This window comes from Hakea prostrata, chromosome 8, assembly GCF_041222555.1.
Source record: "Hakea prostrata isolate BN-2017 chromosome 8, UWA_Hpros_2, whole genome shotgun sequence".
NCBI lineage: Eukaryota > Viridiplantae > Streptophyta > Magnoliopsida > Proteales > Proteaceae > Hakea > Hakea prostrata.
In genome coordinates this window covers 5,611,050-5,893,957 of record NC_142607.1, presented here as the reverse complement: position 1 = coordinate 5,893,957, position 282,908 = coordinate 5,611,050, and the positions used below count along the sequence as shown (strand labels likewise).

General features: G+C 37.4%; 12 protein-coding genes, 1 long non-coding RNA gene, 1 other non-coding gene and 9 pseudogenes across 18 annotated transcripts; 15 read left to right on the top strand and 8 right to left on the bottom strand.

Annotated features, from left to right (window-relative positions):
• Nucleotides 1-12,955: 12,955 nt before the first annotated feature.
• Nucleotides 12,956-27,559, bottom strand: LOC149006494 (uncharacterized). Its single transcript, XM_089164824.1, has 12 exons — nt 27,212-27,559; nt 26,838-26,965; nt 26,604-26,666; nt 25,213-25,334; nt 23,223-23,335; nt 22,297-23,104; nt 20,596-21,327; nt 20,231-20,452; nt 20,046-20,141; nt 19,727-19,921; nt 19,445-19,558; nt 12,956-13,627 (listed from the first exon to the last, which is right to left on the bottom strand). The coding sequence occupies exons 1-12, from the start codon at nt 27,316-27,318 to the stop codon at nt 13,367-13,369; spliced, it is 2,961 nt and encodes a 986-aa protein (XP_089020950.1). The 5' UTR covers nt 27,319-27,559; the 3' UTR covers nt 12,956-13,366.
• A 13,820-nt stretch (nt 27,560-41,379) lies between these two features.
• Nucleotides 41,380-45,842, top strand: LOC149006493 (putative beta-1,4-xylosyltransferase IRX9H). Its single transcript, XM_089166662.1, has 5 exons — nt 41,380-41,691; nt 42,167-43,450; nt 44,220-44,460; nt 44,539-44,760; nt 45,367-45,842. Exons 2-4 carry the CDS (start codon nt 42,687-42,689, stop codon nt 44,719-44,721), a joined length of 1,188 nt encoding a protein of 395 aa, XP_089022788.1. The 5' UTR covers nt 41,380-41,691; nt 42,167-42,686; the 3' UTR covers nt 44,722-44,760; nt 45,367-45,842.
• Nucleotides 45,843-69,393: 23,551 nt separating this feature from the next.
• LOC149006492 (putative F-box protein At5g55150) lies at nt 69,394-70,605 on the top strand. Its single transcript, XM_089165459.1, has one exon. It carries the CDS (start codon nt 69,394-69,396, stop codon nt 70,603-70,605), a length of 1,212 nt encoding a protein of 403 aa, XP_089021585.1.
• A 7,136-nt stretch (nt 70,606-77,741) lies between these two features.
• LOC149006491 (putative F-box protein At1g65770) lies at nt 77,742-78,953 on the top strand. The gene has a single exon (XM_089165458.1). It carries the CDS (start codon nt 77,742-77,744, stop codon nt 78,951-78,953), a length of 1,212 nt encoding a protein of 403 aa, XP_089021584.1.
• A 24,356-nt stretch (nt 78,954-103,309) lies between these two features.
• LOC149006490 (uncharacterized) lies at nt 103,310-106,867 on the bottom strand. The gene is made up of 2 exons (XM_089166730.1): nt 105,378-106,867; nt 103,310-103,695 (listed from the first exon to the last, which is right to left on the bottom strand). Exon 1 carries the CDS (start codon nt 106,687-106,689, stop codon nt 106,078-106,080), a length of 612 nt encoding a protein of 203 aa, XP_089022856.1. The 5' UTR covers nt 106,690-106,867; the 3' UTR covers nt 103,310-103,695; nt 105,378-106,077.
• A 21,497-nt stretch (nt 106,868-128,364) lies between these two features.
• TRNAS-CGA (transfer RNA serine (anticodon CGA)) lies at nt 128,365-128,446 on the top strand. The gene has a single exon. It is a non-coding gene; the product is annotated as a tRNA-Ser (tRNA).
• Nucleotides 128,447-129,096: 650 nt separating this feature from the next.
• EMB3123 (PPR containing protein) lies at nt 129,097-130,637 on the top strand. The gene has a single exon (XM_089166042.1). The coding sequence runs from the start codon at nt 129,217-129,219 to the stop codon at nt 129,913-129,915; it is 699 nt and encodes a 232-aa protein (XP_089022168.1). The 5' UTR covers nt 129,097-129,216; the 3' UTR covers nt 129,916-130,637.
• A 2,248-nt stretch (nt 130,638-132,885) lies between these two features.
• LOC149006487 (Pyridine nucleotide-disulfide oxidoreductase family protein) lies at nt 132,886-140,273 on the bottom strand. Its single transcript, XM_089166942.1, has 13 exons — nt 139,911-140,273; nt 139,677-139,781; nt 139,386-139,499; nt 139,239-139,292; nt 138,909-139,025; nt 138,495-138,604; nt 138,156-138,229; nt 134,478-134,539; nt 134,176-134,374; nt 133,935-133,998; nt 133,754-133,821; nt 133,342-133,484; nt 132,886-133,252 (listed from the first exon to the last, which is right to left on the bottom strand). The coding sequence occupies exons 1-13, from the start codon at nt 140,034-140,036 to the stop codon at nt 133,022-133,024; spliced, it is 1,467 nt and encodes a 488-aa protein (XP_089023068.1). The 5' UTR covers nt 140,037-140,273; the 3' UTR covers nt 132,886-133,021.
• An 11,766-nt stretch (nt 140,274-152,039) lies between these two features.
• LOC149006486 (putative protein S-acyltransferase 19) lies at nt 152,040-160,040 on the bottom strand. Its single transcript, XM_089165902.1, has 9 exons — nt 159,519-160,040; nt 157,597-157,710; nt 157,062-157,472; nt 155,376-155,444; nt 155,200-155,271; nt 154,982-155,110; nt 154,742-154,822; nt 154,448-154,648; nt 152,040-153,944 (listed from the first exon to the last, which is right to left on the bottom strand). Exons 1-9 carry the CDS (start codon nt 159,561-159,563, stop codon nt 152,958-152,960), a joined length of 2,109 nt encoding a protein of 702 aa, XP_089022028.1. The 5' UTR covers nt 159,564-160,040; the 3' UTR covers nt 152,040-152,957.
• Nucleotides 160,041-160,335: 295 nt separating this feature from the next.
• Nucleotides 160,336-161,385, top strand: LOC149006485 (ylmG homolog protein 1-2, chloroplastic-like). The gene has a single exon (XM_089165455.1). The coding sequence runs from the start codon at nt 160,355-160,357 to the stop codon at nt 161,126-161,128; it is 774 nt and encodes a 257-aa protein (XP_089021581.1). The 5' UTR covers nt 160,336-160,354; the 3' UTR covers nt 161,129-161,385.
• An 849-nt stretch (nt 161,386-162,234) lies between these two features.
• LOC149006484 (pentatricopeptide repeat-containing protein At2g02980, chloroplastic pseudogene) lies at nt 162,235-170,800 on the top strand (annotated as a pseudogene).
• Nucleotides 170,801-174,833: 4,033 nt separating this feature from the next.
• On the bottom strand, nt 174,834-176,757 carry LOC149006483 (uncharacterized). Its single transcript, XM_089166363.1, has one exon. The coding sequence runs from the start codon at nt 176,616-176,618 to the stop codon at nt 175,824-175,826; it is 795 nt and encodes a 264-aa protein (XP_089022489.1). The 5' UTR covers nt 176,619-176,757; the 3' UTR covers nt 174,834-175,823.
• Nucleotides 176,758-182,605: 5,848 nt separating this feature from the next.
• Nucleotides 182,606-185,653, top strand: LOC149006482 (putative polyamine transporter At3g13620 pseudogene; annotated as a pseudogene). Its single transcript, XR_016175147.1, has 2 exons — nt 182,606-183,011; nt 184,086-185,653. The product of XR_016175147.1 is annotated as a putative polyamine transporter At3g13620 pseudogene (transcript).
• Nucleotides 185,654-185,998: 345 nt separating this feature from the next.
• Nucleotides 185,999-192,914, bottom strand: LOC149006481 (tRNA-splicing endonuclease subunit Sen2-2 pseudogene; annotated as a pseudogene).
• A 2,998-nt stretch (nt 192,915-195,912) lies between these two features.
• On the top strand, nt 195,913-197,002 carry LOC149006480 (putative receptor-like protein kinase At1g11050; annotated as a pseudogene).
• A 5,083-nt stretch (nt 197,003-202,085) lies between these two features.
• On the top strand, nt 202,086-205,895 carry LOC149006479 (putative polyamine transporter At3g13620 pseudogene; annotated as a pseudogene). Its single transcript, XR_016175226.1, has 2 exons — nt 202,086-202,230; nt 204,298-205,895. The product of XR_016175226.1 is annotated as a putative polyamine transporter At3g13620 pseudogene (transcript).
• Nucleotides 205,896-211,832: 5,937 nt separating this feature from the next.
• Nucleotides 211,833-213,528, top strand: LOC149006478 (putative polyamine transporter At3g13620 pseudogene; annotated as a pseudogene).
• An 8,020-nt stretch (nt 213,529-221,548) lies between these two features.
• On the top strand, nt 221,549-224,987 carry LOC149006477 (putative polyamine transporter At3g13620). The gene is made up of 3 exons (XM_089165940.1): nt 221,549-221,626; nt 221,996-222,278; nt 223,520-224,987. The coding sequence occupies exons 2-3, from the start codon at nt 222,084-222,086 to the stop codon at nt 224,780-224,782; spliced, it is 1,458 nt and encodes a 485-aa protein (XP_089022066.1). The 5' UTR covers nt 221,549-221,626; nt 221,996-222,083; the 3' UTR covers nt 224,783-224,987.
• Nucleotides 224,988-227,166: 2,179 nt separating this feature from the next.
• Nucleotides 227,167-229,423, top strand: LOC149006476 (glucan endo-1,3-beta-glucosidase 1 pseudogene; annotated as a pseudogene).
• Nucleotides 229,424-232,031: 2,608 nt separating this feature from the next.
• On the top strand, nt 232,032-233,940 carry LOC149006475 (pirin-like protein; annotated as a pseudogene). Its single transcript, XR_016175105.1, has 4 exons — nt 232,032-232,086; nt 232,835-232,863; nt 232,959-233,225; nt 233,337-233,940. The product of XR_016175105.1 is annotated as a pirin-like protein (transcript).
• Nucleotides 233,941-238,441: 4,501 nt separating this feature from the next.
• Nucleotides 238,442-240,786, bottom strand: LOC149006474 (uncharacterized). Its single transcript, XR_016175260.1, has 3 exons — nt 240,315-240,786; nt 240,157-240,217; nt 238,442-238,560 (listed from the first exon to the last, which is right to left on the bottom strand). It is a non-coding gene; the product is annotated as an uncharacterized LOC149006474 (long non-coding RNA).
• A 248-nt stretch (nt 240,787-241,034) lies between these two features.
• LOC149006473 (uncharacterized) lies at nt 241,035-246,266 on the bottom strand. 2 transcript variants are annotated; one of them, XR_016175259.1, is made up of 3 exons: nt 245,718-246,266; nt 244,359-244,421; nt 241,035-241,217 (listed from the first exon to the last, which is right to left on the bottom strand). XR_016175259.1 is itself a non-coding variant. In XM_089166943.1 (2 exons), the coding sequence occupies exons 1-2, from the start codon at nt 246,154-246,156 to the stop codon at nt 244,417-244,419; spliced, it is 444 nt and encodes a 147-aa protein (XP_089023069.1). In that variant the 5' UTR covers nt 246,157-246,266; the 3' UTR covers nt 244,108-244,416. The 2 variants fall into 2 exon arrangements, 1 of the variants encoding a protein (XP_089023069.1); XM_089166943.1 differs by lacking the exon at nt 241,035-241,217 and having other exon boundaries at nt 244,108-244,421.
• Nucleotides 246,267-262,488: 16,222 nt separating this feature from the next.
• Nucleotides 262,489-264,107, top strand: LOC149006472 (putative polyamine transporter At3g13620 pseudogene; annotated as a pseudogene).
• Nucleotides 264,108-282,908: the final 18,801 nt, after the last annotated feature.

Below are 282,908 nucleotides of genomic sequence, written 5' to 3'. Positions count from 1 at the left end.
TCATTCATATAGACGGTACATATTGTATTGATCGGTCTTCTGATAATTAATATCTATGGATTCTAGAACTCGTGCTTACTCATCCAAACTAGGCCATTTTAATTCATTCAATGTACTTGATGTATTTGCTATGTCTTCTCTATCGGTAAACATTTATGTTGCTACTATTAAACAAACCGTCAATGTAATACATTATTTTCCCCCTAAAAAAGTAAGTGTATTGAATTAAAACCAAACTATTTCATGGACTTATTTTAATCTCTTTGAGGTAGCTTTGAAGCTATGAGCTATTAAGTATTAATTATATTAACGAGACATAATCATATGCCAAATCCTAAACCTAGATTATAGAGAGGTGGTTTACCATAAAGAATAAAGAAGAAAGAAGAAAAAAGAAAAAAGAAAAGATTATAAAGAGGTAAAGGAGAGGTGTAGAAAGCTAACACAAAGTTGAATTAGGGGGTCCAAAGGATGATTAATGTCTCCCAAAGTTATTTTGTACTTTATTTCACTGCTAATCCGTTCTACGGTTTCCATTGAATTAAAATGAGAGTCCACTCACCAGAAACAAAAATGAGGATTAATTGAACTGATTGATTCAAATCAGAATCAGAACACTTTCAAATTTTGGTTAATAGAGTGCTATTTAAGGATGCAAGTTTGGTTCTGTTGGCTAAAATATTTTCTAGTCCATCCTATGTTCGAAGGGGCCTTGGCTCGGCGAAGTGACTTCGTCACCACATTGTTCAACAATTAAGGGGTGGCGTACTTATTTTCATACTTTCTCAGGTCTAACCTTCTCTAGGCTTTCATCCCTTCGCCTATAAGGGTATGCATCTCATGCAGGCGGTCTTTGCGGTGTGGGGAAATCTCTAGATCTAAAGGTAGGGCTAGGGCTATCATGTCTTTTGGTGTGATACATTACCTTAACGGTCCAAGGACGAGGGAGTTCACCTTGTTACCTTGGAGCAGTATCCAAGCTGCGCAAGCAGAGTCTTCTATCTCTGACGTATAACCTCAATGTGAAACCTGAAGGAGACTTTGATACAAAAGTCCTAAGGTTTGAGTTAAAAATTATTGCCATAGAGGCGAATCGCTACATGGTAGGATGAACCTGCATTTAAGTCAAGGCCAGGTAAGGATTGAGGGTGTTACTAGACGTGGCTTAGCCCAAACCTACCACCTAGCAGGATATTTTAGGTAAGCTTGTAAGGTAATTATATAAAATTATGAATTATTTTGTGATTAGGGTTAGCATCAACGTCAACGTTGATCATTTGACTTGACCCAGAACCAACGGGGTTAGGGCCAAGGTCGAAAAGAGAAAGGTTAATTTTCATTTAGACCTTTATTCAAGTCATTTTAATTATTTAAAAATATATATAGAGAGAGATTACATTTGTCTTACCCATGATGTCCAAAAGAAAATCAACCAAGGATACATCTTCATTTTTTTTTAATAAGAGATGCATCTTCATCTTTATGACCAAAATATCCTTATATTTTTTTGATTTTTTCTTTTCAAATTAGTTACATATTTAATTAAAAAAATTACTTGAATATCAACTTGTTGAAGAAATCTTATATTTCTATTCAAGATATTAGCAAGTTGAAGAAAGATATTCATCTAAAAAGAAAATTGAAAGAGCATGCAATTTGGGCATATAAGAAATGACAATATATCATCACTTGATTGTTTTTAGATATCAGAAGAAGAAAATAAAAGAAAAGAAAACCCAACCTAACCCAATTAGTCACCAAACATGAGTGATATCCAAATCGATTGGAACTGGTTAGGTGAAATTCCAGGTTTTGTAACCTTAGCTGTGGGGCTTCACTGCTATCACTAATCTGAAACCTTAATAAGTGTTGAGAAATGCACTAAAACCATGGGTTAGGAGAATATCATGATTGATCCTATGGGGGTGGGGTGGGGGTGGGGTGTGTGTGTTTGATGGGGTCCAACCTCTCAATTCTTGTGATGTGACATTGAATGGACTCCTTAAAGTTGATGGATATGATAATTCATTCAATCATATCTTCCTCCCAATAAAAATGGAAAAAGGAAGGAAGGAAGGAAGGTGACAACAGGATTAATATTAATTAGAGTATATATATAACTAATACATTATTAATTACCCCCCAAAACATATCCTTATTATTCATTCTTCTTTATCTCTCTCTATCACTAAAGTCAAGTAAGTGCATTAATGCACCATTACTTACCAATGCCCTTCGAAAGAAAGAGCTTTGGCCTTTGGCCTTTGCTTTTAAGGTCATTTGATCCTTATATATAAAAACACAATCAACCTTCCACTTAGCTCAACTCTCAAGTACATACAACACTATATCCCATCTCCACTATCATCTCTCTCTCTCTCTCTCTCTCTCTCTCTCTCTCTCTTTCTATCTCTCTTGCGGCCTATGGGACACTAGCATCATGTATAGAATATTACAAAAAAATATATAGGATTCTCTCTCTCACTTTCTAGACTGGTTTCATTTAGAATTTAATGTTTTAATTTGGGTTTTTCATATTAATTTAATGAGTTAGTAATTAAATTAAGGGGAAAGAGAGGGTCTTTTCCATCAATTATAAATGTTAGCATGTTTAATAAACTTAATAATTGGATAAAGGGTTTTTTTTAATGTTATCATCAAATCAGTCACAAGAACTTGGGGTCCATAGGCCGAGGGGATCTCTTGTTTTTTTTTTCCTAGAAGGGGGGGGGGGGAATGTCGAAGGATGGAGACTTGAACCTCAAACTTACTAGATCTTACTACCTAATTGCATAGAATGATGCCACCGTTGTGCCAAAAACACATTCGCTAATACGATAAAGGTTGTTATATTGTGTATTTTTTTTTTTTTACATTTCTTCCCGAGATAGAGGTAATACATGTTACTATTTGGTCAAATACACCAATGTGGGGCCAATATGAACACATTAAAATGAAAACAATTCACTAGGGATTAGACACTAAATTTTCTTCTTATTATTGTTACTAATTTTGACGCTACTCGTAAGATATTTCTTTTTCACCACTAAGGATATATCCAGAGATAATGTGTACAATCAACAGTTCTAGAATGCACCCAAAAACATGAAAAACAATTACATTCACCCAACCTCATCTAATCACAGGATGGATAACGACCAATTTGTCATACAAACAATTGATAGCGCCTTTGAAGTTAAGGTATTAACAAGACTGCCAGTGTTGCATTAGCAAATAGTGTCATGAAATTGGTGTTGGGAATATAGTCAATTGAACAATCACCTCCTTGGTGTCAAACTCTATCAATATGATGCCCATAAACCCTACACTGGTATCATTTACTTCAAATCTTCCATGTAGATTCTTTCATAGATCTCTTAAGTTAAAGGGTCTTTTATCTTTAGAGATAATTTTCTTTTGACATTCCCTTTCTGAATTCCCTCTACCACACATTCAGGAGGAAACTTATCTTAAACACTGGTCAGATAAGTTCATTCCAAGTGTATAATGGCAGGAATTCAAGAAATTCAAGATTCTTCAAATTCCCATTCTTGCATGTTATGGTTGACTAAGAGCATGACTGAGAAAGTGAAGCAGCGATGGGACCCACTTTTCAAAGAAGAGAATATCCAAGTGGAGCATGGTGGGCCCATGATAGACTATGTGATTTGTTGCCCTCGAGCCTTGTCCTTGTTAGTGGGGTGGCCACACTCCCCAAAGTCCACCCACCCTTTTTACACCCCCATATCTCTATCTTCCAAACCCTAAGAAATAAGAATCCCTCATGGTGGCGCGTGGTAGTCTCACGCGCTCCATCTCATTGAAGTCCACGTGGCTGGCCGGCAGGAATGAAAGAAGATCCCTGATGGTTGGATTAGAATAAATGTTTTATCTTATTCCAATCCAACGGTTGGCATGATTAGAGAAGTCCATGTCACACAGCACACTAGACCTTTTTGAAAATGGAATCAAAATTTCAAAATCAGGAAAAAGGAGTCTTACTGCTTTGTCAACGGTCCACTGATTTGAAGGTAATTGGGTAGAACACAGCACGCCTAGTCCCCTTACTGCTTCACTGATTTCTTCACAGACCTCTCAAATGTTAATGGTGGCTGATGAATGGATTTCCTTAAACCTTTAATTATGGCAATTTTGAAAATAAAATTTACACATGCCTTTCTTTAATAAAAGATTCCAATTTTCTTTATGTAATTGAGAGCATTTAGGTATAGATGTCCACAAAAACTCTTTATCTATGGTTTTAAGAACTTAGATCCCCAATATGACTATATAACCAATATGACAATGATGGTCTCAAACATCTCTAAGTGGGTACCAAATACGAATTTCGATTGTTAATTCTTATTGATGATCACCTATATATCATAAACTAAGGATCTACTTGATAACCCACCAAGCGTTTTTGCTTCAAGAACACTAGAAATAGTTTGAGTGTTGTTGAAAATCGAAACACAGGCATTAGATAAAATTTACTTTTTAAAACTGGAGATGAAGAAGACGAAGAATAGAAATTTTGGTTATAATGAAGAATCTAAGGATCCATTTTGATAGAATTAAAGAAACAACTAATGAAGAATTCTATTAGAAGGTTTTAGTAGGATGTTCTAAAAACATTAAATGATTTTTAACTAATATTTTTGTTTTTCAAAATAAAAAATAAAAAAATATCAAATACTATTTTTTTGAGGAGTAATCAAAACTGGCATGACCATGAGTTTATGGGACAAAAAACGAGGATTTTTTTTCAGTGATTTGTTGCAAGCAGCAGCAGTACTTGCTGGCATAAGAGACATTCATCTATGAAGTCCATGATTTTGTATTTTTGTATCTACTTTTGATACAAACACATGTGATTGGGAAGGTGGATGACAGTTGTAGGTGTTTGATTCCTATCTACCCAGGTTCTTATTATGGTGGGCAAGAGTGGAGACAAGATGAATCTTATTCTGAGAAGAGTAAGAGGTAGAGAGATCTCCTCGAATTTCTCATGCTAGCCTGACCAGTGAACAAAACCCATGAGACTGAATCAATCACAGAAGCTGTAGCAGAGAGAGAGAGAGAGAGAGAGAGCATTAAAAGAATCATGATTGCTTCATGAATATTCTTCTCTGTAGCACTAAAAATGCATGCAGTTTTATGCACTGTACCATGCACTTTGCAGCTTGTGAGACCCACAAGCTTCAGGTGGTGAAGAATGAGTGTGTTAGACTTGTGGTTTGAGTGCCATTGTGTGTATATGTATTGTCATTGATGGCACAACTACTATATTGTAATACTGTATGATACGATAGTGGTATCATTTACAGACAGTGATGATTTGATATTGGTAATTAGTTGATGGAGTTTGAATGATAATTGTATGTACTGATAGTATAAGTATGGGATGGGTACACACCAAGTGAGAGAGGTTGGTTAGGATATTCAAACATAAACAAGGGCAATCTGATTGTTATTTATTAGTTTTGATCATTGTGTTGAAGAAGTATCAGGCCTTGTGGAAGTGGGAATTCTATAGGTTCATGCACTAATGAAAAATTTAGTAGAATTTTCAAAGGAATTGTTGCTGCACAATCCTGTTCTTCCTTTTAGCCAATTGAACCTACAAGAATGAGTTCGACCGTGGAAGTCGAATTTTCACCTCCGACGATCTAGTTAGGAATCCGACTAAGGAAGACAAGAAAGTAATGAACAATAAGAATACGAATAGTGATAGTTCTATTCAGCGTACCTTTCTCTTGTGCTCCCTTATCTTTTTATAGGTTTTCTACGTAAGAGTTCGTCTTAAACTAAAACATTACTTAGACTGCAATACAAACGTTAGTGATTGAGTCCTAGTCGAATACTTTGTCTTCGGTTATCAATCTACTAGGATTTACTTTGTTATCCTGCCTTTACGCTAGTATAACCGACCTTGAATTGGTCTATTCGACCTGGGTGTATCCGAATTGGTTCGACCTGGATTTATCCGTCTTGATCCGGTTTATCCGACTGGGTTTATCCGAACTGGTTCGAGCCATTTTATTTATTCCATATCAAGAACAATGGCAAAACTAGATAGAATAGCCTATATGATCCAGGAATATAGCTTGGCTCATCAAATCTTTCTCCAAACTTACTTGAAAGTGCATCATTTCAATACTAAATATTGAAGGCTATTCCAGTTCTTGTGTCATTGCACCTGAAAAAAAATATAAAACTACATGCCACGGAGTTTTCAGATTCCTAAGGAGAACCATGTAAATATAGCCATGAGAATTTCTGAGTGTCTTTTGATATTAAGTGTTAACTTCAAATGTTACAAGTCTCCCAACCATGAAGGAACAATTTTGAATGCTTTGCTCGTAGGCTAGTCTAGAAAGGCTAGGATCAAGGGGGTAATGGAAGTTGCATCATTTTCCTTTTTAACTTTTCTTGTCCTTTCATTGGAAAATACATATTGCAAACCACCAAAAGCAGTAACTATTGGTGTGTAACAAATGAAAACTGAAGCAAAGCCAAGATCTCAATCATTTTGACTCAATATGATACCTCTACTACGAATCACGAATCTCACAAGAAATCACCAATAAAACACACTTTGTAGTGACTTTAAAGGATTGGATCACTTCACAAAAGAACAATGTTTCATAATATCAGATCAATAGACCAAATCTTCTTGAGGTCAGGAGTTAAAAAATTCAACCGTATACATAAGTTACATATAAAAAGTTATCCTAAAGATATAGTCAAGGTGTGCGTAAATTGACCTGAATGAACCTCAAATAAGAAAAACAAAAAAAGAAATTTCAGTGATACCCTTTCAGTTAAAGCCCCTAAAATTAGTGTCAACGCCAAGTAATCCAATTTATCAATCAAACCCCCTATGCGTCATATTGTCAGGAAATCACAGTTAAGTGCCGATGTAAGCAAGTTAAATATTTTAAAAGAACAAGAATAGCCTCAAATTGGAAATCCTACATTTTATCCGTTTCTTCTTCTCCCTTTACCGTCTATGACTTCTTCCTCTCCCAAACATAAATCCTCACAAATTTGGGAGAAATAGTGGATAGTGTTGTTAAACTTACAATGTGAAGAAATATAAGAAGTGGAAAAATGAAAACTAATGCAAACAAACAATGTTAGTAATAGGGGTACACACAAATGGGTTAACTCAGGGGCGGCGTTAATATCAAAGGGCAACTAAGGGGGTGGGATTTACACCTCAGTTAACCGCTTCACCAAAAATAGAAATGGCACAATCTCTTACCTCCTAGTTCAGACTACTGTAGGTTCCATTTATACCTCTTTTTTCCTCTACCTTCACAACCTCTTTCCAAGCTTTACCCCACAAGTTCAGCATGAGCAGGCAACACTCCAACCCACCCTCTGGCCCCCGACCTGGTAGCTCCTCTGGATCTCAAAATCTAGGCTTTCCTAAGCACCCAACTAAAGGTTGTGATTCCCGCAAAGGCATATGCAGTGACTCCTGGAAGGCAGTGGAACCTTCAGGAGCTCTACTTCATCCCTCTGGGTCTCTCCCTATTGAGGAAAATTCTGCAGAACTGGTGTTGTATGGCTTTGCTCTTGGCTTTCCAAGAGAAGTCATCACCACCATATGCAAGAGACTAGGCGAGGATTGGTTTCATCTTGGTGTTGTCTCTGTTTCGAGTCGAGGTCTTCAGTTGTCTTCATCTCGCTTCACCAACTCTTCTTTCCATGTCTTCTTGGTGGCTTGGAAGCTTCATCCTACATCTAGTGCTACTTCCCTTGCCAGACAACAGGAAAATTGCTAAACTTCCTCCGATTCTTATTTGGATTAAGTTATGGGGCATCCCATTCAACAATGTCTCCTATAATGGGATTTTATTGGCAGCCTCCAAGGTAGCAAAGGTCCTTGATATTCAAATGAATCCCAAGGACATGGGACTTGCAGATGATGTTGCTTGAATTGTCTTCGACATCACAGCCTGTTCTTCGACAAACATTTGTCCAGCTTATTACCAATGATTGGCTTCTACAAAAAGTATGATAGTAATGATCAAATACTATACCACAACCCTCGGCTCTCTTACGATGGTGTAACTTTAGCCCATCTCCCTGTTGGTTTATCAAGATGTTTCTCCACTGCTGATTTAAAATCTCTTCTGGCCATGCCTCTGGTTACATCCTCGGTGACTTCAATTCGGGATTTTGCTTCTCAAGGGAACAAAGAAGAAGCCTTAGGAGAAGATGAAGAAGAAAAAGAAGGAGAAAAAGAAAAGGATAAAGAAGAAGAAGAAGAAGATAAGGATGATGATCATGCCTCGGATCCCACTAGCTGCTATAAAATTGATGTGAATTTTACAGGAGTTGAAATCAAAGGTTCTGGTGGTTCTCTTATTGCTGGTAAAGAAAAATATTATACTCCTTCTCCTTGTAAAATACAACTAATCCTTCAGTTAAGGGCAAAGGAAAATTGCTAGAGAAGACGAATATGCAAGAGGTGACTGAGATAACAAAAAAGAAAGAAAATGCTGCTGAAAAAGGCAAGAAAATATTGGAGACTTCGGAAGAGGATGAACCAATTTCAAATTTCAAGGAGCTGATTAACAAACAACTGCTACTAGAAGAATTGTTGAAGCAACAGCACCAAACCGCTCATCAATGTTTGCAAGAAGTCAAAAACCTTCCCAAAACTGGCCTTTTTGAGGAAATGATCTCTCAAATTTTCAATCGTCTTGAGAAGTTAGAGAATATGGCCCAATCCATCCCCTTTTCTGCCAATGGTACTCCTGCTGACCCACCCCTCAATCAAGCTTCTAACTATACTGGATTCTTTGCCGAGAAGCTTGGGACTTTTAGTGATGCCTGCGACACCAGTCTCCATCTCAAAAAAAAAAAAAAAAGGAGTGATGAACCAAATCTAAACCTCACAACTTTGGCCTCACTTATCCTGAACCTTGATGCTACCCTCAATGCCTACAATGAATCTCTCACTGTCTTTTTCAACTTCTTCAATAAAATGGAAGCCCATAACTACATCTACCTTTACCTCCTTAATGTCCACCAAAACCACAACCCTCATTTGGTTGAAACTACTACCCAGTCTGAGGCTCTTTTGAATTCTCAACCTGCAAACCAACCGGCATCTAGCAACCTTGCAAGGATAACTACCAATCAGGACCTGCCCCCGAGTACCCCTCATCCTTTAAATCTAAAGCTCTTGTCGATTTTCTTTGACTGTTGTATTTTCTTTGGTAGACTCTTTTGTCTTTTCTATAATTTTATAGGAAACCTAGATGCTTTAATCGCTTTTATGCTTAACTAATAATCTAATCTTGCACCTGTCTATGTCTTTGTTTCTTAGGTTTTTCCTTTTTGCTAAATGTTTATTATTTTCTTCTACTCCTTTTGCACTTAAACTTGTATATTTCCTTTTCATGCTCATAATTTTTCCTTTTCATAATCACTTTTTTAATCTTGTATATTCCTTCATCTCTGTGCTAGTGATATTCCAGTCTTGTTCTTTGTGCTTCTTCTCTGGTTTATAATGATGAATGTCCTTTCTTGGAATGTTCAAGGGTTAAATGGAAATTTCACATTGCAATGTATTGCAAAAATCCTAAAAAAACATAAACCTGACCTTGTTTTTTTCTATGAAACAAAATGCACCTCTTACCCCTCTGTTCTCAACAAGCAACTTTCCTACTTCAAAGGCTTTGAACATGTTGCCTCTGTGGATAGTCAAGGCCCTAGAGGTCTCAAAGGTGGGCTCTGGGCTCTAAAGCTAACTAAAAGTAAAATCAAGGTTGATCTTCTCAATTTGGAGTCAATCACACCCTTCTCTAATTCATCCCAAAGAAAGAACTGCCCAAGTGTGTAACTGATTTCAGGCCCATAAGTCTTTGTAATGTTAGTTACAAAATCTTGGCCAAACTCTTGGCTACTAGGCTCAAACCTCTCCTTATGGATGTCTGCCTAATAGACAAATTTCTGACAATATTTTCTTGGCTTAAGAGATTTTTCATTTTATGAAAAATACCAGGGGAAAAACTAGCTATATAGCCCTTAAACTTGATATGTCTAAGGCCTTTGATAGAGTTGAATGGGGGGTCTTAACCAAGTTATTTCAATACCTTGGTTTCAACAAAAAATGGTGTGACCTTATCCACTCCCTGATATCCACCTCTTCCTTCTCCATTAAACTTAATGGTAGCCCATACCTTTGGTTCTCTGGATCTCGTGGACTCCGCCAAGGATGTCCTCTAAGCCCTTATCTCTTCATCCTAATTGTAGAGATCCTCTCGAGATTGCTCAATGAGTATAGATCTCTCAACCTCTTCAAAGGAATAAAAATTGCAAGAAAGCCCCCTGAAATCTCACATTTGTTTTTGCTGATGATATTCTCTTGTTTTGTAGTGCAGAAATTGAAGACACTCGCAATTCTAGACTTATTTTCCGATATTACCGGTCAAAAAATTAATCTCGCCAAAAGTGAAGCTTTCTTCAGTAGAAACATCTCACAACATCACAAGCAATTACTCCTCTCTACTCTTGGCATCTATTTAAGAACAAATCTCTTTCCAGGAAGAGCAAAATCCAAATCTTTACAATTCATCCTTCACAAAATGAAAAATAAAATGGCTCCTGGAAAGCATCGAATCTGTCTTACGCTGGCCAGGGAGTACTAATTCAATCTATTTTCCACTCGCAACCTCTCTATCACATGCAATTTTTCAAATTTCCCATTAACTTTTGCAATAAAATTGACTCCTTGTGTCAAAAATTTTGGCTTGGGCATCTTGATAAACAAAAGCAGCTCACACTCATATCATGGAACCAATGTTGCTTTCCCAAAGAACATGGAGGACAGGGATTCCAAAAAATAGAGGATGTCAATAATACAATTCTTCTGAAACAAGGCTGGAGACTTCTTACCAATCAAGAAGCACTATGGGTCCAAACCTTAAAGGCTAAGTATTTTCCGAATACATATTTGTTTGATCCGAAAGTCCAATCAAAAAAGGATTCATGGACTTGGAACAACATTTGCAGCATCCTACCCCGCCTAAAGAAAATGGTGGCAAGAAAAATCAGTAATGAAAGAGAAACATCCTTTTGGTTTGACCCATGGATACAATCTCACAACAACCAACAATCCTTCGCACCAAGTCCCGAGCCACACAACTACAATATTTGGGCGTGAAATGCAACGGTTGCACGAGTCAAAAATTCTAAGCAATTAAGGGAGCATTCTATGACCCTCAATCAATCTTACATTTCGTCTCTTATTTCTTTCCCAACTTAATTCACAAAATGACTATTAGTATTCTCTCCTCTTCTGTAATGGGATTTTTTTTCCGGCCAAATTGGCAATAAAGGAACTAACAAAACAAAGAATTTCTAACCATAATGCCTCCCTTTGCTCCTAGTGGTATTCTTCTGGAAGTTGCCCCCTGTACCCAAAATTTAAAAGCTTCTTTTGGAGGGTATTACATGATGGACTTCCAACCAGGTCGGTTCTCACTAAATGGATCTCATCTCTGCCAAACTGTGTCCTCTATGAAAAGGATGTTGAAATACCTTGGCAGCTCTTCATTTCTTGCGAATGGACCAAATGGATCTAGGCAACCAGCCTACTTGGATTACGTCTTGATGCATTCCCACAACAACCTTTGTTACAATTTTGCACCTCTTTTCTCTCCATCCCTACCCTCAATAAGCACTCCAAAAAATGGCTATTATCTGTGTTTGTCATCACTTGCTATCTTGAATGGCAAGAAAAGAATCAAGAAATATTCAAGAGTGAATCCCCCAACCCACAAAAACTCATTAATAACATCTCTTCTTGGAGTGAAACCCTTCATTTGTCCCCAAGAACTCCCAGGATCACAGAATGCCGCGTTGGCCCGCGCTGTTTTCTTACCGCGCCCTGTCCGCCCTTCGGCGGGGCCCCCCGGGCCGGGGGATAGGCATTTTGTGGGAAGGACAACTTATAAACGATAGGACAAGAAGTATAGACAAAGGCGACATCCTTGAAGCTACAATTGTTGGTCTTCACATAGGAATCGATCAAGCCCACTCTTCATCTATAAAGATTGCAAGCATCTGGTGCAACCTACAACAAACAGTGGACCTCTTTCAACCTATGAAGCACAAGAAATGGCCGATTGCTCACATCCCTATTTTGGCACGTCTAACTTCTTGTAGAAACAATATAAATATTAGTACTTTTCAGAACCCCACCCTTGAACTATGGTTCACTACATTAGCTTATAGGTCATCAATTGTCTTAAAGAACACTTGGACCACTATAGATGTGACCAAACTATGGAATTGTCCTTCTCAGTAATCTATATTATTTCTATTAAAAAAAAAAAACTAACGGGGGTGGAACTGAAAATTTTGCCAACAAGAAAAAATAAATAAATAAAGAGAAAGAAAGAAGCAAGCCACACAAACCAGCTCGTAAACCAAGATCATATCAACCCTACCAAGTTCCTAGTGGATCCTATGTATCACCAGCCCTTACATGACTTACTTTTTTGTTGGTGAAACCAAACGACTGAATCGAGATCCATTGTAGTTGGACCAAATACAATGGATTCTACCATAAACATAAGTGATCAAACAGTGAGATCTTATGAAACACTTCGCGGGTCCTAAAGATCCTTGAAATGATCTGTCATTACAACTTTACCATGCTCTCTGGTTAAAATCCAAGCAAAAAATATAGACGGAAGATTTCTCAATTAAAACCTTTAATCGATTTAACATTTTCCTTTCGTCAACACCTTTATTCGATTTAACATTTTTTTTTCAACAAAAAATTGATTTCCACCAGCTACATGTGTTATTTTGATTTGAAGACTATAAACATCCAATATGATTTTCATCCAAGTACAAGCTGTCATGAATAATAAGAGAAATGGATGCAACCAGAGATTCATACATGTTCGGTGTTTTAGCCTTTCCATGACCAAGTTCAATGGGAGATCCATCAAATTCTTAAAACAGCAGTAATTGCAATCACTGGATCACAAAAAGTTACAGATGGTGCTTCCAACTCCACACTGGAGGAACAAAGACATTTTGCTAATGACCATTTTTCAAAAAGATATTCCCTAGAAGTAATTGTCAGATTTTTTTTTTGTGCATTGTCAGTTTTACAACATATAGAAACCTAAAGACACTGCAATGAAATTAAGCAAAATAATAAAACAAAATTGGGTGCTGCAACTAATTAGAAGCGAAAACAAGTAATACTACAAGTTGGGAGTAATCCCATCCCAGTACTAGACTGAGGCAACTGTGAAAAGAAAATCAAATGCAACTTGACCTGGGAATACAAAAAAATTGGAAAAAGGATACAAATGGAGAGACTGAATCACCTCCATTTTTCCCTCAGTTCTTTCTTCTCTGACAGCACCCATGTTACAAAGATTGCTGCGATTAGTGCAACTATTGTGATCAAAAGCAGAGCATAACTGAAATCCTCCGTAAGCGAATCGTAAGTCCGTGAGGGTGCAATCCTAGTAAAAAAGAGATCCACTCCGTATGTAAAGACTAGGGTGGTTGATTCTAGCTTAGCAGGAACTGTTAAAATGCCACGGAGCCCTTCCACTTGCAGTGAATGCGTAACATAGGACTGCATAAACCATGTCTCAGAAATTAATTTACCTTCTCACAATAATAAATATCAGATATGATTCAAAAAGAAGGAAAATGAAAGCTAAACCAGGACAAAAGGGTTGGGGTGGGTAACCCATTCACCTTTACAAAACTACAGATTAAGCGAACACCCACCTCCCCATGCTCCTCTCTTCTCTTTTCCCAAAAAGGAAAAGAAAAATAGAGGCCCAAACTAAAAAAACTACTTATGTAATCTGAACTTTCTAGGTATCAAAGACTTTCAAACCATGCCACGATAACCATGCAATGACTCAAATAGAGAAAATATTCTTAACTAACAAATTTTCAAAAATATTTATAAGCAGCATAATTTAACCATGCAAAGAGAGAAATTTAGCCAACACTTCATGAATTGTATGACATTTTGGCCATCATCTTAATCAAAATACTCATTTTCCTTGTAATCTATTGGTTTCTTGAGTTCACGTTTGGAGTTGCAGCAGAAGTCTTGACCCTCAACAATCTGACTCTCCAACTTGCAACGGCATCTCCAATGGTTCTTCTTTTCCATAGCTTCTCTTCTCAGGCTAGGTAAGCTTCAAATCTTTTTTTCAATAGGTTTGTTGATTTGTTCTGACACCTACGAGACTTTAAAAAAAAAAAAGAAATACTAAGGCGATAGGTGCCTCTTATTCTCAAGCCTCTTTTCCACTTAGACGACAGCCAACATCATCATCTTCTCCTGCCGTCCTGCGAAGGTGGTTTTGGCTTTTTTTTTTAATTATTACTATCAATCTTACTAATCACTAAGGCACAGTGCCTCTTCTACTCAAACATTGGTCGGCTTCCTCATTTGCTCCACCTCTTATTCACAAGCCTCTATTCTACTTAGACGATAGCCAGTATTGTCATCTTCTTCGGCGAAGGTGGTTCTACTTTTTCTTTTTCTTTTTTTTTTTAAATTCCTACTCATCATTGAGCACAGTGCCTCTTCTACTCAGACAATGGCCCGCTTCCTCATCTACTCTGGCAAAGGTAATTTCGACATCTTTTTTGTTTTTTTTAACTTAACTTTGTTATCAAGGACTGTTTTAGTGTATTTATTATATAATATATGATATATTTATGATGAACTAGAGTGTGGGATGTATATAAAAAATGTCATTTGAAACACCTTGATTGCCTCGGGAGGGCGCTCGTCGCCTCAATTGGCCTAAACTGCCTTGTCGCCGTAACAACTATGGCATTAGGAATCGATCCAGTTTAGTCCAATTTGTTGCCTGGACCCTAAATTTATTTTTGTTTTATTATTTGGTTTAGTATTTGGGAGTTATTACAGAGTCCTTATCTACATGTGATTCCTAGTCACGTCGGGATCCCCTAATTTGAGTCCAGTTTGATTCTACTTTTTAGTAGTACTCCAAATCTACTCTTAGAATTTGAATTGGAGTCCTCTAGAGTAAGATACGGAGGCCCTGTGCAAGTTAAAGTCTTACTCAATTTTTTGTCCAAAAAAGTCTTAGGCTGCGTTTGTTTGCTGGAATAAAGGTGGGGTGGGAAAATTCTTGAAAAGAGTGTAGATTTCTTACTTTTCCCTTAAATCCCAAAATGGTAGATTTTTTGGTTGCTTGGGGTGAGAAAGTGAGAGACAAGTTTCCTTGAATCAAGGAAACTTGTCTGGTAATGTGGCACCCCAACTTTCCCACCCCAAGCCATTTTAAAACCCCACATATTTGGTGGGACTTTGTGGGAAAGTTGAGAAAAGTAAAAAGTAGGACCCACCACCATTATTTTTCCACAAAACCCTTTCCTTTCCTTACCTTCTCCCTCACCCCACTACAGATGGGACCCACATGTTTTTTTTTCCCACCCCACCTTTGCAAACAAACGCAGCCTTAGTCAATTAGTGGGTAAAGTTAGAATTGGTTAGCCAATTAGTGTTCTAGTTGGTTTTCCAACTTAGAGTCCTTATATGATTTCATTTTTTAGGCTATAAAATAAAGCCTCCACTCTACAAAGTTATGTTGAATTGAAAAGAATTATCAGAGTTTGGAGACAAGCAAGTCGTGGCTTCATTGGGAGGCCACAGCAGATTTAGAGTGCCTTCTTCAATTTCAGCAAGTGTCTCCGAATTTCAGCAGCATCCATCAACCCCTAAATAAGCACAAACCCCACCCAAACCCCTCCCTAAGCCCTTCCCCCTTCCACTATCCTACTCGCAAGCCCCTCCCACACCTTTTTTTTCTGTTGCAGCAGCACCTCCCCTCCCCTATAACTCCTAAGCTCCATTCATCTCCTCCCTTCTTCAGTTCTCTCTATAGGATCACACCCCTTCCCTTCTCCTATCCCTAATTTTTAGTTCCATCAAAAGCCTTCCTCCATTAGGTTTCAAAATTCTGCAATTCATCTTCAACATTTGAAAACCCTAAACCCCAATTAACTTAGAACACCTATAACTCTCCAACCCCAATTCCAATCAGGCCACTCTTTTAGGATTAAAAGCATCCCTACCCCTTCTATCAACCCTAGTACAATCCAAGAATCTCAAACCCTTTAGGACTCTTCAAACACGTCCTAATCCACCGTGGACTGACCTAAACTAATTAGACTTAACCAGAAATTACAAAACACTAACAACAGCCCCCTCCTAAGCCCAATCAAACCCTAAACAGCATATCCTTTACAGCCCTAGCCTGGAATTCCAGATCTGAAACTGTAGTACAGCAGCAGTCAAACCCTTCCAAGCCCTAAAACCCTTGATACCTAAATCTAAACCATTCCCAGGTCTGAAACTGAATTACAGCCAAGGATACAAACTTCTCAGCCAACAACCCATTGTTTCTAAGCCTGGATCTTAGGTACTGTTTAATTATTAGAAATCCTGTTCCTCGAAATCTCCTGAAAGACAGTTGAATCATAGAGAGAGGGTCCTGGAGTAAGCCCAATTCTAGGGCGAAATCCTAAAACTCTAAAAGCCTAAATTTTGGTTTACATCAATGTGTGGGACCAATCTGAGGTGGAGTTAGGGGGAAATAGGACGGGAACTAAGGGAAAAGTGAAATTGTGGGTTCCACCATTAGAAAGTAAACTTGACTTTCCTTTTCCACAAAGCCCCACCATTTTGGATGGGATTTTTTTAAGTATGGGGTGTGGAAAAGTCATTGTCACCTCAGGAAACAAGCAGGTTACTTTTAGGAAGCATCATTCTTCCATTCCAGTTAACCAAAAAAACTCATCTTATGGTATTTGTGGGAAATAGTACACTTCCCACCCAACCCTTCCCTTTTTGTCCACCCAGTTTATCCCTCAGATAAACGATCTCTAATAAACCCAAGAACCCAAACTCGACCCTGTATACCTAACTGAGGTCGGACCAAGCTAGTATATCTGCAACGAGACTTGTTCCTTTCTAGTATTATATAAAGAATCCTAGTTGCTGAAGAGCCCACAATTGTAGCTTCAACTATGTGCTCCTACTTGCATGTAGCTCCAATGGAAGTTCCCCTAGAGTTTGGTAACAGGTGACAATCCTGTTGACTCCTAACAGTATGAAACCCAAGAAGCTACTATCAACTTGTTTCATCACCCCAATACTGTCCTTCAGCCATTAGAAGTTGTCTTCCAACCTTCAAACCTTTCTAAATCTTATCATAGTTTCTAACATGGTACCAAATTCGGCCGAAATCTTGGTTTTTAAGAAAACCAAGACGAAACCTATGGTGACGACTGGTTTCACGGCTTTGACCTCCAACCCCTTATGTGCTTTGCCTTTTGTGCTTTCAACACATTTTTCACCCAATTTCAGATAGGGTTGTAAATGAAAATTTGAAATCCGCAACCGTTTAGGGGTATCCGAATCCGTCCAATTACTAATAGAATGCAGATATGGTATACCCCTTTCTTACCGATTATTATCCGTCCGATAAAATTATCCGATTAAGTAACTTATTTAGATTTATTTTTCTTATTTTTATAAATTTTTTACCTGTGATATGTGACTGTTTTTCTAGATTTTCTACTAAAATAGCTACCAAAGTTGCTAAATTCTTAAACTTCAAACCTAGCCCTCAAAAATAAAGGGTAAAGATGTAAATAGGTAGTCGAAGACTTGTATTCAATCTATATTCATGCCCATTTAGAAGAATCTACTTAAGAAAATAACTATTCGGTTATCATCCGAATCCAACTGAATCCGTCCGAAAACCGATAGGATATTATCCGAATCTGTCCGAATATAATATGATGCGGATATGGTATTGCCACTATCCGTTCTGAATCCGGTCCGTTTACACCCCTAATTTCAGACAGTCCTTTGCCTTCCGTCACACTATTTGCTCCTCAGGGGATTTCTTCCAAACTTCCCATTCTTTGATTTGTTAATGGCTTAAATGGTCTTGTGCTATGAGATTAATATATGTTTAATCTAGGACTACAATCTATGATTGTGTGTTGTTCAATTTTACAAAGTTAATATTTCTCAAAACCTCTCATGTGTTAGTATACTTGAATGAAACTTCACACTTGTTCTTTTTAGCAAAATACTAGTTCCATTGTGTTCATTACGCTTTAAATAGGTAATGGGCAAGAAATCAGATGAGAAACCCATCAAAAAAGGGCCGAAACTTGCAAGGAAAGCTCCAAGTTTCGATTGAAGATTCAGCCAAAACCACCATATCTCAGTTTCTGGCCTTGTTGAAACCAGCCTCAAAACCAAGATATCGATCCTTGGTTTCTAATCATGACCTCTTACTCCTATTCCAAATCCCACCATGAAACCTTCCACAACCTTTGGTTGAGGAGAGAGAAGCACTAGTAACAAATCCCAGCCTTTTAAACCTGTAGATCTGACTGACTACCTGCCTGAGTTTGAGCCCTACAATTCCAGCCTTGCGTATAGAAATCGACAGGAGGCAATTAGCTTCTGGGTTACACATAGACCCTTGGATGTCGGGGCTAAACCCTACTAATTTTCAGACCTTTATCTACATATTCTGGTCCAGACCTCTAAACTGATCCCTTTCCCTCAACTCATTAGACTTTCCACAACCTGAATCCACCATTCATGAGACTTATTCCCTGATTTAAGATCCTATTCAGATACTGATTAAGCTATTAATCTTTTCCTACATTAGATCCTATTCCTTTTCTTTGCTGCTGCTGCTGCTGCTGCTGCTGCTGTAGGTTCTGAAATAAGTATATATTTATTCATTGGTTTTCTCTATAAAAGCAGACCATCTCGTTCTGGCTGATCGGAAAGAGTTACTATGCACAACCCTAAATTTTCAGTATTTCTACATTACTTACAGTCCTCATAATCATTTGAATTTGAAAAGATTTTAAGCAGCTTAAAATAGAGAAAAATTCAACTGGGATCATTTTTACCAAAAATTCAGTTCTCTGGAGCAATTCTCTTGAGTCTAGCTTATACAGAGAGGCTTCCCCAGGTGAAATTTGTGTGTCTGTCAACCCTAAAATTACTTCTTCATTTATTGCATCACTTATGGTAAAAACTCATTTAGAATAAGAAACCAAGAAGTACTTACCACATGAATGAAAACAGCAAAAACCAGCCTTGTCCCAATTAAATGGGGGTGGCTATTTGGACAAGCTCTATCCAAGGTCATAGACACATAAATGATATGTGACCTCAGCTTACCCATGAATCACTCTAGAAAATTAGAAGCAAATGTGAAAACACCACCGTATTTTCCGGCAACATTTTTTAATGGCTTAAATCCATATATTCACCTTATGATCAAAGAATTGGAAACACTGAAGGAGAGAAATACTGACAGTGGAATAATATTAAGCACCAGGGAATAGGGTAGATCACCTGAGGAATAATTGGCAGCCCATCACTGAGAGGTATAATTCCTTCTTCTTTCTCTGCTTGAGTGGGATTGAGAGATCTGCGAGGATCTAAATAACGCTTATCAAGTGCGAGCACCTACAGAACACAAATTTCCATTGAGATTCTAAAAAGGATGCAAATGCAGAGATATGCAATCACAGTTGCTTCTTTCAAATGTCCACAGTTTTCAACTGCAGAAGACAAAACAGCACAAAATATAGTCAAACTAGGAAATGAGGAATTCGGTATTAGATCTGGACTGACCTGATCACCAATAGTACCAATAAGAAGCTGCTTAGAAGTTATACCCTTAGCTGTGGATGTCACAGCCATTGTTTTCACAGAATGAGTGAAAAAATAAGTCTGGGACTTGATCACCACCTCGGGCCGAGAATATGAAGATATAGGTGTGGTAAGATTGTGCTTTCCAAGGAGAACCTTCCAAACATCTTTAATATCCTGTGGATAGCAATCAATTTGGAAATGATGGATTAATTGGAAAAACAAATACAAAGTACAGGAGGTCTGCAGAATAGTGGAGTCTATAAATGCTTGCAGAATAGTGGAGTCGACAAATGCTTACCGCCCGAGATTGATCATAGATCTCAATCACTGACATCTCAAATCTATGTGCTTTGATATTGAAATAGTGGTACACAACCCAGTTCTCACTAACAACCTGCAGACAAAATATTGCATGAGAGAAACTGAGCGCCATATCTAGTTCCCACAAATAGGTGAAGAGAAACTAAAGACTAATCCACTTACAGCTTGGACAGGTCCCTGTGAACCAAGGTGAGACATGCGGTGTAATATACGACCAGTTATGGTATCAATAAGATAAACTACTAACCAAGACTCCTCTGGAGTAACTGATCCAATTGCACAGTCACCTTTAGGTGCAACAGTAGCTACAAAGAGCAGGTTTCTGGATACGTATTTAAACATCACATCCTGATCTGCTATTACCTTTGCTTGGGTATGAACAACCTACAGATAAAAAGCAAAGATACATTAACCAAGATGGAATGAACTTAGCACAAGAACAGAAGATCAGTCATTAGATAATCATCAAATCAAAAGAGACCTGCGCCCAGGGAATACACAACAATAATACAGAAATGGAACCAAACCTCATTTAATTTTCTTGTTGCTGTTGAAATAACCTTCTCTGACTCTGAAGGAAATACGATAGACCACAACTGTCTAGTGCTAAAGCAGTAGTCATCTGTCTCTTCAAGAACGCAGTTGCTATGCAACGCATGCCCCCTAATAACGTTCTTCTCAGCGTCAACTGAGTACCAATATGTGTTTGGAAGCTCAGTTTGAAAGATTTTGAGGGCCTCAGAAGTCCTAGGATATAAATGCGCGAGTCCACCAGCATCTATTAGCAGGTGGAGCCTCTGCTCTGTAGAATCGGTTAATGGCAGTGGGATAACTTGAGCAATGGAATAAGAAAGGCTGAAAGAACTTAGCTCCTTCCCAGCATACAGATCGACAAATGAGAGAACACCTGAAGCACCAGAACCAAGACCACACCTACCAACAACAAGAACAGACGGATTCTCATTCATTGCATGATGATGAGGAACCTGCCACTGGTATATGTTAATGCCAGTGGGATACTGACAGGATTCTGATCTACGAAGGGAAGGTAGCAAAAGTGACCAAACAACCCTTCCGTCTCCTGTATGCAGAGCAAAAAGTTTCCCTGACCTAGTGAGCACTATCAGAAGCTTTCGAAAACCATTGTGGTCTCTTGTCATTTTGCTCTTCTCAGAGCTTTTCAACCTCATGGCTTGTATAGCTGCTATGTCACTAGGGCCAGCAAGCATTAAAGTACCTTTAAGCTTTAGCATGTGTCCCTTCCACAACATAAAAAAAAACAAACAGTCAGGCAGTAATTAGTGAAGTGCACATTGATCAACTGTTCTTTAAAGTAGTCACACCTTCAATCATAATTACAGAATTACAACTACAACATACAATATAACAGTAAAGGGAGTTTCTAGAGGGGTAACAAATAAAATTCCTACTTCTGAGAGACATCATCAGCATTCCTCTACATACTCAATGGCCAAAAGTATGGTTTCTCCACAAAATCAAGTAATTAATAATTTTAAGATAAGAAAATGCTTGCCTTTAAGAAAGCAAACCATGAATGAGAAATTATAGAGAATAATGATGAAAATCCAGAAAGCAACTAACTAAAAAACATGCCTGCATCCTATATTAATTCATTGATAGTTACTGATTCTGGTCGATGTTTTTTGACATGGTGTGAGGGGATGGGCAACCCTATAAAAGGAACCATCCAACGCTCTAGATGAAAAGAAAGTAAATTTCTGACAACTGACAAAACTCCTTTAGAAGAAAACACATTGCCAATAGGAGACTAGTCCATATCAGTAACTCCCAAAGCCTTCCATATTTTTGTATACCCGTGAGTCCCTCCGTCCAATAGATCAAAAGTTTTTTTTTTGGAGGGGGGGGGGTGGTTAATTTGAATCAAGACAATAAGATTGCATTGCTTGCACCAAGATAGAGGGAAAGAATGTCTAAAAGTTCAAAGTTCAAAGGATCGTCCCAGCAAGAAAGATTTACTCTCTGTTGCATCCCAGTGACATGTTAAACAATGCATCCTGTCCCACTCTACTTATCCAATCTCCCTGTGAGATACAGGAGAAGCACTTCTTAAACAGCCCCATTATGATGCAGCAGATTTTTAATGCTCAACAATGCATCGTAAAATTTCCATCTTCTAAGCAAATGTAAATGTAAATGGCCATAACCTATAATTCCTCAACATGGGCCACCATAAGGAAGAGCAATACCTTCAGCCATTCAAAGAGGCTGTGTTCCACTTTAGCAACTGACACTCCCTCCTTCTCCACAGGAAGTTCTGCTGTTGTCACGTCAATTACCGAAGCAAGCCCATCTTCCCTACTCCAAACAATCTCTCCCTGTTGCAGCAACATAAGAGAATGATCCTCCAGAACGACCAAAGCCCTGAACCCATAAGTCCTGTCTGTCCTTATATAATTGTTGATGAAAACCTTCTGTACAGTGCCCCTTTGAGGATCCATTTCAATACTTTCCACAAGTAAATTATTGTTCCAGTCATTATCAAGCTTCAGTGTTAGCTGAATCCTACTTCCTACATGCTGAACCAATGCAAAAGCCTTTTCGCCCTCCGTGTATGAGAGAGCATCACTAAAAGCTGTCGGATAACTTATTTTTTCTACCACTTCTAGCTTGTTTTTGCCAACAAGTCTAAGAAACACGGTAGAAGAATCTGTTCCCAGAGCAAAAATGCCAGTAAGCTTCGCAGGCAAAATTCTTGCCACACCAGAATAAGCTGGAAAAATATCCGAAATGAATGTCTGGTGAAAGTTGATATCACCATCCTGATAGCTTATTAAAACCAAATTTGATCCAGAGGCATCTAATGTCACAAGGCTGTGATCAGAGACAAATGAGTTTTCTCCAGAAAATCCACCAAGAAAGGCTGCATGACTGTGCTTAAGTAATTCCCCAGTTTTAGCATTAAACTGAAATGTATGGAACTCTGATGAACCAACAAATCCCACAGCATATATGATATCACCATCAACTGGCTGAAAAACCTGCTGTATCTCTAAGCTGCAAATGTAGTAGCAGAAGACAATTTATTAAGGAGACATGGGAACTGAATGCTGCCATGGAGATACCAAAAATAAATAACAAATAAGTAGAACAACAAATAGTGAAATTGGCCAACCTGCCTGCCGTCAACTCAGACAACTCTTTCTTCCAAAGAACCTCTCCATCAATGCTTGAAACAGCATGGATACATCCCCTACCAAAAGCAAAAATTATGTTGCCGATGTTCGTCTGCAGTATTACACTTCCTGATGTCAAATTTCAGATAGAGAAGAAGAGAAAGACTGGGAATTGAAAACATTAAACGTTGGAGCTTTGGTCCATGCATAGCTACAAATCCAACTTGGACCAACACACACACAAACCCCCCCCCCCCCCCAAAAAAAAAAAAAAAACACCAAAAAAGGAAGAAAAAAAATCCCTCAAATATCCCACCATGTATGTTTCCCCTTGTTTGATAATTTTGATGCCAAACTAGGCCACTTTTCTTTGGAATCAACCTAGGGTTCTTATATGCATGAGTTGGGCTTTCATTCCAAGGGTTCATATTGTAAGTCAACTAACTTAATGGACCTAAGAATATGGGTACATGAGTTTGGTAAGGATTTAAGTAATTCAATTACTTTGGTTTTGTAGGTCATGTGGCCTTGGTTGAATTGACCCTCCCCCTTGTAAGGCTAAATCAAGCTGCAAGTACCTTCTAGAAGATCATAAGCAAGGTATTTTTCTTTTTTTTGCGAGAACTCTGCCTAAATAAATCTAACCGTTAAAACCCACCCGCATCTTGATCAAATCTTCCTCTAACCCTAAGAGAAACTCGATTCAAATTTCAAACCATGGTTGTCAAAGCGGCAAGGCGACCAAAGCGGTTGGGGCTCTGCCAAGGTGATTAGGTGACAACGCAGCACTGAGGTGAGGTGGCAATAAAGCAATTAAAGTGGTTGGGTCAAAAAATTTTAATACAACCACTTTTAAACTATTTTTCAATACAACTACTTTCTATAATAAGCTAAACAAACTTCATAATTACATTCAACCAAAAAAATAGATCTCATTATTCTGATTTCCAAGTCATTGTCCATTTAATGATTCATTGATTCTCCATGTTAACTATGGCTCATGCTTCACATTATGTTGCCAACGGACACGGGGGTCCTTTTGTAGTTTGAGCCTCGATTCCAAGATGGCTAACTATTAAATATACATACAGTTTTGTAGAATAAATTTTGATTTAAAAAAATAAAATTAAGAAAAAATATATTATGCACAAAATGTCAAAAAAATGGTTGCTTTAGAGGCGGCAATAAGGCCCCCAAGGTAACAAAGCAGTAGCACCTAAGAGAAAAAGCGGTAAAAAAACAGCACGTCAATTAAGTGGTTCAAACTAGGCGGACGCTTTGACAACCATGTTTCAAACCCATTCATCCACCTGATTTCCTGAATATAGCTTTTGCCCTTTAGTCTATTTCCACTGAGAATCCTCCACAACTACATATCCAACAACCTGGTTTAGTTGTACCTCTCAATATATATTTTACCCCATACCAACCTAAACCCTAACCTTCAAGTTAAACCCTCACTCTTTACCCTACTTGAATTGGCTGGTTCTTGGTAATCTTGGCTAACAGGCCCCTAGTTGACTCTTTCAACTAGGAATGCATTAAATCCCACACTTTTCAAATGATTTATAAAAGCATTACTTTGATGTGCAGCAGTGTTGAATCAGAATAGGAACCAGCACATGACTAGGTGGTAATGCAAACAACATATCCACAAAGTTCTAGTACCAATCCACATGACAGATTTATCAACCAAAGAGAAAGAGAGTTAAATAGACAATACTAACGTATTAGAATTCATTTGAAGGCATAAAATTTATATACTAACCATTACTTTGATGTGCACCAATCTTGAATCAGAATGGAAATCAACACATGACTAGATGACAATGCAAACAACATATCTACAAAGTTCTAGTTCCAATCCACATGACGGATTTATACAGAGTAAAGAGAAAGAGACTCAAATAGACAAGAATACCATATTAGAATCCTATAAAGGCATGTACAATTCATTTAACATGTCATGAAATTTATATATATACTAACCATCACAGAGAGAAAATTCTTTGAAGGTTTTGAACCTTGAAGGGGAGACTCCCACACCATCTGCCCATCAGGAAGGTTCCATGCTCTTAGAATAGTGCCTCCTGAGGAAAGTGTAATGACATCTGGAAGAAAGGAATTGTCCAAACATTTCATCAGTTACTTTATTGTCAATTTATTCTCAGCTTCCAATGTTAAATTCCCTCATAACCTATCTTCATATTAATACAACGCAGAAACAAAATTGTCATGTTAAACATTAAGAGCCAAAACTATTGTTTGATATCACTAATTTCAAGCAATCAACTACTCAAAAGCTGAGGAGTCAAATTAGAATTAAGAACAATTCCTTCTGGATTCCAGGGTTTATACTTTATAGTTTATACCAGATTCCTCATACTGATATACTGTGATTTCAAAGTTCAAACCCCCATAACTTCACTCTCAATCTCATCAGCTCTTGAATCTGGGGGTAGTTTTTTTCTTACAACTATTAAGAGGCTTTCCAAAAGGCGGCTATCAAAGGCCTCAAGGAAATATATGCACACCTAATGTTACCTACGGATAAAGCATAACTTTATTAGCAAATGGGATGTACAGATACCATTCTGTATTGCCTTCCCGGCTTCCCGCATTATTCAAAAAACCCGAACTGTTCAGGAGCAACACTCTAGGTGATATGGAAACAAAAAGGCATTTCTGCCTGAAGAACCCGTCCCATCAACCCAACTGGCATTCTTTTCAGTATTTCAGACATAATATATTATTTCAGTCAAAATATTTTTATGTTCAAGTGGTATATTACAGTTTCAGTGGTTCTGAAGAGTTTGTTTAGGATTGCAGATAATCATATCCAAAATAACAATCACTTAGGCAGCAATAACATCAAAATTAAGAGCAGTGACATACAGTTGGCTTCAAATTTATGCATGCTCAGTGTACATTATAATCTGAATGCCTCTTTTGTAACTTAGACTAGGAAAAACTACAATAACAGCCTTATTGAGCAGGAAGTAACACTTTTGTGTCATATGCAAATCCTGATACTCGACAACAAGACTGCAAGATAATCTCTGATTGGACAACCTCCAGACAGTGTATTCAACCAAATCTGGTTGCCAAACCTCTTCCCCATCAGCTCCATTCATTGACAGTTATCATTCAAAAGAAAGTTACAAAACAGCAGGTTCTTGACAAGTAAAGCAACAAAGCATCTAGACAAATTACACAGAAAGCAGACTCAGGTTGTTATCCCGAACACAACAGTAAGTTAACACAAAGTATGAAAACATGCATCCTCAACAAAGCCAAAAGCTTTTGCAGGAGACGCAAAATCAACCAGTTCTACGAATAGATGATAATTTACAGACAAAGGGGGAGCTTTAGATAATTACATTTTCCAAGGGCAACGTCCATTTCATCGATAGTTTCATTGGCCCCAAGGACATGTCGCCAAACTGCATGAAAGAACATGAGGCACTATATCATATATCTTTTTCTATAACAAATAATCAATTGAAGAATATGGGATTGCTAAATCAATTTTATTTTCAACATTTTGTTGTAAATTACAGGTTAATTGAAAGTAGAATAAGATTTCTAAAATTCGAATACGCAGCTAAACTTACAAATTTCACCCCTACGGAGATCAAGCGAAGCAAGAACATTCTCCTCAGTAGACACAACAACACGCTTTCTACCCGCCTTCTGTGTTTGAAAGACCACATGATTTACTTTTCCAATGTACTGTTGATGCCTGGAAAATATAAATAACGATTCATATTAGTTCGCAGCTACATAGTTCCAAAATCCTGAGTACCAAACTAGGAAGAGAGTAATTAAATCCTGCAAATAACACAAAGTGAATACAGCTTCGATTTACAAGAAGACATACAAATGAACGACGTAAATTCAATCAAAGTGAAAGGTAATTGAAACATGCTAACAAATGAAATAAGAAAAAACCTATAATCGGCGAAAGGAAAAGTGAAAGAATACGAACCAATCCATGAGTCCAATTTGATCTTCAAACAAAGCGAGATTAGGGTTAAGAGAGTAGAAAAGAATAGTTAGAAGCAGAGAGAGCCGAAGCATCATGGCCATGGCCATGGCGACTAACGGCGAGAGACACAAACAGATCTAAGAAGATGAGTATCTGAGTAAAGCAAGTCTACATAGGAGTGGCCGGCGTCTGAAGGTTGCGGTAACTTTGACAATGAGACGTCTTTTGATCTCCACAGTGTCTCAGTGTATCTCAACTGCATCTGGGAGGAATACGGGATGTTTAACCACGCGCCTGCTTCGGGTGCGTGAGATCACGGTCCAATTGGATGTTGAGCAGGACGGTGGGTCCTCTTTTCAAGCCAGAGATTTCTACTAACTCCGAAGTACCAGGGAGATTGGATGATAAAATCATAAAACTCTGCTGGTGTCAATTTGAAATCCAAACCGAAAACATAAAACCGGTCTGTTGGTTTTTCTTTTTCGGGGAAAATGAGTAAATTTATAGTTTTTTATATAGCAACCACCTATTATTGGGGTAAAATTTGTCTCCATCCACTATTATGACTTAAATTACATGGCACTCACTTTCAAAATTACAAATTATCTACGGTTATAATTTATATTAATTGGTGAGTAAAATGACCTAAATGCCCTTACCCTCATTTAATTCATTTAAAATTTGAAAATTAAATTACACAACTACCCTTAAGTCGGTGAAGAGATCTCCTTTCACCCATCTTCTTCTTATCCCTTGTCGAAATGGCCCACCATCACCCAAAACCACTATACACCCTCTCTTTGTCGGAGACCATTGCCGGCTTTTCCTTTGTTAGAATTAAATATTTCAAGAGTTTCACCCTATCGTTTATGCTTGGATAAGCGTTCATTATTCTTTTTTTCTTTGGTATAGACAGATATACTAAAAAAAGCATTTCATCGAACTTCATCGAAAACTGAAACTTGTATTCAAGAAATCCATCTCAAAAATGTTGCCTTCAAAACAAATTTCTTCTCATTTCTCTGATTTTTTTTGTTTGAGAGAATGGAAAACGGAGGTTTTCACCACCATAAGATTTGTTAATCAAATGGTTGAGAGTAGGTCCGACAAATTTTTCTCATAAGAAGTCTTATGCTAGCAATAATCCCAAGCCTGGCCAATCTACTTCCAACTATGAACCTAGAAATCTTTATCCTTCTTCACAATTAGAGCCTTTAGTTTCGAGAAAATGGATTGGAAACAGCTCTAATGACTCTTATCCTAGCAAAAATTGTAGGTGAAACTCCTGAAATATTTGAATTTCAATAGAAAAAAGCTGCGTTGGTCTCCGATAGGGGAAGGGAGTGTGGTGGTTTTGGCATTGGTGGGTGGTTTTCAGTGAGGGATAGGTAGAAGATGAGTGACATAAGTTTATTTAGGTAATTTTAGTGCTTAAAGGGGATGTCGGTAATTTGAATTTCAAATTTTCAATCAATTAAATGGGGTAAGGGCATGTAAGTCATTTTATCATTAACTTTCAGAAAATCATATATGTGTGTAATTTGTAGTTTTAAGAATAGGTGTCATGTAATTTAGAGTATAATAGTGGGTGATCACTAATTTCACCCCAACAATAATGGGTGTCTAATGTAAAAAACTAGTAAATTTATTTAGTAAGAACATGCCAAGGGAGTTAGAGTGCACATCACTTGTAGCCAAGAAGAGGAATTAAGCCAAACAATATGTCCAAAAGAGATTGGGTTTTTTGGGTGAAAAACTCTACCACAGAGTTGGATTTCCTAGAAATAAAACCAAAATTACAAGAGATGAAATAGGCAATCTAGTTTGACAATAACCTCATCAATTCATTCCTCCAAGGTATAAGAGGCCAATCATCATAGCTAAGGCCTCCCCTAGAAAGGATTCTTCAAAGCAGGTCAGTTCTAACAATGCTAAAATCGGCTCCCCCCATTGAATATTTGACCATTTCTCCGAGCCCACTTAGATCTCCATTTAATTGAGCATCCCATCAGTTTTAATCTTCAAAATGCCTTATGAAGATAGGGTCCATGGGCTTGCATTCTTAGATGGCCTGTTTGAGGTACTTGTTTGCAATCTACAAGGTCTCATCAATAAGAACTTTTCCAAGGCTCTTGTGGCTGCTCAACCTACCTCCTTAGGGGGCCCCATTCCTCCTTTTAAAGATAGTATCATTCTGGCAACCCAAGTGTACCAACACAAGTATAGACATAGGCCATAAACCTCTTTGGATTTAGTGTACTTAGGGGTTGTATGGTAACGATTCTAGCACGCTTATTTTGTGCAATTTGCCCATTTTGGCATAGAAGTCAACAAAAACATGTATGGTAACCGGTTCAACTTTTGTGTGCTGGTAGCAAAACTGTGCTAAACCAAGCGTTTGGCACAGAAATTCCTTGTGTCAGAGAAGCTTAAATTGGAGCTTCTCTGACATAGAATTTCTTTTGGAGAAAATGCGCGGGCACAACCTCTCGTTGACGGTGATCAAGGACATCGATGTCATTTTCCATTAAAACCTAATGTATCGCTCATCGTTCTCTTTGCACTCTCTCTCGTCGTTCTCTCTGCACTCTCATATCCAATCTCTCTCAACTCTCTCGACTCTCTCTCATCTCTCTCAACTCTCTCAACTCTCTCTGGTTTCTCTCGAAATCATCTCAGTCGTCTCTTGTCTGTGAAGCATCTCTGCAACCGATCTCTCTATTTAGGAGCATCTATGCAACCAATCTCTCTATTTAGAAGCATATCTACAATCGATCTCTCTATTTGGAAGAAAACTTGCAACCAATCTCTCTACCAGAAGCCGAAGCCCTCTTGTGCAAGCAAAGCCCTGTCTTTGCAACCGATCTCTCTTCAACCGAAGCCGTCTGTCTGCAACCCACTTCTTGATTTCATTCATTTGCTTATGATTCGAGGTACTTTCCACTTCCTTATGCATATTTTATTATTAAAAATGTGTTGTTTACATTCTCCTAAACTCATTTTGGGTGTTTCGGTTGTGTAATTTGTTGGCCCTGCTTATTATGTTGGCTTTGGCTATGAAGGTAATTAGACTTTATACGATTGTTGTTTCTGGACCTTTATGAATGTGAAATATTTCCTTTGTATCATCACTAAATTAACTAACACAAGGTCTTTCAAATGTTCTTTATTCAAATCTAGTTTCATGTATGCATGGGATCTGTCATGTAGTTGAATGAAAAGTTATGAAATTAACAAAGAAAATAATGGTAATAACTTGAAAAATGCATGGGTAGCTGCTGCTTTTATTAGTCTTGCATTCAGAGGGTAGTGGTTATTATGAGCCATTTTTTATTTGTCTTGATTAAGTAATATGCAAGTGTGTGTGTTAAGTATATTTGCTATATTTCTGTTTGTCTTTACAATTGTTGAGCAGGGAAACATTTCCTTTTTCACTTAGGGGAATTTTGTTTGTTTTCCTATATTAGAATTGTTCTTCTTGATATATATCATTGGCTTAAAAAATGTAAGTTCATAATATGATCCAATTGTTGAATGCATGAGATGAGAGAATTTGGTTTGACTTGTTTATGATATAATCCATTTGTTGATTGTATGAGATGAGAGAACTTGGTTTAAGTTGGATTTGACTTGATTTTAGTTGAACTTGGTTTGAGTTGGACTTGACTTGATTTTAATAATTTTTTCTTTTTGGTTGTAATGAAGCTTAATAGAATAAGGTCTATAATTGAAAGCTTGAATTGGATATCTTCTAGTATTGGGAAAAAGGAACTCCAGTATTTTTGTTTCATGTTGTATATTTCTGTTTATTTTTTGAAGCTTTTTCAAAAGCCAAAAGTTTATGTTGAATTTGGAATCCGATTGATAGAAAGAAAAAAATACAACTTTTTTCCTAGGTCATCAGTCATATACCTTTTCATGGGAAAGAGAGACAAACCTAGAACTCCCCCATGGTAGTTTCTCTTGTTAGTTTCAAATTAAGTTTTTGCATTTCCAATCTCTATATGAAATCTGAACTTGGTTAAAGTTCTTCCCTCAACTCTACTCCCAAATTCTTACAACATAAAGAACTCTAGGGTTCAAAATGAAACACAGAAAAATCCCCACTTTTCCTTAATGCGATGAACTGATGGCAGAAAAGCAATACATCCATTGGGATAGGTGTAAAAGGAGGGAAGAACACTTTTTATTCTTTCTCTTTGGTTGATGGTGAGCGTTGGATTCTTTGGATATTTAACTAAACTAATCTCATCTTTTATACCTTATAAATACCCAAATGGGTTAAGGAAGTAAGCATCAAGGAGAACAAAAAATGGGTGAAATGACAGAAACTAAAACTGTGGCTCAGATCCCTATTCTCACCCCATACAGTATGAGACTTTCTCATAGGTCAGTGACACTAATATTGCATTTCTTCCTTTTCTGTTTTGGTATCTAATTTGGTTCTAGAAAGCTTGGAAAATCATGTGCTGCTTGGTTTTCTTGTACTAGTAAACTATGAACTGTTCTGTTGTAATTTTCTTGAGGTCTAAATGGGTTTGAAAGTGGAGGTTTGGTTTGACAAGATTAGATCTTTTTATGCTTTACTACTAATTGTAACCACTCCATTATTTAATGAACTTTTTTTTTGGTCAAACACAAACAAACTTCATTCAAATAAACAAATCTGAGGAGATTTTCCCAGCAAAAACACTGTACAAATTTTGAAGCCCAAGTGGTGGCTGCATCCACCAAACTTTAGACATACCCAAACAACAGGACCCTCTAGCTAACAAATCAGCAGAAACATTTGTTGTGCGAGAAATATGTAATACAACATAATTGTCAAACCCCATCAACAAATTCTTAATAAGCTGAACTAAGTTAGCACAAGGCCAATCCAGACCATCAAGATCACCATGTAAACTGGAAACCATTGCCTTACAATCAGAGAATACCTTGATATTCTTTATCCCTATAGTAGAAGCAACTTGAAGAATTTCATACAACGCTTCTAGCTCCGCTTGTGATGTGGATAGTGCCCAACCTACTTTCATGCGAGCAACAATAAAAGATCCAGAGGATGTCTTGATAACCCCTCCACGACCACTTCAAGAAGTTATTGGATCCCATGAACCATCTGAGAAAACATGAAAAAAAGAGATATCATCAATTTCAAACATTTGCAGATGCAAATCATTAAAGACTACTTCTGATGAAGCAATCAACATATTAGAACCAATCACTCTAGATGTGGCTAAAGGAGAGGCAGCCTCAAAGTAAAGGCCATTAATGTCCTACAACAAACTATTTAATCTCCTAAGAAAAGTATTTAAGCTAGGCTCAAACCCTTCAAATAGATAAGCATTCATTGCCTTCCAAACTAACCAAGCTACTACACTCCAGTCAAATAGATAAGCATTCCTTGCCTTCCAAACTAACCAAGCTACTACACTCCAAGTAGTATGCACCCAGTCTAAATTACCAGAATGCTGAAAGAAATATTCAAGAAAAATCCACCATTCCTCAATGTGATGGCCATGGAAAAGATTTGTATCCAACCGAAACCGAAGTGGAGAGACCTTCCAACACAGTTTTGCAAAAGAACAATGAAATAAAAGATGAACAAATGATTCATGGGCACATTTGCAATAAAAGCATAAAGGAGTATAGCAACCACCTCGTTGAAACAAATTTAAATTTGTAGGGAGAGCATTATGGCCTACTTTCCATAGAAACATCTTAATCTTAGGCAGTGTCTTAACTCTCCAAAGTGTAGTCCAAAAAGTCGAAGAAGCAGAAGTAGTGCCCCTAGAAGATGAACCTAAAGAGCCTGTTAACTCCACAAAATAAGCAGATCGAACTATAAAATTACCTGTGCGAGTATGTTTCCAAATCCATCTATCCTGCAAGGCCTCAGATGAAAGAGGAATCTTAAGAATTGCACTACGCTCAAAAGCTGAAAACCATTGTTATAATTTAGAATAGTCCCAAGATCGTGAAGGCCAATGGATTAATTCACCAACCCATAAAGGACTGCCAGGAGGAGGATCTCTCCAAATACGGTTTAAAGGTAAATTAGAGATCCAAGGGTCAGAAAATACCTTAGTTTGACGACCATTACCTATACTTCGAATCAGACCCTTTTTAAGGACTTCTTTCCCGGCATGTAAACTCCGCCAACCCCAAGAGCATCCCCGCGAACACCTGGCATCAAGAAAATCAACATTAGAAAAATAGTTGGCTTTAATAACTCTGGCCCACAAGGATCTAGGATTCTTAAGTAATCACCAAGTTTGTTTGGCTAATAGTGCTTTGTTGAAGTGATTTAAATCACGAAATCCTAAACCACCATGCTTTTTTAAATTACACAGCTTGTCCCATGATACCCAAGAAGTACCCTTCTGAGAGCCCTTACCCCACCAAAAGAGTCTAATTTGTTGGGATAACCCATCTGTTACCTGTTTCTGTAATAGAAAATTTGACATTGCATAATGAACTTGATTTTGCTTAGTAAGATTTTTGCTCTAAATACTCTTTTGGAAACAGATCTAACCTGAAAGTGCTGGAATCAAGTTGGCTTTTTCAACTTAGTAAACCTGTTGTGTTATTATTTGATGAAGTGATGACATTATTGAGTAACAATTTTTCTAGGTTATAATGATGTGCTTCTCAGTTTTCCACTCTGATTTACCACTGCTTGATTTCATCAAGGAGGCTATGGGCTGAAGAACTCAAGTTTCAGTTTGTGCTATTAAGAACTATTTGCAGGAACCCTTTTATTTAGCTCTCAGACTTTATTCTTCAAATATTAGGAACTTGTTGTGGGCCTACTTCTGATTATTATATTTCTAATGTCATTCAAATTGTCTTTGCCCATTGCATCACTATGCCCATTTGTATCAGGATGTCAACATCTAGTGTCAATGATGTCAGAAGTTCTTATTTGAAATTCAACAATACAAATTGCAATTGGGGGAATCTAGCTGCGATTACAGAGTTTTTAGACAAGCGATTACAGAGTTATTCTGGCTGGGAAGGTTCTTCAAATGATTGCAGAGTTTTTAGACAAGTGATTAAAGACCCTGCAATAAATTTTCCTCATTCTCCTCTAGGTAAATTTAATACAACTACTTCATCGATATTTTTTTAACCCTTCATCAGATCTAAACTTGTGGGACTAACTTTTATTATCTTAAATGTCGTAGGTAAGTATTATGTGGTTGACTCCGGATACCCGACTATAACTGGATTCATGACACCATTCAAGGGTAATCGGTATTATTTGCAAGATTTCAGGGGGTCGAGGGCCTATGACTGCTATTGAACTTTTCAACCACAACCACTCTTCGGTAATGAATGTTATAGAAAGGTCTTTTGGATGCTTAAAGAGCAAGTTCCCAATTTTTAGTAAAATGCGTCACAAGTTCACATTACGTACTCAAGCCAAAATTGTCATTGCTTGTTGTGCTATTCATAACTTCATCCGCGATGAGCAAATTACCGACAAAAAGTTTGAATTTTTCAGAGACCCGCATTGAATACCTGAAGAAGTAATATCGGAGCCTTATATTTCCCCTGAAAACACCCAAGTAGAAGCAAGACAAATGGAAGAGCAAAGGAAGACAATTGCAAATGAATTGGCAGTAAGAGCGAGACTCGCACTAATCACTTGAAAACATTATAATCTCATTTGATTTTATGTGAGCACTTGTGTATGAATTGAACCAGCATATTACGTATTTTTAATTATTTTATATTTATATTTTTAAAATGTGCCTATTTTGGCACAGAAGTCGTACATATGATACAAAATTCTATGCCAAGATGGGCCAGAGAAACGTGCCCATTTGTGTCCAACCATACAAGATTTCAGTACAGATTCTATGTCGAATTTATTCACTTTAGCATAGAAGCATAAAAAGTGGATTCTATGCTGAATTGAAAATTTTGGCACATAATCATTGCCATACAACCCCTTATCTAGTGTTTAGAGCTTGAAGTTGTTTGAGTCCAAAGATGAAAATGAAATGGGCCATCTTTTGGTATTCTATAACCCACCAAGTTGATGAACCAGAAAAACTGTGAAAATAGATGAAGAAAAAGAATATGGGTTATAGATTCAATGCCTTCTCCACAACATGCACACATAGGGTCAACATAAATATTTTCTCCTCTTTAATGCCTCTCTTGAAGCCAACTCCCCTTTACGTGCCCTCCATGCAAAGTATTAATCTTTGGCAGTGTGTTTGCTTTCAGTATGAACTTCCACTCCTTTGGGCCCATGAGTTGCCATGTAGGAACATATGAAGAGGAAGGTTGATTCGATTAAGCTTTGGATATTGCACTGTAGATTGAGTGGTAGATTGCTTTCTTTGTCACATTTCAATCCTTAGACATACCACAATATAGATCATCACTACTTGGGAACAAGCTAAGTTGAATGTCTTGTATGGCTTTTATGTCCTCACAAGTCACAATGGAAGAACTACTACAATAGTTCCAATCTCCATATGCAATGGTCTTAGTCTATGATGTCCAAAACCATTGAAGATGACATCCTTGTGGTTTGGGGTGTTGAAGAGTGTAATTTGGTAGTTATGGAAGCCATTTATCACCCCAGATTGCCACTTCAGTGCCATACCTAATTCTCCATATCATGTGTTGCATTGATAATTTGACCTATTTAATGAGTGAGCTTAAGCATCGAGAGCACAAGACGGCAGGCGACAATGGGTCTCCTTGCTTGGATTCTCACTTTTGAATAGAAAAAATTATCAGATTTTCATTTTATTTTACTTTTTGAAAAGAAGATTATGTGTGTTTTGAAGAGAAATCATTTGCTCTTCCTTTATATAGAGAATTAATCTTTGGTATTAGATGATAATAGAATTTAAGTTAAAGGTTAAAGTCATATAACCCCTAGAAACATTAACACCCTTTATATTATAAAGCTAAAAAGGCAATCTCTTAAGCTTCATGGTTCAAATTCTCAAACTATGATAGAGGTTGAAAAATGGATCCATGTCTTAGGGGTGAAACATGATCAGGTTGTTCGGGTTTTCCAAACTAAGGCCCAACCCTAAGACCCTACAACTTAGCCCAGGCCCATCTTAAGGTTGAAAAGTCTCAACCCAATCCATTCCCTGACAGGTTCAATTCAGCCCAAGCCCATTGTGATTGACTTCTTATCGAGTCAGCCCTGATTGGTTAACCCTGTTGGCCTAATTGACCATGATTAACCCTGAACTAAAAAAATAAAAAAAAATAGTAATAATAAAAAGGGATAATTACTGTTGTTCCCTTGTAGTTTGATTTATTACTAATAAAACTCTGCAGTTTAATTAAATTACTGTTGCCCCCTTTCTTTCTAACGGTGTTAAGTAGCCGTTAAGTTTGAATATGTAACGTCTACTTTGTCCTTCATTAAAATTAAGAAATCAAAAGACGATGCTACCCCATTTATAAAATTCAAATTAAATGTTAATTTACCCTAAACTTCATTTATTTTGAATTAAAGAAATTGGCAAAATTCAAATCCGATTTCTTTTAACTTATTTTGAATTCATTTATTTTAAATTAACGGGGCAAAATCCAATTTACTTTTTCACCTTCACTAAGCTTCATTTATTTTGAATTAAAGAAATGGGCAAAATCCAAATCCCGATTTGGTTTTCCACCTTCACTAAACTTCATTTATTTTGAAAATATTTTAAGTGACATTTAGTTTCCAATTTGAGTTGAATTCAATTTTCCTTCCTCTTCGGTTTCTATTTCAGTTTTATTCAATCATTCTTTCTTTATTTGGTGGTTTTTTTTTTTTTTAGAATAAAACGGATTATGGTTTTTTTTTTCTCCACATTTAACTAAGGGTACTACTGTAACTTGACAAAAGGGTAAATAAGTAAAGAAATAAGTATAAGGGTATTTTGGGATTTTTGAAAAAATATAAAGATGCTACATCATCAATAAACTAATGGAACTTAACTGTAAGGGGCATTGATAATTGTACACAAAGTTAAAGGTTGGGTTAATAATTTTGAAAAGTACAGGAGATATAGTAGTAATAAAATCAAAGTACAGGGGGACAATAGTAATTATCCATAATAAAAATGCATCCTATCAAACCCCACGGGGTTGGTTCAATTGGTAAAAACCTCATGTATGAAGTCCATATATATAGAATAGTTATTCTGCCTTCCGCACCAAACCCAAAAAAATAATAATAATAAATAAATAAAAATCATTCTATCAAAATTTCAACTCTTTTGAAACCTTTAGGGCCTGTTTGATTACATGAATCCAGAGATTTAAAATCTCTAGATTCATTAATCTGAGAATTATACTCATTTGGTTGTAAAAATCTCTAAATTCATGAAATCTAAGGATTCACCCTTTTATACTAAAAACGTGAATCTGTAGATTTATGGGTAAGGGGTGAAATCCAGATATTTCAAAAAAGCTATACATTTGCACATTCACAAAAATCACGTCGATCAAATAGTTTTTTAGGATGAATCCACAGATTTCATTCCACAACCAAACATCTAATTTTATAAATTATAACTCCATAGATTTAAAATCTATAGATTTGAAATCTCCAAACTCATGATACACAAAAGGCATAAAAAATTCTTTCCAAATAAAAAAGATAAAACAAAACAAAACAAAGTAAAAAAATATATATATCTAAAGGTTAAAGACTAAATGAATAAAGATTATAATAAGAGTCAGGTAGGGTAGGGCCAAGTTGGGGTGAGCCAAGAGGCCCAAGACCTCAACTCTAACCCACCCTCAAGGTTGAAAAATCCGATCCAACCCCAATATTCATGCGTGCCGCGTACCAGACAAACCTTCAAGTATTTGATTTTGTTTACTCACCTAGTGTTTTCAACTCGTGGGTTTACAAGATTCATCATGTATTTATTTTACAAATTCTCATCAGTCATTATTAGGAGTGATAATGATGACTTTTTTATCATTTTCCTAATTGTCTCTAATTTGAATTATTTCCATATCATTTCATCATTTCATTTGAATTCTTTCCATATCATTTCATCTTCTCATTTGAATTCTTTCCATTCATCATTCCTCTCATTTGAATTCTGTCCATATCATTTCATCTTCTCATTTGAATTCTTTCTATTCATCACCCCTCTCATTTGAATTCATTCCATTTATCATTCTTTACATTTGAATTCTTTCCATGCCATCTCATTTTTTCATTTCATCAATATCTTAATTTGGCTTTGGCTTTGATTAGGTTTCTCTATTAAATTATTTCTATACAAATATTTTTATGTATTATATTTACATACAAACATTTCCATATATTGTATTTCTATGTTTTATATCTTTCTTTTATTGTTCATAGTTACCTAATAGCATGGGATGTATGCTGCCTATATATTTGAGGTTCTCTCATATGAAATTATTCAACTATTTTTCCTATTGAGATTGTTTCTTAATAGACATCCCAAGCATACCAAATAAAGTTGAATCAATAGTATAAATTTCAACGAAATTTTTGTATTTTTGTGAAATTGCAAGAATTTTAAAGGATTGTAATAGTAAATTATAATGAGATTTGACTACTTATGAGATGTTTTACTTTTGTATTATGTGTTTGATGCACATTTAATGAAGTTTCAGTGTTTTCTTGATTATCAATGGAAATTATTTTTCATTAATATCAGTCTATCCTTAATTTGTATATAGTTTCTTTTGCAAACAAATGAGCATATGCAAATCAAGAAGACCAATTGTGTTATATTGTAGTTAGAAAATAACATTTGAAATGTGCTTATCGGTCTTAATAGGTTGTCCATTAAAAATAAGGTCAAAAACAGCTTTAAATCTCCCTTTAAAATAACCATCAATCAAAACTTGGTATAATATTGTATTAGGTTCTGTTGAAATCTTGGTCGAGGTTTCAAAATTCCGACTTCTCACCCTGATCAAAACGTCAAAAGGAACAATTTTTGAACCTTGCAAGCAATAATGTTCTCCTTTAAAATTTGAACATCAGCCTTTGCTATGGTTACTTACCTAACTAAACTTTGCTCTAGACAAACAACCTAATCATCGACAAAAAGGCGGAGAAAACAATCTAATCATTTGGATTTTGTGCTAAACAGTTTCACCAAATCTTTTACAAATGAGAAAACTATTAAATAGAGATAAAATCCTAGTTTTACAATTCAGTTGGTAGTTAGCAAGGTTCTTTCAACATTTTCTGGTAACCTTTCCATATTAGAACTCGGATTTATCACTTTCTTCTTGTCATGTCTATTATAGTCAATTTGTTTTTAGGTGGATTATATACAAATTTGTAAACATCTTTTTTTATTATTAGAAGAATTGATTTTGAGATTATCTTTTCCAAAAGATTCTTTTGTCTCTTTTGTTTACTAATAAATTAAATTATCTATTATAAGCCTAAAATAATAAAAATCTTTGTTAAAGATAACATTATTGTGAAGCTTTTAGCTGTCTCGAATGTGACATTCATTTTCTTAGATGGAAAGAATATATTACAAACAGCCGGGGAGGAGAGAGTGTTGAGATTTTGAGTATTATGATGAGTGTGACATTATCTATTCATGTAATATTATTGAGTCTCAAAATATTCAAACTTATCTAATGTGATAATGCTAAGAAGGGTTCTACCAAAAAAGATAATGTTAAGACGAGAAAGGTGTGCTCAATACAGGAAATAATGGAAGAGAAAGAAAACCTGGGGGGGTGTTCAGTTGATAAATGACTAATGTTTCATAATATAAGATCAAGAGTTCAAATTTTCTTAAAGACTACGGACAAAACCTAGCTTTATATTTGAATTATATGTAAAAAACTACCCTTGAAGATGTAGTCTAAGAGTTTAAAATAAACTACAATGAGATTATCCAAATGGATAACTTTAAAGAACTCTTATAGTTTATCAATTTATGAAAAGAAATGCTACCCATTGCATTAGTTTTTTTTTTTTTTGTTGATAAATAGAGACTTTTTAAGAGTTCAAGCACATAAAATGAGTATAGGATGGACAATAAATCTCGTTGGTGCACTATGATGCAAGTATAGTGTATACAAATATGTATGTTCATATATCTATCTAAAATATATATTTGTTCTAATGTATCAAATGTATGGAAAAAATATCAAATCTTACCTTCTTAATTCCTACAATTGATTTCAAATTCTACATTCTACACATGCACATCACACAACACTTTCATTGCAGAAAACAAGTACTAATAACCAAAATGACACTAATCAATGTTATCCATCTTTGTATTACTATTTCATTATGAATAGATTGTTTTTTCGGAATAAGTTTCTCTTTACTATCCGGTGAAAGAAAACTTAACATTTTTAGTTTAGTATCTTTGGGCAATACATACTTAACAATTTTTTTTTCTTCATTTCTTCTTCATATGGTTAAGTAATTTTATTTCTAATTAGGTTTTTTTTTTAACAATAACATAAAAAGAATGGCATGAATATAGATTTCAATTTCTATTATCGTTATTTTTTTAGTAATAAAATTTTTCAACCATTTATAATGATTAAGAAGTTGAACTTTATTTGTAGATAACAATGTTTGAAATGTACCATCACAGAGTTGTTCAGTTTGTAATACCAACACTTATTAGTGAAGAGGCTGCCAATGATGGATTAGTAAAGCGGTTAAAGGCCCAACTTCCCTAGGGGAGATCTTGGGTTTGCACCCATTCGACGGTATTAATTATATAAAAGCTCCCTTAAGGATGTAATCGTGGTGCATGCAAGCTAGCCTGAATAAACCTTATATCCAAAAAATATTATGTAATACCCCATACCCAATATATAAAAAATTTTATTCAAAAAATTAAAAAAGAATACTTAAATTTAATTCAACTTCATCCATACAAATTGAACTTAGATATAATCCTAGTAGAATTTCACTCATTTTTTCTTTGTATCCACCAAATACTGTCTTCATGAACCCAAAAATTTCCTACTTCACCATGGCGGCATGCCAAGAAAAACTTTCCTTTTCAAAATTGAATGAAATAGTTTCCTTGCCTTGCATTTGCATAAGATACGTGGGCGGCTGGGCAAGTGTATTGTCACAGTCATATTGTAAAGGACAAAATTTATACTCTCTTCAATTTCTCAAATTTTGGACGGTTTCTGCTTCTTTTTAGTGTTTCTGGTTGCTTTCTACCAAAAACAAAAGAAACCCATGTCTTCCTATCTCTTTTGGATTTTAAAACTTTAATTTTTTCCGTAAATTTTCTTCAACCAAAAACCCCTGCCTACCCACTTCCGAATCCAGACTCACTGTTTGGTTTCCGCAGTTCTCAGCGAATGTTCTCCGTCTTAAAGTTTCAGTGCTTTCCTTGTTTATAGCCCTGAAAAGGTAACCTCGAAGATTTTTGTTTAATGGCTGACCAACGGATCTTGTGCTTCCGTTTCTTTTAACAACGAAGAAGACCCATCACCTATTCCTCGCTAAGGTACACTCCCACTTCATTTGAGCTGGAAATTTAAATTTTTGTACACCCCGGTCAATATCATGTTTTGTCTCTAGAATCTCATTTGTTCTTTGTCTGCATTTTTCTTCTTTCTCCATGGCTATTCTGTTTGATTTCACTATTTTGTGGGGATAGGATAAAGCGTTCTCACTTGGGTTCCTATTGCTTCAAATTTAAGCCAGTACTGAGTTAAATCCTCATCTGGGTATGAAGTGGATTATTAATTTTATTTTTGTCGGAGGAAATATTGTTCCAGTATAGCTAGCTGTACAGAAAGGGTTTGTGCCATTCCAAATGGTGTGTTTGTGCCATTCCAAATGGTGTGTTTGTGCTTCAATGCGAAAGAATGCTTAGCCACTGTGTGGAGACTGGAGAAGACTTGCATTCTTTCTTTCTGTCTTTATCCTTTTAAAAGGAATCAATACTGAGTTTGAAATGTTACATTTTTTGGGTCCAGATGTGTTACTTGAGGTTGCATTCAGTTGGGGGTGTTCCAACGGTTCCAGAGACTCCCATATTGGAAGTTGGAAAGAGAGTTCCTATCCATGGAAATGTTCCAGGCATTCAGGAGAAGATGCAGATGCGCAGGTTAATTCATTGAGAAAATCACGGGACATTAATGAGGCTAACCTATTGCAGATCTTGCCATAAACTGATTAACATATTGTAATCTCTCATCTCTCCATGTTTTTAAAGTGCTTATTTCCCCTTCTGAACAAATTGGGGATATTTTCCACCTTTCAGACCGGAAAGAGAAGCGGAGTTATCTTCAATTTGCAGGTGTTGCCTATTTCAGTGCTGTTTGATTTTGTGGGTAAAAGCTTCAATCTGGGTTCTGGTTTTAATGGCTTCAGTTAGAAGAACTTTGTCTCCAGTGCCACGGGTTGGTGCTATGCAGACTGGGGATTAGCATTCAGTGGCTTCTCCCTTGTCCAAGTTAGCATTGGGAGGATCTTTATCGTCAAGAGTCTGTTTCGATGGATTCCTATTCGGTTACTTATAGACTTCAAGATGCTCTTCATAGCATTCTCCCACAAAGAAATCGGCCCTTGGGGAGGTCAAAATTAAAGGGGCAACTATGGCTAAGGGCTTTCTTCCATTTCTTTATTTGCTTTATGCTTGGAGCTTTTGTTGGTTTGGCCTTATTTATCCCAAAGAACGTCTCAACAAATCTTGGGTCCAAGAAGCAGGCATTCTCCTTTGAGGTCATTGTTCCTAATAGAGATGTTCATCATTATGAAGGTACCTTGAACAAGGGACCTTATATTGAGAGTAGAAGAGCCAAGGACAATGCCAGATTAGAGACTAGGGGAGTGAAACAGGAGCTGCTGATTGGAAATTCTGATGGTAAGCCTGATACCCAGTTTCCTTTTCAAGATTCTGATCTTCCTAACAGGAAGCTTTTGATAATTGTGACACCGACTTATGTTCGGCCATTGCAAGCCTATTACTTGAATCGTCTAGTGCAGACACTAAGATTGGTCCCTCCTCCTCTACTCTGGATTGTCGTGGAGACATTCTCCCAATCTACTGAGACAGCTGACATCTTAAGGAAAGCAGGTGTTATGTATAGGCATCTTGTGTGCCACAATAACTTAACCAGTGTAAGAGATAGACATGTTCATCAAAGAAATGTGGCATTATCTCATATTGAAACACACCGTCTCAATGGGATCGTGTACTTTGCTGATGATGCTAATGTGTATTCCATGAATCTTTTTAATCAAATGAGGAAAATCAGGTACTTTTTTTTCTTTCCTGAATATGCTTCTGTTAAGTGCCTTCAATTATTCTTGATTTTCTCTTTCTAATTTTGTTTAAGTGATGTCAAGTCTGAACTTTTGGTGGTTGATTAGAAAGATCATTTATATATGATGAACTTTTTTGATCGTTTACTTACATTTTGACAGATATACATACATATTGCTATGTGCTGCATGCTTTCATATATACTAGTTAAATTGAGAATCTTCCAACTTCATAATGCAATTAAATAAAACAATTGTCCTCAACCTAAAAATTAATATTGCATCCTGATAATGGTTATAATAAATCTCTAAGCATATGAGATTATTTATGGCATTCTTTAACTAGTAGTTGATGTTCCAACTAGTTGATGTTTCAACTAGTGCTTCTTTCCAGAAAAAGAAGTCAGGTTTAATTCATATGTCATGTAACTAGGGGGAAAAGGCATGGGATCCTTGAGCCATATTAAGTGTTACTGTCTGCGTGGAACGTTTTTTGGCCTAAAGTGTCTCAGATCGAGTGATAATATCCATCAGATAATTGTTTGTCTTCTCGACATCTGAAAGTTCTTGCTCTGATCTTGGGTTTTTCTTTTCACATTAAATGTGTCTTAGCTTGTGTGATCATAACCATGCGATCTATTGCACTGTTTCAAGTTACCACAAAATATATGTTAATAATCTATTGGAGCTTTCGAACATCTATATTTTTTGAAGGTAAGCTCTAACATGGTTATGATCACCACCTTTTGTTTTGAATTGCAGACGTTTTGGAACTTGGCCAGTTGCCTTATTGTCAGCAAACAGAAGTAATGCAGTAATAGAGGGCCCTGTCTGTAATGGCAGTCAAGTTATTGGATGGCACAGAATGAGAAGAAACAGGAAATTCCATTCTGAAATGCCAGGCTTTGCCTTCAATAGTACTATACTTTGGGACCCAAACAGATGGCACCGGATCACTCTTGAACCCATTAGGCAGCTTAATACAGTCAATGAAGAAGTCCAAGTTAGTCTATTCTTTCTCATCAATGTTGATCTGTAGTCTTACTTGCATGCTCATTCAGGTTGATATTTGCATTTGCAGGTGAGTTCGTTCATTGAACAAGTTGTGGAGGATGAAAGCCAAATGGAAGGTTTAGGCGAGGGCGGCTGCTCAAGAATCATGGTTTGGGAACTTCATCTGGAAGCATCCCATCCTTTCTATCCTTTCTATCCTCATGGGTGGATCATGAAAGAAAATTTGGAGACAGTTGCACCACTCATTTAAAGCCTCATTATTAGCAATAAATCCATCTAAAGGACCAAAGTAAGTCCATTGCATTTGAGATCAATTAGAAAGCAATCTTTTTTTTTTTTTGGATGAATTATTAGAAAGCAATCTTGTTACTGTGCCGTGTGAGTGGCTTCAGCTGCTGGGCCCTTTTTGTTATTCTGATAGGTGGCTTAGATGGGTAATCCTATAGACAGTTATATGCTAATTTGATGGTTTATCTCAACCGTGTGGCCAACCCTGTAGAAGGTTTTCTTTTCCTTTCTCCCTTTCCCCCTCCCCATCTTCTAATGGTGCTAGTTCTTCAGAAAAATGTGGGGTTTTCTAAGTATTTTGCTGCCATTGGTAATGGTGGATTGGGCTGAAAATGAACCTCAGAATGATATGATGTCCTGGGTAGAACACAAAATCTGAAACTTCAAAATCTGTGCGTGGGGAAAAAGCCCTGCTGCTAGAAGCCTTTCTGGGTGCCACAGAGCGAGAACCTTGCCCTATTATTCTGTATTTCGACCTTGCAATTTCAATTTGAATACTTAATTGGTAATGTTCTCCATTTGAAAAGATTTATTAGAATTATTTTCATTCTGGTTTTGGCTATTTTATGCATATTTTTATGTATGACTTTACCTTTTCGTTCTGTAGGGAAGATTGGTTTCCAGATGTGGTTATTTCCTGTCAATAGCTTCTCATCTCCAGTTGGACTCCAGCGGTCATTATACAACTTTACTAGCATTTAACTTGCGAGGATTTCATGAACCATTTGGCATGGAAAACAAGTGTTTTTAGTTCTAGTCTCATTTTATTAATCTCATTGTTCTTCTGGAGTTCTGGGTATCAATTTTCTTTTTCTTGTATAGGCTATAGATCTTTGTACAGTTATTTCACTTGGCAATTTTCCAAGCTCTACCTTGTATTGCTCTCCTCCAGAAGGGATGTTGAAGTTGAAAACTATCATCCCAGCCAGGAGATGCAAATATTGAGATATACTTCTCTCTCTCTCTCTCTGTTGAAATTCTTGGACAAGACAGAGTAATAAATTCAAAAATTTTGAGTTCTTATCAAAGGCTCCTGAATCACAAGAGCAAGAAGTAGATTTCATTAGAAAAAACAAGTTCTCACTTGATTATCACCAAGTAAGCAAAATAACTAACGCTATTTATATGGTGTTTAGTTGTCAACTCTACTTGCTAGTAATCTCCTCTACAAACCGCAAAGTAAAACCGTCCATCCAGAACCCATGGATTCATCACTAGTTCTACAGAAAACACAAGAAGAATGGATTAGAATCCATTGAGATGAGATAAGATTGCCTCGTCTAGGATTTCTTACTGTCGCAGGCGGATTCATCATTGCGTGATTCACAGAACACACCAGAGGGATCCACTTCCTGACTTACCTGACTTGGGGAGCTGTTCACGGTTACAGCAGCATTAGATCCTTCACGAAGTATGTCAGAAACAGAAACACTCCTAAGCCAATGCCGACAGAAGACAAGGAGGGCCTCCGGATCGGAGGAACGCCAAAGCAAATCGCCAAAAAAACGACGAAAGGCCTCAAACAACTCACACACTCCAGGAGAAACAGATCGGGAGATGCAAGCTTTCTCTTTCTCGAAACCGGGTACCGAGCCCTGGGGATCTGAGCAGGTCTCGTCGAATGAGACGCTGCTACACCACCACCACCACCACCACCACCACCAACAAAAGCAGAACCATTAGGATAAAAGTGGTGGCGATTAATCAACACGCAGCTCGCATTAGCAATATATGCCCCACGCGAACCAGTGTTCGAGGGGCGTAGAGTCGCCAACATTTGTTGAAGAGGCACCATGATTTTCCTCCACCGGAGCAACCTCCTTCGGCAGTCTGCTAGACATCATACACCTGAAATGATACATGCTAAGGAAGTGAAAGGTTTAGACAAAAAAGGAGAGTGTCAGAAGCAGTGGGGGAAGAGGAGGAGAAAAATAAGGAAACTCACTTGATCAAACACAGGGAACCTGTTGAAAACCTCTTGTGCAAACACAAGCAAACTTGTTAGAAACGTCGGTGATCAAACACAAGAACCTACTCATGGAACCTCGTTGATTAAACACAAGCAACCTGTCGAAAATCTCTTGTGCAAACACAAACAACCTCGTTAGAAACCTCGATGATCACTCGTCGAACCTTGTATACCAAACGCAAGGAACCTGTCGAAAACCTCTTGTGCGAACACAAGCAATTTCGTTAGAAACCTCAGTGATCAAACACAAGGAACCTCTTAGGAACTTCGGTGATCAAACACAAGGAGCCACATTGATCAAACACAATGAAGGAACCCCGTTGATCATGCACGGTAGAAGGAACAGCGAGAAAACCTCATCGATCGACCACAGAGAACCTCGTTGATCAAAACCAGTAAGAAAAAAAGAAAAGAAAAAGAAGCCTCGTTTAGGAACCTAACCTTGCTGATCGAGCACAAAACCGCAACGATTGTCAAGAGAGTGGAAAACCAGAGACAGAAACTGGAAAGGCAAGGGAAGAAGCGAGAAAACGAGTCGACCAAGTTTGAGAAAAGGCTTGAGTTATATATATATATATATATAGCCGGAAGCACCAATTGGAAGGGAGTAATGAGAATTACTAAAAAGATAAATAGAGTTGATTCAGAAGTTAATTTATTATTTAGTTATAACAATATATAGTTCAGGTACAGATGTCATAATAACTCTATGGCTCTACGACCAACCAATAAGAAGGGATGATGAAAAAAGAGTGTGTGGCGGGTTTGGGATATTAGGATTTTGAGTCCGGATCGTAATCCCCCACTTCTTGACCACAAACATTAGTGGGGCTTACGGTGAAAAATTACTTTTTGAAAAAATAATTTTTTTTCCACTAGTGGGACCCACTGCTGTTCGTGGTCAGGAAGCCATGAGGGAGTACTCTGTGCTCCTTCGACGAGGGAGCACTCTGTGCTCCCTCGACGAGGAGAAGATCCAGATTCTAAGATTTTGCTTTGATTAGTGTCATTAATGCGCTGAGCTGTCAAGCCTGTTTTAAGCCCATCAAATCATCGATATATATATATTTTTTTTGTAAACCTAAATCATCGATATCTTGGTCACTTTTTATCTTCTCCATTGAACAAAGACTAAACATTTGCGTTGCAACAGATAAACACAAAAAATGTACAAACAACTCTGGGTCGCAAGAGGCAAACTCAACAGTCAAGGCTGAAATGTCAAAAAGAAGGAAGACACTATTGGAAGACACTATTTTAACTACTTGGGTGGCTAATTTGTTATACTCAATGAGGCTTTGCCAGCGTTCGCAATTGTCTTATACTGCTTTACCACAACAATTTTTTTTGAGAAGCTATTTCCTAACCTAGAGCTACAAGAATCGTCCAAAAAAAAATTTAGTTTTATCCATTACATTACATGGTTTCCTTTGTGTTTTCATTTGTATATCTAACCATTAAGAGTTATGATGCTATAAACCTACTCTTTAAGTCTTCTTTTTAGAGGACACAAGGAAGGTATACTGGCGAAGAGTAGCAAATTTCATTAGAAAAGACAAGTTATCACTTTTTTCTTCTTTTTGATGAACCAAAAACAAAGAACACAACAACTACTACATCCTATCCTTGGATCCATACCTTAGTAGTTTGATAGCAAATTTAACTCTTCTAAGAGCAAATCCACAAAGTTAGCATTATTACAGAATGACATAGAGTCTCTCTACCAAGTTTGAGAGTTAAATTAAACCATGCACGGCCATTAATTATAGTATTGGCCTTAAGGAGATATTTAGGCAGAGACAACCCATTTAACATGAGAACACTTCCAAAGGTTGAGCGAAAACGTTTCTCCCAGGGATGTCACCGAACAGCTTCCATCTTTTAGGATGGTAAAACACCATTGCCGGGTAGTTCCTGCAATAATCAAACAAGTATAATGTAAATGATTCCAAAGTAACCATTGCGGTTGAATTTGTTTGATTTAGAATGAGACGCATTCCTAGCAACCCCAACTACATATGAAGTTGTAGCCATAATACAAAAATCCAGGTTAAAGTTTTTATGACCCAGTTATAAGAAGCACACAAAAGCACAACGATTAATCGGGTCATGCATTCGGAACCCATTCATGATGGACCCCAAGCAGTCTAGTGAACCAAAGGTGGTTAACCCAGTCACAATAAAAAATAGATAGAATATTGACTCAGTCTCTTTGTTACAAGAAAATGCAAACTAGGTTCACTTGGCACCACGGACCAAGAGAGTAAGCCACCAGAAGACCACAATTTAAAAGTCTTCAAAAGAAGATTTTATGCCTTGGCAGCATTTGAGATACAAAAAGAACCGCCACCGTTTCTTAGTTGTAGGATTCACACAGAAGTCAGGGAGGAGAGATAGAGCTCCCTTCTCGGTTTAAAAAACACCCATTTTAGTGAGAAGGCATTGCCAAGAGTCTTGACTAGGGGAGATAGGGATGGTGCCTATTGCCAGATAAAAGTGAACGGAAACAACCCCCAAAAAAATAAAAATGAATGAATGGAAATAATTAGTCAATGGATGTGCCATCCCATTATTTATTGTGAACAGAGTCTACAACAATGGCCTGGAAGAGGGTTCATTGAGTTCTTTTGGAAAACCGGATGATGGGATTCCCCGAAAAAGCTTCAATCTTACGAAATTTCTGGATCCCTCTTTATCTTGTTCGATGGTATTGCGCATCTAATGCACAGGACTGGAACGGCAAATAATTCCCTTAACACAAGCATTAAAGCAAAAACAAAAACAAAAATAAAAATTAGCCATTAACCATTTTTAAAGGTGGTGTCAACTGTCAAGATTTAACATTGAGAAAGAATGAAAGATAAAAAATAATTATAAATTTCTGCTATTAATATATTAAGAAAAACTGTTTGATACTAATTTAAAATCTATACTAATTTTTATAAAAAAATATAAATAATAATGACCTTTCTACCCATTATCTTCACCAAGTAAAGATCTTCTCAGACTGGGAGGGCCAAGCAATGGGATTTCACACATAAAAAGAGCCTTAAAAGAGTTAAAAAAAATAAATAAAAAAATTAGAAGGAAAAACAGAGATTTTGAAAAAGATTGAGCTGCATGGCCCCCCAACCCGAAGGGAGCTCCTTCCCTGCCCATGGGGCTCCGCATGAAATTCTGTCTTAGAAGCTGGGACACTGAGATGATACTATTATTCCACATTCCACGTTCCAGACCCCTTCCTGTCTTGGGTCTTGAGCTCAGATCATCAAAGAGAGAAAAATATATGGTCCTAATAAACCTTGCCAGGCTTGTTTTAGCAAAAAGGCTTCAACATGCACCTCGACTATATCCACATTCAAACGAAGTCAAAGTTATCAAATCCAGATACTCTCCACCCTTTTAGGGCAGAGTTTAATTTTTCAACAGAGTTGCCATTCCAAAATTTAGATGCCATAAAACCTTCTATTTTTAATTTTTCTTCTTCTGGCAAATCTGTTTGAGCAAGTTATCACTAGCCATTCACACCATGGTGGTTGAGTTATCAACTCTAACCCCACACCGGTGCTAGTAACCTGACCTCCTCTAGCAAGTGAAACTGTCCATACAGACCCCATGGATTCTGGATTCATCACTAGATCCACAAAAAACACAAGAAGAATGCCCTCATCATCACTGTGTGATGATTCACAGAACACACCAGAGGAGGAAATCCAGTTCCTGACTCACCTGACTTTGTGAGCTGTTCGCAGGATTAGCGTTCGATCCTTCACCACCACCAAGTGTATCAGAAACAACAACCCTCCTCAGCCATTCCTGGACCAAGGTTAAAAGGGCCTCTGGATTGGGGGAACGCCCAATCAAATCCCCAAGATAACGAAGTGCGATTGACACTCCAGGAGAAATAGATGCCGGAGGGGCAACGGGGGCAACAGGCGCAACAGGCGCAGGCTTTATCTTTTTGGAAACCGGGTAATAAGTCCCGGGGAGCTGAGAAGGTCCGGTCGAAAGAGACGCTTCAACACCACCGACACCATTATTATAGTGATTAATCACTACGCTGCTTGCATTCACAATATATGCCCCAGGCGAAGCAGCAGTGTTTCCAAACACTGAACAAGGTCTAGAGTTCCCAAACTGAGCACCATTCGCTCGCCCTACCAGAGCATTTCGCAAAGCATAGCTTCTGGTGTTTTGCAGAGCATTTTGCAGCAGCAGTTCCTGGATTCTGGTAGGCGAACATCGCTCTACCAGAGCATTTCGCAGCAGAGTCGGATCTCGGACCGGAGCTCGAGGCTGAAAGCCACCAACATTTGTTGAAGAGTCACTGTGGTTTTTCTCAACCGCAACGCACGCCTTCGACACTCTGTTAGTTGAATCGTTGTTGTCGCCGACACTAGACATCGTTACCTGAATTAAACAGCAAACCAATCAAAATGATACATCCAAAGCAAATGAAAGGGTTAGACAAAACCTTAAAAACGAGAATTGAAAAATACTAGAAGAAATAGGGAGAAGGTGAGTGAATTGAAAAATACTGAAAAGAAAAAGGAAGACGAAGAAGAACTAAACTCCTTGATCAAAGACAAGGAAGGATCCTTATTTTGATCTGGAGACCTCATTGATCAAGCACAAGGAACCTCTCTTAGGAACCTCGATGATCACTCATGGCAGTCGAAAACCTCTTGTGTGAACACAAGCAACTGCGTTAGAAACCTCGGTGATCAAACACAAAACCAGTAAGGAAAAAGAAAAGAAGAAACCTCGTTTGGAACCAATAAAACAAGGACAAACCGAAAACGATTGTCAAGAGAGTGGAAAACTAGAGACTAAACCTGTAATGGAAAGGAAGGGAAGAAGAGAGAAAACGAGTCGAGCAAGTCTTAGAGATGGCTTCAGCTGTATATATAGGCGGGAAGCGCCATTAGGAAGGGAGTAAATAGAAACTCTAATGACATTGACTTGTAAGAAATTAAGTTATTAATTTGTATATAATTGTAAATAGTTCAGATACAGTTGTTATCGTAATAACTCCATCAAGAACTTATAAGAAGAAGGGATAAAATAGAAGAGAATAACTGAAGTACCTTTTATTACCCAAAAAAAAATAAAAAAAAAATAAAAATAAAAATAAAAAAAAAATTAAAAAATAGTACCTTCTGATATAGTGTGAAAATGACATGTTTGCCCACCCTTAGGTCTCTTATTTTCTTGTGTCCTCTACCCCTGCAAGCACCTGTACGTCTGAGATCTTGGTCTTCCCCTGTTGACAGTTTCGCCGACTTGGTGGATTAATGGCTAGCTCTGGAAAATCTTTTCTTTTTCCTTGACGTGCTGCCCTGTTTCTCATCGAGCATTCTTGGTCACGTGCCTTCCTCTTGCTTTTGGAGATGATCACGGCGAATCCGCCATCAGGGAGCGCTCTGTGTTCCCGGCGGATTTTGAAGCTGTTTCTTCTTGTCCTCTCATCAATTCTGAGATCTCTGGCGTTTTCGTTGTTGTTAGCTCTCTAAATCAGTAGATGGTTCGGAGAAATTGGCAGGTGGATGTGGTGGTTCTTACTCCCTCGATGAGTTGGCTGCCATCAGCAGTGTTTATGATCATGTGGAGTCTTCTGTTCTGCTCCTGTTGAACCTGAATATCTTTTTTCATTCTCTCCTTCCCTCTCTCTCATCCCGTTAGCAGCCTTTTTGCTTTTCTGGAGCCCTCTATCTCTCCTCGAATGTGAATGTGGATGCTCCTGATCTTCCCAGTGGTTCTTGACCCTTCTTCTGTGACCATGGATTTTCTTTGCCTCTCCTGGCCAGGCTGCCATATATTATTAGTCTTCGCAAAATATCAAAAAATCCTCTTCGGTTTCTCTCGGAGTTGGTTTTCCCTCAAATTGCTGAATCTGCCTTGGTTGCTCTGAATCTGAATGTCTCTTCTTTTGGGAGATTCGACCAAGCTTGCTGCAGTTCCACCTGAGATTTCTCATCTTCTTTTTGAATCTTCTCCTGACTTCATTACTGTTTGGATTTGTTTGTTCATTGCTCTTCTGTGGTAGTTAATTTGGTTTTTCTGATTCTTACCAAATCCTTTTCTACTTTTGTCGTTGCAAAGTCTTGGCAATTTCTCTCTTTGGGTCTCTGTTGGCTCCATGAATTTAATGGTCATTTCTTGGAATGGTAGCGGTGTTAACATCTCTCGACTGCCCACTTATCATTAACCTGCTTGACCATCTCTCTTTAGTAGAAATTCCCTTAAAAAGGAAAGAAACCTCACCTTATTCAAGAACATCTGGCCACTGTTGTAGTTTCTCTGAGTTGTCTATCTCTCTTCCCTAAAGTCTCAGTTTCTAAACTTGCTGCTGTTGGCTCAGATTATAACCCTCTTCTGGTTTCTTTTTGGCCGAATTCGGTTCCTAAAAATAAATGCTTCCACTTTCAGGCTGCTTGGTTACATCACCCTGAATTCCCAAATCATTCTTGTTCCTGGGCTTCGCTGCCCCTCTCTTAAAAGTATGGAATGGAAATTCTATTGGTAATATCTCCTCTTGCAAAGACAGATTTTTCTTGGAAGCATTAGTGGAAGAATCCAACTCTAATCCATCCCAGGAAAATTTATATTTAATTCTCTCAAAGATCAACTGGGTTTTAGACGTTGAAGAAGCCTTCTGGGTTTAGAAGTCTTGCTGTAATCAGTGATGGTAATAGAAATACAAGATTTTACATATTGTTGTTGAAATAAAAAATAAAAAAATTAGATCCCTATTTACTCTATTTGTATGGATTCAGGGGAAAAAGTTGGAAAGGATATAAAAGTCTTATGTTTTTATTAAATTTTTTTTTTTCTCTCTTTCAACCCGCTCTGAGTTTAGATATTTTTGATCATCTTTTTAAGAAATGGTCATTGTATAATGAAATTTGTGTCCTCATTTCTCTTTTTTTTTATATGAAAATATAATAAGTCAATTTTAAACATTCACATACAAAAACTTAAACAAACGTGGTTCGATACCTAATTGATAACGAACCTGAATGGCTTTTTTAGGTCCAATTCCATCCATTTTTGTTGAGGCAATTCTTACTTGTTCATCGGGAACTGATCTAGCTCCTGAAATATATGACATTCTTGATCCTTCCTTTTATGTCTTTTCTCGGCTGGAACCATAAATGGGTTGTCTCCTCTAGGGATGGGGGTAGGCCCAGCCTAGGCTTGTGTGGTCCTGAAATATATGACATTCTTTTTTTTTTTGGTAATCAAATATATGATATTCTTGATCCTTCCTTTTATGGCTTTTCTCGGCTGGAACCATAAATGGGTTGTCTCCTCTAGGGATGGGGGTAGGCCCAGCCCAGGCTTGTGTGGTGTTGGTGTACACGTTTGTGTGGTGTTGGTTGTTGTACACGACCTCATAAGAAAAGAATGAAAAAACGATGATCATTCATTGTAAAGCTTACATTTATCCAAAATCCCAATCAATTTGCTTTTCCTACATCTTAAAAATTCAAATTAATTTATTTTTTGGGTCAAGTTTCATTATTTTTAAATAGAAATGAAAGACCATATCCCGAATCTATTATGGTTTGAATTTAATTTTTGAATGTAAGTTTTTTAATTCAATTTTTGAATTCAAGTTTTTAAATTTGAATATTGTAAACGAATCTTGTACAACACAGTCATGTTTATTTATAAATACATAAAATCTACCATCAAGGTAAACAACCTACTTATCAAAATTAAAATTTTTCTTTGTATTTTTTCAAGAAAAGAATAAGAGTTTCATAAAAAGTTAAATTTTAATATGATTTTTCAGCTTTTCTCTTTAGTTTCCTTATAAAAATACATTATTTTACCATAATATTGTTAAAATAAAAAAAATTAAGTACCTTATTAACTCTATTTTTATGGATCGAGGGGAAAATGTGGAAGGGAATTCTAAAAATCTTTTGTTCTTATTTTAAAAATCTTTTTCTTTCTTCCAACTGCCAAAATTTAGATATTGTTGATCATCTTTTCGAAAAGTGTATGTCGTATGATGAGAGTAGGCACAGTAGCTAACATTATTTACATCATCGAGGTTAAGTTGTCAACTCTAAACCTGGTGGTACTTGCTAGTATTCTCCTCTACAAACTGCGAAGTAAGTGAAACCGTCCATACAGAGACCCCCATGGGTTCATCAATGGATCCACAAAAAGAAGAAAAAACAAAACAAAAGAAGAGTGAATTAGCATCCATTGTGATGAGATAAGATTGCCTCGTCTAGGATTTCTTACTACTACCGCAGGCGGATTCGTCATTGCTTGATTGACAGAACACACCAGAGGAATCCATTTCCTGAGTTTGTGAGTTGTACACAGCTGCAGGGATAGCAGCATTAAAACCTCGCTGATTAATCACCACGCTGCAGCTTGCATTATCATACACCGATTTGGCTGGAGAAGCTGCTCCAGGGTTTACAAACTGAGCATCATTTGCAGATCCTCTAAGCACATTACAGTAACTTGCCGGAGCAGCTACCACGACGGACGAGCCAGAGCCAGAGCCAGAGCCAGAGCCTCTAATGGGTGGATCTCCCATCAGAGCATTTCGCAGCAGACTCGGATCTCGCACCGGACCTGGAGGCTGAGAGCTGCCACCATCATTTATTGTTGATGAAGAGGCACCGGCACCATCATGGTTTTCCTCAATACCAACACCCTCCTTCTCCAGTCTGCTAGACATCGTAGGTCAAGAAGAGAAGGGAAGGGGTTCGAAACCAGGAGCTAGGAACCTGAAAACGATCGAGAGACTAACGAGTTGAGCAAGTATGAGAGATGTGTAATTAAATATATATATAGAGAGGGGAAGCACCAATAGGAAGGGAGCTATTAGAATCAATTACGATACAGACTTATTAGATTAGGAAATTAATTAATTAATTAATTAATTGTGTATATATAAATGGTTGATAATTCACACAGTTGTTGATCCTCATAATAACTCTACCGCTCTACGGAGTCTGGATCCTCCGCCCATATGGGTGGAGTGGATGATCGCCATGTGTAAAATTAAAAACAACATCATTAAATAAACTTAATTAGCATAAACATGTGTTATTAGGGTTAAAGTACTATCTCTCATTTCATATTTTCTCTCTTCCAATACACGAATTATTCTCTCTCTCTCTTTGCATTCCTTTTCTTGCCCTCCACCAACATGATGAAGTTTTATTTCCCCCAATGTCCAACTCCATTGTGCTTTAAAATGAAGGTCTAAGAAGGGCTCTTAATCCATCTATTAATTTATTACATTTATCGATACGTCCAAAATCTGCTTAGCTCTTAGATCTCCTAAGAATAACCTGCAAAAACGAACAGATGTGGCCTGACCCGACCGCTGGGATCGGGAGTCCACCTCCAAAGGCTACAGTTGATGAACTTAATCACAATCTGCTGGAGCACAGAGCTAAGGAATGGATAACGAGAATACGATTCAGATTGTATCTGTCCTTCTACCTTGTGAGTAGGTGATGTCTTATATAGAGTGTACCTTCGAATCTCCTTCGTTGGATGTATTTGAGCCTTCTTCGGATAGTCGTCGATCTTAACCAGATAGACCCGTTGAGTGATAGATCCCTACTAGGTTGGACTAGTGGATGACTTCTTTGATAATACGATCGTTATATGGTAGTTATCTATATAATAGCGATAAGTGACAGCTGCCAAATGTATCTTTGTCGATTAGCCCATTCCGATTGTATCGGATTAGGGCGTGCTTGTGATTGAATTAGTTTTCTTCCTCAGCAAGCTATCTCTTGGACCCGGCTCACTCGGAAGCAAGTCGATTCCTTTCGTCCCAACCAGGGTCTAGGATCGAACCAAGATTGAACCAAGTTTGGTTATATTTTCTCCATATCAACCACCATCTTCTTCTTAATAGAATCTAGCCTATTTTATCATGTTAAAACCAGAAGAGATATCTATAAAGTTATGAAGTTCAGAAAAAACTAAGATTGGGATCTCAGTCTTATTACTGTCACTTTGACAGAGAAAATTTGAAATGAGAGAATTATATATTTTTTTTAATTTAATGGGATGGTTGTCATTTTATTAAATTAATAGAATATTTAAAATTTATTATATATTTGTTTATAAAAACATGAGATCTAAGTCATCTAACGCTGGTTTAACCATCATTAATTTATTTATGCTCATTAGCTTAATTTAATGATATTGTTTTTTAATTTGTAGACGGTATTTATCCGCCTATATGGATTGAAATTAATTCTAATTCATGTGGGTGGAGGATTCAGACTCGGCTCTACGACTCATCACTCGATACTTGCTAGAGCTTTAAGCTAAAGCAATTGTGCGTGCCCACTTTTCTCACGAGAAAAGAAGAGATGCAATTGAACAACTGAAGTCAGAGAGTCTGAGAAGAGGAGTGAATGTCATAAGCATAAAATGACATGATTATCCATCTTGAGACTTACTTATTTTTGCAAAATTACCCACCCTACCTTTTTGACAATTTTATCCCTCATGCGACCGGATTTTATTTGTGACAGCAGCAGCTAAAATTCAACTGTTAAAATAAAATGGTGGGGATTTAGTTATAAATACAATTTTTTTTTCTTTTCCAGTTTGAAGATTTTTTTTTTTTGGGTACGGAAATGAAGAGTTTCATTCATAAACTTGAAAGAAACTACAAACACAGCAAAGAAAAGAAAGAAATACAAAAGATAACTGCATGAAACTCAAGGTTCGATCTGAACCAAAGGGTAGAAATTGACCAAATGTCATACATGCAATAGACATGGTCACCTGGCTAAGGAATGGGTCAAGCCCAAACCCTTAGAAAGATGGTTGTAACAACCACAATAACATTTAAGTTCAAGGAATACGATATACGTATCCTCTATTACAATTGACACGCCATAAAGACGTACATAGACATGCCACAAGGACGGAAATACAAGCCACAAGGGCGGAGAGATAACACGCCACAAGGGCGGAGATATAACAGTTTGAAGATTTTAAAATGATTATAATCGGTTCAGTTTTGATTCATGTCCATTAAACCTTGAACCGAAAGAAAAGGCAATCGATAAACACCTACACCCCCATAGCTTTGTTTTTATTTTTACACGTAAAGGATTTAATATTTTATTAAATTACAAAATGAGACCCCTGACTTTACCTTAATCCAACCCACTTTTTTGCAAGCCCTAATTGGAGAACCCCAACCACGTGATAAAGCTAATCCGGTAATCCAAGGTTTACTAGAAAGAGATAGTTACTGTTGGTCCGTTGCTCCCTGTACTATAGCTTAATTACTAAAAAGACTCTACTCCTTTTTAGTTCTAAATGTGTTAGAAGACTGTCACAATTAAATATTTAATGTCTATTTTGCCCTTCTAGAATTAAAAAGTCAAAACACAATATCATCCCCATTTAGATGAAGAAGAAATAAGAAGGAAAAAATAAATAAATAAAGGAGCATATGAAATACCAATTTTACACTTGTATTCTAATCATTTTAGATTCCAAAAAAAAGAAAAGACTTTCTTAAATTATGTTTTCTTTTGCAAGAAAATGAACTTCTTAAAATGACAAGGTCAAATTCGTAGTAAATAAATATAAATTTATTAGAAGTAAGAACTTCATGAAATAACATCAAATTGGAATCTCAAAAACTAAAACAAAAAAATAACACCAAATTAAAAAGTTACTATATAAAAGTTAATAATAAGAAGTTACTATTTTTTTATTATCTTAAATTTTGAATCTTAGTTTTGGATTTTATCAAGGAAGATGAAGAGGTTTGGTTGACTGTTATTAGACGAAAAGGAAGAAAGTCTTTTATTATTGTTATTTGTTTCTTGGGCAGCTTAAGAGGAGAAGATAAATTTTTTTCTTTAATTAGGATTATTTCCCCCCAACTGTTGAAGGGAGTAGTGTAATTTAATATAAGTGTAAATAAGTAATATAAAACCTAAGATGGAGTCAAAGGCCTCTAAGGCGTTGGCAATGTTAGAGCCAAATAGTCGTGTACAAGGCAAGGCTTTTTGGTGAACCTGGTTGACGTAATCCGTAGTGCAACATGTTTAAATGGGTGTGTTTTCTTTAGTAATAGTAGAGAGAATAAAAAATTGGCTGATTGGATGGTGAAGGTAAACATTTGTGACCAACCTTCGTTGTTCTTTCTGGATCTCCCTCTTGAGTCGAAGGAGATTCTTGAAGCTGAAATGTGCCCTTGGAGGAGTGACCAAAATTATAAGAATATTTTAGATTTTTTAAATCTGAAATCATGTTGTAAATTTAAGTTTATTATTTGGCATTTAAGTACACTGCTGTGTATGACAGATGATTTTTTTTTTTTTCCATTACCAAGGAAGATTAATTTTTTTTATGAAATATTCTGTCACACCCCGCCAGCCAGGCCCGGTTACCCGCCCAACGACCCGTGGGTGCGATCCGTCACAGGATCCATGGTTTTAGTCTATCAATAATAATAAATACAAATACTTGTAATCAAGAGCAAGAATAGTGCAATAATTAATAAAAAGGTTACAGGAGTCAAAATACTCCAATAAATATCCAAGAAATAATCAAAGGAAAGAATCAAGAATCAAATGTAATATCGAGTTCAACGGAAGCAAAAAGAATAACTAAATAATCTTCATCTTCAAGAGGCTTCATGCTCTGCAAGTCCATGTACCACTGTCTGTCTCACATCAGCTTCATACGAGAAAGCTCTTTCATATGAATCATCTCCAACTTCCGACATTGTGCAACCATCTGTACAGTTTATATAATATATACAATGAAATGAATGAGTTCCAACGAACTCAGTAAGGAACAAGCAATTCTCATATATATGTCAATACAATCCACGAATACACATATGAAATGATATGGATGATATGCAGAAATATGAATGCTACTAAGATCTAACTATGCAAGTCTCTAACAGCTGACATGCTTTAAGATATACACCAGCCCTCCTCTCGGGTAAGTCTCATCACTCGATCCGGCAAGGATTGGTTACCTCTCGTAGGGATCCCGGGCAAATGGGTAAGTCCACACTGGCTCTCAAACCATGGCTAGGGGTTAAGTCAACACTCTCTCACCACGACCATTGGCAATGAGTACTGGCGCATGTCGGGGTTTCTAATCCAATGCAAGTCATAATGGTAACATACTATATGAAGTCCAGATACTTCCCCTATGGCACCAACTAACTCGGTTCAGTATCCTTCGCAACCTAGGAGTGAGAATCCTCACGGACTGGATACCTCTGTTGGACTCCACTCCTTAACCCTATGGTCATCCACATATTATTGGGGCGGATGCTCTCATGACTCCTCGCGACACCCGGTCCGCTCCTTGGACGTCTATGAGCCCAACCCTAACATATGCAACCCTACCATTACATGACCAATAGTGGACCACTGAGTCTCCGCACGGACCGGTTACCGCTGTTGGATGAAACATAGTCACGTCACCATTGTCACGGGTCACCCGGCTTCAATTCCCCCGCCGAAAGGGTAATAGCATGTGGGGTACCTAGCCATGCAATTCTAGACACTCCTAAGTATGTCATCCAATAATCATGATAGTACTGGAGACATCAGCAGGTATGTGTCCCATTCCACAGCCTTCTGATATCCCAAGCTAAGATATCCCAAAGGAATACCCCTTCCATCACAACTACACTACAATCACTCTTTATCATACCATGAACAGTTGTGCAATATCATGAAAGATGAAGTACATCAAGGAATACCACAAACAGCAAGTGTACAATAAGATTCACATGCTTTATACAATTACAGCAAGTTACATGATCAAAGAATAGTAAATAGAACAACAGAATCATCATGTATATATAATTGCATATAAATAAGAATGCATGTCCTTACCTGTAATTATGTAAAACTCCTCTAACTTGAATTCCAGAAACTATTATAAGACTTCTACTTGAAATAGAGAACACCTATATAGAGGCTTACAAGAATATAAAAGAGTCAAGAGTCAAAACAAATCCAAAATCAAACTTACACAGACACTGGAAACCGGCCGGTCGCTTGAGCCGGTCGCTTAGGTTGAGCGACCGCCACTAGTGACCGCCCCAAAAACAGAGAGTTTCAAATCCGAAACTCAGGCTTCTGATCATCCGTTTTCAATCCGGATTTCGAGTGATCATGGCCAAAGTCTCGAATCTAACACTCCAAGAGACACTAGGTGAAAAGAAACCTAACAATTATCATAAATGGATTACCCAGAAACTCTCCCCTTGACTGGATCTATCCATTAACAAATGCAGGGATTCGTTTTGGACAGGATCTCATCAAGAACATTGGAAAGGGAGTACAACAAATCAATTGGGTAACCACCAACAAAAAGGGGATGGGTTCAAATCAATTAGAGGTTAAAAGAAGAGAATTGCAGATGGAGATTCATTACCTTAATCAGAATCACCAAGAATAGAAGAGAAAAGGTTTTATATCATTAACAGCACTTCAGACCTGAATCCTGCACGATTCCATTGCCGCTTAATCGCCCAAACTAGCAATCCCGAACATAATAATGCATTAATAGGGCGAGGGATGCTATTTATAACGAACAGGGGGCAAAATAGGGCATTTTCCCGCAAGCAGAACCGGGCGGTCGCTTAAGGCGGTCGCTTGGTTTAATCAACCGCCACTAGCAACCGCCCCCATGTATATTGCTATACAAGGGTGCTTTGCTCATGGGGTTGAAGACCAAGTACAACCTAACCCAAATGAAGACATGGGGGAGATCATAGTCCGAAAAATCAATCTCAATAGGTCAATAATAAAGGGGGTTAGGGTTTCATCATAACATATGGCTCATGAAAAGGTTATGATCACGGAAAGAGAGGGAATGATTGTTATCAAGAAAATAACAAGAAATCATAGGAAATCTAGTTTAGGTTATTAATAGAAACATTACCCATGAGGTTTCCCTCACATGGAAGGTTACAAAAGGTTTCCAGAAAGATCATTCAAAGTTTAGGGTTGAGGTTTCAAGAATCTATTGGCTAGGGTTAAGATCATGATGATGATCATAGATCTCAAAGAATAGAATGAGATCATGGAATAGATGGTTGCAAGGATGCATCATCTTTTTCCTGATCTCAATCAAGAACAAGAACGAAGAAAGAATAATTAGAAATCCTAATTAGGTTAAACATGGATCATGAAGAAAATATAGTGATCAAGTTTAGGTTAACACAAATATCACCCAAGGGAAAGAGAAACAACGAATCAAGATTCACCCATGAGAAAGAGAAACAAAGAATGCACAATCTGAAAAAGTGTCGGGAAGTTTCCAATAGATAAAAGAACAATAGGGTCTCAGATATGGTTACCTCTCATGAGAGTTGGTTACCTCCCATGAGAATTACCCATAAATAATTCTCACAAAAACAACCCAAGATAGATAAAGGAACATCTCATTAGTATTTCAAAATAAAGAATGGAATTAGAAATGGTCTACCAATGAGAGAAAATAAGGTTCTCAATTAAAGTGAAGGGAAAGAAATTCAAATCATACAATTAGGGATTACTAACAAGAATCCGTGTATCCCACGGAAAGACTAAGGAGAATAAAGATTCACCCTTAGGGCAAAGAATTTACAATCAAGAAAGGTTTTGGGGAGGGTCCAATGAATTAATAGAAAATAAAAGGGTTGCCAATTGGTTACCCTCTCATGAAGGTTACCCAAGAATTTCCCCTCAAAATCTCTCCCTTTTGGTTTCCAGCGGTCCAAGGAATAACAAGGATCAACCCCTCAATCATGAGGACACAAGGGAAGGTCATGGTAATAATATGAGACCTTCCCCACAATAATAAAGATAGGTAGAAAATTAGGGAAAGTATCATTAAGAGCTTTGGTGGAATCAAATTCAAGAATCATCGCCATATGGCTTCAAGATCATAGAGTGAATTGTGGAATTCACTCTAGGGCTAAAAGAATTAAAGAAGAGGTCATTACAGTAGTGTAATACCCTTCTCATCATCAGAAAATCAGAAGTAGAGAAGAAAGAATGAATTAAAGAAGAAATGAATTGAATACTAACCTTTTAGAAGAGGAAACCGATGAAGAAATTTGAAGAGATGCTTGAGGATCTTTCTTGGCTTCGAAGGAGAGGATCTAGGGCTTATCCCACATTCTCCAAAGACTTAGAACAGAATGAGAGTGAAAAACATGGAGTTCCCCCTTTTACATATCACAAAGAGTCCAAGAATTACTAGGGTTTCACCAAACTGACAAAACGGCCCCCGGTGGTTGATTGGTCGCCAAAGAGGAAGTTCAACGGTCGATCCCACGCTATCTAGAGGTTTAGAAACATAATGGGAATAGTTTACCACGAAATTAAAAGAAATAAAGCTTTTGAAAACCTTCAAAACAGATATTTACCAAAATGCCACTGCCTGGACAGCTTGTTCAAAAATATGGATTTAATGGGCCTAACTTCAATATTTTTGGATGGGCTTCTTTCAACACATCATACTACTTACCTAGTATGGAGGGATGTCTTCAAACTAGGTCCAACTAAGCTTTAGGTCCATCAACCAAGTTCTTCTTCACAAATAAATAGTTCAACACCAAATCAAGTAAGGTTTCCATAAGGAAACACCATCATCAATATCCATGTGTTTTGGGTCAAACACCATATCTTCTACTGAGATGGCCCACAAAGACATCTTCCTCATTTTGGGACATTGGATCAACTCTAAGGGAAATGTTTGACATGGCTTCCTAAGATTTTAAAAGATAGTAAAACTGAAATCACGGTCAAACTTCAAAGTCAACATTAAACAAACCTTACTTCACGCAAAACAGATAGAGTTTCCGGGCTAGATTTGGGCTGGGTGTTACATTCAGTCCAAGCTTTTTCTTGCTACGTTAGGTCGTTTTCTCTTCGGCGGAGGGTAATGGCGCATCTTAAACTCTGTTGTACTATTTGGGCTAACTTGTGCTTGGATTACGACTTCTGTTTTCAATAATGGTAATTTACAACTTTGAATTTCATGTCCACGGCGCATGTTAGTGTCACTTGGGTATTGGTTTTATTTTGTGCTGTAGGTTGTACGAGAAGCTGAAATACGTAAGCAGGCTAGAGTTTCTGTGGAAACATGTAAAGAGAAATGATATTGAGATACCGGAGTTCGTATACTATCATGATAAGGAGCTTGAGTACCGTCCGATGATGGATTATGGATTGAAGAGCGATCATCCTAGGGTGTACGGTGCTCCCATGATGGACTCGAGTGTTCCTGTGTACTCCATGAGGTGCATCTCATAAAAGAATACAGTTAGGGCCTAGGGTCCGATGTTCTCTATGATGCGCCAGGGAGGTTTGGTTTGCTTCTATAATTTTCATCTTCTTGGTCATTTTCTTTTCTCGGATTAAGATTATTCTATCTACTTGATTTTTATGGTAATCATAGTTGCTAATTGACAATTCAAAAATATTCACTAATTAAAAATGATATTTTTTCTTAATTAATGAAGAAAAATAGCTTACCTATTTTAATCTATCTTAAAAGTCAAAACTGTTCTCATGTTTTGATAGGGTTCAACATCCACTTTTTATTGTCATTTTTTTCCCATTTCCAAAATGAACTTTATATTAACTTATAAAAATAGGGGGTGAAAACTATTATATATACCATGAGAGAAAATTGAATCCAAACCTTTCCATTAAAGGATAAGATTTAATAAAACACAAGTTGTTGTCAAAACAATTTTATTTTTTATCTCTATGATTATTCATTATATCATATTAATCAAGTAAAGTACAAGTTGTCTTGTAATCATAATTTTGTTAGTTTATGTGTCGTTAAATTAACAATATAAAATAATAAATTATTAAAGGCAATATAAGATTTCCAAACTAAGTACTTTGAAATGATAGAAAAATATTGATTCCCACGTTTTTTTTGTAGATGTTGATTCCGAGGTTTTTTTTGGGTAGATGTTGATTCCCACGTGACCACAAGAAAGAGATGCATTCAAATATTACTCTTCTAGAAACACGAATTCACATCCTCTAAATTTGGTGGGTAATCCAGGTTACAACTAAAGTTTGAATAAAATTCAAACTTTTAGGTAGGTTTAAATAAAATTTAAATTTAGTTTAAATTGGATAACCATTAGATTCTTTCGCATCCGGAATTGATGTGTGGGAAAGGAATGTTGTGTTCCAAACACTGCACATCTTTGTTATTTTTTTTTCAATATATAAACAAGTTCTTTTTGCTATTCTAGGATTGATGTTTGTAGTTGTTTTCCCAATCTTAAAGGGATAAAATGAAATTCTATTTTTTTGATAAAATGTTGGTCATTTTTTTGATAAAATGTCTTTACTCAAGTAACCAAATAGGTCCTGAAGCTTTTTATAAGTATACAAAAGAACACAAATTAAGATTAATCAAATAAAAAAAATATAAATTTTTTTTGGGAGCTAAGCTTACCCATTCAAGACTGCATGGTGCATGCAAGCCTGGTAACCCCAGGTCCCCAACTACTACCCAAAAACAGCAGAGTAGGAAGAAACCGATTCCAGACTCACCACAGGATTAAAATTCGATCCTTCACCAGCAGCAGCAGCAGCAGGTGTAGCAGAAACAACTTACTCTCTCAGCAGTTCCTTGACCAAGGTTAAAAGGGCGTGTGGTTCGGGGGAATGCCCAATCAAATCCCCAAGTAAACGAAGCGGAACCCACACTTGAGGAGAAATAGGCGCAAGAGGCTCAAGCGTTGTTCTCTTCCTCTTTCTGCAAAGCGTAGCAGAAGGAGACGCTTCACCACCACCACCACCACCACCACCACCACCACCAACATAAACAGGACCACCACAATGGTTATTGATCACCACGCTGGTTGTTGCAATTGCACCAGACTCCTCGGATCTCGCACCGGAGTTCAAGTTCCTCCTCCAGGCTGAAAGCCACCAGCTAGCATTTCTTGAATCATATCCCAGTTGTCGGCTACAGTACTAGACATCGATCGTCACCTGAATTTATAGACAGATCGAGCAAAACAATCACAATGCATGAATCGATAAATATTCCAAAGGAATTGAAATGAAAGGTTAATTTAGACAGAACCTTATTAAAAACCTGAATTGAAACTTATTGAACGAAGAAAAGAAACGGAGAGCGAGGCGGGAGAGAAAGAACAAAGGAGAATTAAAACCGCGCTTGATCAAACACAATTAAGGAAGGATCCTTGTTGGGGACCTCGTTGATCAGATACAAGGAAGGAACCTCAGCATAGAACCTCGTTTACATCAAACACAATAAGGAACCCATCGAAAACAAACCTCTTGTGCAAACAAAATCAACTGCGTAGAAACCTCAGTGATCAAACACAAAACCAGTAACGGAAACCAAAAAAACAAACTTCGTTAGGAAGCAATAAAACCAAGACGAACCTCAAAACGATTGCCAGAGAAGTGGGGGAGTAGATCCATGAGGCTAATGGTCCTGTGAACGAATAACCGGAGTAATAGAGAAAGAGAATAAGGGTTTTGTGTTTTTTGTGGGGGCCGAGTATGGAGAGAAATCAGAATGAAATTACTAATGTACCTATGAGTTTGGAAGTAGAGACAAATACAAATAGTAGCAAATCGTAGCAAATCTTAATAAATAAAACTTACTAATTTTGTTGCTGACTTTGAGTTGAAGTAGGACTCTTGGAGTAGATACCTTTTGTTTATTAATTAAAGGTCGTAGGAGCAAAGCCAAAGGATGAATCATCTATCGTGCATCACTGAGAAAGAATTCCAGAAGAAAGCTCACTCTTCCTGCTCTATTTTTTCCACATTACAGGTACTTTTATATTCAAACATTTTTTTCTTTTTTCTTCATCTTCTTTTTTTTGAAAGGTAAATTCAACTCCTGCTGCCATTAGAAGCTTTGATGCAAGAATTACGATTCCTTGCTCTTCTCTTGCTCTTCTCTTACTCTCAAACATGAGTTTAATCAAAGGTCAGCAATTCTTATGGAGGACGTGGCTTAATCCTGAGCGTTGCCAGCTCAGAAGCAAAATTGGAAAAATAGAAACTCCGAAAGGAAATAAAAATAAAAGTTGTAGTAAAAAAAACTTACTAATTTTGTTAGCGTCTCGATTCCTAGTTGAAGTAAGACTCTTGAGTTCATTCGTTATTACTTATAAAGGTTGTACGAGGATAAATCATCCAGAGAAACCATTATAGAAGAAGGCGGTGAGAAGGTTTTTTTTCACTCTTCTGCTCTCTGTTTCTTTGCCGTTACAGGTAAATTTATCTTTCGTTACAGATTGTTTAATTCCTGTGTTGATTCGTATTCTTCTGTTTATTGATATTCGAAACCTGTTTTTTTTCTTCTTCTTTTGTGATGATAAATTCATATCCTGTGTTTTTTGTCTTTCTTTTTTCCTGAAAAGATATTCAAACTCTGCTATTAGAAACTTTATTATTCATGTAAGAATTACTGACTCCTTTCTCTTCCCTTGCTCTCAAATGGTTACTTCGAATCCAACCGTGAGATCTCTTCCATATTCTTGATGAGTTCTTTTGTTTGATTCTTAAAGTTTGGGTTGATCCATAGTTGAGGTTCTGATCAAAATTTGTATACAAACAATATATTTTGGCCTTGTATCGACAACATCTATATATATGAAGTTGTCCTTGATGCGTAAATCTAACTCAAACACCCTCAGGCCTCAACACTCCCTGCTACCCATGGACACCAGAATTGGGAGTGAAAGCAACAGGGTTAGAGGTTGAGAGAGAGGGGGTTTCCATTTAACAGGAGAGACCAACATTCACATTGTGTTTTGAAGAGTGATAGTGTAAACACTGAAAAACGCAGGATATCCTAACAATAGACGAGCAAAAGGAAATGCTACAATTCACAAACAAAACAATAGATTAGGACAGACAGAATGACCAAGAGAAGCAAAAGAACAAGACCTAAACCCCAGATTAAAATTTTTTCGCAATAAACATTTAGAAGTATAACCTCATAAGTTCTCAATGTAGGTTTTACGATTGGTGTAGAGAGTACTACCAGTGCCAATCCAGACTGAATTACCGATATCAAAATTCCAAAATCAGGGGATACAGTAACAACTAACAACTGGGTCAGATGATGAAGCCAAAAAGAAGTAAGAGCTGCTTGGATACACCATATCTTTGAAGGAATTAACGGAAGAGCTGACAAGGAGGGCTAAGAGGGTCAAGAACACAAGGGGAAGATGAGTTTGGTGTTTGGAAAATGGGAAACAGATTGCGTTTACTTCATCAAGGGATTTAGGAGTCCAACATGAAGATTTGTTGACCCCACCACAAGATTGACTTTTGTTCTTCTGGAAAACCTGGAAAACCGTATAAATCATCGATAATGATCTTAATCGCAGGATCTGGAAGATTTTTTTCTGATCGGAGATTGAAGACAAAGGAACTCCAAGCTTAAAAAACATAGCTTCTTTGATGAAATTTACTGCTATTTCTTTGGAGTCACGTGATTAAAAGATACATTACACTCGAATTTTTTTTTTGGTAAAGCATTACACTCGATCAGAAAGATGAAAACGAACAGATTTGAAGATCATTAACGAATAACCAGAGTAATAGAGAAAGAGATTAGGGGTTTTGTGTTTTTTTTATGGGGGCCGAGTATGGAGAGAAATCAGAATTAAATTACTAATGTACCCATGAGTTTGGAAGCAGAGACAAATACAAATAGTAGCAAATCGTAGCAAATCTTAATAAATAATACTTACTAATTTTATTGCTGATTTTGACTTGAAGTAGGACTCTTGAAGTAGATACCTTTTGTTTATTATTTAAAGGTCGTAGGAGCAAAGCCAAAGGATGAATCATCCACGTGAATCGAGTGAGAAAGAATTCCAGAAGAAAGCTCACTCTTCCTGCTCTATTTTTTCGGCGTTACAAGTACTTTTATATTCAAACCTTTTTTTTTTTCTTCATCTTCTTTTTTCGTAAAGATAAATTCAACTTCAGCTGCCATTAGAAGCTTTGAAGCAAGAATTACGATTCCTTTCTCTTCTCTTGCTCTCAAACTGAGAGATTTACTGTTTTACTTCGAATCTAACTGCAGATCACTTCCATATTTTTGAAGAGTTCTTATTTCCTCAACATGCATTTGATTTCTACACTAATCAAATACCTAACAAACCCTCTTAAAGGACGGTAGTGTTGTTCACGAACAAGATTGATCTCCGTCTAAAGCCAAAATTCAAATTATTTTTTATTAAACAATGCTTCCGGTATATTAGAGATTCTGTTTTTTGTAAGTAATTTCAAGAACTAATCAAAACCGAAGTCCACTCGATCTGAATTCTTGTTTTTTTACAACAAAATTAGGGTTTATAATTCTTTGTTTGGGAGAATGTTTCTGTCTAACCTGAAATTCTTGATTTTTTTGCTTTGATCATGGCTACCCCAGTTGCCCCGAGAAATTACTGAGAATTTGATCAATAAGATTTTATAGTTTGGGTTGATTCATCGAGTAGAGGTTTAGGTTTTGATCAAAATTTATATACTTTTTTTTTTTGGCCTTGTATTGATCACATCCATACATCCATATGTTTCTACTATTCTAATATGTTGTTATTGTTTTTATAATTGTGTGTAGGAGAAGAGAGGAAAGGATATTATGGCAAACTGGTCCGAACTCAGTAACGATCTTCTAGGACTGATTGTGGATAAGATGTCGATCATGGAAGATATTGTTCATTTTGGTGCAGTCTGCAGAACATGGCACTACTCAGTTGTAGAGGCGGAAAAATGGGATTTTCCTAATATTGCTTCTCCTTGGCTGATGCTTGGAGAGAAGGAAGACAATGACAGTGACAAGCGTGGTTTCTTTAGTCTCTTTACCAATAAGGTTTACTACTTCGACTTGCCAGAGGCCCGTGGCCGATCATGTGTTTCCTCCAGAGGTTGGTTGTTAACTTTGGGGCTTGATTTGGAGATTCATTTGTTAAATCCGCTTACTCGAAAACGAATCCACCTTCCACCTCAAACTACCGTCCCCCTTGATCAAGATATTCAAGACAACGCATTTGAAGGTGACATAGAGTATGACAATCCAAAATATCTTCGGACTGCATTTATTCATAAAGTGATATTGTCATCAACACCAACCCTTTCGTATAACAAAGAAAAAGATGAAGAAAGAAGTGTTGTGATGATGATAATTTCTGAACTTAAAAAAATAGTTTTCCTAAGATTGGGAGATGATGTTTGGACTCTTGTTCATAGCAATGGTGTTGAAAATATTTTTGATGTCGTCTATTTCAATGGTCAATTTTATGCTGTCACTGTCTGTTATGAGTTGGTGATGGTCGACATCTCTAGTACTCATGCAAAAACGATTACGATTGCTGAAGCACCAGAGGGTGTAGTTGATGATATTCCAAATGCAGCTTATCTTGTAGAGTCTGCAGGAGAACTTTTGATGGTTCTACATTATGTTTATCAGGAATTTGGAGAGTCCGGTATATTGAAAATTCACAAAACGGAGGATTTTGATGTTTACAAATTCAATTTTGACAGTAGAAAGTGGACACGGGTGAAGAGCAGCCTCAAGGAACGCGCTGTCTTTGTGGGTTGCAATTCCTCCTTCACCATCTTGCCCTCCTTAGACAATTTAAGATGCAAACCTAATTGCATTTACTTCACTGATATTGAAAGATGTGGTCTTCTTGCTGATATGTTTCCTAATTTTACAGTAATGGATGGAGTGGGTACAGACATCGGAGCCTATAGCATGGAGAGTGATGATATAGTTGATGAGGATCTCTATGTTGGCCCCGGCATCGTTTCTCGTATATCTACACCTATTTGGATTTGTCCTTCTCTGTAATAGAGATGATTGGTAGTGGATTTAATTTATTCTATGGAATTCTTGTTTAATTATTCTAAACAATTTGTTACATGTAACTTGATATTTTCTTTGTAGTAATTTATTTTGTCAAATTCTTAGTTTAATTATTCTTTAAAATTCTTTACAGCAACCCTTCTAGATCGATACTCCTTCCAACCTTCACAAATGGGGAAGCCACAAGAACCAAACCCTTTATGGAGGCCAAAAAAGCCCAATATCAGTTAGCCCCATAAACCATTTTAATTCTAATACAGCCCAATTCAATGTTCCTTGAATATAAATTCAGAAATTTCTAGTAGGCTAAAGCCCAGCCCAGCCCAATGTTAGATATATTGAAAACTGGTTTCAAACTTAATTCCATTTTTTTTTTCCATATACTTGTGTTTCATTGCTATTAATGAAAATGAAGTGATTGAGACCAACTGAATATGTAGCCTTATTTTGGAGTATTATTTAATTATAAAAGAAGTAATGATGCCTGAAGTTCTAAATATCATTAAGATGTTAACTAAGAGCTTAGGTAATTCAATGAATCTTGGAAAACCTAATAATTTACGTTAAGACTCTTAGAGACAACTACAATCCTAGGGCTAAGACTTGCCGCGTTCGAAAACCGATTGCATGTCCCGATCTGATGTCCTGACCTGCACTCACAAAAGAGTGAGTGCAGGCCCGACTGTGGTAAGTCAGGGAGCTGCCTCAGGTGATCAAGTCAGTCAAGAAGACAACGGTGAATACCCCGAGCGTGAGTACTCAGAGCATAGGTGAATAGTGAGATAAATTCTCATAAATGTTGGGCTTGAGTGTTAGGTTTATATAGACTTAACATTTCCATTTGGGGCTATAAGCCGCCGGTCCATCTCACTGACCTTGTCATCTTTATCCATTAGATGTGGCTCCTTTCCTTTGGGGGCATGCCACTCCTAGGTAGGCAAGTAGTTGAATCGACTCCATTCAATCCATCAGCCCCAGGAATCTTGCCTGGGTATCGTTTCACACCTGGATAGGCAGTAATTTCCTTAATAGCCTCTTGTGGATGACCTGGTCAGGGTGCTGGCCCACCTTGCTATGTCATGCGAGTCAAACTTGGCCCCTTGGCTCCCTAGGTCCACGTGGCTCTGTCGGAATGGTCTAACTACGCCTATCTTGATGCTTCCCGGTCTTGGACACTTCGTATTACAAGACTGGACTCGAAGTGGGAGACTGATATGGCTCTTAAGTGAGCAATCTGATGGGAGCCGTAATCTAGATCATAGGACATTATAGAACAAAAGAATAAAAGATTTACACACGTATAAGTTTTTCACACAATACCTAATTAAATACATACAACTTCAAAGAAATATGCACATTACACAATTCATTTTACTAGAACGTCAACTACAAAAGAAGAAAAATAAAAAGGTTCACATCTTCATCTTTTGACTATGGTATTGTGTTGCAACACATTACTTTTATCATGAAGTTGGGGACTTGTCAACATATACAGGATGAGCTTCACAAACCCAATAAGAGATACAAATAATCATGTGAAACAAACCAAGTGCATCATGCATCAATTACTTTATCAAAGTCAAATAAAATTATTTTCATATTTTGATACCCACATCAGGTTCCTTTTTTTTTGGTAGGTGGAGGGGGTAAATACAAAACCAAAACCACGAAGAAAAACACAAGCAATACACGCTCACAATTGCAAGGAATCTATTGTGGTTTGGCAAGATTGCTTATGTTTACAAAAGATAAAAGAATTTCCACTATACTTGAAAACTTGACTTCTCTCATACCTTACAAATTACTACTCTTTATTTGCTGCTTATTTTTTCTAGTTTGTTCCACATATATTTATAGAAAAACCCAAAATTCTAGGCCCCATGCAAATTACAAGTCTACCCCTATATGAGTAGGTGACCAATTTCAATTACAAATACAATCAAACTATAATTATATAGACTTGTAGAATACAATACAACTTTTATATTTGTTTTTCCACTTGAAAGCATCCAGCTCAGCCTATTGTGAGAACTGTTTGTTTCTACAAGATTTTGTTGCATGGGATTATCAAAATTTTGAGATTAAGTGTTGATGCTCCAACTTTAAATGCATTACAAGTTGCATGGGATTAGCAGGATATTTAGCATTTTTTGGAAGTCCCTTTGTACACATAGGGGTTGTCTTTGGTGAAAAAAATATAGTATTCTTTCCTAAGTTTGGTTGTTGGCCGTACAGGTCTTCAAAAAGAGTTTAAGTTTGCTTTGAGTGAGATAATAGTGTTATTGTAATATTGCAAGGCAATTCAGTTTTTACTATTAAAAGTCCAATTCCTCCTCCAGGCTGAAAGCCACCAGCTAGCATTTCTTGAATCATATCCCAGTTGTCGGCGTACAGTACTAGACATCGATCGTCACCTGAATTTATAGACAGATCGAGCAAAACAATCACAATGCATGAATCGATAAATATTCCAAAGGAATTGAAATGAAAGGTTAATCAGATAAGAATTAAGGAAGGATCCTTGTTGGGGACCTCGTTGATCAGATACAAGGAAGGAACCTCAGCATAGAACCTCGTTTACATCAAACACAAGGAACCCATCGAAAACAAACCTCTTGTACAAACAAAATCAACTGCGTAGAAACCTCAGTGATCAAACACAAAACCAGTAATGAAAACCAAAAAACATAAACTTCGTTAGGAAGCAATAAAACCAAGACGAACCTCAAAACGATTGCCAGAGAAGTGGGGGAAGTAGTGGCGGACCCAGGATGCAATAATGGGGGCGGCGATAGACCCTTTATCATTTATGTGGGGCCCACACATATTTGAAAAAATGATAAATTATTGATAATGATATATTTTTTTCCGACCAAATATAGGTAAAATTAAAGTAACAATATAAAAGAAATATACACATGACTTCAACTCTAAAAGGTTAAATGCAAACCAAAATTTTCATTGGTAGGAGATGTAAACCAAAAAAACTTTTTAGGTAAGAGATGCAAATCAATGGTAATTAGTTACCTACTAACTATAGACATTTTATTCACAATACAAAATCAAATAACAAAAATTGCAGAATAAATAAAGAAACATAGAATATACAATCAAATTAAAAAAAATAACAAAAGAAAAGAGAAAAAAAGAAACAATGAATAAATTGAGAAAGAGACTTAATTGTGGAGTAGATTTTTTTCCAAATTTTCTTAAGCCACGCTTATAGAAGGGGAAGAGAATAAATAGGAAAAAAAGAGGATAGAGGAGAGGAGATAAGAGAATAAATAGGGATGAAGAGTTAGGTTTTAATTAGAAATAATATTTTGATTTTTGAAAACCTAAATAAGATTTTTTTTTTCAAAAATTTCTTTTAACCCACGTTTATAGAAACATAAGAGAATAAATAGGAATAAAAGATGAGAGAGAAGAGAGGGGAGAATAAATAGGGATTGATGGATTAGTTTTTTTTATTAGGAATGACATTTATACCCATCATTTTACATTTAAAAATTGTTCACAATATTGGGAGGGGGCCAAATAGTGACATTTCACATGTAGGAAGAGAAAAAACCGGAAAAATTAAAGGAATTAGGAGAATATGGATAAAATTTAAAAAAATCCGGGGGGCCATGGCCCCCTCCGGCCCCTTCATAGGTCCGCCCCTGGGGGGAAGTAGATCCATGAGGCTAATGGTCCGACGAGGATTTATCATTTATAACGAACCGGCCTCGGTAAGTACAAAAAACATCTGAGAGTAAAACAAAGTAAAAAGATGCAGAATGACCACCTTAACATTCAGCTAACATTCACTCCATCAGAAAGATGAAAACGAACAGATTTGAAGATCATTAACGAATAACCGGAGTAATAGAGAAAGAGAATAGGGGTTTTGTGTTTTTTGTTTTTTGTGGGGGCCGTGTATGGAGAGAAATCAGAATGAAATTACTACCGTACCCATGAGTTTGGAAGTAGAGACAAATAAATCGTAGCAAATCTTAATAAATAAAACTTACTAATTTTGTTGCTGACTTTGAGTTGAAGTAGGACTCTTGAAGTAGATACCTTTTGTTTATTATTTAAAGGTCGTAGGAGCAAAGCCAAAGGATGAATCATCTATCGTGCATCGAGTGAGAAAGAATTCCAGAAGAAAGCTCACTCTTCCTGCTCTGTTTTTTCGGCGTTACAGGTACTTTTATATTCAATCCTTTTTTTTCTTTCTTCTTCATCTTCTTTTTTTTGTAAAGATAAATTCAACTCCTGCTGCCATTAGAAGCTTTGATGCAAGAATTACGATTCCTTTCTCTTCTCTTGCTCTCTCTTGCTCTCAAACATGAGTTTTCCTTTCTCTTCTCTTGCTCTTCGCTTGCTCTCAAACATGAGTTTAATCAAAGGTCAGCAATTCTTATGGAGGACGTGGCTTAATCCTGAGCGTTGCCGCTCAGAAGCAAAATTGAAAAAATAGAAACTCGGAAAGGAATTAAAAATAAAAGTCGTAGTAAAAAAAACTTACTAATTTTGTTAGCGTCTCAATTCCTAGTTGAAGTAAGACTATTGACTCCTGAGTTCGTTCGGAAGTAAGACTCTTGAGTTCAAAGGTTGTACGAGGATAAATCATCCAGAGAAACCATTACAGAAGAAGGCAGTGAGAAGGTTTTTTTTACTCTTCCTGTTCTCCGTTTTTTTGCAGTCACAGGTAAATTTATCTTTCGTTACAGATTGTTTAATTCCTGTGTTGATTCGTATTCTTCTGTTTATGGATATTCGAAACCTGTTGTTTTTTTTTTTTTCTTTTTTTTTTTTTTTTTTTCTTTCGTGAGGATAAATTCATATCCTGTGTTTTTTGTCTTTCTTTTTTTTCCTGGAAAGATATTCAAACTCTGCTATTAGAAACTTCATTATTCATGTAAGAATTACTGACTCCTTTCTCTTCCCTTGCTCTCAAATGGTTACTTCGAATCCAACCATGAGATCTCTTCCATATTCTTGATGAGTTCTTTTGTTTGATTCTTAAAGTTTGGGTTGATCCATAGTTGAGGTTGATCAAAATTTGTATACAAACAATTTTGGCCTTGTATCGACAGCATCTATATATATGAAGTTGTCCTTGATGCGTAAATCTAAAAATGCCATGTGGGGTTCTCAAACACCCTCAACACTCCCTGCTTCCCATGGACACCAGAATTGGGAGTAAAAGCAACAGGGTTAGAGGCTGAGAGAGGGGGTTTCCATTTAACAGGAGAGACCAACATTCACATTGTGTTTTGAAGAGTGATAGTGTAAACACTGAAAAACGCAGGATATCCTAACAATAGACGAGCAAAAGGAAATGCTACAATTCACAAACAAAACAAAACAATAGATTATGACAGGCAGAATGCCCAAGAGAAGCAAAAGAACAAGACCTAAACCCCAGAGTAAAAATTTTTCTCAACAAACATTTACTAAGTATAACCTCATAAGTTCTCAATGTAGGTTTTACGATTGGTGTAGAGAGTACTCCCAGTGCCAATCCAGACTGAATTACCGATATCAAAATTCCAAAATCAGGGGATACAGTAACAACTAACAACTGGGTCAGATGATGAAGCCAAAAAGAAGTAAGAGCTGCTTGGATACTCCATATCTTTGAAGGAATTAACGGAAGAGCTGACAAGGAGGGCTAAGAGGGTCAAGAACACAAGGGGAAGATGAGATTTTGTGGCGTTTGGTGTTTGGAAAATGGGAAACAGATTGTGTTTACTTCATCAAGGAATTTAGGAGTCCAACATGAAGATTTGTTGACCCTACCACAAGACTGACTTTTGTTCTTCTGGAAAACCTGGAAAACCGTATAAATCATCGATAATGATCTTAATCGCAGGATCTGGAAGATCTTTTTCTGATCGGAGATTGAAGACAAAGGAACTCCAAGCTTAAAAAACATAGCTTCTTTGATGAAATTTACTGCTATTTCTTTGGAGTCACGTGATTAACAGATACATTACACTCGATTTTTTTTTTTTGGTAAAGCATTACACTCGATCAGAAAGATGAAAACGAACAGATTTGAAGATCATTAACGAATAACCAGAGTAATAGAGAAAGAGAATAGGGGTTTTGTGTTTTTTTTTATGGGGGCCGAGTATGGAGAGAAATCACTAATGTACCCATGAGTTTGGAAGTAAAGACAAATATAATAGTAGCAAATCGTAGCAAATCTTAATAAATAAAACTTACTAATTTTATTGCTGACTTTGACTTGAAGTAGGACTCTTGAAGTATACACCTTTTGTTTATTATTTAAAGGTCGTAGGAGCAAAGCCAAAGGATGAATCATCCACGTGCATCGAGTGAGAAAGAATTCCAGAAGAAAGCTCACTCTTCCTGCTCTGTTTTTTCAGCCTTACAGGTACTTTTATATTCAAACCTTTTTTTTTCTTTTTCTTCTTCATCTTCTTTTTTCGTAAAGATAAATTCAACTCCTGCTGCCATTAGAAGCTTTGAAGCAAGAATTACGATTCCTTTCTCTTCTCTTGCTCTCAAACTGAGAGATTTACTGTTTTACTTCGAATCTAACTGCAGATCACTTCCATATTTTTGAGGAGTTCTTATTTCCTCAACATGCATTTGATTTCTACACTAATCAAATACCTAACAAACCCTCTTAAAGGACGGTAGTGTTGTTCACGAACAAGATTGATCTCCGTCTAAAGCCAAAATTCAGATTATTTTTTATTAAACAATGCTTCCGGTATATTAGAGATTCTGTTTTTTGTAAGTAATTTCAAGAACTAATCAAAACCGAAGTCCACTCGATCTGAATTCTTGTTATTTTACAACAAAATTAGGGTTTATAATTCTTCGTTCGGGAGAATGTTTCTGTCTTACCTGAAATTCTTGATTTTTCTGCTTTGATCATGGCTACCCCAGTTGCCCCGAGAAATTACTGAGAATTTGATCAATAAGATTTTATAGTTTGGGTTGATTCATCGAGTAGAGGTTTAGGTTTTGATCAAAATTTATATACTTTTTTTTTTTTTTGCCTTGTATCGATCACATCCATACATCCATATGTTTCTACTGTTCTAATATGTTGTTATTGTTTTTATAATTGTGTGTAGGAGACGAGAGGAAAGGATATTATGGCAGACTGGTCCGAACTCAGTAACGATCTTCTAGGACTGATTGTGGATAAGATGTCGATCATGGAAGATATTGTTCATTTTGGTGCAGTTTGTAGAACATGGCACTACTCGATTGTAGAGGCGGAAAAATGGGATTTTCCTAATACTGCTTCTCCTTGGCTGATGCTTGGAGAGAAGGAAGACAATGATAGTGACAAGCGTGGTTTCTTTAGTCTCTTTACCAATAAGGTTTACTACTTCGACTTGCCAGAGGCCCGTGGCCGATCATGTGTTTCCTCCAGAGGTTGGTTGTTAACTTTGGGGCTTGATTTGGAGATTCACTTGTTAAACCCGCTTACTCGAAAACGAATTCGCCTTCCACCTCAAACTACCGTCCCCCTTGATCAAGATATTCAAGACAACGCATTTGAAGGTGACATAGAGTATGACAATCCAAAATATCTTCGGACTGCATTTATTCAGAAAGTGATATTGTCATCAACACCAACCCTTTCGTATAACAAAGAAAAAGATGAAGAAAGAAGTGTTGTGATGATGATAATTTCTGAACTTTATAAAATGGTTTTCCTAAGATTGGGAGATGATGTTTGGACTCTTGTTCATAGCAATGGTGTTGAAAATATTTGGGATGTCGTCTATTTGAATGATCAATTTTATGCTGTCACTTTCTGTTATGAGTTGGTGATGGTCGACATCTCTAGTACTCATGCAAAAACAATTATGATTGCTGAAGCACCAGAAGGTGTAGCTGATGATATTCCAAATGCAGCTTATCTTGTGGAGTCTGCAGGAGAACTTTTGATGGTTCTACATCATGTTAATGAGGAATATGAAGAGTCCGGTATATTGAAAATCCACAAAACGGAGGGTTTTGATGTTTACAAGTTCAATTTTGACAGTAGAAAGTGGACACCGGTGAAGAGCAGCCTCAAGGAACGTGCTGTCTTTGTGGGTTGCAATTCCTCCTTCACCATCTTGCCCTCCATAGACAATTTAAGATGCAAACCTAATTGCATTTACTTCACTGATATTGAAAGAGGTGGTCTTCTTGCTGATATGCGTCCTAATCTTACAGTAATGGATGGAGTGGGTACAGACATTGGAGCCTATAGCATGGAGAGTGATGATATAGTTGATGAGGATCTCTATGTTGGCCCCGACATCGTTTCTCGTATATCTACACCTATTTGGATTTGTCCTTCTCTGTAATAGAGATGATTGGTAGTGTATTTAATTTATTCTATGGAATTCTTGTTTAATTATTCTAAACAATTTGTTACATGTAACTTGATATTTTCTTTGTAGTAATTTATTTTGTCAAATTCTTAGTTTAATTATTCTTTAAAATTCTTTACAGCAACCCTTCTAGATTGATACTCCTTCCAACCTTCACAAATGGGGAAGCCACAAGAACCAAACCCTTTATGGAGGCCAAAAAAGCCCAATATCAGTCAGCCCCATAAACCATTTTAATTCTAATACAGCCCAATTCAATGTTCCTTGAATATAAATTCAGAAATTTCAAGTAGGCTAAAGCCTAACCCAGCCCAATGTCAGATATATTGAAAACTGGTTTCAAACTTACATTTTTATTTTCCATATACTTGTGTTTCATTGCTATTAATGAAAATGAAGTGATTGAGACCAACTGAATATGTAGTCTTATTTTGGAGTATTATTTAATTATAAAAGAAGTAATGATGCCTGAAGTTCTAAATATCATTAAGATGTTAACTAAGAGCTTAGGTAATTCAATGAATCCTGGAAAACCTAATAGTTTACGTCAAGACTCTTAGAGACAACTACAATCCTAGGGCTAAGACTTGCCGCGTTCGAAAACCGATTGCATGTCCCGATTTGATGTCCTGACCTGCACTCACAAAAGAGTGAGTGCGGGCCGACCTGTGGTAAGTTAGGGAGCCGCCTCAGGTGATCAAGTCAGTCAAGAAGACAATGGTGAATGCCCCGAGCGTGAGTACTCAGAGCATAGGTGAATAGTGAGATAAATTCTCATACCTGTTGGGCTTGAGTGTTAGGTTTATATAGACTTAACATTTCCATTTGGGGCTATAAGCCGCTGGTCCATCTCACTGACCTTGTCATCTTTATCCATTAGATGTGGCTCCTTTCCTTTTGGGGCATGCCACTCCTGGGTAGGCAAGTAGTTGAATCGACTCCATTCAATCCATCAGCCCCAGGAATCTTGCTTGGGTATCGTGTCACACCTGGATAGGCAGTAATTTCCTTAACAGCCTCTGGTGGATGACCTGGTCAAGGTGCTGCCCGGCCTTGCTACGTCATGCGAGTCAAACTTGGCCCCTTGGCTCCCTAGGTCCACGTGGCTTTGTTGGAATGGTCTAACTAAGCCTATCTTGATGCTCCCCGGTCTTGGACACTTCGTATTACAAGACTGGACTCGAAGTGGGAGACTGATGTGGCTCTTAAGTGAGCAATCTGATATGGGAGCCGTAATATAGGTCATAGGACATTATAGAAAAAAAGAATAAAAGATTTACACACGTATAAGTTTTTTACACAATACCTAATTAAATGCATACAACTTCAAAAAAAATATACACACTACACAATTCATTTGACTAGAACGTCAACTACAAAAGAAGAAAAAAAAAAAGGCTCACATCTTCATCTTTTGACTATGGTATTGGGTAGCAACACATTACTTTTATCATGAAGTTGGGGACTTGTCAACATATACAGGATGAGCTTCACAAACCCAATAAGAGATATAGATAATCATGTGAAACAAACCAAGTGCATCATGCATCAATTACTTTATCAAAGTTTCAAATAAAATTATTTTCATATTTTGATACCCACATCAGGTTCAAACTATAATTATATAGACTTGCAGAATACAATACAACTTTTATATTTGTTTTAATTTAAATACTTAGATCTAATTTGGGTATGGGTCCTCCATCCATAAGAAAATTGATAAGATGAACCAGGACACAATAAAAATCCAATGACATTACTAGTGGGAGTAAGGATCACCTTCCCATCTCGACTCTTCTACCCCAATTTTGGATGTACGCCACATCTGAATGGTAATTAAAAATATTAAAAACTTGGACTCCAATGGGTCCCACATGCCCCTTCACAACCCCCCACAAGGTGATTCTCTTGCTAGTGCTGTTGGGACGGATTTTTATCAGCTATAGTTTCAATATGTTTCCTCGATGAGTTGGCTGCCATCAGCAGTTTTTATGATCATGTGGAGCTTTGTGTTCTGCTCCTGTTGAGCCGGAATATCTTTTTTCATTCTCTCCTTCCCTCTCTCTCATCCCGTTAGCAGCCTTTTTGCTTTTCTGGAGCTCTCTATCTCTCCTCAAATGTGAATGTGGATTCTCCTGATCTTCCAGTGGTTCTTGACCCTTCTTCTGTGACCAAGGATTTTCGTTGCCTCTCTTGGACAGGCTGCCATAAATGAGTCTTCGCAAAATATCAAAATCCTCTTCGGTTTCTCTCGGAGTTGGTTTTCCCTCAAATTGCTGAATCTGCCTTGGTTGCTCTGAATCTGAATGTCTCTTTTTTTGGGAGATTCGACCAAGCTTGCTGCAGTTCCACCTGAGGTTTCTCATCTTCTTTTGACTTCATTACTGTTTGGATTTGTTTTTTTATTGCTCTTCTGTGGTAGTCAATTTGGTTTTTCTGATTCTTACCAAATCCTTTAATACTTTTGAGGGCTTGGCAATTTCTCTCTTTGGGTCTCTGTTGGCTCCATGAATTTAAAGTTCTTTCTTCAGTTGGACAAACGAAAGTGTTAGGGGTAATCTGGTATTTGTACTTCTTTAGTCATGAACCGAACCGGTTGGGTTCATTTGGTTCACAGCCTATTTGTATTAGAGGGCTTTGGGGTTGGTTCAGTGAAAGGTGCAAATCGATTTCATTTTGAGATTTTTTTCTCTCTGTTCTACGGGTTCTTCTTGGAGCTCTCTTGAAGCTTCGTTCATGGCTGTCGTGTTCGATTGCTTGTAGCTCTGATTATCCCTGGTGCTTGAAGGAGGTAACATATATAGGGCTTTTGATCGCTGAAGTGAGGCGAGCACTCGATGGTACTTTGGAGACCTGTGGTTGCTTGTATCAGGTGTATTCGTATTCTCTTCTTTCTTCTTCTAGATCTGTAAACTCCCAAAGGCTTAGTGAATTGGATTCATTCCTGAATCCCGGAGAGTAGGCATATGCCGAACTCCGTAATCATCTCTGTGTCTCTTCTTCTTCTTCTTCTTGCTTCTGTTTTCTTGTTAAATCACATGACCGAATCGTTAGGATAGGTTAGGGTTTATAGGTTGCGTTTCTTCTTATTGATTCATTGATAATTCTTATATGATTAATCACTTAATGAGAACGTGAATTGAGACCTGGGAACATCAAATTGGCATCGGAGTAGTGAGGTTACCTTTAGCTTTGAGTGTACCGGTGTTTCGGTTTATTTTTTCTTGTGATTGATAATTAGATGGATTAGGGCTTTTGTTTAGTTCCTATATCTAATTCAATTCTATGATCTCATATTGCAATAGGTTAATTACAATTTTAATTCTGGTCATATAAACATGCTTCTGCTGCTTCTCAAGTTAACTGTATGTATTCGGTTCTTTCAGTGTGACTTGTGTTGACTCTGTAGTTTATATTACTTTATGTATGAGAGTTAATTTGAAAACATACATTTGATTTGTATGGTCTCTGCCCTCTGATATATGTTATTTTTTTTTTTTTTTTGATTTGGTTCTCATAGTCTGATATGTTTATATTCATATATGCTTTGCCATAATCTGAATATATATCAATAAGGCTTCAATTCTATGCTGTAACCCTGATTACATGTTCATATATGCTTTTGGCTCTTTGTATGATATGATTAAAATTGATGATATACATAATCTGTTTTTGTGTGTATAGTTTCGCCTTGTAGCCATGTTAGCCTGAGTTAATTGTTATCAAATTAGGTTATGTATGTTATTTACATCTAATTTGATTGTTTGTTCTCATACGGTTCTTAGGTTTTTTTTACATGTGTTAATTTTCTGATTTTGCATATACCTGCTTCTGCTGTCCCCTGATCATATTAGGTCCTATGCTTGAGAAGAATTTTAATTAGTGTAATGGAATAAGCCTATGTATGAGAAGATATTCTGAGATGATTAATTCTTGATTAATCACTGATTTTTATAATTTTGCTGAATATTATTTTTTATAAAATTGCATTATTACATTAGTTTGTTAATATTGGCACTTTACTTGGTTTGTATTGGCCTGTTGTGTTAACATCTAATTAAATAAATGCTGATGTTTTTTTTTTTTTTTTGAATGATATTAGCAAACAAAGTGTGACTAATTGATGCTTGATTAGTTTAATCTTCCTTTCTCATAATTGTTTATATCAGTTGTGTGATTTACCTGCTCCAAAGTGGAGTTAAGCAAGGGTTTCTGTCTACCAGGGGAGGATACTCCTCCCAGTGTGGTTAGTATAGTTACCGCAGGCTTTAGTAGAGCTGTAGGTCTAGGGGGGAACCCTAGCTACCTAAGTTTGGATACTCCTATGGGGGTTTCAGGGTAGATATTGAGAAGTTTGATGGGACAGGGGACTTTGGGATTTGGAAGAGGAAGGTTCGAGCTTTAATGGCTCAGCAAAAGCTCTAAGATCAATAGATGACCCAGATGCTTTCTTTGAAAGTATTGATCCAGTCTTGAGGACTGAAGTGATGGAGAATGCAATTGGTTGCATGCTCTGGAACATCACAGATAGGGTTATCAGGTGTCTTGATGATGATGACAACACTCCTATTAAAGTTTGGAATAAGCTTGAGCAGATCTATCAGAAAAAGAATCTAGGTAACAAAATTTATTTGAAGGAGAGGTTGTATGGGTTTAAGATAGACCTTACAATCAGCCTTGACAAGAACCTAGATATATTTAAGAAGCTGATTCAAGACTTAGCTAATATAGGGGAGAAGACTAAATTGGAAAATCAGGACTTGTCTATTATCCTATTGAATTCACTTCATAATGATTATCTTGTTGTTAAGAACTCAATCAAGTATGCTTGTCAAAACATTTCCCTAGAACAACTGATTGATGCCTTAAAGAATAGGGAGTCTGAACTATTGGCTTCTGGTATGACTAAGGGCAGTGGGGAGAATCTGTTTGTTAAGGGTAAAGGCTCTTACAAACAAAGGAGACCCAAAGGGAAGGGAAAAATATTTGAAAGTCATGAGAATAACAATAAGAATAATAATGGGAACAACAAGTCTAATGCAAACCTCAAGAGATGCTTCTTTTGCAAGAAAGTAGGACACTTTAAGAAAGATTGTTTTGCATATAAGAGAAAACTGCAAGAAGAAGAGACTTCTAATAATAATGTGCCTAATTCTGGTGAAATAAACATGTCTGAGGTCCTTTGATGACCTAGGTGCTTTCTGTGTTAGCATAAACCTTGTTTTAAAACCTGGTTGTTTGGGTTTCCATTGGGTGCACACTTTGGTTTATCCTATTTTGTTCCTTTATTAAAAGGAGGTGGTCTATTTATCTTTAAGGTGATATGCTTGTGTAAGGAAGTTGTTTATTTTTCATAAATCTGAGACAACATGTTTTATGCCTGTTTTTCTATTGGTTAAGATATACCTTGTTGTGTGAGAATTCTTGACCAATTATGATAGTGATGGCATGTTATGTATTTGTTGTTGTTTTGTACTCTCATGGATGCTTTTATTGGCATTGGTATACTTATCTGACTGTTTTTTGTAATGCTTGAGTGGTAATAGGTGGTGTTGAGACTGTTTAATACAGTTGGTTACACATGAAGATTCCTATTTCACTTGTTATAGCATTAGGTATATCCCTGGTTTTTGGAGAGGTATAGTCTCCATATGTAGCATGAGTGCTAGTTTTTTGACACAGTGTTGTCAAGTGTTTGGAGAGGTTGGTCTCCAGGGGGGAGATGTTTGTTTTCCAGTTCAGCATTGGTGCTGGTCTTGACATAGGTGTTGTCAAGAGGGTGTCCCTCACAGGTTGGGGTTCACATGAGATTCAGGGGATATGGTTTGTCAGCTTGTATGATTTTGATTTGGGAGTAGTTATTGTCAGATTTATCGAGTTGTCTGGTAAGATGACTTGCACCAGTTTTATTGGTTAGATTATGTCTTGTTTGCAGTTAGATTTTTATGTGGTCATTGAGTCTGGTCTGGTTGGTCAGAGTTGTCAAGTCTTATTGAGTTTACTTCTTTTATCTCTGGTTTGGTTTCTACTCTAGATGACCTAGATGTGTCTAGTTGTGACTTGTACCCGTCATGTGTAGTGAGTGGGTGAAGAGGTCTTGGTTTGAGTAGTGGTAGTAAGCCAGTGATGGATTGAGGAGTGTTATTGCCTATTTGGGTTTGTTTAGAATATTTTCATCTTGTTGGTTAAATGTAAGGCTATTAGAATGTTTGCTATCCTGAGTTACTCTCTTCATTATTTTAATGGGTAATTGGATACTTGTTGTCTTTCTTTACTTTAGTGTGGAAGAAAGAAAGATTTGCAACTTCTTTAGGCATTTTAACAACTAAGTTTGAAAATATGACTTGTTAATGAATTTTGTTGTGATTTCATTTGAATACCCTTGGCATTGATACATAAGACTTGATGGTTAAATTTTTTACATATGTTGCAGTTTTAGGGGAGATGCTGCCCAAATTTTTATAACTCTTATTCTGTTTATCTTAGTTTTGAGATATATGCCTGGTGTGTGCATGTTTGCTCTTCATAGTTATATGAGTGAGTTGTGAATTGTGAGTTATGATTAGGGTTTCTCTACCTGGTGCAGTTTGTTGCATGGTGTATCTGCATGGAGTCATTAGTATTGCATGGTTAGTGCGTGTCTAGGTATTTTGCATATTTATTTTGCTTTGTACTGTGGTTTTCTTTTGTCTTGTGTGTGCAGGTATACTTGGATGATGACGGTCGCATCCAGCTCACTATAGTCATTTTGGGTGTACAAATTAAGGGGGAGATTGTTAGGGGTAATCTGGTATTTGTACTTCTTTAGTCATGAACCGAACCGGTTGGGTTCATTTGGTTCACAGCCTATTTGTATTAGAGAGCTTTGGGGTTGGTTCAGTGAAAGGTGCAAATCGATTTCATTTTGAGATTTTTTTCTCTCTGTTCTACGGGTTCTTCTTGGAGCTCTCTTGAAGCTTCGTTCATGGCTGTCGTGTTCGGTTACTTGTAGCTCTGATTATCCCTGGTGCTTGAAGGAGGTAACATAGGGCTTTTGATCGCTGAAGTGAGGCGAGCATTCGATGATACTTTGGAGACCTGTGGTTGCTTGTATCAGGTGTATTCGTATTCTCTTCTTTCTTCTTCTAGATCTGTAAACTCCCAAAGGCTTAGTGAATTGGATTCATACCTGAATCCCGGAGAGTAGGCATATGCCGAACTCCGTAATCATCTATGTGTCTCTTCTTCTTCTTCTTCTTGCTTCTGTTTTCTTGTTAAATCACACGACCGAATCGTTGGGATAGGTTAGGGTTTATAGGTTGCGTTTCTTCTTATTGATTCATTGATAATTCTTATATGATTAATCACTTAATGAGAACGTGAATTGAGACCTGAGAACATCAGAAAGAAAAAGAAAAAAACCTCACCTTATTCAAGAACATCTGGACACAGTTTTAGTTTCTCTGAGTTGTCTATCTCTCTTCCCTAAAGTCTCAGTTTCTAAACTTGCTGCTGTTGGCTCAAATCTTCTGGTTTCGTTTTGGCCAAATTCGGTTCCTAAAAAAAAATGCTTCCACTTTTAGGCTGCTTGGTTACATCACCCTGAGTTTCCAAATCATTCTTCTTCTTGGGCTTCGCTGCCTCTCTCAAATTAGCCTCTTTGTCCAATGTTCTTAAAAGTATGGAATAGAAATTCTATTGGTAATATCTCCTCTCTCAAAGACAGAGTTTCTTGGAAGCATTAGTGGAACAATCCAACTCTAATCCATCCCAAGAAAATTTAAATTTAATTCTCTCAAAGATCAAATGTTGAAGAAGCCTTCTGGGTTTAGAAGTCTTTCTGTAACCATATCAGTGATGGTAATAGAAATACAAGATTTTACATCTTGTTGTTAAAATAAAAAATAAAAAAAATAAGACCCCCAATTTACTCTATTTGTATGGATTAAGGGGAAAAAGTTGGAAAGGATATAAAAGTCTTATGTTATTATTTAAATTTTTTTTTTCTCTTTCAACCCGCTGAGTTTAGATATTTTTTATTATCTTTTTTAAAAATTGTTATTGTATAATGAAATTTGTGATCTCATTTCTCTTTTTTTTTTTTTTTTTTTTTATATGAAAATATAAGAAGTCATCATTCATGTAAAGCCTACATGTATCACAGAACCCCAATCAATTTGCTTTCCTTACATCAAATTCAAGAATTATCTGTTGTTTGAATTTGATTTTTGAATTCAAGTTTTTAGATTTAAATATTGTAACGAATCTTGTACAACAGCCATGTTTATTTAAAAATACATCAAACTTACCTATCAAGATGAACAACCTACTTATCAAAATTAGAGTTTTTTTTGCATTCTTTCAAGAAAAGAATAAGAGTTTCATAAAAAGTTAAACTTTAATATGATTTTTCATCTTTATTTATCTCTTTATAAAGTTGAGAGATTAGTAAGTTACATTCGTAACAAGAGATCAATTGAGTTTGAGTTTTCGAATATATCAATGATGGTGATAAAAATACAAACCTGGTGCTACTTGCTAGTAGTCTTCTCTACAAACTGCCAAGTAAGTGAAACCGTCCATACAGAGAGACCCCCATGGGTTCATCAATGGATCTACAAAAAGAAGAAAAAACAAAACAAAAGAAGAGTGAATTAGTATCCATTGTGAATGTGATGAGATAAGATTGCCTCGTCTAGGATTTCTTATTACTGTCGTAGGCGAATTCGTCATTGCTTGATTGACAGAACACACCAGAGGAATCCATTTCCTGAGTTTGTGAGTTGTACACAGCAGGGATAGCAGCAGCATTAAAACCTCGTTGATTAATCACCATGCTGCAGCTTGCCCCACGCGAACTAGAACTAGTGTATACATACACCGATTTGGCTGGAGAAGCTGCTCCAGCGTTTACAGACTGAGCATCATTTGCAGATCCTCTAAGCACATTACAGTAACTTGCCGGAGCAGCTACCACGACGGACGAGCCAGAGCCAGAGCCAGAGCCTCTAATGGGTGGATCTCCCATCAGAGCATTTCGCAGCAGACTCGGATCTCGCACCGGAGCTCGAGGCTGAGAGCTGCCACCATCATTTATTGTTGATGAAGAGGCACCGGCACCGGCACCATCATGGTTTTCCTCAATAGCAACACCCTCCTTCTCCAGTCTGCTAGACATCATAGGTGAAGAAGAGAAGGGAAGGGGTTCGAAACCAGGAGCTAGGAACCTGAAAACGATCGAGAGACTAACGAGTTGAGCAAGTATGAGAGATGTGTAATTAAATATATATATAGAGAGGGGAAGCACCAATAGGAAGGGAGCTATTAGAATCAATTACGATACAGACTTATTAGATTAGGAAATTAATTAATTAATTAATTAATTGTGTATATATAAATGGTTGATAATTCACACAGTTGTTGATCCTCATAATAACTCTACCGCTCTACGGAGTCTGGATCCTCCGTCTATATGGGTGGAGTGGATGATTGCCATGTGTAAAATTAAAAACAACATCATTAAATAAACTTAATTAGCATAAATTTTGAAATGAGAGAATTATATATTTCCTAATTTAATGGGTTATAGTGATTTTATAAAGTTAATTGAGTATTTAAAAATAATTATTTATTTGTTTATAAAAGCATGAGATCTTTTTTGGCCAAAAAAAACATGAGATCTAATGCTGGTTTAACCTCCATTAACTTATTTATGTTAATTGTCAATGCAAGGTTGGTAGAGTGGTAAGATCCATACTTTTCAGTGGAGAGATCATGGGTTCGCACCTTGCGGAAGACAAGCATCCCCTTGAGGATGTAATAGAGGTGCGCGCAAGTTGGCCAGGATGAACCTTAGATAAAAATAAAAAAATAAAAAATAAAAACTTATTTATGCTAATTAGCTTAATTAAGGATCTTGTTTCACATGGCAATCATTCACCTATATGAATTGAAATTAATTTCAATTCATGTGAGTGGAGGATCCAAACTTGGCTCTACCACCCATTGCTTGAGGCTCGCTAGAGCTATAAGCTAAGGCCAATGTGCCCTCTTTTCTAATGAGAAACTAAGAAGTGATGAAATTGAACAACTCAAGTCAGAGCGTCTAACAATAGGAGTGAGGAGATAGTGGAGTGCTTAAGAACGTCACCTCTCAATGGAGAGATTGTGGGTTCAATCCTTACCGACGGCATATGTAATATCTTCATCCCCACTTTCCCTATATATAAAGCGTCTTTTTAAAAAAAAAAATAATAAAAAAACAAAAACAATAGGAGTGAAGGTCATAAGCGTAAAATGACATGATTACTATCTTAAGAGTTAATTTTGCAAAATAGTCATTTTACCTTGACAATTTTATCCCTCACGCATCCCAGATTTTATTTACGACAGTGGCTGGTTCAGATTGCACCACCTATCTAGAAAAAAATCCAACAATGTGAAATCAAATGGTGGGGATCTAGTTGTAAATATAATTTTTTATTTTATTTTTACACTTAGAGATTTAATATTTTATAAATTTACAAAATGAGAGCTTAACCTGAGCCCAATTCCCAAACCCCTTTTTCGCAAGCCATAGTTGGAGAAATCCAACTACGTGACAAAGCAAATCCGGTAAACCAAGGTTGAGTAGAAAAAACAATTACGGTTAGCCCCTATTACTATATCTTAATTATTAAAATGACCTTTCTCTTTATGAGATTATTGTTTTAATTTAATGTTTAACGTCTATTTTATATTTTTAAAATTAAGAAGCTAAAAGACAATATCATCCTCATTTAGAAAGAAAGAAAAAAAAAAGCATGGGCAATACCAATTTACATTTGTATTCTAATAATTTTGGATTCTTGAAAAAAAATAATAAGAAGAAGAAGTCGCCACATTAGAGGGTAAATAAATAAAAGTCTATTGGATGTAGGGAACTTTCTTAAATTGATACATCAAATTTGGAATCTCATTAACAAAAAAAACTAAAAATTAACATCGGAGAAGTAAATATATAAAAGTTAAAAAAATTAAAAAAAAAATTGCCACATTTTGATATCTTCAAATAAATAAAAATGCCACATCTCCACTTAACTAATGGAGTTTAAAGGGTAGGAGACACTGTCAGAGAGGAAAAATCCAAAAGTTGGATTAGTAATTTGAAAAGTCTAGGGATAAAATAGTAAATTAGTTATAGTACAAATGGACAATAGTAATTATCCCCTTTCTAGAATAATGATAGTTGTGATCTAAGTTTTAAAAAACCAGATCTTATCCATGGGCATCACCAGCCTATTTTAAGATCGAAATTGATTTGAGACGGGTCTATAATCGACTCCCAGTGTGTTCTCTCCTATCTGTGACTCCTTTACTAATCTTCCTTCGGGTTGGTAATTATTCAGCATTTTCTTTATCAACCATTTGATGTGATGTTGGGACACATATCACACGTCTACAAGGAAATGGACCTGATAAATTTAAAGTTTAGGCCCAATATAAAAGATTCGAACGTAAATTTCCCTATAAAAGAATAAATTTTTAGCTTTTATTATCTTTTGATACAGATTATGTGATCTCTACACCTAAAATCATTTCTATAATCTTGCTCTAGAGGATCTCCCTTATCTTCTCTATTGAAGGAAGACTAAACACTTGAGTTGCCGTTTATAACACAAGGAATGTCTGAGCAACCTTGGGTTGCAAGAGGCAAACTCAATAGTCAAGGTTGAAATGTCAAAAGGGAAGTGACACTATTCTGGCTACTTTTGTAAGAGAAACCTAATAAGAGATTAAAAACGATGCAGCTTTCTTATGGAGCTTTACCAGCTTTCTTCAGCTTTCTTTGTTTGGGAGCTGAGTGTTATTTTCATCCTTTCTGGTATTCGTCGGCACTGACTTATGCGCTTTTTCAAGTTGAGCACAAGCGGATCGATCCCAATATGTACAAGTCCCTATTTTATAGAGACGTTTTCCTTTCTAACTTGTGTTTGTCATGGTCAGCACACAGGAAAGTTTATCTTTTGCACTTCTTCACTATGATCATTCCAGAAGTTCTTGGAAGCTTTGCCATTAAGAGTCGATACTTCACAATTTTTGGGTAATACCTTTGACTGGCTTTGTTTTGTTGACCATAAATTTACCAATTCAAACCAAGAAGTGCTTGCGAATAACATGAGCGATTTTTATTTGTGGCAGCTGCCGATGGCCCTGATCTTGCCACGTCAGAAATCGTGTGGTTGAGATTCAAATACTAAGGGTTTATCGGTAAATATGAATTTTCATTGTTATATTTAAGGGGTTAAGTTTGTAAAGATCGAATGTTTTTCACTAATTGATTTTCTAAAATACAATTACTATATATAACTTCACTACCTATTACCCGGTAGGTGATTTTACAGATGTACCCTTAGGAGATTTTACTCATATATCCTTAACATCCCCCTTCAAGCTGGACTGAGGGACAAGGCCCAGTTTGATACACAAAGCCTCAAGATCACGACAGGATAAGGGTTTGGTGAATAGATTAGCGAGTTGATGTGGAGAAGAGACAAAACGAGTGATCAAATGCCCAAGGGCCACTTTCTCTCGTATAAAATGATAATCCAACTCAATGTGCTTTGTTCGAGCATGAAAGACCAGATTCACAATCATATGTAAGGTGCTGAGATTGTCACAAAATAAAATTGTAGGAGCAAGCTGAGGGATACCAATATCCCGAAGTGAAGAACAAAGCCATGTCAATTCTGTAGTAGTGGAGGCCATGGCCCGATATTCTGCCTCAATGCTAGAATGAGAAACAGTAGGCTGTTTCTTTGCACTCCATGAGATGCAATTAGTGCCCAAGAAAGTACAGAATCCAGTAGTAGATCGACGGGAGATGGGACAACCAGCCTAGTCTGCATCTGAATAGCCATATAATTGACAACTACTTTCCTTATGTATCCGTATCCAATAATCAAGTGTACCCTTAACATAGTGCAAAATTCTCTTGAAGAGAGCAAAATAAGTAACCGTCGGGGAATGCATGGCTTGACATACCGTATTAACAGCATAAGATAAGTTTGGATGTGTCATAGTCAAATATTACAGACCACCCACAATACGGCGAAACAATGTAACATCTGAAAAGGAGGTTGAATCAACAACACTAGAAGCCTGATTTACCATTGGGGTTGACATGGGCTTGATTTCATCCATATGAGCACGATGAAGAATATCCATAGCATATTTCTTTTGAGATAAGAACAATCCAGAAGTAGTCTGAGAAATCCCAATCCCCAAAAAATAATGTAACTCCCCTAAATCCCTTCATTGCAAAAGGGGTGCGTAAAGCAGAGATGAAGCTCATCATAAAAGCATGATCGTTGCCAGTTAAGAACAATATCGTCTACATAGAGGAGAAGCAATAACATACGTGCCCGATAGATGAACAAAGAGCTATCAGATGCACTACAAGCAAACCCAGATTCCAATAGAAAAGAACTGAACTAGTCAAACCAAGCGCGCGGAGCTTGTCGTAAGCCAAATAAAGAGCGATGTAACCGGCATACATCTTTAGGACGTGTTGCATCAATAAATCCTGGTGGTTGTGTCATGTATACGGTTGTAGTCAAATACCTATGTAAAAAAGCATTTTTTACATCAAGTTGTCGTAATGGCCACTTCAACATTGTTGCAAGACAAAGAACCAGCCGTATAGACCTAGGTTTAATAACCGGGCTAAAGGTCTCAAAGAAATCCACACCTTCTTGTTGTGTAAATCCACGGGCTACCTACCTTGCTTTAAGTCTCTCTAGAGAACCATCAGCTTTAAGTTTGGTTTTAAAAATCCACTTACAACTCACAATATTCATATCAGAGGTCCGTGGAACAAGAGTCCAAGTATTATTATGGGCAAGGGCATTCATTTCTCTTGCATCACAGCATGCCAACCTGAATATTTTAAAGCAACTATAACACTACAAGGCTCAAGAGGTATTTGAGAGGCACTCAAAATATACCGTGGGTTAGGCTTTCTAACACCAGCACGAGTCCATGTGACCATAGGATGTAGATAAGATGAACCACTCACTGCAGTTATATAGCTAACCAAACCAGAAGTACTTGTAGGATGAGCTGATCCTAAACCATCACTACCCATATCAACGTTGGATGCCAGTAGATTATTAGTTGGTAAAACAATTGTTGGCAATAATGGGCTGGAATGAAGTGTACTCCATAGAAGATTAGAATCATTAACTAATGGGCCTGAAGAAACATCATTCTGAACAAGTTCTAGAGAACATGATCATGGGCTAGAAGTTGAAGAATTAAATACATTCAAATTATTGTCCAGTCCATTATTTAACAAACCATCAGAAATATGACCAACTATATCATTATTTCCAAATAGAAAATTTTGCAGTCATGCTGAACACTACCAGCTGCAACACCCAAAACTGTACTATCAGAAGGCTGAACATGACCAACTATATCATTATTTCTAGATTGAAAATTTTGCAAGCCATGCTAAACACTACCAGCTGCAACACCCAAAGCTGTACTATCAGAATGCTGAACATGATCAGAATAGACACCCTCTGTAAACCACAGTTGAAGAACACAGCCTTGTGCATTTGGATGTGATAAACTTGAAGACACATTCTTAGATATATTGTAGGAGACCCACCCCTCAAAAGTGCACACATCCAGCTTGTCCAAAACAGCAATAGAAAGCATATCAACGAAGGCTGCTACATCTCTAAAAGGAAATTTAAGTTCCTAAAAAAAACACTTCTTGAAATGTAAACCCACCAGTAGGCTTGTGAAAACACCTATAACCATTGTGTCTATCACTGTATCCCATGAACACACATGGCAAAGACTTAGGGGCAAATTTATGTGTTGCATAAGGTCTCAAATAGGGAAAACAAGCACTCCCAAACACCCGAAAAACAAAATACTTAGGATCTTGGCCAAACAGCAATTTGAGAGGAGTTTTCATGTCAAGAACAAAAGAGGGAAGTCTGTTTATCAAGAATACAATAGTTAAGAAAGATTCCACCCAAAAACAAAGAGGAACTGAAGCATGATGTAACATAGCCAGACCTAACTCAACAATATGTCTGTGCTTTCTTTTTACTATTCCATTTTGGGCTGAAGTTTTTAGACAAGACAGGTGATGAACTATGTCACACTCAGCAAGATGTGTTTGAAAAGCTCCAAGAGAAAATTCCCCTCCCCCATCAGATTGAAAATTTTAATTTTAGAATCAAATTGACTTTCAACTAATGATTTAAACTTGAGTAAACAATGAAAGAATTCAGACTTTCGTCTCAAGGGATATAACCAAGAATATCTTGAAAAATCATCAATGAAAAGAACATTGTTGGGAAATGCCATGTCAGCATTGCCACATCGGCCTCCAATAAGTTTTGATGATGACAAACACAATATGCTAATTATTCCCTAAGTTGTGTATCATCCAGCTCATCACTTAAGCGGATCTCGATGCAATGTGACCGGACCAAAGATTTACCGGATACTCAAGCTCAAGTCAAGTCAAGCTATCTTGGACTAAGAACCAAAGTCAAGATGAATATTAAGACCGTTGCACAAGATCAAGTCAAAGATCAAGTCGAAGATCATGACTTAGGTTGAATTATGGCTTAGGACACTCTCACATACACGCATATGTAAATTCATGTATAATATGTAATTCATGTCATTAGACTGACCTAGGACATGTTAGTAAGGTGTATGAAGCTTAGGGTTGACCAAAAAGTCCAAGAACCCAAGCCAAGTCCAAGCCCCAAAAGTAATTCAGCAATTATGCACCAGATGGTCGACCGTCTAGTTTCTGCTATTGTGTTTTACTCACAGTAGACCAGACAGAATTCTGTTTGAGCTATTTAAGCCATACGGATGACCGTCTGGAGTAAAACTTCACTGAAATTTTATATCCGTTGGGAGGTTGGGCCAAACAATTGTGGAACTTCTTTATAAGCTCAACCACCCCCATTTGAGGGGTTGAATCTTGCCAACAAAGCTATTACCCCTCTCAAGTGAAAAAGCAATTACAATTACACAAGTGATCTTGCATTGATTACTAGCTTACAAACTCCACCCAACTTTAAAGATCATTCTAAAGTTATCAAGCAAACTTCTTGAAGTAAAGCTTGGAGTAATTGAAGGCTATAGGGACTTCTCATTGATGCATTGCCTTTATTGAAGCATTCATTCATTGCATCATACTCACACAAGGGGTAAAGTATCACACTCCTTGTTAGGTAATATCCATGACCTCTTATACTTGTATTGATTGTTGAATTCTAGTCTAGTTGATTAGGATTTGCATTGGGTGCTCTTGCTCGTGAACAAAGATTGCAAAAGGTGCTCTTGCCCTATTTGATTAACAAAGATTGTAAAGGATCCTCTTGCCCCGGAATAAAGAATGTAAGGGTTTGATTCTCTACCCATTGTATTGAAAGAGATTCATTAGTGGAATACTCTCTTGAGGCCAAGAGAGGAGTGAACGTAGACTTGCAAAGTCGAACCATTATAAATTCTTGTGTTGTAATTGCTTGATAGTATCAAATTTCATTTAAATCTTTAATTTACTTTGAAATTGCAATTAAATCGAGAATTTGAAATAATCCACTAGATAAAACCTAATCACCCCCCTTCTATGTTGTATTAACAAACATAATATCGATACCTATGCACACTAGTGACAGGTGATTTTCCCCAAAAGATCACAATGTATTCTATCAAGTGGTGCAAAAGAATGAGTGAAAGACCTAACAAAAGGCAACTGAACACTCGTACTACATTGACAACTTGCACATACAGATTTAAATCCACTAGTAACATGAATCAACCCTTTGGTTTTAAGAAAACTAGTTGTCACATCCACCCAGCCGGTATCCTATCTGGCATACCCGAGATGTGATCCACAGCCTAAAGATCCAGATCGAGCGGCCATGCCTCCCACATACACGATAACATAATCATGAACAATATAATCAATGTTCAAAGTAAATAATAAACATATCAAATGAATAAGAAAAGATAATCAATCAGAGTGCGGAATTATCAAATATCAACTTCACATAATAATGATCTCAAAGAGAAAGAGTGATCAGGAGTCACTCGTTCAATAATAGCGGAAAAGTGGTTAATCAAACTTAATTACAACTAGTATCCAGAGTAAATCCATCAGAGTTAAAGACAATATAACCAAGCCCAATGCAAGTCATCTACTCAGTTGTATCACGTCAGATCCGGATACTTTCCTTATGGCACTGACCAACTCGGTTCCGTATCCTTCACACTAGAGTCAACGTATCCTATGGCACCGACCAACTCGGACTACGGACTCATCAACCCTATTGGTCATCCACAAATGGTAAACGGGAAGCTCTCACGTCCTCTCACGGGTTGGTTACCGGTCTTGAGAGCCCGTGAGCCCAGGTCTATCCGTTTGCAACCCTACCAAGAAATGGCCCCTTTCGGGTATCCGCAGTATGGTTTAAGTCCTCTCACGGAGTGGTTACCGGTCTTGAGCGCCCCTCAACCATACTCTACCATAGGTCGTTCGATCTCAATACCCTTCCGATTCAGGTCTGATACGACAAGGAATATCCTAACCATACACTTAGACAGCCCTATGTATGTCATCCAATAACCCGGGAAAGTGTCGATGGACACCTTCGGAGAATATCCCATACTATTCCCTCCGATGTCCAATGACAGAAGTGTCGGAAGGATACTTCCCAATCCCAAGTCATACGTAGTCAATCACAAGCTCAATCTCATCATATCATTCATAATCAATAATTCGTCATATAAACAAAGGCATATCATAACATGATTGATCATATACGAAATCATGAAGTATAATTAAGCATGATATTCCGAATGACATGTAACATACTATTACTGATAAGAATGGATATAAAAGTCATGCATGGTAAAGAAGTACACATAAGAAATATATTTACTGAGTTCTCAAAGCATAAGCATGATTACATAATCAATGTACTTGAGTTAACGACCGTCCTTACCTTAATCGAGTCGTAAATAAAATTAATGATCACCAAGAATAGTCCCAAAAATCAGTGTTGGTACCCTAGACAACATACAAGTAACATCAGAGAAGAAAACAATTGAATCGGAGGTCAAACGAAGCAATTTGGCCAAGTACAGGGATGTTACCATCTCTTGGTCGACTGGCAGTCGACCAAGACTTGTTAACCATGGGCAGAATTGAAGACTTGGTCTGAAACTAACCTTCCGGTGCTCCGATTGACACGAAATTTGGAGGGCATGATTATAACAATATGAGGATACTACACATTAAATTTCATGACGATCCAACGGTCCAATTATAAATACCCAAATCGAAGCCTTATGTTCTATATGATAAATATCACAAATCGAATTGGAATTGATTGGAATTGTAAAGAATGATGGGAATCAATTAAGTGATTGGTAAGAATCAAGTTAGAGTCATGAATTCATAGTAATCTAGACCTAACAGGCATTTACATATCAGTTTTGAATCAAGACAAGGTTGAAATGGAAGAAATCAAAGTAATGAAATGTAAGCAATCTTAATTGAATCATAACATAGCAAGAATGGGGTGATAATTATGGAATTGAATGGGGAAAACTCATGGTTAAGTGTTTGCAAGGCTACAGCACTTCAACCATGGTCTTAAGATCATAATTTGGTAGAAAATGAATAGATTAGAAGAAGAATAGAAGGAATCATACCTTGAGTTGATGATTGATGTGTAATACTAATGATTGGAGTCAAAGATCTTCACAAACATCAAGAAAAGCCCAAGAGAGTGTCCAACTTCGTGCTCTGGAGTGCCAATGATTAGTTTAGGTCCTCATTCACGAGTTCCAAAAAGGTAGGGGCAAAATGGGAAGTGATTTTGTAAAATTTCGAAATCCATTACTGTTGGTTGACTGGTTGGTCGACTGTCACTCGACCAAGGCATGACAGCAACTTCAGGAGTGGATTTGAAAGGCCAGACAGATCCGAATTGAGTTGGATTTTCTCCTACAAGTCAATCAAAAAGTCTAGTTTCAAAAAATACCTTCGGATTGATCACCGGGGTCCAATAGGTGCTTCAACTAATTAAATCTTCATCGATGCGCAGATTTTCACTTAACATTGACAATGTGCTCAAGTAAGGGGCATCATTGTCAACGTCCATAGGCTCTGGATCTAGCATCGAATCTTCAATTAAGAGGGCCCACAAGTCTCTTCTACCACCACTTTGGGTCTTCGGACCTGCAACAGTATAAAATTCGGGCTGGGTCAGGGTTAGGATAAGGCCAGATTTTACATTAGTGATCTTAAGATAGGGATGACCCAATCTTTGATGCCAAATAGACTCAGGAACAACACAAAATCTAGATGAGAAGAACACCTCACCATCTGTCTTTGAAACCCCATCAAGCACGTATAGACTACCACATTTAGTCCCTGATGCCAAAACCTTCTGATTTCAAGGATCCTTAACAAAAAATGCAGAATCAGTAAACTCAACAATGCAACCAAGATCTGCAGTCAACTTGGAAATAGAAAGAATATTTTTCTTAATATCAGGGACCACTAAAACATCCTTTAATTGCAAAGAAGAATTACCACTATGTAGCAACCTTGAACCAGTATCAGAAATTGGTAGACGCTGTCCATTACCAACCATCAAAGAAGAAGAGCCTTAAAATTCCTTATGAGAGGAGAGATTACCTGGATCAGAAGTTACATGATCTGTAGCACTTGAATCAGGAAACCAACAAGAATCTTGAGATGAATCAATTTGCACACTAGCCAATGCTTTGGGAATATCCTCTGCTTGATAAGAGTGGTCGAGTCTTCCCCAACACTTTAGAGCATCATGTCCCAATTTTTGCAAATTTGACAACGTACAATAGGTTTGAAAGATGAAGAACCATTACTATTAATAGAACCTTGAACTTGATTTTCTTTTCCAAACTTAGTAGTTGGCACAAAACCTTTGTTTTGAGAAGAAAAGAAACAACCCCCATGGCGTCTTGAGGTACCAGAACAACCTCCTCTAAAACTCCTTTGAACAGTCGAGCAAGGAAAAGCCATAGTAGGATTTGGATTTGGAGCAGCAGGAATTTCAGAATAATTACCTTTGTTGTTATGCAACTTATGGCTTCGTAATAGGGGAACAAGATCTGCATATGAGGGGACTGGAGGCTTGAGCATCGCAGTCGCAAAAGACTCATACACTGCTCGAAGATTTGTCAAAAGCAAGAAAACTTTTCTTTGATCGTGCAGGTGTTTGTTGATAGAAGCTAACTGAACACAAAGTGATTTGAACTGAGGCAAAAAATCACTCATGGAAGTGCTGTCAGATTTCTTCAAGAAGTGCAACCTTGACAGAAGCTCAAACTCACGAGCATCAGAATTTTGTGAAAAGGAATCAGAAAGAATCGTCCACAAATCTGCAAATGTCTTCACCCCAACAGCAAGGCCCAAGACCCCTTCAGAGAGAGTGCCGGTGATCCAAGCCTTGATAAGTTTATCTGTCCGCAGCCATGCTTGATACGGGGGATTAACAACATCCTCATCGAAGGCATCCTTCAAGAACTGAACTGGAGCAGGAGTCTCACCATTAACAAAACCAAGAACATCTTGACTTTCGATCAAAGACAAGATTCGAGTCTTCCAAAACAGAAAATTTTCAGAAGAAAGACGGAGAGTCACAAAATTAGTGACATTGAGGTTACAGGGATAGGGAAAAACGGAAACAACAGAGAAATGCGCAGAAAAAAAAAAAAAAAAAAAAAAAAAAAAAGATTGAGAAGAATCAAGAGAAATCAACCCTAGATGGCTCGATACCATGTAAAGATCGAATGTTTTTCACTAATTGATTTTCTGAATACAATTACTATATATAACTTCACTACCCATTACCATGTAGGTGATTTTACAGATGTACCCTTAGGGGATCTTACTCATATATCCTTAACAAAGTTTTATTAATTTACAAACTCAAGTCCCTCATTTACCCAATACCTAAAATCTTCTCTCATTTTGCCTTCTCACACCGAGGAGCACGATTCTGAGAAACCAGGGCACTCCGGTGACATAACCCCATCATTGGTTTCCGTTGAAACCCCATCATTGGTTTCCGTTGAAACTCTATTTGCAAAAACTTCATTAAGTTTTTTGAGTTTTGAGGTTTCAAATCCTCTCGTCTATCAAATCTCAATCGGTTCGGTTCTTTATAATCTTCATTTACCCTTTCTGGAGTTCGACTTGTCAGAATTGATGATTCTCCCACCTACTTGAAGGTCAACAGTCCTCGACGATTCATTATCTTCAAGAATCATTGGATTGGTGAGTTTCTCTTTCTGATTGCATCGCTACATTGGTTTTTTTCATTTTCCTGTTTAGCTTTAGGTTCAAAATTGCATCTCTCTTTGATTAAGTAGAACTCTTTTTTGCATCTCTACATTTTTTTTTTTTTCATTTTCCTGTTTAGCTTTAGGTTCAGCGCTAATTGCACCTCTTACTATAGTTTTGCTTTCGAAGGAGTATGTATTCAAGAGGCAGATTTGTAGTGTTCTTGTGAACTTTCTCTTCATTTTACTTCCAAGTTTCCAATTTGTTGAGCACAGATGTTTGCATTATTTCTATGCAGGACCTGGCACACCATCTGTTTTCAACTGTGTATGCTTTCTCTCCTCTAATTTTGTTGGGTCTTCTTATTGGTGCATTTGGGAAATGAATTCCATTGAATCCATTTTGAATTGATATAATTGTTGGGATGTTGCATGATGCACTCAGAAGAGTTAACTGAGTTTTGTAGCTCCAGTTTGTAAGATTCTCATTATTATAAAGAGAAAGTGAGAATTGGGGATAGTTGGCTTCAGTTCGTTTGGCATGTCTTTGTATAATTGAGGGGAAGTGGTTGTCTTGCTCTTGGTCAGAAGTATTTGTCCCATAAATTTTGGATTTTGTTGACACTAACAAAGTTCTACAACAGGTAGTTGAGATTAGCAAGGGTAGCAAAGTTAGGGCTTAATGATGGATGGAGGGGATTCTCTATCGAGCACAATTTGGTTGAGGGAGAGGTTGTTTTCCAACTTCCTGAAGCTACCAAATTCAAGGTGATGAGGGTTTGTCTTAAATAGTTATTTTTTATGCTGACTTTTCATGTAAAAGTAGGAACTGGAAACTGGATTAGCTTTGCTTGACCATGCTGTTGGGTTTCTATGTAGAAATGGTATCACAACAGATGTTATGGTAGAGCCAGGTTGTGGAAATGTTGTGTGATCTCAGTAGCTCCTGGGGTTCAGTCCTCTTGGGGGAAGGGAGGACACTTGTTCCTCTGCTCTTGAATTTGCAACATTTTGCTTATAATTCTATCTATCAAATCATTACATTCTGATAGATATAAATCTTCTTATACAGGTCTACATTATAAGGGCAAATAATTTGGTTGAAGTTGATGGAGCACTTAGTTTACTTAATCTGGACCCGATTCCAGTGCAAATTGTTAGTGGTAACTAGCTAGACTCTCTTGATATTCTGGTCGAGTTGTTCTAATGAACTTCGTTAATTCTTTGACATTTTATCTTTTTTTCAAGGGAATAATGGGAAGGACTCTCCTCCAGAATCAATTTCTAACACTGGGTCAGCAGCTGGAGAACAATTTGAAAATGACTCTAAAGAAGCTGGCTCAGATGTTGTTGATGGCACTTAATCTAGCATCAACAGCTTTGGAATTTGGAGACGTGAAAATCTTTGAGAATTTTCCCATTATCGTGAATGGTTTGATCATAGACTCTAAGCTTCTGCAACATGTTCAACTGAAGTACTTGAGCTTTGTTGCAAGCAGAAGGGCATCCTCCATGATCATCTTCTTGAAGGCATTAGTGTTTTTTTTTTTTTTTTTTTTTTTTTGTACAAAGGGGTTTTATTAAGCCGGGGGTTGGGATATTAATATGCCTTAGTAAGAGTCGAACTCACGACCTCTTCACTAAAAGGTGTTGGTTTCACCACTAGAACAACTCTGCGTTGGCCAATTATAAGTTAGTTACTAGAATAATTTCTGAAATTGTCAATGTGGCTGATGCGATGCAAGCTTGCAATCTTATAGAGTGTTGCTTGCTCGACAGAGGTGGAGGAAGATCGCTGAGAAGACTCAAGACCTTGCAAAGCTTATTCCAGGAGGAGATAAGCTTAACACTGCTGAGATGCTCCAAGTTGCTTTCAATTATGTAAAGTATTTGCAGGCCCAAGTAGGAATTCTTCAATATGATGGACCAATTCAGGTACTTAATTAAGGATTAATGAGATTTTATTTGTTTCATGAGTGCAATTAAAAATATTTTAATTTTGTATTATTTGCTTTATTTTTGTGTAGGAAGATAAGGATGAGAACAACAATACTAGGAGTTCTTACATACCCAAGAATTCAAGAGAAGCTTTACTTGGAAGAGAAGTGCTTGGTTCCTAAAGGGCTTATTGAAGCCTTAGCAAAGAATGAGGAGATTAAGTTAAATTTGATCATCGCGAAATGTCTCGATAAATTGATTGAATTAGGGTGTTTGGAAAGCATGATAAATTAAATAAACTACTAATTGTGTTGTGTTATTACATTCGTTTTTTGGTTGTACACTTCTTAACTTGGATGTTCAAAGTAAAGAGGATAGGGCATGTATAAAAGTCAAGAGGTAGATGCCAATCTCAAGGCGTATAATAACCTATAGACATGATGCATTGATAACCATTAGATTAGTATCAATCGGTATTCTTATGTTGATATCAGTCATATAGAATATAAGACCATCTTTCTAGAATCCACATTCCTAATCTTAGCTTAGGGACCTACACCCTAAACTCAACCTTTATAAAACCAATCTTTAGTGTTTTCATCATGCTTAATTGCATATCATTAGTCAGGCTTCTTTTTTCTCTCTTTTTTTGGGGGATTAAATTATCATTCTCTTCTACCGCAAATGAAAACATTATTTTTGATCAAGGAGTCTATTCAAATACTAGATCGGTAAATTGTTAGAAAATACAAGATTTGTAGTCAAGAAACAAACACGAATACAAACAGTAGAATTAACAGCATTGTTGACCAGAAAGTGGGATCTGCCCTGTTTAATGGTAATCAGTCCTGAATAAAATTGGGTGCCTTGGGGTTTGAAAACATACGCATGGGACATATTAGATCAAGTTCTTTTCTTAAGAATGTTTTTTTTTTTCACAAAAAAATGTCGTTGCTACATATATGAAAATAAACCAAAACTTCATTGCTATTATGGCCAATAATGGTGATGATAATCCAAGTCAATAAACAAACAAGTAAACTGGCACTCATATGGTGGACTGTAATGTATGCAGTTTTCTGCTTCTATGTTCAAACTTTAGCACCAGCTGATTGAAACAGAAGCCAATGTAAAGGTCAAGTTCCCCCTCTTATATTACAAACTGTAAATACCTCACCAAACCCCTCTTTGCCCAACTTCCCATCAAAAAGTAAAAACTGCAAATGAAAAATAGAGAATGATTATTCTTCTCTCTGAAGTTACAATCCTTGCAGCCTTGACATGTGATCCTTCTTTGCCAACCACAGTCTTGGCTCCCCTGCATCTATCTCAACCTCTTAATCTTCTAGCTTGAAAAACCCAAATCTCCCTGCTTATTCTTTGGACCCTAACCACTAGTGGGTCATCTCTTTCTCTCATTTGTGGGTATCCAGGGCAACTGCCAGATGGAAAGCAATATGCAAAGTTATATGGGAATACCAGCAGAAAATAATATCATTTAGCAAACAGAAAATAATATCATTCAGCAAACAGAAAATCTTTTCAGTTAAGGATCAGTTCATGTTTCCCTTACCCTACCTATGTCTGAGCAGTTTCCACATAATTCCAACAGCCTACTTAGAGTGAATGCAAAAATATTGCTCCCAAGAATTTTACTGGTTTTGTAAGATAAATATGAGTCATTTGATTAAATTTGAATTAGTATTTAACACGCAAACCAACCAGACCATTTTTAAGATTGACAACTAAGGTTTAGGATTCAAAAATAGTATCTTTGACAACATAGAATTGTACAACTTCGAAAATCTTTTGGTTGCAACTAATTAATAGCATCCATAAATCCCTTGGATTAGCTCAACTAGTTAAAGGATCGATTCCTTCCTCTGACTTGTCACCAAACAAAACCAGGAATGTATAACAAGCACCCACAAAAACATGCCACAAATTTCAGTCATTCAATGTTGAATTGGATGGATCAAAACCCCTCTTTATTCCCAGGAGAAATAATCTATTTTGACCTAATCAGTGTACCCTCCAATTCATAATGATTTCCCTAAAATGGTTAAAAGGTAATGTAGAGTTCAACATGAAAACTACATCTACCAAATCATGATTTCATCTCATTTTGTCAATATACGTCTAAGGCTTCCAAACACCTCCCAAATGCATGCTAAGGCTAAGCACAACAAAATAAAGAAATAGCATGATTGAAAAAAGACTACACACATAAAAATCAGTTCCTGGATCACTTGAGAGACAAGGCAGAACCCCTACAAGGGAGAATGAGATGAAAACAACAATCTAAATGCTTAGGCCCAAACCTAATGTAAGAATATCAACCTCAACAATTACTACCAACTCACAACAAATAGCTGCTCTTCTATCTATGTGTTAACTTAATGTAGATGTGACTTTCCAAAGAGCAAGCTTATAGCTACTTCCACCCAAACATGCTAATTGAAAAATGTGGAAGATGACCATCAAAGAAGTAGAAGTACTTTGCTCTGAAGTACTTCGATCCATTTCCAATTCAAGCTTAAAGGATGAACCTTCTAATTGTAAAGCTTTAGAAGGGAAAGGGAAGGGGATGATTAGCAAAGACCAGGAAAAGAGAAAGAGGCCCATCACATTATAGAAAATAATCCGGCCAAAGGAGAAACAACAGCAAGACACAAAAAGATTAAATACATAAATATAGCAACACAGAAAGAGATGTAGAATCAATTGTAGGTAGGGAAAAGGAATTCTGCACCACAGCCCAGATCTCATCACTGAACCAAAATGGGTTTCCTCAATTTGAATTTTACATCAACCCACAATTATAGGACATCAACACAATATAGCAAAGAAGCCCAAAAGATGGAGATTTAACAGAGATATCCTAAAAAAACAATGTTTATAGAGTAAAAGAACAGCCCATGAGTCATTGCAACAGTGTCTTGCAGTAATGTTCAAGAGATCTAGCATATTAATCCATACATCAATTGCTCAATAAGCCACACTCTTGAGACTGAAAAGAGTTATACTTAATCAAAAGAGATGCAATCAGCGTTGAACCTAAACCCTAAACAGAAAAATGAAAAAACAAATGTAGAAATGCAATCAGAAAGAGAAACTCACCAAATCCAACGATTCTTGAAGACGATGAATCGCGGAGGATTGCTGACCGTCGAGTACGTGGGAGAATCGTCGATTCTGACTGATCGAACTCCAGAAAGGGTAAATGAAGATTGTGAAGAACCGAATCGATTCCGGGAAGGGTAAATGACGGGGTTATGTTATTCTGACCGGTCTTGGCAATTTCTCTCATTCGTCTCTGTTGGCTCCATGAATTTAAAGTTCATTTCCTGGAATGGTAGCGGTGTCTCGACTGCCAATTTATCATCATTGGTGATCGTAACTAGACCATCTCAGCTTCTAAAAAAGAGGGTGATTTTCTCCTTTCTGTTTTCCCCCTTCTGCCCTGCTTTTTATTAACCAGCTTGACCATCTCTATTTAGTAGAAATTCCCCTTAAAAGGCTCTTGCTTCACTTGGACAAACAAAAGAAGTATCAGGCAAATGACTCCGAGAAATTAAGTAACCGTAATGGTAAAGTTTTACTGAACCCATGAACTCTACTGAACCCATGAGCTCTCCACTGAGAAGTCAGGTTCCTAACCATCCTACTACTACTCCTCCATTGACAGTAAAGTTTTTATATCCTAGTTACAAGAAGCTCACACACCAACACAGATTAAACAGATTAATCTGGTCATGCATTCTGAACCTAAAAGAAGAAACCGTCCATACAAACCCATGGATTCATTAGTTACTCTCGTCTAGGATCCCTTACGGCCGCTGATGGATTCGTTGTCGTCTTCGTCGTCGTCGCGTGATTCACAGAACCCACCAGAGGAGAAATCCGGTTTCAAACTCACCTGAGATTCTGAGGTGTTCACAGGATTAGAATTCGATCCTTCACCACTCCCATGAGTAGCAGAATTAACAACCCCACGATTAGCATTCGATCCTTCACCACTCCCATGTGTAACAGAATTTACAATCCCCTTCAGGCAAGTGAAAACGGCCCCTGGTTCGGGCAAACGCCCAATCAAATTCCCAATCAAATTCCCAATACAACAACGAAGCGGAACTTGAGGAAAAATAGATGCGGGGGGGGCCACAACAGGCGTTTTCTTTCTCTTTTTGGGAGGCGACGCAAGAGGCGTTATCTTTCTCTTTTTGTAAACCGAAGCAGCAGGAAACGCTTCACCACCACCATCAGGAACAACAGAACCACAATGGCTATTAATCACCACGCTGCTTGCATTAGCAATAACTGGACCAGCAACGTTCCCATACACCGATTTCGCTGAAGAAGATCCAGATAAGCACCCAAACTGAGCCCTATCTGCAGATCCTCCAACCACAGGACCATAATTCACCTCCATAGACGGATGTCACGCAAGCTGAGTATCTTGCACCGGCACCGGAGCTCCTCCTCGAGGCTTCGAGCCACCAGTAGTTGTTGGAGAAGCTCCATGGTCCTTTTTCTCATCAACTACAGCACGCCGCTTCGATCCTACTCTGTTAGTTGAATTCCAGTTGTCGGCGTCGCCTGACATCCTTACCTGAGAAACTTCGTTCGGAAGCAATTAAACCAGGACGAACCTCAAAACGATTTTCTCTGATCAAACGAAGGCAAGGGCAGAGGAGAAGTGGGTCGACGCGCCCAAATCGCTCAATTTATAAAAAAAGAGGAGTATAGCCTTATAGGTAGTCTCCTCAGTTGACGTCACACAGTAGCATGTCTTCAGACACGCAGTTCTACAACTTATCACTGATATGTTCTAAAGTGTTATTTGATTTTGTGTTTGCTATGCTCAGATATTTATCACGTACAACCGTGTAACGATCAAAATCTTGATCCTAATCGAGATTTTGATCTTGATGGTCCATTTTTCAAAAGTTAATAATACATTTTTTGGAATTCGATCCTTTACTATAAATTGCGCAACACCCAAACAATTTTACATCCACTAATTGTTTAATAAAAAATTTTTAAAAATTTTGAGCAAGTGGATTGATAAAGTTTGGGTTAATCATTAGAGTCATTGACTTGGGTTACCTACTTAGGCATTTTACTTCAGTGCACCGGCTCTTCGACTCTTCTATATTTTACTTCCTTGCGATCGAAAACCCTGTTTGTCTCTGTTGCTGTGCTAAATTCAAGTCAATAATGGCTTTCCCATGTCTTACCATTAGAAAAGCAGGGAAGGAGAGAAAGTGAGATGAAAATGGAAAAGTAACCCCCGACCACCACGGCTTTGATGCGCATGACACCGGGAACAAATTTGGCTCACATCATTTATTAGTAATTGTTTGATTTGATTAGGAAGTGATTGTTGCATGATATCAATTGTGATGATTCATTTTGTGTGTGTTTGGTAATGGGGTCTTTCATGGGGATGACATTCTTTGCAAGAATCTTCTAGCATTTCTATTTAAGAATGGTGGTCTTAGCACAATTTTGACCGTTTAGTTCTTCAGTTATTCTACAGTTATCACTTAGTCATTGTGATGAGGAAAGAATAAATAAACTTGAACCAGTTCGGTTTGATCCTAGTCCGACCAGCTCGGATCAAGTTAGACCGACCAAGTCAAGGTCGGTCGAATAAGTACAAAGGCTGAGTAGCAAAGTGAATTTGAATAAGACTCTTATCTAAATAAACGGTATTCAGTCAAAATTCAACTACTCATATTTGAGTAGGACTCAATGACTAAGATTCATACTGCAACCTGACTAAGGTTTGAGTCCCACTCAAACTCAAACATTAAAAAGCTATAAAAAGGTATGAGAACATAAGAGAAAGGTACGTTAGATAGAACTATCACTATTCGAATTCTTATTGTTCATTACTTTATTGCCTTCCTTAGTCGGATCCCTAACTACATTGTCGGAGGTGAAAACTCGACCTCTACGGTCGAGCTCATTCTTACAGGGTTCAACCGGTGAAGGGACGAACAAGATTGTGTAGCAACAATTGGCGTCGTCTGTGGGAATCTCTGATAAAAAAAGACATTATGAGAACAAGATCATGATTGATAATCGAAGATGGGTCTGACGGAGAAAAGGAGGTCGACCAAAGCACAGTTCCACAAGGAATGGATAAAATTCCCAAACTCCAAATTCTGCAAGATCCTCCAATTCCTCCAGACCCTCAAGCAAGTCCATACGCGACAATGCATCAAATTGTCAAAGTTCAAAAGGAGCAATCTGAAATCAAGAAATAAATCTCATCCCTAAGTGAGTTGATCAGGATGGCCATGCGTCATGTAATCGCTCCCGAAGCAAGTTCTCAGAAAAAACAAATTATGTTACGCCAACTATTTGGCGCTAACATCCCTGGGCACATCCCAAAATGATTAAGAGTTTCAACAAAGACTAGGTGCACGGGAAGCCTAAAGCCACTAACAAAGGCATCCTCATACACAACAAACACATCCGAAGGAAGTCGGTGAGCACGCTCATGAGGAGCAGGGACTCTAAGCACAAAATCATCTGGTATTGTGTATCGAGCTCCGATGAGTTCCAAGTCACTCTCAGTCAGCTCGGAAGGAAAAAAGCTAGGACCTGAACTACTAGGATCGAAGCCTATATGTTCGGAGGTCTTAAGACGACTTCTCTCAAATTGAAGCTCGAAAGGATTTCAGCCATTTCCTCCTATTTGTGCCAAACCGAGCACGAATACTTAAAGTCCGAAACTCCTCATCACTAAGTAGGTTTGGACGAACACCAGGAGACAAGGACGGGTCAACAGAGGTATCACTCTCAGTGTCACTGTACCTAGAAGAGGGAGCCTCACTGTTCCCAGAACGAACATCCTCACCCTCAGAAGATGGGTGTCTAGAGGGAATCTTAGAGGGTTTAAAAGCTTTCTTTTTAACACCCATTACAGATAAGAAACTAAGGCTAAAATGGGGTTACAGTTAGACCTGTAAATGGATAGCCAAAATCCGCCTCCGAATTTGCATTCGTATTCATTTAAGGGTATCCGTATCCGTCTGCTAAGCAACCGGATTCGGATTCGGATAATTGCTTATCGGATCGGATAATATCCGGTTAAATTTTTATCCAGATAGAGTAAAGTATTTAACATTTTTTATTTAAAAATAGATAATAATCGGATTCAGATACCAATATTCGGTAATCGGAAATTAGAAATTTATAATAAAAAATGTAAAAAAATGACAATTATCAATCAATAATCGGATATTTTATTGGATCGGATTTTTATCGGATATCCGATAAAGTTTCGGATTCGAATTCGGATGCCTTATTTAAATTTTTGCCAGATTCGGATAGCGGATTTGCTAATCGGATTCGGATTCGGATTCGGATATTGGTGTATCCGAGCCGAATCCGGTCCGTTTACAGGTCTAGTTACAGTTGCAGAAATGGAAGAAATGACAAGCAGAGCCCAAGAAAAAGAAAAAAGGAAAATATACTCAGAATATAGCACGAAATAAAAAACAAAGACCATCAAAAGGTTCGTGAAGAAAAAACGAACTCACTTGTAAGAGGAATCGAAGTAAAGAGCTCCTTTAAAGGTCGAAATAAGGTCGTAGAAGTCCTGCAGCCTTCGTCTTCTCCACAGATACAATAATGAGCACAGTAAAAAGTGAAATAAAAAAAAGGAGGGACAGATATATATATACTTCCTAAAATATCCAGATCTAATGGATGAAAAAGGAAAGGTATAGAAAGATCCTAATCTAATGACTTTAAGGACTTCCCCATCCAACAATCTAGTATAAGCTTTCTTCATGAAGATTCCAATCTAGCGCTGAAGATCTTGAATTGAAAACGGTTAATCTTCTCAAACTTTTGAAATCCCAAAAGGTCATTATTAGTAGTCATCAATACAGTGCCACATGTCATTAAAGGAGGACGTGCAGAAAAGACGTGCGCCGTCGTTTCCCATTTTATGGCGCAGTACCCTGTCGGATGACGTCAGCCGTAAAACTTCCAAAACCAGGTTGTGAATGTACCCAAGTAACGCTGGTCGGAAATGTTGACATGTTCGATCGCAAAATCTCTAAAGCCCGGACTTCAGAGACTGGGGCTTATGATGAGGAAAGAATAAATAAACTCGAACCAGTTCGGTTTGAGCCTAGTCCGACCAGCTCAGATCAAGTTAGACCGACCAAATGACTAAGATTCATATTGCAACCTAACTAAGGTTTGAGTCCCACTCAAACTCAAACATTAAAAAGCTATAAAAAGGTATGAGAACACAAAAGGTACGCTGGATAGAACTTTCACTATTCGAATTCTTATTGTTCATTACTTTCTTGTCTTCCTTAGTCGGATCCCTAACTAGATCATCAGAGGTGAAAACTCGACCTTCACGGTCGAGCTCATTCTTGCAGGTTCAACCGGCTGAAGGGACAAATAGGATTGTGTAGCAACACATTGTTCTAAAGTGTTCTTTCATTCTGGAATTCCTTAAGGTCAATGTTAGTTAAGTGAGACACTTTCACCTTCAAACACGGATTGCAAACGGATATGGGATACTGCTATGCTCCCAAAAATAAAATTTCTTATTTCAATAGCAGAAATTTTACTTGAAGAACAGCACAAGAGGGGATCCCAACACAAATCTCTATTTGATAGAGACAGTTTCCTTTCTAATTTGTATTTGTTATGCTCAGCACACGTAGAAAATTTATCTCATGCACTTTTTCACATGATCATGCTAAAAATTGTTGGAAAGCTTCCCCATTAAGAATTGTTACTTTTGAATTTTTGGGTAATTCCTTTGACTGGCTTGATTTTATTGAACATAGATTTGCCAACTCACTCAAATCAAAGAAAGCTTGCATAAACTATGAGTGGTGTTTAATGTTGGGTAATTTGATATGCTAAAATTGCTTTTCTTTTAAAGGTATATACCCCTCTGTTACTTCATATTTTTTTGCATTTTAACAAATTGTTAAATGATATCCCATTCTGTCTCAAACACTGGAATTATTCAGGAGGATGATGCTTCTGTCTGTCATTTCAGTTTTAAAATATACACTGATGCAACATGGGATGTGTCTTCTAGGAAAGGAGGAAGAAGTTGCAATTTTTGAAGCCCAAAAAGTGGTTTAGTGCTTGCTAAAAAAAACATAAACTTTTATTTTTTCGTACTTTAGTTTTGGAGCTTGAAGTAATTGCTTTGAATCTTTGTTTAACTCATGTTGTTTTGCTTTTAGATTACCTCACAGCCGTGAAGGTCCACAACAGCCAGGACCAAACTCTTGATTGGCCAAGCCATGGCTTAGTTTAGCATATATTGAGGTTGTCTAGTTTCTTTTCTTAACTCAGCGTTTGTTTTATTAACAGGTCTTGCAATGTTAGGGCAGACTATCTTGCCCGTGGCTCTAAAATGTTTAAATTAAGCAGGGAGTGAAGGTAGTCCCCTCCTAGCTTCTTTTTTTTTCTTTTTTTTGGTAGAACCTAGCTTCTTTATGTACTCTTCTCTTTTGACCTCTACTATTATGCTGGAGAGTTTAATATAATCTTCTATTTGATAATCTAAAAAAAAAATTGAAAAAGAAAAAGAAAAAGAAAAGAAGAAAAACGAAAAACAAAAAACAAAACAAAATAACAAAAAAATCTCCTGCAATCGTAATTTTAGTGCAGAGTATTGAAACATGTATCACCGACATTGAAGCCTGTACGGTATCTGAAATATTGGTGGAAGTCGTGATAGACACATTTAAAAAATATTTTATTATTTTTGCATGTGCTATGTAATATATGGATATGGATCTACATCCTCAACAATTCCAATCCCCATGCTATTTCTTGAAATTTGAATATAGGATTGTGACTAATGGCAGGCAATAATTCAATGATTAGAATTATAACTCAATTAGCAACTGGATTTAATAAATTCTTAAATTTAAGCCTTAAAGAAAAGAGAAAAGATGAAATTGTGAGAAATTTTATGATTCATTAGATTCAATTCTTAGTTGGGTTTTAATTGTAATTGTGAAATTTTTCGGATTTTTAACCCTTAATCCATTGATTCCAGGACCGCAAACCCAGAGTACAAGTAAGTGACAACTATAAGCCATACAAGTTGAGCTCGAGTGTTCGAAAATTGAGTCTATGGAGGTAGATGACCACGATAAAGACCCAATCAATCTAATGGATTTCAAAAGAAGAGAATGTCACTCTAGAAAGTATAAAAATGAGGTTTTGGCATGTCCGTATACCGATGTTAGAGGACTTGAAATTTGAAGTAAACTATAACAATGACCAGCCCTTAAAAGGACATTTTTACCCTTCGAAGCCCGTCGCAATCAGCTTTCTCATGAATGAGATATAGGGCCGGTTGGTTAGAGGTGGTTGATCGGATGGATCAACCACCCTTGCTCAATTTCGGGGGAGATTTGGAATTTCAAGTTTAAAACTCTATTTTATGATTCTCTAACCCCATAACGCATTGTTTATGCAAAAAGGAGGCTGAGAACATGGGAGAGAAGGAGAGCTCATGATTTTGAAGCTTATTCACTCTTTGGGTGGTGCCAAAGTGTGAGAAAGAAAGGAAATCGCGCAATAAGGTAATGATACTCAAAAACCCTTCACAACCTCTCTTCTAAATCCAATTATGATAGAATCTTTTGCATTGTTGTTGTGATGATTTTCATTGTTGGGTTACATTAAATGCTTCCTATTGCCCTTGTAATGTTTCCCAGTCTTTGTGAGAATTGGTTCATGCAATCCTTTGCATTCAAAATCAGTTAGAACCTCTCAGACATTAATTCGTTTGATAACCAATTGGGGGTGTTTCAAAGGTAGTTAGGACCCTAATACCATCAAATTGAAGACTCCAAAGTTCCATTTCAAGTAGAGATCAAATTGGGGAGGAAATTAGGGTTTTTCGCCAGAACCCTATACTACGGGCGACCAATCCTAGCCGACCGGCCCTGTATGGCCCCAACCTCCTGCCCTCTGTTGGGTGTGTGTTTTAGCCCCCTTTGATTTCGGACGATTCTTGATTATCTCTTACTTGATTTATTGTGTTTCTAGCGTTATTTTAGGTCAATGAACTCTCTTTTTGGTGAAGTAGTATTTCAGGATTTGAGAGTTATAAAAGTTGGAAATGTGATAAATATACTTAACCATATCTTGTATGAATGATGAGTTATTCAAATCTTCAATACTTCAATATATTGTAATCTCTTATAAATTGTGTGTGACTTTGTGCGAATGGAAGGTAATGTTAGTTTGTACTTGTTTCTATTTCAAATTTCATAAATTATTGTATGTGAGAATGGTGTGAATGTGTGGGCTTGATCATAGGAAAAAAATTCGAGGGAAACTAAAGTTTCGACTAGGTGAAAATGAGAAACCTAGGTGGGAAATAGGAAATTTTCAAGGAAACTTAGGATTTTTGTGTGCAAGTTTCGACATGAAGTTTCAACAAGTTTTAGGGAGTATTTTAAGGTGGGACTCTGCATTTAAGCTAATTAGAGTATAAAGAACACATTGGATGTGTTTTGCTAAAAAAAAATCAATGTAAATATGTCATTTAATATACATAACATCAATGTAGAGTTGTCCGAGAAGTACATTATAAACTTAATTACTTAAGTACATAACATTCAGTATATAATTTCTAATTTCAAAACATCAAATACAAAGTAACTGACAATAAAAGGAAAGTATAACTCAGTGCTAAGAGGAGTGCATTGGTGGATCCATCTTGTGAGCTAAGTAATATTATGCCTGTAACATCCTCTCCTCTAACCAACGAACATAGACATCCCATGACATTTGATGCCTATAGTTGTCAAGGTAATCTATAACTGTAATTTTATAAGTCTGGTCATCAACATGCCTAAGATAACCAGTCTGAGGGAATACACAATTTGGATAGGGAAGTCCAGATGGAGGGGGTATTTGAGGAAACATTAAAGAAACAAAAAAATTGAAAATATGGGAAAGCTACGAAACTTGCAAGAAAAAGTCTTAGATTTCCACGAAATTTCCCAAGTTTTCATGAAATTTCCTAAGTTTCCACGAAATTTTCTATGTTTCCCATGAAATTTGGGTATTTTTTTTTCCCTCATGAACCAGCTGGTTTAGCTAGGTACCTTGAACCAGGTTTCGACAGGTTTCGACGAAATTTCAACGGTTTCAATTGAAACTTGGGATTTTTTCAGTCCCTTAGTTTTTCGTTTCGAAGTTCCCAAAATATGAAATCTTGGTGGAATTTTCAGAAGTTTCAATGGAATTTTGTTCTATGGGCTTGATTTTAGGACTATGTCCTCTTATACTTATATACCAACTAGGGTTGTGGGTTCTCCCATTATCCTAATGACGTATATATATATACACATACATGAATGCTAGGTGTCTAGAAGTATTTGGTTAGGTAATCCCATGAGTAATACTACCCTTCCGGTAGGAATGTTGAAGTCAATTAACCAGTGATGTTCGTGGCTGGGTCCTTTAAGTATCAAACATGCTCATTATCATCATGAGATGGTAATGTTGCATATGTATAGAATTTGGGCATGTGTCCCTTTCAGTGCGGTGTGCAATTTCCGCAGGGAAGCCATAACAGCATCAGCCAATATATATGTGGATGACCATAGGGTTGAGAAATGGAGTTCAACATGTGCCTCCCATTGAGGATCTCATTTCTAGGTGGATAAGGATATCAGACCAACAGATGCCTCCGTTGAGGAATGATATCCGAACAATATGTAGTACAAAACAGTATGACTATGCATTGGGCCTAGAGTTGTCCTTAACACACATCAATTATCATGCTAAATGGTTATGTGAGAGAGTGGTGACTAACATCCTCTGCCATGGATTGATATGACTTAACCCAACTGATGCGGATCAATTATGCTTCTGGATCCGACTGAGCCTCCTCTCGTATCCGGGACGATGAGTCCTGCAAGAAAGGTTAGATGCGGGCCGGCTTGTGTGCCGGGCAGCCGCCTCCGATGGCAAAGTTAGATGATCAACCAAATGAGGTCTCGTGCAAAAGCTACACAAGATTATGCTCAAAGTGTATTGTCCTGCTTACCGGAGGGGTAGATCTGTGCATTTATAGTGTGAGTGTTACCTTTCGTGTACATGTTAAGTCAGCTGGACGAGGGCTGATGTCTCTCCTTGGATCATGCTCCCTTGCCATTAGTCCCTTTTAATCAGCTATTGAGTTGACCTTCTATAACGAGGACGATTGCCATATCCGTGGCGTGCGTTACGCTTTTGGTCATGGGTGATCGGCATCCTTCCCGATTAACTGTCATGTGGAGCCCCATTCGGTCCGGACCCGATCACATTTCGTCCTGTTAGAACCGGGTGTGACCCGATTAATATGACAATGTGTAATATTCGGGTTACACCCGCTTGGTGCTCATCTTTCCGTATCATAAACCCCCTATCCCGATCGTTGCTTGCGATGTTCGGGATAGCTAAGCGGTTGGAGTGAGTTGTTCCTCGGGAGATTCCTGGAGTTCCTTTGCCTCGGGAGATTCCAAGAATACTCTTTAATGGACGCATTAAATGCCTGCGCACTAAAGTGATCAGCCGTTTTTTGTAACGGCTATCCTCAGGACTTCGCCCAACCTGGGATTGACACGTCAGGTGGCTAGTGCGCAGGCTCATAATGAGAGCCTCGGGGGAGGCGAATTGTCTCCACTTTGTAACCGTCGATCATCAAGAGTCGTAACCGTCTGATCAAGAAGTGTAACGCCTCTTCCGGCAATATAAATAGGAACCTTCCTCTTCATTTTCTTCCTACTGCTTTCTTTGCTCTCGACTAAGCAACGCTCCCGACTGACTTCTGAAGTTCCTCAAGCCTTTCTTGCTTTTAATCAGTAAGTTTTCTTTTCTTATGGCCCCGAGGAGATATAAGGCCCCGAAGAAGCCGAAAGTAAGTTTGAGAGGGTTTAGGCATCAAAATAAGGTCCCCGTTCCCATCTATCGTGATAGGCGTCGTCGGGCCGAGGGTTATACGAGTGAGGGTGATAGCGATCAAACCAAGAGGTATAATCTGACCGGGGATCGTCTGAAAGAACTCCATGAGCAATCCTCCCGATGAGGAGAAATCCAAATCTAACAAATTGCTCCATCCCGGACGACGATCTTCGGCTCTATAATGAGATCCAGGAGATGTTCCGCAAGGACAAAGAGAAACAAGCGATGCAAGCCCTGACTACGTCCCTCGTACCCGATGAAGTAGAAGGGGAGGTAGAGGCCGGGGTAGAGGCCGAGGAAGAGGCCGAAGTTGAGGCCGAAGTTGAGGCTGAAGTAGAAGTTATTCCTAGTTCAAATTCGAACCCTGCCCCTGCTTCTGATTCTGCTACTCCTTCTGCCCAGAGTGCCCTAAGACCTGAGTCTACGGCCACTTCCCGAGATCCCCCTGCTATATCTTCCCAAGCTTTCCTTCGGACGGATGTCCCGTCTACCTCCCGGGTATCTAGATCGAAAGCTCCCCCTCGACCACCTTTTCAACGTCCTAGCGGTTTTCGGGGGGCCATTCCCCGTAAACCTGATTGTAAGAAACTCGACTCCGCAGCCTTAGAAATGCTTCGAGCCGAACCCTTAACTCCCTGGCACATTAATTTCGTCCGTAACTCCTCGGGACCTGAATTCTATCTCTCGCTCCCCTCGTTTCCCGAGGATCCGGATAGATTTTTGGGTAGTTTTGGTATTCCCCGAGGGATATCAGGTTATTATCCCGACCGACAGCCAAAGAGTAACATGTCCTCCCGAGGGATTCTATCCCTTGTATTATGATGCCTTTATCGGGGGGTTACGTCTCCCGTTGCATGATCTTTTCATAGATGTGCTTGACCATTATAAGCTCAGCCCTTCTAATTTGAGCCCGAACAGTTGGAGGATTATGATCGGGTTCGTCGGCTTTTGTAAGTCAATAGGGGTCTTCCCGACTTTCGGCTTATTCCACCATTATTACTCCCTTCATCCTCACAGCCAACGCGGTTGGTTTTTCCTATCCAAGAGAATTTCCCCTTCTCAAGGGAACTTTATCTTAAAGGATTCCCTCCCGTCTACCACCAAGAAATGGCGGGAGTTTTACCTTTTCTTTAAACCACCTTCTCCCGAGCCCTTCCGTACTCAATTCTAAGAAGTCCCCAAGGGGAAGATCGACCGTCTGAATATTCCTGTCACCCTACATCCCGAGGAGGAAAACTATATTGACATAATAAACTCGGTTGACGATGACGAGCTCGCAGTCCATGGGTACTCCATGGAGTACGAGTCAGTTCTTCAGCTATGGGGTTTCTCCCCGAGTAAGTCTCTATTTTATTGTTTCTGTGTCATCTATGTTGTGCTGACCTGATACGTATTCTTTGTTTTTCAGTGAGCCAAAATATCTCTGAGGATGATCTTCTGGCAATGGCGCTCGGGAACATGGACGAGGCAAGAAGACGGAAACCTGTGCCCTCCAGCAAACCTCCTTCGGGAGTACTCAAAAAAGCCCCAGCACAAGTTCCTGCGGCTGCAAAGGCGATTCTCCCCTCCAACCGATCATCTCCCGAGAAGAGTCTAAAGAAGACTGCTCCTTCCTCGGGAACTGAGAAGCGTAAAGCGGGCGGCCTGCCTCGTCTTCAAAAAAGGGTTCGTATCGACGAACCAACTCGGGAGGTCGCCCCCTCTTCTTCAGCCGGTGAACTCGGTTTTAACACTGTTTTTAGTGATTCAGAATATGCCGAACAGTGGCTGAATGAAGCTACGAATGATGCTGATACAACGTATCTGCGCAATCTCCCGAATAGGGAATTTTTTAATGAAGGATTCAGGTACCTATCTTTTCCTCCCTTTGTCTCCCGAATCCTTACTATCATTCTTCTTATCCCGGAAATCTTTCTTCAGATATGTTGCTGGTGCCGTCCACATTTTTTCTGAGTCTCTTCGTAGGGCTCGGGACCAAGCTAACCAGTTAGCGCTGGCCGAACATCTCCACGGGGAGTCGAACATTCGGGCCCGCACTGCTATCACGGAAAAAGAAGAGGCGGAGAAGAAGCTGAAAGACGCCGAAGATAAAGCGGCCAAGCTGAAGAAGGAAAGGGATGTCCTTTCCAAAAGCAAAAGCAAGTACAAAGGGAAGGTCAGTGACCTGGAAGAGAAAGTCGGGAAGGTGTCTGAAGATTTGAGGGCGTCTGAAGCCCTCTTATTGGCAGAGAAGAATGAGAATGCCCAGCTGAGAGACAAGTTGAAAGAGCTGGAGTCCTCGGGTCCTGGAGCCTCAAGACGAGGTGTGCTGGAGGAATACTTCACGACTCAAGAGTTCAAGAGTCTCACTCTGGCTGTTGCTACTCCCGCCTTTAAGAGAGGTATGCGAGTTGCCTTTAAAAAGGCTCGGGAGCGAGCAGATCTTCCCCCGTCCTCGAGAGTTGGAGAAGTCTGCTGACCCTCCGATTTATGATGAGCTCAAACGCCCTCGTCCCGAAGGTCTTCCCGAGCTTGAGGATTTCCCTTTTCCCGATGCTGTGGATTATATTGATCCTCTTCCCCAACCCTCTCCTGAAGACGAAGTAAGAGAGGAAGGTGAAGATGAAGAAACAATAGCTCGGGAAGAAGATAGTGAGCTGCCAGGGGAGCATGATCGGGGCGAGGAAGAGATCCAAGGTTCCCCTGCCAATACTGTAGGCATGCTGGAGTCCCTAGAAGGCGCGACTGAACCAGCTGCTGGAGAAGACCTTCCCGGGAGTCCTTCAGTGAAAATTGATTAAGGCTTGATGCTGAATATTGTAATCTTTTTATGAATGAATCAAGTTCTTTCTCTATTTTTGTTACACATAAGCTACCAAACAATTTCCCCATATGGATTATCGAGATAAGCCCGAGTGATTTGTATCTCCTAGATGCAAGTTCCTTAAAAAAAGGAGTAATTGATAAAAACGATAGTAAGCCGGGTGACTTGTATTTTTTAAGAAAAGATATAAGTTCCTTTAAAAAAGGAGTAACTAATCTCATGGGAGTGACCCGAGCGAATGGTATCTTTAATGAAAGATGTAAATCCTTGATCAAGGAATTGTTAATTAAACAGGAATGAACCCGAGTGAATGGTATCTTTCAGAAAAGATGCATGTTCCTTCAACAAGGAAGGGTTGATCAAACGGGAATGAACCCGAGTGAACGGTATCTTTAAGAGAAGATGCAATTTCCCTAAGAAAAGGAATTATTAATCAAACGGGAGTTAACCCGAGTGAATGGTATCTTTAAGAAAAGATGCATGTTCCTTCAACAAGGGTTGATCAAACGGGAATGAACCCGAGTGAACGGTATCTTTGAGAAAAGATGCATGTTCCTATAACAAGGAAGAACTGTAAACGGGATGGTCCCGAATTTTTTGTATCTTCCTTAGAAAGATTTGATCTGGTAAAAGACGAAGTCACAAACGGAATTGACCAGATGTCTATAGTGGTTATTGGTAGAACTTCCTCAAATTTGTGGAATGCCATGAACGATCAATCGGTTTTCCACCTTCTATACTCTTCAGTCGGTATGATCCCGGCCTTGTTTCTTTTTCTACCAGGTAAGGTCCTTCCCATGTTGGAGCTAGCTTTCCTTGATTTCTCGGGTCTGAAGCCCCTGTACGTCTTAAAACCAGATCTCCCGATCTATATCTTCGGTTCTTAACCCGAGAGTTGTAGTGTTGTGCCGCTCTCCTTTGATACAATAGATTCTTCTGTTGTGCTTTTGTCCGGGATTCTTGCAAAAGATCTAAATTCTCCCTGAGCCCTTGATCATTTTGTTGTTCGTTAAACGCATCATAACGCAATGATCCAGCCAATACTTCCACGGGAGCTAGGGCTTCAGTCCCATAAGCTAAACAAAAAGGGGTTTCGCCAGTTGGGGTTCGCACCGTAGTTCTGTATGACCAGAGGACACTCGGGAGTTCCTCGACCCACATTGCCCGATTATCTTCCAACCTTTTTTTGATCCCATCGAGAAGTGTCCTGTTGGTAACCTCCACTTGTCCATTGCTCTGGGGGTAGGCAACCGAAGCAAATCGATGTTCTATATGGTACCTCGCACAAAAGGATTTGAACCCGGCGCCTTCAAATTGTTTGCCATTATCTGTCACTAAGATCCGGGGTATCCCGAACCTATATATTATCTTCTCTTCAAAAAAATTTTCCATCTGTTTCTCCGTGATGGAAGATAATGGTTCAGCCTCGACCCATTTTGTGAAGTAATCTATTGCAACCACCATATATTCCCGATTCTTAGGAGCTTTTGGTAGTTTCCCGACTAGGTCCATTCCCCACATCGCAAATGGCGTCGGGTTGGAGACGGATATCATGGGGACCGCTGGTAACTTTGGAACATTAGCGTGTTTCTGGCATCGTTCGCACTTACGGACATAGTCAATCGCGTCCTTCTGTACTGTAGGCCAGAATATTCCCGACCTTAATACCTTTTGTGCCAATGCCTTCCCGCCCATGTGTGCCCCACATATGCCTTCGTGGATTTCAGCTAGGGCATAACTTGCTCGGGATGGCCCTACACATCTCAAGAGAGGATTCGTGAAGGACCTCCTATACAGCTGATCCCCGACCATGGTGAACCGAGCGGCTTGATTCCGGACTCTTTTTGCTTCCTTTGGATCAGTCGGGAGAATGTCATCCCGAATATACGCAATCAAAGGCGTGGTCCAGTCTGGTTCCTTACTGATCTCAAAGGTTTCTACTTCCTGGATACTCGGGCTGTTTAATTCTTCAATGTAAACCGCCGAGTCCAAGTTTTTGTAGCTTGCCATTGATAATCGGGAAAGTTCATCTGCATTTTCATTCTCTTTTCTTGGTATCTGTCGGTATGTTACCCGTTCGAAGAAAGTTTGAAACTGTCCAACCTTGACTAAATACTTAGCCATTCTTTCATCCTTTGCTTCATACTCTCCCTTGATTTGGTTAACAACCAATTGAGAATCGCTTCTTACCTCCAGCTCCCGAACCCTGAGGGCTCGGGCCACTCGCAAGCCTGCTATGACAGCCTCATATTCTGCTTCATTGTCTGAGGCTGGGAATTTAAACCTTATAGCATAGCTAATAATGAAGTTATCGAGACTACAGAGGGTCAAGCCTGCTCCCGACCCTGAGACATTGCTCGAACCATCTACATGCAGAACCCACAAGTCGGATACTTCAGCCGTTGGTATTTGGTCGTTCCTCTGTGGTATTGTGCTTTCGACAACAAAGTCGGCCAGTACTTGGGCTTTTATGGCCGTCCTTGGTCTAAATTCGATCTGGTACTCACTAAGCTCCACGGACCACCCGACCATCCTCCCTGCCACATCAGGTCTTTGTATTATCTTCTTTAATGGAAAATTAGTTGGGACTATTATCGGGTGTGATTGGAAGTAGGGCCTTAGTTTTCGTGATGCCACGAGAAGTGCCAACGCCTGTTTATCGACGTCCGGGTACCGCTTTTCAGCATCTATAAGCACATGACTCACATAGTAGATCGGGTTCTGAACGGTATCACCCCGAACCAAAACTGCACTGACCGCCGTTGGCGAAATTGCCAGATAGATCGTAAGGACCTCCCCAGACAAGGGTCGGGCCAAAACAGGTGTTGTCCCGAGATACGTTACAAGATGATCAAAGGCTTGTTGGCATTCCGGTGTCCAAGTGACTGTTCCCGAGCTTGTCGTAGTCTTCAAGGCTTTGAAGAACGTGTTGCACTTTTCTCCAGCTCGGGATATGAACCGGTTTAAAGCGGCCACCCTCCCGGTTAAACACTGGATTTCTTTTATTGTAACTGGTGGTGTCATCTTGATCAGTGCTTGAATCTTTTCTGGATTAGCCTCGATTCCTCTTTGGGAAACCATGAACCCAAGGAACTTTCCCGAGGAAACCCCGAAGGCGCATTTTTCAGGGTTCAGGCGCATTCGGTATGTCCTGAGAACATCAAATGTTTCTTCCAAGTCAGCCAAATGTCCTGCCCGAACCAAGCTTTTTACAAGCATGTCGTCTACATAGACCTCCATGTTTCGCCCGATTTGCCTTTGGAAAATTCTATTGATAGCTCTTTGATAAGTTGCCCCTACATTTTTCAAACCGAACAGCATTACTCGGTAGTAATAACTCTCCCGATCAGTCATAAAGGAAGTATGTTTCTCATCCTCCCGACTCATCAAGATCTGGTTATATCCCGAGTATGCATCCATGAAACTTAGGACTTCGTGACCAGCAGTGGCATCGATCAAAAGATCAATCCTTGGAAGAGGGTAGCAATCCTTAGGGCAGGCTTTGTTTAAGTCAGTGTAGTCGGTACACATTCTCCATTTCCCGTTTGCTTTTTTAACCATAACTACATTGGCCAGCCAGGTCGGGCACTCGATTGGTTCTATGAAACCCGAGTTCTCCAATTTTTCTACCTCGACCTTGATTGCCTCATGCTTTTCAATCGCAAAATTTCTTCGTCTCTGGACGACCGGGGTCGCATCCTTCCGTATCCGAGCTTGTGCTCGCTACCCGCCTTTGTCTATCCCGGGCATATCATTTGCCGACCATGCAAAGATATCCGCATTGTCACACAAGAACCGGGTAAGTTCTTCCTTGAAATCTTCCGGTTGTTCTGAGCCAATAAACGTTCCTCGGTCAGGAAAGGATTGACTAAGTTGGATTCTTTCCAGCTTTTCCACGGGTTCCGCCCGTTGCATGCTTTCCTCATCACGATCATCCCGAACCTCGACGTTCATGGCTGTTCCCGAACTTTCTGGCTTACGCTTTTCCTTTAAGTAGTTTGTATAACATTGTCGGGAAGCCGATTGATCTGAGCAACATTCCCCGACTCCTGATTCGGTCGGGAACTTTAACTTCATATGTCTGGGAGACACCACTGCTTCAAGTGCATTCAATGTTGGTCGTCCCAGAATGACGTTATATGCCGACAGCTCCCTGACCACCATGAAGTTCACCCGAACCAAAGTATCTCGGGGTGACTTTCCAACTTTGAGGTCCAGATGGATCGTTCCTTCTGCCACTGTGGATGATCCTGCGAAACCATATAGTGGCGTTGATGATGGTGTTAACAAATCATCAGCCAACTTCAACCTTCTGAAGGCATCATACGAGATAAGATCGACAGAGGATCCTGTGTCCACCAGAACTTGGTGAACTTCCCGGTTTGCTATTTTGACTTTGATGATAATTGCGTCATCATGTGGTGACGTAACACCATCTAAGTCTGCGTCCGTAAAAGTTATGGGCTCGGGACATACCGGATTTTGCCTTTTCTTAGGCAAATGAACAGCCCCCACGAACCGAGCCTTTTGCTTTGCCTTTCTGATTGACTCCACAGTTGGTCCCCCCATAATGACGTACACAGGTGTTTCTTCCCGATCAACCTTCTCCTTTCCCTTGTCCGCTTTTTTGTCAACCTCTTTCGGACTTGGGGATCGGCCTCTTTTCTTTGGCGTGGGTGAATACGCTCGGTTCTTCCCCGACTGCCTTACATACTGACCCAACTTCCCTTGCTGAATCAATTTTTCTATTTCAAACTTCAGATTTCGACAAGCATCCGTATGATGGCCGTAATCCTGGTGGAATCGGCAATATTTCGTCATATCCCGTTCTTCTGGAGGTGCTCGTATCTTCCCGGGCCATTTCAACTCCTTTTTATCCCGAATGTTCATCAGAATTTCTGACGGCTTTGAGTTTAGAGGAGTATAGTTTATTTGTTCACGCTTCCAGTTACTTTTTGGCCTCTGATGCTTGTCACTTGGGGATGGTTTTTCCATGTCCCGATCCGATCTTCTGTCCCGATCTGCCTTAACTCGAGCATCTATCACTTCATAAACACTGGCTTGCTTTTGACACCTTCGTAACAACATTCCATACGTTCTCGGCTTGTTCGTTAGCAAGACTTCCAGAAGCCTTTGGTGAGTAATGCCGCTCCAAAGCGCACTGTATGCTACTTGATCATCAAGCTCCTCGATCTCGATGGCAACTTCGTCAAATCTTTTCAGATAATCCCGAATGGATTCATTTCGGCCTTGTCGTATGCCAAAGAGACTGTCGGACGTCTTTTTACTCCCGATTGCGCTGCGAAATCGGGCTATGAATTTCTGAGCCAACTCTCGGAAATTATTTATTGATGCCGGTCGTAGACTGCTAAACCATTTAATAGCCGGGCCCTTGAGTGACGCTGGAAAAGTTCTGCAAAGTAATTCGTCCTCCCGACCTAGCACAGTCATTACTGATTTAAAGTAGCTGATATGCTCCTTTGGATTTGTTTTCCCTTCAAAAGGGGTGAAGGTCGGCATGATGAAATTTCTTGGGAGAGGCATGTTCATGATTTCGTCTGAGAACGGCTCCCGATCTACTACGTCAAGATCCTCGTCATGATCCCGATCTTCCAGCTTTCGTTCGACCTCGGCCACTCGCCTTCGCAGCCGGTTCTGCCTTGTACCATCCTCATCGGATTCGACACGTTCCCCCTTTGAACGAGGGTTTGTAGTCTCCTTCCTTTGGGATGGTGCCCGAGAGGTCGAAATTCTCGACCTTGAAGGTTGGGGTTGGCTTTCCCCTTCTTCCTCCTTATCCACGATCTCATCGACCTCCTCCCGACGATCCTTGGGGGGCAAGGATCCCATTTTTGGCGGCAACGAAATGCGCTCTAAAGCACTGATCCTTGTCCCATTAGGCGTGGTTTGGCGCTTGCTACGATCGGGTTGTACTTCCCTTTGTTCCCGAGTATTTTTTGTTCTCGGGATACGCCTTGGATGTCGGGCTCCTCGTACTGTCCTGAAGGCTTTCATTAGCCTTCCAGACTGGGTATTACGCCTTGGTCCTTGTTCGACCCCAATTTGATGCACTAAACCGCGTAATACCCCTTGCATTTCGAGCATACCTTTGCGTATCTCGTCCATATCTGCCATAATGGCCTGGTCCCGGGGACCTCGCGATGTTCCTTCTTCATTTGGATCGTCCAGAACCATGTTGTCTGGAAGTACCTCTTGTTCCTCGTGAACCGATGGATTAATCATTTCTTCGGGAATTACTCGATCATCCCCTGTACTTTCTTGTTGGGAACGTCCGTTAGTTCGTCGCACCATGACTTCCAAGCTTTGTCGTTCCCACAGACGGCGCCAAACTGATGCGGATCAATTATGCTTCTGGATCCGACTGAGCCTCCTCTCGTATCCGGGACGATGAGTCCTGCAAGAAAGGTTAGATGCGGGCCGGCTTGTGTGCCGGGCAGCCGCCTCCGATGGCAAAGTTAGATGATCAACCAAATGAGGTCTCGTGCAAAAGCTACACAAGATTATGCTCAAAGTGTATTGTCCTGCTTACCGGAGGGGTAGATCTGTGCATTTATAGTGTGAGTGTTACCTTTCATGTACATGTTAAGTCAGCTGGACGAGGGCTGATGTCTCTCCTTGGATCATGCTCCCTTGCCATTAGTCCCTTTTAATCAGCTATTGAGTTGACCTTCTATAACAAGGACGATTGCCATATCCGTGGCGTGCGTTACGCTTTTGGTCATGGGTGATCGGCATCCTTCCCGATTAACTGTCATGTGGAGCCCCATTCGGTTCGGACCCGATCACATTTCGTCCTGTTAGAACCGGGTGTGACCCGATTAATATGACAATGTGTAATATTCGGGTTACACCCGCTTGGTGCTCATCTTTCCGTATCACCAACAATCGTGGTCAACCTAATAGACGTCTCTTGTTGAGAGATAGTGACTAAGATTGCCTAGAGGAGATTGATATATAGCTTAATGTGCGTCTATCATAAAGACTTCATGATAGAGTTATGAGCTTAACATCATATTCATTCATTAGTTATATTATCATCATTATTCATCTAATCATTATTAATCTTATATGTCTGATGTGAGAAACTGATAGATGAATGCTTGGTATGTTGTTGAGTTGACATCACTGAGTTCTATGAAACTCATTCATTTTATTCCTCTCTCCTCTTTTCTTTCTAATTATTCTCTTCCGTTTCTTCCTTCCTATTTATTCTTCCCTTTCTATAAACGTGGGTTAAGGGAAATTTGGGAAAAAAAATCTTCTCCACAATTACGTACTCTTTCTCTTTCTCCATTATTTATTATTTCTGTTTTTCTCATTTTTCTTGTTATTCTTTATTTGATTTTATATTCTTTGTTTCTTTATTTCTTCTGTAATTTTTGATAGTTGATTTTATATTATAAATAAAATGTCTATAGTTATTAAGGTAACTAACTACCATTGGTTTGCATCTCTTACCTGAAAAAATTTTTGATTTGCATCTGACTTTTTAGGGTTGAAGTCATGTGTATTTTTTTTGTTTGTACTGATGTTTTAATTTACCTATATCTTATTGGAAAAAAAAATTCATTATCAATAATTTACCTATTTTTGGTACCAAACGGGTTTGGATTTCTTTTGAGAATTGCACAGTTAGTTCTTTATGCCATCTACTATAAAAATCCCAACGCATCGAAGAAGAAAAGAATAGAAGGACTCAATGAAGGATGGCAACAACATGAACATCTCATTTCCCCTTTGGATCGGATAGAAAAAGAATAATAAAGGACTGAGAGAAACCAAGATGAAAAAAATTTAGAAAGATCGAATTCCAAGCACTTAATCAAACCTCATAATTCAAATGTATGTTTACTTTTGTAGCTTATATGTTTGGATTTTGTCTATAGATACAGTTCTTATATCAAAATTGAAACACCACCCAAAAAATAAAAATAAAAGGCAAAAACAATCCATTTGAAACTGTAAAACTTATCTTCTCTCAATAGTGCAATTTCTCCCCCTTTCTTCATGCACATGATCTTGCTCATTCACCTGAAGGAAGCTCTGCTACCATTCATCGTCCGGTTATCAAGAAAAAATAAAATCGAATTATTTTTTAGATAATTTCTTACCCTCCCCCAATTGAGATTTGAAAGCACTCTTGTTCAAAATCGTTGGAGCTGTTATAATCTTTGATACTTAGACAATATTAGAGAAAACCCATGTATCACACTCACAAGCAAGAGCTATACAATTGAAGCACTAAGGCTCTGCATGTTACTCCATCTTTCTTGTATGATACCATCGAGTGTCAGGCTTTGGAACAACTCATGATAAATCATAAATCAATATCTTTTATTGAAGAGGACATGGGTTAAGATATTTTTTATGGTACATGTAATAGTTCCCGACGCCTAACAAGAAAAACTCATCATATCTTCAGACGTGGAGAACTTGATTGTAAGTACTTACATTAGTTCAGATCACCTCAGGATTGGCAATTCGACATAATAAATTAATAAATAAATCAGATAACGTTGAAATGCATCAATAAATTAAACTCTCACAAGATAGAGGAGATAAAGCTGTATTGCTTCACACCTGGGACAAACATCGCTTGGTTTTGGCTAAGACCATCAATTGGCATGGTATTTCATCCCAATAATAATGGATGCGGTGTAAAAAACTCTATTGTTTATTAACTAATTAGATAAAACAAATTTATTCATGCTCGTCCTTAATTTAACTCAAGGTATTGAAACAACCTTTTAGTAGAAATTGCGGGAGTAAAATTGCATTGCAAAATTATTCTTCGAATTTTTTTCATGTGGAAGCCTTCCACGCCAATCCAGTTTGTCCTTTTATTTATTAAAAATATATAATCACACAATTGTGAAGATTGATAATAATAAATACAATTGATTGAGAGGATTGGTAGAGTGGTAGAGTCGTAGAGATCCATACTTCTCAGTGGAGATGGGCTTCAATTTTACTCATGCTTTAATTTTTTTTTTTTTAAAGGAAAGAGATGGGCTTGAAAGTCCTCAGTCAACTAATCCCATATTGACAAAAAAAAAAATTAATTTACCTTATTTGATACATAAACCAAAAGATGTATTTGATGTAATTTAAAACCATATCTATCATGGAAACTACATCAATATAAACATTTTCACAAAAAAAGGGAGAAAATTAATGTAAACATATATTCACGAACAATCTGAGGGTTTTCTATGATTATCATCAAAATGGTCATGTATTGTTGATGTCTATGTTTCAATTGATTTTAGAATCGTATTAAATATTTCTTATCCTTTCAACATAGTAGTCGATATGTCCGAGTGGTTAAGGAGACAGACTCGAAATCTGTTGGGCTTTGCCTGCGCAGGTTCGAATCCTGCTGTCGACGAATAGGAGTTTTTTTTTTTTTTTTTTCAATCTTGCCCCTGCCGGCCTGCCCCCGTTCAGTGTTGCCTTCTTTTGTTTCTTTTTGTAACTTTTCCTCCTCCACGCTATTCCAGGAACATATCCTTCTCTTTGCTTGTCTATAGAGAAACCTATAGAGAATGAATCTCTGCAATCCAAATAAACCCAAATGAGGTTTGTCAATGGAGAACACAACAAGGAAGGAGAGGAACAAACTGTTTTGCAGTTCCTTAAACCTTGCTCTTGTTAATCTATGTCCATGTTCCCCCATTTGGATCTTCTTCTTCTGGCCTTTGTTCATGGAAGCTTAATCTCATGTGTCCTCCTCCTTACTATCTTCTTCATCTTCATTTGTCTCTTGCTTTCCATCTCCATTACACTCTTCTCAATCCTTCTGATCGATGCATATGATCTACTCTCTTTTGTTTCCTCTTCATTTGTGATCTTGAGTGATAATTTTGAACTGGGTATGTCATTGTTAATTTACAGGTTAATGAGTTTGGCTGTTGGCACCATTTTAACTCTCATGCCTTTAATCCAAACCGCAGTCTTAGAGCTTAAAGCAATTGCTAGACATCTCATAGATCACCTCAATGGATACTGAAATTGTGTATGTTCCGAGTCTGAGCATCAGAATCGATCACCGATTTCTAACGATTCATCCGATCCGATACCGAGTCAAGCGATTCCGTTCTTGTAGAAATATCGAAAAATGAATGGCTGAAGGAGCACCTGAGATCAGAAAACCCTTTCATGGCTTCATCTATGCGCTTAAATCCCTCCTGCTTTTCTTATTCTTATTCATCTGCAGCAACTAAATCTCACAGAAAGAGCGTCACAGTGATTCAATGCGGCCCAAGAGACAATCGAGGGCCGCTGCTTCGCGGCCGGATTCTGAGCATAGAAGCAATTCAGGCAGTGCAAGCACTGAAACGAGCTGAAAGGGTTAACGAAACCCAAATCGATCAATTCGTCTCTAAAACCCTATCTCGACTTATCAAGCAAGACCTCCTAGCGACCTTGAAGGAGCTTCTCAGGCAAGGTCGGTGTCATCTCGCCCTTAAAGTCTTCAAAGCCGCTAGGTCTGAGCTCTGGTACAAGACGGATTGCTCGCTGTACGCAGATATGGTGACGGCATTAGCCAAGTCAGGGATGATGGAAGAGATTGACCATCTGATATCTGTGGATCTGGAAAGAGATGGGTTGGATGCCAGTGAAGAACGAGGGCTTTCTCGGCTCGTTAAGGCGTTGATTGCGGCGGAGAGGACAGAGTTGGTGATTAGGGTTTATGGGTTGATGAAGAGATGCGGATGGGTATCTGCAACTGCTGTGTCTGCGTCTGCGGCTGATGAGTATGTCGTTAAGATATTGAGCAGAGGATTGAGGAGATTGGGGGAGGAGAGAGTTGCCGATGAGGTTGAAAAGGATCTCATGAACTCTGTTTCAAGCTAAATTGATGAACTGCGAGGCCTTGGCATTTTCTTTTTCCCTCATTGCTAGGGTAAGGCTTGCTGATCATAGCTGAGAGCCCTGTTTGTAGAACTGGTTTTACTTGTTCTTAATTTCACAAAATTCTCACAAATTGTTTATCATACCATACTTGTACATTTTCGCTATGATATGCTTTTTGTTTCTTTCTCTGTAACTTTCTTACTTTCCTATAATATGTTCGAGTGAAAAATGGGGGATTGTTAAGCTGAGTCAAAATAATTTTTTAACTACGAAATTGAAAAGGGTGGAGATTGATCAGCTGGAAGTTCAAGGGAGAGCCCAGGATTTCTAAATGGGGTTATTAGTTGATTTTTAGATGTTTCGATCTGTCACTTATGACTTATACTGGTAAAGAACCAAATCTGGACAAGATGATGGGGTTTCAAAATCTCATCTTACAACTGATCATAGAATACTGGTTTCAACTTTGAACCCTCATTTCAGTCCACTCAGTTTCAAAATTCCATTTTCGAGTTCTGAAAGATTGGAATTTCCTAATGATCACTTTACTAAAAAGTAGTAGACCCATTCTTCTTTTACTGCCGTGACATGTTTTACGTTGGCGTGTTGTTTTCACAAACCACCTTTGTCAATTTGAAGTCTCTCTAATGGTGAGACTTCAATTTATTCTTGAACCAAGTGATAAGAAAGGGAAAGTTTAGTCAGTTTAACAATGAAGCTTGACAATGGAAGTAGAAGCAGTGACTGCCACAAAAGGTCGTGTACCTTTCTACCAAAAAACAGATAGAAACAAAACTGCTTAGAGAAATGCGAAGGGGTAAATCGACACAGAATTATTTGTAGCTTAGGATAAAATTGGATCCCTTTTTTTTAATTTGGGTAATTTTCATCTGGACCCTGAGGTTTGGTTCATGTCATTTTTAGTCCAAAAAAATAGACACTTTGCATCTGCCTCCCCTGAGGTATTCAATAAGATCAATTAAGGACAATATGTAATTTTTATGACCAAAATAACCTCACATCTATTCTACCGTTAGATTTGCATATTATCTTCACAACTAAATCTAACGGTGAAAATTAAAAGAGTGGGGTGTTTACTGGATCCACTCCCATACCTCCAATTGGCCGTTAGATTTTAGACACCTGGATCATTCCAATCGGATGAACAAATCCGTCAAAAAAAAACCCCCCCCCCCCCCCCTCCCTCCCCCCCCCCTTACCCCCCCCCCCTTCCCCCCGCCTCCTCCCCTTCATCGTCTCCATCTTCAATCCGGCGTGCCGCCATCGCTGCCTACTTTCCTCCTCAACTCTGGCACAAGAAGTTGGGATTTCCCAACTGCTGAATCTCCAATCAAGAATACCTTGAACACATAATCAATTTTCTGATTGAAATCCCCATACAAATTCGACATTTCTCTCGCCCTCGCAAATCTAATGAAACCCCTCCCTAAATTCGCAACAAAAGAACTAAAATCCATAAGTCAGGCTAGAGAAGGATCAAGTGGATTCGAATTGTAATCGTAATTGGATAAGGTAGGAGATTGTGAGAGGTAAGGAATTGCTCATGAGGTTCCTCAGACAAAAACAGAGAAGAAACAAAACAAAAAAATAAGTTTAGGGTTACAGTAAAGAAAATGGAAGAAACGAAGAAATGCAGAGGAAAGAGATGACTTCTCAGATGAAATGATCTTCAAGCCACCATGACCCATTTCGTTCGACGCCTTACCCAGACCAGCCCTCCGACAGACGCATCTATCGCTTTCATTTTCCTTCCGTAGTTAACTCACAAGCTCAGTCTACCATTTATACACTTAACTTCGGATGCTCGATGAAACAACAGAAAATGGAAAAATCCGATAAACCACAAGAGAAGGAAAGGAAAGGAGGAAGGGAAAAAAAAATCTTGATACAGAGATAGAGATTCACAACCCAGAAGAAATAATAGACGTTCAAATCCAACCGAAAAAGATTAAGGGAAAAAAAAACCCTAGAAACCGAAAGGAAAACCAAAACATCAACGGATATGGATTTGATTTATCAGGACATGATGCTGAAAGATTCCATTCCTTGACGATTTAGTTTTCTGGATCAGCTCAAGCTTGTTTTCTCGTTTTACCTTCGTCTTTCATTTTAAGTTTTTTTTTTTTTTTTTTGGCCTCTGCTTGTTAAGTTTTGCTCCACTGTGAACTTTAGAGCTTAGAAATCCGGAAGAGAGAGACATAAAATAAATGTATATGTTTTCAGATGGATTTATATTCATCCAATTGAAATGATCCACATGTCTAAATACCTCCACTCTTTTAACTTTCACTGTTAGATTTAATATGAAGAAAATATGCAAATCTTACGGTAGAATAGATGTGAGGTTATTTTGGTCATAAAATTTACAAATTGTCCTTAATTGATCTTATTGAAAACCTCAGGGGAGGTAGATGAAAGGTGTCCATTTTTTTGGACTAAAAATGACATGGACCAAACCTCAGGGGGTTCAGATGAAAATTACCCTTTTAATTTTTATTTCAGCTTTAGGGTTTTTACGCTTAGTTGAGAATTTAAATCTTAACCATCGAATTTGAATAATCCAGGTATCATTCTCTCATGTTGCATTTGCACCGCTATATGGCAGAGAAATGCATTTTGAAAAAATTACATTTTTATTATCAAAAGAGAAAAAAAAAATTACATTTCTAATGGAGTATGGACAATTTGGAATTGGAAAATAATCTTTGAATCTGTTATCCCCTCTACCCTCTCCGTATTGGTCTAGAAGAAATTCTGTAACTTTTATTCATGGTTCCTTTCGCACGTTATTTTATTACTTTCTTCAAACTTGATGTCTCGCTACTCCATCAAGTCGATGTACTTAATGTAATGAGCCAGCAATGGCTATTTAAAGGCACGACAAGGGTCTTCTAAGTCGACCACACTCGGAAAACTGGGAAATACAAAAGAGAAGAAGGAAGGGAAAAAAAAAAGCAAAAGCATAGAGGGAGTCTTCATTTTGTATTCCTCTTCTGTATTTGAAAACTTTCATGCTGTATAAATTTGGCTGAAGCTTCATTTGGACTAGAAGATTGTGAAGTTCTTTTCATCAGTGGTGGTTGTTTCACTCATTTGCTACTTTCAGTAATTCCTCCCAAGAGGTAATCTTTTCTCTTGGTTTGCTTCTCAAACTTCCAGAGGTCTTCTCCTTCAAGTCAATCTTCTCCCAACCACTGAAGGGCACAAATTTTACATTTCGGCTGTCCAATAACTGAGCTAATCCTTCTCTCCCAGGCTTTGGCAAGGTTGATGGAGTCACTACTCCCTTTTCTAGGTCTTCAAAGATGCTAGCAACCTGCCACACCAGATGCATCAGCCATACCAGTTACATTCATGGATGTGTTTTCAGTTGAAAAATATAATATTGTAGAATAACATGCTTACAGTTTCTTCAGCACAGTAGAGGTTCGTCGCAACAATCCCAGTAGGCCCTCTTTTCAACCAACCGACCACATATAATCCCTGCTCAAATTTACAGTCGTCTGAATTACTGCTTAGAACTCGGCCTCTTTGATTTGGAACAACACCTGAATGACAGTGAACATCAGGAGATATTAGTTATATGGAATAAGTTTGAAGAATGGATGGACAGAGATTTCTTGTTATTTACTAGTGGAATTGTCAGAGGAGGGTTTTTACAGCCTAACTCATAGCAGTAAGCTTTTGACAAGCCATGAAAAATGCTTTTAATACATCATTTTTGCAGGCTTTCAATGCAAAAACCAAGTCCAAGAATCACACAGGAATAATATAACAAAAAATTGGATGCCAATGATCTATAAGCCTTCCAATTTACCTTTGTGATGATCGAAAGGCAACCCATCAACTGGCAATGATTTGTAACCGATACTCTTCAGAACCAACCTGCATATGGAAAGTATGCCAAACATGCCAAGTTGTACAGAGGTTAGGAGAATCCATCAAGTGGAATTTTGAATTGGTGACCAGTGAACATCCATGGGTTGAGGCAGAATTACCCGCATTCTATGTCTTCAAACTGTCCAGTACCCACAGCAGATTGTTTTCCAGTGCTACCATTTTCTACAAAATGTAATTAAACTGAAACCAAATCAATATATAATCTATGAAGTTATACTACAATGAAAAGCTGGGGTGCAGGGTGATGGCACCTAAAAATTAACCAGTCTAAATTCAGAAGCCACCCCCATGCCATTCAAAAACCTGTTTACGGTACCAACATCCATTGACAGGACAAACCTTGTAAAATTGTCTTCTCAAAGCGCACTCCAGTAACATTCCCATCATGGTTATCTGAATGCAAAAATTTGTCTGGTCTCCTAAAGAAAACAAAATGGAGTTCCCGCTGACCCGAATGAGGATGGGACGGTTGTGAGGCAGCTGCTTTCGAGAGCAATTCATAGACCCGCTTCTGTATTCGACTATTCTTCATTTCTTCCTTCAAAATCAGGATTCACATCAGCAAACAGGAGGCTTGTAGAAGCAAACAAATAATTTTGAGTGAATACCCACTAACTGAATTTACAAACTAGAAATTATACCTCATCGACAGGAGATTTAAGTAGATCAGCTTCTTGAATGTGAATATACAAATCTCGAATACCTGACACGAAGCAAGAAACCTCATAAATAACACAAACTCTAATAAAATGATTCATGATGATATCAGTCCTAAGTTTCCAAATTAACATAGAAATCATGATTTCAGACAAGACATAAACTGATGAGACCATAATCAAGGTCAGAATTGCATCATTTGATTGAAAAAAAGGTAAATGACAAGCATCTTAAGCATCTCATAGAAAAACCATTAAAATCAGATTCATCTTTTGAGACAACAAACTCAGCCTTGTATCCCTTATCCCAACTTAATGGGCTCAGGTAGATGGACCCAACCAGAACAAAATATGGGAAACTATGGTCTAAATAAGGGTCTTTTTCCCTGGCCCGGGGCAGGGGGTTTAGGGGGAGAAAATCAGAAAGATACGGAGAAAGGAGAAATGAAAAATGGAAATTGACAGACTGAGAGAGAGAAAATGGATAGAAACATGAAAGATGACATAAAAAGGCACAACCAAACTAGTCAAGAATCCCAGCTAAATAAAGTTTGCGGCATGGATTCTTGCCCTCGGGCCTCCAGGTCCACGAAACCAGAGGCTGGGGGGGGCCTAGATACCTGGAGGGTCTTACCAGGTGCAAGAACTAGAATATGCATGTCCTTTCTCCCTTCTCTTATCAATAGGAATCAGACCACTCGTTACAGGGTCAATGCTATGCCTTTGTTGAATATGACCATACCACCTCAAACAAACTCTTGGAGAAAAGTGTTAGGCAGAATATATTAAGATGACATTAATACTGAGGTTTGAAGTTGACTTAAGATCTTGAAGATTCTGATGCATTAATGGATCAGGGCAACTCCCAGAAAGATCCACACAAAAAAATAATTGTCTGAACATATGAAAGTGCTGGCTGCTGACCTAAAACACACCATAAAGAAATAGATACAAATACTGGAAAAGTGAAGCCTGTGACCAGATACAGGAACTCACAAAGTTACTGCCCTGTTGATGCAGTTAGGTCACCAAAATAGGTTTATTTCATTGGAAATAAGCCTTGGGTTGGTTTAAATACATGCTAGGCCTCTAATCTGCAGGGTTTTCAGCATGATAGGCAATTTTAACGCCCTTCAACTATTATGGCTGCATGCAGGATTGCAAGTATTAGGATATAGTTTCTGATGGGCAAAAGAGAGAAACTCGTAGGACTGCTCTGCTTTAGGCCACACTCCAAACAGAGTTCTTTTTTTCCCTTCAAGTAATTTATGGTTTTTGGTTTTTCAACTCCTAATCTGATTCTGGCTTTATGGAAATACTTTTTATGGTACCCTCAATAGGATTGAGTGCCAATAGCCAGAATATTTATAAGAACCATTTTGTTGGGAGAAAATAAGGAAGTCACAAAAAAATTGATTTGGGTGCATAGGGCTGAAAATAGGGTATCTCAAATTGGGATTTAGGAATGAAAGCTTTGGATGAGGATGATAGGGTGTAGTAGGATTGGGTCAAGGCATAGTGCTTCAAGTTTGAATAAATTCTGATAAATAGAGATAAGTTTCTTGAATGCAGAGTGTTTTATGGTTTTTAGTGTTTAGGGATATAAATTTATTTATCAATTTACAAGAATTCAATGGTTGGATTTGGGTGAAAGTTGAATCATAATTAATCTGGTGTATAAGGGGATCATGCTCCTAGTTATTGACAGATGCAAGGGTTAAATTGGTAGATCTGACTTTGAGATTTGGTGCATTAGGAATCTGAAAGTTCAAGGGCAGGATGGAATTTAGGGTTTTCAAAATGGAAATAGGAAAGAGGAAAGACGGCAATGGGGATAAGGGGTCTTGTTACCAAGTGGCGGCCTTCTTGAGGCATCTGCAGATCACCTTCAAAGGCTGATTCCGGAGAACAGTAGGATTTCAAGCACCTAAAATTCACTGCTGGACCTTAACCAACAGGGAAATGGCACCTGCATATTAGACACCAGGAACAAGAAGTTACCTGGACTTTAAACACCAGAAGCTCAGCTATCTGGACTTTAGACACTCAAGAACTTTCTCTCACAGAAAAGGAAAGCAGCAGCTGAGTCTGCTCAATGCAAAAGTCATTTACTCAATTTTAAGTTTACTCATTCATCATGCCGGAGTTAATACGGAGGGCCTTAGGCCACTCACAAAATCCTAATCTGAAAAAGGAATAGAAATTCTAATTAAAACACAACACTACCTTTGTTAAGAGTGATTTCTAAACTGACAAAGATGATAAAAGGATTTCTAGACCCTGACTTAAACTTGAACCAACATAATATCCTAATTAACATAAGACTGAAAATAAACTAAATACTTCATACTTAGCCTTAGTTCTCATTTTTATGGCCTCATTGAATAGGGCCAATAGGCCTATAACCACACAAACTTTAGGAACAAATGCCTAGTACCTATGGTATCTAACAACTCTAAGTTTATTCCAAAGCAAAATAGCCTAATTAGTTGCTGGATCCACATCATTTATTTATTTTATTTTTCGGATGAATTCTGATTGAGCAACGCAGCTATTAGAATACCTTCAAACTTGGAGGATCTGTTCATCTCTGAGATGGAGATCCCGGTTTCGGTGTCGCTGCTGTCCGATTCCTGGTTCCGCATGCCTTTGTGCTGGTCCTGTCTTTTTTTTTTGGGATGAATTCTGATTAGAGCAATGCAACTATTAGAAAACCTTCAAACTTGGAGGATCTGTTCATCTCTGAAATAGAGAATCAACAGAGTTTCAGGTAGATCAGACATGCTGATCCAGAATTGCACTGGAATTCCAACTCTTAACTTTATTTCAAATTATTAAACAGTAATTTACTGACTGAATCAATTAGATACTTTTACTATCTGTTCTTGCAGAGGTTTTACTGCCATCAGAATTGATTGCTCTGCTTATTTCGCTCTCTAATTTTTGTTCTAGTCTATGAAATTACTGTATACCCTTCTACTTCAACAAGGATCACTCTTTTATCTCCTGATCCAACCATTGGAATGATTTCAGAATTTCATAAACTGTTCTTTCCATTGTTTCTTGAACTCAAATAGAGTCAAAGACTCAGGTATCATTCTATCCATCTGATTTCATGCTATTTGATTCTCTACAGGAATGTATTATTTTGATGCTGTTTTGAATGGTCAAATTACAGTACTACATTACCTGTGTCCCTGCACCCTGACTTAAAAAATACCATCCATACCGATGCCATGTGTGCAGTTTCATTGGCCCTGCGCTAGTGCATGGGCCACGACACCAGGCAGGGACTTCTACCCCTAATCAAATTACAACTTCCTCAAATGACGTCCATATCTCAAAAGTTAGATATACAACTAATAAAATTCAGCATCAAAGAATACTAATTTTTTATCTTCAACTTTAGGGTCATTATCCTTAGCCGTCAAGGCATCTAGGAGACCCTAGGTGCAGGAGGAGGGGAGAGGAAAAATCAAGGGCACGTGGATGGCCAAGCAACACCTGCAAAACCTTGACAACATTGTCATTATCTATCACAAAGTTTCTCAAGTAGCCTCCCAGGCCCACACCAGGATATGTCTTTCCATATAAAAAAGAATCAAAAGATGGCGCAGAGAATAATCAAATTGCATCACTTGATTATAGCAAGGAGGGACCTACCAAGAATTTCACGTAGTTCCTTTGCAGTACAAGCTGCCTGTACTGGTCCACGTCTTCCAACCAAATACACTTTCCTGTGGTCAAATCATTAAATAGAATAAACAGTAGATTAAAACAGATCCCATGCTGCAACTTCCTTAAAAGAGCGTCCTAGTGCATGATACTCCTACTGCAGAGTGCAGACTGGGGGGGGGGGGGGGATATAGGCAATCTTGCCCACTGCTTTGCAGGAGATGCTGTTCCCAAGTTTTGATTCCACAATGAAGAGGTTGAAATAGCACAAATTAAGAGGCTAAAAATCTAACATCCTTGCTGCTACTTAATTCTGAGATAACAAACCTTATAGAGCTCTCCTCCAACGAGGCTAAAGCATGGTTGGCAATATCAGTTGTGGCCACTTCTGAAGTAGGTCGCAAAAGGATACGGGCAACATCAAGAGCTACATTACCCTGCAAGTGAATAAATGCATATTTAGATGCATAATACAACAAAAACTAGCATAGCACTTATTTCCAAACTTCAAAAAAGAACAGAGAATTTTGCAGGCCTGTGAGGAAATGCTTTATTACAGAGTACTTCACCCCCCCCCACCCCTTCCAACAGTGTCCTACTTGAGAATATTATATTACAATTGAATTCCTTGAACAACATTTTTCAAGTTTAAATAGTTTCATTTGTCCTAAGCTCCAATGTCATGAGATTTAAGTGTCAAGTTGTGATTTTGCATCATCTGAATGCAGCAGAAAAATATACCTGACCAAGGACTATTGCTGTATCAGTGCTCTTCAAATCAGGGGCCAGATTGCTATAGTCAGGGTGCCCATTGTACCACCAAACAAATTCTCTGGCCGAGTATATTCCAGAAAGATCCTAAATAAAATACAATGGAAATGGTCAAAAACAGCAGACAGAACTAGACTAGCAACACCGAACTCCCCACTTAAAAAATTGTGATTCATTAATTCTGCGTCGGACCCCTACTAGTGATTTGTTAGAAGGAAAACAAAAAAGCAGTACATGAGGCCAGAGCTGTTTTAGCAAACTATAGCATATTATAGCATATTGTTGGAAAAGTGAACTTACTTCTCCAGGAATGCCAAGAACTCTGTCGCTTTCAGCACCATAGGCAAGGACCACCTGCTCATCAAAATCCAATATCAACAAGCTAAAAGATGCCATGCTTCTGCTGAGATAATTTTCCAAATGGCACATCTAGGACTGGTAACTTACCACGTGATACATGTCACGAAGCTCAGAGAGTGAAACAGAACTTCCAAGTGAAACATTTCCGAAGAATGAGCATCGGTCATTCAATGCAACCCGAGAGAACTGATTGATGACAATCTGTAGCAATTTTTCTGGTAAAACTAAAGTTCAATTACGAGGAATGCTCACACAATTGTAAACTGTTAAGGTGCAAAACCATTGTAACATCAAATCGCTACATTCTGTTCTACCTAGAATGAAAAGGGCATTTGTAACTTGTGCCATTATTATTGTTTTCCAAGGGAAATTCCTTACCTTTGTTTCTGGATGGTCAGGTGCTACTCCTGAGCGAACTAATCCGAAAGGCGTTGGCAATCGATCTATAATATCAACTTCAGCCCCTTGATGTCCCTTCAGTACCTGGTAATACATAAAACAGAAAAGACATTCATATCAATCCTACACCAGTAAAATGACATAGAAGTAACAAGCGAGAAATAGAAGAAAAAGAAGAAGGAAGAAATTGATAAAATAAGATTAAAATCCTACCTTTTCGGCAGTGTAGAAACCAGCAGGTCCGCTTCCCACTACACAGACACGGAATGGATTGGAAGATAGAGAAGAAAAACTCCTCCACATCCATCTCTTTGCATGGAAAATTGCCATCTTAGTCATCCTTTTTCCCACTTTAAATGTTATCCTTGCAAAAGCTGGACTGAGGGGATTCAGCAGGAAGTCAAGAAAAGATGAAATTAGGTTTTCGGAATATCTGGTGAAGAGATCATCTGAAATGAATTTCAGGCTTGGAGCCTTAAATAATCGCAGGGAACAAGATTTTTGCAGGAGAAGTCTGCAGAAATAAAACGGAAGAGAGAAAGAGTGGCTGCTTTAAGCCAAAGAGAAGAACCGACTGACAAATTTTTTTTTTTTTTTTTTTTTTTTTTTGGTTTTTTTTTTTTTTTTTTTTTTTTTTTTTTTTTTTTTTTTTGTTTTTTTTTTTTTTTTTTTTTTTTTTTTTTTATTTAGTTGTGGGGGGTTGTGGTGGGGGGGTTGCGCGCCCCCCGGGGGGGGGGTTTTCGCCTTGTGTGTTTTGGGCCCCGCCCCCGTGTGCCCCCCCCCCGGGGTCATGATTCCAAAAAAAATCCATTTGGTTCTCTTTTGACTCGGAATCGGATTTGTCCATGATTCTATTGAACCCGTTTTTCGTGTAAAACCTGATTTTATTGGAAACCACCTCAAGAGGTGGTTTCCAAATAAATCACCCAAATCGAACCTTTTTTGGGAGACTCAACATCACTATTATCTTTTCTGGTTTTGGTTCCTTAGGTTCTCTTCCGTCGGCTCATTTGTTCCTCCATCGCCTTCTTAAGCTTTCTTCTTCCCATTTGGCTTCCATTCGGAGATTTCTTCTTCCCATTTCTGCAAAATGGCGTCGTGGTTGCCTCTTTTTGGTGAGCTTTGGTTGAGCTCCTGCTACCGTATTTCCTCCATCGCCTTCTTAAGCTTTCTTCTTCCCATTTGGCTTCCATTCGGAGATTTCTTCTTCCCATTTCGCAAAATGGCGTCGTGTTGCCTCTTTTGGTGGCTTTGGTTGAGCTCCGCTACCGTAGTTCTGTTGAGCTCATCGCCTTCTTAAGCTTGATTTGACTTCCATTCAGGTGATATCTTCTTCCCATTTCGCAAATGAGTTGTGGTTTTCTCTATTTTGGTGAAGTTTTGATTGAGCTCCTCCGTTCTCAAGCTCATCCTTGGCTCCATCGGTGATGCGTGCTGTGCTTCTTCTTCCACATCTGGTGAGTCTCCTTCCTCTGTCTCGCGCCTGTTGAGCTTCATTGTTGACTGTATTTGGTATTATCGTTTTCCATTCTCATTTTTTAACGTTTTTTGTGTGATCTCTTGCATCAACTGTCTGCATCTTCTTGTTGTTCGGCTTCTACCAAATCGGCACATATAGAGTAGCTTTTATTTCAGATTTCTCTGTTATTTTGGTTATGTGTTCTAGTTGCATCTGGTTAGGAATTGTCAAGTTTTGTCATCGATTGATTGCATTTATTATCTCATATTTATTTGTTTTGGAGGTTTTTTGAGTATTATTGTGTTGGTTAGTCAAGGGGATAGTTTGATTACTAGTTGGTATAGTCTTATTTCTATTATTTGTGTAGCCTCTCCAATCTCTAATATTTTGATCAATGATAATCATGCAATGTGTTTGTTATATTCAGAATTGCATCCCTATTTTGAGAGTTCGTATCTTCCCTGTTTGTAAATTTGTTGTTGTAAATGTGATTCTTGTGATTATGTCATCAATTCCTTGCTGTTTCTGTGACTTGTTTGCTTCTGTTTGTAAACGAATTATTGTAACTATAATCATCAATTCCTTCCATACTAATATATGGGCTTCAAATACCCTACTTTTAGGTCTTCTAGGGTAATTAAGTGGTGGATGTGCTATTTGGGGCTAATGTTATGGGTTGGGGATCGGACCAATAGGATTCGTAATTGGCTTAGAGTTAGGGTTTTAATGGAATTCGTGAACCTTGCGTAGTTGAGATTTGAGTTGATCTTCCAATGTGGGGAATTAAGGACATGGGCTGAATTTATGTGGCAAGATTCCTAGCTTGACTTCACCCGGTTATCTGTCTATTAAGGACCAACTACTTATTGGAGAAAATGTACCTTCCTTGAATGAAGTCTTCTTTCGCTTAAACTGGCTGGTTTGCAATTCCAAATCTTCTTTTCCTGCTCCTATCAGGGTTCCTTCTTCGTGCTGTGGAAAACCTCTATTAGGGGTCATGGACGCCCGGCATGGTGTGGTGACTTGGTGTGGTGGACCAAGATAAGTCCTCTCACCACTCCTCTTTCGTGAGAAACCAACCACACTTTTAATATTTGTTGGCGAAACATTGCAAAATCGATTAAGCTCATGAGTTAGCCAGCTGCATTTCGAGGTACTTGTGGCACCTTTTTATTGGCAATTATTCCAATAATCTTAAGGATCCTGTGGGTAGATGGAAATTGAGGGAAAGAAAGGAACCAAACTTGGGATTTTAGGGTTGTTCGGTTTTAACAAAATCTATATGGGTAGGGTAATTGGGAGGAAAGGTAAAATTAGATTATTTCAATCTTCATGGGATGTAACAAAAATAATGGGGAAAGTATAACTAAGATACATATAAAAAATATGGATTGGATCTTGAACGATTCTCTTCTATCTCCTTCTTGTTCTTTCTCTCTTTCTTTTCTTCTTTCCTCTCTTTTCTTTTCTTTTCTTTCTATTTTCTTTCTTTTTCTTTTTGCTGGATTTTTTTTCTTCGCTAGAAACAAAGAGCCGAATGAGTCAGAATCAGACGATTAAGTTTTAACATTTACTGTTTAAAATGAAGTACATTAATTAAATGTATGCTTTTGAGTTTGAAATGTACTTGGATTTGCTTTAATTTTCTGCTTAACTTTGTAGTATAATTGTCACAATATGTGAATTCTAGTGTTAGAATTGCATCCCTATTATAATTGTGTGGATTTACTATGACCATCATTTTGGTATTAAGTACATCATCTGTTTCAGGATGTCAAGCCATAGTGTAAATGATGTGACAACTTCTTACTTGAAGTATAAGAACAAAAGATGCAATTGTGGGAAACTTGCAGCCGTCAAAATTTCAGTCTCATCCAGGCATCCTGATAGGTTGTACCAAGGGTGTGAAGACTACCCAAATGGATGCTCTTTCTTCCGTTGGTGTGAGCCAATTGGAGAACATCACACACCCTTAGAGACATCCAGTGGTATGCAGATACAACAAGATGTGGATGTGAAAGATGTGTTGAAGTCTCAAAAGAAGAATGTGCAACATATGAAAATTTTAGTTCAAGATATGACCATGGTTAAACTATTACAAATAGGGCAATTTATTGTGTGTTGTGTAATACTATTTATAGTTGCTAGGCATGGTTACTGATTTGTATTGTAGAAATGGATGTATTTTATTAAATTAATAACTCTTTTGTTGTCAGATATACTAAAGCATTTTGTTTTTATCTTAATTATGTGGTAATCTTTTTGTCATATATTATGAAATTATGGTGTGGATTTTTGTGGTAGCATTGCATCATAACTGCATATATACATGTACTTTGTCACTCAATTATATTTGTACCAGATGGAGCCGTGAAATGCATCACAATCACGAGACAAAGACATAGCATCATGGCCAACAAACATATCCCTCACACTCTTGGAGGAGTTCTTACAAATCCATAGAAGTGGTAGAGGTGGAGACAACGGACTGAAGAAAGAACATTGGATGGAGATAAGTAGAAAGATACATCAAATGTATGGCAAACATTATGATTGTGATCAATGCCGTAATCATTTTCGTATCTGGAAAACTAGGCTCCGTGCACTTTCAGATTTACAGAAGCAAAGTGGTCTTGGTTGGAACAATAATGAAATGAGATTTGATGCAGGCCCTCACTTTTGGACTGATGTCAAGGTAACGCTTTATATTCATATACTATCATTTGTCAATTCACAATACTATATGGTAGCTTCTAAGCTGTAATTTTTTATTTAAAATTGTAGAAAAAGGAGCAGAAGTATTGGAAAGAGCATTCTGTGCATCAAATTCACCTAGATGTTGCTGCAGCCTTAGGCAATGAGATTGCAACCGGTCATGAGTCTGCAACTGCTGCAGATCTTATGTATGACTCACCAATCGAACCACATGACCAAGACACCCCATTGCATGGGACTGGGATAGACAATTTGGGTTTAGACCTTGATGCCAATGCAGCTGAAATACCATGCAACCAAGGAGGACAAGAGGCGGGTGCCAGTCGATCTCGAGGTAGACCACGGGCTGATGATGTCTCTGGACAGCCTAAGAAGAAGAAGAAAGGAGCTGATAAAGTTGTGAGTCCGTTGAAAGAGATATCAGGTGCTTTGAGAGAGTTGGCCAAGAGTGTGGTAAAGGAAAGAGAGGAAAGAGAGGGAAAAAAAGATAAAGAAGAACTTGTTTGTGATGCAATTAATGAAATTCCAGATCTTGACATTGAGACCCGCCTGCTTGCAAAAGATATATTTGCAAAAAATAGCCAGCTGGGAAATGCACTACTGAGTGAGAAAGAGGAGGATAGAGCAACTGTTATCAAGTTTTACTTGGATAGATATAGTTGATGAGGTTAAGATAAGTGTTTACTATTTTTCATGCATTTGTCAGTACATTCAGTTGAATCATTTTCTGTTATTTGTGATATTCGTTTAAGAACTGGAGTACTCAGAATCATTCTACATTATTGTGCAGGTGATCTCAACAGCACCACAAAAGATGAGCTCTGCAGAGACATATACTGTTTTGGGGAGGTCTTACTGGAAATTATAACCAATGGCAAGCTAACAAATGGTGGAGTGAGCATTCACAAGACACCAAGAGACAGAAATTTAAAAGAGATCTATGATAAAAATGAAGTTGGTGCCACCGTTGAACCGAAAGGAGAGACGAACTTGTCCTTGAGGTTGCTTTGCTTTGTACTAGGAGCAGACCATCCATGGAAGATGCCTTAAAACTTCTATATGGGTTAAGACCTCACAGCAAAAATTGTTGATTTGGAACCACAAGGATTACAAATCCTGTTTAGATATGTCCACGTCGAATGCTATCAGAAAGTGTTTTGTATGTAACCAGCTAGTAGGAGTGACTATGTTTGCACCTATTGATAATTTTATTTTCTGTGTGTTATGTCATATAAAGTTCCTTGTGTATTCTTAAAAACACTCCAACAGGTTGACAATGGTAAATTTGTTAGACACATCTTTTTACATACACTGAAAGTCGTTTTCATTTCATGTATTGCCTGTTTTTGAATGGATAACATGAGCCGCTTTTGGGCTGCTTTTGTAACATGATCTAGTTTAATCATTTGATCAATTGACCATGTTTTCCTGAACGGTGAGGGATTTTGAGTTATAAATTTCTAAATTTCTGGTAAGTGAAATCTGTGTGAGGGGACCTTTGAGCCTTTAAATATAGGAACTGCCCCATTTGACCAAAGTTGCTTACATATCTAGTGAGCAACAATTTTTTTGGGAAGTTGCTTCAAAACCTATTTTAGTTGAGTTGCTGTATTTTTCAAAATCTGGATTAGCATCACCCTGCTTATTTAGAAAATTATGAAATGGGAAGGGTACATTTTTTCAGATTAGCAGAGGCACAGCATTCTTGTACATTTTTCTCTCCATTCCTATTTTTTCAGGTACATCAGAACACTCAATTTAGGCACATCTGGGAGCCTGGGATTTCACCAACATTCTTTTGGTTATATTCATTTCTATGTAAGAGGTTGGTACGGTGGATGTCATGGACAAACCACAAGATTGGTGATGATCTTTTGAAGGTTCAAGGTTCTATTATGGTGACTGGTCCAGTTGAACTACAACATGGGATTCAAAGAGCTACTGTCATGCAAACTTGAATTGTACAGAAAAAATACTATTGATCAACCATACATGTTTATTAGCTCTCAGTGTTGTACCCACATTTCAGAATTGATTGTAAGCTTTTTATATTAAATGTCTTAGCGTGAGCCAAAATGTTAAAATGTCTACCTGTAATTGAAGGTGACAAAGGACTTAAGTTAGATGGCTATACATATGTGGCATGGAAATTAATTTTTTTTTAATACATGACAAGAAAAATCACATACATTTCTTGGATACTTTTTGGGGAGGCTGATGCAAAATGCCTATTTATTTTTGTACAAGATTTTCTAGTTTTTTTAGACCCAATACGCAGTTGTTGTTGGTCGCTTGTTTAAAAGGTTGAATCCACTCCCGAATCGGGGTAACCAAACAGCTTTTTCGATAGATTCAATTTCGAAATCGGGGTTACCAAACAGTTTTTCAGACAGATTCACTTTCAGAATCAGGGTAACCAAATGATTTTTCGGACAGATTCAGTTGTCAGAATCAGGACAACCAAACAGTTTTTTTATAACAAATATGATTCTATAGAACCTAATTCCACAGAATCATGATTCTATAGAAACATGACTCTGAATCGGATTCCATAGAATCGCGGAACCAAACGCGGCCTAATAGTTCATCTTTATTGCACCAAACTTCATTAGGCCTTGTTGTTGTTTGCATCCGTGTGTGCCAATCCTTTACTAAGAACCATCAAAACTGCTTCCAATTTGCTCCCCCTATCCACAATTCCTGCCTTAAGGTACTAAAGTTCACCATCTCCTACTATTCCTACACTCCATCTTGCACATCTCAGAAATTTGTAATATACCCCTACAAACAACCGAACAGGTAACTAAGAATTATATATCTTTTGTTGAATTGTGTAGCAACACTAGTTTTCAATTTGATGCTAAGAGAGATTGGTGGCAAAAGACATGCATCTGTGGTCCAACCTGTTAGGTGTGATATTGAGCTAATAGAGCGATCTATTTATATTATGCGGAACGTTAAGAGGATTAGCTCTGTGTTTGGTCTATGTGTGTTCCATATTACAGAGTTTCGCTCATTCCAAATAAAAAAGCAAGTTATCACAAAGACAGAGAAAAACCACCATATCAAATCTTTCTCTAGATGTGGGTCCATTAGGTATGACTTGTAAAATTGCATGAGGGAGTTGTATGAGATACAATTCGTTCTCAATCCTAAAGGTCCTGCGTCCACATTCTTTTAGTCAAGTCGCATAATAAGAAAATAAGAAAATATGCCAAAGAGTTTCTTTCTTATATCTGCACCATTCACAAAGATTGTGCATCTTCGTCCATTGAGATAATGTAAATTTAACTAGTAACCACATTCAAGAGATGCCAAAAGAAATATTTATATTTTAGATGCAGTGGTAATTTCTAAAAAATTTCCACCACAGAGAGAATTCATTGAGACATGTAGGGAGTTGCTTCTTCAATAATGCTTTTCCCGCCAATTTAGCAGAGAAATCGTCATTGTTAGAAATAGTAGAGACCCACGAATCATTGGATTGGTTAAGCATTAAATCAGAGCAAATAGAATTTGAGACATTACAGATTGGGAGGTACTCCCTATTCATTTGGCAATGCTACTTCATCTATGCAACAGTTGTGTCATGTTGCCAAATAAACACTTTTGGATATTCCTTGGCTACAAATTTCGCATTTGGTAGCCAAGGATCAAACCAGAAGGAAGAGGCGTTCCCATCTCCTACCTTTCTTCATACCACTCCCTCGAGATTTGGGATAATGTTACATAAACTTTTCCATGGCCAGGATCCGTCTTTTTTCTTTACCTTAGGATTGAAAATGCTAGAATGTGGGAAGTATCTTGCATTTTCTTAGACCAAAGTAAGTGATGTTCATTAATCAACTCCCACCGTTGTTTTAATAAAAATGTTGAATTAATATGCTCCTTTCTCTTGAAGCCTAAACCTCCAAGCTATTTAGGCTTACAACAGTCATCCCAGGAAATGATAGTTAACTATTTGTTCTTTGAAGGATTCCCCAACCAAAATTTTTAGTAGATATAATCAATCTTTTCAACAAGTTACTTTGGGAAAACGAAAACATTGCATGAGTACCTCTCTTCTAGCAAAAGATAAGCACTAAGCCTTCCTGGTGGCAAAGTGGGCACAATTTGATCTAGATCTTCCTAGGAGTAAGTTATTACCTAGCTAAAGAAGAAAAAAAAATCATTTCAGTGACTCAATAGGATTTGGGTTCTATTAGTATGGGGGACATTCCTACTGAAGAAGGCACCACTCTTTTCAAAATTAACTTCTTGCCCTCTTAAGTTAGAGAAGAGCTCCAAAACAACATTAATAGAAAGGACATCTTCCCACTTTGCTCGACAACACAAAAAGGTGTCATCAACAAAGAAGAGATGAGAGATCTCAGGAGCAAGCTTTGCAATTTTAATTCCTTTGAACATGTTTAAGGCTCGAAATTCATTGAGAAGTCCTGACAAGACTTCCATGATTAATAGAAAAAGACAAGGGCTAAGTGGGCAGCCTTGTCTTAAACCTCTTGTTCCATTAAACCAACTGTAAGGGCAACCATTGATTTTCATAGAAAATAAGTAGAACTCATGAGTTCAAATACAAGTTTACACCAAAGCGAGTCAAAACCCAAGAAAGAGAAGATATTAGAAATTACCTTCCATTCAAATTGATCGTAGGCCTTAGACATATCAAGTTTTAAAGCCACAAACCCAGTCTTTCCTCTGGTTTTGTTCATGAAGTGAAAAAATTAATGGGCCAAGAAGATGTTTTAGTGATTTGACACTTAGGGACAAAGGCTCCTTGGAGGGGGGAGGGGAATGATATTTGGAAGGAGGGGCTTAAGTCTAAAAGCCAAGATTTTTGCTAGAATTTTGTAGGTCATGTTACACTGATAGGCCTAAAGCTAGTTTATGAATCTGGCATTATCTTTTTGGGGATGAAGCAAAGTAGGGTGTGATTGATTCCCCAGGGAAGGGTAGAATTTATAAAGAAAGAGGAAGCGAAGGAAAGGATATCATTATGTATGAGGTCCCAATTCTTTTGAAAGAGAAAGGCATTAAAACCATCCATCTTTGGAGCTTTAAAAGGACCGAAAGAAAACACTACCTTTTTTACTTCTTCTAAAGTTGGGAGAGCAAAGAGTCTTGCAAGAGTTGCAATATCACCGGGTGGTGGGGGGGGGGGGGATTGAACAAAAAAGTTATCCAGAGGATTGGAAGAGCAAAAAGATTATGCATGAAACTTGCAAAAGTTGAAGCAATATCTTGGGTTTCAGTAAGAATTAAACCATTATGTTCAATGAAATCAATCTTCCTTTTGTGATTTTGAAGTTTAGCAACCAAATTATAAAATTTTTTGATCTAATCACCCTCAGCAATATAAGTGCTTCTGGCTTTCTAAAACTAGAAGAATTCTTTGGCTATTAAAGCCCAAGAGAGGATTTCTTTTGTTTCCCGAATTAACTCCCAATTTGGATGCAAAGCACACTCCAAAGCTTCAATCTCAAGAGTCATTTTATCAAAAAGTTTAGAAACATTACCAAAAGCATCATTGTTCCAACGCTGGAGGGCACGAGACAAGTTGGCCAACTTATAAGCCAGAGGTTGGCCAGTACTAGCAAACCATGCATTACAAAGGGCATTAAGGAATTTAGGGTGTAAGTGCCAAGCAATTTGGTAGTGGAAAACTTTTCCTACGAAAGGACAATGTATAGAAGTCGAGCAAGAGAGGGTTATGGTCTAAACAGTTTGTAAGTAGTTTGGTTGTTCTGGCATTTGGGAAAAGGGCAATCTAACATGGATTAGCAAAGACATAGTCCAACTTTTCTTTCACAAGATTAGGATGTTTTTGTTTAGTAGTCCAGGTAAACCAATGTCCAGTAGCAGCAATCTTTTGAAGAGATAGAGCAGAGATTAAGTTGATTTTGGGTTATGCATTATTGTTTCTTTTTTGGCTATTGATTTGCAGTTAACCCTTTAAACTGTAAACCACCCCATCCTCCCATGCGCCCAAGGGGAAAGGAAAAAAAAGAGGAAAGACAATGAATGACAAAACGAATTTTGCTAGCTTATTCGTATGATGTATGGTTCCACACTTCCATTAACTGTTTTCTTTTCTTTGGGTAACAAAAATTTCATTGAAAAGAAGGGCAAGGATTAGAAGAAGCTTCCATTGATCATAACTCAAAAATCCACTGAGTGATAGAGGGCCAATCTGTATTGCTTGCGACAATCAGAGCTTGGGACATCCACAACAATACGTGTTGCCCTAGAAACATGCCTAATCATATTTCATAAGCTAGTCAGTCCCCTTTGCCGTCTGGTTTGAGCAAAGAGAAAGAGAGAGAGAGAGCACTCTGGTTCATTTCAGTCCCTCAGTACAAGACGTTTGTCATGATTGATTATCAGTTTTATGTTTGGAACCTTACAGAGACACTTTGCACCATATTTCATTTACAGCTCCATTTGGCTGGCTATACAAGCAAGAATATAACCTTCATTTTCATCTAGACCAAGAAAATCCAATTGATTCAAAAGATGATATTTCCCTTTCTTCATCAGAAAGAATCATATTCTTCTTAATTCAGTTTAGACAATATTTGCTGACTTGAAATTTCCTTGTCCTCACAAAATCTCCAGTTAATTCTCATGAAAGCTAGTGATTCTACATGAAATACCATTTTAGAAAGTGTACCAAACACTATCCGGAGTATTTGACTGAGAGTATATGGAGCATGTTCATACCAACTATTTAGAGCTGTTAACATCATAGGCCTTCAAAACTTCTCCATTCATTAACATAAATGTCCACATGAGCTCCAAAATTATGGTTACATACTTGCATCATTACACATTTGCGCGTATAACTTTACTAGTTGAAAATAAAAGTAAAAAATCAATAAATAAAGAGTTAAAATGACAATGAAAAGGGGTACAAAGGTCTTTTCTTGATTGAACTATGAACCGAGAAACAGAAAAATCATCCATCTATCCATCTATCCATCTATCCATCTATATCTAATAAATGTTGAACAGCTAAAACCATAATAAATGCAGCTTTGGGAGTCTGGGAGGTGAGACGGATGAGTAATCTAATATCAGGTTCTAACCATCTCAAAATCTGCAAGCCCAATGGCTTTAGAGTGTGAAGTGAAACTCTTATTCAATGGAGGCACTGATAGTGATAGAGGAACAGGAACAGCATAGGTGCTGACAGGCATATTGGGAGGAAGATGAGGCGATGGTGCTTCGAACTTAAGGACCTGCATGGCTTGCCTTATAGAAGGGCGAAATTTGAAACCAGGGTGAGCACACCATAGCCCAACAGTCAACAAACACTCCCATCTGTTGCTCATTGAAATTCATATTCAATTTCCTGTCAGCTGCTTTAAGAAGCTTTCCATTTCTGTAGAGCTTCCAGACCCACTCCAACAAACAGTACCATTTTACCTTCTTCTGCTTTAGAATCAATGCACCTTCTGCCACAAGCCCTCTCCAGGGCCACAATTCCATAGCTATATACATAGAATTCCTTGGAAGCCTTCCAAGTAGTAGCAGTTTCAGGAGCCCATGTAACCCAAAGTCCCTGCCAAGATAGTCGTTCTTGATGTTTTCTCATAACTGATTTAGCCTGGCTAGTCTGAAATTGGAATCTAACATGATGTTACTAGGTTTGATATCCCTGTGCACCACACATTGGTCCCATTCTTCATGCAAATAGAACAATGCAGAGGCTGCTAAGCCTAGAACAATTTTGTTCCTTGCTTCCCATGACAACAAGTTTTTGCTCTGCAGAGATGTGAATCAAGCCTCCCATTGGGCATGAATTCATAAACAAGGAGTAGCTCTTCTTTGTGATGGCACCAACCCACAAGCCCTGCACCAGATTCCTATGCAAAATGAGCGTCATGTAACAAACGATAGATAATCAAGTTGAAATCCTCATTCGACCATTAGAGCATCCTATTCTTCTCACATTTCTCCATTGCGTACTCAGGAAAAATGCCTACTTAGGATCCATTTTATCAATGTTCAAAAGGTACAACCCTTACCTAAATATGTGATAAAGAAACGCAAGAGAAGCCTTTACCCACCCCCCCCCCCCCCCAAAAAAAAAAAAAATAATAATAATAAAATAAAAAAAATGTAAGAGAAGCACAATCCTGTACTTATCTAGAAAGATCATCCTCAATTGGTTTGATTGAGTTCATGATAAAAGCCCTGGAGCTCATGTCTGAGATATATGTCACCTGAGAATATGGAATGGTACCACGGCTGCAAAGGTTGGCTTGCGGGCCTTTAAAATTATATATCCTCCAAAATCCAAACCCATATTCAAATGGGATTAACCTTGACAGATTTCATCCATCTCCTACGGAACCATTGCTCAAATGATCCACACAAACAATTTGAGAACCAGACCAGATGAAAACTAGGACTCAAGTACAACCACCACCATATTGAAACCTTATCCCAACTCAAAACAGTCAGCTACATGTATCCAAAAGCCACATCAAAGAAGAGAGTACCAACAGAGTATCTTCTTTGTAGTGGACTAGAACCTCTCTTCTTTGTCATTTGTGTTATAAAATGATACAACTGAGTGCCAAATTTAAAACCTTTCCACTCCCCCACTCAGAACAACACCCCCCCCCCCCTTTCTTTTTCCCCTTGAAGGAGGAGGGAAAATACCCACCACACACCCAAAAAGAACCCCTTCCAAGTTGATCGCCACATCGATATAATTTTGAGCAGAGTTTACCAACGTTTGTGCCTGAGAATCATAGATCCATTTCTGAGGAGAACCAGAGTCACCACCCTCAGGCTGCTTCCTATCAAAGCAGCATTTCACACTTTGAAGTTCATGTACAAAGTAAGCTGTAGGTGGTATTGATACCTTCCCCATCTTCTCCAAAACTGGATGGACAATCAACCAACATTAGTTGACTCCCTTCCTCTGCTCATGAACAAATACCAGAAGCTTCATGGCCCAAACTAACCCAATTCTGATGATTGTTTCCTTTCTAAACCTGTTGGAGTGACCACTGGTAACTGGTTGAAGCCATCCTCCTTCCACCTCTAGCTTCACGGGGCCAATTGCTTAGCATTCTCTATTGTTCTAGTCTCAAACTAGGGTTGGCTTCAGTTCTTGCACCATCTTTAACTGGGACACTCAAAAGAGGACCACCAAAGAAAATAGACTCTCCTGTGTACATCAGTTTCTCCGACCGCTGCACAGGGGTGTTGGCTGTAGCCGTTGATTCTGTGGTTGGACCAGTAGGTCTTCTACTGTAATTGTTTGTTTCTGCACAAGTATTTGCAGCTCCAACTTGCACTGAAGATGTAGTTCGGGACTCGAGGGCAGATTCACCAGTCCTCGCTGACACAGGGATTGAAACGTACCTACCAGCATCTTGGTCCCACACAACAGATGTTCTTTTACCATCTCTAAGAAGAGAAGAAGGTGGAGCTTGTAACAGCGAGGGATCCGCACCACTACTCCTTTGCATGATCTTGTCATCAAACAATGAGGAATTAGGATGAAAAACTGAGTTGTCGAGATTGTGATTGAAAAAAGATGCTCTAGTAGCAGAAGGCCGCTCTTGAGCAAAGCGGGATACTGAAGTTGTGGGATTAAACGAACCCGAAAGGCGCTCTTGTGGGAGGGGACTAAGGGTGACTGACTCATGGATATGGCTTGGACTGCTGAAGCTGCTCACACTTTGAGTCCCAATTTCATATTCGTCCCTGCTACCATGACTTTGTGCATATGAATTCTTCAAAGGATATAGCCTTATATCATTCTTGGTGTCTTTGTTTAGTCCCGCATCAGTGCTCATACTACTTCTGCCACTAATATTTCCACTGGAGCTGATATCAGTGTCAGGCAGACGGCGGTTTTCAACAGGCCGGAGAACGGAAGAAGATGCCCTAGCTTTAGCTGCCACTCTCACTGCTTCATTTGAATCTAATTTTGCAAGCTTCCAAGCACTAATCCTGACAGGCCTCTTTGACTTCCCTTTTTCTGCAAACCCGGCAGCATCTGGGTCAACAGTTGACGGAACCATTCCAGGTTCTAAGTGAGGTATAATTTCATCCTGGTGTGACCAATTTGAATTAAAAAAAGAAAAAAAGTAAACCAAAAAGGAAAAAGAAAAACAACAATAAAATTACCGAACTAGAAAAACAACAAGAAGAAGAAAAAAAGAAAGAAAGAGAATGTATTTATTATCAGCATAAGTAAACATAATCAGTGAAAACAGATCATAGCGTATACAAATGTGTTATGAGCAAGCCTGTGGCAGCTTAGATCCTACAATCAGATTTTTATTTCTCTTTCCTTTCTTCTGGTCCTATTTTCAATATGATATCTTTAGACTTCAACTCTCAACATCAAATAGATGTACATATTTTCTGAAGATGATAATGAACTCGTCAGGTGATTTATTATGTAAGAACCTTCAATGTTCAAATCCACCAAATGAAGGAACTGGACACTGGATAGCATTTCATGCATGAGATTATAGACCATTTCTAAGTCTCATGGAAAAGAAGTGTAGCTTATTGCCAAAAGTAAAGGCTATTGTGAATATTTTTCTACCTGATAATCAACAAATACCCTTGGAGGTGTACACCATGCACCCTTGTATTGCAGACCCAGAGAACTCCCACCACTTAAGCCAGTTGTAGCAGACCCCGTTGGAGAATAAACCATATTTGGCATTTCCTCATCTACAGATGCCCCCGCAGGTGCCTCACTCATGGCCCTCATCGCCACAACATACTCATAAGTAGTAATACCCTGATATGAACAAGGAAAACAAAAGAAATTTTAAAGCATTGACTGCAGTGATAATTGAAATATTTAATTAAAACCAACTGGAAACAGAATTACCTTTCTGATAAGAATCATGTGGAAGAAGAAAAGTTCACCCACAGGAAGGCAGGCCAGCAAGGAAACTACCGAACATACAGCCTGCACATGAGAAATTTAAAATAGTGTATGAGATATCCTGGACACAGTTCACTAAATATCTGCCAGGCCAGTATTCCACATTAAATAACATGACGACATGGTATACCACTAGATATAGCGGTACTAGGTATTACTCAGGAATCAACAAAACGAACATACCACAACTGCTGCAAAAGGAGCACGAGAGAAACCATTGCCAAGCCTCTGAATGATTTGGTTCTCCATGTTCCTTTTATCCACGAAGCAACGAACAAAGACAGCAATACCAATTCCAGCTTCAATTAAAAGCTAAGAAAAAGAAGAAGGGAGGCCAACTATTAACCAAAGGTCTAAAAGTCAGTGTTAGCAAAAAAAAAAATGGTGTTTATATGTATTACCCAAATGAGACTTGTAGCCATGAGACATATAAAAGTAACATAGTTTTTTCTTCCCACGCAATTGTTAAGCCACTGCCCAAAAAGGATATGCATTGTTAATTTTGAACACAAATATTTATCCTCAACTTTGCTTGGAAATGACTACACATTTGTCTGTTTAAATCACAGCCCAGTACCCGACAGTGGTGATCAAATCCATCTACGCATTTATCACAACTTCTACAGTGTTTACTCAACTTACGCACCTGCAATATGAAGAAGAAACATATGAATCTAAGGCTTTTATTGTACAAGTAATACATTTATCAGAAAATTAATGCTACAAGCAAGAGCCCAAACACACGCGGGAGAATGCACACAACACAAAGCGACAAGCAATGACACCAATAACTGGGAAAAAAAGGGTGTATTTTGTCCAACTGAAGATGGTATAAAATTTAGTACCATAACCAAACTCCCCAGGTCACAAGAAAGAAAAGTAAAAATTAAAAGTAGAAAGTGGTTCAACAGGCTTCTTCCCATATATTTAAGAGAAACTTTCTTCGATCTACCAGATAAGAAGATGAATTACAAAACAAACAAGTAGGATTGACTTTGGTTTACACCTAACTTTGTGGTCAACCTTCTTCTTTTGTAGCTATTACTTTAATTTGGTAGATCTAAGATATTGTCCCTATATTATTCATGCTGACTTATGTTTCATTCACAATGCTTGCAGAGCAGCATACTGAAAATAGATACACTATTAAATTTGGACTAGAGTCATTATAATCTTCTTTTTCATTCTAATACAGTTATCCACAACAACATACAGAGCAGGAGCAAATATTGTCATTTATTTGTCTAATATTCTCCAGAAAACTTGATGCAGGGGATGCACTATGAAGACTTAGATGAAGAATAAATGGAGTAGGAGCTTTCTCTGGGTAGATAAGAAAATTATCGTATGATAGATTGATAAGGAATATCTGAAGCCCATCATAAACTCAAAATCAGTTTCACATTTCTATTAAATCATAGGATATAGTATTAAAAAAAAAATTTCCAAGAAAGCGAGCTATTAAAAACTATTACGGGAACTCCATAATCCAGAAAACCACTGTAAATATTTTATTTTTATTTATTTATCATTATTTTTTAATGACACCGCACATACGGTGTTCATTTGAAGTGGAACCGAATTGGCCACTTAAAAACAGACCCAACCCAAACTGAAAAAACAGTTCTGTTTTGGCTTTGGAATTTTCTTTTAAATTTCCCTTCAGTTCAGGGTTCAGTTTTGGACTAAAAAACCATCATTTTGCACCAAACTGAATTGAAAGAAGTGTAACCCCAATAAACCAAGACAAACTTAAACCATACAGTATTCCATCTATGTTGAGTTGAGTGAAATTACTATGGGTTTCTTTGTTGAGTTGTGTAAAAAAGCTTGAGAGGTACTAGATTTGATTTAATGGAACTATATTTTCTTCATGGGGTCATAAGTTCCTTCCCGACTTTGTTTGTTTTAGCAAGTTATTTCCCTTGAACTGAATCACAGTGATTGTATATAAACTTAATAAAACCTTCAGTTTCAGTTTGTCTATGGTATCCTTGACCAATCTGAGAAAATGGAATTGAACCAATTCCCTTAGTTGAACTAATAAGATTCAAAATGTTAATAGGCTTTTTCTTCACGTAAATATTCTTCCAAATGGAACTATTCAATGCTCAACAGCCGATACATGGAGGAAGCATGGAATAACAAGAATGGATGAAAAGTTGGCACAATGTTACAATCTGATGATTGTTGAGATAGAAGTCAGTTGGTCATTATTATCAAACTCAATTATGTCAAGAAGAAAATAATCCTAAAAGACTACCTCAGCATTGCACAACGTGCAGAATAAAGCATCTTCTCCAGTGGCATGCAACTCACTAGATCCTTCACGTTTTGAGCAATCTTCATGGACAAATATTGCACAGAGAAGTCCTCCAATGCTGAAGCAATCTGATGATCTTCTACCTGCAAGGCCTCCTGGAATTTCCATCAACTCAGATTCTCCAACTGAACCTTTCTTACTGCAATCAGCTGCTATGGAGCTTCTAGAAACTGATGGAGAAGAATGCACTGCAGTACCAACTTTATCAAAATTAACAGGTGCCTTCCCACCAGATAACCCCATATTTATATTGGGCTGATTTGTTAATTCCCCATTAAATCTTGACATAATGCCAGGATCGGCAGGATTAATTGCTGTACTGCGGACATAAAGAATGAAAACAAGGAGTGCCTGCAGCACAAATAATTTATTTAGGAGGGTGTAGGGTGGACAGGGACATCGAGCAATGAAGAAGTAGTAGATATCATTGTCATACATAAAAAGGAGGAAAATCAGCCATGGATAAGTTACATACCGCAGGAGTGTAAGTGGCAATTGCAACATATTCCCAGACATGGCCACCAAGGAATGGTGCAAAGAAGGCATAGAATGCAACAACTAACAAGAAAAACACTGTAATCGCAACAACCTATCCAAGGAAAGAAGACAGGCAAAGATGCATGAGTCCCCAAGCAACCAGAAAGAAGAAGGGGAATGAAAATGAAAATGTGGACCAAAAGATATTTCAATCTCAGTCTCTCATAGAAACCCAAGTTCAATAGAATAAGGTAATTTAACTCACAAACAACAACAGGGCATGTTGAGAACTTGTAATATTCGAATTAATTACCAGCTGAATATAGCTCAATCTTAAACAATAATTGATAAAGAAAATACGATGAAGAAAATGTACTCATGAAAAGAGAATGTCCTACTCTGACCTACAGTTTCTCAGTATCCCATTTCTGAAGCACTTTAACTCATTCTCAAAGAAGATCGGTTACTAAACACACTACATTACAGGTTATTAGTTTAAGATAGCATTGCAATCGAATCCAAAACCCAAATTAGTCATATGTGAACAGTGGAAAACAAGGCCAAAAAGTAGAACCCAGTAACAGTTGTTTTGCTAATCTTCTGGAGATAATGATCAACAGAGATTAAATCAGGAAAATTATGGGTAGATGCATTGTCCCAAAGTATCTGAAAGCATAAGAAGAAGCAATAGTAATTGGATGAGTAAATTAAGCATTTGAAAACCAAGTTGAAATGATGGATATCATATCACTGCTTGAGTTGGGACATATCCTTATAACAGAAACTCTAGTGGTGGGTGATGGTAAGCTTCCTCCAAATCGAAGGAGCACAAAGTGGTCATCATTCTCAAAACAATAGTGCTCATAAGAAAATTGCTTCTTTTTTCCTCCGTAATAAGTTATCAGATTAACTAGAAGAGAAACAGGAGAAGATTAGATAACCAATCTATGACCTGGCTATCCTGTCTCTCAAAGTAGAAGCAATGCCTTCAAACTTGTTGAAAATTCAAGAGTTTCGAATTGTAGAAACAAATCTAGTTCTGTAATCTTGCAGAAAAGAAAATCTCATATTGAGTGAATTTACAGCAGAAAGCAGTTTAATTTATCTCAAGAGGAGAAGATTGAAGTCCAAGAACTAGAAATGACTAGATACGAGAATGGCTGATGGGATGCTAACCTTAAATTTACAACTACAAGCAAAATTAGTTGAACTGATGATAGAAAATTGTCAAGACAAAAATTAAACTAATATAGCAATCATAGGAGATTCCAAGCCCTTTCTCCCTCCTTCCTCAAATGCAATGAAAAACGGACTCAGTAATCTAAGAAATTAACTTACAAATAAACAAACTACCGAACTAACACCTAGAGAAAATCCCCAAGAAGAATACAAAGTTAGCCCATCAAAATAAGTTAAGCAACAAGTAATCCCGCACCCAAGGAAAACATAATAACAATAATGATTCCATAATACACAGAAATGCCAGACATAAACTCAACAACATACCCCTAGATTCTAGCAAATCAAAGTGATTGATAAGAATTTACAAATAAGAGAGCTGAAAGCTAAAAACAGAAATGACATTTAGTTGAGTTCATACAACAATCACAAAATTCATAAAAGAAACCATCTATTAAAGCTTCTCGAATGTACTTCAATGGTTTTCCTCCCGGTAAAATAAAGGCCTCAGTTCTAGTTAAAAGGCCACAAAATTGAAGGAAGAAAGAAGGGGACGGGGGGGGGGGTCCGGAATTGCAACTAACACTACAACTACTACTCCAAGAATCATGAGAAACCCGGACAATTATTGAACAGATAACCCACATCATCAAATTGCAGTTTTGAGCAAAACCTTTGTCAGCACATCCAATAAAACAGTCAACTGAGCCAAGCAGACAAGCTTCTCCAAAAAGAACAAACCTGGAAAGTGTGAGCAGGAAGTTGCCAACCATGTCGCCTCACCATAACTGCTGAAATGTTTCGACAGCCAAAACCTAAGGACTGGCCGATCCACCTTAGATCACAAGTGGAAACGCCGCGAATGGGGGAAAAAAGAACCCTAAAAGGTTGAAAAGAAACGGACACCAAACTTCCCTACGTCTCTTTCTGCATAGCCTTGGAATCCTGAACTCCAGTGTGAGTCAGTGAGCAGGAAAAAAAGGCACCAAATAAAAGCAGAGAGTGTTAACAACCAGAAGAAAAACCTTTTCTTTGTGGAAGATCTCCCAAATCGAAAAAGAGAGAGAGAGAGAGGTGGAAGATGAGAAGCTCAACAAGACACAGAGCAAAAAACCGTTGACGCTTTTGGTCACTGGGCCAATTACCTACTGAAAAGGAAGATAGAAATTTAATTGGGAAGGTCATAAGAGATCTAAAAATAAAAGCCAGAGAGCTGAGAGCATTGGTGGGAAGTGGAACCCACCGAAAATGTGAAAACGTGTCCTTTGCATAATGCATTTCCCTCCTAGGAATTATCTTTTCAGGACAGAGAGGTATAGACGATGAGTGAGTTTTTTAAAGTCGGGTATGAGTGAGGGACCCTTTATTTTGTAAATTTACACACTTGAAACCCTTAAATATAAAAAGAAAAACATGTATTTACAAACACACCCCTCAGGTTTTTAATTCAAACCGTTGGATGCAGTTTGTAAACGTGTCACGATCTCGACCGTTGGCTTCCCTTCCAGAGCTCGCTACTTAAGCAAAGCATAAGGTTTAACGAATTGAATTCCAAACGGTTCTGGGTGGATTAGAGAATGGCGTCTTCTCTCATGGCCTCTGGAGCTCTCCTCCGACATCCAAGCTCTAACCCTAGCTTGCCTCCTCTCCCGAAGCGAAGGCACCTTCCCAGTTCTGGAAGCTCATCGCTTCTCCCATCTCGGAATTCCCTCACTTTGACGCTCCACAGGGTTGTACCGCATGATAAGCTTCGGTTATCTTCCTCTAAACTTAGGGTTTGTGCCTCTTCGGCTACTCCTTCAACTTCTTCCATAGAGCGATCAGCTAAATCAAACTCTAGTTCGACTCTCCTATCCGACTCGACACGCACGGTCGCCACTGTAGTCGCAGTAGCATTCTCCTTATCCAAATTATTTGCGGAAACGGTTTGGGGGATTTGCTCTAAGGTTAAGGGGATTTGCATGATTCCCACGCCGGAAGAACTGGCCACGATTCAAAACATTAAGAACAACCTAGTTTGCACTGGTGGAACGTTGTTCTTTGCCGCTCTCCGCGACCGTCCGAGTGGTCTCTTGAATACTCCGTTGACGGTTGTTGCCGCTGGCATGGCGAAATGGCTCGACATCTACAGTGGAGTATTGATGGTGAGGGTTTTGCTCAGTTGGTTCCCCAATATTCCATGGGATCGCCAACCTTTGTCTGCAATCCGGGATCTTTGTGACCCTTACTTGAATCTCTTCCGCAACATCATTCCTCCAGTTTTCGATACGTTGGATGTCAGTCCGCTTCTGGCGTTTGCCGTTTTGGGATTACTGGGTTCAATCTTAACCCAAAGCCCGGGATTGTATTGAGGGCTTGAAGGATGGAAAATCTTCACATTGTAAGGCGACATATTTTACATTTTTTCTACTTTTAGGCTTTTCTGATTCTGTTATTTTATCTGGACTTCCTAGAGGGTATATAATGATATATTTTTGGGATGTAATCTTCTGGGTATCACAAGTAGCAAATTCGTACGTTTGCATATCTTCATTTAGAGAAATTTTCTATTTTTGCATATCCTTTCCTTTGTTTGGCTCTTATAGAAGCTTATTCACCTACGCAAATGTTATATTTTAAGACATCCTTGCCCGTCTTTTCACAGTGTTTGGCTCTTATAAGCTCACATTTATGTGTTTAACACCGGAATTTGGTTGTTGTTGATACATTTTGTTTCTTGATGTCTCGAATATGTGAAAACACTCTGGGTTAGAGATTTTTTCTTCCTCGGCGGCTTTTTAATGGACAAATGCACTTTTTCCACCTTATGTATATCTTACTAAGTTGCTAAGCATATTACTACGAATGTATGGAGATTTGCACTTTTTCCATCTTCTGTATAGCTTACTAAGTTCATAAGTATATTGCTAGGAACGTGAATAGGTATTCATAAAAAAGAAGGGGAAGGAATTTTTTTTAATGCTTTTTTGACAATTTATTCACGAACTCAGGTTTGATGCCATTAGTTTATAGGTTTTGTTTAAGTATTGGCATTCAGATTCAGGCGAAGAGGATTATATAAAATCTACTACTAATTGTGAACTGTGAAATTTAGAAAAAGGAAAAAGTTGCATCAATCTGAAAGAAGTATTTCTCTTCTCACTTAAAACTCTAATACCTCTATATTCATCTGATGGTGAACAAAAGACTAACAACACGACAAGATCACTCTTCTCTTATTTATTTATTTATTTACTAAATTATAATAAAGAAGGACTGTTGGAAAGACAAGATTTACTAGAAGCTTAGGTTACCACAGCATGGGCTTCAGTGCTGCTAACTCATATGCTGCCTGCTGTATGTTGTTACTTATGAATGGGATTCAATATGAATCTTGTTCAGATACATCATGTTTCTTTCAATAATTATTATGTATCCCCATCCCCATATATCCTCTAAAGAGGAAAAGTCTAGCTGGGAAGGTCCTTAAATTCTGTAAAAAATGTGAGCTCCTAGTTAAATATGATCTTCACTAGTGGTCTCAGGTTTGTGTAGAGTTTCCTTCTCTTGACAAAGTTGATCCATCTTGTCCTGGTGCCTATACCAACTAGTTGTCAAATTCGTCTATAAATTGAAACTGGTCCTTTCACAACTTAGTGTCTTAGCAAGCCACTTTTAGGTTCTTCAGCAAGCATTTGGTTGCTGGTTTCTATAGAATCTAGTCTTGATTTGCAATCTGGGTGTAATAGAATCTGGTTCTTTGGAATTTGGTTCGTAATTGAAAAACTGTTTGGTTAGTCTGAGTTTGAGAATTAAATCTATTTGAAAAACTGTTTGGTTACACTGAGTTTGGAATTTGAATCTATCTGAAAAACTGTTTGGTTAACTCGGATTTGGGCTTCAATCATCTAAAATAATTGTTTGAATTAAAATATGATTTTTTTAAAATAAAAATGCACTGAAATATAACTTTTTTATTTTATAAAATGCATTAAAATATATTATCCCACAATCTTAAGTTTAAAGATATTACCCATGAACTCGTACTATTTTTTCCAATGTGGGTTCATAATTTAATATTAATATAATAAATTAATAAATATTATATAATAATTTTAAATTTAATACATTCAAATTATTAATATCCTAGAAAATATGATGAGCGATAAAATCAAATGATAAAATTTACTAAGTATGCATTATATAATTAACTACAAAGGATGATATATACTTGAAGTGAAATTAATTTTACCAAGTTGTTTGTGATGTATAATTGAAACTTATAACGAATCAAAAGAAAATCTTGGTGGGTTTGAACCACCATCCTCTTGAAACATGTTCATGCTCCAAGTGCTCAACCAATTGAGCTAAAGATTCACTGCTTCACATGGGGTTAAAATTCTCTAGGCAGTAGCATTCTCAATAATATTAATGAAACAGGAACTGATGTATATCTGTAGATTAGGGAAGTGGCTGCACCATAGAAATAGAAAAATATGTATAGTAAGAAGAGAGGAATTGAGAGAAAGGGAAGGGGAGAACTATAACCCAGGAGGGTTGTTTGCTTGAAAGGAAGAAATTGAAAAAGAAAAAAGGTAGATGACTACGACAAATAAAACAGTTTGATGTTATATATATCAGCTCATAAAGCTAAGGCCGGAAGAAGAAAGACAAGCACAGCCAACATAACCAACCACCAGTAAGAAAACCCCAGCCAACATAATTTAGTTTTGGGAGCAAAAAGCCATATAATTACAAGTTGCTCTAGCAAAACCCTGAAATACTAGAGAAGATCAGTAGGTGCTGAGTACGGAACTGAAACCTTTATGTAACAACAGCAACAGTGAAACTACAAATGGCAGGTCATTTCAGAATCCTATCCAGAAAGTTATTTCAGAAGACAACTGGAGCTATAGTAACAAATATACAAAAATGTATATGAAGCTGGATCAAACTGACACAATAAGTATAACATGGAAAATTATTGCTCTGAGAAAGGTTTCTTAATAAACTGCTAAAGTTCAAAAACTTACCAATTAGAACAAAAAAACCAAGTAAAAGAGCACTGTCTGTCCTATAAAGTAGGAAAAGATTGGTGATCAACAAGAATAGCTAATCCACACCAGATAAATCATATTAGCATGCATGGCAGAACAATAAAGCTAAGTGTTAAGCAGTAGTACATTTCTTGGACATACAAATCGGCTTTTAAATCTTTTTGAGTACTCTTTTGGCCTTTTCACAAATAGCTTTTCGCAATGGACATGCACGTCTTCTGTTGAACCTAGACCATCATCCATTACACCTACAACTTCACTTAACCTTTCATCTCCTCCAACATCTATGTCACATTTTCCAAGGACTGAAATTAGAAACTAGTTTCAGATTCAAAAGAGTACTATACATTATCGTCTGACAATCAAAAACATTTAAATACTGAGAAAGAAGAAATCAAAAGCCTCTTAAGGTTTCAAAAACAAAGAAATGACTCTTGCAGAATGCAGATGCTGCAAGGGGGGAAGAGAGGGAAAGGGAGGGGGGAGGGAGGAGGAGAATGTAAGCCAAAGCTTTTTTGCTTTAATCCCCCATGAGCAACAGAGGAAATTCATTCAACATCTTAGATTAGATTGATTAAGAAAGCAAACCATTTTACATCTCATAGCCAGTTCCATATCCCCAGTGTCTTATCCTCCCGACCTGTATTTACTAATTAAAACATATAAAACACATGTGACCTTTTCCTAGGGCTTCGTATGCATACTGCCTAACTGTATATAGCTTTACCACTTCTATATGTTAAGATACTAATCAACAACCAGTAAAAGGAATGAAGTGAGGTAAACAATTGGTTTCCAAGCAGCAAGATGGCTTCTTCTCTCAGATCAAAGTACAAGAGATGTCCAAAATATCAAAACCAGTTGAATAACTACCATTAGTGAAGCTCAAGAGTTCTATCTATAGAAAGCTGAAAAACACAGGAGTAATGAAGGAATTTGTAGCATGTCTCATTTGCTCTAAAAGCTACAGTAAGTCTCACCCCCCCCCCCAACCCAAATTTTTTTCCTTTTCCCTTGAAATCAATAAACACTTATTGAGACTGTCTATATAGCAATACAATGATTTGGATTTTAAGAATGTATAAACAAAGAAACAACCATGATCATCAACACTGATGAAAATATATCAAAACAATCACATCTCTGTAAAAAACTTTGTCATCATTAAAAACTATTAGTATCGATCCATTATTGGCTTTAAAAGGTGCTTCTCATCTTCTACTTCTTTGCTACTGCTATTTATGCTCTGTTCTTACAGAGCAGGAATCTGATTCTATCAAACCCATCAACAAAGGAACCTCCAATTACATGCAAAATAGACTTACATTACTTGTTCAAGTCTACTGATACTAATGAAGACGAAAGTTGAAACAACAAATTATGATGAACTGAAGCATAATTGCAGCAAATCAATTAAAGATAGGGTGACCCCAGAGTATAAAATTGACTATAAAAATAAGTTAGTTAAAAATCCACCTAAGCCCCACTAGGATTCTCCAAACGTTTCAGCGAGTTCTACTGCAATGCTCCAACCGGTCCTCTGTGTTTTTGCCATCTACCATGGCTCCAATAATTTTTCACCCACCTCTAGTTGGTCTTCCTCTGCAACTCTGTTCAAGAAAAACTCTCTACGTAGAGGAACTATTTGACGGAGGAGTAATTTGACCTCTGAAGGCCCCTCCTCCTCTCCATCCGTAGCTGCAGTAAACAAACATGTAAGCCAGATATCTTAGGCTCGAGGTAGAGGGAGAGGACCTATTTCAATGTCTTTAAGCTCTAGTCGATTGGAAAAGGGATTAGTTTCTATCAACTCCAATTCAAATCAAATTAGAGTCATGTATTCATATCAATTGGAATTGCAAAGAAGACATACAAATTTTCACAAAGAACTATAAATCTTATGGGCTCCTTATTTAGGAGACCTAGGAGGAAGTACAGAGAAATCCTTGGTTAGATGAGAGAGAGTGAGACAGAGAGAAGCTTGGAGATGAAGAGCAAAAGTCTCGTTTGTCTCCAGCAAGAGAAGCCCGATAAATTGGATTCTCTAGAATCCACCCCATGTATACCCTAGGTCTAAAAAGTGGATTCAATCTTGAGTTTAGGTTTTGAGATGTCTTTGTGTTGAATCCATTCTAGGTTTAAAAGTAGATTTAAGTGAGCCAAGTGATTCTACTGAATCCATTGTTTTTTTTTAACCAAACAGTCTTTTAAATTCTAGAGCTGGATTCTATGGAAACCGATTCTATAGCATCAGGTAACCAAACGCTTGCTTAGGAGTTGGAATCACCTTCTAGAACTTCTCTTGAAATCTCTATTGGCTAGTTAATCTATCGGTGGATCTCTTGTTATGGGCTTCCAAGATAACACGATGTCCACTAATGGGAGCTAGGATTGGAATCACCTTCTTGGGCTTGTGTGGAGTTTCCTTCACTTGACAAAGATGATCCACCTTGTCCTGTTGTCTAATCCAACCCTGTGCCTGCGGGATATATCTGGGCAGGCGTGAACAAAAATCCTAGTTCCAGCTAACTAACTTTTGTCTATGCTATATGTTCAACTAAATGAACAACAAGCTCGACGCTCGCCTCATAAAAACCGGCCTTCATGAAGACCCTGCCTCTGTCCGTCAACTTCTCTCTTGCATTCCCCTCGTTCTGGAGAGATTAGCTTATGTCTTTGGCATCATACCAAACCTCGACACCTTCACATGGAATACCCTTATTAGGGCTTCTCACGAGCTTCTCCCCTAGAAGCCCTCTCATTCTTCTTTGCAATGCACAGGAGTGGTGTCTCCCCAGATCACTTCTCCTTTCCGTTTGTTCCCAAGGCCTGTGCTCTCCTACAGAGAGGCCAAGAACTTCATGCTCTCATTTTAAATTGGGTCTTTATTCAGATATTTTTGTGACAAATGCTTTGATTCATATGTTCGGTTGTTGTGGGTTGGTCGATATTGCTTTGAAGGTGTTCGATAAGATTCCCAGAGTCTTCGCTGATTGCTTGTTTTGCGAACCGTGGTTTTGGACTTGAGGCTTTAGCTGTGTTCCGAGAAATGCAGGTTACCATGAGCGTAACACCTGATGAGGTTATGATGGTTACTCTGATATCCATGGTCTTGAGTTTATTGTCCTTGGAATTGGGTAGATGGCTTTATGTTTTTATCTTACAGAAATAGATTTGAATTTTCAGTTTTGTTGGGTACCTCTTTGATAGATTTGTTCTCAAGATGTGGATCCATTGAGGATGCGCGGTCAGTGTTTGATAAAATGCCGACAAGAAATGTTTACACATGGACTGCGTCGATTAATGGGCATGCGGCTTGCCATTCATGGGCAGAGTTGAGAAGCGGTGAGAATGTTCTATGAAATAAAGAAGTCAGGGTTACAACCAGATTGTGTCACATTTATTGGAATTTTATTGGCTTGTAGTCATGGGGCCTTGTAGGGCTTGGTTGGCAAACTTTTTGAGCTTTCAGAAGGTATATGATATAGAGTTGATGCTCGAGCACTATGGTTGTATGCTTGACCTACTTGGCCGTGCTGATGTGCTGAATGGTATGCTGACTGAGGCTTATGAGTTCCTTGAGAAAATGCCAATCAGGCCAAATGCCATACCGTGGAAGACTCTGCTTGGAGCTTGTGTTATCATGGTAATCTGGAGTTAGCAAAGCGGGTAAAGGATCAGATCTCCATGCTTGATCCTAGTCATGATGGTGACTATGTGCTTCTATCAAATGTCTACGGTGGTTCTGGTCAATGGGCAGAAAAGATGGGCAAGGAACTTAATGGAGGTGAGAATGATCGAAAAAGCTGTCTGTAGTTTTATTGAGGTTAATCAAACGATTCATGAGTTTGTTGCAGGGGACGATTTGCACTCCCAATCTAAAGAGATAAGAGAATTCTTATGTTCAGTTGTAGAAAAGTTAAGGGTCATGGGTTATGTTCCTGACACATCTAATGTTTTATTTGACACTGAAGAAGAGGCGAAATAACTCAATCCTAATTTTCATAGCGAGAAACTAGCTGTAGTTTCGGGGCTCCTTAATGCTAGTGGTAAGAGTGTAAGACAATAGAGGTCATGGAGAATCCTAGGATTTGTCAAGATTGTCATCTTTCATGAAGCTTGTCTCAAATGTTTTTGGCTGAGATATAATCACCAGGGACTGAAACTGCTTCCACCATTTAATCTGTTCTTGTAAGGATTACTGGTGACTTCTGCTTAACATCTGTCTGTTACCTTCTCCTCTCTTATTTTTGTGGCTTTTGATGCGTCAACTACTCGTTTAATAACTCTAGACCCATTACTTCCCATTTGTACTTCCTGCTTAATTGTTATTTTCCCCAGTGCATAATGGTTTACATTTGTGGTTACGTTTTATGAATTGCATAATTTGTACCAATCATGGATTTAACCATAATTGGAGAGAAATGCTCTGTTTTTCTTTTTTTAATCTGTCTGCAATGTTTTAACATTTGAGCTTATTTCTTCCATACAAATGATCCTTTTTTATCTGATGCAATACTGCTCCCAAACCTGAGTGGAGAGTGTAAAGCAGCTTTAAATATTGGTTTTAAGTCTTTTTGGACAGCTAGGATTTTATTGGATTGGATACATGGATCCTTGGGATAGATTACTTTTGACCTTCCATTTTATTAGTTAATCAGATATGCTACTTAGGACTTGGTTTCCTAATTATTTTGAGTTCCAGATACACTGGGCTTTTATTTTTAGATTAGCATGTTAATGCCAATGTAGATAATGGAGAATGAATTGAGTTGACTTTGTTGCAGTTGAAGTCTGCATGGCCAAGAGCAACTGGCTGTTGCCCCTTCCCATTCTTCTGCTATGATTTTCTTCTTCTCATCCTTATCCTTCCTATTTTGATATCATTTTAAATGTTGGATACCTCAGCTATAAATTTTTTTGGGTACATACCTCTGGTATAGTTTACCTTAAAAGAACTCTTCCTGTCATTCGAACTCTATTTATTTGTTCCATTTGAAAAACTATGCTGCGCAGATTTGCTAGACTTTCCATGGCAATGGACATCAACTCCTGAAGTGTTGGAATGGGATATCTCTAAAGTTGCTAGAATCTAGACATCTACAATCAAAGTACTCCCAGGTCAATGTAAGGCTTGCACAAGCTTATGATATGGACTCATTTCTTCACCACCACCTTTACCTCTCCTCTTTTTCATTATGTAGACAGTAGACCTGATGATCCACTGGGATCGTCAATATTCGAGACCCATCTTTCACAGAATCATAATAGAGAAATATAAGTTTATTACCCAAAGACATTTATACAACAAGACTAACACACTTGAAAATTTTGGTAAAAATGGTACTTCCATTTTGGGCAGGGGGAAGTGGTAGATGCTTTTTTTTTCCCCTCTCTTTCCTGAATTCCAGTTCTTACAAAAATACAAACACGAAATAAGGTGAAATACTTGTGGTTAATTATTGTGTTTGAACTTACAAGTGTACCAGGTGGTTCAATTAATGTAGAAGTAAGAGGGATATTGTTCTCATGAAAATCGAGTTGAGGTAAACTATGTACTAACTTTTAAAACACTAATATGCGTTCTCTGCAAATCAAGTTCAGATGATCCACCTTGTATGTTGCCTAAACCAATTGCTTGTCAAATCTGTCTATTATTTGAAAGTGGTCCTTTCACAGCTTATTGTCTTAAAAGGCCACTTTTTGGTGCTTCAGGATTAGAATCAACTTCTAGAATTTCTCTTGGACTTTCTATTGGCTGGTTAATCAGTCAATGGATCTCTTGTTATGGGCTTTCAAGATAACACAATGTCCACTAATGGGACCTGGGATTGGAATCACCTTCTTGGATTTGTATGGAGTTTCCTTCACTTGATAATGATGATCCACCTTGTCCTGTTGCCTAATCCAACCATTTGTCAAATCCGTAGATTTTTGGAAGTGGTAATTTTACAACTCTAGCATATGAGAAGGCCACTTTTAGGTGCTTCAGTGATTGGAGAGTAATCTCAATTGGCCATGCATCAGCCAATAAATCTCTCTTGATCTGCTTTCAAGACGAGCTAGGTTTTAGTCTTTAGCACAAGATTGGTACTTGTTTTGTTATGACCTGCCAATGTCAATGGCATACTGGATGTTTGTAAATTTGTAGATATGAACTAGGCCGGTCTTTGTTTTGAATGTGGATCATCTCTTCTGACGGTTTTACAATTACAAATTATGTGAGGCCTACAAGTAAAAAATAATAAAATATTAAAAAAAAAAATCCATCACTTGATCCTGTGGATCCTCTGTAATTTGTGATTAATAGCCATCGGAGAGATGATTCAAACTCCTTTGTTTTAGTGCCAATCAGTTTGATTGTACTGAAAATTAGTTGTACACCTGGACACGTCAGAGTTGGAGTCCCAACTGATGCCTCATACTCTGTTTGTGACATTGACAAATGGCTTATAGGATTGAACTTCCCATGGTGCATATTGCCAATGGTCAAATGAATCTCCAGGGCATCACTACTGCAAGGAATTGATTGGACCAATCACTGATCCCATCAGCCTTGATCAACACAAAGCAAAATCTTCACTGGAGAAGAAGAAAAGAGCAGCAAAAAGTTCTTTATTTAATGTTTTTGTTGTATTTAATACTTTTGTCTTCTATATCAACCATGTATTAAGACTCTTATTCATCCCAAAAAAAAAAAAAATGTATTAAGAGTCAGCACGAGACTCATGTGTCATGTTATTAAAAAGAAAAGGTCCAACCAAGTCATTAACTTATTAGGTAACCTAAACTTACTAGGAAAGTTAAAATTTGAAAGAAAATATACTCAAAGCATGATACTAGCTAATCCAAAGGATTAAATCACATTTTACAACTTTTCGCCCATACTGTATTTGTTAATTGGCTAATTACAAAGTAAACCCGTCGAATCAAGGTCCAATGCATATATGACCCAACCAAAATGAGTTGTCCACCACATTAAGTATACTCTTAGCAACTTCTATAACAGTAGTAGGATGCTCTGTATGACAGAGAAAACATGCTCAGCAGAAAACTGTGCACAACAGATGATTTTTTCTCTGTATATGATAATATCCTTTATTGTTTAGATTTTTATTGTTTAAAAGTGGTTGCCGTTCTTTTGTACCATTCGGCTTTTCTTTTTCCCGTTAGCCTTTTGCAATTGCTTTTGTTGTGTGTATTTTATCTAAACCTAAAACGAACACCTCCTTAGCTTTTCAAATTACATGTAATTTTGTTTCCATGTTTGTTGATGAAAGGACATTAATATCGTATTCCAATTCTTGCAAGTGAGGCTTGGATTTCACTCTAAGACAAAGGGGTTCCAACAACTTTTATTTGTTTAGAATTTTCTTTTTTGTAGGGACAAGCCTTGATGTAATAGTAGGTTGACCACAATTGTAGCCTAAAATCAAGGTTTCAAAACAGCCTCTTAGCAAAAATTACTCTAATAAATTGTATAGATTACACCACCATGTATAAATACATTCATGAATAAATACACCACCATCTTGCAATGGATTACTGTCGGACCAATAATGTTGCCCCACTTGAATTTGGTTGCTTTCCAAAATTTCGGTTCTTATTTGTTTCAGATGAGCTCTGAAATCTAGAATGTAACTTCTTCAAGCCATTCTCTACCTATCCAACAATTACAGAATGATGATCAAATAGTCTATAGAAGCCACTTCAGCTGGAATGAATTGTAATTGTGCTTAAGTTGAATACATCTTCCTGCATTTTATACAACAGCAGAAGTTTCCTGGTATGCTAGTACAATAATGAATCTGGGGACAAGAGCAGAAGTTTCCTGGCATAGTCCTGTTGAATGGCCAAGAAGCCATATAGGCATCATAGTTTACAATACACTGACTAGTACAGAATGTAATAGATACGTTCGGTAAATTTTAAACAAAAATATCCACATAGTTCATATGGCAAGGACTTGTTCAAGTTGGAAATAAAGTAAGAAAAAGATCATCATCAGTCCAGATATCAAAATTTAAATCCCAACTCCAACGCCTTGTCCAGTCCCTCCTGCAACACACACAAAACAGCTTCAAAAAACCTGCTTCCTGATCCAAAAACAGACCAGCACTAGCAAAACAAAAAGCCCATCCCAAGCTTGAAGGCGATGTTGATGGGCAACCTGCAATAACCAGCGTAGGATTAGTAAAAGTGTTCCAATCTGGAGGGGTAACAGAAAAGTTAACCGAGGAAATACAAGAGTGGTACAACTCTTCCTGGCACAGAGGATTGACTCCAATTAAATCAATCCACTTATGAATCAAAGATAGAGTTTGATCGGGATTGGGTTTACCATTCTAGAACAGCATAGTATTTCAAGTAGCCTAGATAGAATAGCAGGTAATCGAAACACCAAAAACAATCTAATTTATTAGAAGAAATAAAAAAACAAACAAAGAATACAGCACTGTGGAATAGAACCCTGCTGTTGAGAATCAGTTCTCCAACCCAAGAAGGGCAGCAGCCCACGTTCTCTGGGACCAAGAAAAAGTGAAAAATAAATGCACAAGCATTAAAGTCCAGAATTACATAACCTGGACATAGAACTATCATATTACATCTTGAAACAAGTTCTAAGACAGGAAACCCATGATAAAACAGTCTCCCCAGAAAAAATATTTAAATTTAGAAGGAACTCTTAGTTTCCACACAAATTTCCACCATTTCCTTTGGTGATGGTTGTTGCTAAGTGAAGAATCAAATTTAACAGCAGCCTGAGTAGTAGAAAACAAACCATTTTTGGTCAACAAACACCAGGAAGAGTTTGGATGATTTATCCATCAAGGAGGTAACTAGTTAGTAAGTCCATACTTGGCAGCACTCCAACTTTGCTGAAGTGTTTCCGTGTTAAGCCAGCTTCTAGCTGTCTTCTTTTAGAGAGCCCCACTATGAGAAAAAGGTGCATTGGATAGACAACAATAGGAAGTGCTTCCAGAAGATCAAAAGAAGCAGAAATGCATTTGGAAGCCACTGTACGTGAAGCATTTTTGCCACTTCCACAACCATGGACATAGCCAAACTTGGTCAGCCAAAAGAACAGCATTGGCCCAAGATCTCAACGAGTTGGTCCAAATTTTTTTCAGTTGAAATCAAAACTATGTTTTGGTAGGAAGCATAGAATGATAGTAAAAGTACTAAAATATTACCAACATCTTACCGACATAACGAGATATTACTGAGATCTCAAAGAATTCTCAAATGAGTTCACAATACACAGTTATTATAAGTATAGCACACTGGGATATAAACATAACCTTTCTATGCCTTAACAGAAAGAAATTTACGTGGCATCATAACAAGCAGACCCACATGGCTACTATTGAAACAGCAATTATTACAAAAACTATACTACTATACGAGTATGTATATATGAATCTTTGAGTGTACATGTTAAATCTGAAACTACCTCCATGAATGCTATGTAGAGTACACAGTTAAAATAATAAGAGACCAATGAGGAAGCAAATGTCAGTGCAACCACATAGAATGTAAGGGAAAGAGCTGTACCTATTCAACTCACCCATCATGGTGGTCTGATGTCTGATGCAATCAGAAAATCAGTATGAATCTCAGATACAACCACCCCTAATGGTCAGATTGAGATGATGAAAGCAATTGCCTAGAAATCAAATAAATGGAAGGGGAAAGAAAAAGAGATGAAATCAATCAGCTTGGGAGGAAGAATAGAGGTCAAGGGCTTGAGATGATGGACTGCCACATGCAACTTATGGGTTCTCAGGTCAGCACAAGGGCTTCCATTAGGGCTTGATGTCCAATACAACTGCATCGCAATCAAACCTGATTTGTGGTTCACTGGGTTGTACATGGCCCAAACCTAGAGTTTTCCCCCCTCTCTTGATAGCAACATTGAGAAAATGTATTAGTGATTTGAGTTTTATATGGTCATAGCCTTTTATGGGGGAATTCACAAGATTTCACATGTTCAGTAGGGTAAATGAGAGAAATTACAGACCTCAAGTTGGTTTTGATTTCACAAGGGGAACATAAGAAGAAAAAAAACAATTACCATGTATCACATCAAGAGTCTCAATGGATCATCAGTTCTTTTATGCATTCCATCAATATTCCCTTAAGTTGCTTTTTGAGAAGAATTAATGGGAAACGGAACATCAAACTCTAGAGCCTACCACTGCTTAGAACAGAACCGTTGGATCGAGGTCTGCTTTAAAAAGAAGTAAGGCTTTGTATTTAGTGTTTTCTCTATACCAACCCAGAAATCTTAACATTCTTTACTTTCCCATTGAAAGAGTAAGCATCATTGTGAGATTTCTGCATGTCTGGCTGTTTTTGGCATAATTTGTCCATGGCTCAATCAAGGTTTCCGCTGTAATCAATGACCAACCACAAAAATCCTTAATCCAAATTTAGTGCAGCTCCACTTAATTCTCAGATAATATCAAGCTTTTACATACAATAATAACAAAAAACACAACCTTATCTAAACCCAATGGGGTCAATTACATAGATCCAAACAGACAGAAGTCCACCTAGAATGAGGGGAAGAAAAGACAGATGAAAGGCAATAAGGAAAAAAAAAAAAAGGGGGGGGGGGGGGGGGGACCAAAGATGGGCAAGATAGAAGAAAGGATGGTATCAATAGGAAAGCGGTATAGCCCAGCAATCCGGAAACAATCAGCTAGTTGTGTTCAGCAACATGATCTTTGCCCTCCAATGACTCTGTTCAAGGTCATACTCATACTTGGCACAGGACCTAGACTAAGCATGTTTTTCCTCACCATCTCACAAATGGTTATTTAAGGTCTGCCCTAGCTCTTTTTGCTCATTCAAATAGGGAACAAATTACTCATCCTCACTGGTGTGTCACTAGGTCTCCCGTATCTTGTCATTATTTGACACAACTCACAAGTCCATTCTTACATATACAGATATACCGGTAAAGAGATCTAGTGAAACAGAACTTGTTCCAGTTCATCCAAGTTTCCAACCTATTCTTATTCAGACTTGCTACTTAAGAATCGCAACATCCAACATGAGTAGAAAAAACGAAAAGAAAGTACACGAGAAGAAAACGACCCAAACTCTAACTCCAGGGAGATCAAGAAAAAGTGCAGCTCACCTCACTACTAAGATCCAAACAAAACTTCTAAGAATACTCTAGATGCCTTTCATCTGTTCAAGACTTCACATACGCTGCTGAGGTTTCTTCATTGTCCTGTCCTGATCTGTTCTTGGCAATTTAGGTTGAATGGGTTCACTACTAATTTGATGCATCATCAGTTCTCTATCTTTGTTTCATAAGATTTCATTTCTGTGAACTGTAGAATGCACCCAGCGAACTGTGGCCGCTAATTCTTTTAAGTCAAAGAGGCACTGGGACTAACAACAACAAATACATGCAACCCATAGCACTCCACATAATAAATCACCACCAAAAGGGAAATCATGCTGCACTTATTGTGGTTAGGTGTTGCATTCTCGCCAATGTAAGGACTAAACAGACTACAGTAGGAAAGGAAAAGAAAAGAAGAAAGAAATATAGTAGTAATCTTAAGAAAGTAGTAAGTTATTCTACTGAAACATGAGTGACATGTAACTAGAATGTGCATCATGAGCTTCTAAAACATCTGTTGCAGAGCTATAACAGTGTTAACCCTTCAAAGCTCATTCATGAGAAATATGTATCAAATGGCTAAAACAAGAGAGAAAAGATAAATAATACAAAGACATAAAGCACAATTCCCAATAATTGATCATCCATTATATGTAAAAATTCAAACCCTAAAGTACAATTCGCCTGGAAAATCTTCACAACAAATTCTATTTCCCATAATTATTCACAAAAGAAAACAAAACACAATTGGAAAATATAGAAGAACATGATTATGGTACCCCAAATTTCTTTTTGCTTTAAGAACCTTCTGTATAGCTATAACTCGGTAAAGAGCAACATAAACAAATCTATCGGTAGAAACTATTCCTATCACTTGAATCTTTCATCATCACTTGAAACATCAGGAGTAACAGATACATTCATTCTAGCAGACGCCTGCTTAGCCCATTCCACTATTTTCTTAGCTTCCCTAGCAACCTTCTCTTCTTCCTTCAATGCCTTCTTCAGCTTCTTTTGCTGTTCTTCCGAGGAAAACGTACTCAAATCCGAAAAAAGCTCATCATCCTTATCCAAACCAAGTCTGTCAAGGAGATCTTCCACTCTCTTCTGCTTGTCCTTCTTCCTGGATACCTTCTTGGGAGAACACCAAAAAAGGCATTTCTGGCGAGGAGGAGAACCAGCTTCGGAGGAATCGGAAGAAGCAGCCAGGGATGACGACGAACGCCCTTTTTTTGATTTTGAGCCCTTTTTCTCCCTACGTTTCTTAGAAGTAGAAAACACATCTTCTACATCAGAAAATGTATCAGGGCTTTCTTTACCTTTAGTTGCGTTCTGCAACTGTTCTTGAGCTGCGGTATCGGTAGTCGCTTCGTTACACGACGAAGTGGGTTCTTTCATAGGAGAATTGTAACTTGTGGGTACTTCATTTTTCATGGATTTGGAAGCTAGGTGATGGGTTTCCTGGGTTCTCGGCTTTTGGTTAGTTTCTGGGAAGGATTTGAGTTTGCGGAATCTGGTTTCGAGGTCATTGGAGAGAACAGAGTCTGAGAAACCAGAGCAATTGATGGCCGCTACCTGTTCAAGAACGCATTCATCCATTGCCTGTGCAAGAATCTCTTCAACTTCAGAGTCATTGTTGTCAGAATCGAAAGAGAAATCAGCCATAACAGTTCGCCAAAGAAACCAGTTAGAGAGGAGAGTGTAATGTGAACCTGATACCAAACGAACTCGATTTACTTTTGAGTCTTCGACTACTATTTAAATGGCACCCAAGAAGCTTTTAAAACGCTCTTATAGTGTTGACAGGCGTGCCCCAACGGTTAACTCCGCTTCATGATTGAGAACGGAAACGAAGAAAGAAATTCATCAGATTTGGAATTGAATATTGACACCCAATGTCATTAAAATCCTTTTAAAATATAATTTTATGTTTATAAAAACCAAAATTCCTAATTTGAGATTTGATTATTTTTTATTTTAAAGAAATAAGATTATATGAATTTATCTCATCCCATGATTTGAGTTTCACTTTTTATTTTTAATTAGAAGTGATGACTTATGAGGAATATTCTTAATAGATTTTTTTTTCTTGATAGATTAGTTGCCTTAAGGGAATCTCCTTTGGTTACTTGAGTCCGTAGATTTTAAAAATTTAGAGATTTCAAATCTACAGACTTCAAATCTCAGGTCATGGTTCGAATTAACTTGTGGTTAGTTGAATTTTGGAAAAAATTTCAGATTTACTTAAAAAATATTTATTGATTTGGTCAAATCTTTACGCTTTGAAGTATGGATGAAACGGATTCCCATACCCATAATCTCGCGTTTTGTGAAAATGTGAATCTCGTTCTGATCTTCCCCGAATCTCTCTTGTGTCCGGGTTCAATCTCCTCATTTTATTCAATTCCTCCTATCTCAAAAATAAATAAATAATAATAGAAATACAAATCTTGATATTTTATAAGATATATATTTTTCTTAATTAATTAATGAAATACCGTACAATCAGGTAATTTTTTAAAAGGTAATAAAAAAATGCTATCCCCATTTTTTTACCAAAAAATATTTTTATATCTATTGAAACCAAAATTTCTTATTTGAGATTCGATTTTTATATATTAATTAATTTAAGAAATAAGGTCATATGGATTTATCTCATCCCACAATTTGAATTTTAATTTTTTGTGTGTAATTAAAAGTTATCTAAATATTCTTGATAAGTTAGTCGCCTTGAAAAAAAAATTTCTTAATTTTATCATATTTCTTCTATCTTCTGAGAAAAAAAAAACAAAAAACAAAAAAACCAAAAAAACAAAAAAACAAAACAAATCATTTCAATCCTTCTATGCCCCCCTCCTCAAAAAAAATAAAAATCCTATAAGCGAAACCAGTAATTCCTCCCTTATTTTCGTGTGTCTTGTAAAGGTACTTGGTGCACTTCGGGATCACATGAAACAATTGTGTTCAAGGATTAATAGTCACATTGAAAACATGTAGAAAAATAGGTAGCTTATTTACAGGTTCAAGATTAAGTACTCTACAAAGGGGTTGCTTGAATTTTAAATTGTTTATACGATGGTGGAATACAATCAAATGAACCTAAAATTTCAAAAGAAGAAACTTAAGAATTTAACGTCCAATTTATGAAATCCATTTACTATTTCTGAAGTTGGTAAATTTTTTTCTTTTGTTTATGTTATTCTTCATTTTCTATCTTTTTAATCAAGATTCAATATTAAAAATGATATGATTGCTATTATTAGGGATGTGTTACTTAGTGTATATATCTTACTGGCTATATGTACAAAGCTTTCTAATGTACAATAAAATAATTTAGGCTTTGCAAGCACATTTTAGGTTTTAGAGACAAATTTTTTCATATATTAAAAAAAACTTTGGTACAAACTAACACAAAAAATAATAAATAAAAACATTTCTAAAAGAATGGATAAACATCAAATTATATAAATGATAATTGCTTTGTATGTCTTATTTGCTATTGGGTGTAAAACTTTAAAGTAAATCATTATATACTCTATAAGTACCTCTTAGACATCAAAGTAAAAAGAAAAAATTATACATTAAAATGAATTGTATTATAAATAAACAATTACATGCCACCAAGCAAAAAATTGCATCAAAATCAATTTAGCACAAGGGCAGCCCAAAAAACTGGCTCAATCCGATTATTGAGGCAAGAATCGGATTCTCACATGAACAAAGCTATCTATATTAACAGTTTGCAATTCTTAATCTGTGATTAGATTTCTAACTCTAATTTTACGGCTACAGAGTTACAGGAAAGCTCGCGGATGACCTTCCAACAGGAAATCAATAGAAAGCCCTTTAAAGGACTAGTAATCAAAGAAACAATTTGACAAGAACAAGTAATCAAGTAGAATCAAACTGGCAGCGGAAAGATGAAAAAGAATGAAAGAAAGAAAGAAAAAAAGCAAAAAACAACAACTAGCCAAACAAACCAATTAGGGAAACAAGATCCTCTATGAAAGTTACATAAGAAATTGTATTATAGATTAGGTCTGATGAAAACAAACATTTGAACCTAGAAAAAGAAAATCTACAAAAATTTCTGCAGCAGCTTCACATGAATCACAGAGGAAAAAAAAAAAGGTCAGGAAACTGAATTTCTTCTTCTCCTCCTATAGAGAGAGCCTCAACCTCAGGGTATACTTGGGAGCAGAAGAGAGTGGGTGGGACGAGATCTGATGACTTCTCCAATGGTTTAGGGCAGATAAATCACTCAATCGGCTAACCAAGAACACCTCTCCAATCACTCAATCAGAGAAGAGTGCAGAGCACTTACCCCACAAAATATTGAAAGCCACAATGAAAAATTAGGATGCAAGTCTCCCTTGAGGAATTCTTCTCTTAACTTCAACTCTTTGAGGAGGCCAAATTATATCTGAAGCAAAGTATAGGCAGATTACTGAACTTGGTTGTATGCCCCTAAAATTTCTAGAGTTTTCTAAGGCCTCTTCATAAATAGCTTTTTGGCAAACTTTTTGAATTTTCTTCACTCTACGTAGGAGTTGGTTACAAACTAAGATATAGAACTATGCAAAGAAATCATAATTCTAGCTATTAGAATATTGAAATAGACTTTAGCTGATAATGTTAAAATTTCATTACAAATTTGATACATCAAAAGAAGACAAAACCCCCCCCCCCCCCCCCCCCCCCCCCCAAAAAAAAAAAAAAAATGCAACACGCGTCCACATCAGCATATTCACTGTAAATCATGCTTAGTCCCAGTATTGAGGATTGCACATTATTCTTTCAAAAAAACAAACTAAGGGTGTGGGGATTGCACATTCTTCTTATCCATCCCCAAATAATTATTCGGAAGAAAGAAGAACTTGAAACACAACAAAAAATTGAGAAGCAGAGCCACATTGGAAAAAATCGATCAAATACTATATTGAGATGAAAATAGTTCAACCTCAAAACGAGGAACTAAGAGAGAGAAGATGAGTGAAGAGAGGATGAAGACAAAGATTAATGAAGCTACCTTGTGGAGGAATCTCAGCTGTTATAGAGAGGAAGAGACGACCTTAGCTGCCGTTGGAGTTGCAGAGGCGTTTGAGTCCCTCTGGCAACACGAGAAGGTGGTGGGCTGAGGTTTTTTATTGGGCACACTTTTAGTTGAAGTTGTTTCTGAAATAGAAAAACTATTCCGAGGTGCTTTGCAAGAACTGTTTTTTTGAGTTGGATCTACATCCGGTTCATTTTCCAAGCATAGAAAAAAAAACCGGTTAATCAGACACAACTCTAGTTGTTTTTTTGTTCCCAATGCACATGAAAACAGAAAAAATGTTTCTTAGAAAACTATCTCAAATGCTCAGTATGCGTTTGATAACGTTTCCATGCCAAAAGCACTATTTTGTGCCAAAAATATATTTTTTGGTGTCTTTGTATTTTAAAAATATTTTTTAAATAATTTTGAGTGTTTGATAAACATATTCCACAAATGTCTTTTAAACGTTTTCAAAACAAAAATATATTTGATAAACATGTTCTAAGAAATCTGTACGTCATGAGTGGAATTTCACATATAATAAGGTTTGATAATTACCAAAGTGACATTGTCATTTAATGAACTACAAAAAATTGACCACATAATTGGATAAAGTGAAATCAATTTTTTATTTAGTTGTTGGTTTTTTATTTTTTGAGGTTCATTTGGGCCAACTTGTGCGTACCTTGACTACATCATCGGGGGAGTTTTTATATAATTAATATAGGAAAGGGGCTTCGTTCCTGGCCCCAGGGGATTCAAACTCTGACTTCCTATGTGAAAGCGTTGGTATTTTGCCAATTGAGCCACCCCTCGGGGTTATTTTTTATTTTTTTATTAAGTTGCTTGTAATGTATAATGTAAACTCATCACGAATTAAAAGAATCTTGGTGGATTTGAACCGCCATTCTTTTGAAATATGCTCATGTTCCAAGTGCTCTACCAATTGAGCTAAAGATTCACTGCTTCATGTGGGGTTGGAATTAGACAATGGTTTAAGACTTTAACAAAAACCCATCAGGTCTTTTTGACTGTGATGGGGCTAGGTTCATTAAAGAGAAAGTAAAAATCCAACCCAATGAGAGAGGATCAATAGGTGCTGAGTACAACAACTGAAACCTTTATGTGACAACAATTGTTCAGCAAAACCTCAAGGCCTCATGATTCCCAAAAATCAGTCAAGTGGTTGAATTTAAATTGAGTGTTAGTGTTCCTGAAATCCTTGTTACCCAAATTGCAAAACCAATAGTTAGTAAGATGAAAGGCAAGTTATAAAAACTAACAGGTGATGAAAGGCCTCTATTTTCACCATAAATAAATGAAGCCCTCCGTTCACTCTGATAAACTGTTTGGTTTGCATAAGAATAGATTGTCTTACCAGTTAAAAATGCTTTTGGTTGCATACATGATGAAAGCAAGGTAATATAAGTGCTCAGATCAGACTCTCAGACCAGACTTTACCCCATTTTGGCACATCAATTGGTTACAGTAACCAATTGCCTAAGCAGATTCTTCAGGGTGTGCACACCAGAAATCATTGAATCCCATGAAACAACAGTCTTCATATCCAATGATATCCCATTAAACACCTCCTCTGTTGAGCCTAAAACTATAAATGGAAGTACCTCTTTAAGCTTAGTTTTGAACATTTTGTCATCAAAGTTCACCTCATATAGACAATAAATTCTTTATCACAGTAAACCATACACAACTCTCCAGTTCATTATAGGTCTCACAATAAGGACTCCAAAGCATATCAAATATCCCTCGGGTTCATGTATCAAGTAGACAAAATTATACAAATTTAGTATATACCAAAGCAAGTCTAATAATTACATTCATGAATTTCACTAATATTAATAGGAGCAGATAACAAAAAAGTTCAAATCAGCTTGCCACTAAATTTCAGAAACCAACAACAGTTCAGAATCATAGACAGGAAGACGTGCCAGATTCAAGCAAAATTCTGACTGAATACTACTTACATAAGCTAACAAAATACCAAATTCTCAAATGATTGGATTGCCAGATTCAAATCTGACGGAATCCAACTCAATCCGAATTCTCTACCTTCTTTTTTCTTCTTCGTCTTCTCTATTTATTTTTATTTATTATTTATCAAGTTTCATCTAGTCGAGCTTATGGCCTTGGGACTTTATATAATTAATCTAGTGGCTTGCCCTACCCGGGGTTTTCGTTGTTCGTTTTGGAGGCGCTCTTCAAACGGTCTCCGAATCTGTTTGCTCTGTTCGTGCGCTTGTCGTTTGGTTTCTGTTTTTGTCTTGTGTTTGGGTTTGGTTCCTAAATGGTTGTGATATTCAGAAGTCGATATATAGAATTCTTTTCATACCAAACCCAACTTCATTTTAAGCATTAGAATCCGCAATTATACAACCTGGGTTGATTCATTTTATATTTTTTTCTCTTGAGCTCCTAGCAAGCAAAAGGTTGTCTGAGCTTATAAGCTTTTATCTGAGTTCCCAGCAAGCAGGGAGTTTAAAATCCAAAACCTGCAACCCAAGGCAGTGGAACTGCATGCTTGAAGCAACAAACAATGGAGAACTCTCCTTAAATAATTGAGGAACCAAATGAAACCATCAACTATTACAATGATAAGAAGCTTAACAAGAACCATCAAAGGAAGCTAAACCTTCTGCGTCTCATCTTCCTAATCCATTTCCTAGTATCTATTCTAAACCCACACTTTGCCATTCTTGGCTTTCTCAATCTTCCTTTTCATCTGGAGCATCCCACCAACCCTACTCGCTGCTGAACTCGCCACCTCATTACCCGACAATGGCGGCTATATCATATGGTCATCTCATGCATTTGGTCCCTTTTGGGGTTTCCTAATGGGGTCATGGAAGTTATGCAGTGGAGTCATCAACAATTTTGCCTACCCTCTTCTCTGCATTGAACATCTTAGTAATAGATCTTCTCTTACTGAAGGAGGAGAAAGATAGCTAAAGGAGACGCAAGCATATGGTGTGCAGCTAGGCAAGGAATTGTATTATTACCAATAGGTAACTCTCAAATCAAAGAATGACTCCAAATAGAATAGACTTGAATGGCTAAGAGGGTTACCCAAAGTATTTGATATCTATGAAGTTTTCTAGCAATGGCCATATATCAATGTTGCTTCAAATGTTGTCATCCATTTAGTTGATCTTGGTAAAAAGCTAGCTAATTTCATATGTTGCTTCATATGCGTCATCCATTTAATTGTTTCAGATTTGGTAAACCTATATTTCTTTAGATTATTATTATTGTTATTTTATATCTTTTTATGTTAAACCCTAACAAGTTACTTTCCCATCTCTAGTAAATTAAGTCTAATATTTTTTTTGAAGAACAATAAACATAAAATAAAATAAAAAAAAAAAATTCTTAGCTAAAAAATCATTGGTAATGATCTCTTTTAGTTGTGGTGAGATCCACCCGAAATAATACAAACTCCTGTGAACATAAACATATTCGTCTAATTGATGCTTTCCTTCTTGCTTTCATATATGTTGCTCCCATGATCTCTTCTCCTTGATGAATTTGTTGTCTTTTATTTGTTAAACCCTAAGAACTTATTTGACATTTTGAAGGGTGTCAATGAATACCTTCAAAGCTCCACATGATACTCATTTGTCTTCTTCATCTGAGAACAGTCTATGCATCAAACAAGAACAAAAGAAAAAAGTTTCTAGACTACCAATATTGGGATTTCATGAATTTCTTTCACATCCCTTGACCCAAATAGTCTCTCCCTTACATTATATGAGCCCAATGGTGTGACACATAAGATTAATGCCCCCACATTACTCCCCTTTTTCGAAAAAACCATCAGGACCAGTACTGTGTTAGGTTCCAAGATGAGTTAATCAGTTTTAGAATGATCTGAACAGTGCTGCTTTAATGTTCTATTTGGATGAATTTGAAGGATAAATTTATCAAAATTTGGCAAAGTGCCACTGGGTAGTGGGTACTGGCAATGATTTGTAGTATAGTTAATAATGTAAATGGCTTCAGCCCACTATAACTGTTCCATGTCAGCCACAATCTTCTACTCTCCTATCTTCCTTCTCTTACAATTTGTGGCTCACTTACAGTTTGAGATTCTTGTTGGGTACAACTATATACATATACATAATTGCTCTTAGCTCCAAGGGAGGATTACCTCAAGGTGGTGGTGAGTGGTGGGAGCAATCCACAATGGGAAAGTCTACTGAGAATCTTGAGGAACCCAGAGAGACCATCAACGACAACAATCAAAGGAAGATAGCCCTCCTGCCTCTCATCTTCCTGATCCATTTCCAAGCATCTGGTGGCCCCTTTGGAGAAGAACCAACAGTGAAGGCCACCGGACCACTCTTGGCCATCCTTGGCTATCTCATCTTCCCTTTCATCTGGAGCATTCCACAAGCCCTACTCACTGCTGAACTAGCCACTGCCTTCCCCGGCAATGGCGGTTATATTGTATGGGCATCTCATGCATTTACTCCCTTTTGGGGTTTCCTCATGGGGTCATGGAAGTTCTGTAGTGGTGTCATCAACAATGCTGCCTACCCTCTTCTCTGCATTGACTACTTGAAATTGCTTTTCCCTTGTTTGGCTTCAGGCCTTCCTCGATTCTTTGCTATCTCCATTGCCACCTTCTTCTTGTCTTTCATTAACTACACAGGTGTAACAATATTTGGATACACCACAGTTGCTCTAGGTGCAGTATCACTCATGCCATTCGTTGTAATGGCTGTGGCTTCTTTACCAAAAATCAAACCCCACCGTTGGATGAGCTTGGGTCAGTCAGGGATGCGAAGGGATTGGAATCTATACTTCAATACTCTCTTCTGGAACTTGAATTACTGGGACAATGTAAGTACCATCGCTGGTGAAGTAGACAAACCCCAAAAGACTTTCCCGAAAGCACTTCTCTGTGCTGGAGTCTTGACTTGTTTGGCCTACGTGATCTCTCTTTTGTCGACAACTGGGTCACTTGAACTGAACCAAGGGAGATGGGAAGATGGGTTCTTAGCAGAAGCTGCTGGCATGATAGCAGGTAAGTGGCTTAAAATCTGGATTGAAGTTGGTGTGGTAGTGTCTGCAATTGGAGTCTTTGAAGCTCAACTGAGCACTAGTTCTTTCCAGCTTCTGAGCATGGCTGATGCAGGATACTTGCCAAGATGCTTCCAGTTGAGATCAACATGGTTCGATACACCATGGGTTGGGATACTAGTATCAAGCCTAATTATATATGCAGTTTCTTTCCTGGGCTTCAACAACATCACAGCAGTGGCAAATTTCTTATATAGCCTGAGTATGTTGCTGGAGTTCTCTTCCTTTATCTGGCTTAGATGGAAGGACCCCATGTTGAAGAGACCATTTAAGGTGCCAGTGGGAACAATAGGCTCAGTCCTGATGTGCTTGATTCCTACCGGGATTTTGATCTATGTCATGACAATTGTGAACAAAGTGGTCTACTTGCTGAGTGCTTCGCTGACGCTTGCGGGGGTTGTTGGGTACTTTCTCATGAGCTTTTGCAAATCTAAGAAGTGGCTTGAGTTTAACGAGGTTGAAGATAATAATCAAACTCCTGAGCCTACCAGAAACACTGTTGAGAATGAGGGAATTGCTTTGGCCTCTTTGTAGAAATATACTTGAGAAACGTACCTGTTTTTATGGAGAGGGTTATATGAACAATAGTAGGGTACTCTAAGGTCCTCCTGTATCTAGCTTTTAATTATTATTTTCTGGTAAAGTGTATGTCTTAGACTCAGTCAGCCGTTTCCAAAACTAAACTCACTCTCAATCCTTTACAAGGCTCCAAACCATATAATGATAGATCAATGGTTGCCTACTGACTTAATATGGACTGATTTAAGATCTGGCCCTCCAGACTGAAGAAGACATAATTGAATGGATCCATCATGCAATAACTGCTATACAAAGGAGAATCCAAAATTTACTAAACCAATATATACAGGAAAAACAAAACCAAACACACTGCTTGAAAGGTCAAAACTGTCTACTGAGTTTCATTACCATCGATTTTTATAATTTGATGATCTTCTCGGTTCTTCTTAATTAGGATTCCACCTTATGTATGTGCGTTCTTCAACACTGTACTGCTGTAGACATAAAGGAAAAACTGAATCGGAGCCAGTACCATTGACAGTATGAACTAACAATGTTTTGGCAACACTGCCACACAGCCTAATGGTGCCTTCCAAATCAGACCAAGCTCTCAATCTCCTATTCATGTTATCACCACCTTCTGACAGAAGAATGCACCCGATAGGCAGCAAATTCCACCTGGCCGAACAACCCAATTTTTCTTTCGAAGGTGAGAATAAGCTTTATCAAAATCAGAGAGTTTTGTATTCTTAGAAATCATATACTTCCATAACCTTTGTTGAGGAATCTACACAAACACTTGAACGGTTGTTGTAACCACAATACTTCTTCAGAGTTGAAACATACTAGAGGTATTTTCTTTAAGGTATTTAGACACCTCAAATTGTGCAATATGGGTTCTAATCGTGTCTTCATCCCAAGATCAGTGAGCCCAAACCTTTGTTGAGAGAGAGAGAGAGAGAGAGAGAGAGGAAATTCAGTGTTCAGAATGAACTCGAAAATATGTTTATATAGAGTCCCAAATGCTATAGGTGAAAGGGTAAGGTCACCTTTCTTTGTGAGGGTACTTATTCAACTCAATTCCCTTCAGGAAGGTACCTATCCAGCTGACCTCCCTAAGGAAAGTGTCTCCAAGTTTTAATTCGACAGTGAGCTTTCCCAGAATAAGGTCCAGGACAAAATGGGCCTTACGGATCAAGGCCTATGACCCACGACCCATGTCCCAAGTCATATAGAATTATTAATATTAATTAATAATATATCTATATAATCATGGTTGGGTCACAATAGGGTTTAGGCTTGATTCACATCGCACAAGGGTTTGAGCATTAACCCAAAATAATATTACATAGGTCCTTATTATATATAAACAATATAATCAGCTCCTCTCAACCCGATGTGGGACTAAATAAAAAAACATAGGATAAAAAACACGATTAAAACATATATTTATATAAAAATATAAAATTATATTAATTAAATTTTAAACATATTTACAACAATCCCCCACAATGGTTAAAACTTCAAATACAAAGAATGATGATCCAAGTAGCAGTGAACACATTAGACATAGTAGGACACTTCGTTTTAGATGTCTTTCGGACTTGAATCTACATTAGATTTGATAAAGCACGTTACAGAGTACCGGTGAAGTCTGACTTTTTGAGCCTATCATCTTCAATGTAGTTAGCTACTCCACCATTCATATCCAAATTGGTCGACCTTCTTAACAACCCTTTTATAAAGAAAAATAGACATTTTATCGGCCTTGTTTCGAATCTTGGTCTCATAAATATTTAAGAAAGTTTGCTTGTGTACCATTCCCAACTGAAGGTGGCCTCACCCTCTATATCTGTTTAGGTTAACATTAGGTGTGCACCACATCTAACACCCCCCACATTTCGTGAGCTATGCTTGATTAAGAGTCAGTCATTCATCCTATCAAGAATATGGTGGTACTACTTTACTATATTTATGTAGAATGGGTATAGTAGTACAAACTGATCATCTTGGTTGCTTACCCTTTGAACCTAATTCAGGATTTGACCTCTTCACATAGGTTGGGTGTCCATCACATGACCTATGTCACAGGTCTTAATCCCATTCCAGTAAGTGCTTCATTAAAAGTTCTTTTAGGCATAGCTTTAGTGAACATATCAGCTAAATTCTCCTCTAATTTCATGTAATCAATTGCAATTGTTCCTTCATCAATATATTGCCTTATAAGATTATGTCAAAGACGTATGTGTCTTCTTTTGCCATTATATACCCGATTCTTGGCCCTTCCTATTGCTGCTTTACTGTCACAGTGCAACGATATAGATGGCATTGGTTTGGGCCACGGAGGTATATCTGCAATCATGTTTCTAAGCCATTCAGCTTCACTTCTAGCCTTTTCCAAAGCTACGAATTCTGCTTCCATTGTAGAAGATGTTCCACATGATTGCTTAGCTGACTTCCATGAGATTACTCATCCACCTAGCATAAACACATATCCACTTGTAGCTAGTGTTTCTGTTGAATCTGAGATCTAATTAGCATTACAGTGTCCATCCAAAACAGATGGATTTCCACTATAGTGAAGTCCATAATGCATAGTACCCTTAAGATATCGAAGTAACCTTTCAATTCCAAGCCAGTGCTCTTTACTAAGATTATGAGTATGCTGGCTCAATTTTCCAACTGTTAGAGCAATATCTGATTAGATAAGCCATAGATCCAATAATCTGTAAGTATCTTTTCTAATATACTGGTTATCCAATATTTTTCTGAAAATTACTTTCCATAGTTAACGGTGTTTTGAACGAAGGAGAATCATAAAAACCAAATCTCTTAAGCACATTTTCCACATAATGAGCTTAAGAGAGTATAATTTCCCTTTCTTTTATGATGATTCTAATTTTCAGAATTACATCAGCAATGCCCAAATCTTTGATGTCAAATAAAGACAATAGTAGTTTCTTAGTTTGATTAACTATTTCTAGGCTTGTTCCCATGATCAACATGTCATCTACATAAAGTAGAATAAAAACACCCTTCCCTTGATGAAACTTACTATATAAGCACCTCTCAGAATCATTGACACTAAAACCCTTCGAAATAAGAGCATAATCGAATTTCTCATGCCACTGCTTGGGTGCTTGCTTCAACCCATACAATGACTTGACTAATTTACAAACTTTATTAGGTTGACTAGGAGATACATAACCTTCTGGCTGTCTTATGTAGATCTCTTCCTCCAACTCTCTATTTAGAAATGTTGTTTTTACATCCATTTGGTGTATCACCAAATTGTAGATAGATGCAATCGCCATAAGAACTCTCACAGTGGTTATTCTTGCTACAAGTGCAAAGGTATCAAAGTAATCTATGTCTTTCTTTTGCCTAAAACCTTTGACTACAAGTCTAGTTTTAAACTTATCTAAGGAACCATCAAGTTTCAATTTCTTTCAAAATATCCACTTGGTTTCTAATACCTTTGAACCTTGAGGAAGATCTACCAATTCCCAAGTGTGGTTAGCTATAATGGAATTTAGTTCACTCTTTATAGCTTCCTTCCAAAAGACAGCATCCGGAGAAGTAACTGCTTCATTATATGTGAGAGGGTCATTGTCTATAAGATAGACTATCCACTCATCAGATGAAAATTTAGCTTTCCTTTGTCTTTTGCTTTTCCGTATAGGATCCTCATTTTCCAATTGGAGTCGATATTAACTAATTTTCATTGTCTTGTGCCAATTCTTGAGATAAATCAGTGGTTGTAGCTAAATCATTTCCATGATTCATACTACTACTTCTAGACTCACTATCAAGTCAATTTCGTTTAAAAGGAAATATTTTTTTCAAAGAATTCAGCATCCCTTGTCTCAATTATTTAATTTTCCTCATAAAAATCTTCAATGGTTCTTATAACCATCCAATGGTATGGAGAACTATGAACAATGCATATCCTAAAAACACACAGTCAATGGTTTTAGGACCAATTTTTCCCTTCTTAGGTTCTGTAATGGCCCCATTGACCAAACAACCCCATATTCTCAAGTCGCTTCTTAGGTTCTGTAATGGCCACTTTGATCAAACAACCCCATGTTTTCAAGTGTTTAACACTAGGTTTCCTTAAATACCATTTTTCATATGGTATCATTCTAGTCTTCCTATGGGGAATTATGTTTAAAACATAACATGAGGTTAATATCGCATCCCCCCACAAGTTAAGAGGTAAGCCAGAAACTGATTAATGTTGCATTCATCATTTATTTTAATGAACGATTTTTCCGTTCTGCTATCTCATTAGATTCTGGATGATATGGGGCAGTGGTTTCATGAATAATGCCATTCTCTTCAAAGAATTTACTATGGTTGAAGTATTTTGATCCTCTGTTAGTCCTTAGCCTTTCAATCTTTCTTCCAAATTGATTCTCTACTTTTGCTTTATAAGACAGAAAGGCATTGCAGGATTCATTCTTAGATTTCAGTAGATATATCATAGTATATCTAGAACAATCATCTATAAAGGTGATAACATATCTATTACCACCTCTTGATTCTTGAGATTTGAAGTCACATAAATCACTATGCACTAGTTCTAGTAAATTCATTTTCCTATCTACTGACTTATGAGGTTTCTTTGTAAACTTAGCCTCAACACAAATTTGACATTTAGTCAATGATGGTTTAACACTATGTTTATGCCCAACTTACATAATTGAGATATATAAGGTGCACTACTATAACCTAGTCTATCATGCCATAAATCAAAAGAATCAAGAACATAAGCAAAATCGAAGTATTTATTAATTCAAGTAATACTCAATACAAGTAGGCCATCATTTAGATAACCTTTTCCAATAAATATATTATTTTTCAAGAGAACTGCTTTGTCTGCTTCAAAAGACAGTTTGAACCCAGCTTTTATTCGAAGTGGAACAAGAGATCAAATTTCACCTTTATATCTGGTACATAGAGGACATTCTCCAACTTCAAAATTTTTCTAGAGGTAAGCTTTAGGGTGATTTGTCCTTTTTCGATTACATTAGTTGGTTGAGAATTTCCCATGAAGATCTTGTCAGTAGCATCAAAGTACTTGGAAAAGATGCTCCTATCTCCACAAATGTGCCTAGTAGCACCCGTATCTATCACCCAGGATATTGACTTTTCAACCACAAAAGCCTTTGTTATCATTGCATTGTAGATCTCAATATCAATCAGATTAGCCCTTGCTTTCTCTAATCATCCTTTCTTCTTTACCCTGCAATCATTTATGTAATGCCCAGGTTTGCCACAATTGTAGCATGCTCTCTTCTTCTTTTTGAAGCTAACATCTTGGTTGGATTTCAGAGATTTATTAGATTTCTTTTTCCGGTCAATCTCTACCAGTCCTTCCTCTTCCGTTTCATTGAGACTTTAAAGGCACTCCAAGAGGAAGGAAACTTGTGTATCAAAACACTGGTCACAAAGGCATCTAAAAGAATGATATTCTCTTTTGCCATATTCCCTACCGATACTTGATACTTGTCTACTTGGTCAGAGATGCTAATCCCATCGATCATCATAAACTCCATAAAATTTTCAACCACAAACCTTAAGTTACGGACATCCTCAAGTGTATACTTCTTGACTAATGCCTCCCAGATTTCATAAGCAAATTCATAAGAGCTATACACATTGTATAACTCGTTTGACAATGCATTTAGAATGCGATTTTTACATTTGAAATCTGCAGTGAACCATTCGATCCTTTTTTGATCGAATAAAGGATCACTTGACTTATCAGGTTAGGGTTCATTCAGTACAAATGCTATCCCAGTTTCCATAAGTGCAAAATACAACATTTGCTTCCAACGTTTGAAGTTCTCACCTTTGAACTGCTCGATTTTGTCAAAATATGATTTTCCCGTTGTTGGTTGCGAAGCTTGCAGAGATGGAAGAGGAGTGTTGTTCTCAGTAACTTTCTCATGTGTACTTGTGTTTGCAGAGTCCTTCTTGTTGGTCTCTTTTCCAATGGTTGTGTTGACTACTTCGGTGGTGTCGTCAGTAGCCATATTAGGACAGTACTAAATACCTTAAACTTGTTGAAACTTGTTGAGGAATCTACACAAACACTTGAACGGTTGTTGTAACCATAATACTTCTTCAGAGTTGAAATGTACCAAAGGTACTTTCTTTAAGGTATTTAGACACCCCAAATTGTGCAATATGGGTTCTAATCATGTCTTCACCCCAAGATTAGTCAGCCCAAACTTTTAAGGTTGCACCCCAGAAAGGGTACTCAAGGTGTAATCAGGTTATATTCATTGCTTAATAGAATAACAACGGGGGGGAGAGAGAGAGAGAGAGAGAGAGAGAGAGAGAGAGAGAGAGGAAGAGGAAGAGGAAATTCAGTGTTTAGAATGAACTCAAAAATAGGTTTATATAGAGCTCCAAAGGCTGTTGGGTGAAAGGGTAAGGTCACTTCTCTTTGTGAGGGTATCTATTCATCTCAACTCCCTTCAAGAAGGTACCTATCCAGCTGACCTCCCTAAGGAAGGTGCTTCTCTAATGCCATCTCCACATTTTCACCCAATAGTGGGCTTTCCGGAATAGGGCCCATGACAAAATGGGCCTTTCCGGATCAAGGCCTATGACCCATGACCCATGTCCCAAGTCATATAGAATAATTAACATTAATTAATATATATCTATATAACCATGGCTAGGTCACAATAGGGTTTATGCTTGATTCAAAGCGCCACAGGTTCGACCATTAACCCAAAGTAATATTACATAGGTCTTAATATATATAAACGATATAATCAACTCCTCTCAACCCGATGTGGGACTAAATAAAAATCCGGAGGATAAAAGACACGATTAAGACATATATTTATATAAAAATATAAAATAATATTAATTAAGTTTTAAACATGTTGACAACATAACTCTTTTTCATTCTTCGCACAGTTAACTTCCACTCCAGCAATTTGGCGAGAGTGGCGGAGGTATTAGGCCTCCTCAAAACCCAATCAATACCACTGCTCATCTTTCTTAGCTGTGAGGAAAGGCCTGCCAAAACATGCCATATTTAATAGATGGGCTTGTTCAGGTTTTGCTTCAATAAGAACACTGCAACTTGAGAATGATCCATGTGTTTTTGATTGTATTAAAGATGACTGAAGTTGTTGGATAATTTTTGACATGGGCTCGACAAAGGCCTTAGCTTTTGAACGCTTTCCTTCCACCTTGCTCCCATTCAAGGGTGTAAACGGATTTGATTTGGATGGGATAGTGGTAATACCATATCCGCATTGTATTATATTCGGACGTATCATATAATATTCTATTGGTTTTTTGAGGGATTCAGTTGGATTCGGATGATAATTGGATATTTATTTTCTTAAGTAGATCATTCTAAATGGGCATGAATACACATTGAATCCAAATTTTGACTACTTGTTGACATCTTTGCCCTTTTATTTGTAAGGGCTAGGTTTGAAATTTAAGAATTTAGAAACTTTGGTAGTTATTTTAGTACAAAAAATCTAGAAAAATAGTCGCATATCTCAAGCAAAAATTTATAAGAATAATAAAAATAAATCCAAATAAGTAACTTAATCGGATAATTTTAGTGGACAAATAATAATCGGTAGGAAGGGGTATACCATATTCGCATCCTATTAGTAATCGGATGGATTGGGATACCGCTAAACTGGATGTGGAAGCAAATTCGGAAGAGGATTTTGGTTATTCGATTACACCCCTAGTCCCATTACAACTCTTTGACGAAAGATCAAATGAGCTCTAGTTAAGTAGCTCAAGCTGAAAACATTGCAAACAAAAAAGGGAATTGTGAATATCCATTTGGCAACAAATACAACACTTTGGATCCAATGAAGACTAGAATTATATTTTAACGAAGAACAAAAAAGCAAACTACAGATCATAAATGGGGTAACATTTTCTGAAAAATTATGGAAGCAATAAGGAGATAATGAAGGTGAAGAACAACAAACATACCCAAATAGGTGTACTTGAAAATTAACCATTACTTGCTTTTTTCTTAACAAATTATTACTCCAACTTCTCAATTTCTACGCAAAAGCCACGTTTTTGAGCCTATACGATATCTATGGTTTGATGTTCTAGAAGTGGAATGGCAACCAACGGGTTCCAAAATCAAAAGCCTAAATCAGCATTACGAATTCTAAAAAGTTTCCGCAACGAAGAACCTTCAAAATAAACCAGGTGGCTTTAAAGGAGAATCTCAACGTCCTACTTTAATGAGGAACATAACAAATATGATTGTATTAGGCTCAACTTTGAGTTATATCTGAACTGTAATGATTATATAAAGATAAACAAATACCTTCATTAGTAACTCAATGATATGAGGACTTTCATACCATAAACGTAGGTTCTTTATACTGGAAGCCGAACCACGAAAATTCTTGTGTCTTTCTTGCTTTCTTTCATTCTCATATTCTTAATGATGCGTCCAAAATTTGCTCAGCCCTTAGATCTCCTCGTGATGTCCTGCAAAACGAAGGCGTCAGATGTGGGCCGACCGCTGGGGTCGGGAGTCCACCTCCGAAGGCTAAGTCAGTTGATGAACTTAATCACAAACGGCTCGCTTGGCAGGCGGAGCTAAGGAATGAAGAACTGGGAAAGGTGATCTAGATAGCAGATCGCTGATAGTTTAAGTCTATCAGTATGTATCTGAACCTGAGTCTCAGATAGTATTCTTTTCGATCCCCTCACCTTGTATGGTAGTGAGGTTTATATAGAGTGTACCTTCGAATCTCCTTCGTTGGATGCACTTGAGCCTTCTTCGGGTAGTCGTTGGATTTTATCAGTTAGATCCGTTGAGCAATAGACTTCTACTAGTTTGGGCTAGTAGAGGACTCCTGAGATAACCTTTAGGTTATGTGATGATTATCCCTTCGATAATGATTATCCGCAGCCGTCAATTCGAGTCTGCCATCATTAGGGTGATTACCCTAATCCATAAGTAGGATTAGGGCACGCTTGCAGCCGAATAAGCTTTCTTCTTCAGCAAGCCATCTTTTGGATCCGGTTCGCTCGGGAGCGAGTCGGATCTCTCCATTTCGACCGGGGTCAAGGGTCGGACCAGGTATGAACCCGGTCTGATCATAATCTCTCCATATCACTTAATTATGTGAGAAATGAATTTCAACATGGTATTATAGCAGGGTTAGTTTCTAGATTTCGTCCCTTCTCATGGTAATTTCCCCCCCCCCTCCATTGAGTGTTTGGCCTTCAAAGTTTCGGTGAAGCAATGATACACGCGTTTTTCTTGGTGCTCTATCGTTGTGATGAGGTGGTGATTTCGTGTTGTGGCCCTCCTCTAGTCTGTTGAAAAATTTATCGAGCAACTACCTTTTTTGTTTTTCCTTTCAAGAAGCCACGATAGATAATTAACTATTCCTTTTTGTCAAGAAAAAGAAAAAAAGAAGAAAACAAAATAAATGTATTTTCTTTAGTTGGAAAGAGATTGGCACTAAAAAAGGAAGGAAAAAAAAAGTGTGTGGTTTGGACAAGGTTGAATTTTAAATTGTCATGATCTTTCCTAACCTACCATTAGCTTGATTGGTGTCTTGTGCATTGCCTTTTTTTTAGGGTAATTTTCATCTGGACCCCTGAGGTTTGGTCCATGTCACTTTTAGTCCAGTTTAAGTTTCCTTTTGCATATGGCTCCCCTGTGGTTTTAAAAAATGATTAAATAAGGACAAGCATAACAGAAACCGTTAGTTTCATAAATTTTGTGACGAAAATACCCTTGTATCCTTTTGAATTTTATTTAGTTATTTTTTATTTTAATCTACTAAATAGATGCTAAAATAAATAATAATAAATAAATATATTAAAAGCTTATGAAACTATACAAAGGCAAAAACAAGGGAGTTTGAAAACAAAAAGGGGATGGTTGCTCTGCAAGTTCACAACTGAAGGAAGAAGACGAACAGTCTGCTTCTTCAAATCCATCACTTGAGCCGGTTCTTCCTCTCTATATCTCCTTCTCCAATTTTGATTTTTTGCACCCTGTTTTGGTCTTCCAACTAAGAATTTATAGACGGCGACGCAATCAAGGTTTAAACAACGACTAGCACCGAGCTTCTTGGTTCTGTTAGGGCTTTAAGGTTCACGTCACCATCACTCGATTTCAGCCGACTGAAGGAAGGATCAGCCCAAGCTTCCTCTTGACATTAACAAACTATGATTCTCTTCCACGGATCCACCTGAAGCCGATGAAGAAGAAAATAGATAACCCGTGAAATCTCCAACACGAGAGGTTTGCAGTCACATAGAGAGATGAAGCTTCAATCCGGGTTCTTGCTCTTAGAGTTACTGTTTTTGTTTCTCTCAGCTGCAGCTGCAGTCGATTCCAATACCTCTACATGCCCGCTTGATCTTAGCTATGTGTAGACGATCTCTTGGGATGATTCTTCTTGCAGGAGTAATTACCAGCAAAAGATGAGCCAAAATGGAACAACAAGCGATTGTTTGGCAAACCCATCTCAACCTCTATGGAATTGCTTTTTCCGGCGTCTCAAAGACACCTCCCTCTTCCAGCTCCCGGATCTCAACACCTCCACCAGTTTGTTTGGATGCCTTCCAATCTAGACTCGATTCCCTTTCTCTCCCTTCGAACCTTGTTTCATCCTGCTTCACTAACCCTAGCCGCTTTGTTATCGGTTCTACTATGTGTGCGGGAATTCAAACCAAGCAAAACCGGATTGACAAGTTAGGTCATACTACTCCTTTAAACTCGGGTGTTCTTCCGATTTCTCCGGTACTACTACGGTGATCCTGCGTTGCCCCGCAGGTCAAAAGGTTCAAACCAATTTAATTGCTCTCGACGACAATATATCTCATGCCACTAATTGCTTGTACTCCACAATCCTCTAAGCCGGTGGAATTGTCAATCAATTTGGGCCGAGAGATCGTCAAGACACGCTTCCTGCATTTTTGGGCTCCCAATCGATTCTAAAATGGATGGAAGCAGCAGCAGCAACTCAGCTCTCGTGCCCGCTTTGACTGGTGCTGGTTTGGCTATTCTGATTTATATGTTTGGTGGCATTGTTTTAGGAAAGGTAAGCCTGTTGGGTGTGATGTGGAGAAGTTGGGAGCCGAAACCAGAGTTGCGTTGCTGATCTTGAGAAGGCAACTAATTATTTTTCGGGGAAGAATTTGATTGGGAAAGGTGGACGTGGAGTTGTGTATAGAGGGACCTTATCGAGATGGTACTCTCTTTGTGGAAGAAAATCATAGAATCATATTTTCAAGGGGATGCAGAGTTCTGTAATGAAGTTGAGCTCATCGGTAATCCGAAGCACATGAATCTAGTCCCCCTCGAGACGCTATGTAACATGAAGAGGAAGATGATTATGAAAGAGGCTAGATCCTTAATGTATGAGAAGATATAATCATGTTTTGATAAACAGGAAGAAATGAGAGAAAATGAGAGAAATAGATAACAGAGAGTAAAGAGTAGAGAAGAAATTTGTTACTGCTCTCACTGGAATCTAGTATCAAAGTTGTCAAGAAAACATAAGAATTGTTTCAAAATTGTGAGCTAAAATATGCTTGTCTTTTGTCTGAAACCAAGGAGAGATCAAGAGGAATCATGGTCGGAAATTTCCTGGCAAGCAATTAGGTTATAATATCTAATCAAATGTATCAATCTATTGCATTTAAAAAGGTACAATAGATCCACACTTGACATGGAAATGAACTATGAATTCGCTTGCATTTACCCAAAGCAAGTAGTCATAGCTGATTTTATACTGTCTCAGTAAGTAATACAAAAGAAAGCTCGGAAAATTGTTATGTGGAAATAATACAAATGTGGTTATGTACTCACTAGGGTCTACATAAGCGGAGAAGAACTATCAAGCAATGAAAGAACTATCAAGCAATCTCCTTATTGAGCTTATAAATGGTAGGATTCAGGGCGCATCCCAAGAAACCTCTTACTATTGTGGGACATGTATTATATTTGTTGTTGTTAATGATGTCAGTACCCTGGGATGGTTGGGAAATCATCTCTCTACTTTTAATCCTCTGAATTTAAAGGAGACTATAAGAGGCCATACATGGGGCAGATATGACCATGCAGAATTTGAAAGTAAGGTAAAAGCTGAAATAAGTAAAGTAACCTGACTAGCTAATCACCAATGCTAATGCATTTCTAACTCCATTTTAACTGTTTAAGAGATGGACGAAAGGAAATGAACTAAATTCTCAACGTCCTACGTTAATGAGGAACATAACAAATATGATTGTATTAGGCTCAACTTTGAGTTATATCTAAACTATAATGATTATATAAAGATAAACAAATACCTTCATTAGTAACTCAATGATATGAGGACTTTCATACCATAAACGTAGGTTCTTTATACTGGAAGCCGAACCACGAAAATTCTTGTTTGTCTTTCTTGCTTTCTTTCATTCTCATATTCTTAATGATGCGTCCAAAATTTGCTCAGCCCTTAGATCTCCTCGTGATGTCCTGCAAAACCAAGGCGTCAGATGTGGGCCGACCGCTGGGGTCGGGAGTCCACCTCCGAAGGCTAAGTCGGTTGATGAACTTAATCACAAACGGCTCTGCTAGGCGCGAGCTAAGGAATGAAGAACGGGGAAAGGTGATCTAGATAGCAGATCGCGATAGTTTAAGTCTATCGATGTATCTCAGTCTCGATAGTATTCTTTTCGATCCCCTCACCTTGTATGGTAGTGAGGTTTATATAGAGTGTACCTTCGAATCTCCTTCGTTGGATGCACTTGAGCCTTCTTCGGGTAGTCGTTGGATTTTATCAGTTAGATCCGTTGAGCAATAGACTTCTACTAGTTTGGGCTAGTAGAGGACTCCCGAGATAACCTTTAGGTTATGCGATGATTATCCCTTCGATAATGATTATCCGCGGCCGTCAATTCGAGTCGCCATCATTAGGGTGATTACCCTAATCCATAAGTAGGATTAGGGCACGCTTCGGGCCGAATAGCTTTCTTCTTCAACAAGCCATCTTCCGGATCCGGTTCGCTCGGGCGAGTCGGATCTCTCCGTCTCGGCCGGGGTCGAGGGTCGGACCAGTGAACCCGGGCGATCATAATCTCTCCATATCACTTAATTATGTGAGAAATGAATTTCAACATGGTATTATAGCAGGGTTAGTTTCTAGATTCCGTCCCTTCTCGTGGTAATTTCCCCCCTCTCCATTGAGTGTTTGGCCTTCAAAGTTTCGGTGAGGCAATGATACAAGCGTTTTTCTTGGTGTTCTACCGTTGTGATGAGGTGGTGATTTCGTGTTGTGGCCCTCCAATCTGTTGAGAAATTTATCGAGCAACTACCTTTTTTGTTTTTCCTTTCAAGAAGCCACGATAGATAATTAACTATTCCTTTTTGTCAAGAAAAAGAAAAAAAGAGAAGAAAACAAAATAAATGTATTTTCTTTAGTTGGAGAGAGATTGGCACTAAAAAAGGAAGGAAAAAAAAAAAAACTCTGTGGTTTGGACATGGTTGAATTTTAAATTGTCATGATCTTTCCTAACCTACCATTAGCTTGATTGGTGGCTTGTGCATTGCCTTTTTTATTATATCTTTGTTACAAGTGCCATTACTATTTTAAAAAATAATTATAATAAAGGCCTCTTTGTGTACTAGGTGGTTAATTATTTGATTTATTTATTTCTTTTTATTATGGTTATTATTGAGGCACAAAATCGTCTCACGACTGTTGTTTTAATAGTTGAAAATTTCTACCATGGGCTGATGGGCTAGAGCAGCTACATTGGCTCTTCAAAGCAAATAAAAAATTAGCCATATTAATGGTACCATCAAATCCCCCTCAACTATAGATTCTAAGTTTGAGGATTGGCAGACTAGTGATAACATGATAATAACTTGAATTTATAATTCTATAGAGCCTCAAATATAAGAAATTTTTGCGTATTTTGGAACTGTTAAATATTAATGGGATGCACTAAACTCCATATATGGGCACACAAAATATGTTTCTTGCATACTTGAATTACAATAGGAAGTAGCTCAAATTATGCAATCTTCAGATCAATCTTTCACCGATTACCTTGGCAACTTGAAGAGAAAGTGGGACAAACTCACATAATATCGTCTCACCTTTGCTTCCGTTGATGTCTACACCATACATGAAGAACAAGATCGAATCTTTCAGTTATTGGCCAACCTTCATCTAGAATATAAAGATTTAAAGAGAAGGTTCTTATGAGTGCTACCTTACCATCTTTTGACTCTGTTGTGCAATCATCCATGGAGAAGAGAAACGATGAAGGGCCATACACATCAGCCCAGCAGACTCAAATATTGAGAATTAGATATATATTGCTAACACTAGTTCTTCTTCCCAATCAGATCGAGCATCCTCCAAGCGCAATCAATGTAACAACATCGGTGAGAACCATACTTCTAAATTTTCATTGTAGCCGTTGTGATAGAAATGGCCATTTAAAGCACAGATTTTGGATCCTCAAACCACATCTTTGCTCCTAACAGAGAAAACAACACTAAAGCTAATGTTGCCCCCCCCCCCCCCCCCAATGACTTTTGACCAAGCATCACTAGAATAGTTGGCCATATAAGTGAAGCATATATTAACATAAACAGGAGGATCAAATCTCTTGGGGCAAAACCCACACCATACATCTCACGCTTATAGTAATGCATTCACACTTTTATTTCATTGATAAATTATGAATCTACTACTAAATAGGATACAACAAATGTGGAAGCTAGAAGACTATTGCATTGTTGTATGGAACACCCATCATACCATATTTTGAAAATGCTAGATTCATCTTCTTCTGTTGATTCTAGTAATTGTGGGATTTGCCACTACTCAAGACAACATTGTTTAACTTTTCATAGTCCTATTAGTTCTGCACATTATTTTGAATTAGTTCACTCTGATATTTGAATATTCCCTGTTGATTCCAATGATGGATTTAAGTTTTTTTTTTTTTTTTTATAACATTTATAGATGACAAATCATTAGCTACTTGGTTATATGTGTTTAACCTCCAAGAATGAAACTCTCAAGTGTTTCAAGAATTTTATCACATGATTTTTACACAGTACAAGGCTAAAATGAAAGTTTGATCTACTATCAAACTATCAGTGAGATTGAGTACTATAGTAAACCATTTACAGAGTTTCTTAAGGCTCAAGGCATTCTTCATTGATTATCATGTGGAGTTGCTAAAGGTAAGAATTATCATGTATTGGAAGTAACCTGTGTACGTACTCTTTGTTTCCTGCAAATACCCCCACCACGCATTGGGCAGATGTTGTCCTTACTAGCTACCATTTGATTAATAGATAGGCTACCTAGCCAACTACTTGATTTTAAATTGCCTATGGAGTTTTTAGTTGGTAGACCCGTTGGTCTCTTTTATCTTCAGATTTTTGTTAGCACTTGTTATGTTCACTCTTAATTAACCAGGTGGCAAGCTTGATTTCCATGCCTCTAAATGCATATTTTTGAATTACTTTACTTCCCAAGAAGGATTATAAATGTTATAATCTTGTCAGCAAGTCATTATTTGTTTCTCGTGATGTTTTTTTTCCTGAAGCTCACATTTTTTTTTTTCTTTTTTCAATGTTCATATTTAGAAGGAGACTGTCAACAATGGTCATTATGATTACATGCAACCCATTCGATCAGCAAGGAATTTGCCTCTGTAGTTGCTCCTCTATTATGAAACCACCTCTGGCACCAGTTCCTCAAGGAAGATCAGCTTGCATCCCTACATCATCTATCAAATCATGGAACTACTCTGCTACAAATCTGATCTGAGCTTTCATGTGTTACAAGAAATTTTCATCTTTTGTCCAAGTTGGCCTCAGAGGATATCTTTGCCCCAACTTGGAGAAGAAGTGTTGGAGAAAATGTTATTCAAGAGAGTTCTATTAGACAACTTTCAACTTCAATTAGGAGCAAAAGAAATATGATTGTATTGGACTCTAACTCTGAGTTATCTCCAAATTGTAATGGTTATATAAAAAGAATCAAACACCCTCATCAGTAACTAGATGAGATGAGGGCTAGTTTTCTATATTGTGGTCGGTCGAACCACGTAAATTCTTGTTTGTCTTTCGTCCTTTCTTTCATTCTCATGTTCTTAATTATATGAGAGAGTGAATTTCAACAGGATATATAATATATGTTAAGAGAAGTGGGGTGGAAGAACAAGGGGGAGACACCTCACCACCCCTCCCCACCATCTCTCTCCTCCCTCCTCCAATCATGAAAGTATTAAATATAAACATATGATATGTGATATAATATATGTTAAGGGAAGTGGGGTGTCCAATATTTAATATTAGTAAATAAAATAATTGAAGACACATATGACAAAATGGAAGAGATAGGAGAGTGAAAATGCAAAGTTAGAAAAGGAGAGGAAATGGAGGAACAAAATGGGAGCTCACTTGTAGAGGGCTGGAGGTGGTTTAATGGGAAGGGAATCAACAGTTTCCACATGATTTCGAACTGGATTTATCAAGGTAATGTTGGTATCAATGTTAGATCGAAGAAATTGCAATTCATGCATTAAAAGGGATCCTCTACAAGCTCTAAGCTCAATCTTAAGGTAAAGAACTGAACTCAATAGATGAATTGGTTTCTTTATGATTAATCATGTTTTAAGAATGAGGTTCAATTCATGATTGAAGTATGATATGATGGTTGTATGTCAAAATCCGATTATTTTGAAAGAAGTTTGAGGAATCTAAGATTGCAGGGATATTATACTCAAATTGGATGGTTAGTTACTCTAAAAGACCCTAGATGCCAAGTCTGGAGCCCAAAATTTGATATATATATATATAAGCATGGCATTGAATTGCTGAGGCTACTCATGAAAATCCCCAAAGAAGTAAAGCTGAAATTAAGGCCTCAAGTAACAAGCATAATTGTTGCTGCCTAATATTTATGCCTATTGTTGCTACTGCTTTTGGGTAATGTGCTATTGCATGCAGCTCTGTTGTATATTGCTGTTTTAAATGCCCTACTCAAAGCAGCAACATAGGAAAGTTACCAGCTACTCAGTAACTTACGAGCTATGAGGACGAGGCCCTGAGAATCGTATTATGTTTAATAATGGATTTTGTGTCGTTAAGAATGTTAAGAATAAAGGAACAACATGAGGAACAACATGAGGAAGGAGTTCAATTGGATCAAATGAGAACACATACATGAGGAAAGTGAAATACCGCCCTAGTATGAGAATGGCAAATGCTTATGGTGATGTCTAGTTATGCCTTATAACGACTAGTTTATAATGCAACAACATGTTTAAGTAAAAGAATGAAATTATATGATAATATATGTAATACTACAGAATGACATGTCAATGCTAAAAAAATGAAGGTACATAATGATGATATGCATATGAAATGAGATACTATGTTTAAGATGAATGATGAAATGAAATGATATACTTATGATGAATAGAAATGGAATGACATGATGATGCCTAATGCAATGTAATGAAATGTTTATGCTAGTGAAACTGGACTTATGCGAAGGTGTCTAAAAACGGAATGTGATAATATGAATATGATAGAAAAATGACATGTTTATGTATATAGATTGAAAATGGTAAAGTTAATGACGATGCAATGGCAATGACATGACTATTAGAGTACAAAACCAAAACACTTTGGTTGATTTGTAGTATTTCTTTTTACTTGAGCTACTAGCAAACTAAAGGTATAATACTCTCAGTTTATAAGATTTTCAGTTTTTTTTTTGGTATCAATTTTCATTTTCTATTTGCCTATTTAAAAGAAATGAATACAAGAATCATTTTTTTGCAAAAAAAAAAAAAAATGAAAAATTGTAAATTGATACAAAAATACTCTTTATTATTTTTTTTTCTTCTTATTTTCGGGTAAAAAGCCTCTCTATCTTGACTTCCCAGCAAGTGGGTGTTTATTTTCCCCTGGAATCAGTAAATAGGGAATAAGACTTGTTTATATAAATCATGGAGAAAAAGAAAGTTGTTTGGTTAAGTAACGTATAGTATCCAGTTCCAAACATCATGAATCATACATCAATGATTGAGACAACTTAGAATGATACATTTATGATTGAGACAATGAGACACAAAATTTAGAAAATCAAACCGGAAAGGGCTTAACCAGAAGAGAGAGAGAGAGGAGGGGAGGAAAATAAGAGATCGATAATCCATCTTAATCCATCAAGCATATCTTTAAAGCTCCCAAGGATGTTCATTTTGTTGTTCAATTGAGAATAGGATCGTCTGATGCATGTATCATATAAGAACAAAAGAAAAAAGATACCTTGGCTACCAGTGTTGGGATTCTTTAAAATCCCTTAATGTGAGCCCAGTGGTTTGACACATGAGATTCCTGCCCCACATTACTCGCCCCATCTTTTTTTCAAGAAAAACATCAGGACACCGTGCTGTGCTAGGTTCCAAGATGAGTTTTTCAGTTTTAGAACCATCTGAACAGTGTGTATGTTCTATGTGAAAGAATTTGACAGACAAATATATCAAAATTGAGCGAGTGCTACGGGCCACAGTCAATGATTTGTTCTGTAGTTAATCTTGTCAATGGATTCGACCCACCATCACTGTTCCATGTTAGCCACAATCCTCTTCCTTCTCTGACAAATTGTGGCTCACTTGCAGTTGGAGCTAGGCTCTCTCTCCTCCGAAACTTAAGTGTTGGGTGCAATACTATATACACAGTTGCTCTTAGCTTCAAGCAAGGACTATCTCAAGGTGGTGAGTGGCGGGAGCAATCCACAATGGGAAACTCTACTGAGAATCTTGAGGAACCCAGAGAAACCATCAACAACAACAACAATCAAAGGAAGATAGCCCTCCTGCCTCTCATCTTCCTGATCCATTTCCAAGCATCTGGTGGCCCCTTTGGAGAAGAACCAACCGTGAAGGCCACCGGACCACTCTTGGCCATCCTTGGCTATCTCATCTTCCCTTTCATCTGGAGCATTCCACAAGCCCTACTCACTGCTGAACTAGCCACTGCCTTTCCCAGCAATGGCGGTTATATTGTATGGGCATCCCATGCATTTAGTCCCTTTTGGGGTTTCCTCATGGGGTCATGGAAGTTCTGTAGTGGTGTCATCAACAATGCTGCCTACCCTCTTCTCTGCATTGACTACTTGAAATTGCTTTTCCCTTGTTTGGCTTCAGGTCTTCCTCGATTCTTTGCTATCTCCATTGCCACCTTCTTCTTGTCTTTCATTAACTACACAGGTGTAACAATATTTGGATACACCACAGTTGCTCTAGGTGCAGTATCACTCATGCCATTCGTTGTAATGGCTGTGGCTTCTTTACCAAAAATCAAACCCCACCGTTGGATGAGCTTGGGTCAGCCAGGGATGAGAAGGGATTGGAATCTATACTTCAATACTCTCTTCTGGAACTTGAATTACTGGGACAATGTAAGTACCATCGCTGGTGAAGTAGACAAACCCCAAAAGACTTTCCCAAAAGCACTTCTCTGTGCTGGAGTCTTGACTTGTTTGGCCTACGTGATCTCTCTTTTGTCGACAACTGGGTCACTTGAACTCAACCAAGGGAGATGGGAAGATGGGTTCTTAGCAGAAGCTGCTGGCATGATAGCAGGTAAGTGGCTTAAAATCTGGATTGAAGTTGGTGTGGTAGTTTCTGCAATTGGAGTCTTTGAAACCCAACTAAGCACTAGTTCTTTCCAGCTTCTGAGCATGGCTGATGCAGGATACTTGCCAAGATGCTTCCAGTTGAGATCAACATGGTTCGATACACCATGGGTTGGGATACTATTATCAAGCCTAATTATATATGCAGTTTCTTTCCTGGGCTTCAACAACATCACATCAGTGGCAAATTTCCTATATAGCCTGAGTATGTTGCTGGAGTTCTCTTCCTTTATCTGGCTTAGATGGAAGGACCCGTTGTTAAAGAGACCATTTAAGGTGCCAGTGGGAACAATAGGCTCAGTCATGATGTGCTTGATTCCTACCGGGATTTTGATCTATGTGATGACAATTGTGAAAAAAGTGGTCTACTTGCTGAGTGCTTCACTGACGCTTGCTGGGGTTGTTGGCTACTTTCTCATGAGCTTTTGCAAGTCTAAGAAGTGGCTTAAGTTTAACAAGGTTGAAGATAATAACCATGAGCCTATCAGAAACACTGGTGAGAATGAGGGAATTGCTTTGGCCTCTTTGTAGAAATATACTTGAGAGACGTACCTGTTTTTATGGAGAGGGTTATATGAACAATAGTAGGCTACTCTAAGGCCCTCCTGTATCTAGCTTTTAATTATAATTTTATGGTAAAGTGTATGTCTTAGACTCAGCCAGCCGTTTCCAAAACTAAACTCACTCTCAATCCTGTACAAGGCTCCAAACCATATAATGATAGATCAATGGTTGCCTACTGACTTAATATGGACTGATTTAAGATCTGGCCCTCCAGAGTATTTCAAACCTGGGCAAAAAGCATACTTGAAAAGCCATCTAGAGCTTCCAAATGGTGCAGAAATACACCCAAGCCGCAAGACAACGTAAATTGTTGCAGAACTTCACAGACAACATGGATAGAAGTTTTGGCTCAAATATGATTAGTTTTTCAGTCTTATGCAATGAAAACAACCTATAAGTTCCATCAAGGCACCAAAAGGGGGGGAGGGGGCATGGGAGTTACACACTGCAATGAAAAATGGTACTTGACAGCATTAAATCCTTAATAAGTCAATCATTTATCAGCAATTCGACCAGCTGCAGCTGCAAACCCTTCATCTCTTGGTTTCTAATCTGTTCATGGGATGGATTCTGTCAAGAATTCACTAAAAAAAACCCAGGGAAACAGAAACAAAAACAAAAAGAAGTAGTAGAAGAAGAAACAGAAAGACTAAAAGAAAGGACATACATCATCTGGTTTTCATCATGCTCATACCCATCCTATCAAGAGTTATTCTGTCAACAAAAATCCGCCCAAACTGAATACCATCCCTAAGAAAAATCCTTCCATAGAAGTTTTGGGAATAATGTACCACTGAAGACAGTCTGAATATGGAATCCATGTGTAAATTACTCAACATAATCCAATTTCTTTACCAGACAATTAGGCCCATCAGAACCAACAATTAAATATTTAAGCAGAGTGGAAGAAAACATAATTTAATGGATCCGTCATGCAATAACTGCCATACAAAAGAGAATGCAAAATTTAGTAAACCAACATTTACAGGAAAAACAAAACCAAACACACTGCCTAAAAGGTCAAAACTGCCTACTGAGTTTCATTTACACCAATTTTTAAAATAAGATGATCTTCTCGGTTCTGCTTTGGATGCCACCTTGTGTATGTGCATTTTTCAACACTGTACTGCTGTAGACATCCAAAGGTTAAAAATAAAACTTTAAAATCAAGATGAGGTCAAAGTCATTCATAATCTTTACTAATGGTTAGTATTAAATCCTTAACTAAGGAATGAAAAGTTAAATTGGCTAATTACAAAATAACTGAAAAACTAACTCACGATCCATGAAGCTCCTTATATAGTACCTCCTATTTTCATTCTGATTTATTCTATCAGAATCTCCTTTTGTCCTAATCTTCTCTTTTTTTTTCTCACACGTCTCCCAAAATATTCAAGTAGTTAGCAAACTTTAGTTTTCTAAACCTTCTGCACAGAACAATCATTCTGTCTCTCATACTCAGAATGTTCTATTAATTTACCTAATTTTAATGAAAAATAAAAAAAAAAAAAAAGGGGGGGCCCCCCCCCCCCCCCCCCCCCCCCCCCCCCCCCCCCCCCCCCCCCCCCCCCCCCCCCCCCCCCCCCCCCCCCCCCCCCCTTCCCCCCCCCCCCCCCCCCCCCCACACAGAAAAAAACCCAACCCCCGCCCCCCACCCCCCCCCACCACAACCCCCCCTTTCCGCCCCCCCCCCCCCCCCCCCCCCCCCCGGCCCCCCCCCCCCCCCCCCCCCCCCCCCCCCCCCCCCCTTCCTCTCCCCCCCCCCCCCCCCCACCACCCCCCCCCCCCCCAAACCCCCCAGCCGGTCGATGAGGATAAGCAGCAAAGTCCACGCCATACAGAGAACCTGGCCAAACAACCCAATTTTTCTTTCGAAGGTGAGAATAAGCTTTATAAAAATCGGGGAATTCTGTTCTCTTAGATATCATGCACTTCCATAGAAATGAATTCGAACCAGAGCTCTCATACCAACTTCGACCAACTTCTGGCATACCCCATCCAGCTGGTTCCGGTCTCTCCCAAAATACTCATGGGGGTGATAACACTACAGGATTCAGTTCGAGTTTTAATCCATAACAGAAATACAACATAGTATAATTTAATAGCGAGGTTGCACAAACTAGTGATTTAACAGTTATTACAATCCTCCATAAAAGTACAAAACAAGATAATCGGCGATACAAGAAAAAGGTACACAGGAGTTATATAGCGGAAGTTATGTTATACGATGTTTTACAGAAAAAAGGAAACAAAATCTTCCATTCCCCAAAAAAAATCCCCAAGGCTCAAAGAGACTAGCCTCCGTATGCACAGTTGGCACATATGCACGATATGTCATGTACATCGATATCCTTGCACGCCGGTCATATGTGGGACTCTACCGATGGCGGGTCTTCCAGATATCACGCGTCATCACTACTAGCAATAGAATCTAAGAAAAAGACAATAGTCATAGAGGTTGAGTCCTACAAAACTCAATGAGCCTAACATATCATACACCATGCATTCATCATACACACACACACCCATATCAGCATGTACAGTCGATGTAACAAAGAATGAATATGAAAACATGAATCTAACTTCTACTATGCAGTCTCTATAGTAGACATGCTTTAAGATATCACACCAACCTCCTCTGGGCGGTCTCATCACTCTCCCTCACGCCACTTAAGCTCGGCTGTTGGGTTCCCTACGGTAGTTAGGTCCTATCACATCAACCTTGGCTGGGGATTAGGTCAACACTCTCCCACATTACCATTGGTCTGAGAGCTGGCGCATGTCAAGGTTTACTATAGTCCAATGCAAAATCACTATGTCTCATGTTATGTGTGATTCGGATACCTTTCCTCATGCCTATACACCTTTTTGGTCCGATATCATTCCCACCAAAGAATGGTGTTCCTCTTGCCACCTAATCGTCATCTTTTGATCTACCATTCCATAACCCTATAGTCATCTACATATGCTAGGGTGGTTGTCGCTCATGTCCCTTCACGACACTCAAGCCGTCTGTTGGGCGATCACAAGTCCCATTCTAACACATGTCTCTATACCACTACATGATAACCGTAGATCTGTTTAATGCACACAGAGCCCCATCCACTGTTATCACAAGTCACTAGGCTTCAATACCCCTATTGAAAGGATAGTAGCACTCACAAGATTCCTTAACCAATGCATCTAGAAAAAACACATGGACTATGAAAAGCGTTGGGGGCGTTAGAGGACAGTGTCACATACCACAACCCCTGATAACCCGAGCTAGAAGTACCAAGACAAGTAATCCCCATTTCATAGTCACATACATCCACATGCATCAATCAAGTGAAATAATCAATCACATAATCACATTCAATTCACATTTAATCGAGGTTATTCGGAAATATGGTAAGACAAACAATTATCAAAATTGTATAAAGTACCGGCTATTATCATGCAATGCTACATTATTCATAGTCTAAATACACAATGCAAATACGCAATATTCCATATAAAATTGTTTTTCTTTTTTTGGGGGGGGGGGGGGAATCAAATATTTTGAAAACCTAAAACCCGTAAGTCTTTTTTTTTTTTTTTTTTTTCAAAACACTTGCAATTACCCCATCTTTTACTTCTATTTTTTAAAAAGGAGTTTTAAAACCAATTTACCATATAAAGGATAAAGAGGTATATGTGAGGTGGTAGTCGACAAATGATTTATTATCGAATTTAAATGGTTTTATTCAGCTTGAACTGTTTAACCAAATTGTTTTAGAACCATTTTACAATGTGTTCCTATATCCCAAATTTTCTTTATTATTGAATGATTAATCAAACATATGTTCATTGAGTTTTCTTCTCCGCAACGTTCATTTGGCTAAAAGCATTGAGCAATTAGGTTTCAATGTGAATGGATTTTAGAATTTTTATCTCAAATTAATAATTTATTCAAGTCTGAATTTATTTAATTATTTTTATTCTAAATTGCTTATATGTAAACTATATCATACAACCTGATAAATGGTTTTGGTTTCAAGAAACTGTTTTGCTAATCAATGTTAACTTTTACCTATTCAGCTAAAATATATGTTTATATATAAACTATATCATACAACCTGATAAATAGTTCTGGTTTCAAGAAACTGTTTTTCTAATCAATTTTAACTTTTACCTGTATATTCAGCTAAACCTGTTTAGCTATTGAATCAAATCAAACAACTCAAGTCAAATTGAACCAAGCTATTCAATTGTATCCAAACCTGATAAATGTGACAAATGTGAGTTGAAGCTTGGAAGTCTATCAATTATTCAGGATATCCGCTTTCTTGCGATATGTCCAATTTCATGGAGGTTGAGTTTTGTTTATAGAGATCGAGAGGCCAATATGGTCACTCACTCCCTAGCCAAGAGAGCCCTATCACTTGAGGCAGGTGATAGATTAGCCAATTTCTACTGAGTGGTTGAGAGAAGACATCTCTAATCCTCCTATTTCGTCTTTGAATGAATAGAACAATTTTCTAGCCAAAATTTTTTTTTGGCCCTACCTAGGAAAAAAACTAGAAGGAGAATATACCTAGGACAATGGTGGACCACTGACGAAGCTTCCTTCATATTTCCTATCATGTAATCTTTAAAATAAAGTACTTGAGTGGGCTTGAGAAAACAATATAAAGGGGATAGTGTATGTATCCTCCTAGGTACTGGAAAATTTTCAAGTCTATTTTTTGTAGATGTGACATCACATCAAAATTCCATTTATAGTCACTCTATTGTTAAACAAAAATTGATATGATGTAAATGGATCACCTTTTGATGTATTTAGAACATCACATCAAAAATAAATGGTTGATATTATCCTCTATTTATAAGGAACGGATAGATTCAATATCAATGGTTCAATAGATTTGCTTTAAGTTCCTTGACTTTTTAAGTTAATTCAACAAATAATTTAATAAGATGTACATCAGTTGTCATGATAATAGAACCACGACCGTTTGGCAACCTTTAAAAAAGAAGTAATGTGCACTACAAAAATTGGCCCTTAAAACACTGACACCACTTTATATTTAAAAAGCATAGAGACCCTAAATTTGAATTTTTATTAGATATATTTGTTCAATTTGTCACTCTTTGACCTATTTATAGTATATAAGAGTAAATTGCACTAGCACCAAAATGGGGGGCTTAAAGCCGCACCCCATTTTATGTTTAAAAAGGCCCCAATTCAATAAACACACTAGTCCATTCTAGTGACGTAACCCACTTTATGTTTATTTTTTAATAAAAAAAAAAAAAAAAAAAAAAAAAAAAAAAAAAAAAAAAAAAAGAGAAAAAGAAGAAGAAGAAGAAGAAGTGAAACGGTTGAACTCCCAATCGTCCATAAATTTTTTTTTTTTTTTTTTGGGAATAGATTTCTTGAATAATAATTGTCACTAAAAATATGCAGCTTTAGACACTATTTATTATAGTGATATTTTTAAAAATAAACAGTGATTTAACTGTCTTCAGTGATAAATTTGACTAATCTATCCAATGAAAATTCAATTATGGGTTCTTTGTACCTTTTTTAAATATAAAGTGTTATGTCTGTGCTTTAAAACCTCCATTTTAGGGTGCCAATGAAATTTGTTCAAAAGAGGAAAAAGTGAAGATTGAACAAAGCTGGCTGTAAATGCACAATCACGAAGTAGAAGAAAGTAAAATATACTGGCTAACAGCAAAAGATTTACCCAGTTTCAACAAAATTGGCTTTCTCTATTCACGTCAACAGTGGCACAAGGCAGGATCTCTCTCTCTCTTCACTTCACTTCACGTCAAGAGTGGCACTAGGGTCGTTTGTCCTCGTTTGGTGTGGCACAGAGAGAGACCAAAGCCTGGGTACTTGAGCGTCTCTTGAGCGTCTCTTGAGCTAGCTAACAGCAGTTTTTAAAAGCCAAAAGTGAAAGGTTAGTGGTGAGCCTGAGGAGCAGCTCACAATGGGAAACTCCCAGATTCTGGAGGAACCAAAAGAAACCGTAAACCACAACAACCAAAAGAAGCTGACCCTCCTGCCTCTCGTCTTCCTGATTCATTTCCAAGCTTCTGGAGGCCCTTCTGGAGAAGAATTAGCCGTGAAAGCTACAGGTCCCCTCTTTGCCATCCTTGGCTTCCTTATCTTCCCTTTCATCTGGAGTATCCCACAAGCCCTTCTCACTGCAGAGCTCGCCACCACCTTCCCCGGCAATGGTGGTTATATCATATGGGCTTCTCATGCCTTTGGCCCCTTCTGGGGTTTCCTCATGGGTTCATGGAAATTCTCTAGTGGAGTTATCAACAATGCTTCCTACCCTCTCCTTTGCATTGATTACTTGAAACTCCTCTTCCCAGTTTTCTCTTCTGGCCTTCCTAGATTTCTTGCCATCACTTCTGCCACCTTCACCTTGTCTTTCCTTAACTACAGTAGTGTAACAGTTTTCAGCTATGGCTCAGTTGCTCTGGGTACAATCTCTCTCTTGCCATTCCTCGTAATGGCTCTGGCTTCCATACCCCAAATTGAACCCCATCGTTGGATGAGCCTGGGTCAGCCAGGGATGAAAAGGGATTGGAATCTTTACTTCAACACTCTCTTCTGGAACTTGAATTATTGGGATAACGTGAGTACTTTGGCTGGTGAAGTTGATAAACCCCAAAAGACCTTCCCCAAAGCACTTCTTTATGCTGGTATCCTGACTTGTTTGGCCTATGTGATCACTCTTATGTCCACAATAGGGTCCCTTGAATTGAACCAAGCGAGTTGGGAAGATGGGTTCTTAGCAGAAGCTGCAGGAATGATAGTAGGTGATTGGCTAAAAATCTGGGTTGAAGTTGGTGTGGTAGTGTCTGCAATTGGTGTCTTCGATGCCCAATTGAGCACAAGCTCTTTCCAGCTTATGGGCATGGCTGATACAGGTTTCTTGCCCAGATGTTTCATGTGGAGATCCAAATGGTTTGATACTCCATGGTTTGGGATCTTAGTATCAACCCTGATAACATACACAGTTTCATTCATGGGGTTCACAAATATAATATCAGTGGCAAATTTCTTGTATGGTCTAGGGATGTTATTGGAGTTCTCTTCTTTTATCTGGCTTAGATGGAAGTACCCTTTGTTGAAGAGACCATTTAAGGTGCCAGGAGGAATGGTAGGTTCAGTTGTGATGTGTTTGGTTTCAACTGGGATTTTAATGTATTCCATGGCAATTGTGAATCAAATTGTGTACGTAGTGAGTGCTTCACTGACCCTTGCTGGGGTTGTTGGTTATTTTCTCATGAATTTTTGCAAGTCAAAGAGGTGGCTTGAATTCAGCAATGTTGAAGGTGATGAGAAAGCTAAGCCGATGGAGAAAGAGAGCTTGCTGCCCAAACATACCAACCCAAGAGATTTGTGCAACCCAGACAGAACTATTGTCTGCAAGTAAATGCCATTATTATTTACCTCCAGAAGAAGTTTAATGAGTAGATGCCTTTTCCTCCTTTTGGTTTAAAGTTAGGTTGTTTGTATTGCCGAGTTTGGTTGCTACTGAGTGTGGTTGGTGACAACTCTTGTTTGGAATCTGTCGCGTCTACCTTAGGTTGTTCCTTGTGCTGAGTGTGGTTGGTCACTGAACTCTTGTTTGGAATCTGTCGCCTCTACCGTAATAAATTTTCTCCATGGTCTAAAGTTGGACCGGCTGAATTTTATTTAAAAATAAAATAAATAAATTCGATAATCCATGCAAGCCATTTTTCCTTGTTGTTTTTTCATTTTCGTAACTAGCTAAATTTCACGCACATAAGCACGTGATTTTGGTTTATTTTCTTCATTCAATTTAAATAGTTGATGGAGTAATTTTTTTTTTGAAAATATTAATGTGAAATTTTTAGTTTAATATATTGAATGGATTTTGTTTGTCTTCTCTACACTTAGGTATGTAATTCTTAATTTGTTATATTAGGTAATATTAATTTTTGTTTGTATAAAATATTTTCATAGGTTTAATTATGGTTTATTTTGAGGAGGAATGGGAGAGAGTTGGCATTGAAAGATGGGGAATTCAAATTGTTATAACAAGGGTTCTTTTTTTTCTCCATATATTATAAAGGCGAATAGAAATTAATTTGAGTTAGTTTTTCTTTAGGAGATTATCATTGATTAAATTTAATTAATTAGTTCTTTTAAGGGTAGACATATTTCCAAGTTCTTTACTTACAAAAAAAATGAAGGGCGTATTTGGTTACATGAATCCAAAGATTTGAAATCTCAGAATTCACAAATGGGATATCTATACCCGTTTGGTTGTGTGAATCTATCCCTAAATTCATTAAATCTAGGGATTCACTTTTTTACACTAAAAACGTGAATTTATAAATTTATGGGTATGAGGTGCCCCTATCATAAAAGCACTAAACATTTGAATCATGACTCCAAAGAAGTTTTTTCAGGATGAACCTACAAATTTCATTCTAAAGATTTAGGCTAACCAAACAATTAATTTCATCAACCATGACTTTATAAATTTTAAATTTATAGATTTGAAATCTCTAGATTTTTGAAATTTCCGGATTTGAGTAACCAAAGATGCCCTAAGGGCCTGTTTGGTTACATGAGTCTTGAGATTTCAAATATCTAGAGATTTCAAATCTATAGATTTCAAATCTATGGAGTTATAATTTATAAAATTAGATGTTTGGTTGTGGAATAAAATCTGTGGATTCATCCTAAAATACTATTTGATCGACGTGATTTTTGTGAATGTGCAAATGTATAGCTTTTTTGAAATCTCTGGATTTCACCCCTTACCCATAAATCTACAGATTCACGTTTTTAGTGTAAAAAGGTGAATCTCTAGATTTCATGAATCTAGAGATTTTTACAACCAAACGGGTATAATTCTCAGATTCATGAATCCAGAGATTTGAAATCTCTGAATTCACGTAACCAAACAGGCTCTAAAGAAATTTGAATTCCCCATCATTGAATAAATCTCAACACTTCGAATAATTTTGGCCAATTAACCTTTTTTTTAATAGGTCACGTCTCACTTTACTTTTGTATTTTTTCTTTTAGTAACGTCTCACTTTACCAATCAACTATTGATAAATTCTCCAACCTTCTCTCATCAATAGAAGTTTCTTTTCTTTAATTTTATCATTTTGGGGTAAGGGGTTAATGTTATGAGATTTTATTAAATCATAACAAATATGAAAAAAAAAAAAAAAAAAAAAAAATCTAATAGTAAAGGTAGGAAGCCATGAATGATTGATTTTGTCTGTCTTGGCTTTTAAGATTTCAAATAAATAGAAATAAAGAATGACCTGCGAGATAAAATGAAAGACAAAAGCATGACAAGATAAAAGATAGGAAATCCTAGTAAGTGATGCAAGTGAAGAACAAGAAGAAGGGGAAAAACGCCTATGGAGAATTTTTTTAACCGAATGATAATATGAGAGGAAAGAGGAGAGATGGTTGGAGAGAATTCTAAGAGAAAATTAGGCTTTAAATCAGCTTACCAAAAATGGGAAAATATTATGCTTTTCATAAATTAAATAAATAAAAAAAAGGAATGAATTATATTTGGTCCAATTAATATTTAATTTAATAAGATTTAATGAATGAAGGTTTTGGAAGAGATAAAAATAAATATGAACAGAAAACTAACATTTTTTAGTATCTGAAGTTGTGTATATTTATCTGAATGGAAAAAATTGTTAACTAGAGAAAAATGGGATAAAAAAAAAAAAAAAAAAGCTATTAAAATGTGTGAAAGTTTTTCTTATTGAAAAGAAGATTTGTAAGAAGAAAGTAAATATGGTATCAGGTGGTCAAAAGATGCTATAATTTTTATTATTTTGAGAAAGTTACGTGACACCCACTATTTTATGGGTGAAACTAGTGATCATCCACTATTATTTCTAAAATTATATAGCACTCATATGCATAATTACAAGTTACCCACATTTGAATTTTATTGTTAAATGTATAATAAAATTACATAAATGTCTTTACTTTTATTTAAGTCATTTAAAATTTGAATTTCAAATCACCAAAATGCTCTCTAGGTAGTAAAATGACAAAAATGCCTCCAGTTTTATACCCTCCCTTTACCCATCTTCTACCTACATCTTGTGCGTGTACTATGGGGTCCACAGAGGATATAATGACCAAAATGGTCGTCACCGCTTTCACACTAATCTATGCCTAATTTAATCCTGCCTTTCCATTGTTGAGAATCCTTACAGAGTTACAGAGTCGGCATTTTCCCCCATTCTGTTTTGAGAAATCAGTTTTGCAGAATCTATAAGGCTGCGTTTGTTTGTAAAAGTGGGGTGGAAAAAAAATATATGTGAGCCTCATGTGTAATGGGGTGAGGGAGAAGGAAAGGAAATGAAGGAATTTTATAGAAAAGTGTTAAACGAATGTCATACTTTTTCACAAAATTCCATATATTTTGTGGGGTTTTGAAAAGGCATGAAGTGAAAAAGTTAACATGCCAAGTTAGCATGCCACCTTTAAGGAAACTTGCTTCTAGCTTTCTCACCCCAAGCAACCAAACAAACTATACTTTTAGGATTTAAATTTTTTTTTTCTTTTTCAAATTTTTTCTCACCCATTTTTTCCCACCCCACTTTTATTTCAGCATGTAAACACTGCCTAAAACTGTGTACTTCGCTTTGCAATTCAAAAGATTTCATGAATGATGAAGAAAAGTGAACAAACCCATATGTTGGAAATTTTCCAGTTATTTTCACTTTCCATTTCCCTTTTTGTTTTGTTCGTATGTTTCTCTATTGTCTCTAAAACGCAAGCACTAAGAAGATACCGTTTGAAATTATTGTTTCCTTATAGTCCAAAGCCCTAGTGAGCTTTTGGGCATGCCAAGGTAACCCATTATTTTGGGTTATGTTGAGAACACAAGAAAGGAGCTTCAGTATCTTGCAGACCTTTTCTTGCTTTTTATAGTTATCATGGATCCTAGTTCCAAAATCCTTGAAATTAGTTCTAACAAAGATGGTGGGTGGGATGACCACAGTTTCGATAATCTTGATTAGATCTCTCAATTGGGGAAAATGGGTGAACAGATTCTTCCTTATCTTTCACCCAGTTGGATATTGGAAGGTATTAAACAAGGGGCATTATTGTCATTTTCTGCCCATATGGCATTTGGATAATTTGAAATTCAAATGACTTAAATAAAAGTAAAGGTATTTAGGTAATTTTATTATCCATTTAATAGTATAATTTAACTGTGAATAACTTGTAATTATGCATATGAGTGCTATGTAATTTTAGAGACAATAGTGGATGGTCACTAGTTTCACTTTAAAAATAGTGAGTGACATGTAATTTTTTTTTTTCTTGTTGAAAATTATTAGGAATAATATTTATAGAAGAAAAATAAAGGAAGTGACTATTTGTAAAGGTGTTAGTTGAAGAAGTAACTGCTAATAATAAATTAGGATATTTTGGTAAACATACCACAATTGAATTGAGGTTTTCCTGTAAAATAATAATAATATGATAGTATAATTGAATTTACTTTTGAATTATTACCCAAAAAAAAACAAAAAAAAAAAAAAAAAGAGTTCAGTGTTGGGATCTACCCATTGCTTATTTTTTCACTGTTATAAGTTTTGTTTACACTATTAGTGTTTAAATTTAGGAGACGTCAATCGGTTTCACCAAAAAAGATGTCAGTCTGGTATAGTATAGAAAATTGGTACCCAAAACAAAAATTATACTATATCAATTTTATATTTACATTTATATGTAATAAGTATGATTTTAGTAGAAAAATGATATGAATACGATATTAAACAATACAATATGGTTTTGTTATGAAGGTGATATAGAAATAATATGTAAGTGACAAGATACAATTTAATACGTAAATTATAATATGGCAAGGCATACAACAACACATGAGCACCTCACAGCAGGTACATGCCAAACCTAATAACAATGCTTTGATCAAATGGGGACTACCAGACACCCATGTAGTTGAACTTAGTGTGGATGGATCATTCTTCAAAGATAAGCTGTTATCAGGCTATGGGGGGATTGGCAAGAATGTTAGCAAAAAATACTAATAGACGATTCACTCTTTTTCCACATATGTAAAAGATTGACGGAGAACAAAAAAAATACAAAAAAGGTATTTGTGAATAGTGTGGTGAATAATGCATGTGTGGGGCCCACGTGGATAGTATTTGTGCGAGACCCACGTGAAAGATAACAAATAAATGATCCAAAATATATACAAACACAACAATATACATGGTTCAGCTTTGCTTACATCTACAAGCATAGTGAGATTTTTCATAATGAGAAAGTAAAAATACCTAACGCTTGTATAATGTTTAAATTTATAATTAAATCAAACTCTATATCCAAAAGTGGATACCCCTGTACATCCTTTCTCAACTCACACTTTTGAATAATTTCAAATCTACTATTCCAACACAGAAAACACCTCACTCAATCCTCAAAACCCTATAGTTGATGAGTTCTGTCACTTCCTTGCCCATTCTTTAGGCAAACCCCCATCTATCTATAAATAGATGGGGAGGATGGTGAGGGAGGCGATTAAGAGAGAAAAATTATTTCTCTCATTAATTATTTTTGTCTTTTTGTCAATTAATAAAGAAATGAGGAGAGAAGAAAATTCTCTTTTATCATATATTTCTCCCATCTTTGTCAACAAAGGAGGCTCTGAGAGAGACACCAAATTTGTTATTCAAATTCAATGTCTACTCTTATAAGGAGGACCCACAACAAAAGAATCATCAAGATAATCGATTGGTTTGCTTTGATAGAGGGTCTAACTCTCAAGATGTGTTGATGGTCGTAGCACTTGCCATGAGACAAGCACCACTATGGGCAAAAAGGACTTTCAGGTGCAACAGATTGAAGCCAAAAGTGACAATCAAGGGCTACTCAAGATTTTACAGCACAACTCGGATGCAGTGGCGGCGACCTAGCGCCCCCCCGCTACGCAATGTTCGGACTTTTTATCAAGTGTGACCTATGCAAGCATTAGCCCTGTGCACTACCAGCACAAGCACTGGCCCCGTCAGCGGAGTCCCACCGGAGGCCTAGTATAGTCCACAGAAACCGGTATGACTCATGCCCAAGTCAAAGAGCACACAACTGTCCAATGCAAGAAACAGAGCAGAGGGAATTCGAACCTAGAATATAAGGTTTACCAAACCACTTGGGAGTGAGCTTGGGACCACTAAACCACCACCCCCGGTGGTAGAAGGTATTTCTTGTTAATATTCTCACATTTAGCAAGGCAATTTGATGGAATTAAGTTTATGCATGTACCTAGAGAAGCTAACTTTGCTGCAAATGCTCTGGCTAAGTAAGCAACCTTAAATCAAGAAGTGTTTCTTCTTATATACCACCCACCTACCTGCATATCTCAACTCGATCGTATTGTATGATAAATCAGGAACGGGCTGTACTCATGATCTTATTCTCTAAATGTACTCATGGTTTTGTTCTCTAAATAGAAGTTCCTCTTTTTCTTTTCTTTTTTAAGGGTGGGGCTAGAATCAAGATTTTGAAAAAACTAAAACCTTTAATTCCAACTTTTTTATTTCTTTCAAAATTACCGCATCTATAACTTCTATATTTGAACAACGAATTGTTATATACATTCCGGATCCCCCTTGAACTGAAGCAAACCGCTTGAGCCAAACCAAGCGCCCAAACTTGGTATAAGAAAAGCCCACTGATAGGTCTTAGTCATGACGCTTCTCGGAGTAGATGTCAGCTGAGAAACCAGGAATCACATATCTCAATGACACGCGGCTGTCGTCTTATAACTTTTAGGCCGAAATAGCATTGGCGGGAGATTCGGCGCATCCTTGCTCAAACGTCAAACCTCAACATTTAATTAATCATTGAATGCATTGAGTTTCATTAAATGTGCTTAGATAGACCGGAAGCTTCTCATTCGCTCCAAGCCTGCCTTGAGTACTACGTACGTCCATTTTGTCCCCTCAATCAATGAGCAATGTCATATCAAGATCACCTTAACGCTGATCCTTTGATTTGCATGTGGGATCACCAGCTGTCTTGGAAATTATACATATCAACCAGCTGTGTTAATCACATTAAGAAGCCATCTCCACCCTCCATTCGAGTCACCTTGATTGTAGGGCCACGATGAATCAACCGCCATTTTAGATATGGATTTGTTGCATAAGTAACCGATGGGCATACAGGTAAAGGCCAAGCTAACCTGAGTTTTCTAGCAATTACTCTCCTGCATTTACTAGTGAAGAATATTCTCTTTTTGATCCCCTTGAGCATTTATTCCTCAAGACAGAGTCTCTAGTTTTCCTACAAAAACTAACTTAATCATTGAAAGTGGTTTCCCGTCCTTAGAGGCGCCCACGTTCACTTGTGCTTTGGTCTCAAGAACCAAGACCGGATCAATAGCAAACCAAAGAGCTAAGAATACATTTTTCACCACAACATGAATTTACCACATAAATGATAAAAAGGCGATGAGATGGTAATCAACAACTGATTTATTATCGAATTTAAACGGCTTTATTCAGTTTGAACTATTTAACAAATTTTTTTCGGAACCATTTACAATGTATTGTTGCATCCCAATTTTTCTTTGTTATCGAATGATTTATCAAGCATATATTCATTGAATTTTCCTCCCGGCAACATTCATTTTGCTAAAAAGCATGGAACAGTCAGGTTTCAATGTGAATGAATTTTAGAATTTTTATCTTAAATTAATAATTTACTCAAAATTAAAAACATTCAATTCTATTTCTATTTTATCCTGAAATATCTATATATAAACTATCAAAATCAACTCAAATAAAAAATTGAACCAAGCCATTCAATTGTCACCAGACCTGATAAATAAGTATGACAAATGTGATTTGGAATTTGGAAGTCTATCAATTATTTGTGGCCCGTCTTGGGGAAGAGAGAGAAAAGGATAATATTTTTGAAAGAGAATGGTAGGTCACCAATGAAGCTTCCTTCTCATTTCCTATCATGGAAGTTTTAAAATAAAGCACTTGAGAGGGATTGAGAAGAGAATGGCAGGCCATGGGTTTTTTCAATCAAAGTCTCTCTCTCTTCACTTCAGTCACTACGGTCATTTGTCTTTGGGACTTTGCTTAGGTCCTGCGCATTGACTGTCAAACCAAACACCATGGGACGTTAGATCGAAATTTTGATCTCAACCATTGAAATTCAAAGATTGAGATTCAATTTCGACCAAGATTTTCAGATTTGACAATCCGAAATATCAGCTTGACAGTCATGAGCATTTAATGTGCATGACCCAAGCAATTTCGTTATCTTTGCAGGTGTGGCACATAGAAAAAAAAAAACTTGAATATTATCTAAGATTATTTAAAATCTAAAAGAAAAAGGTTAGTGGTGAGTGATGACGAGCAACTCACAATGAGATTTTTATTTTTGGCGGTTGCCAATGGTTAGGATTTCGTAACTTAAAATTTTTATTTTTACATCTAAAGGTTTAAAATTTTTGAAATTTACAAAATTAAGTCCCTTCTCTACCAACCCAATCCGTCTATGCTCCTCCGCTCCAATCAACCGTGCATGGTTTTCTGGAGTAATCAGGTTATGTTTCTCGAACAGAGTCTCACCATCATTAGTCGAAGATCTGAAACACGGATCTATGGAAGCTGTCGAAGATCTGAAACACGGATCTATGGAAGCTGAGGAAGTTTAGAAATAGTTTCAATTTGAGAAACTGAAATTTCAGGTATATTTTCAAGTTCGTTAAGAGAAATTAGGAGGCCAAATTATTGCTCTCCAGAAACTAGTTTCACCATTTGAAAGGTAAACCTCTAGCAAAAATTAGTTTCAAAAGGTTGATTTAATATGTTTCTATCAGCTAATGAGCTCTGAATTTGAATCGGTTCTTGTTCGCAGACTGATTCAGAGCCCATTAGCTGATAGAAAGTCTACAAATGGCATAGAAAGTTTGGGAATTTGAGGAGTTGGGACTTGATTTTATAAATTTAAAAAATTTTAAACTTTTAAATGTAAAAATAAATTTTTATACTTTTATAATTATATATAACCGTATTTTCTTTTACAATCGTCTAATTTATTTTTGACTACGTGGCAGATCCTATCTGATGGCAGCAGTGGCCAAATTCCACTACTGCAAATAAAGTTGATCCAGATTAGTGACAAGTGGTGAGTAGCAGCTCACAATGGAAAACCCCCAGAATCTGGAGAAACCAAAAGAAACCATCAAGCACAACAACCAAAAGAAGCTGACCCTCCTGCCTCTCATCTTTCTGATTCATTTCCAAGCTTCTGGAGGCCCTTCTGGAGAAGAATTAGCCGTGAAAGCTACAGGTCCCTTCTTTGCCATCCTTGGCTTCCTTATCTTCCCTTTCATCTGGAGTATCCGAAGCCCAACACAAGTCTACACTCACAGTAAACCCAATTCTAGGCGTTGAATCGCCTTTTTTGTTCTTTTAATTAATTAATCTATACTCGTTCTTTTGCCATTAATCGTTACTTTTGAAACCTTTCTTGGGTCTTTCTTCATCTTTTGTTTTCCTTCCTTGTCTTTATGTTTTTTTTTTTTTTTTTCCCTTTTTTTTTGTTTTCTTGTTGTCTTTCGTCCTTTTTTTCTTTTTTTTGTTTTTTTTTCTTTTGGTTGGGGTTTTGGTTTTCTTGCTTTTTTTGTTTTTTGAGGACAACAACCGGGTTGAGAAGTATCAATGAAGGATGAAGTCGCTACGGAAGTCAAGCATCACCAAACATGGAGCAAAAAGATGAAGATAGGATTGAGTGAAGATACCTACCAAACCCGTGGAGGAGCAATATTCGCTATAAAATCGAGATGCGAAGTGAAGAAGCATAGAAAGAGGCCGGTACAATCACGCAGTTGCAAGCGGCCGAAAATTCTATTCGCAAGGAAGAAGACGATGGAGTATTAGGGTTTTGGGGTTGGTTCGGTTCACCTCAAACCGGTTCGTCGGTTTGATCCAATCCCTATGAGCCAAAGATTGTGTTATTTGGGCCTTAATCAGATATGTTTCGTCTCAAACTTAAGGCCCAAACAAACCCAACACAAAGACCGGGCCGCTAGACCCCCAAAGAAACCCCCTTGGGTCAGCCCACTCCATTAAACCCCAGGAGATTTTCGATTTTCACCTTGAGGACAAGGTGAAGCTGTTGGAGGGCGATTGATAGGTCCCTAGTATCACAAGTCTACACTCGACAGGGAAAGTAAATCCCTAAATTCTAGGGAAGGAAACGATTGGAAGATTCGAAGAGTCCTATTGTATTTAGGTTACTTTTTAAGATTTGATTGAAGAGTCATATTACATTCAGGTTACTTTTGAAGAGTCCTATTCGAATTCAGGTTACTTTTGAAGAATCCTATTCGAATTGGGATGATTCTGTTAATTAATATTGTAGGAACGTAATTGCTATAAATAGGGGGAAGGAAGAGTAGAAGAGACATGTTTTTGAGATATAGAGAAGTTTATGTGAGAGCCATTGCTCTTGGGTAGCCGTAGGAATCACCTACTGCTGGTAGAATGTATTGTTTCTTATTCAACTTTTATTCAAAGTCCCTTTTTTCTTCTTGAGTTATTCCACCTTGTTAAGTAGCCTCATTCAGGTACCTAACAGTATCCCGCAAGCCCTTCTCACTGCAGAGCTCGCCACCACCTTCCCCGGTAATGGTGGTTATATCATATGGGCTTCTCATGCCTTTGGCCCCTTCTGGGGTTTCCTCATGGGTTCATGGAAATTCTCTAGTGGAGTCATCAACAATGCTTCCTACCCTCTCCTTTGCATTGATTACTTGAAAATCCTCTTCCCAGTTTTCTCTGCAGGCCTTCCTAGATTTCTTGCCATCACTTCTGCCACCTTCACCTTGTCTTTCCTTAACTACAGTAGTGTAACAATTTTCAGCTATGGTTCAGTTGCTCTAGGTACAATCTCTCTCTTGCCATTCCTGGTAATGGCTCTGGCTTCCATACCCCAAATTGAACCCCATCGTTGGATGAGCCTGGGTCAGCCAGGGATGAAGAAGAATTGGAATCTTTATTTCAACACTCTCTTCTGGAACTTGAATTATTGGGATAATGTGAGTACTTTGGCTGGTGAAGTTGATAAACCCCAAAAGACCTTCCCAAAAGCACTTCTTTATGCTGGAATCCTGACTTGTTTGGCCTATGTGATCACTCTTATGTCCACAATAGGGTCACTTGAATTGAACCAAGAGAGTTGGGAAGATGGGTTCTTAGCAGAAGCTGCAGGAATGATAGTAGGTGATTGGCTAAAAATCTGGGTTGAAGTTGGTGTGGTAGTGTCTGCAATTGGTGTCTTCGATGCCCAATTGAGCACAAGCTCTTTCCAGCTTCTGGGCATGGCTGATACAGGTTTCTTGCCCAGATGTTTCATGTGGAGATCCAAATGGTTTGATACTCCATGGCTTGGGATCCTAGTATCAACCCTCATGACATACACAGTTTCTTTCATGGGATTCACAAATATAATATCAGTGGCGAATTTCTTGTATGGTCTAGGGATGTTATTGGAGTTCTCTTCTTTAATCTGGCTTAGATGGAAGTACCCTTTGTTGAAGAGGCCATTTAAGGTGCCAGGAGGAATGGTAGGTTCAGTTGTGATGTGTTTGGTTTCAACTGGGATTTTGATGTATGCCATGGCAATTGTGAATCAAATTGTGTATGTGGTGAGTGCTTCACTGACCCTTGCTGGGGTTGTTGGTTATTTTCTCATGAATTTTTGCAAGTCAAAGAGGTGGCTTGAATTCAGCAATGTTGAAGGTGATGATGGAGCTGAGCAGATGCAGAGAGAGAGTTTGCTGCCCAAGCATATCAGCCTCAGAGATCGGTGTGACCCAAACAGTACTATTGTTTGCTAGTAGATGCCTTATTATTTACCTCCAGAAAGGGTTTAGTGAGTACATGTCTTTTCCTCCTAAGGTGTTGTTGCTTTCGCTGAGTGTGGTTGGTGACAACTCTTTTTGGAGTCTGTTCACTTCTATATCAATAAATCTTATCCATGTTGTAAAGTGGCAAAGAAAGAAAAAATTATCCAAATCATGATATTATTTAATATAGTTTGGATCAAGGTTTAAAGTATCGGTATCGGATATTGTGTCGCTCTGGTTAATGTATTTTAGTGTAATTTAATAGAGAGACGTATCGAGATGTATCGTATCGATTGGGTCAAATAAAGATACGTATCGACTAGTATCATATGGTATTGTGGAATACTTTAAACCTTGGTTTGGATATCCGCAAGGGTCGAACCCATAACTTCTCCACTGAGAAGCATGGATCTTTACAGTCAGCCAACCCTGCATTTGACGAGATCGACATTTTTAGTTTAAAGCATTTACTCAGTGGAAGGAGATAATATTTGGGAGGTCGAAACAATAAGGCTCCAAAGGGGCCTAGTTCCAACCCATGGGAAGTTGCCATGTGGTCAGTGTTGTGAGTGCTGATTCTTTGGCTCTTGACTTGGAATGGATAGTTTAGCATGGGCTGGACCCTTTTTCTGGCCAAAATGGGCTGGACTTTTAAAACGCTTACCTTGAAAAGCCCATTAAAGTGTTCAACGAATTGTAGGACTCAAGTTTGCATTGAACATTAGGGATAATAAGGATGAGTATGTTGGCTCGACTCAGTTTGGTAATCTCTGAACTTAGAAGAGTTAAAATAAAGTTGTAGTAGGAGTTGGGATCTTCTACCTAGGTTGAGGATTGTGCACTTCTTATACCTTTTAGACATACACTTAGGAAGGAGTAGGGCTCAACGGCTGGGCCCTAACCCAACCCCCCTATATGGTAATTTGCCCATTCCCGCCGGTCCTTTGGGCTGTTTTGTCCCCGGCCCTGCCCTCGGCGCCCCCTTCCGCCCTTTGGCCCTTTGGCGTCGGGTGGGTTGGCCGTTGCCGTTGCCTTTGCCGTCCCGGCCCTTTGGCCCCCTCTCGCCGTTGCCCGCCGTTGGCCCGTCCCGCCGTTGGCTTGTCCCTCCCCGTTGGCCTTCCGGCCTTTGCCCTCCCGTTCCTCCCTTCCTTCCTCCCCCTTGCCCCCTTTGGCCCCTTCCTTGTCCCTGCTTTTTGGCCTTCTTTGGTCGTTTCTGTGTGGTGTTTTTTTTGTTTTTCTTTTCCCTCGTTCTTTGTGATGTCACTTCCCTTATATTCTTGTTTTCTATTTTCCCATTTAGATTTTGAGTGAGTCCTTTCTGGGTTTTTTAATTTGCTATTCGTGTTTGTTATTATTGTGCTCGGGGTTTATCTCATTCTCATTATTTCTACTTCTGACATGGTCCTTCATTCCTTTCCTTTGTCTTTCCTGTTTCTCTCTCTCTTTTATTCTATTTTTTCTTTGGTTTTTCTGGGTTTTATTCTGTGTGGGGTTGTTTTTTGCATTTTGGTCGTTTATAGAGTGTCACCACTCTTTTGTCTTGCTGTTTTCGGATATGATTGTTTTATCTTCGTCAGAACTTGCCGTAGGTAGGTATGTTTTCTTCCACTTTCAATTTGATATCTTTATTCTACTTCATATTCACCTTGTTACGTAAATCGCGATAATTTAGTATTTATTTTTTTTCATAGTTGTGATGTTTTAGTTACCATAGCTATATGTTTTTAATATTTTTTGAATATCAGTAGATTTGTTAGATATTCATGATGAGAGTTGAGGTATAGATTTGTTAGATATTTTCCTTATGTATAGTTTTTATTATTTATAATATATTATCTCGCCTTAGTCACATCAATATTTTATTGACTAAAATGACTTTGTTGGATTTACCTTAATATATGTGAATTATTAGTCTAATATGATCGTGACTAAATGTCAATCGATTCATATCAATGTTACTATGAGATCGGTAAAATCTAGTACTCGAGACATGATCATCGTCAAATTAATATTAAGATTAGAGCCAAAATTAAGGTCGGGATCGGGCCAAAATCAAATAGATGCTTATTACATTGGTAATGACGTTATAATTTATTTTTATTAATTTTCTACAAAACATGATCATGTTTCTAAAATTTGACACGTGTCAAGTATCCACCCATATGTATTACAATTAATTCCTCTCCATGTGGGTGGAGGGTCCAGAGTCTTTAGACTCAAATCAGGGCGAGGATCAGGGCCAAGATCAGGGCCAAAATCAGGGCTAGGATCAGGGCCTGGGTCAGGGCCAAGATCAGGGCCAAAATCAGGGCTTGGGTCAAGGCCAAGATCAGGGCCAAAATCAGGGCCGGGTCGGGCCAAAATTAGGCGCCGGGATGGGTGGGGCGCGGGTAATCCCGGCCCGCCTTTGGCCCTGTTCGGGCGAATATTTGGCCCTAACCCGCCCTTAGGGCCAAAATCTTTAGCCCAAGCCCTATTCGGGCTCAGGGCGGGCTTAGGGCGGGTCAGGGCCGTCAGGGCCAAACTTGCACCCCTAGGAAGGAGAGATTCATATTGCTAATCTATCTTGTCAATGCTTAGGAGTGCGCCCCTTTTCCAAATGTATAATAAAAGGATGTGATGAGAGTATAGTCTTCTATTTGTCAATAAATGATCCTTACTCCTTCTTGGGTAGCGTATATTTTAGGTTCTCCCTCCCTCTTTTAAAGCACAACTCTTAAATGGAAATTAATTGCTTGGGTGCTGCAGATGAATTCGTAGTATCACGCATCATAAGGTCAAGATTGAAATAAGGGTTGAGATTTCAATCTCGACTGTTCGTTCGCAAAAGTTGTTTTCTATTCTTGTAAAACCAATGGTTAAGAGTGAAATCTAGACCCTAGTTTCAATCTCGACCGTACATTGTGCAGTAATACACATTAATTAAGTAGAACCTAATCAAGCTTAGAAAAACTTGAGCTTTTTTTGGTAGAAGAACTATACATATCTTCTTCATCTTTTGTTCATCGTAGAGTGACATGGTTAATGTTTTTGTGATTGTATTTTGTTGAGTTTTTTTTTTTCCACTTAAGTTGGGCCCAAACTCTTGTTTGCCCACTTAAGCGGCCAATATTCCAATTTGTCCAAATTTGGTGAACTTGAAATATTACGGAAACTCCAATGTTAGTCTTCTATTAACTTTAACTTTAAAATGGTTAAAGGATATATAATTTTTTTGATTGTACAAAACTTCATTTAATTTTTTCAAATTTACAAAAGAACTCCCTGCCAGCTTCTTGATTCTTGAAACAATGATCTAAAATTCCTTAACGTTGTCGGTCCTATGTGTGTGTCTCGAGTTTCATGATTTCTTTCATGTTTGAACTTGGAAGAGGAACTTCAGTGAAGAAAGAAAACGAAATTTTCCAAGACAATGCAAGGTTCTACCAATAGAACAGAGGAAGCAAATGAAGAACTAGGCTACTTGTTTCCTCTCTTTATTAAATACTCTAATGGTGGATTCTAAGTTTAACCCAGTTCTCCTTGGCTTGATACTTCTAGTTCTGGCCAGTATTTCCACAATAATAGGTAAATTAAAAGAATCCCACTGACCAGTACCAAGGTTTAAAGTATCCCATGATACCATACGATACTAGCCGATATATATCCATATTTGACCCAACTAATACGATGCATTTCGATACGTCTCTCCATGGATTAATTACACTAAAATACATTAGCTAGAGCGATACAATACTCAATACAAGACGATACGTCTCTTAAAATCACTTGACTGATACGATACTCGATACTCGATACCGATACTTTAAACCTTGACCAGAACTACTTGTTTTGTTAAGCTTTCATATTTTTCCCATTTCATTTTTTGGTCAAAATAGTTTTCCCATTTCACTTGTGCTTCATTGCAGCAGCGAACAGGATTAGTTGCAGAGTTGAAGAAGCAAGAAGCATATGAAGAGCCTTTTGTGGGGTTAAATATCGGAACCGACGTCTCTAATCTCTTATCTTCGGCAGACTTGTTTTATTTCTTTAGTTAGAGAAGATCACTCATGTTCACCTCTACGATCCTGACACTGATATTCTCAAAGCCCTAGCTCGTACCAAGCTCCACATTGTTGTTGGGGTACCCAATAACCAATTGCTTGCAATTGGCTCATCAAACACCACTACCACTGCCTAGATCAATCGCAACGTTATAGCATTCTACCTAGAAACCTTAATCATTGGTGTTGCCGTCGGCGACCAGGTCTTAACCATCATCCAATCCTCTGCTCCCCTTCTTGTTCTGGCGAGTTAGTCTCTATACAGTGTTGTGGTGGCTTCAAACCTACACAACAAGATGAAGATTTCAACTCCCCATTCCACTTCCATTATACTCGACCCATTTCCCCCATCTCAGGATTTCTTCAACCAATCATTTAACTCGGTTATCCTGCATCTACTTCAGTTCTTGTTGAGAACTGGTTCTCCTTTGATGATGAATTTGTATCATTACTATGAATTCATGGAGAACGAAGGGGTGGAGCCTCTTGACAGTTCCTTATTCAAACCCTTGACGCCGGCGAAAGAGATGGTCGACCCAAATACTTGGTTCATTACACTAGCGTACTGGATGCCATGACTGTGGTGTAAAAGTATTTTGATCATTGCTTCAAGGATCAAGAAATTTGGCAGGGAGTACTTTTGTAAATTTGAAAAAATTAAATGAAATTTTATAAAATAAAATAAAAATATATTTCCCTTCCCCCTTTACATCATAAGCAAAATGATAATTTCAAAGTCAAGTTGACACATGGCATATTCTTAATAAATGGTTCAGATTAGAAAGCACAGTTTTAAATGAAACTGTGATCCGGTTTGACTAAGAAAACTCCATTTTGGACCCAATTCTAAATGGGTAACGCAGATCATTAATGCCAGAGGGAGAAGAAAATCATTTGGTGTCATCTTCACCTTCACGAACTTTCCTGATCTTATATCTAGGATCTGCAAGAAGGGCTGGCCGGAAAATAGATCCAATCTCTTGATCAAAGAGATCCAACATGAAGAGTTTGCGTTGGGTGGAAGAATAACTGAATAACAAGAAGCTTTTCTTTTGGATGAGGACTTGGGTTTCTTAGGTGCAGATGGGCATTCTTAGGTCACCGGGATTTTGTGATCCAGAAATATGTGAACCCATTATCGTCCTCCTCCTCGTCCATATCCAATCCTTCTCCAAGTTCAAGAGTTGCAGCTCTTGTTCTTGCTGCTGCCTCTCGCATCTTAATGACCCAAAAAATTCATCATCAGAAACAGTAATATATAGCAGTGACTGAAGAGGAGGAATGAGTAGAAGAAACAGAGTATGACCTTCAAATTACCTTCAAACATAGTGACACTCACTTTTTGGTTTTGGGGCTTTTCGTTTAAGTGTATTAATTACTAATTTTCCATTTTTAATCTTTTCCTAATTTCTAATTTTTAAATTTCGATGCTTCTGTTTCATATTTCTTCACTTCGCTTTCTGGTTTGTTTGTTCAGTTCCGAGAGCGAAACAGAGAGAGAAAGTGTGAGAAATAGAGAGTTTTCCCCCTCTCTCTTTCTTCAAATCTAAGGAAAAATATCAGAATCCAAGCTTTTGTTTTGGATTTTTTTATACGAAAAGCATCGAAGATGATGAAATTTATTTGGATGTTTCTCCCTTTAGTTTCTTCTTCTACCTGCATCTGCTTCTGATTTTAGTCTCTTCTTCTACCTGCAACAACTGCTTCTGATTTCTTGATTCAACAAAGGGAGATGGAGCGAGAGGAGGAAAGGGATTGAGAGTAACAGGATGGGAGGAGAATATGGGAAAGAAAACCTTCAGAAATCATATTTAGAATCGGATCTTAAATATGGGTTTTTTTGGGTCAAAATAAGTCATAAAATGGGTCAGTTTCACTTAAAACTCTGCCTTCTAATCTGAGCCGTTTATTAAGAATATGCCATGTGTCAACTTGTGGTGCTGCACTGATGTGCACAGCGATGTGTATAGTAGACGATTTTTTTCCATTCCAAGTTACCATATGGACAAACTGTAATATTGGTCACATAGGCTGCGTTTGTTTGCTGGAATAAAGGTGAGGTGGGAAAATTATTGAAAAAAGTGTAGATTTCCTACTTTTCCTGGTGAGGTGGCAGCCCAACTTTTCCACCCCAAGACTTTTTAAAATCATACAAATTTGGCGATTTTGCTTCAGTCCTACGCATTAAATGCGCAGGACGATTCAGCCGACCGTTCAATCACGCCAAATAAATTCTGACCGTTGATGGTGTTAGGAGGGGTTATGTGACAAACCACCTGATTTTTAGAGCTGACGAACCGAACTGATCTGAACCGATAGATCAAACGAATCAGAAACAACTCATTTTTTTCAAAATGCCAAAACCAAGCGCGCGATTCACTCTTTCTTCCACGTATCTTCGTTTGAAACCACATCTGAAGCTCTCTAGTATTGAAAAAATCATCTCCCACGATTTTCTTCCCTCACGATTCTCTCTTCCATTTGAACTTTACAATATCAGTGCAACTGAAGCCCTCTGTTGGATGCCCTCTTCCATTTGAACTTTCCATTTTGGTGGCTGACGAACGGCGGGCACGAACGAGATTCAACCCATCTCTTTCTACCATAATTTCAGAAGAAAAAGAGCTCTGAAAAACGCTGGGCTTAGATTTGACCCATTTTTGAAGAAGAAGTTATTGGAATATCAGCGCAAGGAATTCTGGTTTCTTCTTCTTCCATTTTAGCTTCACAACCTAACTTTGGGTTTGTTTCGTCTGCGATCAAGTTGCAAATGGTGCGTGTGACCCCTCTATAAGTTCTTTTATTTAAAAATATTAACCTCATCGGTAGTTATACTTAGCTAAGTAGAAATGATATATCCGTAGATTTTAGAGCCTTAGAGTTCAGCGCTCAGTTCATGTTTCCTTTTTATTTTCTTTTATTTTCTTTTTTTTTAATTGTTCGATGGATCCAGTGTATTAGTTCTTCGTTAAAATTGAATTTTGTATAAGAAAAATAGAGAATGGATGTTAGGTTTAGGGTGTGTTCTTGTACTTATCTTTGTGGGTTTTAATGGCTGAATGAACTTGGATTAAATAGTTATTGTCTATTTGAAATATTTTTTATTTTCAGAGTTTAGTTTGTGTGTTAGGTATGTTTTCATTTATGGAGAAGAATATAATTTAGCTCAACATACATTTTATTTCAAGTTAGTACATCAAGAGGCATTGGATTGATTATTGGTCTAGCTATTGGAGGTTATCTCTTGCACGGGTATGGGTTATTAATTTGGGTATCAATGGATGCTTGTATTGTTGTTTCTTCATTAAAATTATGATTGTTGGTGATCTACACAACCACTGCATCTGAATTCCAAAACTCAGTTTAAAGTATAAATGCACATTTATGTGGAGCTAGCCAAGAGTTTAGAGGAGAACCGAATTAGTCTATAAGCTGTTGTTTTCCCCTTCTTATTTTTTGAACTTAAAAAAAAATGTTTTTCTTCCTTTTCAGAACTACATCTTGTTTTTTGAATAAGATCTTTCAATTGTATTGTTTATTATTCCGGAAAAAGAAATTATATATGATGTTTGTTTTACCAATAAATAACTCTTTATTAGGAATATTTGTGATCGAAGAAGTTAGTATCTGTTTTTCTAATGAGGCATGAATTGATACTCTGTTTTATACCTGGAAGGGGAGTTGGTAAAGTTCACATTGTCTTTGAAAGATAGTATTGGAGTTAAGGTTTGTTTTGATTCACTCATTTTCTTAGAAGAACCTTGGAGATTGCATACAATTGAGAAACTTGTGGTAAACTTCTGTAATCCTTGGTACGTTTTGCTGAATTATGTTTTGTTCTTCAAGCTTTTCATAATGAATAGTTGTCATATGGATTCCCTGATCATCCCCATAGAGGTTTGAGAACTCCATCCACAGGTGTTGTTTGTACTTTTATTTTCTAGGTTCATTAATATTTGTTCTTGATTTATAATTACTAATTTAGTTTCTGCTCTTTTAGATTTTGAGACTGTCACATACATGCTCGAGGTATGTTCCCTTGATTCCTGATACATTCTCAAAAATAAATATTTGTGAAGGTTGGATTATTGAGAACTGACTCCATGGTTGTCAATGGATTGCAGGGAGCATTCACTCATCAAGATATTTGCAGGAAACAAGGGCACAGTAAGACCTGGTGATGTACAGGTATTGATGCTAATGAATTACTAATTAATTTTGTTTCTAGAATTACAATATGCTAGAATGGATATGATTTTGCAAGGTTCTTTGGTTCTATTCTTCAATGGATGACTGCTGGTGGGGGTATAGTTCATCCAGAAATGCTTGCAGGGGGGTGGTGTCAGCAAGGGATTGCAACTTTAGATCAATTTATCATCTGAAAACAAAATGTAAGCTACAAAACCCTGTTATTGATATTTATTCCAGTCTTTTATTCATAATATCTATTGCTTCTTGTGTACATTTACAATCAGTCTCTGAAACCAATTTCTAATCTACAGGACTGAGCCTAGATGCCTACATATGATCAAAGAAGACTTCAAGACAGCAGAAATAGATGGGGTTGATGTCAAAATCATAGCAGGAGAAAGCATGGGTGTTAAGTCTCCAGTATTCACCAGGACACTAACAATGTATCTTGATTTCACCCTAAAATCTGGAACTGAATGGTTTCAAAGCACCCCAGAATCATGGAATTCCTTTGTGTATACACTTGAAGGAGAGGGTGTGTTTGGATCCTCAGATGAATCACCTGCAGGGCCCAGGCAGCTCTTGCTTTTGGGTCCAGGAAATGGGCTTAAAGTGTGGAACAGATCAAGCCAACCATTCAAGTTTGCTTTGATTAGAGGCTAACCTTTGAATGAACCTGTTGTTCGGTATGGACCCTTTGTGATGAACACTAAATCTGAGATCCAAAAGACCTTTGAGGATTGTCAGTCCTACAAGAATGGCTTTGTAAATGCTAGGTATTGGAGTTTTGAAGTTTGAATCAGTCTCAAGTGGATAAAACAAAACAAGGAACATGCTTGGAGAGTCTATACTTGAGCTTTTGTATACACAGTTAAAAAGCAAGGATATTCAATTTGTGATTAACAATTTCTTTTACAGGATCAATATATGAGTCGTGTTCTTTATTTTTGTTGAAAGGTTTAGATGAGTGCTTGTGTAATTTCCTTACGTACTCCATAGTGTGTAACGTGTATATTTTTTTTTTCCATTAAAAGAAAAGTTCTTTATGATTTCTATTCATTTGAGACAACTTAGAATTCATTCTTTATATGATAACTAAATCGGAGTTTGAATTCAACTTTGTACCATTTGATACAATGCAGCAGGTTTTTTTGGCAATTGGATTTGTTAGAAACAAAGCTAAGTACTAATTTGGCTAACTGGAATTGAATCTTGTTGTAACTTCTCATGCCTTCATTTTTCTTAGAACATAAGTATACATACCCTTCTTCATTTATCACAAACAAGAGTTCTAAAACAAATGGAATTGAACTTGAAAACAGTTACAGAGATAGATCACCCTCTCTCACCCTGCTAGACTCTAGGGAAAACAGAAAAACATAGGAAACATGATTTTAGATTATTTTGTCTAATACATGTAAAGTATTTCACACTAATTTGGGTTCTGAATAAAGGCTACAGCTGTGCATGGTTTGCAATTTCAGAATAGATTTGGGTTTAGAATGTATTCCAATACCCAACGCTTCTTGTTTTCTTGCTTCGCAATTCATGACATAAATCCACACCTGAGACTTCATGTCCAACAGATCTGCAACTCCTCTGCATCTTATTCTGCCATGGCTGATCTTACTTAACATGAATTAAGTATGTTTGCATCATGGGATATCACATGGATCCTAGAGAAACAGAGCTGCAATCAACAACATATATAGAGAACATTTAATTTGAACAGGGGCTGTTCGGGCATTTTCTTCTGATGTGTAGGATTTGTGGGAGAAGCAACAAGAGTGATAAGCCTTTCCATCAAATCACCTAAAGCACCATACCCTTGGGCCAAAATAAAAAGGAATCCTAAAGATGCCACCGTTAATGCTTACCTAAGTCTTCATGACATTCTCTGGCATGTTGTACTTTTGTGCTTTGTTTCACTTCTCTATTTCTCAAGAGCACTGTGGAAGATCATTTGCATCTATAGTTTCTTTTATTTCAACAATTAACTTTTTGCCCCAATGCTCTCTTATAGAAGAAAAAGACTCGATGATCTAGAAGCTGCCATATTCAAGTATCAAACTCATATCAATTTACAAATTGTAGCTGTTAACAAGCAAAGTTGATGGTCCTAAGGTTTGGAATTTGAGAGAATTTATGTTTTCCATTTTAAACGAGGGGGTTTCTTCCTCTGTGCCCTACATTGCTTCTATGAGGCTTTTACTTTCCCTTGGTTAGTGAAACTTTTTAGCAGATTGTCTCAGCCAAGAATGAAACCCCTGGGGGACCAGGATTGCTATACAATTTTTTTCCTAACAAATATCTGAAACCTGACTTGATAATGAAAGAAAACAACAGCCATGGTTCCTTTCCCAACCATTAAGATTTCACTGGAAAAGGTTATGAAGTTCATAGTACTTTTGCAAAGGATTTAATGAATAACAAGGTACCAAATCCCCAACCCACCAACCCACACATATAGCTTAGCTTTCTTATATCATTCACCTAAGTCTAACAATAATAGTTGAATGCTTTTAGACTTGTTTCAACACAGATGATAGATAATAATTCTATATACCAAATCTTAATGGGATCGAACCATCATCCCTTAGATAATATCTAGGTGCTCTCCCGGTTGAGTTAAGGATTCACCTAAAAAATCAAATATGTTAGAACCTCTAAGTTTTAAAATGGAATTTCAATTTTAATACCACTGCTCACCCACACACCCCGGCTCTCAAAAAAGAAAAAAGAAAAAAAAAAAGAAATGAAAGAAAAGGTGATATGTTACAAATCTGGGCATATAAATATTTCCATCAATCCTATATATAGATAACAATCTGATCTTCCATGCACACTTACCCGCTCTCAATCCTTGCAGTACTTTTTATAGCACACCATGCAGTCAGTGCAGCAAAACAAATTGTGCTAGCCTCCTACAAGATCAAACAAAAATTTGGCCACTATAAGTCTGCAAGATTAGCATACAAATGCAATTTAAAAAGAAAAGCTAGACATCTTGAAACAACATTGAACTTCCAGTGATATGCAGAAAAGTACAGCTTACAAAACATGGGGAGGAATCCAAGTTAAAAAGAAAATTACTAATAGAAAGAAGAAAAAAAATGGAAGTTATGGAATATGTTTCTAACAATACTGGTGGCAAACACAAACTAAATAAGGCCATGGCATTTAAAAGAATTTAACCTTGAAAATTAAACTTATTAAGAATGGAAGATGCAATGCAAAAAACGATGCCTAGAAAGATCAAATACTCAAGTCCTTAGTGACCCACTTTCAGAAAGGCAGGGAAAAATAGCCTTGTTCATCACCAAAGGCTATGTACACTGGAACATCATTCTCCTGATTAGGAGAAAGCTCTGATAACCAACGATGCTTCTCAATATTATTTCTCACTAGGTTTGCTTAATAGTTCTTTGGTCCATCATTGTTCTAAATTCTACACTCCTGAAAAATACTCCATAAAAGTGCAAGAAGATCAAAAGCAACTAGCTCTGATGCCTCTGCCTATGGGTGATATGAACTCCCTTAACTTCCCACATAGATGTAGGAAAGTGGAAGCTTACTACAGGTTTCTCAATTGTATGCAACCTCCAAGGTCCTTCCAAGAAAATGAGTGAATCAAAACAAACCTTAACTCCAATACTATCTTTCAAAGACAATGCGAACTTTACTAACTCCCCTTCCAGGTATAAAACAGAGTATCAATTCATGCCACATCAGAAACTAACTTCTTCGGTCACAAATATTCCTAATAAAGAGTTATTTATTGGTAAAACAAACATCATATATAATTTCTTTTCCGGAATAATAAACAATACAATTGAAAGATCTTATTAAAAAAACAAGATGTGGTTCTGAAAAGCAAGAAAAACATTTTTTCAGTTCAAAAAATAAGAAGAGGGAAAAACAAAAGCTTAATATGCGTTTGGTAACATTTCCATTCCAGAGGACCATTTCTTATGTAAAACCATTTTTACATGTTTCTATGCTTAAAGAAAATTTTTTGTTTGAAAATAGGCGTTTGATAAACCTGTTCTAAAAGTATTCCCGAAACAATTTAGTGTTTTGATAAACTCGTTCCAAGAATGGAAAAAGAACGTTTATAGAACATATGGATGTTTGATAAAACTGTTACAGGAAATATGTTCTTATTACAAAAATTTATCCTAAAAACAATAAATATGATTAAATTCACACCCCATATTAAATATGGATACTAAATTCAAATGTGCATGAAACCAATTAAATACTTGGATTAATAAATGAGAACTAGAGTTTTTACGTGTGGGTCTCCTTAATGGGCCATAAACTAATGTTAAGTCCCCTTAATGCAAACTAAGGTTGGATCCTCTTAATGAGGATTTGGTATGTATTTTTTGTAATTTTTTTCCAAAAGTCAAATTTTGAAGCAAAGCCTTTATGTACATGTTATTTACGTATTTACGTTTATCAATTAGTTTTAGCTGTGTTTGAAATACATTTTCAATTTACATGAATTTGAAACAACTTAGTAAAGCCTTCGACGGAGGTACCTTGGTGCAGACGAATCCAATGACTATTTTTTAAAACCAACACATACTAGAGGAAAGGGAAAATTTTGAAATTAAAATGGCATAGTGATGTTCTATGCAATTGTGAAACGATACCATGCAGTTTCATTAACTATTGCCCTTTAAAATTTAAAATAACATGGTATCGTTTCAAAGTCTTGCAAAACGATACCATGCCGTCTCACTACCCCTTCAAACTTTAAAACGACACCATGCAGTTTCCCTAATTGTACTGGCCTGGGATCACATCCAGGGTGGTCTCCAGAGCGTTTTAGCATTTTCCAAGTAAACAGGTGGGTTCTTGAACTCCTTATTTAGATCTTTTAGAGTACAAATATGTGGCAGAAAACTAGAACATATACAAATAACAATCTGAATCACCAACCAAAAGGGGAACTTTATATAGCAAATAATCCAGTCAAGAACAACCATTTTGAGATGCCAACATAACTCAGTGATATCTGATTTATGGGCATAAAAACTTAAACTAACCAACTAGCTCATAAATAAAATCAACCAAGAAAAAAATTTGTGATTCTACATTTACTATTCAGTTTGGCACAGCCATTATGAATCAGAAGAATTGTTCAACTGAGTAAATCCTAGAAGAACCAGGTTCAGTACCATCCAGGCTTATGCAATTCATGTGTAATCTTACATGCTATTATATCTTGGGACAAAATGGATAAGTAACATAACTTTACATTCATGCAACCTGTGATTCAAGTATTAAGTGGAATGTACAAGCCCACATCTAAGAGTAATGTCAACACATGCAAGGGGGAATTTTTTTTTTTTTTTTTTTTTTTTTTTTTAATCCAGAACCATCCCTACATAAGATAGGGATATGACATTTCACTGCCAAGTCACTCACAGAGCACTTACTGCCTAATAAGGCCCGCATCCTCAAATTAAATTATGCGTTTGCTTTTCCAGCGTGTAGAGATTTCATTCTTTGTTGTAGCTTTAAGATCTGTAAAACAAGAATTAAGACATTAGGAAGCCATTAGTAACATAATGGTCTAGGAGCTAAGGCAACTCAAGGTGGTCCAGGTCCTTCCTAAGTGCTTAGGCAATTAGGCAGCGCCTAAGCAATGCCTCGACAATCTACATCATGTTCCAGCATAATTTTTTAAATATATCAATTATGTAACTTACATAAACAAAATTCAACATGAAGTCGCAACAGGTGATCAAAAATCTACAATTAAGTCGCATCAAGTCCATCAATATTTAGCTGCAATATCATCAAATTTCAACATAAAAATAGAAGACAGAAGAATTGTAGATGCAAGCTTTCAGAAGTTTGAAACAATCAAAAGATATATTAGTTCATATGTTCTTCGACTTGGTCATTTTGAGCATAGAACAAAAACCCACAAGATCACTTCGCCTTTTCGTGGGAGGGTGACAAGATAGGGAGTAAAATAAAAAACGCCACTACTCAATCAAGATTCTGGTCTAGTCCAGATCTCAAACTGATATTTTGGACCAACAGAGGACTACCCAGATAATGTTACAAAGAGGCATCCTAATTCAATCGAATCAAGATTTTCAATCTCACCAAGACAACGCCATTTCACCCCTTTGTACAGCTGGGAGATGGATTTGCCAGATTTTGATTATTTTTTCTTCATGACATCAGTACTCTTTTAATTTATTTCACTTTGGAGTTCACTCCCATTATTTCATAATTCCCTTCTACCCCAAAAAAAATTTTTATTTCATAATTTCCGACTTGTTCCGTACTTTATTTATTTACCAATCTTCCCTTCTAAAATTTTACTTGCAAACCACTTCATTTTGTTTACGGTCCTCCCATTACATTTTGATCAATATAAATGTAAGTGGGCCCATAAAGAGTAGGATTGCATCAGTTTGTCCCCTTAATAATCTTGCTGGTGGAAGAATGTCAGCAATTTGAAACCACACTATCATATTAACACGTGTGTCATCATCACCAAGACATCTTTATACTATGGTCTAAAACGAATGACTTGAATAAACTTACGAAAAATATGCAAAATAACAAAAACAACTTAATGGAAATCCATATGGAAATCCAATTTCTACCATCTGCATATCACAATTTCTAAAAACAGAAAATAAAGTTACATCTTTAAAAGCAACAACAATGACAATTCAATCATGGGTATCTTATCAAGTTTGCCATCTCGCATTTGTTTTGTTAGGTTATGTTGCAAAACAGAAAAGTGACTATCAACACATGGAGGTAAAACGGTTAAATTGACAAAAAAAAAAAAAAAAAAAAAAAAGAAAACATCAATTCCTTAAAACCTACCCAAGGTTAGGTTCTTGTCTGTTCATAACATCGAATGCCTATAAGCTTGTCCCAGTTTAAACTGTTGTCCTCCCCTTTCAGTGGAATTCTTTATCCCCCAACGCCCCCCAAAAAATAAAAAATACATAACTATTCACTTAGGAATCCGACTAACTCAAAGTAATCACAACCAATCATGAATCTATGGTGAAGAGAAAAGTCATGAACATTTCAGTAAGGCACATAAGCATCCCATAGCAGCATCTTAGTGGTAGGTAAAGTACTTACTGCATCCTTCTTGCTATTCTGTTTCTCTTCCAGATCTTGAAGATTACCATCTAGACGTTTCCTGTCAAAATACAAAATGCAAGAAGAATAGGAACCCCTTGAGAACTAGTTGTAAGCATGAAAAAGAAACCGAATACCCAAAAACAAAGTCACCATACAATTCAGCAGAGATATATTCAATCCGTTTGCGAACATTAGCATTTGCCTCTGCCAAGTCTTGCTTTGTTTTGGATCTATATACCGCTGATTCAATCCAGTCCACTCATTTCATTGTTGACTTTGTAATCCCTTTCATTTCTTCAATCATTGATAAGAACTAGTAAATAACTCAAGTTTCATTCAAATGCATTATAAGAACTTATTGTTTTTACGTAAATGAAACGTTCTTAAGCAGTAGGAACTAGAATAAACAGTGCAGTAGCAATAAATGCTCGGTACTTCCATAATTTCATCATTTTTTTTTTTTTTTTTTGATATTCTATATCCCTCCCCAGAACGACTGGACCCATTAACTTGTACACATTAGCATTCTCATTCAGTAGATCCAACTTCTATACACAAATAAAAAGTAACAATTAGAGGAAAAGACAATAGGTGGAAAAACAATAAATGGAAGTCGAAGAGGAAATCAAACTGACTTTGAGAACAAGTTCATTTTCACCAAGTTGGATAGTATACTTCTTCCTTATTTGATGGTTCTTTGCAATATCTGAAATAAGAATGAATTTATCAAGTTCATGGACTTCCAAAAGTGAGGAAAACAAAACTTGAGATGAAAATCTAGGGTTAGATTTCATCTCGGGTTAGAGAGTTTCGAGACTTATTGGAAGCAATCTAAAAAAAGGAGAGGAGAACAAAGAACTTGCCTTTTTGGAGCTTACTAAGATCATTGGCCTTTATCTCCAGCTCGTGTTGTAGTTCTTGTAGTGCAGAAGAAGAAGAAGACGCCATTGTTCTCGCCTAGTCCAGGTCAATTGGTACGGCTTCGATAGTTCAATACCGAATTTGAAAATTGAAACCGTACCGCTCCGAATTTATACAGCTCGGTACTTTTTCGGTATCTGCAAAAACGGTCAATCAGTTTCAGTATGAAATCGGTGCGGGAAAACGGTTTAAACACGGTTTAATAACCTTTGCTGGAAAATTAATCAAGTTACATCTAAAATCCCCCTTATTGAAACAGATATAAAAAAGAAGAACAAATTTGCAAAGCAAACAAGAAAAGATCACAACAAAATGAGAAGAGAATGAGAAACCAAAATGGATAGAAGGGAAGAGGAACTGAAAAACTACCATTTCAGTAAAAAGTGTCAATGGATAAAATGGTGTCAATCAAAACCCAAATAGAGTACCGAAATTTGGTATTACTTGGTCCAAAAACGAATTTGGACTGAATTTATTCAATTTGATTTAGTTCGACTTATTTGGCAACCTTTTTGGTTGTTAAACCCTTACCTAGAATCCATATTGGAAGGTCTAGGGCTAGCCAAACTGGATAATTCTATTATAAGTCAGATACATGATCATCTAACTCATCTCCTTTAAACCAAATAATCAAATTTAAGTTTTAAAACTTATCCACCCAAATCAAAAGTTAATGGATCACAGAATATGGGCAAATCAACTGTCTCCCAACTCCATTTTCAGTTCTAGTCTTAGGAAAATCTCATCATACTAGATTTGATGGCAGGTGAACCTCCCTGTAGCTTTCCCAGAATACTATTTTTTTATGAGACCAGTTCAAAGCAAAGTTGGAACTTTCCCTCTACTTTAACAAAAAGAAATGGTGGCTATTGACTGCTAATCAAATAGAGGCCAGTGACGCAAGTTGGGTATATAAGTGAAGGTGGTCATCTCAGATTTTCGAACTGGGAAAAGCTTCTACCCGTTTCGAAGGAGCCATGGCCGTTACACCTTACCCCTATCCTGCTCCTTTTATTGGATTCGTTTCCTCCTGAGAATAACTAGACCTCAGGATTAGAAACTTCACTTTTGATGGGTTCTATTATATTAGAATTCATTCTTCATAAAACGCAAGATAAAACGAAAGTTCTTCATTTGTTATAGAACACAAGATGAAAACAGGTCCAGAAGATTAGAAGACACTAACCTATGTCGACCGAAATGCAAAATAGTTGATGAAGATGCTAGCAAGCTCGAGGGGAACGAAGAAAAATGAATCAAGCTGACTCTGCTTCAGCCGGTGGTCGCCGTCTCGCCGAGGCCCGAAGAGGAAGAGTCGAAGTAAGTCGAAGAGACCACAAACCCTGCTGAGGTTTCGACTCTTGCGAGAATACAAATGGGGTTTTATCGGGAACAATTTATCAGTTTTGTTTTTGTTCTTTGGAAAAAACGTGTTTTAGATGTTTTGTAAAGAGTGTTCTTGGGACTAATTTTTGTGCTAGTTTGTTCTTTAAGAACGGAAGAACGAACCATTTTATTAAACGCTTATAATCTATTCTTCTGTTCTCAAAGACTAAAAGAACACCAGAAACATTCTTTCAGAGTGTTATCAAATGCTCCCTTATAGACTAATTCAGTTCTCCTCTAAACTCTTGGTTAGCCCCACATAAATGTGCATTTATACTCTAAACTGAGTTATGGAATTCAGATGCAGTGGTTGTGTAGATCACAACAATCATAATTTTAAGAGCAAATTGCACTGACACCCCAAAATGAAGGCTTTAAAACACTGACACCCCACTTTATGTTTAAAAACACAAACACCCCATTCATTAACCACACTAGTCCATTCTGTTAAGTAAAACCATTAATCCACTGTTCATTTTTTTTTAATTCCAAAAATGCCCTTACCCTATCTATTCTCTCACCTCACTCGGATCTCCTCTGCTTCGCACCTTCACCTCCGGCCAGCAACGCCGCCGCCGCCTCCTCCTTCGTCCTCTTGGGAATTGATATACAGCAACTTACCAGATCACCTGAAGCTGTGCCTTCTCTATCTCGGGGTTCTGAATTCGAGTTCTCAAGGAGTGGACTGAAGATCTGTAGGTACTTTGTTGTCTTAAGAGGAATGGGGATTTGTAGGGATTTGCAGAGCTAAAGGGAAGCGACTGGAGTTTGGGCAAGTCGAGCACAAAACCTAAATCGTGGATGAGACCTAAAGCCAAATGGTTTAGGATGTAAGCCGAAGTGAATTAAATCAAAGTTTTTGAAGAAAAAGGGAAGCATTAGGGTTTCTAAATCCTGTTGTTGAACGTGTTGAGGTGATCCGAGAAGCCAAGAAGAGAGGCAAAAAGGTTCTATTCCTCTTTCTAGTTTATTCTGGGTTTTTAAAAGTATTATAATTAGTCTGGTTTAGCATTCAAGTATCCTTGCGCTTCATAATGCTAATTCTCTCCATTCTAAGAACGAGATGGATGAAGAAGTACTAGATAAGAATTAAGACGAGATCCATATATAGTTAACCTGAATCAGTAGCATAGGGCAACCAACAATAGCATCAGATCCTAGAACGTTGTAAAAGAGCTCATCCAAGCAAGGGAACGGCGGTTGAAGTGAGTAACCAAACTGCTCCAGCCTTACATCTGCGTCAGCCTCGATGAAGAGGAGACCCTCGCCGGTACACTCCACCACCAGCTTCCTTCCATGGCCTTCCCTAATCCTACCAGCCAATGGGTAATAAAACACCAAAGCTTCTGCTATTGCCTTCCTAATTACCTTCACTGGATCTTCTCCTCTCATCGCCGGCTCGTTCTGGTAAAAGAATATGGACGGAACTTGTGACCGTAGACCCTCCTGGTCGTCGATGTCCGACAGAAACTTGAATTCATGAGGTGTAGGTCTCGCCAGGTGTAATCAGCTCCGGCACACGCCTATGAACCGTGAATTTCAAGGAGATTACCGGAAGAGGGTAATCTAGGTGTCGGAGGCGGTAATGATGGTGGCATTGTTGCCGCCAGAGCCGAAGGTGGAGAGCCGAATGAGGAGAGAGAATAGATTTGGCCATTTTTTTGTTCATAAGGGTATTTTTGGAATTTAAGAAAAATAAACATTGGAGTAATGGTTTTAATAACAAAATGGACTACCATGTTTAATGAATTGGGTGTATGTGTTTTTTAAACATAAAATGGGGTGTCAATGCTTTAAAGCTTCCATTTTGGGGTGCCTGTGCAATTTGCTCTAATTTTAATGAAGAAATAACAATACAAGCATGCATTGATACCCAAATTAATAATCCATACCTGTGCAAGATAACCTCCAACAGCTTGACCAATAATCAATCCAATGCCTCTTGATGTACTAACCTGAAATCAAATGCATGTTGAGCTAAATTATATTCTTCTCCGGAAACTAAACTCTAAATATAAAAACTATTTCAAATAGACAATAACTATTTAATCCTAAGTTCATTCAGCCATTAAAACCCACAAAGAGAAGTACATTCTCTATTTTTCTTATACAAAATTCAATTTTAACAAAAAACTGATACACTGGATCTATCGAACAATTAAAATAAAAGAAAATAAAATGAAGGAAACATGAATTGAGCGCTAAACTCTAGAGCTTTAAAATCTACGGAAATATCATTTCTACTTAGCTAAGTATAACTACCGATGAGTTAAAATTTTTAAATAAAAGAACTTACAGAGGGGTCACAGTCACAATTTGCAACTTGATCGCAGACGAAATGAACCCAAAGTTAGGTTGTGAAGCTAAAATGGAAGAAGAAGAAGAAACCATGATTCCTTGCACTGATATTCCAATAACTTCTTCTTTAGGAATGGGTCGAATCTACGCCCAGTATTTTTCAGAGCTTCTTCTTCTTCTGAAATTATGGTAGAAAGAGATGGGTAATCTCGTTCGCGCTGCCGTTCGTCAGCCACCAAAATGGAAAACTCAAATGGAAGAGGGCATCCAACAGAGGGCTTCAATTGCATTGATATTGGTTTTTTTTTTTTTGGAAAAAGTTACACTGATATTGTTTTTTTTTTTGGTAAAAAGTTACACTGATATTGTTTTTTTTTTTGGTAAAAAGTTACACTGATATGTTTTTTTTTTTTTGGTAAAAAGTTGCACTGATATTGTAAGTTCAAATGGAAGAGAGAATCGTGAGGGAGAAAATTGTGGGAGATTATTTTTTAAAAAATACAGAGAGCTTCAGATGCGGTTTCAGACAAAGATATGTTGAAGAAAGAGTGAATCACGAGCTTGGTTTTGAAGAAAAAAAATGTGTTGTTTATGGTTCGTTTGGTCCAGTGGTTCGGATCGGTTAGGGTCGTCAGCTCTAAAACCAGGCGGTTTCTCACCTAACCCCTACTACCACCATCAACGGCCAGAATTTATTTGGCGCAATCGAACGGTCGGAGGAATCGTCCCGCAAAGATGTATGACGAATCAACTGACGTATACTACCAGTGATATTTTCTTATAAATTGAGAGTTTTTGACACAGTCGTTTTACTCCTTCGTAAGATAGTTTCTTTTTTTTCTTTCCGGTGACGATGTCCGGCATAGCCGACGACAAAAATTCAACTAGCACTAGCAGAGAAGATGTGGTGTTGAATTACGGAACGATGGTCACAGGATCTGCGAATAACTCACAGTTCGGCTGTCTCTCTGGATCCTCTTCGGCAAAATCCGTGTATGGGAACTTTGTCAATCCAATTAATTGTAAAGGAAGCAGGGTGGTGGTTAACAGCCATTGTGAATCTGTCATTCTTGATAGTGGTGAAGCGCATCCCGCTGCTCCGGTTTCCAAAAAGAGAAGGACTGCACCTCCGGCACCGGCTCCTGCACCTCCGGCACCGGCTCCTGCACCTCCGGCACCGGCTCCTGCACCTCCGCCTGCACCTGCGCCTGCACCTGCACCTGCGCCTGCGCCTGCACCACCGGCGCCTGCACCTGCGCCTGCGCCTGCACCACCGGCGCCTGAACCTGCACCTGCACCACCGGCGCCTGCGCCTCCCACGCCGGATTTCTGCACCTGTGAATCACGCGATGATGATGAAGACGATGACGACGACGACGACAATGAATCCATCGGCGACCGAAACGATCCTTGACGAGATTTTTCTCTGGATTTAGTTCAATGAATCTGTTACGATTTAGGAAGAGGGAGAGACGGTGCTTGATGACTCACAGACTCAAGAGGTGGTGCGACGAAGTTTAGGGTCATAATATGTAAATGAGATTTTAACTGTAAGAGTGGTCCATGGGTAAAACTGTAAAAGGTGTATTGGGTTCCAGGTGTCACTTAGTAAATAGAGTTCTAGTAGGTTCTAACAGCTGTACTTCAACTTTACTTCAGCTTTACTTCAACTTTAAATAGAGTTCTAGCAGGTTCTAAAGCTTTACTTCAACTTTAAACTACTTTAACTTTAAATAGTTGTAGTAGGTCCTAACAGCGGGTTTTGCTTCAGTGTTGCGTAATAAATGCGCAACACTGAGCTGCCTACGGTCTGGATGAAGCCATCTCACCAAATAAAATTTCAACCGTTGAAGATCACATGTGCTCTTGTAACCCATTTAAGTAAGCAAACCGTTTGACTCAACAGCAACCCAACCCAGCTTAACTCGACCGGACCGAACCCACTCTCCTAGTTTCCAGGCCACTTACCGACACCGGGGATCACACGAACCTCGTTCTTCTGAAACTCAGAGGACCGTATGGTGAACTCCAGCTCAATAGGCAATTAGGGGCTGACTCGGAGTTGCAACCCGGTCAAATTGATCTCCAAGGAAGATGAGACCCTTCAAGGCTTCAAACGCCTACAGGCAGCCCACCATTCCCATTCTTGTCTGTGCTGCAGTTTTATTCTCTCTCTTTGTTCTACTTATTCAATCTTCTTCTTTCACTGGTAAGAGATAGGGCTCACAGACAAATTCTCTTTTCCCTTTTCCCGGTTCTGGTTATTGTCATTTTTTAGATGTCTGAGCCCGTATACACTGTTTGCAGGAAAACGAAATTCCGATCCTTACCGGGAAGAAGTTCGAATTTTATCTAATTTTCAGTCCAATGTTCAGCAATGCGTGGTAAGTTTTAATTTCTAAAATTAGTGTGCTGCTTTTGGACATGGAACCTTCGTTCAGTTTGGGTGATTGATTCTTCCTCGGGTGAAGCAGGCATTTCATCTGTGAGGTTCTGCTGGTTCTCCCCATCAACAGCCTCAGAGATCTCAACAGAACAGCCTACACCATCACCGGATAACAATCTTGGATCTGGAGAGGCAGCAGATTCCGCAGAAGGCTCTGCAGATCCAGTACCTACACCGTTCCCATCCAACCCTTGGCTTCCAGTGGGCGCAGACCTGTTCCGACTTCTCAGGAATTTCAGACATGTTGATCAACCATACTCCGATTGCACTACCAAGTTAGAAGATTAACCAGATCACCTAACGAAACCCTAGATTTTCTCGTTTGTTCACGCTCGGATTACGACAGATAAAAGATGGAAAAGCTTGTCGAGGAAGATCAAACAACTTCGTACAGACTAAAGAAACTAGGAGAGTGGGTTCGGTCCGGTCAAGTTAGGTTGGGTTGGGTTTGCAGTTGAGTCAAACAGTTTGCTTACTTAAATGGGTTACAAGAGCACATGTGATCTTCAACGGTTGAGATTTTATTTAGTGAGATGGCTTCATCCGGACCGTAGGCAGCTCAGTATTGCGCATTTATTACGCAACACTGAAGCAAAATCCCCTAACAGCTTTACTTTAACTTTGCTTCAGCTTTTACTTTAGGTTGTTTGTTGGGCTGCCGGCTGAGTGGGGTAGAGTAGTAGAGATTCATATTTATAGTGGAGAAGTATGGGTTCGATCTTTGCAGACAGGTTTCTCCTGAGGATGTAATCAAGTGCGTGCAAGTCGGCCTGAATGAACCTCAGCTTAAAAAATAAAATAAAATTATTTTGCCATTGGAATTAAAGGATTCCTGTACCGGCGGCGATAGTAAAATTTTGTACACGTTTCTACCGAGTTCCAGAGATTACAAAATTCTGGAATGAGAATTGTAACAGAAAGCCCACGCAAAATGTCACGTCATTTAACTGTTTCTCATTTTGGAGTTCCGGTTCCGCCCGTGCTTAGGTGAATGGATTTAAAAATAAAAAAATATAAATTCGATAATCCATGCAAGCCATTTTTCCTTGTTGTTTTTTTTCTTTTCTGTAACTAACTAAATTTTGCGTACATAAGCACGTGGTTTTGGTTCGTATTCTTCATACAATTTAAATTGTCGAGGGAGTAATTCTTTTTAGGGCGGGCTGCGTCATGATCTCGGGGGGTTGATTTTTCTAATTTTTTGTTTGGTTCCTTCGTGGGGTGATCTTTTCCTTCCCTTCTCTCCGTTGTTGTTTTCTGCGGTTCCCCCGTCTCCCTTTCCTTGCCAAAATATTAATGTGAAATTTTTAATTTAATATATTGAATTGGATTTTGTTTGTCTTCTCTACACTTAGGTATATTACGTAATATTAATTTTTGTTTGTATAAAATATTTTCATAGGTTTAATTATGGTTATTTTTAGGAGAAGTGGGATAGAGTTGGCATTGAAAGAGGGAAATTCAAATTGTTATAACAGGGTTCGTTTTTTACTCCATATATTATAAAGGTGAATAGAAATTAATTTCAGTTAGTTTTTCTTCAGGAAAATATCACTGATTAAACTTAATTAATTAATTAATTTTTTTAATATTTTCCAAGCTCTTTGCCTGACAAAAAAATTAAAAATTTCATAATTTTGAATACTTTTTATTTTTCATATTGGTTTTTTGTCTTTCTCTTTTCTGGGTCTCAAACAAGAGTTTTGATCCCCTCCTCATAAAATGTCTATATTTGTGAGTGTTTTCTTTTTTTAATAGGTCACGTCTTACTTTATTTTTGTATTCTTTTTTAGTAACATCCCAATTCTATTGCCCATAAATTCTCGAACCTTCTCTCATCAATAGGTGTTTCTTATCTTTAATTTTTTCATTTTGGGGGTGGGGGTTATTGTTATGAGATTTGATTGAATCATAACGAATATGAAAAAACATCTAATAGTAAATGTAGGAAGCCATGAATGATTGATTTTGTCTGTTTTGAATTTTACGATTTCAAATAAATAGAAACAAAGAATGGGCTGGGAGTTAAAATGAAAGACAAAAGCATGACAAGATACAGGTAAATCCTACTAACTGATGCAAGTGAAGAACAAGAAGAAGGGGGAAAAAAGCCTATGGATAAATTTTTTAACCGAATGATAATGTGAGCGGAAAGAGGAGAGAAGGTAGGAGAGAAATTGTAAGAGAAAATTAGGCTTTAAATTAGCTAGACCTGTAATGGATAGTCAAAATTCGCTTACGAATTTGCATTCGTATTCTTTTAAGGGTATCCGTATCCGAAAATTTTCTTACCGGAAAATATTTGTATCCGTCGTTAAGCAACTGGATTCGGATTCGGATAATTGCTTATCGGATCGGATAATATCCGGATAAATTTTTATCCGGATAGAGTAAAGTATTTAACATTTTTTCTTTAAAAATAGATGATAATCTGATTCGGATATTGGTAATCGGATTCGGATAGTGGTATTCGGTAATCGGAAATTATAAATTTATAATAAAAAATGTAAAAAAGTGGCAATTATCAATCAATAATCGGATATTTTATCGGATCGGATTATTATCGGATATGGCAATTATCAATCAATAATCGGATGTTTTATCGGATCGGATTATTATCGGATATCCGATAAAGTTTCGGATTCGGATGCCTTCTCTAAATTTTTGTTGGATTCGGATAACGGATTTGCTAATCGGATTCGGATACTGGTGTATCCGAGCAATCCGATCCGTTTATAGGCCTAAAATTAGCTTACCAAAAATGGGAAAATATTATGCTTTTCATAAATTAAATGAAAAAAAAATTCGATGAATTTGATTTGGTCTAATTAACGTTTAATTTAATTATCGAATTTGATTTGGTCTAATTAACGTTTAATTTAATATTGAAAGAGTGAAAGTTTTGGAAGAGATAAAAAATATGAACAAAAAACTAACATTTTTTGAGTATCTGAAAGTTGTGTATATTTATCTGAAATAGAAAAAAAATTGTTAACAAACAAAAAATGGGATAAAAAAGAATAAGCTGTTAAAATGTACATGTGAAATTTTTTCTTGTTGGGAAGAATATTTGTAGGAAGAAAGTGAATAAGGTATCAAGTGGTCAAGAGAATCTATCATTTTTTATTTTATTTTATTTTATTTATTTGAGAAAGTTACATGATACTTACTATTTTTTAGGTGAAACTAGTGATCATTCACTTTTATCTTTAAAATTACGTGACACCCATATGCATAATGTGATAATGACAAGTTACTCACAATTCTGTTGTTAAATGTGTAGTAAAATTACTTAAATGTCTTTACTTTTATTTAAGTCATTTAAAATATGAATTTTCAATTCACCCAAATGCTCTCTAGGTACTAAAATGACAATAATGCCTCCAGTTTTATACGCTCCCCCTTTACCCATCTTCTACCTACATCTTGTGCGTGTGATATGGGGTTCACATAGAGAATGTAATGACCAAAATGGTCGTTACCGCTTTCACACTAATTATGTGCCTAATTTAATTATGCCTCTCCATTGTTGAGAATCCTTACAGAGTTATAGAGTCGGCGATTTTCCCCCATTCTGTTTTGAGAAATTTGTCTTGCAGAACCCATAAGGCTACGTTTGTTTGTAAAGGTGGGGTGGGGAAAAAATGTGGACCTCATGTGTAATGAGGTGAGGGAGAAGGACAGGAAATAAATGAATTTTGTAGAAAAGTGTTAAATGCAGGTCTTACTTTTTGATTTTCCATATTTATGAATAAAAAATTTCATATATTTTTTTGGGGTTTTGAAAATGTATGAAGAGGAAAAGTTAGCATGCCACCTCATTAGACAAACTTCTTTAATTTAAGAAAGCTTGTTTCTAGCTTTCTCACCCTAAGCAACCAAACAAATAACACTTTTAAGATTTAAAGGAACAGTTTCATTTTTCAAATATTTTTTCACCCATTTTTTCCCACCCCACTTTTATTTCAACAAACAAACATAACCGTTACAAACATAACCTAAAACGGTGTACTTCGCTTTGCAATTCAAGGGACTTCATGAATGATGAAGAGGGAGAAAGTGTAAATGTAAAAAAGTGAACAAACCCATATGTTGGGAATTTCCCTATCATTTTCACTTTCCATTTCCCTTTTTGTTATGTTCGTATGTTTCTCTATCGTCTCTGAGACACAAGCACTAAGAACATATTGTTTGAAATTGTTGTTTCCTTAAGCCCTAGTGAGTTTTTGGGCATGGCAAAGTTTGAGTTTGACTATATCTGGTAACCCATTATTTTTTGTTATATTGAGAACACAAGAAAAGAGCTCTAGTATCTTGCCGACTCTTTCTTGCTTTTTATAGTTATCATGGATCCTAGTTCCAAAATTCTTGAAATTAGTTCTAACGATGATGGTCGGTGGGATGATCATAGTTTCGATAATCTTGATTGAATCTCTCAACTGGGGAAGATGAGTGAAGGGATTCTCCCTTATCCCTTCAACCAGTTAGATACGAGAGGGTATTAAACCGAGGGCATTATTGTCATTTTTCTGCCCAAATGGCATTTGGATAATTTGAAATTTAAATTTAAATGACTTAAATAAAAATAAGGGTATTTAAGTAATTTTACTATCCACTTAACAATACAATTTAGGCTCTTTTTTTAATATCAATTATCATTGTCTATTATGAGATTTTTTCATTGTTTTAAATTGTTTGGCACCCATTATCATTTTTATTTTTATTTAAAATAATAGAAAAGCTTCTAAAATCCACAATGCATTAAAAGTTCATTATCGATTATGGGTGAGAAGTCATTCTCCTCATTTATGCAGGGGTATACTTAAATTTTGAAGTTAAGATAGGGGTATAACAGTAAAAACCCATTATTTTATAACAACACTTCTCAAACCCTACCGCAAGCTCTCGTTTCCTGGAAAAATTCTCTATGGCAGCTTCTCAAACTCTCTTTCCCTCTCAAGGAAGCTCTCAATTCAGTTTTTGATAAGAAATTTATCTAGTCAAGTGATTTACCAAAGGGAAAAGCGAAACTAGAAATCATTGTGGAGTCAAGGTTTCATCTGCAACAATCCTCACCAAATCTTGTACGCCGGAGTGCTGTGGAAACCAGAGATGTGGCATGAGGCGAGACGGTCAGAGAGGAAAGTCCATGATCTGATGGACGCTGCTCGTAAGCGAGCTCAGAGACGAGCTTTGTTTCTGGCTAAAAGGCGTGGTGATCCTCAACAATCACTTCAGGTCGTCGGGTCTCGGTGCCGTATGCACCGCGACGATGGCCTCTATCAAGCAACGGAAGATCAGCAAGGCCTGTAAGGATTTCCATCTCCCAATTGCTTCTTTAATGGCGAAAGATTTGAACAGAAGGAAGCTCTCAATTCCTGCAAAAAAAATTCTCAAACTCTGAAGGTGGATCTGCATTGATGAATTTCTTTTCTGGTTCTCTCTATTTTCTTTTTTCAGAGTTTTGAAAGGATTTATCACAAATTTTCCTTTGGACGTCGCTCCCCGTTGATGCTTCCTCCTTTGTTGGAGAAATCGTTGAGCAGTTTTAGATTTTTGGTGGCATGATATCTATATGGGCTTACCTTCTTTTCTTTTGATTTTGTTTGGTCATGGTGATATAGGCTCGATTTATGTCATTCAGGTTTTGGATAATCTCTTCTTTCGGTTTTCGAATTTTTGGGTTCAGCTCTGTTTCCTTGATCGATGTTGATCTTATTTTGTAACTGTTTGGGTAATGAACAGATTCAGTTTACCTGAAGCTTCACAGCCCAAAAGCTCATAAGCAATTTGATACGAACCCTTATCTTGAGGTCAGGAAAAGAAGAAATTCAAGAGGGTTAGGGACAGATTTCAAAAAGAAATGGGGTTGGGGAAGAAGAAGAACATAGAGACGAGAATAAGAGATGAGAGATAAGATCAATATTCTTCATTACCTGCAATTACATTTCCCAATTACATTTATAGACTAGGGTATCCTTTAGTCATATGACTTCTCTAACCCAATATTCTCTTATATTCCCTAATCCATACCATGTCTCACAATGACACTTTAACCCTTGACCCTCTTATTAACAACACCTATACTATAACCGTAACATTGCCAACCCCTTATGAGAACCTTGTCCTCAAGGTTCAAATGCTACATCTCACATGCCTAAGCCAACACGTCTTGCTTGTAAACCGTTGCTTCTAGCACCTACCCCAAGATCCATGCTGGCAGCCCATTTATCGTATTGCTTTCTTGCCTCACCATATGGCCTTACAATATTTCCATATCCGTAATGATGATGCCACCTTGCCAAGATAGCAACTTGTCTTGCTTCATGAGATCTACAATCTTTGAACAAACCTCTGCACCGGCAGACTCAATTAGCTTACCGATTCTCCACCAGTACTTGTCATAATCCTTTTCAAATGACAGTACTTTAGCTTGAGGACATTCATACTGAAACGCAACAACATGGGAAAATTAGATATCGGCATACTCAGTGAGAGGAAGGACATTATAGTAACCTCAAGCTTATTAGCAACATTGCACCCCAAGAATTCTGATCCAAAGGTTATCACTTTTCCAAGTGCTCTCTTTGCAACTTCAGCTTTTGTAATCCATAAGATATTCACTGGTCGGATTGTCTTGAAGAGGCTACACATTATCAAAAGAGAAAACTTGACTAGCATGCTCCTAACTGCTTCTTCATAAGAGCGTATGTCCTGTAAAAATTGTGCCTTCGGTGCAATTGTTGTTTCAAAATGGACACAACAAACTATTGGTTTCATGGAACGAATTTTCCCTATACCATCTTGACAAACCCCGACATAATGTAAGTACTTTACGAGAGTCTTCCATCTTTCTTCAATATTGCAAGCCATCAACCGTGGATTGAATGCCATCAACCACCCAACATCTGCATTACTAGGGCCCAACTCATTAAGGTAAGGAACCATGGAGTTCATCTCTCCCAAGGTAAAGAAGATGAGTACCCTAGGATAATCAAAGACCATGGTTGAAATGTCCTTGGCTTTGGTGAATGAAACAAAAGTAGATGCCCATCCAAGTTTCATTAGGATATAGACTACCGTGATGAAAGCCACAATTGCTCCAGTGATGACAACCAATAGAAGAATTTGAAGAATCTGTCCAAGTGAAACGTGCAGTCAGCACTCAAGAAAAGCCCCAGCTGAACTAACTGAATTTGATGACCGTCAAGCTGGATATTAATGTATTCCTCTGTGTCATTGGTATATTCAAACAGTTGGCCATAACTTGAAGAGGTTGTTATTTTTCTGCCATCAATGAAACACATAATTCTCACCTGGAAAATATTGGCTAAATGGCCAAAAGAGTAGGAGAATTCTGTAGTTTTGGCTGCCCACTTCCCACATAGTACGTGTTTGTCATTAGAATTTGACACTAAATCATCACCAACATAGTTGAATTGCTTCAAATTTACAACACCTCCATGACCCTCTAGATTCCGATGATGATCAATCTGTTTCACTAAAGCCTGATAACAGAGGAAACAGTCAACCTTGGTTCTTGCAAGCCCACTCATGGCTCCTAGCAGGGATAACGCTACATTGGCTACAGCTATAAAACAAAAGATGAGTAAGATCAGTCCAACTAGTGCAGCACATTTTTCCCACACCAATCTGCCCATCCTCTTTGAATCAAACTCTTGAAGAAGCATGTTTTGTCTCATTCTATTCCACCAAATTGCTGCCATAACAAGTAAGTCTACATCGTTCTCGCATAGATTGAAGGATGTAACTTTTGCAATCCAAACAGCAATCACGTCCCTGATGTTGCTCAGAAAAATCACCTTAGAGGCAATGGTTAGCCATCTGCTCATGACTCTCATAACAAAACCAGAAATTATAGAATTCATCTCTCCACCCAATGGAATGTTGATGCAAGTGCCAAAAGAAGTCGTCTCCTCATAAGGCCTTTGCTTATAACTCTTTAACAGTAGCCCATGAATTTTATTAGTTGATGGCTTACTTGCTAGTCCACTTGTTGGGCTGGGCTGGAAGAGCTTTCTTTTTATAGCCCAAGGAGAGTAGTTGTTTAAATGAGCCATTTGTGAGATCCATAATACCCAAAGCTTTGATTTAATGACTTGGCCCATTTGCAACAGACAGTCCAAACCCAAGATCCAAAATTCTAATTGGATGACATAGCCCATTTGCATCATTAGGTCCAAGCCCACATGACTGATTAAGCCAAACCTAATTTGGTTTTGAACCACCTCTTCAAACCAAACCCATTCTTGAACCGTTTCTTCCCAATTGCAACAGTCTTCCACGATTGCACCCCTGCTTTGCTTCTCCACCACCGCCGCTAGATCTGAAGGTTGCTGCTCTTCTCGATCAAGATCAACCCGATGCCAAAAATCACACCGCCTCATGACCTTCCCCTTCCACGGTGGTTTTGCAGGAGCACGCGTCACCGCAACCACTCCTGCTAACTGATTTGGCCTTCGCCATTTGCGACGCCTCTTGTTACTTACATAAATTCTCCGACAACAAGCAGCTGAGTGAGGTCTTGTTGGGAGATGTCTCTTGGTAAACTCTCGATTCGGCACAGGAAATTTCCATCCATTCCATCTGGTCTTTGGTTGAGGTTTGTTGATGTCCTCTAGCGCCTCCGAAGCAGAATTAATAATCCATGAAGCGAGTTCCTTATTTGGCTTTGGATCTACTGGCACCAACTTTTCACCACATTGGATTTGCTCCTTCAAGCCACCACCGAAATCGCTAATCAGGGAATCGATCATGCTCAGATCTGCAACCTTCTCGTTGCCAAGATCACTACTCAGGGAATTGAGGGAATCGATTTGGGGTTCTTGCAACGCCACTGTTAGATCTACTTCCTTCTCATTACCGATAGCAAGAGCCAGTGAACCAGCAACCCCAATCTGTGATTCTACCTCCGATTGTGATTCCTTTAGATCCCCAATTTGTGATCTGTCTTGGGCTCCAACAAAAATCAACGCTGGCAATTCTTCCGAAATGGCCGCCTCAAGTGAAAGCGTAAGTGGTGACTCAAATTGTGATTGAATGGGTAAAGAACCAATATCGTTGCTTTCAAGGTACTGATTGAACTTCCTGTTGATTGAAGATATGAGAGTAAGGATCGTTTCCGTGATCTGACGAAATTCTGCTCTCCTTGTTTGATGTTCCGCTCTCCATGCTTGCATATCACCGTCCATCGGATCCGGCAGGTCGGACCAATGATACGAACCCTTATCTTGAGGTCAGGAAAAGAAGAAATTCAAGAGGGTTAGGGACAGATTTCAGAAAGAAACGGGGTTGGGGAAGAAGAAGAACATAGAGACGAGAGTAAGAGATGAGAGATAAGATCAATATTCTTCATTACCTGCAATTACATTTCCCAATTACATTTATAGACTAGGGTATCCTTTAGTCATATGACCTCTCTACCCCAATATTCTCTTATATTCCCTAATCCATACCATGTCTCACAATGACACTTTAACCCTTGACCCTCTTATTAACAACACCTATACTATAACCGTAACACAATTCCAAGGGTTAGCAGACTAAGCAGGGCCTCAAAGATCGACTGACCTCAAAGACTCCTGCAAAAGCCTCGAGTTTCAGTTGTTCCTAAGGTAAGTGAAAGAAAGGGCAAATTCTATTTTCATCAATCATTGTTTTAACTTCCTCACAATTTAGGTGCATGCTGATTAACAATCTGGAGAAGTACCAACTGATGTGTTTTGCTTAACAACTTTGTTTCCAAGTCTTGGTGAATGCGCTATATTAGAATTACAACTTTGTTTCCAAGTGAAGGATGTTATTTTTTCTTGGAGTGGTCAGTGCATCAATTCTCCATGTGTAAAATACTGCAATTGGTATTGTCATGTATGCCTTGAAAATTAATGTATATGTCGAAACACAAGTGAAAACAGAACTTCTATCAGAGTCTTCTACCTTTAACTTTGTACACGCTTGGGAAAATGGAGCATACAAAGCTATTATCCCCCAACTAGTGTCAATCATGTTCAGTGGATTTCATAATTTGTCTTTTAAATTTGCTAGGCAATGGGCTTGGTTTCCTTTTTCTTATCCCCTTCGTATGAACACGAAAGGGAAGAAAAAAAAGCAAGCAAGAATGATAAATTTGGACTGAATTAATCTTAGTTATTTGTGTTGCTTTAGCCATTCGGCTTTTGCAGTTTTCTCTTTCAGATTTAGTTTTGTGAAAATTTTCTCAACTTCTTTTCCTTAGAATAAGCAGATACTTTTTGATCTGTACCTCTTGATTTGTAAGACTATTCACAACTCAAATGAAAAAAAACTATATTTGGGTTGCTGCAAAATGGGTTTGTTGATTGAATGCGAGAGGAATGTTACTGGTTATCTCATTGACTAATGGCTTCTTCCAATGGTTAAATCGTTTTCAGGTGCAACCTTTCTGGTATGGTTCGGACCCACGGTTAGAGTGACTGTTTCAGACCCAGACCTCAGCAGAGAGATCTTCGCCTTCAAGTCTGAGTTCTATGAGAAGAATGAGTTTCACCCAGTCATCAAACAGCTTGAAGGTGATGGTCTCTTGAGCCTCAAGGGTGCCAAATGGGCTCATCACAGGAAGATCATTCAACCCACTTTTTATATGGAAAATCTCAAGGTCAATTTAATTTCGCTATTTTCTTTTTCTGGGTTTGTTCTTGTTTTTGCTTAATTGATGATGAATTTGAAAGCAGTGATAGCGATGGTGATGAGGTCTTGGACATTGCCCTCTTGGACATTGCCCGATGTGGTAGGCCGCACAAAACAATTACGATGGGAAGCATATCGAAAGAAAATTGCAAAACAAATCATGGAAGTTTATTAGGATAGATGATGAATGTATGGATACTTATTTTCTTTATAAGTGTTTGGTGTAGTTTTAATTTTAGTAGACATTACATTGATATTGTAGTAATTATGATTGTGTTTCTTGGAAAACTTATAGTTTATATGAATATTGTTAAGCTAATATTTTGTTTGATGCATTTTTTGGTAATTAGTTAATTGTAAAGGATAAGTCTTTGAAATACAAATTCAAAATCAAATTAACTAGCTCTATCATCTGTTCTTATCTCCAATCGATCAAGAAGAGTTTGAGTTATAGTTAAAGTATCAACAAGGTGTAGTGTTTAATTGTAAACAAGTTGTAGTTTGAATTCAAATATTTGAATTGTAATTCATATAATATTAATATATATCTTCCATTCACGAATCTTAGTGTGGAAGAATTCTCTCTCAAATGAAATTCGAACTTTAATATTTAGATTAATAAGATTTTTTTGTATTAATTTTCATTATTATTTTTTAATAAATTTTCATTTTGACATACCAAAATTATTTTTCATTCCATAATTTATTGTCGACAAATGTCACCAAACCATTTTTCATTCTTAACCAATAATGAATTGTTATACCTATTTCTTTTAAATAGTCATAATAGAGAATGAGAATTGATACCAAAAATAGCCTTAACTGTGGATAACTTGTAATTATGCATGGGGGTGCTTTGTAATTTTAGAGATAATAGTGGTTGGTCACTAGTTTTACTAGTGGGTGGTATGTAAGTTTTTTTCTTTTTTTTTCTTTGTTGAGAATTGTTGGAATAATCTTTATAGAAGAAAAATATGGGAAGTAACTATTTATAAAGAGGCATAAGGCATGAAGTTAAAGGTTTTAGTTGAAGATGTAACTGTTAATAATAAATTAGGATATTTTGGTAAACATACCACAATTGAAATAAGGTTTTACTGTAAAATGATAATAATATGATAGTATAATTGAATTTAGTTTTGAATTATTACCCCAAAAAAAGAGTTTAGTGTTAGGATCTACAGATTGCTATGTTTTTCACTGTCGTAAGTTTAGTTTATGCTATTAGTGTTTAAATTTAGGGGATGTCAATTGATTTCACCAAAAAAGAATGTCAGTTTGGTATAGTATAGAAAATTGGTACTTCAAACAGAAATTATACCGCATCAATTTCATATTTACATTTATATGTAATTTCAAGTATGATTTTAGTAGGAAAATGATATGAATACAATATTAAACAATATGGTATGGTTTTGGTATGAAAGTGATATAGAAATAATATGTAAATGATAATATGGCAAGGCATACAACAACACATGAGCAGCTCACAACAGGTACATGCCAAACCTAATAACAATGCTTTGATCAAATGGGGACCGCAGACACCCATGTAGTTGAACTTAGTGTTGATGGATCATTCTTCAAAGAGAAGCTGTTATCAGGCTATGGGGGACTTGCAAAGATGTTGGCAAAAGATATTGATAGACGATTCACTATTTTTTTACTTGTGTAAAAGATTGATGGAGAAAAAAAAAATACAAAAAATATATTTGTGAATAGTGTTGTGAATAATGCCTATGTGAATAGTGTGTAGCGGGCTCACGTGGATAGTACTTGTACAGTACCCACGTGAAAGATAACAAATAAATGATCCAAAAGAAACACAGACACAACAATATACATGGTTCAGTTTTGCCTACATCCAGGGATATAATGAGATTTTTCACTATGAGAAAATAAAAATACACAACACTTTGAATTTTAACCAAACCAAACCTTGTATTTAAAACTAGATATCCTTGTATACCCTCTCTCAACTCACACTTTCAACCCTTGAATAATTTCAAACCCACTATTTCAACACAGAAAACACCTCACTCAACCTTTAGAACCCTTTAGTTGATGAGTTCTGTCACTTCCTTACCCATTCTTTAGGCAAACCCCCCATCTATAAACCCCATCTATTAAGAGAGAAAAACATTCTCTTTCATTAATTCTTTTTGTCTTTTTGTCAATTAATAAGGAAATAATGATAAGAAAAAATTCTCTCTTTTTATCATCTATTTCCCCTCTTTGTAAACAAAAGAGGCTCTTATGAGGAGGACCCACAACAAAAGAATCATCAAGATAATCGGTTGTTTTACTTTGATAGAGTGTCTAACTCCCAAGATGTGTTGATGGCGTAGCACTTGCCATGAGAAAAGCACCACTATGGGCAAAGGACTTTGAGGTGCAACAGACTGAAGCCAAAAGTGACAATCAAGGGCTACTCGAGATTTTACAGCACAACCCAATAGATATGGCATGGAAGGTATTCCTTGTTATCAATAATATCCTCACACTCGCAAAGCAATTTGATGGAATTACGTTTACACATATACATAGAGAAGCTAACTTTGCTGCAAATGCTATCTGACTAATTAAGCAACCTTAAATCAAGAAGCCTGGCTGTACTCATGGTTTTTATTCTCTAAATAAATAGGAGTTCATCTTCTGCTAAAACAAAAAAGTTAAGAATACCTTCACTATTTTTTAGGGTGGGGAACTAGAATCAAGATTTTTGAAAAACTAAAACCTTTAATTCCAACTCTCTTTCCAAAACTACAGCATCTTTGACTTCTATATCTGAAAAACGAATTTACCACATAAATGATAAAAAGTGTGCGAGGTGGTAACCAACAACTGATTTATTATTGAATTTAAACGGCTTTATTCAAGTTGAACTGTTTTAACCAATTTTTTTTAGAACCATTTACAATGTGTTGTTGCATCCCAATTTTTTTTTTATATATTTATTTACAGTACTTCATTCAAAGAAACTAAAGAAAGTACAGACACAACTGCATGAGTTCACAAGATCCCAATTTTTCTTTGTTATGGAATGATTAATCAAGCATATATTCATTGAGTTTTCCTCCCTGCAACATTCATTTTGTTAAAAGCATGGAACAGTCAGGTTTCAATGTGAATGGATTTTAGAATTTTTATCTCAAATTAATAATTTACTCAAAATTAAAAACATTTAATTCTATTTGTATTTTTTCCCTAAAATGTCTATATATAAACTATCAAAATCAACTCAAATAAAACATTGAACCAACCCATTAAATTGTCACCAGACCTGATAAATAAGTATGACAAATGTGATTTGGAATTTGGAAGTCTATCAATTATTTGTGGCCCGCCTTGAGAAAAAGAGAGAAAAGGATAATATTTTTGTAAGAGAATGGTAGGTCACTAAGGAAGCTTCCATCTTATTTCCTATCATGGAAGTTTTAAAATAAAGCACTTGAGAGGGATTGAGAAGAGAATGGTAGGCCATGATTGTTTCAATCAAAGTCTCTCTCTCTTCACTTCAGCCGCTACGGTCGTTTGTCTTTGGGACTTTCCTTAGGTCTTGTGCATTGACTGTCAAACCAAACACCATGGGACGTTAGATCAAAATTTCGATCTCAACCATTGAAATTCAAAGGTCGAGATTCAATTTCAACCAAGATTTTTGGATTTGACAGTCCGAAATATCAGCTTGACAGTCATGAACGTTTAATGTGCATGACCCAAGCAATTTCGTTATCTTTGCAGGTGTGGCACACAGAAAAAAAAAACAAACTTGGATATTATCTAAGATTATTTAAAATCTAAAAGAAAAAGATTAGTGGTGAATGATGATGAGCAACTCACAATGAGATTTTTATTTTTGGCGGTTGCCAATGGTTAGGATTTCGTAACGTATTCGAAAATAAATTAGATGGTTGAAAACAGAAAGTGTGAGGGTAGATATGTAAATAAAAATAAAATTTAATTTTTACATCTAAAGGTTTAAAATTTTTGAAATTTACAAAATTAAGTCCCTTCTATACCAACCCAATCCGTCTGTGCTCCTCCGCTCCAATCAATCGTGCATGGTTTTCTGGAGTAATCAGGTTATGTTTCTCGAACAGAGTCTCACCATCATTAGTCGAAGATCTGAAACACGGATCTATGGAATCTGAGGAAGTTTAGAAATAGCTTTAATTTGAGAAACTGAAATTTCAGGTCTTTTCTCAAGTTCTTTAAGAGAAATTAGGGGACCAAATTACTGCTCTCCAAAAACTAGTTTCACCATTTGAGAAGTAAGCCTCTAGCAAAAAATTAGTTTTAAAAGGTTGATTTAATATGTTTCTATCAGCTAATGAGCTCTGAATTTGAATCGGTTCTTGTTCGCAGACTGATTCAGAGTTTATTAAGTGATAGAAAGTCTACTAGTGGCACAGAAAGTTTGGGAATTTGAGGAGTTGGACTTGATTTTGTAAATTTAAAAAATCTTAAACTTTTAAATGTAAAAATAAATTTTTATACTTTTATATTTATATATAACCGTATTTTCTTTTACAATCGTCTAATTTATTTTTGACTACGTGGTAGATCCTATCTGATGGCAGCAGTGGCCAAATTCCACTACTGCAAATAAAGTTGATCCAGATTAGTGACAAGTGGTGAGTAGCAGCTCACAATGGAAAATCCCCAGAATCTGGAGAAACCAAAAGAAACCATCAAGCACAACAACCAAAAGAAGCTGACCCTCTTGCCTCTCATCTTTCTGATTCATTTCCAAGCTTCTGGAGGCCCTTCTGGAGAAGAATTAGCCGTGAAAGCTACAGGTCCCTTCTTTGCCATCCTTGGCTTCCTTGTCTTCCCTTTCATCTGGAGTATCCCGCAAGCCCTTCTCACTGCAGAGCTCGCCACCACCTTCCCCGGTAATGGTGGTTATATCATATGGGCTTCTCATGCCTTTGGCCCCTTCTGGGGTTTCCTCATGGGTTCATGGAAATTCTCTAGTGGAGTCATCAACAATGCTTCCTACCCTCTCCTTTGCATTGATTACTTGAAAATCCTCTTCCCAGTTTTCTCTGCAGGCCTTCCTAGATTTCTTGCCATCACTTCTGCCACCTTCACCTTGTCTTTCCTTAACTACAGTAGTGTAACAGTTTTCAGCTATGGTTCAGTTGCTCTAGGTACAATCTCTCTCTTGCCATTCCTGGTAATGGCTCTGGCTTCCATACCCCAAATTGAACCCCATCGTTGGATGAGCCTGGGTCAGCCAGGGATGAAGAAGGATTGGAATCTTTACTTCAACACTCTCTTCTGGAACTTGAATTATTGGGATAACGTGAGTACTTTGGCTGGTGAAGTTGATAGACCCCAAAAGACCTTCCCAAAGCACTTCTTTATGCTGGTATCCTCACTTGTTTGGCCTATGTGATCACTCTTATGTCCACAATAGGGTCACTTGAATTGAACCAAGAGAGATGGGAAGATGGGTTCTTAGCAGAAGCTGCAGGAATGATAGTAGGTGATTGGCTAAAAATCTGGGTTGAATTTGGTGTGGTAGTGTCTGCAATTGGTGTCTTCGATGCCCAATTGAGCACAAGCTCTTTCCAGCTTCTGGGCATGGCTGATACAGGTTTCTTGCCCAGATGTTTCATGTGGAGATCCAAATGGTTTGATACTCCATGGCTTGGGATCTTAGTATCAACCCTCATGACATACACAGTTTCTTTCATGGGATTCACAAATATAATATCAGTGGCGAATTTCTTGTATGGTCTAGGGATGTTATTGGAGTTCTCTTCTTTTATCTGGCTTAGATGGAAGTACCCTTTGTTGAAGAGACCATTTAAGGTGCCAGGAGGAATGATAGGTTCAGTTGTGATGTGTTTGGTTTCAACTGGGATTTTGATTTATGCCATGGCAATTGTGAATCAAATTGTGTATGTGGTGAGTGCTTCACTGACCCTTGCTGGGGTTGGTGGTTATTTTGTCATGAATTTTTGCAAGTCAAAGAGGTGGCTTGAATTCAGCAATGTTGAAGGTGATGATGGAGCTGAGCAGATGCAGAGAGAGAGTTTGCTGCCCAAGCATACCAGCCTCAGAGATCGGTGCAACCCAAACAGTACTATTGTTTGCTAGTAGATGCCTTTATTATTTACCTCCAGAAAGGGTTTAGTGAGTAGATGTCTTTTCCTCCTCTTAAGGTTAGGTTGTTGCTTTCTCTGAGTGTGGTTGGTGACCCAACTCTTTTTGGAGTCTGTTCACTTCTATAACAATAAATCTTGTCCATGTTGTGAAGTGGCAAAGAAAGAAGAAAATATCTAGATCCACGATATTATTTTGGTTGCGCGGTGAATCCTACCTCTTCAGAGCCGCCCCTGCTGACACTCACTTTTGTTGCATTTCCGTGGAGGGTTTTTGGGAGCGGCAGGCTCCGGGCCCGCCAACCTGGGGGCCGGGCGTGTGGTAAGTGCTATTTCTTTGGCTCTTGACTTGGAATGTATAGTGTAGTATGGGCTGGACCCTTTTTCTGGCCAAAATGGGCTGGACTTATAAAAGGCTTAACTTGAAAAGCCCATTAAAGTCTTCAACAAGTTTTAGAACTAAAGTTTGCATTGAACATTGGGGATAATAAAGATGAGTATATTGGATCGACTCAGTTTGGTAATCTCTAAACTTGTCAATGCTCAGGAGTGCCGGCCCCCTTTCCAAATGTATAATAAAAGGATGTGACGAGAGCATAGTCTTCTATTTTTCATTAAATGATCTATTAATTGCTTGGGTGCTACACATGAAATTTGTAGTATCGTGCAACATAAGGTCAAGATTGAAATAAGGGTTGAGATTTCAATCTCGATTGTTCATTTGCAAAAGTTGTTTTCTATTCTTATGAAACAAGTGGTTAAGAGTGAAATCTAGACCCTAGTTTCGATCTCGACCGTACACTCGCCGGTACTACACATTAATTAAGTAAAACCTAAGCAAGCTTAAAAAAACTTGAGTTTTTTTGGGTAGAAGAACTGTACATTTCTTCTTCATCTTTTGTTCATCGTAGAGTGACATGGTTAATGTTGTTGTGATTGTATTTTGTTGATTTTTATTTGTTTTTATTTTTTTCACTTAAGTTGGGCTCAAATTCTTGTCTACCCACTTAAGCGGCCAATATTCCTTTTTTTTTGATAAATATTTCAATTTGTCCAAATTTGGTGAACTTGAAATATTATGAAAAATCCAATGTTAGTGTTCTATTAACTTTAACTTTAAAATGGTTAAAGGATATAAAATTTATTTTTATTGTACAAAACTTCATTTAATTTTTTCAAATTTACAAAAGAACTCCCTGCCAGCTTCTTGATTCTTGAAACAATGATCAAAAATACCTTAACATTGTTGGTCCTATGTGTGTGTCTCAAGTTTCATGATTTCTTTCATGTTTGAACTTGGAAGAGGAACTTCAACGAAGAGAGAAAGCAAAAATTTCCAAGACAATGCAAGGTTCTACCAATAGAAAAGAGGAAGCAAATGAAGAACTAGGCTGCTTGTTTCCTCTCTTTATTAAATACTCTAAAATGGTGGATTCTAAGTTTAACCCAATTCTCCTTGGCTTGATACTTCTAGTTCTGGCTAGTATTTCTACAATAACAAGTAAATTAAAAGAATCCCATTGACCAGAACCAAGGTTTAAAGTATCCCATGATACCATACGATACTAGCCGATACGTATACCATATTTGACCCAACTGATACGATGCATTTCGATACGTCTCTCCACGGATTAATTACACTAAAATACATTAGCTATAGCGATACAATACTCAATACAAGACGATACGTCTCTTAAAATCACCTGACCGATACGATACTCGATACCGATACTTTAAACCTTGACCCGAACTACTTGTTTTGTTAAGCTTTCCTCTTTTTCCCATTTCTCTTGTGCTTCATTGCAGTAGCAAGAGCAGGATTAGTTGTAGAGTTGAAGAAGCAAGAAGTAGATGAAGAGCCTTTTGTGGGGTTAAATATCGGAACCAACGTCTCTAATCTTTTATCTCTAGCAGACCTTGTTTCGTTTCTTCAGTTAGAGAAGATCACCCATGTTTGCCTCTACGACACCGACATTATTGATATTCTCAAACTCCTAGCTCATACCAAGCTCCGCATCATTGTTGGGGTACCCAATAACCAATTGCTTGCAATTGGCCCATCAAACACCAGCTGCCACTACCTAGATCAATCGCAACATTGCAGCATTCTACTTGATAAGCAAAACGATAATTCCAAAATCAAAGTTAGTTTTTTTGTAGATATTCCAAGTTTGCTAGATTGGACAAACTAAAATATTGATCACTTAAGGGAGAAGGGGCAAAGAAGAGTTTGGGCCCAACTTAAGTGAAAAAAAAAAAAAAAAGAAGACACTCTATTCTATTTATATCTTCCGGGTTGTAATCACTACTTTCATTTACCTTAAAAAGTGTACTTTATTTTCTCCAGTAGTCATTTCGATGATGAAGTTATACATAAAAATATATAGTTCATAGGTAAGTTGCCCTTGAAATGAAGGTTTTCAAGGTTGGAGAAATAATGCATGGAATTACATGGGAAGAATATATATATAATTAGGTCTTGATTATGAAATTTTGATGTGTGACCAACTTGTATCATTACTTGGAATCCCAGATGAGTTAAATTGCTAAATCATCTTCTTATTGATAAGATTTAATTAAAAAACATTTCAATCAAACTTTTTTTTTTTTTTTAAGAAAAAAAGTAGGGGTGGGGGAGAAGAAATTTGGGAGGTTGAGTTTGGCAGTATCTCTTGTTCTCATTATTTGAGAAATCTTATATTGTCTTATTTTTTTAATATTTATTAAACAATTATATACAGAAGTTAAATCAACTGTTCACAAAGAAATTTTAAAGATGATAGATATTGGGTTTGGAAGAGAATGTTAAATTTCAAAAGGGCATCTACGAGACACTCTCGAAGGTAGGGTGGTCCCAAAGTCTATTTATGTCTCTATTCCTTGATTTTGGATAAAGTCTCAATGAATGGACCAAATAATTGTAAGCACCTTCAACATTTAGCTCAATATGATAAATGTGCTTAAGAATTGTTGAATGAATACAAAAAATCACGAATAAAAATGAAAACTAATTGAAACATACACAAAGATTTAACATGGTTCATGTAGTAATATAATGTGCTATGTTTACAAGTTAAGAAAAAGATTACAATAGAGATTTCTCAAGCAATTACCTAAACAATATTAAAAATACTCTTACTCAAAACCTTATGATAAAAATACTAAATTTTACAATAACTCTATAAAAAAATAAGGTACATCTTACCAGAAGAAAAAAAAAAAGGTACATATATCTAGATTTTTAAACTCTAGCTTAAGTTTACATTGTCCTGATCTTTGCCAAATGATGCGTCCAAAATCTGCTCAGCCCTTAGATCTCCTCGTGATGACCTGCAAAACGAAAGCGTCAGATGTGGCCCGATCGCTGGGGTCGGGAGTCCACCTCCGAAGGCTAAGTCGGTTGATGAACTTAATCACAAACGGCTCGCTAGAAGCACGAGCTAAGGAATGAAGAACTGGGAAAGGTGATCTAGATAGCAGAGCGCTGATAGTTTAAGTCTATCAGTATGTATCTGAACCTGAGTCTCAGATTGTGTTTTTTCGATCCCCTCACCTCGTATGGTAGTGAGGTTTATATAGAGTGTACCTTCGAATCTCCTTCGTTGGATGCACTTGAGCCTTCTTCGGGTAGTCGTTGGATCTTAACAGTTAGATCCGTTGAACAATAGACTTCTACTAGTTTGGACTAGTAGAGAACTCCTGAGATAACCTTTAGGTTATGTGATGATTATCCCTTCGATAATGATTATCCGCAACCGTTAATTCGAGTCTGCCATCATTAGGGTAATTACCCTAATCCATAAGTAGGATTAGGGCACGCTTGTAGCTGAATAAGCTTTCTTCTTCAGCAAGCCATCTTCTGGATCCGGTTCGCTCGGGAGTGAGTCGGTTCCCTCCGTCTCGACCGGGGTCAAGGGTCGGACCAGGTATGAACCCAGTCTGATCATAATTTCTCCGTATCACCAACTAAAACCAATCCTTAGAGTTGAATTGATTTAAGTTATTAATCATTCTAGTTTAAAAGTAGAAATAGATTCTCTCAATTTATAGTATGAAGAAAATCAATTCTAAAAACTTTTCATACATGGTTAATACCAAGGAACGAAAGTCCGCCCCTCAATTCAAAAATTTTCGCCCCTTGTTTTCAAGGCTATTTTGATAAATTTGATGTTATATCCTAATTTAATGTAAATATGTGGTAAATTTAAATTATTTTCTACAAATATTTTCATTTAAATCTCCTGCCTAGCCACATTTAACATGTTACTTTCTAAGGCCTAAATCATTCAGACATAATTAAAATGATTAACCGACGATTCTATTACAAAATTCATTCACAATTTAAATTGTTTCCATAAATTATTTCATGTATATACTCTTCCCTAACCACATTTGGCATGTTGACTTTTGAGGACTAAATCACTAGAATATAGTCGGTAAGATTGCTCATTAATCTTGAAGATTTTGCTATAAAATGCCTTCATATCTATAAATTATTCTATGTAGATTCTCTTCCTAATTATATTTAGTACATTAACTTTTGAGTCTTGAATCATCGGGATAAAATTGGTAAGATTGGAATAGAATCACGAGAGAAATCGTCTAAAAAATACAAGAAATAACATAAAAAGCGCAAAATAATAATAATAATGTAATATCGATTTTTTTGATGAATCGCAAGTTATCGCCGATATCTTGCATATCTCGTTTCGAGAGGGAGTTTCGTTTCGCCCCTCCCGATATCACCGAATTTCGGCAATATATATAGTTCATTGTTAATAAAAATATTTGGATTGATTTTACATTAAATGTGGATTTTATAATCTGACAGTAGATGCCTAACCTAATGATAGTGACTTACGAGTGACGTTGGCATGACGTTATCAATAATATGTATTAAATTAAGAGAGATCAATAATTTAAGTGTAGAGAAAAAGCAAACCAGAGACAAGAAGACAAAGATACAAAGGAATAATGAGCTCAGTGCAGAGGCAGAGAAATAATTACAGGTGTTGAAGCCTGTAGCAACAAGACGACAAACTTTTGGGGAAATCGAAAATATGAGAGAGAGACAGAAAAGAGCTATTGGCCTGGCCATCTATCAGGTGGCGGGTGTGGGCCCACAAGTCAACAATGACTTGGGACCCACCATGCTGATAAGCACTCATACACTCCCAAACATTTTGCTTTAGCGGACAGTTGGATCGGGATCTGGTTGAGATTTTGAGTGAGATTTGATCTTAACTATTGATTTTCAACAGTCGAGAGAGAGATTTTGGTCGAAATTTTGATCCAATGATTGACGATCTTGCTGAACGTGTCTTGCACATAAAATAGGCAGGCTACAAGCAAGGTCCAAACTCCCGTACCACCCGCTCCTTAGGAAATTTTTATAGGGCCTTTGTTCGACCAGCTATTATGTACGGTGCAGAATGTTGGGCTGTTAAAAAGAATCATATAGATAAATTCAGTGTAACAGAAATGAGGATGTTAAAATGGATGAGTGACAAAATTAGGATGGATAAGATAAGAAATGATCATATTAGAGTTGGTCTGGGAGTTGCTCCCATAAGTGATAAGCTTCGAAAAAGTCGTTTGAGGTGGCACAGCCACATTCAACGAAGTCCTATAAATGCCCATGTACGGAGAAGTGATATAATCCATACTAAAGGAACTAGAAGAGCTAAAGGTAGACCTAAAATAATCTTAGGAGAAGTGATGAGAAATGATATGTATAGCTTAGGCCTTGTATCTAGCATGACCTTGAATAGAATTGATTAGAGAACAAGAATCCATGTAACCGACCCCATTGGGACGAGACTTATTGGTGTTGTTGTTGTAATTAATAAAAGAAAGTGCTTTTTCTTTTAGTGAATTTTGAAGAGTTCTACTTCTACCTAAAAGAGAATTTTAAAGAAGAGTTCTATTTGGATTTCGATTTTCCAAAAAGGATATATATATATATTGAATAGAGGAGTTCACTCCAATTGGTTTGGCTGTAACTCATAATGGATTGATTCTTGAATCTTGTTTGGTTTTAAGTGTTAAAGAGGCACTTTAAGGCTTTCATTAGGTATACTTACACACAAACCACACCCAATAAATTCACTCTCAATCAAAGCAAACAAAGAAAGGTAACGTTTGTGCTGAAGATTTTATTTTTATTTTATTTCTTTGGTGGTAATGACTTCTTCGAACCTAGTTTCAGGTACTCATCAGGTATCATATCAATTGATATAAGGAATACTAGGGTGTGAACGGTGCGGTTTGAAACTGTTTTGGTTGGGGTTTAATGATTTCGGGCTGAAATACACCAAACTCAAACACAACCTATAATGGTTTTGATTTGGTGCAGTTTAGGTTCGAGTTAGCTAACGGCTTGTGCTAATAGTTTAGATTCAAGTTGAGGCGGTTTTAAGACCATTACCAACCCGTTACAAATCGTTATAGCACATTTGCAAAATATTGTTATACACTCCCGATAATAGATTTTGAACAGAAAATAGAGAGCATTTGAAGCAAAAAACTTTTTTATGGCACTGGGTGTAAGTCAAACTTAAATATACTAGATAACTGAAGCTCACAACTAAACTCTTGGATGTTCTATAAATGTGAATGCTATTGAATAAAAAGTTCCATCTTTAAAACTATATCTTAACAGAAAACTAAGACATCTCCCCAAAAAAAAGAACCACTGGATTTAGTAGAACTATCCATTGTGTTTTAGTAGAACTGAAGGACTAATGGGTTACATACATGGGTTAGCCTGAACCAGCTCAAACACAACCCATTGAGATTCTGTTCGGGCAGCTTCGGACTATAACGAGCCAAATTGGTTTGGTTTTAACAATTTGAGTTGCAAATTGACACCCTTACAATAGGATGAGGTTGAATCAGGTATTTTAAGACCCTATTTCTAACCCTCTAAATACCATAATTTAATCTTAGTCTTAATCTTATAGAGCTTGGCTGAGCCATATTAGATTAGACATTTAATCTTGACCTTAGTTCTAAGTTTGAACTAAATCATAACTTTAATTTAAGAAATAATTCAATAATGCATGATTCAATTATGTCAATCTTATTTTTCCTACATATCATATAGAATACAAGGGTTAAAACCCATTTTGCAGTGAGATTGGAAGAGTTTTCATCCAACCCATTCAACTTGTATCAAAATTCTGAAATAGTTTATAAAAAATTATTTTACAATTGTTTTTGGTAAAAAAATATTATACAATGATAAATATATAATAACTAAATTATTGATATCATGCAATAAAACCATGACAACTAGCTTGCCACCTGCTCAAAGCTAAGTGGGTTCATGCATATTGTCTCATTGCTTACATAATAAAAAAGCTTTAAGCTTTATCAGATGAAACACACCTATTCCATTGAAAACATTTGACTTTAATTGATTTCCATTCCTTTTAAAAAAAATTGTGAAGTAAAGAGTGAAATTAATTTTTAAAATTTCTAATCTTCTAAGAGTTCATCTTTTTATATTCAAGGTGGAAGTTAGCTATTTGAAATTGTTGATGGCTAGTTGACTCGAACTACTTTTACTTTCTATAAAGTTTTAAGTATTTTTAATTAACTTTAAATCAATAGAGATAGTTCTTATCACTTCTTACAACGAAGAGTCATCAAAACATCGACATCATAAGAACACCAATAAATCAAGAATAGAAAAGGAAACATATTGAAAAAACACAAAGAATAAACGTGATTTATGCATATCAATATAATGTTCTATGCCTATAAGTGAATAAAAACTTTTACCATGTTGAAAGAAGACTACAATAGAGATCTCTCACAAATGCCCATAAAGACATTACAAAACTCTCACCCATGATCCAATGGTAAAATTCTTCAAATCTCAGAATGACTGTATAGTAACACATAAAATACATATTTATGTGATGAGGACAAAATAATATTAAGCAGGGTTTAATCGCGGTCGGGTCATGGACTACGATCGGGAACAGTCTGATCATGGTTGAGACCAGTTTAGAGTTCGAAAAATAATCAGTTAAGTAAGGATCAATGAACTTTACAGTTAAGGAAATGGACGTGATCCCGTAGAATTCGGGATACATGGTCGAGTTATAAAGGGTAAATACCACTAATACAAGGTGGGTGATTGTGCTAAGAAAAGTAACTGTCACTATTTCCGAAGTAGGGGTAAAAACCCTAAGATCGAACAACCACTAAAAAGAAGCACGAACGAATCCAACGGTCAAGGAAAGGAGGTAAATCCTATATAAACTAAAGCTTGACACTCAACAGAGTGATCTGAATCGTTTCCCTCCATTATCTTTTTAATTTAAGCTCTACAACTAACCAGAACTCTGTGGTGATTCATTATTGACTTAGCTTTCAGAGGTGGCCACCTGACTGTACGGTCGGACCACATCTAATTCAATTTTGCAGGTCATTAAACAAGGATCTGAAAGCTGAACCATCTTTGAATGCATCACTATAGATTAGTCGAATAAACTGGTAGACCCATCAATCCAGCCAAAGCTGTCTACTTTCATAACAAATCTCAAAAAACAAATCATTTGAGTCATCCATTAATCTTCTTGGCAAAATAAATATTCGAATCACACATAACAACCTATGCAGTCACGGATCTCTTCATAACTCAAGACTAACAGTACCTCTTAATTATCCACAACCTTTGCAATATAAAGTTAAAAGTAGTTTCTAATAAGTATTTATAGAAAATTCTACTCTAAAGGATAATCAAGAAGGGTTTCTATTTCTAATGCCTAGAACCTACCAACGAAAGCTTGCTTTTATGAACAGTAGTGAGATTTTGTTTTATAATCAATTCAATGGAAGGTGATCATACCTATAGTCGCATATATAAAATTGCAGAAATTGGTTTTGATGTTCTGAAAATTTTTGTTTAATTCCTTAGTGGTGGAAAAACTGGGGAGTGGAGAGTTGTTTCAAATCTAAAAGACAAATGAAAATGAGATATTAAAATGGAAAAGCAAAATGTGGGGCATTGGGATCTGTTGCTTTAGTTGTTCTTAAGAAAAAAGGGAATTTGGTTACTCACCTACTATGTTGTTTTACATTGAAAATGACTCATAAATAATAGGCCTAAAATCCGTGAAGATTTGGTCCCATCTTAATATGTAATTTCGGGTTCATGAACACCTTAAAGACTCCATTGGATGAAATTTTTTATCTTCAAAATTATTTTTTTCTTTTCTTTTTATTGTTACTTTGGATGAAATTCTAGACTTAAAGAAAATATTTTTCTACCAACGGGGGTTGGCCCAACTGGAAAGCAGCTTGGTCCGCTTAAGTAAAGTTCTGGTATCGAAACTTTATGGATGTAAAAAATTCTTGCTGGGAGACTCACCCGCCACAACCAGGTGTGCGACCCCGGATGGATTAGTCAAGGCAAAGCCTTGGAAACCAGAGTTGGCAAACCAAAAAAAAAAAATGGAGATTTAGGTCTTTACTGGGGTTGGGAAAGCCTAATGTTATTTTCAAATTAAAGTTTTATTTACTTTTTCAAACTCTGTCTAGTCTTCTTATCCAAATTTTTCAAATCTTTTTTACTGGATGATGAGAAAAGATATACATAACTTAGGCCTTATATCTAGTATAATTTCGAAATCATCTTAGAAGGTAAAGATCCATGCAACTAATCTGATTTGATTAAGAAAAAGCTTATGTTGTTGCCTTTGTAACTTCTAAAAAGCTGTAAATAAAGAAAAAGGGTTTGGTTTTCATAATTGAAAGTTGAGATTGAGATGGTAGGGAAGCAATGGAAAGAAAAAAGAACAATAAAGATGAGGTTTGACCAGAAAAGGCATGAAGGTTCATTTTCATGCCGATATTGACACATGAAACTGATGTTTTAACAAGCGTGCACGCAAAGCCCATCCAGCCCACTTTTTAATCTTGACAAATTAACTTTTATGATCTTAATTAATTTGTGTGGCATCATTTAAGGGCCTGTTTGGTTTCATGAATCTAGAGATTTGAAATCTCTAGATTCATGAATCTGAGAATTATACCCGTTTGGTTGTAAAAATCTCTAGATTCATGAAATCTAGAGATTCACCTTTTTACACTAAAAACATAAATATGTAGATTTATGGGTAAAGGGTGAAATACAGAGATTTTAAAAAAGCTATACATTTGCACATTCACAAAAATCATGTCAATCAAATAGTTTTTTTAGAATGAATCCACAAATTTCATTCCACAACCAAACATCTAATTTTATAAATTATAACCAATGTTCGATATATCCTTATGTCCTGTCGACACCCGACACGTTCCAACTCGTTTTCCGGTGGTTTATCTTTTTTTTTTCGTGTTTCACGAGGGTTAAGGTGGGTTGTGCGTTCAGGGGAAGGTTAAGAGTTGTTGGGGGGGGGGCTCTTTATTTCTCCCTTTCTCTTTCACCATCTTCCGCCTCACTTGTTGCCCGGCGCTCTTCTGATCTTCTCTGTAGCCTGCGACATCTGATTTATCGCGATATTCGGATAAATCGGCGACATAATGTACCCTGATTATAACTCCATAGATTTGAAATCTCTAGATATTTGAAATCTCCAGACTTGTGTAACCAAACAGGCCCTAAGCTAATCTTAACAAATTAAGTTTAAACTTTACGCATGAGGAATAAAATTTTCCTTCTATTATTGATGTATTAATAAGATTGAATTTACTAGAAAGGAACTCCCCTTTTTCTCTCTCTTTCTTCCTTAAGATAAGGGACAATGATGTCTTTTTACATAGTGAGCAGAGAGTGAGTGAGAGAGAGAGAGAGAGAGAGGGGTATTGCACTCTTGTATGGTTGGGCACAGATGATCATGTTTCTCTGGAAAAATGGACATATGATCTTGTACGGTATGTACAAATGGACACTTTTTTTTTCAAATAAAAAAAGGTAAAAACAAGTACTTAATACACAATTGTTAACATAAAATTAGGGGTATAATGCTTCAAGTGATTAATTAGTGTCAATCTCACTGTTGTTGCCAACTTATTTGCAATTATTGACTTCTTTTGCACCTCCATTTGTCTTGATTTATTTTGGGTATTTTCAAGGGGACATAGGTATCCGATATAACTTCTTCAGGTATCCAATGCGGGACTTATTCTACTATTCTTGCTTTTTGTCAGCAAATCGCTCGTTGAGAATGTAGTTATGAATATCACAACAAACAATGACAATTTTGGCTTGAGTATGTAATCTAAACCGGTGAAGATTTTTAGACAAAATTGGAAACCTACTCTTTAGGCACCCAAAACACCTTTCTATAACATTCCTTAACTGAAGAGTGATTGTGGTTAAAAAGTTCAATTGTAGTTCTTGGCCCTCGACCTCTCCCCCTAAAATCTTGCAAATGATACCTAGTACTCTTGAATGGTGTCATGAATCCAATCATAGTCGGGTATCCAGAGTTAACCATATAATATTTACCTAAGACAATATAAAATAATAAATGTTACTCCCATCAGTTTAGATCCGATGAAGCATTAAAAAGAGTTGATGAACCAGTTGTATTAAATTTACCAAGAAGAGGATGAGGAAAATTTAAACTCAAGTTTGTAATTGCTTGTCTAAAAACTATGCAATCATTTGTAGAACCTTCCCAGCCAATATAGAAAAACGTGAATTTCATGTCGAAGGAACACACATACATAACATTCTGTGTGGTGATTTCTTTTCTTCCACGATATGATATTTGTCTTTCAGCCGGTACTACTATATGCACATGGGTGCCATTGATGGCACCAATACAATCCTAGTACAATGAACATTTTCAAACCTCTTAATAAACGTCGATAATGAGCACATAAAAATATAAATGCTTACTATTGTACTCCAATAATGAAAGCATGTGTCATATCTTGAAATAAGGAAAATGTTTTGGATTTGTTAGGATCTCAATTGGAATTGCATCAAGGTTAGGAGGCTTTATGTTTTCTCTTGAATAATATTCCGGTCTGCGGGAACACCGTCCCAATGTCCGCCGCCAAAACCCTTGTTTACTCATGTGTCCGCCCCCCCTTGTGCTTTGGCCTGTTTTCGGTCGCCCTCTTGTTCTTCGCGTCCTGTCCTTTGTTTCCCTGTTGCTCTTCCGACTTAGGACGGTCACTTGTGGTTGACCCATCAACATATTGAAACCCAAATACTCCACGATTTGAATCACTGGATGTATATATTCATATTATGACTCTAATCCCTGAAAACAATCACACGAACCTTATTGAAAAAAATAAAAATAAATAACATCCATCTCCAATTCATAACAATCCATAACAAAAATTTTATAATTCATACCCTGTTAAAAAGCACAAATAATCTATACAATGCATATCCAAAATTTCATAGTCCATACCCTATTAAAAAACAAACTATAATCCATATAATGCATAGCCAAATTTTCATAGTTCATACCTTGTTGAAAAGCACAAATAATCCATACAATCCACAAAACAAAAAAAAAAAAAAAACCCACCATCATTAGAAAATTGTTCAAGTTTGAGAAAGGGTCGTTGGAGTGATGGATAGATGCAAACATTGTATTGAGAGCAATCTCTCTGACTTGGGGGGGGGGGGGGGAAGATATTCAACACCTTTTTAAATGTTGGGTCCGACTTGACACATAAGATTGTCGTTCATAACATGGGGGTACCCAAATTTAGGACAAGAACATTTATGCACTTAGTAATGCTAAAGTCATTATTGTCATTTGAATTAGCAGTATTCGTTAATACTTGTCCCGCTTTGCCAAACACATTTCTGAGTAGGACTGAATTGCACTTGAATTGTTGAATTCTAGGCATGTGCTCTTTCTCTTCCTTCTCTTTGCATTTGAAGTCTTGTCATGGCTTTCAGTAGGAGGGACGGGTCCACTAGGTGTATGAACCTGAGTGGTAGGTGACATCTTAGGATTCACATAAGAAATGATGTTAATGTCACCTTCATCTGAGCTAGCATCACCCATAGACTCATCAACATCCCTGCTCAAGTCCACTGTAGGTTGCAGTGTAGTATCAAGAGTCATTGTTTCTTCACCAATAACATATATATGTATACCTTTAAAAATTTTACACAAATATTCCCATTTAGCAAGGCCATGCTTTTTAAATTTAGCCCAATTTGGATTAGTCTGTCATAAACATTGGACAAATGAGTACATAGGTTTATGATCCATATTATAGTGTTTCAAATAAAGCACTAATACCACAAAATAAATAAATAAATAAAATAATAACATAGCTAAAATTACCTTGATATGAAGTTCTCATAATGACTCATTGTCAACAGTAGCGTTTTTGTTAATAGGGTTCCACCCAAATCTTGTAGTTTCCAGTAATTTTTTGAAACTAACATATTATTGCCTTGGCTTGTTAAACTTGTTTGTCAAATGCTTCATTTTCAAATTTATCTTTGATCTGCTTCTAAATTTCTCCAAAATGTTTTTCCACCCTACCTTATTAAATGTGGATGTTGTTCTGTTTGAAGCCTTAACCTCTTCAACAATTATTTCTAAAAAAAGTTTGGTATTCTCTTGGCTCCCATTGACAGTTTGAGTATATAATGATGATATTTTCAAGAAACTATTAATTCATACAAATAATGATAATGTGTCATACAAGTTACTAATAATATAATAATAAAAAAACAATTACTAAAGGTGTTGACAAATAATAAAGACATCTAAATAATTAATGAAAGCATCAATGATATCAGTTAACATTCCATAACAATATAACAAAATACAGTTAAGCAGATGAACCCAATAGGAATAGAAGTACATCACATAATATAAATACTCCTATCACCGTGTTTAACTAACGCTACATTTTTCGCCATGTTCCCCATACATTTCATTTTTTATAAGGACTTCAACATTTCCTTAACCTAGTGGGTCCTCTTGTTTTGGTTCCATCCCACATGAAGGAGTAAGTGTCTTCACTTCTCCTATTGGTTCACACCACTAAAAGAAACTACATCCCCTCATAAATGATGCACATTCATGATATAACCTATTAGGATACTGGGCTAACGCTAAAATCCTGACTGCTTCTAGGTTCCCACAGTTGCAATTTGTGTTACTAAACTTCAAGTAAGAACTTGTCACATCATTCACATTGGATGTTGACATCCTGATTCGGAGGGATAAATTGGATATTCAAATTACAAGAGCAACAAATGATTTGATGTGAAAACAATTATTCCAAATAACTAAAAGGGATAATTACTATTTGCCCCTTGTACTATTGCATATTTACTAAAAGGAGCATAGTTAAATTATTGTTGCCCCTCAATTCTAATGCGGTTTTAAGAAACAATTATAGTTGAATGTTTGATATCTATTTTGCCCTTCTAAAATTAAGAAACAAAAAAACAATATTATCTCATTTAGAAAGAAAAAAAAAACTATATGAAATACCAAATTTACACTTGTATTTTCATCATTTTAGATTAAAAAAATAAAAATTCTATCAATATTAAGAACTTCTTAAATATGACAGTGTTAAATTAGAAAGTAAATAAATAAAAATCAACTAGAAGTAGGAACTTTCTAAGATTTGATAATGTCAAATTAAAAAGTAAATAAAAAAATGTAAAATATAAGGAATTACCATTTTTTATTTTCTTATATTTTGAAAACGAGATCCTCTTCTTCTTCTTTTTTTTTTCCTCTTTATTTTGATTAGAAAATGAGATCATTTAAATTATAAAAAGCTTTGGGGAGGACAGTTGTGGTGACTTAACGGAAACCTGGCTTCTAGTGGGAGGTCATTTGTTGCATGGTTTCACTTGCCGGTCGGCGCGCGGGCCGATCTTTCGGGCTCACCTTGCTTGTGGGCCTCGCGCCGTTTCGTTTGTTGTGGTTTCATGGCGCCGGGGCGGGGCCTTGGGGGGGGGGGCCTCGGTGTTTATTTTTTATTTCCTCTTCGCTATAATGATCCTTAGGAATGAGATCATTAAATTATGATAATTTTTTCTTCTAATTACTAAGAATAATAATAATATAATTTAATAAAAAGTGCAAGTAAGTAAAATCTTTGGGTTATTTTTGAAATTTTAGATAAAACAACGATGCCACATCATCACTTAACTAATAATGGAACTTAATGGCAATGAGGGCACCAGTAATTACAGAAAAAGTCTAAACTTGGATCAGTAATTTCAAAAAGTGTAGGGAATAAAGTAGTAGTGAAGCAATAGTACAAAACATGTTTGTTCTTTTTTTTTTTTTAGATCATCAGTTGAGCAAGAGATTCAAAGAGAATCAAACTTCGAAATTAGATGACAAACATAAAAATCAAACAAGAAATTACGTACGTCTAAGAATACCACCGTAGACATCAAAGAACAATTTCGTTCAGACATAGAAGTATAAAAGAGAACCTAACCCTTAAACCATAGATCTAAACGAGGTAAAAACAAGAGATTAGCGTATGTACCTTCTTCTTCATAGTTGTTGGTGGTACAACTCTTACCAAAACACTTCGTCCTTCCTTTGTTGAAAGCACTAGCAAGAGCGAGATTGAGACTGAGCTTGAATCACATAGAGAAGAGGCAGCAAAACTTGTCTCTGGTGGTATGCCTTCTTTGTAGTCAATGGTGGTATACAGATCTTCTCAATAAAGACATTTCTTCCTTTGTTGAAAGCACTGACAAGAGCTTTGGTGAGGGCGATATCGAATCACAAAGAGCAGAGTAGAGGTAGAGGTAGCAATCATCGGCAGAATGCGAGTTTACTCCTATCAAGGGCTTTTTGTGTTTATAATGTAAAAAAATACATAGATGCCCTTATAAGTACCACCTACTCCCATTGTACGGAAGTGTGCTTGTGCCCAAGAAACACAAAATGTGTGCCAATCGCCCGGTTCAACACATTTTAGGTGAACCAACACATTTTTTTGGAGCGGTTAATTTTCCATATAGGATTTTGGCAATTTATGTGCCAAAATAGACAAATGGCATAGAATAAATGTGCCAGAATTATTGCGATACAACCCCTAAATAACTATTACCATCACCAGATCTATTGCAACAATGATTTACAATCTCGATATATCTACCCCCAAGAGGAGAAAAAATTATAAACCTCTTTCGGGTTAATTTATAATGATCCATTCACAATGGATGCCCAAAGAAGAGGTAGAAAATAATTTTTTTGGAGAGTTAGGAATTTTCATTGATCTTCTTTATATTACGTTCCATCCAAATGTGAGAAAAGATAACATGAAAAAGGGGCAAGCAAATATTAGATGGCCCATACCTTTGTTTGATACTTTGATTAATCAGTAATGAATCAGCTAGATCAAGATTCGATCCCCCTGGCTGAACCAAGGATAAAAATGTGAATATATATATATATATCCAACTTATTAAAGAAAATAAGAATATATTTGCCCGATCTGAACTGTTACGCAATGATTCGGATTGGTATCTGCCGAGACAGATACCAAACCAAGAGATTAGCATGCCTTGTAGCATTTCCTTGGGAATAGCTAGCTCATTACGTGCAAGACAAATGGGAAACCGTAATTCAGGCCACCATGTTTCGTTTTAGTTTTCCCATGATTGACATCACCAACTTCTAGCTGTCCTGAAAGTCTCAAAGACATGCAGCAACATTCCTCTAGGAGTTTGGATCTTACAAGCATTCCTGAACCAGAATTTAAGGTAAGCTAGTAAGAACTAAGAAGCAAGTGGAGATATGGGTAGATATATAGCCATGTCTAAGATAAACCCAAAGAAGCTATGAAGCGACAGAAGCTCATACTATTAAGGATGGCTAGTGGAGTTCACACCGTAATCACAGCAAGCAAAAGCAAGAAAGAATGGAGACAGACATGAAATCTCCCATACTTCCAAGTTCTTGTCTTCATCTGAAGAACCCAGATCTCAACTCCACCATAGATTTAGTGTTTTGCTGGAGGAATTCAAAGCAAACCCATAAATTGAAGTTATTTTTATATGGTTACACTTACCCACCTAGGGATCATCAAGGCAAAGTACATACAGAAGCATATCTAGGGAACTTGAAAGTATACATGCTTTGTGTGGAATCCAATGATCAAGCATGCATGGATGAGAGGTTCCAAAGGGACACAACCTTTGATGGGTATATTCCTCCTTTAGGAAACGACATTACAAGTTTCCAAGACTCATGTTTCATTAGCTTTAATTATTTTGAATTACTAGTTTGCATTGGTTCTCGAGTTTGAGTTCTTCTGGGTTTACATGAGCTATATATGAGAGTTTATAGTTTGGGAAAGAAATGATAATGCTATAGGAAAATTTCATTTTTTAGATTCTGCAAAGCTATAAAATTGTCACCTTCTACCTTGTCCATCCCTCGACTTTACAATTTGGGTTTGAAGAGAGAGAGAGACACTAACAGAGAATAGTATACAAGCTAGCAACCCTACCATAACCTTTGTAAGGCCCATACCAGGGAAAGACAGATACAAAGTTGATAAAAGGAAAATAAAAGAGAGAGAGAGAGAGAGAAACATGAGGGGGAAAAATAACCAGGAGGGGAAAAAAATAGCAAAACAAAAGTGAGAGGATACGATTAAAGCTGTGGTCTCTCATACCACTTTAAAAAAATATTCTGTCAACGATTTTAGCTTTTAAGCTACAGTTAAGAATCCAGAATAAGTTCAAAGGATGATGCTCTATGACTGTACAATATTGTGACTTCTAACCCTGACAATTTGTTTCCTTAGATAACCTTCTCAAATTATGACTAAACTTCACAATTGAATTTCTTTTGAATGCCAAAACCCAGTAATTGTAAGTTTCAAACTAAGATCGGCAATTTCAGTTGTGGAAAAGCATGAACCTGAAATGGTGTAAAAGGACAAGCAAAATGTAAATAATAATTACACAATGGACATAGAATTTATATCGTTCAACAAGATTGTGCAAGTCCATTGTCAGATCAGATGTCTGCTTTACAGTAATAGAGAATAGAGTTACAATAATCGCTCGTCCTTGCTGTAATGGAGAATGCTTGAGGTCAAAATGTTTTTTTTTTTGCAAAAAACAGGATTTTTTAATACAAGTTCTTCTAAATAGAAGTAGGATATAAGGACCTTATTGATAAATCACCATATATTTCTATTTTGACAAACGCCAAAAGCAGTTTTGAGTGTTTTTGAAAGTAAAATCATTTTTATAGGTTTTTGCTAAAATTGCTTCTGTAGCAGAAACAATATCAGTAGGCGTTTTATCACAGTGATGTCTAGAGATAGAGAAGATGAACAAGCCCATTCTACAAAGTCAAGGGATAAGCTTTTCACTAGAGAGACAAGATGAAGAGAGGAACTTTGGTCACCGGAGATGGAAAAGATGAAGAATTGAATGATCCCCATTGTTAGGGTTGACGAAGCAACAAATGGAAGAGTTCTATTGTAGTATGAGAGGATTTTAGCATGGTTCTTGTGTTTAGGATGTCAAGTTCCATAAGTGCCCCCTTTGTAGAAGTATTTCATTTAAACCTTATGCGGCCAACTTTTGCTTCAAAAAACAAATGCAAAACAAACAAAACTTTTTTATGAAACCATTTTTGGTCAATTTTTTAATTTCTCGAAGCAAGAAACACCGAAGCTATTTTTTTGACGCATTATCAAGCAGGACCTAAATTTTTGATTATTTATTTACTATGAAGAACGGATAATGAGAAATGAAATGGTGGCTTTATACATCTGCACTAGATTAAGTATTCAATGGATTTAGATAATTTTCAAAAGCTGTTTTTTCTTCTTCTTATATATAGATTCTCCTAAGATAAAGACTACAAACTAAACCCTGATATTCAAGGACGTTTGAAGTTTCTTTGAAAATTTTGAAACAATTCAAAGCTTTAACTTGTGAA

Bases quoted from the DNA above. Each gene is read 5' to 3' on its own strand.
- LOC149006494 (XM_089164824.1), bottom strand. From the start codon at position 27,318: ATGGCCATGGCCATGATGCTTCGGCTCTCTCTGCTTCTAACTATTCTT. The intron at 26,966-27,211 runs GTTCGTATTCTT...TATATTTTCCAG, and splicing joins CAAATTGGACTCATGGATTG to GCATCAACAGTACATTGGAA. The intron at 26,667-26,837 runs GTAAGTTTAGCT...TCTTTCATGCAG, and splicing joins TCTCCGTAGGGGTGAAATTT to TTTGGCGACATGTCCTTGGG.
- LOC149006493 (XM_089166662.1), top strand. From the start codon at position 42,687: ATGGATTCCTATTCGGTTACTTATAGACTTCAAGATGCTCTTCATAGC. The intron at 43,451-44,219 runs GTACTTTTTTTT...TTTGAATTGCAG, and splicing joins AATCAAATGAGGAAAATCAG to ACGTTTTGGAACTTGGCCAG. The intron at 44,461-44,538 runs GTTAGTCTATTC...TTGCATTTGCAG, and splicing joins CAGTCAATGAAGAAGTCCAA to GTGAGTTCGTTCATTGAACA.
- LOC149006492 (XM_089165459.1), top strand. From the start codon at position 69,394: ATGGCAAACTGGTCCGAACTCAGTAACGATCTTCTAGGACTGATTGTG.
- LOC149006491 (XM_089165458.1), top strand. From the start codon at position 77,742: ATGGCAGACTGGTCCGAACTCAGTAACGATCTTCTAGGACTGATTGTG.
- LOC149006490 (XM_089166730.1), bottom strand. From the start codon at position 106,689: ATGGAGGTGAATTATGGTCCTGTGGTTGGAGGATCTGCAGATAGGGCT.
- EMB3123 (XM_089166042.1), top strand. From the start codon at position 129,217: ATGGCTTCATCTATGCGCTTAAATCCCTCCTGCTTTTCTTATTCTTAT.
- LOC149006487 (XM_089166942.1), bottom strand. From the start codon at position 140,036: ATGACTAAGATGGCAATTTTCCATGCAAAGAGATGGATGTGGAGGAGT. The intron at 139,026-139,238 runs GTAAGTTCACTT...TATTTTATTTAG, and splicing joins TTCTTGGCATTCCTGGAGAA to GATCTTTCTGGAATATACTC. The intron at 138,605-138,908 runs GTATATTTTTCT...ATTCACTTGCAG, and splicing joins CAGCAATAGTCCTTGGTCAG to GGTAATGTAGCTCTTGATGT.
- LOC149006486 (XM_089165902.1), bottom strand. From the start codon at position 159,563: ATGGTGAGGCGACATGGTTGGCAACTTCCTGCTCACACTTTCCAG. The intron at 155,445-157,061 runs GTAGTCTTTTAG...TTCATATTGCAG, and splicing joins GCACGTTGTGCAATGCTGAG to GTGCGTAAGTTGAGTAAACA. The intron at 154,823-154,981 runs GTATGTTCGTTT...TCTCATGTGCAG, and splicing joins CTCCTTTTGCAGCAGTTGTG to GCTGTATGTTCGGTAGTTTC.
- LOC149006485 (XM_089165455.1), top strand. From the start codon at position 160,355: ATGGCGTCTTCTCTCATGGCCTCTGGAGCTCTCCTCCGACATCCAAGC.
- LOC149006483 (XM_089166363.1), bottom strand. From the start codon at position 176,618: ATGGCTGATTTCTCTTTCGATTCTGACAACAATGACTCTGAAGTTGAA.
- LOC149006477 (XM_089165940.1), top strand. From the start codon at position 222,084: ATGGAAAACCCCCAGAATCTGGAGAAACCAAAAGAAACCATCAAGCAC. The intron at 222,279-223,519 runs AGTATCCGAAGC...CAGGTACCTAAC, and splicing joins TTATCTTCCCTTTCATCTGG to AGTATCCCGCAAGCCCTTCT.
- LOC149006473 (XM_089166943.1), bottom strand. From the start codon at position 246,156: ATGGATTCATTGTCGTCGTCGTCGTCATCGTCTTCATCATCATCGCGT.